Raw genomic sequence first — 285,448 nt, forward strand, 5'->3', positions numbered from 1 at the left:
TGAGCCAAATCACAAGTCTACTTTCCAAATTGCACCCCCGTGGCAGCGTGAGGCTGTGACTGTGATGATGGGGAACGTAGAGGACACCCAGAGTTAGGGCACCCCGGGCCCCTTCACTGAACAACGCGGCGTGCCCGCGAGTGGCTAGAAAACAACCAAAATGATGGCTGGACCAGCCTGGCCAGACGTGAGAACCAGCCTTCAGTGGGAGGTCTGGGCAAGATGCCGCCTCAACATTCCATCTTCTCAGCAAGTTTGATACCATCCCTCCCTCCTGCCTGGGTCCCCCATTGGAGGGTCAGACTTCCATGGGCCTCCGTTTCCCCATCTGCAAAAGAGGGCTAATGTTATTGTTCTCCAGTCACTGCCTCCCTGGAACCGGCCCTCAGGGTGCCGAGGACTGGAGCGTTCTCGGGGGCAGTTAGACTGTAAATTCTCTATAGCATCTGATAGTGCTCCAATATCATAGAAGATATTGATAGATTACAAATATTGAGGGAGGGTCTAAGGCCAGGAATACACTATGCAGCTTGAAGGGGGAGCCCAGAGTGGGAAGAGGCAGCATGACCTGAGGAAGCTGGGCCTGTAGCCCTGCGGGAGGTCTGGGCAGAGGGGAAGGTCAGGGGCCTGGGTGATATGTCACAATTCGGGCCTGACCTACACCCCCACCTGGACTGTATGGTCGTTAATAGGAGAAGGGGGCACAGTGGGCTGAGGTCAAAAGTTCAACTCAAGCCCCAGCTGGTTTTCTCAGTGGTTAGAGCATCGGCCCACAGACTGAAGGGTCTCGGGTTCGATTCCAGGTCAAGGGCAAGTGCCTCATTTGCAGACTTGATCCCCGGCCCCAACCGGGAGGCAACCAATCGATGTGTCTCTCTCTCTCTCTCTCTCTCTCTCTCTCTCTCTCTCTCTCTCTCTCTCTCCCTCTCTTTCTCTCTGTCTCCCTGTCTCTCCCCTTCCTTCCAGTCTCTCTAAAAATCAATGGGAAAAATATCCTTGGGTGAAAATTAACAACAACAAAAATTCCAGCTCGACGCCCAGGCCTGCCTTGACCCATTTTGGAGGCAGAAACATACAGCAATCAGCAATAGGGATAATAATTGTTAGCAATTTTCTCGATCTGTTGAGAATTGCGGCCCACCCCACGTGCGTGAGCGAGCGGCACAGCTGGTCAGAGCTGGGCTCGGTAAGCAGGCACTCGCACAGGCGCCCCAACTGCCTTTCTAATGCTTTCTTCCTTGAGCTCAGTGGTAGCACACAGGTGATCGGCAGAGTTCTTTGCATTTTTGCACGTTGGAAAGATTTCGTAAGGATTTTTTAAAGGACAGTGCAGGCCTAGTCCCACAGCAAAGAGCAGCCAGCGCTTGGTCACAGCCTGGAGGCGAAGAGCAGAGATACAGGAAGAGGAGAGCCGCAGGCAACAGGTTGGCATTTCAGGGGTTCTGTTCAAAATAGTTTTAAAGCATTCTCTGAACAACGGGTAAGGGGGACCGTCTGCCCAGAGCGCGCTGATTGGTGGGAGGAGGCCACTCGGGGATGAAAAGTTTAACCTAGATAATGCCCAGTGGGAGGGAGCAGATGGTACAAAGTTCAGAACCTACTCCACCCACAGGCCACTCTGAGCAGTGAGCCCACGGTGTGGGATGTCCCATGCTGAGCACGCGGGGGGGGGGGGGGGGGGGGGGCGGGGGGGGGGGAGTAGGGGGAGGAAAGAACAGGGAGGAGATATTAAGATCTCTGTTCACCTGACAACACAGAAGGGTTGCCAGGCTTCTGTCCTCTCTCTGCCTGGTTTGGGCTCTGCACAGTTCTGTCAACCTCTCAAATCCTTTCCAACTCTGATGGACTTAAAATTAACCTATGTCCCACTCAGGTTCTTTGTTTGAAAACTACTCCTGAATAACTTAAGCAAAAAAGGGAGTGGGTGACAGGAGGCGGGACAACCACAGGAACAAAGGAACAAAGACCCAGGGTGGCAAGGAAGGGCAGGAACTGGACTGGCCCTGGGGCTGAGGATGGTTTCATCTGGGCCCCAGTGCTGAAGGGAGCCTCAAAGGCATGTGCGTCTCTCTCTCTCTCTCTCTCTCTCTCTCTCTCTCTCTCTCTCTCGTGGCGGTGGGGGTCGAGTGCCAGCCATGGCTGAAGGAGGGCCCCGCATCACCCTGACAGGCACTGAATAGATGCTAGTTTGTGTTTTGAGGCCTCGTTACCATGGAACAGCGGTTCTCAACCTGTGGGTCGCGACCCCTTTGGGGATCGAATGACCCTTTCACAGGGGTCGCCTAAGACCATTGGAAAACACATATATAATTACATATTGTTTTTGTGATTACTCACTATGCTTTAATTATGTTCAGTTTGTAACAATGAAAATATATCCTGCATATCAGATATTTACATTACGATGCATAACAGTAGCAAAATTACAGTTATGAAGTAGCAACAAAAATAATTTTATGGCTGGGGGTCACCACAACATGAGGAACTGTATTAAAGGATTGCGGCATTAGGAAGGTTGAGAACCACTGCCCTGGAAGCTACTTTTGGCTCACCCCCACCTTCACTCCCAGGTTGGGCCACTCCCTGTGATGTCACAGATGTGAACAAAAGGGGCCACATGCTGACCTGACAAGCTCAGGGGAGGCCTGCATGGCAGTCTTGCAAACTCAGAGACCTAAAGTAACCACAAAGGATGGTCTGAAATTAAACTTTAACTAAAAGCAGTTATGGTGGGCAGTTACATCCTAGGCCAGTATCTTCACTGACAAGATCAACCTTTGCCTTAACTGAGCCTATCTGTCTTTTTGCATCTATGATAACACACCCTTGAAATGTCTGGGTAACTTGTAACTTCCCTTTTTCTGGAGCCCCTGGGGCACAACAAAATGTGCTGGGCGCCAGGACAGATACCACAAATTCCTTCATTATCATGTTAATTGTCCTGCACCCACCTAAGTATGTGTCCATCATTTTACTTTTTATCCAATCCCAGGGGTTTCCCTGCTTTGCTTTATCCCTCCTCCTTAATCTATCACCAATGAATTTCATGTAACCCACCTATGTCCCTCATTTGATTGCAAATGTATAAATACAAATGTAACCCCACCATTCTTCGGAGCATTATCTCAATTCGGAGCATTATCTCAATTCGTTGAGGTTCTGCTTCCTGGCATATGTCAACAGTTTGGCTCAAATTAACACAAAAATTCTTTACAGGTTTCAATGGTTTTTATGTTAACACAGAATAATGGAATAATTTTCATTTTCAGGACACTGAGGGGTTTATTCGGAGATAACCTTTGGAAAAAGGCCCACTAGATGCCAAATATTGATTTGCACGTTTGCAGAAGAAAGAAACCCAGATCACAGCGAGGTGGTGTGATTCAGTCTATGGTGCTGGAGCCCCCGTCGTTCCCTCCACAGCGTGGAAGGCCGTGACTCACCGCCTCAGCCACAGGTTCCCCGGCATCAGCGCACCTTACTTTATGCGACGTGAGTAGACAGCCACTGTAACAGGGGCCACACATTCTCTCTGGGAAATCTTCGCCGGGGGCAGCCCAGTGGCCAGCCTTCGTGGGAGCTTTGTTCACAATAGCCAAGAAGTGGAGGCCACCTTGTCTGATGAGTGGACCAATAAATGTGGTGTCCACACAATGGAACATTATCCGACCATAAAATTGAGTGAAGTGCTGATACTGTGCTACAGTGTGGAGGAACCTTGAAAACACTATGCTAAGTCAGAGGAGCCGATTATGAAGGAGCACATTGGTATGATTCCATGTATATGCAATGGTCAGGTAGGCAAGTCCACGGGGACAGAAAACCCACTCGTGTTTGCCAGGAGCTGGAGTGGGGCAGCGAGGAGTGGCTGCCAGTGGGTCCAAGGTTTCTTTCGAGGATGACAAAAAGTCCTCACATTGATTGTGGCAATGGTTGCACAACTCTGATTATATTAACAGCTACTGAATGATGTTATTTAAATGAAGACCGTATGCTACGTGACTTATATCTCAACTTGTTTTAAAGATTACACATTCTAACACACCACACAGATGCTGCAGGTAGTCTCTGACATGACCATCCCATTCAATGAATGTTTCTTCAGTCAATAACCATGGCATGCCAACCATCAACCCAGAGGATGTGAGGGATGTGGAAGTGATCCAGACCCAGTCAGGACTGGGAGTCTTTTCGGAGTCTTTTCGGAGAAGCAAATACCCAAATGCCTGCAGCAGGAGGAGTGGTGGGCACCTGTTATATAAAAGCACAGCGTGTCAGACAAAATGACAGAGAGCTGCAAACCCCAAGTGCTCCTTCCTCTGGGAAAGGAGATGAGCCTGGTGAAGAGGGAGGGACTTCCCTTCTCTTTCCTTTTGGGGCTCCCCAAAGGCACCCTCTTTGAATGGATGGGTGGCTGATGAGCCCAGGGCAGCTGTGCATCCGGGAGGTTGCACAGAAGACTAAGGCACGGCCGTTATTGCCCAGGAACCCAGAGCCCAACAGGAGGGACACAGCGAGAAGTGGACACACAGTGCCAATGACCTGCAGAAGGCAGCAGGTGGCAGGTGCTGGGTTGAGTGCCCAGGATGCTAAGTGTGACAGGAAGTCCACCCCTAGTTAAAATAGTACTTTAGGTGAAGGACTTAGCAGCATTTTGGGCTCAAGGCCAGGGAGCAGTGGAAATTCCCAATCAAACCGGAGAAGCTGCCTGTGATGAGGCTGATAGTAATTTTCCCTCCTAACCCCTCTTCCCCTTCCCCCGGGGAAAGCCGGAGGGTCTTTGCTCAGAAAGCAGCAAAGGAAGAGAAGCCAGAGGCGCAGGAAAACCCTCCCAGATTCACCCTGCGGAGAGCGGGAGGACTTGACCGCTGTGTGACTCACTTCCCTCCGCACAACTTGTGACTCTGAGGGCAGCGGTGCTGCGGGGCCTCTCCAGGCCCGAGCACCACATCCTCTCCCTGGGCGCCCGCACCTCTTCCTGCCCTGCCAGCGCCTGGCCCTCCTCCGAGAAGCCTCCGCCCGCACCCTACTCCCTTACAAGCCACACAAGCCAACCCTGGCTCATTTAGGCAGAAACGGGTTAATCTCAGGACTTCATAATCTCCGGGAGGAAGGGGGCCAGGCCCGAGCTGGGCAGTGGGGCAACAGAGGCTGTTCTGGCAGGAGAGAGACTGCTGCCACCACTCCTGGGCCTGGGCACCCACAGGAGGGAGAGAGAGCCCTGCCACCACAACTGGGCCTGGGCACCCACGGACACCAGCACCAACCTCATCCGCAGCTGCCAGACAACCACAACGGAATCGAAACGCAGCTGCCCTGGACTCCGAGTGGTGTCTGCCTTGCAGGGCTGAGGTCATTAGCCTCATTGGAGCCATAAGGGAGTCTGGCACCGTGAGTGCCTGGCATTTCAGCTTCTCCAACGGGAGGCAGGTTCTGCCTTATCAGGTGGGGGGTTCTCCAAGTGCAGGAAAGGAGATCAAGATCCCAGGTGGCCACAATGCCGACAAACGGCCATTCTGCCTCCTGTGAGTAAGGGCATCTAATTCTGCCTTTTCTGCTCCCTGCCTTCCCTGATCAGCACCAGCTCTGAGTTTGACAAGAGTCATCCAGGTGGTCAAGGCTGAGCCAGCTGCTCAGCACGCATCTGTTGAGGTCCCAAGCCAAGTGCAAGGGCCCCATTTCCCTGGGGATGCTCCTTAGAAGAGTGTTAGGGGCAGTTGGGACTGTTTTCTTCTGGGCGAAAGGGTTGGCTTGCCTGGACTGCAGCAATAGAGACCCAAGGACCTCTTTAAAAAGATGTCCTCTTATATCATATAAAAGAAATCTGGGTGGGGCGAGAACCAGTGCAATATGGCATGCACCTTCAGCCACAGACTCATTCAAGCCACCCAGTCCACTGTAGTTCATCAAAAAATAAAGTAACTTCCTAGAATAGACGTTGCTGTCAGCATCTTTCTGCTGACCACAGACTATTCCGGGCAGTATTTTGCAACAGGAGGCACGAGGGGACAGCTTAGCTGTGGAGAGAGCCCTGGTCTGCAACCTGAGGTCATGAGGGGCAGTCCCCGGGGAGGCAGCAGTGGCCTGAAAGCTCAGTTCTCTCATCCCCACTATCCCACGGTGTCCCGGTTGCTACATGACCTGAGCAAGCTGCTTGGTTTCAGTTTCCTTGTCTGTAAAACAAAGCTGAATCCCTTAGGAGTCCTTGGGTGGGTGGAAAATAATGCAAAAGCAGCCAATTCAAAATGGAATCGATGCCCGGCCTGTGTGGCCCAGTGGTTGAAGCGTGGACCTATGAACCAAGAGGTCATGGTTCGATTCCCTGTCAGGGCATATGCCTGGATTGTGGGCTCTATCCCCAGTGTGGGGCGTGCAGGAGGCAGCTGATCAATGATTCTCTCTCATCCATTGATATTTCTATCTCTCTCTCCCTTCCTCTCTGAAATCAATAAAAATTTATTTTAAAAATATGGAGTCGGAGCTGCCATCCCAGAGGAACTGCGTTGCACATCTTAGACCTCAAACCTTTGTTGCGTTTGAACTGGGCAAAGTAACCTTGGAACGGGCCGAAAGCAGCATCCTGTTCCAAACCACAGTTGACAGGGAAGCAGACATTCTGACTACCAGACTGAAAATGACAGGCAGTCCTCAGAATTAACACCACCATGTTGAGCTAAAGAATAACTTCACTCACTTGCACCTGTAGACATCTCTTCCTTCACTTATTAACCCCAACGGAAATTCCTTCCTCTTAGAGACTCCTTGCCTTCACCCACTAATCGGAACACTATTTGGGTTTCTGCCTGAATCAGCGCTTCCCAAATAGCAATTTGTTTGGGTCTCCAATAAATGCTTGTTGCCTCTTGCTTTGGCCGTTTACGTTTCGGTTAACATTGGTAAATCACAGGGACCCACAAGGGTCAGCTGGGAGGGGTGTTTGTTATGAGAGAACCCAGGGAGGGGAAGGCAGCTGGGCCTCAGGAAGGTGGGGAAAGTGATCTTTCTTCAACTGATGTTTATTGATTTACCACTAGGGGTGCCGCTAGGTCTGGGCTGGCACAGCCCAGGGATTTGCATTTCTAACAAGTTCTGATAATTCTTTCCATGTGTTGTGGCCCAAAGTGGGGCCCACGCCCCTGGGCCTGTCATTTTCTTCAACTGCAGGTTTGGGGCATGGATTTTGAGATTTAATTGCCTCCATCAACCAAGGGGGCATGGAGCCTGGTGTGCAACCAGCATTCTGGACCCCATTGCACTTATCAGGGTTTGAGAATCACGGTTTAAAAAAGTTTCAAAACGTCAGAAATGTCTTTGTTCCCAGCCTTGGGTGGGGGAAATCAAAGATGACCGGCCAACAGACTTTGCTCAACTTCCCAAAAGGCTAGTGTGTTTTATTGGACTATAACAAACCACCCTCCACTTTCACCAAAGACCATGAGGGTTCCCCCGGAATCAGTAAATCCAGCCTCCGGGCATCTTCATTTCTTCCTGCAGGAGGAGACCGGGTCCCACTCACTGTGCGGCTCGCTCCTCAGGGTAGATAAATGCTGGGAGACAGTCCCAGCCCCGACTCTTGTGCCCCGGCTGCGACCCAACACCCCGCCCCGCGGCCGGCCCAAGCCTCGCGCATCCACCAATGAAATGCCGAGGAGCTCCATGACCTCATCGGTCGGCTCTCTCATTGGCTGCCGCCGCCTCTCATTCGTGCAGGAGAGAGCGGCGCGGGCCCCACCCCCGAGGCTGAAGGAGATTGAGTTGCTAACGGGGTCTGCAAGCTTTGCTGGCTGCTCTTCAAACAACAGATGCCTCAGGAGGCCATTCTGCTCTCTGACAAAGGCTTTCGTGTCCCTTCAACCAACCAAAGAACTGGTTTGCTGCGCTGACCTGAACGGATGTGTTGCTGGGGGTTAGCTGGTAGAATCATCTTCCCCGCGCCTTTCCCACGTACCTAACAGATCATGCTTATTTCCCACTTATCCTAACCGTGCGTTTAAATGAGTTTTGTCTTGCTTCTCAGTGGATGAATTTCGCAAACCCGACCTGATCGTGGAATGCTAGAGAGCATCTCCCCCACAATTAATGAACGTGAGCATTAACTGACACCCAGGCTGGGGATATGACTTTCACAGGGCCACACGGCAGGCTGGTCACAGCGATGAAAACCAGACCCGGGCCTCCTAACTCCAGCTTCAGTGTGGCATTCCGCCCTCCACACCCGATCTGCTGCCTGAGAGCTAAGAGGGGTGCTGCAGGCCCCTGCTTGGGAGAACCCACATATCAATCAGGGAACCGGGCTTCCTCACATCCCAGCAGCTGCCCAAGCCTCACTCCGATAAGAGGGAATCGTGGGCGGGAGCCCAGCAGCCGCCTAGAGCAGTGATCTCATTTTACAAATGAGAAAATTGCAGGGTGCCTGGTCATAAGCCAGTTGGTGATGGGTGGAGGCAGGGCTTGACCCTGGCCTCCTGCCCTTCTCATCCAGTGATGACCTCAAATGCCTGCCGAAGGAAGGAACGGAATGCCCACGACTCCCCAGGGAGAGGTTCTGCATGGTGATCCTCCCGCAAGCCGCAAGCCGGCATCTGATTCTGTGTAAGGAAACAATCGGGAGTGCTTGTATGCTTCTCCGGCTGCCCAGCGGGTCAGATGATCTCTCCTTTGTTGTTATTTACATGTAGAAGAGGGCATTTTACCACAAGCCACTCTTGGCCTTTCTGGAGAAAAGTAGGACAGGGGATATATAAGATAACAGGAAAGGGTTCCCAGAACTCTGAGTGTGAAAAAACACTCCTGAAGACAAGGGATTCCTACCGCACAGGTTTAAACCAAAAACAACCTCCTAACAAGCATTTCAGCTCTGCATGCGTCCTGACCCAGGGAACAGGGTCTCTGGGTATGGGGTGGTGGGGGAATGGCTTCCAACACATAGGAGAGTGGGTGTGGAGGGTAACAATGGTCTCTGATGGGCTTCATGAGTGGGATAGGGGAGCACCCTGGAGCACCCACATGTTTCTGGACTCGCAAAGCTGAAGGCCAGCCTGGGAACAGACTCCCCTCAAGGGGCCAGCCAGCCTCCTCCATCTGTCCATCCCTCTTGAATGGCAACAGGTGGTAAATTAGAAACACCGGCGTCAGTGCCTGAACCGAAGTAGCCCCGCAAGGTCCCTGCTGGTTTGTCCCTACAGTGGGAACCTTGGCTCCAGGCCAAGGGAAGAAACGAGACCTTGAAGGGGTAAGGGGCACAGTCATCTTAAATCATCCTCGGAGGCCCTGCTCAAAACGTGGGCACGGAGGCCCCAAATCCCTGGGGCCTCTCCAGGGATTTGGCTCCACTGGATTTGGCCCCACTGGACAGCAGGCTCGTTTGTAAAGGCAGACCTGGCACTGGAGATAGGAGCCTGGAGGATGATAACTCAAGGGCGGTAGAGTCCAGAGGGAGTACTGCACACCAGAGAAAAGGAAGGAACCAGGGCAGCCACGTGCCACAAGGACAAATCCCGGGACATAATGAGCAAAACAAGCAAGTCACAGAACAGGGTGTCAGCTTTAGAAAGTGGAACCCAAACAATAGCATGTGTAGGGGTACATATCACACTCCTATTACAAAGGCTGGCAGAAAGTGAGTTTGGTGGGTGATAAAACTACTTTTTTTTAAAAGTGAGGGTTTCACAAAAACACAAAAATCAAGGCGGTGGTTAACTCTGGGATAGGCTGTCAGTTCCCTGGTGTTCATTTTATTACACAGGCACCTCTTGATGATATGTTTTCTCATGTGTCAAATATTTCATAATTAAAAACCATCCGAAGGCACTGCAGCTATCATTACTCAAGCCCCAGGCCTGCAAGCTGGGGCCTGGCTTCCGCGGTCCCCATGAGCAATGCTGCAGCGCCTGCCACGGGGCCAGCTGCTCCAGGCTCAGGCGACTGGGTTGCTGCTCGGCATGGTGAGGTCAAAGGGTCAAAGGTTAGAAGTGACTGTGTGTTAGCACACTGAGACCCCTGTCCTTTCCTGCTTCGGGATTTCTGTCCCCCCTTACACCTGACCCACGTGCTTCAGCGAGCCGATTCCCGCTTCTCTGTGGGCCTGTCCACTGGGCTGCTCACGCCTGGAGTCCTCCTGTCCAACCCAGCCCCACCAGCTTCCTTCTGCTTATTCACCCACTCCACAAATATTTCCTGAGCACCTACTACGTGCTGGGTACCGTTCTCAGTGCTGGGATGCAGCCGTGAACAAAACCACACAAAAATCCCTGCCCTCACGGTGCTTACATTCTAGTGAGGGGAGACAGAAAAGAAATACTAAAGTAACCAACGTAGGTCAGGTGGCAAGAAGAAAACCATAGCAGAGTGAGAGGTGAGGGAGCGAAGGGTTTGTTTAGCTAGCTGGTCCGGGAGGGCCTCTCTGAGGAGGTGGCCTTGGGCAGGGACCTAATGGAAGGGAGGGAGGACCCGGTGGGTCTGTGGGGAAGAGCCTTCCAGGCTGAGGCAGGCACAAGGGCAAAGGCCCAGCCCTTCCTTTCACTGGTGTCTGCTTCCCCTGAGCTCCCCCGACCCCACCGGCCCGTTCTCTCTCCTCCCCCTCCCCTGCTCACCTCTTCCTCTATTCTAGTTGTACAGGGAACCCAGGCTTTCAGGAAGAGAGGGACGGGAGATTTCCAGACCACAGAGGCACCCCATTTGCGCTGACCTTCGCCCTGAAGCTCTGCCTGGCTCTACTGCCCCAGATAAGCCGGCTTTTCTCAAGAAATTAGCCTGAAGTCATCTTGCCTGCTGGGCATTGCCAGGCTTCCAGGCTGGATTCAGCTACAGACTGTGATTTTTTCGATTCTTGTCAAACCTGTAATACCAATGCCTGGGAAAAAGAGGTTGGCTTAATTACTATCATTAGCACCAATGACCTCCCACTCCCGAATTTCCCTCCGAATTTCCCTCCGTGCCACCTGCAGGTAAGCTCACCTGGAAAACAATTTGGGGATCTTCTCCCCGTGTAATCCTTTGCCTCTGCGGTGGTTGTGACAGCTGCCAGAGCAGCCTGGGCCATGGGCGAGGGTCAAACCGCGCAGGTGTGGGAAGGAGCCCAGAGACCGAGAGGTCCCGCTCTCTGGCTCCACGCAGTGAAGGCTCCGAAAGTTCTTTCCCTCTGCTGGGTCAGGCCGACAATGTTTGTCAGCCTTTGCTCTCAACCCTGTACCCCAGCAACCTCAGCGCTCAAGCAAATGGTCCGAAGAGTCCTCTGGTGGGAAGAGTCCATGGTGGCCTGCCGTGAAGGTGGAAGCCTCGCAGGCAGTCGCTGTTGTGTATTTGTTATTGTGCTAAACCCTAAAGGAAACCATCTGAAGGCTGATTCTAGACCTTGGAGATCTTCAGCTTCATTCATTCATTCATTCATTCATTCATTCATCACTCTCTTATTCAAGCTCCTACACTGTGGCAGGCCCTACACTGGGTGGAAAGGGTACAGACACACGGAATGAGAGCTCACATTTGTTGCACTCTTAAGGCAAACCAACACCGTTTTATTGCTTTACCTGTATATTCTCATTTAATTCTCAACCAGCTCTGTGGGGTAGGCATTACAGCTGAGGAGCTGTAGGTTTGGAAGGCATGGGGAGGTTAAATACCACTGCCCAGGTCGCACATGCTGAGTCAGGGTTCAAGCTCCACTTTGCCCCTGTGCAACACAGGCCTTGTCCTAGAACTTACCAACTAGCTGGGCAGAGAGAGAGACACCAACACTGTACACGACAGTGCGGCAACTGAGGCCGTGTAAACATTACCTGTTATTACGGCAACGTTTGCTACGAGAAAGTCCTACCTGGAGGAGATACCACTGCTGTGGGACCACCCGGGGTCTGTCGGATGTTGAGCAAGGCTTCATGGGGACCTTTGGGCTGGGTCTCAAAGAATGAACAGGTACTTCCCTCCTGGCCCAGAGGGGAGAGAACATTCCAGGCAAACATCTGGAGGGACAGACCACTGTGCTAGAGATGACAAGATAGGGGCCTGAGGGAGGAGAAATGCCTCCGGTGGAGATTCCTTCTCCTCCCCTCCCTATTCCCCCTGTTGGTGGAACCAAAGGGACCAGGGCACCAAAGCGCCCCCTGTTGAAACTTTCACCTTCTGCTCCCCCTTTCTGGGCTGTCCGCAGAGTCTGAGATCCATCAGGTCCACCTTCATCACCTTGTTGGCCTTGGGGGGGTGGAGGGGTGGAGGGGTGCTTGAAGGTTATGCTGGTCACAGCAGAAGGCAGCTCCTGATGTTCCAGCATCACATCTCTCAGTGTCTGCATTTCCGCTTCCTCATTGGTAAACGGTGGCCCAGGCTGCTGCGGGGAGGAGAGGCGACCCTGCATGCGACAGCCAGAGCTCCTGGAAGGCGGGGGAAGGCCCAGGAAGGGATGCTGCTGCTGCTGCTGGCTTGGTGCTTCCTCATACCTGGAGTTCCATCCTCACGGGGATCTTCGCTCCACCGAGGGAGGCGTTTTGTCTGTCCGGTTCTCCACTGTATCCCCAGCACCTACAACAGTGCCTGGCACACAGCAGGTGATCACAACACAGCTACTGAATAGCGGAAAGAAGGCGCCGCGGGGGCACCTGCCCCCAGCCCTGGGTCTCCAGGGCCAAGGCGAGGAAACCCCACTGGTGACCGCATTCTCCCCCGAGCGCAAGGCAGCTGGCGCCTTTGCCCGGCTCAGTTCAGCTCCCCAGACATTCACGGGGCCCCTCCCTGGGCAGGTGCTGTGCCAGCCCACCTGCGGGCAGGGTGGCGGCCAAGGTGCCCGGGCAGAGGGCGCCTCCTGGGGGCACATGCCAACCAGGCCCCGGGGAGCTGCTGGACACCCGAGGCGGCAGGACCAGCTCCGGCAGGACCGCCCCCCCACCGGCCCCATCCCGGTCCCCGAGCCCCGAGCCGGCCTGCGCGGTGACCTTTCCCGGGGTCGCTGGCCTCTCCAGGCCCCGCCTGCGCCCCGACCGGCCCGGCTGCGGCTCCGGCCCTGGCCGGCAGGGGCCGCTCCTCGCGCCGCCCGCCGCCGCCGCCTCCCCGCCCCTTGCCCAGCCGGCGCTCCCGTTACGCCGCGGAGCCGGGAGCCGGGAGCCGGAGCCGGAGCCCGAGCCCGAGCCCGCGGCAGCGGCGGGAGCGGCGAGGGGGCGCCGGCGGCGGCGGGGCCTGCGGGGCCTGCGCGCGGGCGGGCGGGCGCCATGGCCTCCAAGAAGGCGGGCTCGCGGCTGGAAACGGAGATCGAACGCTGCCGCTCCGAGTGCCAGTGGGAGCGGATCCCCGAGCTCGTCAAGCAGCTGTCGGCCAAGCTCATCGCCAACGGTAGGCGCCGGGCCGGGCTGCGGGAGCGGGGCCTGCGGCGGGTGGGCCGGCCCCAGGCGCAGCGGGCGGGCGGGCGGGGCGCGGGCAGGGCGCATCGGGGCCGCCGGGGCGCCAGAGGGGAGGGGCGTGGGGCCAGGGCCTTGGGAGCCGGGGTCCCCCCGGAGTCACGCGTGGGATGTCGGGCCGGCGAGGGCTCCTGTGCGGTCGGTGGAGGGGTCTCGGGAGTTGGGTGCTGACCCGGGTGCCAGGGGGTCAGCGGCCGGCCTTGGGGTTCTAAGAAGTTGGAGGTGATGGGGCAGGCTGCTCCCCGGGACGCGGGTGTGCGTGTGTCTGGGACTCCAGGCTGTGTGCATGGTGTACTCAGGCAGCCAGGCTGCATGGATAGGGGTGTTGAGCAGGGACCCCCGGGAAATATGGTTTGTAAACATATGGGTGAAGGGGCTGCAGGCAGAAGCTCAGGCCCCGGCTGTGTGTGGGGTGGTGAAGGCGGGCTGAGATGATTGTCCTGCGGTTGAGAGGCTAGGATGTCCAAGCTGTGGACCTAGGGAGTCAGGTTTAGGAAAACAGGGGACATAGAGGCAGGGAGTCAGGAGGGACAGTCCTGTAGGGAGAGGTGGGGATGGGGTTGAAGAATGTAGGGAAATGGGGTTGGCTGGGTGAGGGGCTTGGTGCCTAGGGGAGGGGAGGGGAGTCCGATGGAGTCACTGAGTAGGAACCTGGTGCCTGGAGTTAGTCCATGACCCCACTGCCTGAACTGGTACTTGGACCCAATCAGATCTAAATTGCCTCTGAAAAGCCCATGTGAGAGCATAGCTCCGCGTGGCCTTATTTGTTTTGGAAGCAAGCACTGTTGATATCTGCTTGTCTGTTAGTACCTGCCAAAACCACAGGCACCCGTGGACTGGGGAGAGGGCAGAGGTTTTGTCTCGTCTCATCTCTGGCTTCCGGAGGCGGGTTGACACCTGTGGGCTGAGCAAAGGCACGAAGGAAGGCATGAAGGAGTGCCAGCGCCATAAGGAAGGACATCCACTGTTTTCAACCTCCTCACCTCAGAGGACCCAGAAATAGAGAGGGATGTCACATGTCCTCTTCAAGAATGGTGTACATGTGTGCCTTTTATGGTTTTCTTGCCTCGAAATGAGGACTTGGTTCTGCGTACTCTCAGCCGTGGTGCCCCGTGCTTGGGGGGGGGGGGGGGGGCGGGAGGGAGGGTTTCCTGGGCGAATGCAGGTGTCAGGACCAGGTCAGGGACGTGGAGGAGGCACAGGCCTGCCTGGGCTCAGCATGCTGGAAATGGAAGGATGACTTCTTTGCAGTGAAGTTAGCATTTGAGGACGGGGTGTTCCGTCCCATGGGCCTGGCAGCTTGACCTCGTCCTTCCCGTGAGGCTCACTAGCTTGTCCTCTTGCTTCTCCTCACCTGCAGCATTTTTCTCGTTTCTTCTTGGAGTTGGGTTTACTGTGTCGCTTCCCAGCTATGAGGGCATATAATACCTTCAGGGTATTATATGACCACGTTAGGATTAAAGGGGTTCATTTGTGAGGTCCCTGGGTTTTTCCATAAGAGCCACTTGTCTCCTGCTTTCTTTGCTCATTTATTCAACCAGTATATGTGTGCCCACCACTGGCCAAGCCCCCACTCTCACGTGCTCATCCTCCTTTGAGGAGACAGACAATAAACGTGGAAGTTAATAAATAGGATGGCTTCAGAGAGTAAGCGATTTAAAGAAAACAAGAGTTGATGCAACTGAGAATGATGGGTAGGGGAAGAAGGGCAGCTGGCAGCACAGTGGTCTCTGGAATGAGGGGACATGGGCTTCCGGTGGCATGGGCCCAGCTTACCTTCACGGGCCTCTGGACTCATCTCCCTTCCCAGGGCCTTGTCCCTGTGGCCTAAGCCACGGTCATTGATGGGTGTTGGGGCGGGGAAGTGAGTTGTGAGGGGCACTGTGGCCCGTGGGTCTGAGTGCAAGGTTGGTTTTGGGAAACTCATGAGAGGTAGATTTCTGCCCCAGAACCCACATGGTGAGCAGCAGCCATTGATGGCAAAAGGTCGCCAGACCTGAAAAGGTCAAAGAGATTGCTCAGGAAGATTAAAAAAAGAAAAGCAAAGAAAAAGATGAAATAAAAACAGAATTATTGGGCACTCCTTTGGGGTTCAGAGAAATGTTAGAAGGAAGTTCCTTCCCTTCCTTTGGCTGATAGGGGCTCCCCTGAACCAGTGGTGGGACTTCCTCCTGATTTTGGGGGCATCAGCTCCCCCTCAGATGCATTGGATGTCAAGTTCTGGATAGATTTGAGAAAATCCTTAAGCTAAAGCATTTGTTGCTTAGAATAAGGAAAGTGAGTTAATGCCGTGTGTGTAATATTAAGACAGTTCCTGTGGAGGTAGCTACTCTGAGCCCTCAGTTTCCTCATCTTAGAATGGGAATCAAAAGCCTAACTTTGGTCCAGCTGGTGTGGCTCAGTGGTTGAGCGTCGACCCATGAACCAAGAGGTCTCGGTTTGATTCCCAGTCAGGGCCCATGCCCAGGTTTCAGGTTTCGGGTTCGATCCCCAGTAGGGGGCATTCAGGAGGCAGCCTGTCGATGATTCTCTCTCATCGTTGATGTTTCTATCTTTCTCTCCCTCCTTCTCCCTTCCTCTCTCTGAAATCAATACAAACATATATGTAAAAAGAGGGGGCAGTTAATGGTGGGCTGGCCCCAGGGTCTCCTTTGGAAACAAGGATGAGGTTTAACTGCGAGTCCGGGGTGAGAAGGTGGCACTGTTGTTTCGAATGACTTCTTTGGACACTCCCGGGGTATAGCAGTCTCCTGCCCTCTGACACCAGGACCTCCGTGACCCTCCATCCTGACCTTCCCAAGGCAGTCATCCCGCTTTCAGATCCCTGTCCTGTCATAGGACATGTTTTTGTGGCCGACCATATGTCCTGATTTTTGAATTCAAGACATTCACTAATTGACAGTAACACATGGATGGCTCTGAGCTAGGCATTGGGGCTCATGGTCACTGTCGTCAGGACAGAAGGGTTGTGACCTTGTGGCTACGCACAGTGGGGCCAGGACTGCTCAACTTTTCCCTCAGCCTCCTCTTTAGAGGAATTTCAGGCTCCGAATGGGAAGGGCGGAGGACTTCTGACATTCCTTCCCTTGACCAGCCAACCTTTCTAGCACGTCCTCCCTTCACCGTGGCTGGTAGGGCCTCCTGGATCGTCTCGCTCACCTTGTGATTGTCTTTCCACCTGTGCCCGTGCTGTTTGGCTCTGGAGGCCTCTCCGCAGGACGGAAGCCTACCCGTCTGTCAGGGTCTGGTTCAGATCTGTCCCAGCTGTCCTTCCTTCACAGGAAAGGTTGTTTGCCTCCAAGAAGACACTGTTAGAACCAGATGGGACCTGAGAGACCACACTGTATAGCAATTTTCTTCTTTATTTTTCTAAATATATCTTTTATTGATTTTTAGAGAAGAAGGGATGGAGCGAGAGTGAGAATGAAAACATCGATGTGAGAAGGAAACATCGATTGGCTGCCTCCTGGTGACCGAACCTGCAATTTTTTGGTGCCTGGGACGATGCTCAACCAGCTGAGCCACACCATCCAGGGCCATGTAGCCGTTTTCAAACTGTGCTATGGAGGAACCCCTTGGGAACAAGCTTTTGGGTCCTGGTGGCTGGTGGGCAGGTCTCACTCACGGGAGCAGCGGCACTTTTCTGGAAAGTTTCCCTGGAAGGGACAACTAATAACAACTTAAAAAACACAGTTGAAAACCACTGGTGTAGTTCAGCCTCCCCGTTTTACAGACGAGAAAACAGGCCCAGAGAGGGAGGTGTCGTCCTTAAAGCCACCAGCCGGCGAGTGGCAGAGGCAGACAGAGTGGGTCAGAGGTCTGGCCCCGGTGTTCAGTTGTGTCAGCTTGAAGTGTGGGTCTGTGGTTTCCTAACCAAGAGAGTAGCTTCACTGGAGAAACCCCGTTTGTACCGTATTGCCACACACCCCAAATTCTTTTTCTGAAACCCTTGGGGCCACATATGTTTCAGAATCCAGAAATTTTCAGCCCTGGCCGGTGTGGCTCAGGTGGTTGGGCATCATCCCGTGCACCGAAAGATCTCCAGTTCGATTCCCGATGAGGAGACATGCTTGGGTTACGGCTTAAGCCCCGGTCGGGGTCATGCAGGAGGTAGCTGATCGATGTTTCACTCTCACGTTGATATTTCTCTCTCTTTCTGCCTTCCTCTCTCTCTAAAAATCAATTAAAAATTATTTTTAAAAAGAATGCAGAAATTTTCAGACTATGGTACATATGCTGGGCATTATGTGACACTCCCAGGGGGGTCAGGGGCAGCCCTTCCTAATAAAACCCATCAGTATTTCTGCATCAAAACATATGACCAGTCCTTGCAAAAGGGACGCATAGCCTATAAATGGCATCATGTTGATTCAGTTGAGGTTTTGCTGCCCAGTAAGTTAACAGCTTTTGGGTTTTAGAGAATTCTAGATTTCAGAAATTGTGGATAAGGATTGTGAACCCGAAATAATAGTGCCAAATTTGTCGGATAGTTGTAGGGACCGAATGAAAAACAAAAACAACAAAAAACCACCGAAATGTGCTTAAGATGCCGCTGCCTGCACTGGATGTTAGCTGCGTCCATAGTGGTTGGCGTGGTCCCCCCTTTCCCGGCTCTGGGCTGTTCCCCCCTGGGCAGGTGCCTCACCTCACGTTGGTGGTCAGCCTGCACAGGACAGGGGATCCTGGTTCTGCGTGAATGAGCCATTGGGCTCAAAGCCCATTGTTGGTGCGTTGTATTGGATTGGCCCACAGACAGAGGGGAGGCCTCTGGGCAGTTGGAACAGGCCGAAGGGAGGCGGGCGAGGGCTTCCAAAATGCAGTGAGGGCCAAAGGGCAAGTGATGACGACCCCTGAGAAGTGGAGTCCTGCAGGGACCGGTGTTTACCTTTGGGGCTGCTGCCATTGAGTGCGTGTCCGCCAGCCAGGGGCTCCCTGGTTGTCAACCCAGCATTTTCCACCTCCACTCCTCTTCCTCCCTCCTGGCTGGCCTCCTGACAGAGAGTTTGTTCAGCTTTCAGCCCCCACCTGCCATGTGTCATATGTTTTACTGGAGGTGGGCTCTGGGTCCACCCCCTTGCCTGTGATTGGTTGAGGGATGAGCATGTGACTTCATTTTAGCCAATGAGATATGTACATTTGCTCTGGAAGGGGCTTCTGGGAAAGGTTTTCTCATGGTTGAGAGTGATGTATCTTGCTTTAGAGGGAAGGAGCAGGGCCCAGCCAGTGGCTCAGTGGTTGAGCTTGGACTTATGAACCGGGAGGTCACTGCTTGATTCCCGCGGGTGGCAGGTTCCAGTGGAGGGAGTGCAGGAGGCAGCCGATCAATGATTCTCTCTCATTGATGTTTCTGTCTCTTTCTCCCTCTCCCTTCCTCTCTGAAAGCGATAAGACATATTTAAAAAAAAAAAAAAAAAAGGGAAGGAGAATGGTCTCTCTTTTTCCTCTGGAAATTGTTAATGTGTTTGAGGCCTGGAGCTGCAGCCATCTTGAGGGCACCCGGCCCAGGGGTGAGGCCGACCCAGGGAGAGTGGTAGCACAGAGCCAAGAAGAACATGGCCCCTTGTCACATTGCTGACCTTCCCTGGGCTGCCTGTTAGGAGAGATAATAAGAGCCTCCTTGTTGAAGCCACACCGAGTCAGGTGTTTGGCCCGTACATGCTGCTGAAGTCATTCTAACTGGTGCACCACGTTACTTACCCAGAGCACCCGCAACTGCCGGGCAGCTTCCCACTGGGCGCTCTGTTCACACTGACCTCACGTGGGTGGATTCCTGTCCCTCTGGGTGACCTCACGCTTGGCAGATGCTGCGGGGTTGCAGGCCTTTGACTTGCGTGAAAGCCAGCGCTTCCCATCTGAGAAGCCAGAAAGAGAAGAGGTTTTTTTGAGGCATCCCCAAACCATCCCCATCAGCCACCAAGACGAGAATGAGCAGGTCTGGCAGATGGATTAGATCGGTGCCCCATAAACTATAAAGAGAAGCCACAAGCCACAGGAAACCTAATGGCCTGGCTGCAGCCTCTGCCGACCTCCAGGTTTGTCTGTCCCTGCTCAAGCGTAGCGTTGGTGGAGGTGCCAGGACTAGACAGAACAGATGTGTTTTGGTCCTTTCGGAGGCTTCCAGACCTGGAGTCAGAATCCCCGGGCACTTGTCCTCCGAGTGCCCTTGAGCACATCACTTGATCCTCTGGAACCGTAGTTTTCCTGACTGCCCGGGTGTTAAAATAGTGCCAGTGGGTAAGAAGAATGAATAAGCATTTCTTGAGCTTCTGCTGTGCACTGGGTTCTGGACATGAACGTGCACACGGACCCCAGTCCACCATCAAGAACAGCTGCAGGAGGAATGGAGTAGACTGAGGCTTGGAGATGTTCATTGAGTTGGAGGCTCGCCCACTTCCGAGTCTAGTTCCATTATTCTTTCTAGCTCACTGGTGTTTTCATAAACTCGCTCGATCCCAGAATCGCCACGCTGGCTTGTTAGAGTCCAGATTTCTAGACGCAGCAGGTCTGGGGTGGGCGATGCTGAAGCTGCTGGTCTGTGGGCATGCTCTGAGGAGCTCTGGGCATCAGGGATTCTCAGACCTTGCCTCCTCAGGGGTGATTCCCTGGGTCCAGATGGGTGCTGGAAATCGGCATTTTTTAAAAAAAATGTTGTTAATCCTCACCCAAGGCTATCTTGCCATTGATTTTTAGAGAGAGTAGAAAGGAGGGGGGACGGGAGACAGAGAGAAACATCGATGTGGGAGAGACACGCTGATTGGTTGCCTTCTGCATCCACCTGCAACCGGTATGTGCCTTTGACTGGAACTGAACCCGGGACTCTTCAGTCCATAGGCCGTCGCTCTGTCCACTGAGCAAAACCAGCTAGGGTGACATCTGCATTTTTAAATCAAGCCTCGGGTGATTGGTGTGATCAGGCAGGTCTGGAAGCCCCTGCCCTCAACCTCAATCCGTAGCATTTAATGAGCACCTCCTGTGAGGGGAGCCCTGTACCCCAAGAAATAGAGTGACCAGGTCACCTGCCACAGGAAGCTTACAGCTCTGGGCAGCTGAGTCACCGGGGCTGCTCAGCAACTCAGGTTCCCAGGCTGGGCCCGAGCTTCTGCTTCAGGAGGTCTTAGTAGGGTTGGGTTCAGGAAGCAGGATTGTTCACCAGGTGATTGTGGCCCAAGGTCTTCCAGGAGCAAACTTTGGCCATGATTGTTCAAGGGGTGGGACAGAGTGTCACCCTGCAGCCTGCGGGGAACAATGGCATCACTCACAAGGCCGCAAGGAGCACCTGAGTTACGGGGGCTGAGAGCAGGGTGGGCTTATGTGGCAGTGGGTGAGGCCTGGAAGAGAGCCAGGAGGAGGGTCTTGGGCAGAGAGTGGCTTTAGGGTAACTGACTCATCTTAGTTGCCCTGAGACTTATGTGGTTTTAACACTGAAAGCAAGTCCCACATCCGGGGGTGCCCTCAGTCCTGGGTAGCAGGACAGTAGTTCACCCTGTTGGGCAGAGGCAGGTATTTTAGCAGAGGGGAAAGACACCCGGTGCAGCAGAAGGCAGTGGACTTGGCCATGTCAGACCCGGGTTTGATTCCTGCTCTGCCACTTATTGCTGCCTGGCCTCAGATGAGTTACTTATCTTCTCTGAGCCCCACTCTCTATCTCAAAGGTTGTTTTGAAGAGTGAATGAGATAATGAAGTTTCCAGCACCAGCGTTATCGGAAGCAGCCCTGAATCAGGAGTATTGTGTGTGGAAGGAGGGTCCTTCACAGGGAGAGGGGAAGCAGACAGGATAACAATAGGAACGAGAACAGCAGAGATGTGCTGTGGGGTGGGGTTCCTGTCCTACTGGACTGTGACTGAGGTCTGAAGCTGGGTCACAGGACTAGTAAATGCACAACCAGGGCTTCAGCCGGTTCTGACAGCTCCCCCGACCTCCTCTGCCAGCCATCCATTCACCACGTTAGTGAGCCCGGGATAGCACGTGGGGGTGGGGGGAGGGGTGTAAGGAGGATGCAAAGATGAATGAAACCACTGGGCTGTCGGCCCCATGAGGTAGGCATATTTTTACTCTTTTGTTCATTATTAAATCTCAAGCACCAATAACATGTTTGGCACACAGTAGGTACTCAAGTCATTGTTAAATGAACAGCTTGGCCTCTGCCCTTAGGGAGTTGAGTTGGATTCATTCACTCCTCAAACACCTACCGAGCACCTACTGTGTGCCAGCCCCCATCCTGAGGACTGTGAAGGCAGTGATCTCTAAGACCATCCTTGTGCTCAAGTCCAGTACATAGAGACGTGGCATACATGTAGTCAGGGCTAGAGTGGCAGAGGGACGAGGGCTGTGGAGGCCCATGGGAGGGTGTGCCCACCCAGGGCGTGGTTCCACATCTAAGAGTCTTGGTGTTACCCTGAGGGTGACGGTCCGTGGCTCTGCCTGCTGGGGCTCTGCGTGAATACTGGCCGTGATGGACTGCTGTTTGGGCTGACTGACTGCCTGTGCCCTCATCCTGTTTCTTGTGTAACTGTAGGGTGGACACTTGCTGAGTGGCCCTTTCCAGGGCAAGATTCCGGTCCCCTCTGCTGCCCTTCCTTGTCTCTCTTCTCTCCTCTCATAGAGCTGGCTCAGCCCCTTTGCTGTGAGCCCTGGCTCCCTTGAGGACCTGCTGTCTCTGGCCCTTGCAGGGTCAACACCCTAGTTAGCCAGCCTTGGAGGAGTGCCAGCCGGCGAGGGGATGCTGGCAGGGGTGCCAAGCCCAGGGACCTGCAGTAAATGCCACTTTTCTTTCCCTGGCCACCAGGCCAAGGGAGTCAGCTCTCCAGTCAGGCCTGGAGGCCTGGGGAGGTAGGTCTCCCAGGCCCTTCACAGCTGCCCCACTCCCCACGGTCGCCTTCTTCCTGCCCCTGCCCCACCACACACACCAGTGTGTCCAGCCTCCCTTCTGCCTGGAGTCTCACTTGGAGACATTCCTCAGGCCCAGCTCAGACCTCACTGGCTTCCGACAGCCTCTGAGTGTACCTGGTGGTCCTTCCGCGCCACATGCCGGGCTCGGTGGTTCCTGTCTCCCCTCAGACCATTCCTCTCGAGGGCAGGGACTGGGCTGGGGCTTTGAATTTTCAAAAAATGCTTGTTGATAGTGTGGGTGTGCATGTAACTTGCCTGCGTGGAGCTGACTTCCGCAAAGAGCCATTTCCAAGCCTTCTGGGCCGGCCTGATAACGTGCCCCCAGCCCCGCTAGAGTCACTTCCTGCACTTCTAGCTCCGGGGACAGGCCCAGCCAACGGCAGCTAATGACTTCCCAGTTACCTTTTCTTTCCTTAGGCTGGGTTTCTCTAGGGCAGCTGGGTTTCTCTAGGGCAGCGGTTCTCAATCTGTGGGTCGCGACCCCTTTGGGGGTTGAACGACCCTTTCACAGGGGTGGCCTAAGACCATCGTAAAACACATACATAATTATATATTGTTTTTGTGAATAATCACTATGCTTTAATTATATTCACCACAACATGAGGAACTGTATTAAGGGTCGCGGCATTAGGAAGTTTGAGAACTACTGCTCTAGGGGAAGAGTGTGTGTATGTGTGTGTGTGTGTACGCGAGCAGGTGCACACGTGTGGCCAGGGTAGCAGAATGACTGTCTTCTGTCCCACATGTGACTCTCCCGTCCCTGCCTTCCAGCTCCTGCCTTGTGTGTGGACATGGGAGGAGGCTCTGGCACGAAGCCTGGACGCCAACTACCAAGATTTCTCAAAATACCGTTCCTGACGACTTGCTTTGAGCTCTTTAATCTTTGACTTTTTCCGTCTTTGCTTTTCAGTCAAGAATTCCAAAGAGCCAGGCCAGGCCCTCTGCACTGGGTCACAGTTTGAACTAAGGTAGTGGAGGGGGAGCAGCGAGGCCCTGAGGTGGAAATGCCGAGGCTTGGGTCTCGCTCAGCAATCAACCCCCACCCCCCGCCCCCCAGGCACCTCGAGGAGGGGCCCAGTCTCCAAAGGCGAAGGCACTTGGGTGGGTCCTGTTGTACGGGGAGAAGCACCTGTGGACTCATTCCGGAAGTGCACATGGAACCCCTGCTCTGCGCCAAGCGGTCCAGGTAGAGCATGAATGTGAGAGCGAGAGGGTGGACGTCAGAGCCAGGGTGATCGGCTACAAGGAGTTTGCTTTCACTTTGGATGAGATGGGAGCCATTGGGGGGTTTTGAGGGGAGGTGACATGATATGACTTACATTTTAAGTCAGGTGTGGGGTCCCTGGCTAGCTTGGCTGAGTGGATAGAGCATTGGCCTGCGGGCTGAAGGGCCCCGGGTTCGGTTCCAGTCAAGGGCACATGCCCGGGTTGCAGGCTCAGTCCCCAGTGGGGGGTGTGCAGAAGGCAGTTGATTGATGATTCTCTCTCATCATTGATGTTTCTATCTCTCCCTCTCCATTCTTCTCTGAAATCAATAAAAGTATATATATATATATATATATATATATATATATATATATTAAATCAGGTATGGGGACAACTAATCAATATTTTGTAGTTGTGGTGTGTGCCCTTCTCTTCTCCATCCTGGGGCTTGTCAGTACTGGTGCCCCAGTTACACCCAGCTCTGCCTCCCTCCCCCCCCCCCCCCCCCCCCCCCCGCCCCCCGCCCCATGCAGCCGAGCAGCTGGCTGCTGGAGGAAAGCCCTTGGCCTTGCTGGCCACTTATGCTTGGCGACCAATGACCTCAAAGGCACTGCCACTCTTCCAGTCTGTTTGGATTCCCACTTTCCAAAATGTCCATCTCAGTTGTTCTTTTCTCTTCGGAGACCTCTCACATCCTCTGGACGCCATCCTGTCACTCCTCGCTCATGACCTTGCCTCATTCTTTATCGAGGAAATAGAAACAATTAGGAAACCCGCTCATTTCCGACCACCGCGGCCACCGCTTTCCTCCGCCACTGCCGGGGTTTCAGTTCCTTTCAAAGGCCGCGGCCCCTTCTCCACCTTCACGCAGGACCCCCTGTCCTCACCCCTCAGGACGTGGCTGCTGCGGCCATCTCTCCTCTCTCCTGGTCACGTCTGCCTCTCTCTTTCCCGACCTCTCCCTGCAGGATACTCAGAGGCCTAGACTTTCCTGCGAAACCTTCATTAACCTCCCGTGGCTGTCTCATTGCCGCGTCTCCTGCTCCTTTTTGGCAAAGCCTCTTCAGACTCGTCACGCCCTCCGCCTCTGCCACTTGGGCTTGTCTCCCTTGCACATCCCGAGACCTCTGATGCCCAGGTCACCCTCTGGTCAGCTAATTGCCATGTGTAATGAATGTTCGTTCTCTTCTCTGCCTTAATATTCCAGTAGGTTTTAACCCACATGACCTCTTCCTCTTTCCGGAAACTTCCTAATCTTGGTTTCTGTAACGGACACGGTCCTGGCTTTCTCTTCCTTAACCTCCTGCTCAGTCTCCTCCATCCACCGACGAGTTCTGTACTTGGATGTCGAATGTCCTTTAACTTGGTCAAAGCAGACCTCTTGGTTTTATTCCTCCTCTCCTTGGTAAATGGCAAAATGGTACCACTGTTCATGCCCTTGTGCAACCTGAAATCCAGGATTCATCTTTAATCCCTCTCCTTTCCTCATCCCCAATGCATTGGTTTCCTGTTGCCGTGGCGCAAATGTGCTGGTTTAAAACAATGCAAATGTGTCTTCTTAAAGTTCTGGGGGTCAGAGTTGGAAACGGGTGTCAGTGGGCTAAAATCGACGCCAGCAGGAGGCTCTGGGGTGGGCTCTGTCCTGGCCTCTCCCAGCCGTACAGGCTGCCCACACTCCCTTGGCTCCTGGCGCCTCCTCCATCTTTAAAGCAAGCAGATTAGTCTCCTCCAGGCTCCGGGACCCTCCTGTGCCTTTGCCACATCTCCTCTCTGACTCGTCCTTCCTACTTCCCTCTTCTAAGGGCCCCATGTGCCCACCCAGATAACCTCCCACTGCCAGGTCCTTAACTTCATTATGTCGTGGGTTCCAGCAACGGGGACATAGACAGTTTCTGTACCTTCGACCCAAACTGTCCTCACTCACCCTTTACTCCCTTTACACACCACTTCTTGCCTCACCCGTCTGTCTAAGTGTCTGTCCCTCCCACCGATCGCCGCAGTGGCCTTCTACCCATTTCTGCTCTTGCCTCTGCCTGGCTCCAGCCTCGAGCTCATTCTCCACACAACAGACAGGGAGCTTTCCAAAACCTAAATCCGATCATTTCACCCCCCTGCTCATCCCCCCCTCCCCACCCCAAAGACTTCCAGTCGCACTTCGAATGGTGCCACACTTTTTACCACAAAATACGAGAATGTCAAGGTCTGCTTTTACCCGCCTCTCTGACTGCCCCGCCCTGAGGGCTTCCTCTGCTCCAGGACCGTGGCCTTCTTGCGGTTCCTGGAACACCCCAGCTGGGTTCCCACCCTGGGCCCTCCGTGCGCCGAGCAATGTTCTCCTCTCAGCCGTTTGCACGGCCGACTCAGTCTCCTCATCCACTTCTCCTTGGAGACTCTACCTGGTCTGACCACCCATCTCAAGTGGCCGCCGGTCACTCCCATCATGCTTTAGTTCTCCGCACATCCTGACCAGTGTCTGGCCTTTTCCTGTTTGTCTCTTCGTCCCACCTGCCTAGGAATGTAAGCTCCATGAGGGCAGAGACCTCCTCTGTCTCAGTCTCTACTCGACGTCCCTGGAGCTCACAGGCCCTGAATGAATGCTGGCTGGTGTGTGCATGTGCAAAGTGCTTCGAGGAACATGATTCGCTCAGGCCAAGAGCGCTGGGCAAAGCTTCTCCAAGGTGACCCTGAAATGCATCCCAAAGGATGCCTGGGATTTGGGCAGGAGAAGGGAGGGAGGATAGCAGGTCCAGGCAGGCACCCTCAGCAGAGACGGATCGCCATGGCCTGGGAAGGATGCTGAGGGCCTGGAGGGTGTGTGCCTGAGAGGCTGGTGGCCCGGAGCAGTGGCAGATGGGCTGTCGGTGGTAACCACAGACCTAGAACTCCTTCACTTGGTTCCGAGGTGATGGACTAGGTCCTGTGTACCCTCCTGTGTACCAGCCAAGCTGCTCTAGGTTTTCTAAAAATTACCTGGTTGTTTTGTGTAGGTAATGAATGCATGTAATAGTAACGATCAAACATTTAAAAAGTATATAGTGGCCCTAGCCGGTTTGGCTTAGTGGATAGAGCGTCAGCCCGCGGACTGAAGGGTCCTGGGTTCGATTCTGGTCAAGGGCACATGCCCAGATTGTGGGCTCAATCCCTGGTGTGAGGCATGCAGGAGGCAGCCGATGAATGAGTCTCATCATTGATGTTTATATCCCTCTTTCCCTCTCCCTTCCCCTCTGAAAACAATAAAAAAAACATTTTTTTAAAAAAAGTATATAGTGAAAGGTAACTGCACTATCTCTATGTTTTCTCCTCCCTTCCACAGAAACAACCACTCTTTGGACTTTCCCGGGGGGGCCCTTTTAGGCATATGCTGTATATCTGTACATTCTACGAACATTTGTTGTTGGCTTTGTTTTTTACACATAATAGTGATATACTGCACACCGTAGTTAGGGGTCTCTGTCTCTGAGGTTGTTATCTACTATATAACAAACCACCCCAAAACTCAGTGCCTTAAAACAGCAAGATTCTGGGCTTGCCAGGGCTCACTGTGCGTCCTCGGGCAGCTGCGGGTCAGCTCAGTGTCATCCCTGCCCTTGGCTGGGCTTCTCACCTGGCCCTCCCACCTCCCAGGCCCAGGCCCAGGCCCAGGCCCAGGCCCAGGCCAGCCCGAGCACGTTCTCATGGCGGCCGCAGAGAAGCAAGAGGGAAGAAGCGGCTACGGCCTTTGCCAAGCGCTGTGTGCGTCAGCTTTGCCACTGTCCTGTGATCGGAGCCAGTCACGTGGCCACGCCCAGGTCCGTGCGAGAGCCACAGAGCATGTGGGTTCAGGGAGGCTGAGGACCCGGGGCCCTGAGGGCAATCCAGCCGCCACAGGCTTGTGTTTAGGTCTGTTCCTTTGTGTAATGGGCACACGGTGTCCCATCGCACGGGGCCCACAGTCCATTCAGCAGGACACCTGTTACCTCTGTCCTCTGCTGTCACCAGGGGGGCGCGTGTAGTAAACTTCCCTGTCTGCCCATCTTCGTGCTCCAAGCGCACGTATCCGTGGGGTAAGTTGCTAAAACTGGAATTTCTGGGCCAGACAGTTCAGGTACATCAATCATTTGGTAGATGTTGCTAAATTGCCCTAAAGCATCTGACAGTGTCTGTTTTGTGTCAGCACTCTATGCGGGGGAGGGGAGGGGAGAAGAGGGGAGCGGGGATGACCAGCACACAAACATTAAGGCACCTGTAAGCTACCTGCGACTTAGAAGCAGCCAAATGAACCCGGGGATGGAATTCACTGAGGTCACCCTGAGACTGAGACTCGAGAACCAAGAACAGGGCCGTCTTTGCTGGGTAACAAAGGGGCAGCTGAAGAACCAGTTCCCGCGTGAATAGGGGCTTGTTTTTTCCTCTTGGCTCGGAGCCCCAGCAGGAATGGTTTGAATAGGCCTCAAGGCTTCTCTATTGACATACAAACCGAGTCCTGGAGATTTTTTTGTATTGATATCAAGTACTCCCTGAAATAGAGTAGAAACCCTAACTTTTTCCCCCTCCATCATCTGATCAAATCTCTGTGTCAGCTGCTTATCCCACAAGGGAGAGGGCTGTGAGGAAGGGACAGTCACCTCAAGTGGCAAAGGTCACAACCCCTCCGACCCTGAGTGTCTGAGGGAGGCCGAGGCCGCCTGGGCACTGCACTGTGCCAGCCACCGGGCTTACTGGATTGGGGATCGTCTGTTTGGAGATGAACCAGGGGACCAGAGGCCCCTCCCGGGGGCTGAGGCCCATGCTAATCTCAGGAGCAGTCTCTATTCGATGTCAGGCTTTATCCCGCTAACAGTCACTGGAGAGCTGGTTTCTCAGCCTCACTTAAACCCCCCAAAATGGTCGTGGGGTGGGGGAAACCAGCCCTGGGCACCCCTGAGCTTCTCCATCCTGGCAGGTACGTCCCGGCCCCGCATTGCAGTCCTGCAGCTCTGCCTGCTCCTGTGGACTGCCCAGCTGTGCCCAGCTGTGCCCTCCTCAGTGCCTGGGGAGTGGGAGCGGGGAGTAGGGGAAGAGATACTGAGACTGAAGTCTTCCATGAGGCAGAATTCTGCTGTCAGTGTCCCCGTTGCCCTGTTGCCGCCAGAACTCTCCCGGCAATCCTAGCGCCAACCTGGTTTGTTACCCGGTTCTCAGGGATCACTCCTCTGTTGCCTGATGTCTAGTGTCTTGAAAATTGTTTTTATTTAAAAATATATTCTGTCATGTTTTTGTGGATTTCCAATGGGAGGTTAAATTTGGTCTGTCTTGGCTGGAAGCGAAAGTCTATTCTTACCATTTTGATGCCCTTTTATTTTATATTTAACTCTTTAATCTGAAATGAACCTTCTTGTATGCCCGGAGGGGTCTTTTCCCGTTTCGTCCCACTGTCCCAGCACATAGCTGGGCACACTATTGGGCATGAACAACCGGCTAGGTGGCACCCTTTCTTCTGTTGCCAGTGGGTTCTGCCGTGAGGTCCTTGGCAGGTGCAGCCAGTGCCCGTGGTCAGGCCGCCGAGCCGCCTTCACCGTTAGCACGGAGCCGCGCAGCCTCGGTGTCATTGCTCTGGCATGAGAGCTCCTTGCTGTGGTTAAGATCTCTACCTGCTGGTTGGGAGAGTGAATGGCAGGGAAATCACCTTTTTTGCAGGGGAATAAAGAAAACAATTTGCTTGAGAGATTAATTGGAGCCTGGAAATTTTAAAAAGTTCAAAAATGGTTTTATAGCAGCCATGCTGAATTTCAATTTAGATTGTAAGCTCTTCGCCCGGAGCGTGCGGCTCCTTCCAGAATTAAGGAACTGATCCTCACCCACCTGGCAGGAAGCTCCCAGGACCATTCCCCTCTTCCTCTCCCTGCCCTTCATGGTTCAGCTCTAACAAATCACTTAGGAGTTCCCAAACAACCAGGCTGTGCCATGCCTTTGCACATTCTGTTCCTTCTGCCTGGAATGCCTTTCCCCACATTTTCCACCCTGAAACATACATCTGTCACATGTGCGTTGTATTGGTGTATAACAGTCAGGTTCCGTTGTAGCAGTGCTCCTTGTAAGCCTTTAAGACTGTGCATGCGAATGCTCTGACACCCACCAGCAGGCCTTAGCCTACACCTCCTTCACCCCGAGCCCTGGGTTTCTTTATTAGCTGGATTTCCGTTCTGGGAGGAAGCTGCTTGTTACCTTCGTCCCTGACTGGTCCATCCACTGGGTTACACTGGCGCCCCTGCGCCCTCGGCAGGCGGAGCTTTATTGTCCGCTGGTGGGGGACCCTGCTGTGGGTCCTGCCTGATGTCCTTGCGATTTCCTTTTTCTTCTTGGACAACCACAGAGCCCTTGAGCTCAGATCTCTGAGTTAACTCTCCCGGGGCCCTCGGCACCGTCTCTGGCAGGTTACTGTTGGCTGCTCAGAACACAGACGGAGGTGCTGCTGGGAACGGGAGGCCCGGCAGCTTTGGGTCACTGAGCAGAGGGCTTGGAAAGGCTCTCCGTCCAGCTCTCGGCCTTTGGAGGCCCCGCCCCCGAGTCTCAGTGAACTTTGGGTTGTACCAATACTGGACCTACCCCTGGTTGTTCCTCTAGGACCGGCAGCTCAGGATCAAGCCAAGGTCCCTTCTGGCCACTAACCCCAGGTGGGGTTCTTTTTCCTGCACCCCAGTGGTAACTATTAGCATGGGTTTGAGGTACATCCCTCCAGACTTTTTAAAGCTGCTTTTGTATTTGGACACAATGAGGTTCTGTCCCACCACAGAGGAAGTAGACCGTGCTCGGGCTGGTGTGCAGGTTGTTTGGTTTTGTTCAGAACAGCTTGGATGTGTGGATCCAAGGAGCCGCCGCTGGAGTGAGCTTTTTATTCTATTAACCAGCCAGCACCGACAATAACAAAGTCACTGCTATAAGTATTGCACTCTTAGGGATAAAGCCTTCGTACAAACGGTCCCTGATATCAGTGTCTGTATAGTTCTTTAAAACATATTTTTATTGATTTCAGAGAGGAAGGGAGAGGGAGAGACAACGACGTCAATGATGAGAGAGAATCATTGATCGGCGGCCTCCTGCACGCCCCACACTGTGGATCAAGCCCGCCACCCGGACATGTGCCCTGACCGGGAATCGAACCATGACCTCCTGGTTCATAGTTCGAAGCTCAACCCCTGAGCAACACCGGCCGGGCTGTTTGTATAGTTTTGACTTTTGGACAAAAACAGACTGCCTGCATTCAGGTTGTTTGGGCACAAGCTCGTTTGAAGAGTCTGACTGTGCAGACATTCTCCCGGCTCGTATCCGTGTACCAAGGCCATAGAACACGGCAGGCTGGGAGGTTCCACTGCATGGCTCTCAGGAAAGACATGGGTTGGGTCCTGTGTGTGTTTTATAAAGATCAGACTGAATGAATCACAAGGCAGCTTTATGTGTTACTGTATCCGTCTTTCTAGATTCCGTAATTTCGTGACAAAAGAGGACAGTGCTTGAGTCCGTCTCCGCCTCCCCCCCCCCCCCCCCCCCCCCCGTTTGAGTGCGTACGCTGGAACATTCTTTACTGCCGACTGGACTGCACCCTAAGATGGTGCCTACTTGGGCCCCACCTGAGGTTATGAGGTTCCAGGTGGGCCTTGTTGGGGGTGTGAAGCAAGGGGGGGAGGCCCTGAGGCCCTGGGGGGTTCCCAGCACAGAGACCACTCCTCGCCCACCTAGCCTCTCCCTTTGTCCTTGACAGATGACATGGCAGAACTCCTCCTCGGGGAGTCGAAGCTGGAGCAGTACCTGAAGGAGCACTCCCTGCGGCAGGGGGCCAGCCCCCGAGGCCCCTGGCCCCAGCTGACCGAGGTCCGCAAGCACCTGACCGCCGCCCTGGACCGAGGGAACCTCAAGGTACCCTGGGCCTCTGGGACGAGGGGAGGCCATGGGGAGGTGCTGGCGCCACCTGCTCTGAGCTGTGTGGTTGGGGGGCGGGGTTGGAGCATCTCCCTGCCGGCTCCTGTGTGATCCATGGGCCAGCCCCCGCTGGCGGCCCCCGGGGGGCTTCAGGAGTCTCTGATGAGCACTGGCGGGGATGTGACAGCTCACAATCAGTGAGATCGGATTGTGGAAAATGGCGCTGATCTTCCCCCGGTGCTTGGAGTGAGCTGCCATATGGGACCCAGGGCTCCACTGTAGGAAACAGGTTCATCAGGAGTGCCGCTTACTACCCCATTTCCTGCCTGAAATACGTGGTCCATGAACGCCCCAGGCTGCTGTGGCCCAGAGCTGTGCGGGGTTTCCTACTGGGGACGGCGGGCCCAGTACCACGGTGCGGGAGGGAACCAGGCCCGACCTTCCCTCGCCGAGCCTGGACCCTAGACAACGTCCCCCCCCCCCCGCCTCCCCAGGAAGCCTTGCGCACCACCCTTCTATGTATTCATCTGCCAGTTCTCCGTTCTGTTTAGACTCAGCTCTCCGCCTCCCTCTCCAGCCTTCCCTCGCTGCTTCCTTTGGATCCCCTTTCATCTCACCTTCCCTCGCTCTGCCCCTCCTACCATCCTCTCCAGTGCTGCCTGTTGTCTCTGCTCCCTTCCCAGAAGTGCCTGGAAGTGGCCACCGTAGCTGACATAGCTGCTTCGCCATGCTCTGGCTGGTTCCCTGAGCCGTCAACCCTGTCACAGCTTTAAATGACAGAATTCGTGCTTCTGGAAGCAGAAAAAGCCAGCCTTGTATAGCTTAGCTTCCGAGGGAAGGCCTGGGAGATAAATCTGTCTCCTTATATAGATGCTGGGAGCCTCTTCTTTCTCTGCGGTGAGGGGGCAGGGGAGCCAGGAGTCTGAGCCGGTGGGCGTGGCCTGGGGAAGCTGGCCTCCCTGCCTGGATGGGAAGGAGAGCCCATCAGGGGACAGTGCAGCCGCTGGCTGGGGAGAGGGCCCAGGGTCAGTGACCGCAGCAGGATGGAATGGCTCCGGGAGGAAAGTCGCCCTTGGAAAGAGAGCAGGTGCTGATTTTGCACAGATTTAGAAAGCCTCTCTCCTCCGGTTATTTAGGTCCTGCCCAGTGCAGTGGGCTGACCCCCGGGAAGCCCGTGGAGCTTCCTTTTTTGAGACGAGTGCTTCTGTGTTTTGTTCATAAAGTAGTCCTTCTATTTTTGCCCCAGTCCAGCTCAGCTGCCTTAGGGGAACCTCAGGGTTTCTGTTTCATTTTGCAGCAGCTTCATTGAAATATAATTCACACACCATATCATCTACCCATTTAAAGTGTGCAGTTCAGTGGTTCGGGACTATTCACAGAGTTGTGCAACCTGTACCTGAATTTCGGAACATTTTTATCACCCCACAATACACCCCTCACCATTAACCGGCTCCTCCCATTCCCACCGTCCCAGCCCTAGGCGAACACTGGCCTACATTCTGCCTGTAGCTTCGACCATTCTGGCCATTTGATATGCCCCCGGGAGCCTCTCATGACTGGCTTTCTCCTTGCATACTGTTTTGAGGTTTGTCCGTGCTGTAGCTGTGTCGTTATTCCTTCCTCCTTATGGCTGAGTAATATTCCACGTGCGGCTCCACCACATTTCGCTTATCCATCCTCAGCCGATGGACGTTTGCGTTGTTTCCACTTTGGGCTGCCGTGGGCCATCTTGCTGTGATCGCTGCACCCCGTTTCTGTGTGGAGAGCCCCAGCTTTGCGGTAGCAGATGGGTCCCCAGGGAGCATCCCTCCGATTATAGTAGGAAAATGCGTTTTCTCTCCTTTTCCTTCTAGTCAGAGCTGCTACAAGAATCCAATCTGATCATGGCCAAGCTGAACTACGTGGAAGGAGATTATAAGGAAGCTCTCAACATCTACGCGCGGGTGGGCCTCGATGACTTGCCGCTGACAGCCGTCCCTCCCTACCGGTTGCGGGTGCTGGCGGAAGCCTACGCTACCAAAGGTGAGGCCTGCGCCGTCTGTCCCTGGGAGGGTGTCCCCCAGGGCCGTGCCGTTTGGAGCCAGCAGAGCCTCCCTGGAGCCTGCGGTTTGACCCCGGGGCCCTTGGCTGGTGCTGGGCTCCCAGCAGGGCGCTGGGCTGGGCCCACGGCTGGCACGGGGTAATGTGCGGCCCAGCAACACCCGGTTTCCTCAGAGCCTAGGTCTTCAGTTGTCACTGAGGAAAGGAGAGAACAACATCTCAGCCAAGTTTTCCGATAATTAATATGCAATGTACGCAGGGACTTTTCTTGGTCATTAAGATGCTGCAGAACATTTATAGGGATTCTTATTCTATGGCCGGTTGGCCACATGGCTGACCACATTTTCATTCAGGAATGCCACCTGTGTGATAATGAAGGGCTCAGTGGCCGCTCCAAGTGGCAGTGACTGTAACCGTCCGTCATCCCGTGTTTACCCATGCTCCCTGGGGCCCGGGGGCTAGAAGGTGGGGTCAGTGTCACCCTGGTTGTCGGGAAGGAGTTTGTAATCAGTGTGAGAGGATGTAGTCTCATGGGAAGAGATGACAGAGGGAGGACACCCGTTGTTTGACTTTTTCACGTGGCCACTTCCTTATCTGTGAAATGGGTATAATCACGTCCACGTCATAGACTTGTGAAGATTGCATCACATATTGTACGTGAAGCACTAACGCAGTACCTAGAACGCACTAAATGCTGCTAAATGACATTTTAAAATGTCAGCCCCAAACAAGGCAGCAAGTGGTGGCAGCTGGGCACAGGTGACAGCTTTTCAGAGGCAGGAGCGGTCACTGCAGGCCAGCGGGGCCCGGAGGCCTCCTGCAGGAGGAGAGACGCTCTGGACTTCTGACGGCCACGGTGAGAAGTAGACCGTCTGACACAGCCACCCACTGTTCACACTGTGCATCGTGACTGACGGTGGCTGGCCCGGAGGCCTGGCCCTGGGTGGGCGGGGGGCAACCCTCCGACCAGCAGTGCGCTGGCCTCTTGTGTGCTGCCAGCCGTCTGACCTGGTGTCCCGTGCAATGCTGAACAAAGACGCAGCTCCAGACACACTAAGAGCTTTGTGACGGGGGTGACACATTCCTCAAGTTCCCCGGGGAACTCGAATACTGCCAGGTTCGCCTAATTAATCCTCTAAACGCCCCCGTGGGCCGGGAAAGATGCTGTCACTCTTGACAGGGCATGCTGGCCGTTTACTGGGCACAGTCCTTTCAGGCTGCCTCGGGAGGTCCTGAGAGCGCCCGGCCTGTGTCTGCATCCGTCTGAGTCATGGGGTGTGCTGGGGTCTGTGCCACATAGCTGCCCTCCTCTCTCTGGGGTGCTCACTGAGCCGCTGCACGTGCCTTGGCTCATGAGAGGGGTGTGTGTGTGTGTGTGTGAGTGTGTGTGTGTGTGTGTGTGTGTGTGTGTGTGTGTGTATTATTTCGGGCCAAGAATGATATTCTGCAAAGCTTCCTCTGGCAGTTTCCAGCTGCCTGATTGACATGGGGCCCAGTGCAGCGTAGCCAGAAGTTGGTTTGCTAGTTGGGGTTGGGGGATGGCTCTAGGGCTGCTTAGCAGCAAGAGCTCAGGTCTTAGTGTTGGCTCTGAGACGGCCTGGTGGTAGCAGACTGTCTACAGGTGGCACTGCCAGCTTAGTCTTGTGGCTGCCATGCAAAGGGAGTGAGGAGGACAGGAGACTTGGTCCCTGAGTCTGGCCTGGTGATATGTAGTTAGTAGTGGGTCCCCAGCCCTGGATGAGGACCTGGCTCCTGGGACCCACTGGCTGGCTCGGGGGAGACCTGGCCCTGGCTAGTTTCTGACTTTGTAGGCACATGTGGAGTCACACGTGTACAGGGACAGGGAAGGGTCACCTTTGCCTAGAGGGAGTGGCTGCATCCGTGGAGGCCCCAGGCCTTGAGAGCCTGGGTTGGCCAGGTGAGAGGCTGCTGAACCACCTGCTTGGGCCCAACTCCCACGCTGTACTGGTTGTGTGACCTTGTACACGTTCTTAACGCCTCTGTGCCTCAGTTTCCCCACCTATCAGGCTCTCATTGGACTGTCGTGAGGATTACATGAGATAGTATATGTTAAGTGCTTAAAACAGAACTGGCGCGCAGTGAGCCTGATGGAAATGTTAGCGTGGAAGGTAAGTGTTTGGTGGGGGAACCACTAGAAGTGACTTGTAATGGCAGGAAATTGCCCCTCTAGTTCACAGAAATGCCCAAAGATGGGCCAGTTCTCTCATGAGTTCAAGAGGCTCTTGGCCGAGCTCTGTGCCAGAATATTTGGCCTTTCCTTTCTTCATCGGGTCCTTGAGAATTTTTCAGGGGAGATTGCCAACAAGGATTGGAGGGACGTTAGTGTACAAAGCCTCTAAATCAGAAGGCGTGAACCTCTGGACCCAGGGCAGGCTGTGCTGAGTCAGTTCAGTGTTTCTAATGCTTTCGAATTAGTTGCCGGCATTTCCAAATCAGGAATACTTAACAATCCGGCTTTCCATCTTCTTGGAAAGAAGGGAAGAGCTGTCCCCTCATTCTCCCAGGGCGAGACCAGGCTGGAGCCGAGCGCAGCTGCCCCTTGGATGGGCACGCGCTCCACCCACACCCCTCCCCTGGGCGGCCTGATAGTGGTAGGCGGCGGAGTTGACCTGCACAGGTTCATAGGTCACCTAGACTTTTGCATGGTCTCCTGAGGTCAGACTCGACCAGGGCTTTCAGCCAGAGCCCGGAAAGTCAGTGAACACCCACATCTAACTCTTCCTTCCAGCCGTGGCCGGGAGCTCTTCCCCTGGCCCGGTAACGTTAGCGTGGTTTCCTGGGAATCAGAAGCCAGTGTCATTCAGTTATGGAGGACCTCATGTTAGGGCTTTACTGTCTCGTTAATCCTCCCAAACCCTAATTTACAGACAAAGGAAGAGACTGGGTGAGGTTTCTAGGAATGATGTCAGAGGCTGCTCTGTGCCAGGGGCTGTGCCCTCTGCTTTGGGTATCAGCCAATGTCCACAGCCACCCTGTGAGGTAGGCACTGTTGTTTTTTCCATTCTGCAGATGAGAACACTGAGTGCAGGGAGGTTAGATAACTGCCCAGGGTGCTACCGCTGGGAAGTGATGGAGGCGGGACCCGACCTTGGATGGTTCCAGGGCCCAGGCTCCTACTGAGGGGCAGGCAGGGACTCAGTCTGAAGAGTGGTCGACTCCAGAGCCCATGTTCTGATCTCTCTGCTCTGTTGGTCTATGGACCAGAGCTCGCTGGGGCCAGGTCAGGTTTCCTCGGGGAGAAAGCATTCAGGCCACTGGAGAACGTCCTAGATTTGCCTACCTCCTCTCCTCAGCTCCACCCCCACTCGCTCCTTGCCTTTGCCCAGGTTTCTTCCTATAAGTTCCGTCCCTCAAGCTCACGAGTCCTATCTCCAGAGTCAACCCTGCTCAGTATCGCCCCAGCACAGTGGATTAGAATCAGGTGAAAATCGTCCTAGGATTAGTTGTACCATTTCCAGATGCCCCTGCTAGTGAGGAGTTCCTCTAAGGCAGTGGTTCTCAACCTTCCTAATGCCACGACCCTTTAATACATTCCTCATGTTGTGGTGACCCCCAACCATAAAATTATTTTCGTTACCACTTTATAACTGTAATGTTGCTACTGTTATGAATCGTAATGTAAATATCTGATATGCAGGATGTATTTTCATTGTTACAAATTGAACATAATTAAAGCATAGTGATTAATCACAAAAACAATATGTAATTATATATGTGTTTTCTGATGGTCTTAGGTGACCCCTGTGAAAGGGTCATTCAACCCCCAAAGGGGTGGCGACCCACAGGTTGACGACCCACAGGTTGAGAACCGCTGCTCTAAGGGAAGAATTCTGTTTTGTTTGCGCTTCTCAGAACTTAGCACAGTGTCTGGCATATAGTTGGTGCTCAATAATTGAATGAAATGTATGAAACTTCCCTTGGATTTCTACCAAGATGCCTGTCATGTAATTCAGGTGATTCTGGGTGTCTGCTTCTAGCCTGTCATGGTCAGATGTGTGGGTTTTGTTGTGGGTTGTTTGTTTGTTTTTGCATGTCGATAGCATACTGAGCATATTTTGATGATTCGGAGTCATTTCTGCTAATTATGGGAATACCTGTGAGATCATACTGACATCCCACCATAACCCACCTGACATGGGTGTCCTTCCTGAAGGTGGTACATTCCAGTTCATTTCCATGATCAGGGAGCTCCTAAGTGGGTCTCAGTTCTCCCCACCCGATCCCCCCGCCCCCACTCCTTCCTCCTATCTCTTCAACCTAAGTAGAGAAACAGAGAATGGGAATAGAAGAAGTGGAGAAACTTTAGCTTCTGGTAGTCCTGGGTTCATCAAGTGAGTAGAGGCCTGTGCTCTGGGTGCAGATTAAGATAGCCATTGGAATCTCCAGGACCCGAGTGGCACAGATGTTCTTTTCCCAAATGGGAGGCATGGCTTGGGACCAGTGGACACATGGCCACTCTCTTTTGGAACTTAGCCCTCCTGGACATGGGGTGACTTTCTGCAGCTCGGACAGCGGGAGCTGAAGTGGCTCGCCTTCCTAGAGATGGCCTTTGTAAATGCCTCGGTATGTACCTGTTGTGATAAAGAGGCCAAAATGCATTGGCTCCCATATGAGGGAAGTCCTGTACCAGCCCTATGCTAGTCCAGCTGGTCAAGGCGGGTGGGTGGCTGTGTGCGCTGACGTTACTATTCCTCCCGCTTCTGCTGGGGCGCAGCCCACAGCTGTGTGATTGAAGCTGGGTTGCTGGAATGTTGCAGCTCTTGGAAAGGAAGAGAGAGGTGTCCAGGGGGAGCGGAAGTAACACACATAAGTAACTGCTGACAGTTCATTGGCGAGAAGTTACTGTAGGACCACAGCCACCAGGAACCCCTGTTGACATGTTAGTGTATTCCTCTATACTTACCATATGTGTGGATTTTTAAAAATAAAAATAAGATTACGTTGCATCTCCTGCTTTGCGACCTGCTTTTCCCACTTCACTGCAGTCATGAACACTTCCCGTGGCAAACGTCCATTTGTGCATCATTTCAGCAGCGGTACAGCGTTTCATTGTATGGGGAGCTAAAATACATTGACCTCAAAAGCCTCTATTTTGGGACATGTCGGTTGTTTTCAGCTTTTCACTGTTACATGTAAGTGAGGCTGTGACGGATGCCCCCCCAGCTGGGCTTTGTGCTTGTTCTCCGCGGCTTCCCTAGGAGGGCTCACCAGAGGTGGAGTTTCTGGGTCAAAAGGGAGGTATTTCCAGACTGGCCTGCAGGCCGGCTGTTCCTGTGTGCTTTCCTGCGCAGCGTGTGGGCCGGGCCGCCTCTCATTCTGGCCAACACTGAATAGAATCTCTTTGATCTGAAAGGGAACATTTATTCTTTCGTTTGTTTTTTCGTTGTTGAGTATAGGCTATTTGAAAAATAAAGAAAAACATAAAGCAGAAAATAAAGTCCGTCACCATACAGCCATTTGAGCTAACCACTTTTAGAACATATATATTTTTATATAAATGCCTATGTCTCTTTAAACTATATATATCTTTAAATATTTAAAATGCATAAATATGTAGATATACATTCATTATTTTATGCACAGTTAAAGTTACTCTATATATATTGTTTTATATTCTGCTTTTTCACTCTATGTATATATGTGTATAATTATTTTCCATGTCATTAAATATTTTTGAAAAAACTTTTTGATATCTTTTAAAAAAAAATCCATTAATTTTTAGAGAGAGTGGAAGAGAGAGGGAAAGACAGAGAAGTATCGATGTGAGAGAAACACATTGATTAGTTGCCTCCTGCATGGACATGGGGGCTTGGGCTGGGGAGGAGCCTGCAACCAAGGTACATGCCCTTGACCGGAATCAAACCCGGGACCCTTTGGTCTGCAAGCTGACACTCTATCCACTGAGCCAAACCAGCTAGGGCTTGAAAACACTTTTTAATGGCTGCACAGTGGGTTGCCTTATGGATATTTTGAACCAGTTGCCTGTGGAACATCTGTGTTGTTTCAGTTTTTCATATTACCAATATGCTCTATAGCTTTTTTTAAAACAGCTTTATTGAGATATCATTTACATACCATAAAATACAACCTTTTATAGTGTACTGTTCAGTGATTTTTTTATATTCAGAGTTGTGCAGCCATCACTGAAATTAATTCTAGAGCATCTTCATCGCCCCAGAACGAACCCTGTACTCAGTAACAGTCACTTCCCATACCTGATGAATGCTCCCCAGCCCTCGTCCATCACTAATCTACTTTCTGTCTCTATAGATCTGCCTATTCTAGACAGGTTATATAAATGGAATCATATAATATGTAATATTTTGTCTGGCTTCTGTCACTTAGCATAATATTTTCAGGTTTCTCACATGTTATAGCTGGTATCATTCTTTTTTATTAAGTTCAGTTTATCTATTTTTTTTCAGTTATTGCTTTTGTGCTTTTGATGTTGTATCTAAGAAACCATCGCCTAATCAAGGTGTCTTTTTGGTTTCTTCTTCTTTTTTTTTTTAGTTTTATAGTTTTAACGCTTACATTTAGGTCTATAGTCTATTTCAAGTTAATTTTTTGTATATAGTGTGAGGTAGGGGTCTAACTTCATTCTTTTGCATGTGGACATTCAGCTATCCCAGCACCATTTGTTGAAAAGACTATTTTTATTTTTCCCCATTGAATTGTCTTGACACCTTTGTTGACGTCAATTGAACATGAATGTAAGAGTTTATTTCTGGACTGTCAATTCTATTTCATTGGTCTATATATATATCCTTATGCTAATACCACACTGTCTTTTATTATTATAGCTTTGTAGTCATTTTTTTTTTTTAAATATTGTTTTGGCTTTTATGAGTCCCTTACATTTTCACTAGAATCAAATGGTCAATTTCTGCAAAGATAAGCATGCTGGGAATTTGATAAGGATTATGGTAAATCTGTAAATCAATTTGGCGAGTGTTGCTATCTAAACAATATTAGATCTTCCAATCCATGAACATGGGATATCTTCTTTCATTTCTTTAAAAAATGTTTTGTAGCCCTAACCGGTTTGGCTCAGTGGATAGAGCGTCGGCCTGCGGACTGAAGGGTCCCAGGTTCGATTCCAGTCAAGGGCATGTACCTTGGTTGCGGGCACATCCCCAGTAGGGGGTGTGCAGGAGGCAGCTGATCATTGTTTCTCTCTCATCGATGTTTCTAACTCTCTATCCCTCTCCCTTCCTCTCTGTAAAAAGTCAATAAAATATATTTAAAAAAAAAAGTTTTGTAGTTTTCAGTATACAAGACTTACATTCCTTTTGTTAAATCTTTTTTATGCTATCATAGTAAAATCATTTTTTAGTTGATTAAAAAATTGATTTTAAATTGTTGACTGCTAGTATATAGAAAATACAACTGATTTTTGTGTATTGATCTTTCATCCTATCACCTTGCTAGACTCATTTTTTAGCTCCAATAATTTTTATAGAATCTTTAGGGTTATATATATATATATATATATGTATATATATATATATATATAAATATGAATGATCATGTCATCTGTAAATAGGATAGTTTTCCTTCTTCCTTTCCAGTCTAGATGCCTTTTATTATTATTTTTTGTTGCGTAATTGCATTGGCAAAACCTCTAATACAACGTTGAATAGAGGTGACCAGAGGAAGTACCATGTTAGCTGTGGGTTTTTCATACATGGCCTTTATCAAAGCCAGTTCACCTTTAGTAGTTTTTTTGAGTGTTTTTTATCATGAAAGAGTGTTAAATTTTGTTGAATGCTTTTTCTACTAAGATATCATGTATTTTGTGCTTTATTTTTTAAATATGGTTTATTACATTAATTGATTTTCATATGTTAAGCCAATCTTGCATTCCTGGGATAGATCCCACTTGGTCACAGTACATAATTCTTTTTATATGTTGCTGGGTGTGGTATGCTAATGTTTTGTTGAAGATGTTTACATCTGTATTCATAATGGATAGTTTGGTTTATTTTTCTTGTGATGCCTTTGTCTGAGTATCAAGATAATACTGGCATCACAGAGTGAACTGTGACATGCTCCCTCCTCTTCGACTTTTTGGAAGAGTGTATGAGGGATTGGTGCTAATTCTTGTTTAAACATTTGGTAGGATTCACCAGTAAACCATCTGAGCCTGGGCTTTACTCTGTAGGAAGATTTTTTATTACTAATTCAATCTCTTGTTACTCTATTCCTTTCATAGAGTTTAATAGCCTTTCCTTGTTCTCCACTTTCTTCTGTATGACATCTTTTCATTAAAGCCGTGAGCCTCCCAGTCATGGCAAATAGTTCTTTTCAGAAAGGATTTAGGGTGAATGACTTTGAGGAAGAGTCTCTATTTTCTTCTATAGTGATACCTGGAGTAGCAGCTCATCCCATGTTATAAAGTAAGCTCAGTATCGTCCAGGGAAGCAGCATTTTCTGTATTTGCAATTGATCGACAAAGTCAGCCTGATGGGCGAGTCCTATTTTTTCTGCAGGAAACTACCAGCCACTGCCAGGTTTTAGGCAGGAGGACGGAACTAAGCTTATAAGTGGGAAGATCTTTCTGGTACAGAGTGGAGAATAGATGAGAAGGAATTAAAGATCATGGTGAAGGTGAGCTGGCTTTGAGCCCCTCTCCTCTGCTGTTCTGCATTTCAGGGGGTCTGACTTGTACAGGCCATTTCGGAGATGCCCAAGCCAGTTCGTTTCTGCCTGGTTTGGCCAACTGGAAGCACTGGCAGGACATCAGGGCAAGAGGAGAGGGAATCCAGGGTATTTCTCTTGCTTTGCCTCAGGCAGCACCTTAACAGCAATTGGGTGTCTTCAGTTGCTCCAGCTTCTGTCAGGCAAACTCTTCCTCTGTAGTTTCGACCCCCAATAGGGAACTTCTGCTGGGTCCTATTTCCCACCCCAAAGCCCCAACTTCTGGGCTCTTGTAACTCCGCCTCCTCCCTTTGCCCTTTCCAACCCCAGGGATGTGAGTGGCCTCCTGCTGTTGCAGAATTCTGGGATGCAATGCCATCCTTTTTGGCTTCTCATCTATTTCATCCCCTATGCAGACAACTCCATCCATTGTCTCCTTTATGTGACAGAACTAGATTGATGGCTTTGTCCCAGCTGGACCCTGACAGATATTGCAAAAACCTGGGTTGCAGTAGGCCATTGAGACAATGTGTGTGTTGGAGCGTTGGTGTGGGAAGGTGGTTGAGGGAGGAATCGAGATGACTGTGAGATTTTTAGTTTAGCTCGCTGGGCAGGTAATGATGTAGCTAAAACTGGCAAGGAGCCCTGGAGGAGAGGCTGGGCTGGCGTTGAAGGTGAGGATACCTCTGTGACCACAAGAGGGCGCATCCAGCGGGACATTCTAATTCTGGGGCTGCTGCTCAGCATGAGGGTCTCTACGCTCTTTATTGTGGGTTTTTTGTCGTTTGTTTCAGGATTAAGGAATTGACTGTGTATAGATTTGCTTACACCTCGGGAGTGGCTGAAGCTCACTCAGGACCACAGAGAGTGAGGAAGGCAAGAACTGAGGCCCCTCTCATCTGTGGGCAGAGTGCTGCCAGGCCGATGAAGGGGAGGGGGGATGCAAATGACACAGAGCCTTCCCCCGGGGGTCCCAGAGCTTGAGACACATGAGCATGTGAACATTGTGGCAGGTTTAGATTCCTAAGTAGGTTGTAGTTAAATGTGGTGAAGGCAGTAAGTAGACAGTGGCTTAGTGCCAGAACTAGTTGGACTGGTCTGAGGTTTCACACACCAGGGAAAAGTTCACACTGAGGTAATCAAGAGCGGACCCCACCCCATGCCCTCCCCTGAAGTCATCTTTCCCTCACTGTTGAAGCTCGAGTTCCTGATGAGTCCTTCCTGCTCAACATTCAGGTCTCAGCACGGCTGAGCATCTGTCCAGCGTTCAGAGGCTGTGCCCTGCTCTGTGCCCCCACACTCTGCTCCAGGCTGCCTGCGGCCTGCCCGCCCACCTCCCTGCCCTCACCGCTGCCAGGCTCATTCCCACCTCTGCTCGCCTTCTCCTCCAGCTTGGAGCCCTCTCTTTTTCCCTGTGAGGAGGCCACACTCAGTGACACCTTAGTGACAACCTCTCCAGCCCTGTTGTCCATGTCAGTCTCTCCTTCCTCTGAGCCACCTCTATTCTAGTTGGTACCATCCAATCTGGTGCTCAGTTTTTGTTGAATTATTTTGCATCTGCCACTTGCCTCTCTCAAACTAGATCATGTAATTGATTCATTAAATCATTAAATACGGGAGTGCCTGCTCTGGGCCGGTCTCTGGGCTGTGTCTCATCTAAGCTGCTTGCTTAGATGCCCACCACACAGGGTGCTTGTGCGGGATGGTTCTGCAGACGTTTCCCCCTGGCATCTAGGGGCAGACAATCGAAGATAAACTGTATCTGAGTAACATACAAGTTACTTACGCCAAAGTGCAGTGTTTTCAGTGTATTCTGAGATCCTCTCCATTTTAGATGGAACGGGATTGTGTTTTGGGCCTGACATAAAAGAACTAATCTTGTCTGTAACTCCTCCCTACCCACACTCAGCTTCAGGTTGGATCATCCCAATTTGTGGACGGTGTTTCAGCTTGTTTGGCTCTGAAGAGCCCATCTCCTGTGGCTCATTTTCGTTGAAAGACAGTGACCCCTGGGGCTTCTTTAATGTAGTTTCCTCCCCTGCATTGTGTGCTAGCTGCTGTATTGTTCACTCTTAGGATTTGGATCCTTCCTGCTAGGTTCTCCTTAGGGCCCTAGACTCATACAAAGCTGGCCAAGTTATTAAAAAAGACACCTAGTTCGTCCAGGCTCCTGTTTGATATTTCAAAACCAGGACTCGTGACTCCTACTACAGTGCTTGACTGCCACCACCCATGACTTAGCTTCCATCATTTTCAAATCATGCCTGGTGCTCATTTTCTCCCCCCAAATGTTCCTGATGCTTTGGGAATGAAAAACGTATCCACATTTGGAAAGCTCAGAGCTCTGGGGGTGGGAGCAGAGCACAGACTGTTCTGTGCAGAAGGAGGGCGTCAGAGCTGGCTCTCTTGGCTGTCCCCCAGCCACACTGGGGCTGGGCTGCAGCTGGGCCTCCAGGGCCTAGCTTGACCCGTGGGCCAGGCGGACCCAGCACAGGGAGAACTCAGGTTCTTGAGCTCCTACCAGGTACTAGGTTCTGGAATAATAGTAGTAAATGATTAATAATTAAAACGTTTAAAAAAATTCCTTGTAAACACCCTCTAAGCATTTGCCTCTTAACATCCTTAACCCTGACAACAACAATGAGAGGGAAAGGGGTAGGGTCCCCATTTCAGAGGAGGAGCGAAGGGTGGACCCCCTGTTTTACCCCTGGCTTTTCCTCCTTGCTGTCAAGTGCTTGCTTCCTAGGTTGAGGCTGGCGTGTCATTTTTGTAGAAACGCCCAGGTGCAGAGACTGCTGAAGCTGACCGAAAGAGGCAGAGTCTCCCTGGGGTGCTGCCAGGTGCCCTGGTTTGTGTCCAGTGGCTCCCAGAACCAGCGTGCACCTCGCAGGAGGTCTTGGAAACGTCTTCTTCCTTGACAGCACTCGGGCTTCTTACTGAAACTGCGGGGTTCTAAACCCGGAATTCCACGGAAGGCCTCTGAGCAAGTCCTATGCCAGAAGCTCTGTAGGCCATGCCACCTGCGACTTGCTGCTCGCCGCCCTCCGAGGTCATCTCCGCTGTGCCGGCCACGGCCGCCAGGGGGCGCGGGAGCCGCGTCCTCGCCCGGCGTTCGCGCTTGCGCAGAGCCGCGCCTGCTTCCCGCACGCTCCCTCCGGTGCCGGGCGCCGCCTCCCGGGCCACTCGCCACTCGCCGCTCGCAGGCCCTCACATTTGCGAGGTCAGGGGCCGGCGAAGAAGGGTGCATTGCCAGCCTTCCTTATTAACCTCGGGTCAGGGAGGCCCTGAGGGAGCGCAGGCCGTGTCCAGAAAGCGGTGCCTCCAGCGGGCGGCCGCACGCAGGCCCGGCTGGCGCTCACTGGGCTCGGCGAGCCCTGCTGATGGGCCAGTTATTCTCCGCGAGGACGTCCACGGAGGGGTCCTGGAGGGTTTCCTGGTAGATGAACGTTCAGATCTTGAAGGGACAGAGCCTAATTCTGACCTCTATGAATGGGATATTTGCTAATGGCCATGACCTTCTAGGGGCCTGATAAGGACAGACATGTAACCACCGGCCGTGCCTCCTCGCTGGCAGACAGCACCCCCCCCCCCCCCCCCCCCAGCTGTTGGGGGCTGTGGCCCAGCTCTGCCGGCTTGCCTGGTCGCTAGCTCATCCCGCAGGGCTCCAGGTCAGGGCTCCAGGTCGTCTCTGCCGTAGCCCCTGTATGATGGCACATCATGAACCCCTCAGAGCTTGGATTTCCTCCTTGCTGAGTGCGAGGAAGGGGAAGAGAGGGGATCCTGGTTTTTCCTTGAGAAGCTGCTTTTCTTTCTTTTTTGAAACCTTGAGATCCTTTCAGGTGCAGTGAAAAAAGTTTTATTGGAAAGTCCCTGAGTGGAGGGAGTGGGGTAGAAGTGGGGCCCCGAGTCCTCGCTGAGAGCTTTTGCCTGTGTGCAAGACCCAGAAACTGGGGGGCAGGGGCGTGAGAGTGGGCGGAGCTGTGCTGTGCAGCCTGGTGCCCCTCAGTGTCTCCACTGGCGACCTCCCAGGCCTCTTCCCATCTAGATATAACGATGCTGCAAGGTGGGAGGTGGGAGCTGTATTGCATGGAGCCACTCATCTCAGGTTGCTAGGCAGAGCTTCTTGTTTATATTTAGATGGTGTCAGAAGAGCAACAAGCCCTTTTACTGCCATTGACCCATATTCCCGGTTAATGCTGGTTGTGTTGGTAGACTTCTCATTGGTCCTCTCTTGGGAAGCGAGCAGAGACTCAAAGCCCAAGAAAAGCTGGGGGCTGGAGCCTTGGTGCAGGTCCACGGTTCTTAGCTCTGTGATACACATCCGTCTCAGTGATGTACCTGTTACGTTGTGTGGAAAACGCCTGCTTGCTCCATTCCACCAGAGGTGGCGCTTCTGGAGGGAAAAGACCACGCCCCGCTCCGGAGCCCCAGCTCTCCGGGGCCCTGCACACCGTTGGTGCTCAGTGAGAATTTGTGGAGTGAAGAAAGGACACCTTTCCACCGCAGCTCTCATTCCTTCCTGCAGTTGGCACATCCAGGGGCTACACTTTGCACTGCAGGGGTCCCCCTGGGTGATAAGTCCACCTTTTTAAGGAAAGAAACTAGGATCAAGACCGAGCGTACGTGGCATTATGTATTATTTAAGGTTGAGGGTCTGTGGTGCAGTGTTACTGGACTTAATTCTGAAGGGTGGGATGTGGTTCTATTTTCTTCTCCTTTCTCTTCGGTATTTCTCAGATCCCCCTCAAAGAAACTGAGGATTGGAATCGCCCCCAGGAAAGGGGTTTGTTAGTAATTGTACTTTCTGTTTATCGGGTGCATATTTATTATATGCCAGGCACTGAGCTACCTCAGAAAGTCAGTGGGAGCAGAGGCTGTTATTCCCGTTTGCTTGCCGAGGAAACAGAGGCCAGGAGATGCTGAGAAGCTTGCTAGGTCGTAGAGCTAGTGATTGGAGAAGCCAGGGTCCGACTCCAGGTCTGCCTGCTCAAAAGACCATCTATTTTCACTTCTTAATATTTTACCCAGCAGTTTGGGAGTTAGAGAATAGATGTGATTTTTAACACAAAGATTAAAAATAATAAAACAGGATTACCATATGGCCTACCGATTCCATTCTAGGTATGTATCCAAGAGAATTGAAAATATACATCCACACAGAAACTAGTACATAAATATTCATAGCAACATTCTTCATAATATTCTAAAAGTTTAAACAACCCACATGTTTATCAATTGATGAGCAGATAAATAAAATGTATTGTATTCATACAGTGGAATATCCAGCAATAAAAAGGAATGGACTGCTTGAAACTAGATCGAGGTGGAGGTTTACAATATTATGAATGTAATAAATGCCACTGACTTGTTCACTTTAAAGTGGTTACTTTTATGTTACGTGAATCTCACCTCAATTTTTAAAAACTGAATGAAGTTCTGGTACTGGCTACAAGTATGAACCCTAAAAACATGCTGAGTGAAAGAAGCCAGATGCAGATAGTCATATACTGTATGATTCGCTTTGTATGAAATAATCGGAATAGGTGCTTCCACAAAGAAAGTAGATTAGTGGTTGGCAGGATCTGGGAGGAGGGTGGAGTGGGAGCAGCTACTAATGGCTATGGGGTTTCTTTTTGAGATGATGAGAATATTCTGGAATTAGCTGGTGATGATGGTTCCACAATTATGTGAATATACTAAAACCACTGAATTGCATACTTTTAAAGGGTGAATTTTGTGGTATGTGAGTAATATCTCAATAATCTGTTATTAAAATGTATATAAAATAATGTAACAAATGAATAAAATGCTCCCACGTGGAGACCTTCTAGCCTACTGTTACCTAAAGATAATCGTTATGCAAAGAATAATCATGGCGTTTTATATAGAAAGTCCGCTGTGGACTAGGAGCCAGGGAACTGGCTGCAGGGCCCACACTTAGCCACTACTTAGCACTGCTTTGCATGTAAAGACAGACAGATAGCCCTAACCGGTTTGGCTCAGTGGATAGAGCGTCGGCCTGCGGACTGAAAGGTCCCGGGTTCGATTCCGGTCAAGGGCATGTACCTTGGTTGCGGGCACATCCCAGTAGGGGGTGTGCAGGAGGCAGCTGATCGATGTTTCTCTCTCATCGATGTTTCTCACTCTCTATCCCTCTCCCTTCCTCTCTGTAAAAAATCAATAAAATATATTTTTAAAAAAGACAGATAAATTGGAGGTATGGAAGAGTGCAATGTAAGGGCTAAGAGCAAGAACCTGGGAGTAAGAGTGTCTGGTTGGAGGCCTAGCTCTGCCATTCACCAGTTGTGTAATCTCGGGTGAGTCACTTCACAGCTCAGAGTCCTGTTCCCTCGTCTGGAGCACGGGATGACAGTAAATCCCCCTCGCGCTGCGAAGGTTAGAAGAACCGTGTCACACTCTGAGCACAGTGTCTGGCGGGTAGCTAGCACTCTCTACGTGTGGTCATTGCTATGATGTGGCTACTAAATAGACACTGAAAGAGCAGACATTCAGATTGCAAAGGCTCACTTAGCATTTCAGGTCGAATGAGCATCTCGTTTGCTCCCAGAACTGTGGAAGGGACATGCACTCTAGCAGGTAAATGTCTAATGCAGGGCCTGGCATGCTCTTCTTTCACGAGTGACGTGTGTGTGAGTGTATGTGTGTGTGTGTACACACGTGCACAAGACAACAGTGTCTGCAAATGCCCAGAAAGGGCCAACCATGGCTCCCAGCCCAGCGACCCCCAGAGCTCACAGAGGCTCTGGAGTGACAGGGGCTTCACAGGAGGTCTAGGACAGCTGCCGCCCCTTCCGCCCCAGCCTTTGGTGGTTCCATCAGCTGTCTCCTCTCCACGCCCTGGACAAGGGCCTGTCCTCTCAGGGAGTGAGGTACACCTGACACCTGTGGGAGTGTGGCCTTTCTGGAGGTGAGAACACGGGACCCGCAATCCGGGCTGCCTTTGCCAGGACTGTGCTCTGAGGATCTGGAATCCTTTCCTGAGTTTCTTTTCAGCCTTGGAAATTGAGATCCCTGGAAATTGTCCCAATGCCTTTGAAGTCCATACCACGGGGCTCGGTTATCGGAGACGTGGTGTTATAATAAAGTTTTTCTGGTACTTCCAGTAATAGATTCCCCCGGGGGTCATGTTACAGCAAAGCAGCAGGGTGTACCTGTCCCAGGCTTGGCTTCCAGAGATGCGATTAAGAGAAATGAGGAAACAGTGCCGCATGTTGTGGTACATAGTTCACATAATTATGTTTTATGGTCTTTCACTGTGTTGCATAACTTCACAAGAAATTAATTCCCTGTTCATTTTAATGCGATTAAAAAATCAAAATATTTGTTTTGACTGTTAATCTTGTAGAGTTATACAGCTACGATGGTATCCCTGGAGCTCACCCCTTCCTACCGCAGACGGCATGGGAGGCCCGCATCCAGGGAGTTGCCTGGGGTGATGCAGCTCTTAGTGGAAGAACAGCGCCACTGCCCTGGGGCCCTGGACTTTGATTTCTGTGCCTGTGCAATTGGAAACTCATTTTTATTGTCATTGCTGTTATCAGGCACTGAATATGCTGTCAGCGGCTCAGTGGACACAGGATATTGTGAGCAGAGTTTTGTAGTCAGATAGACCAGGGGTCAAAACCTGGCGTTATCATTTGCTAGCTGTGGAGCCCTAAGTTCAAGCTTATCTATAAGGTGCTGTTAGCACCTCCTTGCAGAGCGGCTGTGGGGATTATGGATGGTGATGTCACACCCGGCATAGTGCGCGGTGCTGAGGAGGGCCTGGACGAATGGACCGTTCATGCTACTGGAACTGTTCGGTCCTACAGACCCAGGTCGGGCCCCCAGCTGAGGGATCCTGAAGGAATTTGGGTGTTAATCCCTGAGTGATCACTGGATGTCTTGGCAGGAGATTGCCGCTCTCCACTTCCTCAGCCAAAGCCCCTACGGGTAGTCGCTGGGGAGATAAAATGGAGCTCCTTTCACAGGGGATGGAACTCGGTGTGGAGGGAAGCAGAGATGGAGGCCCGTTTGCTGAATTCCGTTCTGTAAGTCACACCGACATAGAACACTTGAGGCCGGGCACACTTGCACTTTTATTTTATTTTATTTATTTTTTTCGTTAATCCTCATCTGAGAATATTTTCCCATTGATTTTTAGAGTGGAAAGGAAGGGAAGAGAAAAACATCGATGTGAGAGAGACACATCAATGGGTTGTCTCCAGCATGCGCCCCAGCCAGGGCCAGAGTTTGAGCCTGCAACCCAGATACATGCCCTTGACCAGAATTGTACCTGGCCGATAGAGTCCACAGGCCGACTCTATTCACTGAGCCGAACCTGCTAAGGCACACTTGAACTTTTAAACTGGCCAGGGTCCTCAGCCCGCTCCTCAGCTTCCTGGTGCCCCTCCCAACGGTGACACCCCACCCGTCTGCTGGCGTCTGTACAGACACTCCACAAATCTGTCTCCTGCTAGAATGCTACCCAGGGCAGGGTACATTTGCCCTGGCTCCCGCTCCCTTATAATGTCCAGAGCTGTCCCTGCTCAGACCTTAGGCAAGTCACCTAACTCTCTGAGACTTTCTTTTTCCACAACATTGGAAGGAGACAGTGCCTGTGAAACAGGACCAAACAGGCTAACGCACACAAAAGAGCTTCAGAAGCCGTCGGGTGTGGCCGGAATGATTTCCTTATGGTTAATTTATTTCACATGTCTTACCCTTCACAGAAAGCACCTTTCAGAAGTCAGTCTATCTGTGGGAATTCCCTCCTGTGGAGGGAGGTCAGTTCCGGGTCCAGTGGCTACTCCGCAGCACGTGCTCAGCCACTTGCTTCACCCATGCTTGGAAGCCGGCCTTGAGGACTGGTCAGGAAACGCTTAATTTCTGTTTTGTACAAGCTTGGATTCTGGACCTGCAGATCTTACTGAGATGCCCCTTAGGTATTGCTGTCACACCAGTTATTTATCCAGTCCGGTTTTTGCTTTTCTTGTCATGCATTTCTCTGGGAAAAAGAAAGCAACTAGAAACATTATTGATGATAGCTTCCCAAACTGACAAGGTGTCGCCTGACATTTTAATGAGGGCCAGTTTGGGCCGTGACCTCAGGACTCTGCTGATTCTCAGACGATGTTGATCTGATCCCAGACACTTGAAATGTCCAATCGAGAGGGCTCGTAGCACCTTTTGACAGAGAACTAAATATTCTGGAACCAAGCCACATGGCCATGAATTCGCCATGGGCCCAGTGGCACGTGGGATGAATGGCATAGCATTTGGGAGATGGAAAGAAACAACGTTTACCATAAAGAGCCTCCTACCCAAAGATAGACTCCTTGCTGGAGACCCATTTGCCAACCAAGACTTGGGGGTCCACATATCTGCCTAATTAGAACATAAACCCACAGAAGATACCAGTCTCTTCTCAACCGGAAGGTGAAGTTTTATACTAGTAGCTGGTTTAATGTTCTTACTATGAATGGTCATAGACTGCAGCCCTAGGTGACTGGGTTTCAGTATTTCACAACTCCAAATGCAGGTGATAGTCAAACTGTATCGAACTGGATTTGCCTTTTCTTTAATTCTGTGGGTGTGGCAGGTCCCAGAGGGCCTTGGTCATCTTGGTGACTCGTAGTGGTCCGAGCCCAGCTGCAGTGGCACAAAGCGCCAAAGAGTAGACCCGTTTTCTTCCTGGCCCTTCGACACACTAGAGAATTTTGTTTTCTTTACATTAAATATCTGATACCAACTTGCTCATGTTTTGGTGGCTTCTCACACAAGCAGAAGGCAGATTATAAAACAATTTGTCTCTTTTTGCTGTTTTCTGGTGGTTTTAATTTTGCACAAAGGAGAACTTAGAGCACACTTTGGGAGGTTAAATCAAGTGCTTGCTCTTGAGTGGTTCTGGAGCCGTCCTACCAAATGGTGAATTTGTTCAGTTTATCTTGCATTCTTCAAAGACAATTTCAAGAAGTTGTAACAGTTCACACGGGTGAGGTTGTTGAGTGATTATTTTTTTGCAACTGCATAAACAACTTTGACTGGAGGGACATTAAAACAGTCATTACAACTGTATTCCTTATGTTCAAAAAGTCCGGTAGAGACATGGAAGCTAAAATTAGATCCAAATAAAATTTCTAGAGATGAAAACTACAATGTGTGAGATGAAAAATACACTGGATGTGATTAAAGGCAGATTAGATATTGAAGAAAAGATTAGTGAATTTGAAGATATAGCAGTAGAAATTTATCCAAAATGAAACAGAAAGGATAAATTAAAAAGAAAGTGGAAAGAGCATGAGTGAGCTGTGGATAACTCAGGTGGCCTAATAATGTGTTAATTGGATTCCCTAAGGAAGGAAGAGTTAACATAATATTTGAAGAAATAATGACTGCACAGTTTTCAGATATTATGAAAACTATGAGCCCTTAAATCCAGAAAGCTCCATGAAGCCCAGCACAAGAAACATGGAGAAAACCAAGCCAAAGCACTTCACAATCCAAATTTCTCACAATCAGTAAAGTCGTAAAAGCAGCCAGAAACAGGCGGATGAGCAAACATGAGGGTGACGGCAGATTTATTGTCAGAAACCATGGGCGTGAGAACACAGTGGAGCACATCTTCAGAGTAAGTGGGGAGGGCGGGGCAGAGGAAGCAAACTGCCAACCAATGAGAATATTTCTCAAAACTGAGGGCCAAATAAAGCCTTCTTCAGACACACAGTGACTGAGAGACGTCGTCTTAGTTGAACGGCACTGTCAGAAACGTTGAAGGAACCCCTTTAGGGAGAAGGAAACACGGGCCTGCACAGAGGGATGAAGAGTGCTGGGCGCCATGACTACGTTGGCGACCGAGTTCCCCCTTATTATTTCAATGTCTTTATAGATAATTGACTATTTCAGCCAAAACAATAACCATGTAGGGTGGGATTTGTAACCTGTGTAACAGTCAAATGTGTATATTAAGAGAATAAAGACTGGAAAGAGGGAAGTGGAAATATGTGGTTATAAATGTGTTATACTATATGTGAAATGATTTAATAGCATGTGAAGAGACTGTGTTAAGTGAAACCCTGAAAGCAGCCACTGACAGGCTCGAGACTTCAATAAATAGAACAAGTGGATGGATGGTCAGTAAGGATAGAGGAACCTTGGAACAACACCATTGATTTGCAAAGAAAATATATTTATTTCACTATTTCTTTCAAATATATTCTTACTGTACAGCCCTCCGATTGTGCTTGTTGGTATTTTACCTAATTGAGATGAAACTATGTCAATACAAAGACCTGCGCACAAACGTTTGTAGCAGCTTATTCATAATTGCCCCAACTTGGGAGCAATGGAGATGCCTTTGACTAGATTAATGGGTAAATGGATTATTATTTAGCAAGAAAAAGAGATGCGCTACCAGGCCGCAGAAGGACAGGGAGGGGCCTTATATCAGTATTCTAAGTGAAGGAAGCCAGTCTGAAAAGGTTATAGACTGCATGATTGCAGCTGCATGACATTCTGGGAAAGGCAAAACTACAGAGACAATAGAAAAATTAGTGGTCGCCAGGAGGAGGGGATGGAAGGGATGTCTTAGGGCAGTGAATCTATTGTGTACAGCACAGTAATGGTGGACACTTGACATTATTAAAACATTTGTCAAAGCTCATGGAACTGCACAACACAGAGTGAACCTGAACGAAAACTATGGACTTGAGTTGGTAAATAAATAAAAACAACAATAACAAAAATATGGAAACATTGAAAAAACATATAGTTTGTTACATGCCAATCTTACCCCAATAACGCTGTTAAAACCTATCAAATTGGCTGAGCTGCACCTTCTGTGGCAAAGTGGCAACCTCTGAGCTCGCAGGTAGGTCCTGCGGTTTTGCCCCCTTGTGCATGGAAGCGGCCTCTCCTTCCCGCATCGTACAGCCGCCTCCCGTGGCCTCTGCAGCCGGAGGGACTGTCGCTTTTAGTCTCAAAACGATGCACGTGAGGCTTCGGGTCATTTTCTGATGTTTTTAGTGTGTCTGACCCCCTCTCTGTAGTGGCATCCACTTTGAAAATCAGCAACTAATGACGGGTGTTACGTGGGAGGCCAAAGGCCTGCATTCTGATTCCCGTGGTGCCGATAACTGATCTTCAGGTTTGGGGCAAGTCTCTTGCTTCACCATGGCAGACCTCAGCTCCTTCGTCTGCACAGTGGGTGGGTTTTCCTGCGACTCTGTCTGGTCCCTTCCAATTTCTGTCGGTAGTAAGCCTTGTCTCACTTTTATATGGAGGGGGATGTGTGGGATGTGTGTCTACTGCATCCCAGGGCACTTGGCGCAGCAGCCCTATTGCAGGTAGGGGCACCGGAGACCCTCCACACAGTCCCTCTGCCTCCGGTTGTGGGTGGAACCCTGAGTCCAACTTGCTCCAGGCCGAGTGCCCAGGGCTGGGGTCAGGCTGTAGCTGCTGCCCTCAGCATTGTTCTTTTTTCAGCCTTTCATACATCCCAGCCCTGAAATCTCTCTTGGCTGAGAGAACCTCCTCCATCTGCAAAAAAAATGCCCACATAGCAAAGTTCTGGGTGTTTTCTTAGCCCAGAACTGAGAGGTGGTCCATGGTGTGATGGTGAACCCAAACGCTAAGGCTGAGAGTTGGACGATTTTTCTAGTAACTGAGCCTCCTGAGAGCATCTGAACATGTTTTATGTTTGATTGGGTAAGTTTACATTTTGAGATAGAAAATATCCTTTAGCTGGTCTTGTTCCACGAGCCTAACTTTCCTTTAAAATTCTTTAAGGACCTTGGGATGTAATTGACTGAGAAGCTCTGTTTGGTCTGAACGGGGTCACGGTGATCAAGTCCTCAGACTGGATATCAAAATCGAACGGTGCTTTGAGCACGGCCAGGGGCCTCGTTCCTCTGTAACTTTACGGATGCTCTTTGTGATGTTCCATTTGTCCGAGAGCAGGACAGAGGATCTGCTTCTCTGACCGCTCGTGGGCTCCTGCGGCCACTTCCTCAACCTCTAGAGCAACAGTTTAAAAATTAAGCCCCATGAAAAGCAACTCACCCAGTGTTTGTGTTTGATCTTTTTCTTAGGACTTTGTTTAGAGAAGTTGCCTGTTTCCTCTTCTACCAGTAACCTCCACGCGGACCGGGAACAGGAGGTCATCACCTGCTACGAGAAAGCGGGGGACATCGCGCTCCTGTACCTCCAAGAGATAGAAAGGGTGAGTGAGGCCCGGGCATTTGTTCCAGTGGATACTTAAAAAAAATCAAATCAAATCAAATTGTGGAGGACTGTGGTCAACCTCGGGAAAGCCCTCGGCTTGTCCGCTTCTGGGCGCGAGGCTTTCCTTACTCTCCCTGACGCCGAGGCGAATCTGGTGGCGACCGTGGCGTCTCGTGAGCATGGACGGGTCAGTGCTGGGAGGCACTTGAACACGCTCTGAGCAGAAGTGACGGTGTGCCTCTGTTCAATCCCTTCCACCCTGAAGCTGGCTATTATGTCCGTTCTCCTTCACAAAGTGGGTGGATCTTCACGTGTCCTTGGTGGACTCTGAACCAGCACCATGTACATCTGGGTTTGGGAGGCTTTACCTCGAAGGCTCTGCCGGAGGTCTGCTGGGGACTCTCAGCCGACCTGCTCGGAGCAGGTGTGTATCCCCTGAGACCATCGGGGACGGCTTCTCCTCAGAGTCCCTGGTTTGCCTGTCGTGTGGGGAATGGAGACCAGCAGCTAACAGGGGGACACCTGACCAGGGAGTGAGTGTGCAAGAGACCCCGAGCCCACGCCCTCGGGCAGGAGGCATTGGAGCAGGATGGGCCAGGGACGAGTCGCTTCTTGTTTGGAAGGATCTCTGTCGCTGGCTCTGCTCGTGCCTAAGCTCCTTCACTTCTCAGCCTCAACATCCCCATCTGTAAAAGGAGCATAATAATGGCTCCTACTTCACGGTGTTCTTGTGGGGATTGTGAAAGGTCATGTAAATAAGGCACTTAGCCCAGGATTCTTGAATGAATGTCGCTTGTTTTTACTAAACTCTGCCCCTAGCAGAGCTTTCTGGGGTCTAACTAAGGCTCAACACGGGTGTTCCCCCTTCAGACCCCGAGATGTATCCTGCGAGGTATTTTGAAATGATTAGAAATCCTCTGAGTCTTTGAAAATAACCATGATCTTGTTTCCCATCATTTTCATAGGTCCTCTGTCTCCGTGAGGATTAGAATAGAGAGGGACAACCAAGTCAGGGTTCGTTCTTGTTATTTTATAAGTGTACAGACTGGAAGTGATTTCTTCATAAATAATGTGTGTGATGAGGATCAGAATTGCCTTGTAGGAGGCGGGGAGAGGAGGTGGAAGCACAAGAGAGGAGGGGGGAGGGCGGTGGAGTGACGTTTGGCCTGGCCTCCACCAGAATGGACTCTCAGCCACGGTTCGGCACATCTGGGAATTCAGGAAGACCTCTGGCCATCTTGCCAAAGTGTCCTATCCCAAGGCTGCTATGAGGAAGGGTTTTGTTTGTTTGTTTGTTATTCGAAAGTTACGATTGGTCTTTAGAGAAATGACCATGCAGCTTGCTTTCAAAGTCACATGGTTTTCCCTGCCTGCCTTCTCGAGAGCCGGGCTCCCGGCAGGGAAACTGCTGACCCGGCTGATCCGTTCTTGTGGGCCCCACAGCCCTCGCCTCTCCGGGCCCTCATTTTGCACCGTCTTTGTCCAGCGGCTTCCCAGCCCTATCCTGGAGGGGCTGCCTTCTCGGGCCGGGAGGAAGGAGGTTCATCTGTTACTCGATTCTTCCATGGCGTGGGAATTGGCAAGTCGGGATGTACTTCCTGTCTTGTTCGTTTATAACTACCTGCTCACCACTGGACTCATAGGATATAAAATAATTTTTTGATGGGTTTTGGGGAAATGGTGATCATAGGACGTTAGGTTTTGAGAAGAAAATGCCCAGAAAGGGAGAGCCCAAGGGCACAGAGGAATTTGGGGCCAAAGCTAGAATTAGAACTAGCTTTTTCTTTACCTAATTCAGCACTTACTCGCTTCCCTGTCCCAGGCTACTGTGGTTTCCCACACCCTTATATATAGAAAACGCTCACCAAGTATTTGGCCAGGCGAACCCTGGCTCTTAGTAGCGTGGGGGAGCAGCCTGGGCCCAGAGTCCAGTCTCAGGGTGTGTAGACGACTTTCACGTTTCTGGCTCGATTTTCCAGTCTGAGTTTTCCTTCCTGGGAAAGCACTTTGAGCCTCCCCAGACCCAGCAAGTCGAGAGAGTAGCAACGAGAGAGGTTGAGTGAACCAGACATCTGTTTTGACCGTAGTGGGTGCTCCAGAAGCGACCTGTTGATGGATGAGAAGTCTAGGGGAGAAATGACCTTCCTTCCGTAAGTGACCTTCGGGCTTAGTGAAAGTTCAAGGGTTTTTATGAGACAAGACAATGAGGATACCTGCTTGGACTTAAAAAATTTTTTTGAACTTAAATGACTTGAGAATTATGCAAAATTGAAAACAGAAATTTCAAGGAAATAGCATCTGAGGGAAGTCCAGGACTGGGGCAGGCTTGGGCGAGTAGTGCTTTGATTTTCTGGGTAGGCAGCTCTTGTAAGTAGAAAACGCCACATGCTCTGTTCCTGTGTTGGTTCTGCCGGGCCAAGGCAGTCCGTCACTCAGTGATTTCCCCTCATTTCCCAGCTATTCTGTAGTGAAGAAACTTCTATTTGCCAGGACCTTGGGCATTTTCCTTATCAGTTGGCTCTTAACTGCATGCACTGGCAAGAATAAAATTGGGGGAGAACCTTTGAGGACAGGTGGAACATTGTGGCCAGACTTTTCCGTGTGGGAACACTGGGTTGTACTTCCCAGGCAGCTCTATTCTCCGAGCTTCCCTAAAAGTGGCTATGTCCAGTGATGTTGGACGTGTTTGCTCCCTGAAGGTGGGGACTCTTCAGGGAGGGGCTGATCTTGGCTTCCCCTGGAGCTAACTTAAGCTGTGAGAGGCAGTGGAGCACAGCGGCCAAGCGACTGCTGGTATTGGGATCTTAGCCGTGGAACTTGGGCAAGTTACTCAGCCTCTCTGTACAGTCTCAGAATCCCCATTAGTAAAATAGCAATAATAATTGCTAGACTGTTGCTGTGAGGATAAAATGATTTCACTCATGTTCTTCCCAGTAAGTACATGGTCAGCACACAGTAAATGTTAGTTTCCTTGTCACTCTCTGTTCCTGTGTCACCTGGCAGTGGAATCTGTCCTAATCTTAGGAGATTTCAGATATTTAGGTAAAAATCTGGAGTATTATAAACACACTGTTTTATTTAAAATGTTAAAAAAATTTTAAGGGAATGTTAATGGGAAAAAATTACTTTTTCTTTTTAAAAAATATATATATTTATTGATTTCAGAGAGGAAGGGGAGAGGGAGAGAGAGATAGAAATACCAGTGATGAGAGAGAATGATTGATCAGCTGCCTCCTGCATGCCCCACACTGGGGATGGAGCCCAAAACCCGGGCATGTGCCCTGACTGGGAATCGAACCATGGCCTCCTAGTTCATAGGTTGACGCTCAACCATTGAACACCGCCTTTCTTTTTTGTGTGTGGAAGATAATGGGACAACATTCTGCCTGGAGTCCCTATGTGATATCTGGGTTCTGGACCTCTGTTCACCCCTGACTGTTTGACCTTGGTCCAGTCACTGAGTCTAGCTTTCCATTTTCATGGTGGGTCTGATACTGCCTGACTAGTCTGAGGCTAGAGAACTCGTGAGTCTATGTGTCTTTAGCTGGGATGCAAGGAGCTTCCCACATGTTATTCTCTGCCCCCCCCCCCCCCCCCCCCCCCCGTTCCTGATGTGGAGGCAGAGCCAAGGAAAATGTGAATACACAAAAGCTGTGGGCATTAAATATTTGTTCAGTATTGTCCTTGTTATTTTAGGGTTACAGAGACATCTACTAATATTTTTCTCTGATAATTTGTTCTCTAAAGGGGAGTAAAAAATAGCTCTAAAATTGTGTACATAAAATAATTTAATCAAACAAATTGAATTAGAGCAGATAGAATTAGAAAGGACACAGGATGGCCTTGATTCATTTACCTTCAGGTGGTGGCATCATGCCAACAGCAAATCATGTTATTTGCCCCGCCAGGAGCTTCTGCTGGTGCAGTGACAGGAATAAAGATGACTTCATCCTTGACTCTCCTAGCGCGAGCCTTGCGTTTGGCAAATGAAATCATGCTGTCCTTGTCCTTTGCAAGCATCAGCCCACCAGCTGGTGCTCCTTCTCGAGCAGAGGCTGTGCCAGGGTGGAACCCTACCTTCTGCTGACAGTTCATTCCTTCACACCCTTCAGCAAAGGAGTTGCTGCTAAATTACGGGACGTCCACAGACCTGCTTTGGGCTGTTTCAGTGCTGGGGTTTTGAAAGAAACAACTGGACCCCAGTGTTGTAGGGTCCGGCCCAGATTTCCTCTGCTCACCAAGGAGTCGCCCAGCGGTCAGCAGGGTCGTTATTATGCTGTGGTTATTATGTCCTCCCTCGGGAAGAATGTGCAGTGACACAGCTGAGGTGTTGGATTCGGAACTGGATTAGACTAAAGTTACTGTGTCTTGAATTCAAACCAGATGTCCTGGGACAAGTGCTCAGTGCAGCCGTGAGTAAGGCAGGGCGTGACTCTGGAGGTCCACGTGGCTGTGCTGTTGGCTTTCAAATGGGAGACGATAGGAAAGGACAGAGTCTTCCTTCCCGTCCCCTTTCCTGTCCCTGCCTTTTCACTCAAGCCGCAGCAGCGGGTCACAGCTCAAAGCTAAGGCAGCGTATCTGCGTGAACACTGCCTTCGGAGAAGGTCAGGAATGACGGGCAGCCGTGTGCTCGGACTTGGAGGCTGCCATCTGAGTAGCTGGAGAGGAGGCTGCCACATCCTTAAAGCTGACTTAGAAAAGTCTGGAAAAGTTTCATTTTAATTTTTATATATGCTCAGTCAGTCTTTGCCTTCATAATTGTATAGCATTAAAGTATTTTTAACCTGTGTTTTTTCACTCAACATTTATATCAGGACCTGGAAGTGTTTTCAAGTTGTATCATAGTTGTATCACAGGGTGGGGTCTATGGTATAATGAACTTACTGTCAGGTGTAATCTCTGGTTGGGAATAATGCTGCGCTGGGAACTTCCTTCAGATGGCGCTGTCCTTTGCTTCACATTGTTTCTTACCGGCAGGTCTCCAGAAGTGGGGTTACGTTTTAACATTTTCGTTACTGCATACTGTGCCCACTTGCTCTCTACAAGTCAGGCTAAGCTCCGCTACCCTTTGGCAGTGCAAGAGGGGAGTGGCTTTGTGCAATCTTGACAGGCTTACTGTATAAAAGTTATTTTGCTGATTTGCTAGGTGAAAATGGCCCTTGCAGTTTTAGTTTTTGCATTTCTTGGACTATCAGACAGGTTGAATTATTTTCATGTATTTGTTCACTAGCTGTCTTTTTTTTTCTTTTTTATTACAACACTAGTGGCCCGGTACACAGATTCATGCACATTGAAAGGAAATTAATTAGAAGAAATATTTTAATATCGCTATTCGCCCTTTCTCTATAATAGAAGTGTCAACCAAATTCACGATCGACAATGACAGATTGAAACACACGTGTGCAATTGGCGCCAGCGAGAGCTTTATATGTATCGCGCATGTGCAAGTCAATGTTTATTTTTAAATTGCCAGTGCGTGTCATATGTACCTGCTGGTCGGTCGGTTGGATGAACGGCTGGTCAGCCACGTAGCCTTTTATATAAACAGATTATAAGAAGGTGCTATGAAGTATGAGATATGAATACTGTATCTTAATTTCCTCATCTTTACTGTGAATCAATAGATACTGTATAAAGTTGAAATACGTAGATAAAAGAATCACCTACTTTCTCTCATCTCTTTCCCTGCACATGCACACACACACACACACACACACACGTACACACACAATATGAGATATTTTAAACTTTAGAGAGACCTCTTATGAACTATGTGGAAGAAAAACACATTTTTCTTTAAAGTTGAGTGATTACTTTGGCCACACTTTAGTTTCTTCTATCAATTTTCATTAAAATTAAATGTAATGGTTTAAATTTGAACATAGACAGAACACAACCTCAGTTTCTGAAAAATGATTTTTATCTTTCTCTCCTGATAACAGAGATATCTGGACTATTATTCAATCAGTGCTAACTGGTTATGTCTATGGTAGAATTTTGAGATGATTTAAAATTTTATACTATACTGGACTGTTTTTGCTTTAAAATACTCATGGCATTCTTTGACATTAACAACTATCCTCAAAAGCCCATGAAGGATCATTTTTAAAGGTGTCAGAGCTGGACCTCCACGTGGAAGTAGTTGGATATATGAGTCTGGAATTCAGAGGGCAAGTCTGCATTAGAGATGATAAATGTGAGAGTTGGCAGCATGTAGCTGATTTTGAAGCTCAGAGGAATGCATGGAGTCATCTTGAGAGAGACTTAAGGGAGAAGGGACAAGTGCTCAAGTCCCCACTGTGTGCATCTCCATCACGGGAGGAGGAAGGGTGAGGGACGGGGCCTGCATTCGAGCCAAAAACACCCATGCTTTTTGAGGTGGGAGGAACGCCTACCTGTTAGCACTTGCAGACGTCGTGAAGCAGCCGGGCAGTTTTGATAAGATGCTGGGATGCAGTTCAAATTCAGGGGTTGCCCACTGGATTTCATTCCAGGACATATTGTCCATTTGGGTACCTCCTACTTTTCTTTTCCCCAAACCTTGCAAGTTAGAGAACTAGCAGTTGCTTTAACTCCACTTGGAGAATAAGTTCAAGACCTCTAGAATATTTGGGGGTTTGACTAACATCTGGGTCTTCAAAGAGCTCCTGACTTCCAGTAGATGTGGTCAGTGTGTTTAGAGAGCACTTGTATAGATTTTTAAAAAATACCTTTTTATTGATTTCAGAGAGGAAGGAAGAGGGAGAGAGAGATAGAAACAATGATGAGAGAGAATCATCGATCGGCTGCCTCCTGCACCCCTCGCCCCCTACTAGGGATGGAGCCCGTAACCCGGGCATGTGCCCCGACTGGAATCGAACTGTGACCTCCTGGTTCATAGGTCGATGCTTAGCCACTGAGAAACACCAGCTGAGCGTATAGATTTTTAATGAGCCACAGTGGCTTCTGTTGGATGAGTACTGTATTGGCTTGTGAGTTTAAAGAGAGTGGCCTCTGTGTACATTGCTATGACCCACTCAACTTATAATCCTGTCTCCTGATTAGTAGGGAGTCTTTCCTGCAAGGCTACAAACTTAAGCTTTGAAAGCCTCCTTATCTGTTGACAAGAGGTCAAGTGCAGGAGACTTGATGCTTAGGTTGTTTTTCTCAACTTGCCCCTCGAGAACAGCCAACTGCTGCTCAGCCCACAGGCCTCACTTTGGGAGCCTGGAGAGTTTGCCTTCCCCGGTTACCTTTAGGCCAGTGCCAGTCACAGCACTTCTCAGCCCTTTCTGAGCTCGTCAAGCTCATGTGAGGCTGAAGCTGCCTCTGCCAGCCAGTGAGTGACCTCGGCCTCTGGTGGGTGATGACTGTTTCTGGCCGTTGCTGGGACCTGCTTCTGTGTTATTCAGCCTCTCTGTCAACAGCCTGGCATTCAGAGCCACTCCGGCTCTAATGCTTCTCCTGGCACCAGGCACGCATCAGCGTCCTTCACGCCTCAGTCCCCAGTGCCAGGAGGGCCACACCTGTCCCCAGGTTGCTTGGTTGCCTCCTGTCTCACAGTCATTTTCTCTGTTTTCCTGATCCTGGCACATCTGCACCAGGGCCTTTGCACAGATGTTTGCAAAAACGTTGCGTTTTCCAGTTGTGCACTGCATTTAGCGATAGGGTTTGAAGGCAGTAGACTTGGATGTGCATCTGATTAGTTTTCCGATTTTCTCCCCTTCTAGGTAATACTTACTAATATTCAAAACAGAAGCCCTAAGCCTGGCCCTGCTCCCCACGATCAAGAACTAGGTTTTTTCCTAGAAACAGGACTTCAGAGAGCCCATGTCCTCTATTTCAAAAATGGGTAAGCCTTCTTTATTTTTTAATCAAGGTCCTCAAGAAGGAGAGTAGAAAGCCTTAGAATGCTGTCTTCAGTTTAGTTATTATAACAAAACTATTTAAAATATGAACTATAATTGGAATTTTTTTTTAAAAAAAGAATGAAAATAGGCTCTTTTTTTCTCTCCTCACCTGGCTCTCTCAGTTTCCCATGAGATTTGAAGGTGGGGGGAGAGGATGGGGGGCACCTGTGTGAGTCTGGGTCACAAGTGTGGAGCACCAAGCTCAGAGGGGGATCTGATGGGAGCCGTGCTTCATGCTGTCTTCCCAACAGGGGACCGGGACTGCACAGCCCCCTCCCCGCCCTTCCTTAGGGAAAAGGGAATGAGCTGGAAACCCTGGCACACAGGATCATCTTCCTCAGAATGGCTGATCAGTTCAGAGAATCCAATTTGCCAGGTCTCTGACGGTTTTCTTTTTTAAAATATGTCTTTATTGATTTTAGATAGATGAAGGGAGAAGGGAAAAGAGATAGAAATATCAATGAGAGAGAAACATGGATCGCTGACTCCTGCACGCCCCCTACCGGGGATCAAGCCCGCAACCGGGCATGTGCCCTGACCAGGAATCGAACCCTGATCACCTGGTTTCTAGGTCAGCGCTCAAACACTGAGCCACACTGGCCAGACTCAGACAGTTTTTATGAAAGTGAGCGTGGCTGTGATGCCACACAAGAACGTTTTCTACCTGAGCTGCCTTTGAAGAGGGTCTGAGAGCCTGAATGTAAGGGAGAGAGCTCTCTAATGCATTGATGTTTCTTTTCTTTTCTGTGTTGCTCTTATGAGAAATGCCATGATTCTGTTCCAAATCTCTTCAGCTGTCCCTTGTTTTGACATTGTGCTGCAGGATAGATGTGCATGAAGACCAACAGTAGGTATCGGTTCCTCTGTAGCTCCTGCTGGGCTGTGCATGGAGGCCCAGAGGCCTGTTCCCTTCCTCTAGGACGAGTCCCAGCCTCTGGATACATGAACAATGGAGTTGCTCCCTCTTCATTGTTACGAGCTTCAAACCTTGGGGCGCAGCTCGTGGAAGTGGGATTCCATCTTCCTCGTGGTCCAGAGCCACACACATCCAATTCCCACTGGCCTATTTCCCGGAGCCTGTTAAACTGTGGGCAAGGCCTGCTGTGCTCTGAGGGCCACTGGCTCAGATTGGCAAAGTCCACACCAGACACCCCAAGGTTTGGAATGGCTTGGTGGCTTTGGCACTAAGATGTGCTCAAATTGGATCTCATCTGCCATTGATTGAGATCGTCTGAGCGATGGTGCATGCCCTCTAAGCTGAGTTTTGCTGTTTTACTAGTAGATAGAGGGAGAAGGGAGGGAATGTGGAATTTTTTTTCTAGTGGTCTGTTTTTTCTCCATTTTCACAATAAATGGTGGTCATCACAGAGGACCCCCCCCCCCCCCCAACCAATACCCACCCTCCCTCTAACCTGTGAGCTGTGTGGTGGAAACGCAATTTCCCGGGGGCTCTCCGGGGAGCCACACCCACCCCTTCCATCGAAGATGCTTTGTGTGAGGTTGATCAGGATGGGCCAGGTAACACGTTTTCATCTCCGAAGGCTGTTTGTTGAGGAGCAGCAGGGCCGCTGGGCTCTGACCTCCTGCCATGAGACACGGCTGCCCGCTGAGCCCAGCTGAAGAGTAATGAGGATGAGAGGTGTGTTATTTATCACAAGATGATGGGTTACATGCCGGGAATTGCTTACTGGCTCATTTCTCATTTTACCCAAGTTCAAGGGGATTCCCACTGATGTGGCCAAAGTTAAGGGACTGCTCAACTTGGAAGGCTTTGCTTCTCTTTTCTTGTCCTTGCCCTTCTCTCTGGGCTCTGAGACCCATTGCGATGGCATTGGGCCAGCCACTCCACAGTGTGCCTGCGAGTGTAGTGTTCGGAAGGCTGGGCTGTGCAGCAGTGACGAGGGGTTACTTTTGGGGGAGGTGGAGGCCAAGGCCAGTTTCGAGACCACAAAATATTCACGGAAGGAGAGGAATCTGTGGAAAGTTTTGGTCAAGCCAAGTGCCATCAGGGTTCCTCAGGGCCCAAGGGCCACACCGGGGGTCACTTGTCAGTGGCCGCCTACAGGCAGCATCCCTGAGAGCAGAGGCAGATGGGGCAGCTGCTGTCCCTGCACCCCGGTGCCTCCCCTGGCTCCATCTCCTGATATGTCTGCTCCATGCTTTCTCGAACCCTTTTTGATTTTCTGCACTTTAAAAATGGGCATCTGGGAGCATGTCATGGACAGGGTCTGACTGATTCTCAGGGACAGGGAAATGCATTAGACAAGAGTTTTGCCGTAAGAGAGAGAAATGGATAAAGCACATCTGTTTCTTTAAAAATATACTTAAAGATATTCAGTTTTTTGGTTGTCATCCCCGAGAATTTAAGGAGTTATAGTAATCACTTTTATTCTTTCATAATTCCCCGTCTTTTTCAAGAGTGAGCACCAAACTAGTGACCTTGAGTCTCCTTCAGAGAGAACCTGATCCCTGGACCAGTTCCTAATCCCTAACCCCTCCTAATCCCTCAGACCCCAGGGATGCTTTTGTGTACCAAGTACTTGGCCTTCATCGTCCTTGCTCCTCGTGGTGGCATCTCGTTCATGTCCTTTGCCACCTTTGAGGTCGGCAGTATAAGTAGCATGGCCCCTGTTTTACACACGCGACCTGGCTGCGGGTTCAGTCTGTTTAGCACTGCACCCCTGCGGTCACTCCATGTGGAGGGGCTTGGTTGGACCCTCAGACAGTGGCTTTGTCCAGCGCCTGCCTTCTGTGAGGGAGCGCTTGAGCCCTGGTGCGAGACCCGCCCAGGGGATGGTTCCCAGCCTCCGCTGATTGGTGTTTTCTTGCCAACTTTCCCTCATGTCTCATCTCCATGCCACAGATCACCTGTTTCTCCTTCTTTCCTCTCCTGGTCCCTCTGCTCCCCCTTTTCCTCACCCTCTCTTCCCTTCCTCTCAGCTCTGGACCCCTTTCTGGTTGCTGTCCACCCTGGTGTCCGGGGCGGGGCTGACTTGGAACACACTCACATCTGCTTCACAGCTGTGTCTCTTCTCCCTCCGGGTGGCAGCGGCAGGCCTATTAAGGATGAAAAAAAAAAATCCTGCTCAGGCTCTGCAGAGGGTGAAGTCAGAGAGCCGTAGCCTCAGAGGACCAGGTCGGCTGCCTCCGAGGGTTCTCGAATTGCCTCGCCCACGGCAGGCACTGGGCTCAGGCAGCAAGGGCCCGGGGCCAGAGGCCTGGGTTTGGAACCAGCCCTCCTCACCAGGCATCCGTTTCTTTATCTGCGAAATAGGGCTAACCCCACCTACTTTAGAGCTGTGGCGAGGCACAAATAAGAAAACACATGTGGAAACACCGGGAGGCATCAGGCAAACAGCAAGTGGTCAATGGTAATTTCCCATGTTGACGGTGCCCGCTGACCTTCCAGGGGGCGTGGGACCAGGTGAAGGTCAGGTTGCAGCGGAAGCAGAAGCTCGCGAAGCAGGCACCCGTCACTCATTGCATTGCTGAGCCTCGCACTACCAGTGTTCAAGGAGCCGCACTTGTTTAGGCGGCTGGTTTAAGCGGGCGCTGCTGATGATGCGTTAACAGTTAGGGTAACACCTAATAACAGTATTTCAGAGGGGGCTGACTGGGCTGATGCAGCCTGAGAAGGAGAAATGTCACACACACACACACACACACACACACACACATACACACCCCTGAGTCTTTGCAGCCAGAATTGCCAGAGAAGCGTGGGTCTGGGAGGCCACTTACTTCCTGTGAGTCTTGATCTCAGTGTCACTTTCTTGAGGGCCCTGCCGAGCACCTCATGTAAGCAGGTGCCCTCTGTTACCCGCTCTCACTGCACACATTCCTTTCCCAGTACTGACTACGATTCGTAATTCTGTACATTGGTTTACTGGTTCATTATCTGTCTCCTTTACTAAACTATCTCCTCCATGAGAACCTGGGTTATGTTCCTTAAATTCACCAATGTAGTACCAAGCACAGTTCTTGGCAGGTAGCCACACTCAATCAATACTTGTTGGACGACTGAGCAAACTTACTATGTGCCAGGTCCTGTGCTGAGAGGCTTACATACCCTGCAGGGTGTAAGGAGGCCAGTCTGCTTGGAGTGAAGGTTTATGTAGAAGTCTGTGGATTTCTTGAGACTTGGTTAGATGGAGTGGGGCCAAGGAGAGGACCGGATTGGGAAATGGGGCTATCAAGGATTTGCCATTGGATGTGTTATGCTTGAGATGCCTATGAGACGTATAGCTGAATGGAATTGTCAACTAGGATGATGTATGAGCACAGAGGGAAGGTTGGAGCTTGAGTTATAAATCAGGAGTTTCATCACATTGGACTGGATGAAATCAATGAGGGACAGAGTGTAGTGAGGGAAGCAAAGACTGCCCAGGACCCAGCAATAGTTGGATGTTGAATAAAGGGGAGGAACTTGTGGAGGGGCTGCCTGAGGTCAGAGGGACGCCATGAGGGTGTGTCCCGGGAAAGCCTACAGGGGAGGACGTGCTGGGAGAAGGAAGGGACCATGTCTGTGTTGAATGGTGCTGTGATATTAATAAGGGCAAAGACCAGAGCATTGGAGTGGATAACATGGAAGGCATGTGACCTCGGATAGACTTTTGGTGGATGGTTTAAGAGCAGAAGCCAGGTTGGGGAAAGAGAAGAGCAAATGAAACAGGAGGAAGTGGTGGCATTTGTAGGTAAGTCATTTTCAATAAATGTTACTTCCTTTTCCATTTTAATTTCTAAGGTAGAGTTCCTGCTGGAGGGATAGATGGTGGGAGACTGAAAACCAGGTTAAGGAATAGAGAATTTATCCTCCAGGTGTGGAGAGGCTAGTGGATCATGAGGCTGGGATATCAGGAAGGGCCCAGAATGGGGTGGTTCATTGGGCAGGAGTCCAGTGCCAGCAGTCATCTGTACCCTTTCAGTTGGCCGTGGCTCATTTTACTTGTTTTTTTTTTTTTTTGGCTAGTGGTGACATTCCGACCTGAGCAGTTGACTGAGAGGAAGATGGGGGTGATGGAGGATGTGTGGAGAGGGAGAGGGAGGGCCAGGGAGAGAGTCCACGTAAGGGGACGACTTCCTTTACTGCAGCAGTGCAGGAGGGAAGCTCATTGAGCAAGCTGAGCCTTGCAACTGGCCAGCCAGGGCCACGGTGGTGAGGCCACATGTCACCCAGGCAGTCATGTGTCCTGAAGACGCTGATCAGTGTAGCTTCCTGTGCTAAGCACTTCACGTTTCCCTACTCAGGGAAATGTTTGTAATAGCTGAAAACCAGGAGCTCAAATGTATGAGAGCACATTTGTTTTAGTTGCTGCCCTTTATAGATGAGGAATCAGGTCCAGAGGAATCAATGACATTCAATAGTCATTCGGTAATTTTTTAAAAAGTCTCTTTATTCCCTTGTGCTTTTAAAAAAATGAACAGTAGCTATTTATTCCCTTTAAAAAATGTTTTTATTGATTTTAGAGAGAGGAAGGGAGGGGGAGCGAGAAACATCATTGATGAGAGAGAATCATTGATTGGCTACCCCTTACGTGCCCCCTACTGGGGATCGAGCCTGCAACCCAGGCATATACCCTACTGGCAATCAAACCATGACCTCCTAGTTCATGGGTTGACACTCAAACCACAGAGCCACACCAGCCGGGCTCATTCAATAAATTTTTATCAAGAATCTCCCTAGTTACACTGTTCTAAGTGAACAAGTCAGACAGTCCCTGCCCTTACGGGGTTGACATCTTGGTTGGGGAAACAGTCAATAAACAAGGCAATAGGATTTACTCAGGGCCACACCACTGGTGGGTGCAGAGCTGGGACCTGCACATCCGCTGACACCCAGTTCAAGTTCTAACCACCCAGACCACATTGCCCACACTCAGTACTCTCTTCTAAAAATGGAGTACTAGGTAGCACGGCTCCAAGAAGTGCATTCCACTTAGAGAATAAGAACTTTTAAAAGCCAGTCCAGATGTAATTATTTATGTCAGAAAAAGTGTCAGCCAATTTCCTCTGGTTTGTTTAAATGTATATTGGTCTGGCTCATCCCTTAATGCCACCAGAACTTTAGTATGGAAACAAAGGAATCTTTGTCAATGTTAATTCTGGATCTCCAAGACCACTTCCGGGATGAACCATGGGGCCAGGTAATAGCTTTCAGGGCACTTCGTAAGTGCCAGCACGTAGTGAGGGTTCAGAGTCCTGTGCCATCTGGAAGCGTTGTCAGTGTTCAGGAAGGTGGGTGGCTCCGTGATGGTCTGTCCTTGGCTTCAGCAGAAGCACGGGGAGGCCATTCTAGGCTCCCCAAGTGCAGGGGCGGGATGGGCGGGGCAGGCATCTGTGTACTCCATTGTGTGCACCCTACCGGAAGTTCAGTTTCCTTTAGCAAATAGTTGACCCCCTTTATCCACTCTGGTGCCCCCCAGGGTCATTTTTTAACATAAGCAATGTTGCCTAGTAACATAATTGACATTATATCTTTATTAGGTTTCCAGGGAAACAGAATTGGAAAGTTAACCTAAGGTCAAATTCTCAAGCAGAAGAGGAAAGGAACTTGTTAACCCTTTGTCCTCATTGTATTTTTTCTTGATATAACTTGTTTACTGTCTGTCTCCAATCACTGGAATATAAGTTCCACTGGGGTAGGAATTTGTCTGTTTTATTTGGGGAGGGATCTGTATCTAGAGCAGTGTCTGGTGTACAGTTGGACATGAATGAATGAATGAATGAACAAACGAACGAACTCATTTTCAGCTGAGATGGCTGTGGCTCACAGATGCCTAGCAGTGTGTTTTCTTTAAGCGTAGTTAATGCAACATACATGTATTGAAAGCTAGATATGTTTATCGAACTCTGTGCTAGGTCCTGGGATGTAAGGATGGACAGAACCACCTGACTGGCTTCATGGGGCCTGCTGCTCTGATTGCTGCTTCTTGGTGGGAAAGAGGGAGGATGTCACTGACCATCTAGGTCTTCTTGCATATGATGTCCTTGTGTGAAAAGGGGGTGAAGGGGGCCAGGTGTCAAATGATTTCCTTGATCTCAGGAACAAATAGCTTTTCTGGGTCATAGGGACCTCTGTTTTGTGCCCTGTCTCTGAGATTGGGGAGAAGGGGTATTTACAGTGATGGTGGCTTTATTATAAGAAACTCCTTACGCAGGCCCTGGCAGACTCGTTCATTTCTAGAAGCCCCTGGTGTGGCTTCAGCATACCACATACACATCTGGATGGAATTCCGGAGTTCCCACCACAGGAAAGAGAATTATTGTCTTCTGTGGGTTAGTTGTTTCAGAACATTTGCTCCCAGGGCCTCCCAGACCCACATTTGAAAAAGAATATGTGACTCTTGGAGTTGAACCCTTCACGGGCTGAATGAAATTGCACAGAGAAGCACAGGAGAGTGTTTTAGCGTGGCCTCTGTAGGCAGCCCCGCAAGGGCAGGCATTGAAATGACACGTGTGTGTGGGGAAAGAGGAATTCACATCCTGTCTGGACAGAAGGAAGCCAGGCTCACCCTCTCTGACTGTTGGGAGCTTTCTGGGTAATTTGGTAATGTCTGTGCTGCAGAGCAGGCCATGCTGTTGCTGCCCAGGAGGGAGTGTGGGACTTTATTCTGGCTCAAGGTTAACCTACTTCTTCCCTCCCCTGGTTTAGGTGTCAAATGCATTAATATTTTACATGAGGGAAGGTGGGGGTGGAGGCCCCAGCTCTTTTTACTTCCTACCTATTTCTTTTTAAATCATTGTTTTTCTCTCCTTCTTTTTTCTTCTTTTTTTTCTTTTTTGCAGAGGTATTTTTAGTCAACTCTTAGAGAGATTAAGCTACAGCCCAGAAAATGACTGAGACATCTTTGGAGAATTTCTTACTTTTTTTTTTTAGGAAACACTAGAACCTTCTATTGATAATGAGAGGGGCCATACATATTCTTACAAATACCTGCCTTTGTATTTGTGTAGCAATGTCTGCCATTGATCTGAACACCAACCAATAAGGAAATCTGTGATGAAAATGTATGTTCTCATATCAAAGTCCTGCATTAAATTACAAGATTTAAAAAAATTAATGAATTTCTTTTTTCAATTGATGTTTGGATTTTCCACCTTCTCTACTTTAGGTTTGAATTTTGACTTCTTATTCACAAGTGACTTTGGTGCTAATTCTCTAGGCCCAGCACCAACACACTGTAGCTCTCCTCGGCTGCTCGCTCTGCGTCCTCGCTCGGGTCCTTGCTCTGGTCCTGGCTCTGCTGGCAGGCGCTGGGTTGGTGGGCGTGGTAGCTGGTTCTCCTTTGAATCTGGCAGAAGAGCATCCGAAGCAGCCGTCTCTGCATGTTGTAAACAAGCCACTAAAATATCACGACGAATCCAATGCTGTGTTTCTTCCAAAAAAATACCCAGAAAAACATTAGCCAGACTTGGTAAAATCTCTGAATACAGATTTTTTTTTTCAAGAAAGATGCAGTTTTATTGCTTTCCAAGTACATTTTGAGCTAGTTAAGAAGGAAAACAATTGCCTACTCAATTCCACGAATGTTCGTTGAGAGTCTGCTAGGGGACAGTCACTAGGGTGTGCTCTGGAGGCACGGGATGAATACCAATGTTCTTTGAGCTCATGGGGAAGACAAGAATGCCAACAGTACGTGTAACACCTGGTGAAAAGCACCAGTGTGAAGGATGGGAGGGGGAAGAAGGCGGGGAGGAAGGAGGAAAAAGCTGCTTGTCTGGGTGAGTTCAAGTGTTTTAGAATTGACATTTGAACTTGGTCTTTGAGGGAGGGGTAAGATTTCCCCTTGTTAGGGAGGATTGGGGGACAGGAGGTAGTCATGGTTGAATGCTAGGTCTCCCAGACCAGATACACTTTATAAGCTCTTGAGAGCACTGGCTCTGGATCCACCTGCCTGGGTTTGAATCCTCCCTCTTGCATTTACTGTGACATTGGCCAGTTATTTAATCTCTCTGTGTTTCAGTTTTCTCACTTGTAAACTGGGGATAAGAATAGAACCTACTTCATAGTGTTGTTAGTGGATTAAGTGACTTAGTAATTATAGTGTGTTTGGACAGTGTCTGGCACAAAGTAAGCATTATATATGGGCTCGACAAGTAAGTGAAGGGTTTGTCAGCTCCCTGATGGGAAGGTAAGAATTGGCAACTGAAATCTGGGAAGATGATAACAGCAGTGGTGGCATTTGAATCTCCTCATATATCCACATAAAAAAGACACAGTAACCGGATAGGAAAACCAAAACCCATGAACAACATTTACAACAAAACTAGATGACAGGGTATACTCATGAATCCCTAAGGACAAGCTGATGGGGACAAATTACCAACAGCTACAGGCTAGCATGTAATTTGCATTTGTGTGGGTGAGAGCAGAAGGAAGCAATGGGGCATCTGATGGACCAGAGAACAGGAGACCCTAAAATAGCCAACAAGTATTTATTGGAGAGCGCCTCTAGCCAATTTGAGATTAGCAGCCGAAAATGGGAAGTAAGGTCTGTGGGGTGGGAGCAGCCTGGCCCTTCTGACCCAGTAGGGCTCTTTCCTGGGTCTGGGCCCCACAGCGAGGGGAAACTGCTGAGAGTGGAATGAAAATGGACCAAGAAGAGACAAAAGAAGGAAAAGGTAGACATAAAAATGGGGGAAGGGGCAATAGCCAGGAATTATCAGAAAGCAAGCTGATATATATTTTAGCAGCTTTATTCAGGTATACTTTCTATAGCACAAATGTTATAAATATACAGTTTGTTTTTTAATATATATATTGATTTCAGAGAGGAAGGGAGAGGGAAAGAGAGATAGAAACATCAATGATGAGAGAGAATCATTGATTGGCTGCCTCCTGTACGCCCCCCACAGAACATTGAGCCCCCACCCTGTGCATGTGCCCTGACTGGGGATAGAACCATGACCTCCCGGTTCACAGGTCGATGCTCAACCACTGAGCCACAACAGCTGGGCTACAGTTTAATAGTTTTAAATAAATTTATACAGCAGTGCAATCATCTGCACGATTCAGCTTTACAACATTTCCATCATCCTAAAGAGTTCTTCAAGCCTATTTGCAATCAGTCCCCACTCCTACCCCCAGTGCCAGGCAACTGCTTAGCTATTATTTGTCTCTATAGATTGGCCTTTTCTAAAAATTTTACATAAATGGAATCATAGAATACCTAGTAGTCCTTTATGTCTTTTTTTTTTTTTTTTTTTTTTTTTGGTCTTTTTCTGGTGTCAGGAGTGGGATCTGAGTCCTTTATGTCTTGCATCTTCAGCTTAGTATAATGTTTTGGAGGTTCACCCACATTGTAGCATGTACCCATAGGCCCCTCCTTTTTGTTAGTTATTCCGTTGTATGGATATGCTTTATTTTGTTTGTCCACTCACCAATTGATGAGCATTTGGATTGTTTCTACTTTGGGGCTCTCGTGAAGAAGGCTGCTATGAACATTTGCATACAAATTTTTCCGCAGATGTATGTTTTCATTTCCCTTGGATAGATTCATAGGAATGGAATGGATGGGTCATCTGATAAGTCCATGTTTAACTTTTTAAGAAACTGCCAAACTGTTCTCCAAAGTGGCTGCACCACATTACATTTCCACTAGCAGTATCTGAGAGTCCCAGTTTCCTTCCATTCTCTTCAGCTCTTGGTATTGCCAGCTTTTAACTTAGAGCTAGTCTAGTGGGTTTATAGCTTTAATTTGCATTTCCCTAATGATTAATGTTGTCCAGCAGCTTTTCCTGTCCCTGTTATCTATTCTTATATCTTCTGTGGTGAAATAGCTGTTTGACTATTTTGCCCTGTTTTCATTTGAGTTGTCATTATTAGGATACACATTCTTTATCAGATATAGCATTTGTAAATATTTTCTGCCAGTCTGTGGTTTGTATTCAACTTTAGTGATGTCATTTAAAGAGGAAAAGTTAATTTTAATGAAATTCAATTTTTCAGTTTTTCTATTTATGGATTATCCTTTTGGTGTCATATCTAAGACATTTTCACCTAATCTAAAACCACAAAGATTTTCTCCCATGTTTTATTTTACAAGTTTTATAGTTTTTACTTTTACATGTAGATCTTTGATCTATTTTGAGTTAATATGCATGTGGTATGGGATAAGGGTCTGAGTTAAATTTTTTTGCATCTGAATATTCATTTGTCTAAGCACCATTTGTTAAAAAGTCTTCTCCTTTCCTATAAAATTGCCTTGACACATTAGTAAAAAATAACTAATTGAACATAAATGTAAAGGTTTATTTCTGGAGTGTCTATTTTGTTTCATTGATTTATATGTCTATCCTTAAGCCAATACCACACTGGCTTGAATATATAACTTTATAGCAGGTTTTAAAAATATATAGAGTAAGTCTTCTAACTTCATTTTTTTTCAAAATTATTTTGGTTATTTTCAGTCCTTGATATTTTTATATACATTTTAGAATCATCTTGTCTATTTCTACCAAAAAAAAAAAAAAAAAGCTGCCAGGATTTTGATAAGGACTGCAGTGAATCTTGAGATCAATTTAGGGAGGATTGCCATATTAACAATAGTGAATTTTCCGATCCAAGGTCTCTCCATTTATTTAGATAACTAGAGGGTGAGTGACAATGGTCTTTTTTTCGGGGGGGGGGGGGGCGGGTAATTACAAGGGTGTTTACCTTATAATAATTCCCTAAGCAATATATTTGATTTTTTAATGGTTTTCTGTATCTATATTTTATACAATAAAATGGTTAAAAAAGAATGGGAGGGGGACAGTAAAAGGTGGGACAGAACAGTGCCCAGCAGAGGGCAGGAGGTGTCCCTGCACTGGGAATCAACAGGTCCAGGTTCTAGTCTTGGCTCTGCCACTCACTCACTGAGCTTTGGCATGTCTCACCCTTCCCCTCTCTGGGACCCAGTTTCCCTCTTTGTCCGTTGGAGGTAATGAAGTCCAGCATGCTTCACTAGGTTGCTTGGAGAACCATCTGGAACAATGGGCTAGGGCAGTGGTCGGCAAACTGCGGCCCCTTGAGTGTGGCTCTTCCACAAAATACCACGTGTGGGCACAGACATACGGTGCGATTGAAACTTCGTGGCCATACTCAAGGGACCAAAGAGCCGCATGTGGCTCTCGAGCCGTGGTTTGCTGACCACAAGGCTAGGGGATGGCCTGGAACTGGCTACTGTTGCCTCCGCAGAAGATGATGAGGATGGCTAGTATTCACTGAGCAAGGACTGCTACCTCATGTGATCCTCACAGCAGCCTGTGAGCAGTAGGTATGCAGCTGGGTCTTATTCTATCCCGGCATGTGAGGCCCAGTCACTGTCCTCGGGGAGCTGATGAGAGAGTAAAATAACTGTTAGCTGTCTTGCCAGTGGTTTATTGGTAAACTAGAGGCCTGGTGCATGGATTCATGCACTGGTGGGGTCCCTCGGCCTGGCCTGCGGAGAGTGGGCCGAAACCAGCTCTCCGACATCCCCCAAGGGGTCCTGGATTGCAAGAGGGTGCTGGCCAGGCAGAGGTACCCCACCGGTGCCTGATCAGGACCGGGGAGGGACCGCAGGTGAGCTCCAGGGCATGTCCGGCTTGTCTTGCCCAGTCCTAATCACCCAGACCCCAGCAGCAAGCTCACCCACCAGTTGGAGCATCTGCCCACTGGTGGTCAGTGCACATCATAGCAACTGGTCGAATGGTCGGACACTTAGCATATTAGGCTTTTATTATATAGGACTAGAGGTCCGGTGCACGAAATTCGTGCACGGGGTGGGGAGGGTCCCTTCAGCCCAGCCTGCTCCCTCTCCAATCCAGGACTCCTCGGGGGATGTCCGACCGCTACTCGGTTGTTGTGTGAGGGCATCCTGACCAATTTGCATATTACCCTTTTATAGATGTCAGCTCTTGTAGATGGCTTAGTGGGGCTTGAAAATAGCTCATTCCCCTGCACAAATTAAATATTCGCCCCACAGGTGGCATTGGCCCCGATAAGGTGCTTAACAAAGCTTTTTCTCTGTAGGTGGCTCATAGGTGCAGTCAAACTACCATCTAAGTAATTGGTGTGCATTTTCACTGGGAAGGGCCAAATAAATGAGGCAAGAATGAGAGGATTTCAGGTAGAAGCTTGTCCTAATGACCTCTGGACAGACCCATTTCCATATCGCCATCACTTTGTCAACGTTAGCCCCTTGTCTAACTGTCTTACTTCCGAGTTCTGTCTCTGCTGTCCCCTTGTCATCCTCCCCAAGGGAAGGGGCCACAAATCCCGCTCTTTCTTTCGAGCCCATGTAGTGAGTCCATGTGGAGGCGTCATCTGGCCCTGCTGCTCCCAGCCTCTCTTGCTTCTCTCCCTTCCCGCCTCTGTGATGCTTTTGTTTTTGTGTCACGGGAGTTAGTCACAGTTTCCAGTTTGTTTGCGGGCTTTCGCACGGCAGGGATCAGCGGCAGCTCTTCTGGCGCTGGAATGAGATTGGGCCCTTGTCAAACACCAACTCTTCTGTTTGCAGGCTGCGTGACGATCCCGGGCATGTTACATAATTTCTCCGAGCCTTTGCTTTCTCACGCACGAAACTACAGAAGGTGCTAAATAAATACTTGTTAATTGAGAAGAAAACTTTGACATAGTATATAATAGAAAACAGTTCTGATTTTGCACTATTTTCTGCTAAACCAAAGATACGCAAACATACCAGTGGCTGCTTTGGGCTTCTGCCCAATAAATGTTTATCTGTGGGACGGAGGGCCAGATGGCGGGTGGTGGGAGGCAGCGGATGGCTGGGCAGTGGGACGTTTGACAGAATTTTGAGCACTGGGCCAGGAGCTTCCCCAGGCATTGGAAGTAGGCACAGTCCCATTTCATAGATGAGGATGCAGGTGAGGTCTACTGCCCTCCTTCCTACCCTTCTCGGCGTGTGCCTGGCGTCAGGGTGTTTTCCCTCTGCCACGTTTCCACGTCTCACATTCCTTTCTCCCTTCCCCTTCTGCTCCTGAGCATGCTCAACCCTTGCCCCCCCCCCTCCCCCCCCGCTTTTAAAAATATTTTTATTGATTTCAGAGAGGAAGGGAGAGGAAGAGAGAAAGAGATAGTAACAACCATGATGAGAGAGTATCATGGGTCGGCTGCCTCCTGCACTCCCCCCACTGGGGACCGAGCCCACAACCCGGGCATGTGCCCTTGACTGGAATCGAACCCGAGACCCTGGGGTCTGCAGGCCGACTCGCTATTCACTGAGCCAAACCGGCTAGGGCTGCCCCTTTCTTCTTTTCTGTCCCCAACTTACTGCCTTTCCCAGGCCCAAGCAAGTTGTCTGGCACGACTCACGAGAATGAGAATCCCAGCAGCAGGCCTCACACTGAGCAAAACCGCTGCTTCCGCAGGAGCAGATCGGAGGCTCCTGTGTACCAGTTGCCCAGCAGAGCCCTTTCCTTCCCCTGGTTGGGAACGGATGCCTTGAGCAGGCCTGGGCCCGAGCACCCCGCAGTGGCTCCCCTCTGTCCCCCAGCCGCTCCTCACCCAGGCCTGCCACCTGCCTGGCTCCTGAAGCCACTGGGACCAGTGACCCCTACATTGAAAGGCCTTTTTTTTTTTTTTAACTGAGTCCCTTGGACTGTTTTAGTCATAGTTCTTGAAACATTGTCCCCAAGGTGGCTTTGTAAATGCAGGCCTCCTGTTTCCTGCTCTTACCCTGTTCTTCACTGTGGCACGGCTTGGGGGGGGGGGGGGGGGGTGGGGGAGAGGTGAGGACTGCCCTTCCCCCCTCCCCACGTCCTTTCTGTCTTCTTCCTGCTCACAGCCCAGCTGGCCTGGGAACAGGAGAGTCAGACGTCCTTTTATCTGTGTGACTTCACTGCTAAGAATCGATTAGTGTTTGAACTCATATTGGTAGCAGACCGTTTCTACCTTCTCAACTGTCTTCCTTCTACTAATGTGCTTATTGACGTTTAAGGTGAATGTGAAGTTGCCTGGTGCTCCTCCGTGTTCCGTGTCATTAGCGTGAGGCAGGGCGTGCGGAGCCCCAGCCACTCCTCTCCTCACCCCGTCCTCCAGCTCTGGCTGGACCTGCCACAGACTGCCCAAACCTCCAGTTTGAGCCACTCAAACCACCGTCAGTGACTCAGCCACCCAAGTTCACGTGTGAGTTTGGGCTGGCCCTTTTCATTGAACTCTCTCCAGTGCTAGCTGCATTCGCCGAGATAGGACAGGACAGAGCCAGTCGCCAGCACCTGGGGTCCTCGGCTCCTCAGGGCTGCCCTGGGCCTGTGGCCTTCGGTGGACATGCTGCACGCCTCCCCATGGACACTGGATCTTAGGAGATGTCGCCATGATTTCCTGAGAGTGACCAGCGTCCCAGAGAAGGAGCATTTTCCTAGCCTCACCCAACATCAGTTGTCTTGTCATTGAGGACATGACAGGTTTTCCAATAAACAGCAAAGTGAATGAATGGGTCCAACTGGGGAATGCCTTTTTCCCCCTTCAAACTTAAATGACTCCAAAGAAGTAAAACAGACTTCCCTGTGCTATACATTGACGAGACGGTAGATTCCAGAATTCCAAAACTGTTGGAGCAGTGGCAGAGTTTTGAGGATAATAGTGGTAATAATGCAAACACCGAGAAAGCACTTACTACATGTATGAACTCATTTAATGCTTGCAACCAGTCTATGAGGTGAGCACATCTGCTATCACCATTTTACAGAGGAGGAAACTGAGGCACAGGCACTTTCCCCAGATCAACACGAGTGAGTTGTAAAGCTTGGATTTGAGCCCATTCAGTCTGACTCCAGAGTCCCTGCCCTGTTTTGCCCAAGTTTATCAACAAAGATGTGGATTTCCAGGTGAATACTTAGGAGAACGGTCCTTACAGTCCTTATATGTGCGATACTGGTTTGTTTGTTAAAAATATTATTAGATTAAATAGTCCAACTGTATTAAAAACTGTTTGGCTTCTAGGGTTAAGTTGAGCATCATTATAAGTTCCTGGGGAAGCATGTTCATTGGCTGAATCACTATTGCCTCCCCTGTACACAGTAGGCCCTCAACATATGTGTGTGTGTGTGTGTGTGTGTGTGTGTATTTAATTTTTTAATGTTTTTATTGATTCAGAGAGAGGGATAGAAACAACAATGATAAGAGAGAATCATTGATCAGCTGCCTCTTGAATGCCCCCTACTGGGGATCAAACCCGCAAGCCAGGCATGTGCTGTGACCGGGAATAGAACCATGACCTCCTGGTCCGTAGATCATTGCTCAACCACTGAGCCACACCGGCCAGGCGGCTATATATATATTATCCTCACCTGAGGATATGTGTATTGATTTTAGAGAGAAACACCAATGTGAGAGAGGAACATTGATTGGTTGCCTCTCATACTCACCCCAACAGGGGATTGAACCCACAACCTTTTGGTGTACAAGACGGTGCTCAACCAACTGAGCCACCAGCCAGGGCTCAACAATTATTTTTTGAATGAGGATGGATATCCTTTGACTCAATCCCAGCGGTTGGAAAGAAGGAAGGACATGAGACCGGGTCAGCCTGGCTGTATTTTTTTTTTTCCTCGGAGACTCAGGGATTGGGAGTGGGAGAAACAGCAGAAGGCTGAGTTGCTCCCCTGCCTGAGCTCCCGGAGCAGTTGGGCCAGCTTTCATGCATGTGGGAGGCACCTTTGTGCATGTCCCTGTCCAGACCCTGAGAGGACTGTGCAGGCCTTTTTTGATTTGTGCCTCTACGGCCTGGCACACAGAGCCTGCCTGTCTGCTGCCTGCTGCCCGGCCGGCTGACCAAAATGCCCAATTCCCTCTGCTTTTGTCCCGAGGAAGCCTCAGTTGCTGAGGTAGGCAAAAAAAATGTCGTTAAGCCTGGTACAACTCTCATTAGGTTTGAAATGAGACTTCCGGACGCTTCGCCTGCTTGTTCGCATCCCAGCGCGGATGGTTGTCACACCCGTCACTGTATCTGGGCTACAGCTGGCTGGCTGCGTTGGTCAGGGAGAGTCCTTTGCTAACGAGGCCAAGGTTGTGGGTCGGGTCCATGGGCCCTGACGGCCGCGAGAGCATCTGTCTTCACAACACACGTCACTGGATCCGAGGCCAGAGTGTGCAGAGGACAGAAGCTGGGCCCGTGCGGGGCAGCAGCCGACAGCAGCCAGCAGAGTCTTTGGACGGTGAAGGATGGCCTTTTCTTGCCCCACTTTCCGGCACTGGGTCTCTGGTTTTGATTTCAGACTTTTCCAATTGATGATACTAACGGTTATATAAACGGAGTGGAAGCGGTTCCCGAGCTTGAGAACAGAGAAATGGGCCTAGAGGTGCACGACACGTCTGTTTTTCTGGGCTTATAAGCATGGACATTATGGGCACATGAGAACACGTATGGGCACGTCTCATGACGTAAGAAGTACCCGATTCCCTCGTTCCCTTGGTAATCAAGAAAGCTCTTCTCAGCAGAGAGAATGGGAAAGGGATTTCAGAATAGAAGATTGTGCTCACTCTTGTGGGAAGGGGGTCCTACCGCTTACCAGGTGTCACTGAGTGCCTGGTTAGCTCTGTGAGGCTGCTGGGATATGGAGAGGCGGTACAAAGAGGGCCTGTGCTCTCACGATGGTCACAGTTTGGTTGGAAGACAGACCTAAATACACATGAAAATCAGTGTGTTAAGTGTCACCTGTGCTCAAAATACAGGCGCACCCATTGGGAGCACCCAGGACCGGTGCCTTGGTCTTCCCGGAGAGGCTGGGTCTTGATGGATGACTTGAAGTTTCTTTGGACACTTCAGACAGAGAGAGGAGCATGTGGAAAGGCATATGGGAAGGGAAGTGTCTGGAAGATTTTTTTTTTTTAATCTTGAAGTCCTCATTATCTACATAGCTGTCTCGAAGCTGTCAGGCCAGGCATGCCCAGCAACATCGCTTGGTACCAGCGTGTCACCCCTCCCTTGGGCACCCAGGCACAGCCACCACGGACGGGCACATGAGGATTCTGTGTAGGGGAGAGCTGTGCTGTGCTACTGCCCGTCACAAGCAGTGCCAAAAAAGGGACGAGAGGCAGGGGGATGTACCCCCTGTGGCCTCGCTTCATCTGACTCTGGCAGTTCTGAATTGCATTCACCCCATGAATATTTACTGAGCGCTTTCTGTCTGAGGGATTTGGGACATGTTAGTGGGCAAAACAAAGACCCTGGTCCTCAAGGCGCCTACATTCTTTTGGGGGCTGTGAAGCCTCTGAGCTCCCTGAGGCAGGGGTGGTGGCCTTCGCCAGTGTGTCCTCAGCCTGGGACTTGGTGCTCAGTAAAGGCTGGAATAACCTGCCACTTGGGAGTTCCAGAAGTGAGGGTTGGTAAGAGACCAGGGATTTGGCATCCAGAACAACGAAAGTACTCACATCAGGACTTTGAGTGTGTGCACCAGTGATAGTTGCTAATGACTTTAAGTGGATTGGTGGCCTGGGCCAAGCTCTGAGGTCAGACGATAATTTAGAAGGATAAGTTAAGGGGAAGAATTGTATTTTCCCTTCTCACTCCTAAGAAATGGGAAGAGGAAGAACAAAGCCCTATTCTGAGCTTGCTGTGGAAGTAGCGCCCATCGCGAGGCGATGTGGTTCTCAGTCTCTGAGTTTTCCGTTTTGATTTGGGGTTGGGAGCCCTGCTTCCACCCCCCCCCCCCCCTTCCCAGCCCCCTCGGTTAGATACACAGGCCCAGGTGATGGTATTCAGGAGCTGAGGTTGTCATTCCGAGGCCTAGAGCAGAACCAGGCGCTGCTGTAGGCTTGTTCATAAGAATGTACACTTCAGGGGCAAGACTTCCAAAGTGCTGCTGCAGGGCCCAGGGGGTCAAGAGGCAAGCCACAGGCCCCTCCCCGCCGGTGTCCGCAGGAAGTCATGCTTTTGCACTGACCTCATGGCCAGCAGACAAGCCCTGGAAGGAGGAGATTCAGGAGGAGGAGGAGGAGACCAGATAGAAAAGGGAGGAGAGAAGGAAAAAATGGAAGTAGGTCAGGGAGAGGGAGACGGTGTCCCCATGCAAAGGGACAGAGACCGAGCAGGAGGTTGCCTGTGTTTGAACAAGAGCAAAGCCGTGGGACACTGGGTTGGGGACAGGCAGTGACGCTGGAAAGTGGAAGCGGGGTTTTGCCTGTTTTTCTGGCTGGAAACGGGCTGGTGCACAAGGGACCTGCTGGCACTTTCTCCTTGGTCAGAGCTGGAGCTGTTTGGGAACCGTCTGACCTGGATAAACAGGCACCCGGCTCGGGGAGCTGGCCCCAGCAAGGTGCAGGGGTGAACCCCGCGTTCTGACAGCTTGCCAACGCACCTGCTGCTCCGGGGTTGGCAAGAACATTCATTGGGAGAATGGTTTGCCACAATGAATTCTGACATCACTGCGCTCTGTCAAGGGTGTTGAAATGGGTAACTGACCTCCTGTCAGGGGTCTGTGGGAGCCTCACCCCCAGGGACACTCCTCGCCTCTCCTCATTCTGGAGCAGAGGTTTTAAGCAGCAGTTCCTTCCACCTAGTTGTTGATCACAACATTTTAAAAATAAAGTAACAGTTCAGAGACAAGAAGCAATCCTGTGGCGTTTGTTTACTCCCCTCCACTCGGGTTATTTCATAGCATTTAGGATGTAATTCTTAAAGTTAATTTCCCTTTTTGTTCCTTTGTCTCATGATTATCCAGCTAGATTAGAAATTGTTTTTTCTGCTGCCAACAGTGAAAGCGATTGGCTGGATAAGATGATGCGACCTAAAGACGTATGAACGGTGTGGGCGTCCATGAGAATCGCATGTTTCTGCATCTGGGTTCTTCTTCACTTTCTAATATTTACAATGAGCAGCCTTTTACCTTCAGCTCCTCCTTCCTCCTGCTGCCGAGTTGGCCTGTGGTTGGACAGTCAGCCTCGCGGTCGGCCTGATGGGGCCGCGGTTCATGGGGCAGCACAGCCCCAGGCCTGCCGAGACATTCGCGGCCGCTGTGGATCCTTGGTTCACGAGCAGGATGCCTCCCAGTTTGAGGAAGAATTTGATTCACAGAAACACACTAGAAACAGTTTGAGAAAAACTTGTATCTGCTTCCAAGGTAACGTCAGTGCTTTGGGAACATGCCCTCGTTTCCCCTTAGGATGTGTGACTGCCCCTTGGTCTGGGGGACTTCCTCCAGTCCTCCACCAGAGGGCCTCGGTCCTGCACAGAGAGCCACCTCCGCCCTCGAGGGGAGGTCAATTTATCCATCCTTCTCCTTTAAGGCAGCGAAGACATTGCCCTGGGCGCTGGGCGGCTTCACCTGGGCCAACAGATTTTCCCCACTTGTGAACCGGTTCCTAGAAGTATCTCATTGGCTGCCATCCCTGGAATGCATGAAATTTGTACTGTGTGCCGTGTATATAGATATTAAGTAATTTGCATATTAATGACACAAAACATAGGCCTGAGCTCTTGATCTCATAGTCTGTGCTTTCCCCTGAGCTGTACTTCATTTCGAGAATCTACGTTTCTTTTGTCCAAGAGGGTGACAGAGTTCCCGGCTCACTCCCTTGCCGGGTCTGGGAACCTGAGCAAGCCATGTCCCTTCCGTGTCATAATGAGTAGACAGTGTTAGGTCATTACGGCTAGAATATTGTGTTTTTGCCTCGATAAGTCACTCCTTCTGCAAGGAGGACGCGGGTTCATTCTGAGTGACCAGTTCCCTTCTCGCAGCCTTCCCTGAGTTACAGTGTTGAGGTTTGGTGCTGCCCGTTCAAGGCCTGATCTCCACCCCGGGAAACAGCCCTCGAAACCTGGGTCTCCCATTGTGTCGTGTCAGTCCCACCCCTGTCATACAGTTCACAATGCCACTGCTTTTGTGCCTCGGACACCATGGGAGCTTAACCAGTGGTTCTGGAATAAAACAGACTACTCCTTCCTGCCCGTCCGTGTTTTAGCTGTCGCTGTCTCCTTCCCCCACGTTACTTACGAGAACTGAGCTTCAGTCCAAAAGCAAATGTACTTTGTTGCCTGAGAACACGGGTCCCATAAAAACAAACGAAGGGGAAAGCAAAGGAGATTGCATGTTCCCAGGCCTGTCACCTGATTTTCACCCCCGCCTCTTAGATCTCCTTCCGCGCTGCTTCGAGTCCTGAGCTCACGCTTCTCTTCCTATGCCCCCAGAAAACACTGATCTGCTACCACCCGATCCGTGTGGGTGGGAGGAGGACGGGAGTATTTGTGTACCCGCGCCAACAAACTGAGCGAAGTTCTGGGGCTGTTCTTGTGAATGAGAGTTCTGGGATGTCGTGTAGGTAGAAGAGGCGAATTGATAGCCCTTGCGAGTGTTGGTAATGTACAGAACCCACATTCAGTTTGATTTAATGCCTTTGTGCAATTTAAAATGTCATCCAAGAAGAGGGCCGAATGCCTGGAGCATCTGCCACAGCCTGCAGGGCTGGCTGACAGGTTTGCACCGGCTGACCGGCTCTGGGCTCTGCGGCGTCTTGGAAAGATGAGATGTGTTCTAATGAGCAGGTTATAAATATCCCCGAGTTATGTCATAGGTGGTAGCGGCGCTCAATGTAAAGGGACCGGCTGGGGAGTGCGCCAGCTGAGCAGCCGGGCGCAGCTTTCAGCGAGGACAAGTGGGGCCTGGATATATTGACCAGGATGTTACTCAGGAATCATTTGTCCCTTAATGAAATGTGTCACCAAACACGTCTCTGTGAGGTGTGTGGGGCAGCGGGATGCGATGTGTTCTGAGCCGTCCGGCAGCTCAGGTTCCATGCTCATACAGCTGCTCCCAGAAGGGGCCTCTGACCCTTGGCTTCTCCGCGGGCTTGGAGGCGGGGGTGGGGAGCATTTGATGGATTTATTGGGCAGTAATTTATGTTTGCAAAGATGCAGCGTGGTTGCTTGGTGGAGCCCCTCATTTCTCACACCTTTTCTCTCTGTCTCGCCCATAAAAATGGCAAGTTACAAGTAGCCTTTCCCCACACTGCATGCGGTGCCTTGTGGATATTTCTGTTGCCCAGCTGCCACCCACCTTTTAGATGAAAAGACAGATTTCAGCGCCACTCAGCAGGGCAGGAAAACCAAGGAGCCACGTAAGGATGAAGATAGACTCTGGCAAGATACCTTGCTTTTGAGGGGCGGGGAGAAGGGAGCCTCAGAATTGATTTTCCAACTTTTGTTTTTGTGAGAAAATTTGGTTGCAGAAACACAAAAATCCATCAATCCTAGGTCATGTTTTGGAGATTTGAACAAAGATGGACAGGCACATTCAGAATAATTGTTGCTTAAAATATAGCCAACAGCTTTTATGTAGATAAAATGCATTGAAATATGTATATGAAACGTTTGATGTTAATACACGCCAGATGGAAACCCTGTCAAATTCTGTGTGCACACAGGAACTTGACCAGAGGAGTGGGGAGGTTCAGAGAGCTCCTCAGAGCGGTCGAGACGAGAACAACTCAGAACCTGCGAATGGTAAGTGTGGTGAATGACTCGACTAAGTGTGACCTCTCTCTCTCTCTCTCTTTCTCTCTCATATATGTTAATAGGTACAGTTTACATACCATATAATTAACTGTTTATAGTCAGTGGTTTTTAGTATACACACAGGACTGTTTAGCCATCACTATTATTTCATTTTAAAAGGTTTCATCACCCCAAAAAGGAACTCCATAGCCATTAGTAGTCAATCTCCCTTCTCCCTGTTCCCCAGCCCCTGGCAATCACTCATTTACTTTCTGTTTCTATAGATTTCCCTCTTTGGGACATTTTATATAAATGGAATTATACAATATGTGGTCTTTTTGTGACTGGCTTCCTTTAGGATATTTTTAAGGTTCACCCATATTGTAGCCCGCACCAGCATTTTGTTCCTTTTTATTACCAAATAATATTCCATTGTATGGATATAAGACACTGGAGGCCCAGTGCATGAAATTTGTGCACAGGTGCGGTCCCTAGGACTGGCCGGCGATCAAAGTATGAGCATCTGGCATGGAAGGACAGGTCCCAGCTGAACTCTGGGCCCTGGGCAGCACCTGGGCCCACAGGCCCTCACGCACCCACCTCCGCCTGAGTCACAGCACCTGAGTCCCCACATGTAGGTGCGGTGAGTGTGGCGGACGCTGTGGGCCAGGGCGCAGCTTGAGCCACTGGGGCCGCCCAGCAGCGCTGCATGAAAGCCGGGCAGGCAACACGCTCTCTACCGGCCAGCCTCGCAGACCAGCTCCTGTGCAAACCCACAAGGAGCCCAACTGGCCCTGTGATCCCGGCGGCTGTGGCCCGGCTCACCCAAAGACGCTGCGCAGGTGCAGGCTCCTTATGGGCACCCAGCACTTGAGTGTGGGGGCTTCCCTAGTGCACGAGCCCTGTTGTCCTGGGGGAGGGTAGCAGGGGGAATGAGAGTGAGCTCAGCAGACACCCTGCATTCTCACCACACCTCCATCCCCATCACCCTCGCCCCCAGGTAGCCAGTGAGAGGTCGCAGCATGTCGCTGATGTCCGCCATGTTCCGCACTGCACCCTGGTGGTCAGAGCACGTCATAGTGAGCGGTCGAGCTCCCAGTCAAATGACCGCCTGGGGGGATAATTTGCATATTAGGCTTTTATTATGTAGGATTTTACTTATCCATTCATTAGTTGATAGACATTTGCGCTGTTGCACTTTTTAGCTGTTATGAATAATGCTGTTGTGAACATCCTTATACAGGTTCTTATGTGGACATATGTGCTCATTTTTCTTGGGTATGTACCTAGGAGTGGAATTGCTGGATCGTATGGTAACTCTATTTTTAACATTTAGAGGAGTTGCCAAACTCTTTTCCAAAGTGGTCGTACCATTTTACATTCTCGCCAGAAGTTATGAGGTTCCAGTTTTTGCACACCCTCGACATTTGATGTTGTCTGTCTTTTTAGCTGTAGCCATCCTAGTGGGTGTGAGGTGCTGTCTCATCGTGGTTTTGGTTTACATTTCCCTGATGGCTAATGATGTTGGGCATCTTTTCAGTTGCTCATCTGTAGTGCTCTCTCTTAAACATAAGAAATGCATCCCGTAAGGCAGGTAGAATGTAAGCCCTCCCAGATGCCATTGCGGGAAGGGATCGCTTGTATGCTAATGATTCATACAGACAGAGCAAAGCAGATTAGCCCTGAGCAGTACCTAGTTGTTTAACTAATTATACTATATAATAAAAGGGTAACATGCAAATTGACCCCAATGGCAGAACGACCAGAACGACCACTGGACCAGTCACTATGAGGCGTACTGACCACCTCTTGGTCCCTTTTCCTGATGGCCATCCATGGGGGGGGCGGGGCCAGCAAGCAGGCGGGAACAGCTGACCTCTTGGTCACTTCCCCAGGCCATCAGGCACCGATCACCCGATGGCGAACAGGGGTGGGGGTGGGGGGTGTCAGGGGGCGGGGCCGGCTGCGGGCAGTTGGGGAAGATGGCCTTGATCGCAGGCCAGGCCTAGGGACCATGCGCTGGGCCTCTAGTATTGACTGTAAAACTTAGAAGTTAAGTAATGGGTTGATCAGCCATTTGGCTCTCCTTTTGACTTGACTTCTCTCTCTTCCTTTTTAATCCTTTCCCTTTCCTTCCTGGAGACATTCATCACACCTTCATAGCTTTCCCTTCAGAGCCATAGCCATTGAGTGAGGGTTTGGGCAAAGGCCTGGTGCTTACTGGGAGCAAATGCTGCCTGTCACCACTGATGCAGAAACCCCGTGTAAGATCGCAGTTTCTTTTGTCTTCTGTCATCCATGCGATTGTCCTCCCATCATCACAAATCCTTTAAATGCTGTAGGAGAGCATGCCCTGGGGCCAGGCTAACGGATTCCTGTCACAGAAACGAGGCTGTATCTTCCGTTTGATGTCTCCAGAGTTTTAGATGCAGACATATAACTCATGGGGCCAGATGGCTAAGCCATAGGCTTTCCTGGGACTATGGGGATGAGAGAAGATGGACTTCACACATACCTCCCCCACCAACTCACTTGGTCTTCAATATTTATTTACATAGTCATGTGATCTATAGGTGCCTTAAGAAATTCAAAGTATTTCAACTTGTAGTAATTTTTATCCATGTTTTACAGTGGAAACCACTGCAAAATATGGATAAAAATCATTGCCTTTTTCCCCCTCATTGATCTACTCCCAACATTCCATAAAACTTCTCAGCTGGTCAATATAACAGCTTTTTCCAAAATTTGGAAGCATAATATAAGTAACTGATGGTGTTAGCAAATGTTTTTATAACTTTTTCAAGCACATTGAAAAAGCCCATCTTTCAAAATTGCTTACATATGGAGCATTTGTTCATATTGTTGTCTCTCAAAAATATATATTCATTCATTAAGGAAACAAATGTTTTTTTTTTCTCATTAAAAAGAGTGACTGTATTGAATACACTGTTGGAATCTGCCTGCTGCTAACTTCAATGTTATTTTTCAGAATTAGAGAATATCTTTCATTATAAGGTTTATGATTTTTAAATTAGTATGTTTGAACTTATAAATAGATATACATTAGGAAGGAAGACAGCTTTCTTTGTTTTCTGAGAATTACAGTGAAGAGGCCTTGAAAGAAAGTCTGGGTAGACTGGAGCTGCCCCTGGACATTCTCAGCTGTTAACTGGTCAGTGTTAATATGAGAGGAATAGCCCGGCAGACGTGACTCAGTGGTTGAGTGTCAACCTATGAACCAGGAGATCACAGTTCAGTTCCTGGTCAGGGCACATTTCTGGGTTGTGGGCTCGATCCCTAATGCAGGAGGCAGCCTATCAATGATTCTCTCTCATCACTGATGTTTCCATCTCCCTCTACCTCTCCCTTCCTCTCTTAAATCAATAAAAATACATTTATATTTTTTTAAAGGAATGTGTCAGAATTCTTGGAGAGAAACTTAAACACAAGGTAGGGCAAAAGTAGGCTTAAAGTTGTGAGTAGGGGAAACACAAAGTTTATTATTGTATTTATTAATTATTAATTACTGTGTTACTTTCCATAGGAACAACTGTAAACTTCCCTTTGCCCCACCCTGTCCACATCCCTGTGCCTGCCTCAGAAATGCCAGCTGGGCAGTTCTGGGCAGGACCTGAGAGCCCTATTTTCTAGTTTGCGCAGTGATTCTTAGCCCACCCTCACTGAGAGGCGCTTCTTAGGTCTTATTTACTGGTGTCTTGGCTTACAATGGACCTCAGAAAGCCTCTCCAGCTACTGCCATTCGTTAGACAGGGTTTTCATTGGTCTTAATAGCCATTTGATTCTTTTTAGATTAGCTGATAACTGCAAATTTGTAACATTCATATGAGATGGAAAGTTGCTTTGTCAAACTCAGTCTGGTGTGAGACCATAGCAGAGAAAGATTTAAAAGTACATTTAGAGCAATGCCACTCCTAGATAAATACTCCAGAGAATTGAAAGCAGGTGTTCAAACAAAAACTTGTGCATGAATGGTCATAACAGCATCATTCACAACAGCCAAAAGATGGACACAATCTAAGTGTCTGTCGGCTGACAGCTAGGTAAGCAAAATGTGGTGCCGCCATAAATGGAATAGCATTCAGCCATAAAAAGGAATGAAGCACTGACACATGCTACAGCGAGGATGGACCTTGAAAACATTACGCTGAGTGAAAGAAGCCGGAAACAAATGCCACCCATTATATGGTTTCACTGATAGGAAAATACCCCAGCTAGACAAATTTATAGAGGCAGAAGGCAGATGAGTAGTTTCCAGAGTCTGGAAGGACGAGGAATGGGACTTACTGCTTAAAAGGGTTTGGGGTTTCATTGGGGGTAATGAGAATGTTCTAGAACCAGGGAGGGTGATGATTGCACAACACTGTGAATGTACTAAATGCCGTTATTGTACACACTTGAAATGGTTAAATGGTGATCTTAATGTTATGTGAATTTTATTACACTTTAAAATACATACAAAAAAGTGCATTTCATGACTGAGTTTGTATGTAAAAGTTCGAGTCTTCTTTCGGGCCCCTTTCCTTCCTTTAATTCTGAGTTCATTTGATAGTTACCAGCAGTTTTTAAGCATTTAAACTGCAAGCTAAATGCAACCTCCAGGTAAAAAATAAATGATATAGCCCAGCTGGCATGGCTCAGTGGTTGAGCCTCGACCTATGAACTAGGAGGTCACGGTTCGATTCCAGTCAGGGCACATGCCTGGGTTCCGGGCTCGATGCCCATTGTAGGGCGTGCAAGAGGCAGCTGATCGATGCTTCTCTCTCATCATTGATGTTTCTATCTCTCTCCCTTCTTCTCTGAAATCAGTAAAAATACATTTTTAAAAAGTTAAAAATAAAACAAAAGGTATGATAGATATTGGTGATCTTGCTGATAATTTCTCATATTTAATCATTCTTCCTGAACTTCATTTGAGCTTTCAGTGAATGCAAGCAGACATCCTTTCTCATCGGCAGGGCACTGGTGAGGTGATGGGTGCCTTTAGAATATGCACACATCAAAACCTACTTTAAAGGTCTCTCTGGAAGGGTAATGCCCCGAGGGAATTGAGATCTAGTAGTGGACAAGCAAACTGTGTGGGGCAGAAGTTTTTATCATTTTAGAATCCCTCCATATCCAGAAAATGAAGGTCCTTGTGCCTTTTTTCCTTTAGCATCCTTTTTTGCTCAGCTGCCGGGAGCGCAGGTAATTTTTGCCCATCGACGCTCCCAGCAGAAGTCATTAGCTATATGACTGCGGTGAGTCCAAGTGAAACTGGAGCGGAAGGTTTAAGAAAACAGTTGAGGAATCGTTTAGGCCCTGGAAATTGTGTTCTTAAGAAAGCTTTACAGATGGCTCAGTTGGGGATGATAGGAGTGGTTTAATTTCACATTTTTATAGACAGTTAAAGCCAATGAGTCTTACTTGAGAATAATCAAGAAAATTTGCCTTTACACGGTGATTATCAGAAACCACCAAGCTAGTGATTTGGTTGCGTTTAAGTTTCCTCGCGGCATTTTAAGAGATTTCACATGGATGAAAGCCTAGCAGAGGTCTCCTCTGGAACATATTATTAAAAAAGGCTCCTTTGCAGGGAAGATCAGCATCCTTTGTCTGCATCTTGCAGAGCGCTGAGACCTCCTGGAAAAGCTGCTGGTGGATGGTTTCTTTTGCTGCCTCTGGCTGATCATGGGCCACCTGAGGTGCAGTGCTTCTGTTTTTCAGAAGGGTTTTCTTCTTTCTTCTTTTTTTGTTTTTACCTTTCCTTTTGTTTTGTCATTGGAAACAACCTAATATGCATCAGTCAACAAAATACTTCTTAGTAGAAGCCGTGTGCTCCTTCCCCCATACATCATTCTGGGCTGCTGTGGGCGGTGGAGCTGGAGTTTGGAGAAGGTAGTAATCTGCATCGAAATCAGGAGGACCAGGCACTCCTGGGTTTTCACGGTGAGGAAAGAGATGCCTACCCAACGTTGGACAAAGGCCTCTCTTGATCATTAGCCATACTCCCCACTTGGCCTTCTCCATTGCAGGGTCCCAGGGTCACCGAGAACAGGGCTCTCAGGAGTGGGGTCCCAGGGTGGGGCCATGGAGGACCAGGCCGTGGCATTCTAGGGAGGAAGACAGTCTGAAAATCTACGCTGGACGTCATCGTATCATCAAAGCAGAGATTTTTTCAGGGATAACATCACCTAGGTCAGTGGTCGGCAAACTGCGGCCCCTTGAGTGTGGCTCTTCCACAAAATACCACGTGCGGGCCAAAGAGCCGCATGTGGCTGCGAGCCGCAGTTTGCCGACCACTGACCTAGGTTGAGTAGTGGCTTTTTGTGAAGTGTGGGCTTTAGCAGGCATCATGTGGGAGGTGATGAAAATATTTGCAGTTCACCTGTTATTTATAAGGGTTTTTGAAAAAGAGCTTAACCAAAAGTGTAAAACAGGTTTAGCGTTCCAGAGTGCAACCGAGGCAGGTGGCATTTGAAGGGCATGAACTTATTTTTTTAAATTGTCCAAATATCTTAGTGTATCCTGTCTTCGTTTTGTCATCAACTGATATAATTTCATCCAAATATTTCATTATGAGACTTGGAAGAGTGCATAATACAAAGTGATGAATGAAAAATATTTAGTAGAGGGTGACTGAATGATACAAAACAGATTCATGGCTATGCCTTTGCTCCTCTGTGTTCCCAGACCATAGCGAGGCAGCTGGCGGAGATCCTGTTGCGGGGGATGTGTGAACAGAGCTACTGGAACCCTCTGGAGGACCCGCCATGCCAGTCGCCTCTGGACGACCCTCTCCGAAAAGGAGCCAACACAAAAACCTACAGCCTCAGCCGGAAAGCCCGCGTCTACTCAGGAGAGAAGTATGGGAGCTGATTCCTCATTTATGTATCAGGGGATGGGAGGGAAGCTTTGGGAAAATTCAACGATGAGTAAGAAGCTCAAGGGCAGATATTTTCCCCCTGAAAGAAAACCTGATGAAGAAGTATCATTGACCAATTTAAGCGAGGTGCCTCATTATTCCTCACACTTTCAGCAAACGTCTGTGCACTGGTGAGGGAAAGGCTCTCATCTCAGACGTTGCTATTGGTCTTTGACTTCTCAGTCTGTTTATCGGAAGAAACCCAGCGTTGTATGCAGTCAGTGAGAAAGCTAGTTGTAAAGCCAGCCAGTTAACTTTGTACTTTGCTTCAATTCCTTCATCTTTTTGTTTAAAAAAATTGTTTGAAACTGAATTAGCTATATGAAGGAGAATTAATGTGCGAGTGATTGGAAGGTGCTGTCTCCTTAGAACTTCTTGGTTATTTTAAGTTTTAAATTTGGGACTCGATCACCTGTGAGGATAATGGGCTAGTGAACCGCTGTAGCCTCTACCTGGGTCTCCCCAGGCCAGGAAAGGAGGGAAAGGAGGGAGAGAGACCGTGAGAAGGGCAAGCAGGCAGGAACAATGTGGGCTTATTCTTGACTTTCCCCTCAGAGCCTTTACTTCCCATCTTTGCCTGTTCTTGTAAGGACAAGGCACGATGACATTTCAGAATCTCTCCATGAAGGAAAGGGAACATGTATAAATAAAGAGGGAAACCCTCTCTGGCTGTTGTCAAATTAGAAAAATGGCCGAGAGACCGCAGGCCCCAGAGAAAGCACCGATAGTCATGGGGGGCGGTGGGGGAGTGGTTAGGGGGAGGGAATAGATTTTTACTACACGTATACCTTCTGAAAGTGGTTATTGCACTGTCAAGGGACAGCTTTTCTCAAAGCACCTGTCTCTTAGTCCTCTTAAGCATCTCTCTCCCTTATCATCTTGATCAGTTGCCTTGTACAAATTCAGACAAGTGAGCATATTCTTAACGTTTTCCCTGGGCTTATTTTAATTTCATTTTTATCCTCCTTTTTCATGGCCTTGTTGAGCCATGAGTTTGCCTAATTCACAGCCTGTTTATTTTTTAGTCCTTATCTGGATTCATAGAACATGTGTTCTTGCAATTCCCAAGTTCACTTTACAATGCTGACCCCTTTTTATGAACTATTTAGAAGTAGATTTGGGTTCATTTTGAAAGTGATATTTATATCTTAAAAATAGACCCTACATTTTTTTTCTGCTTTAGATGCTTCATAATAGACAGGCATATGAGGTACCAGGTATTTTGAGGAAGTCAGTTCTTGCTCCCTGCCCAGATCAAGGTGGACAGATGGAGGACAGGAGGAGGGAGCGCTCTCTCTGTGTGGATGCTGTTCCAGTGTGGCCTCCCCCATCGAAGGCAGAAAGCTCAAGCTTCTTTATTTCCTAAGCCACTAAGACTCTTCTAGCAGCAGCTTCCCCATCTGTACAAGGAGAATTGTGGAGGCAGCATGCAGATCTAGAAAATGCAGTTACTAGGTAAAGGAACCATTTTCATACCAGGATTGGTTACTGAGTCACAAGTTTCATTTCAGACAGATACACACATGTGGGGGTTTTTTAACCATTTTATTGAGATGTAATTCACATACTATATGTACCATTCACTTATTTAAATTGTACCGTTCAGTGGCTTTTAAATAGTCATATAGTTGTGCTTACATGACCACAATCAATTTTACAACATTTTCATGTGAAAGTGATTGGAAGGTGATCAGCCAGAATCAGCCCAGAACCCCTGAACTGTCCTCCCTACCCACTTTCCTTTGCATTTGAATTTTGGAGTCAGTTCATTTCTGCAAAAAAATAAAAGCAACTGGGATTTTGACAGGAATTTCATTGAATCTGTAAATCAATTTGATAAATATTGCCATCTTAACATTATTAAGACTTCTGATCCATGAACATCAATTTCTTTCTATTTATTTAGGTTTTCTTTAATTGCTTTCAACAATTTGTAGTTTTCAGGGTATAAAGTTTGTACTTCTTTTGTTAAACTTATTTCTAAATTGGTGTGTGTATGTGCAATTTTTTAATGCAATAGTGGCGATAGTGAATTGAATTATTTTCTTAATTTCATTTTTGGGTTGATTCTGTTGATTTTTGTATACCACAATCTTGCTGAATATTCATTAGTTCTAATAGTTTTTAGGTTCCTTAGGGTTTTTTATATACAAGATTATGTCATCTGCAAATAGAGATTAGTTTTGCTTCTTTCTTTCTAATCTGGATGGCTTTTATTCCGTTTTCTTTCCTAATTGCCCTGGCTAGGACCTCCAGTACAATGTTGAATAGAAGTGACAGAGTGAACACCCTTCTATTGGTCCTGATCTTAGGAAGTGAAAAGCATCCGTTCTTTCACCATTAAGTTTGTTGTTAGCTATGGGTTTTCATAGATGCCCTTTGTCAGGTTGAGGAAGATCCCTTCTATTACTAGTTTGAGTATTTTTTTTCATGAAAGGGTGTTTTAAATCTATCAGATGCTTTCTCTGCATCTATTGAGATAATTGTATGAGTTTTGTTCTCTCTTCTCTTGATGTGATGTGATGCGATATATTACATTAATTGACTTTCAGATATTAAACCAACTTTGGATTCTTGGGTGAATCTCACTTATCATGGTATATACTTCTTTTATTTATTTCTAAGCTTGACTTGTTAGTTTGGAGAGGTGATGAAGATATTAGTTGAGGGTTTTTACATCAATATTCATAAAATACATTGCTCTGTAGTTTTTCTTGTGATATTTTTGTCTAGTTTTAGTATTAGGGTAATACTGGCCTCATAGAATGTGTTGGGTACTATTCCTTTTTCTTCTACTTTTTAAAAGAGTTTGTGGAGAAGTGGTATTAATTGTTTTTTAAATGTTTGGTAGAATTCACCAGTGAAGCCATCTGAGCTTTTGTATGTGGGAAGGTTTTCATTACAACTTCAGTCTCTTTACTCATTATAGGTCTATTAAGACTTCCTGTTTCTTCTTGAGTCAGTTTTAGTAGTTTTTGTCTTTCTATAAATTTGCTTGTTTCAGCTAAGATATCTAGTTTGCTGGCATACCATTGTTCATAACATACCCTTATATATTTTTTTATTTCTATAAGGTTGGTATAGTCGTGTCTTGTCTTTCACTTCTCATTTTAGTAATTTGAGTTTTCTCTCTCTCTTTTTGGGTCAGTATAGCTAAAAATTTTATCAAATCTTGCTGATCTTTTTGAAGAGCCAGCTTTTGGTTTTGTGTATTTTTTTTAATTGTGTATCTACTCTCTTTTTTTCATTTATTTCTGTACTATTTCTTATTCCTTCAGTTATTACCTTCAATTTTTAACTTTCTAGTTTTGCATGTTCACAATCCTACTTCTGATTTATTATAAAGAGAGAAAAGCTGTTGGGTTATATTTGTTTTGGGGCTTCTATATTACCAAGGCAGGAATCTCTGATCAGCCAGTTCTCAAAAGGACATTATCACCAATTCACTTGAATACAAAGCAAATTTTAGTGGCACAGATCCTAAAACATGGTGAATTTTTACCAAGTGAACACATGCATGTAATTAGCATCCTGATCAAGAAATAGCTCAAAAAGCCCTCTTCATACCGTCTCCCAATGACTACCCCTACTCAAGGGTGACTCAATCCAGACTTCTATCATAAGAATCAATCTGGTTCATCTTTGAAACATATATTAAACTTTTTGTTTAACTTCTTTTTTCTAATATTATATTTGAGAGATTTACCCATATTTTTACATATAGTAAAAGATTGTTTTCATTGCTGCATAGTATCTATCCACGTTATTAATATACTCCAATATATTGATTTATTCTACTTGTAATGGACTTTTGAGTTGTTTCTCCTTTGGGGCCAAGAAGAATAGTGCTATGAACATTCTCATGTGTTTCTTAGTGCACATATGTGTGCATTTCATTCAGATATATCTTTCCTTTCATTGTATTCCTCCTTATAAAAAGTATTTGTGGTGGCTTAGACAATTAAATGCAAATTAGACGAAAATAAAGAATGCAATTAAAAGCCACTATTCTGCCAGGAAGTGAAAGATGAAAAGATTTATCGAAAGCTAGGAGTGCCAGGTATTTTGCTTAACTTTTTTGTAGGCCTAGGAGGAGAAAGTAGTGATCACGGAGCTCTAAATAGAGGTCTGAACCTCCTGGTAGCCAGTGCAGAGGTTTGGGGTAAGTATGAAGACGCTGTTTTAAGTATAAAGATAAGGGATATTAAGGGTCAGGAAAATGACATAATGGTGGAACTGAAGCTGTGTGAGCAGCCTACATGCCCGTACCAGTGATCGAACTCCTAACCTGGATACATGCAGCTGGTCATCGAACCTGCCACCTTTTTGCTATGTCTGTAGCGTGTCTTTTCTGGAGGAGAGATTATTTCAGATCATCTAAAAAATTCAGTTGTTTGTTGTTTTGTTCATGATTTTTACAAATTCTTGTTTTTGGATAACAAGTGCCATTGGAGGTATTTGTAACTATTTTCTTGCATTTCCTGGGCTCTCTTTTTGCTCTTTGGATAGCTTCTTTTGGTGCATGGAAGATGCTAATGTCAAAGAAAAAATCACTTATTTGTCATGGTTTTGCTTGGGAAGAGATTGCGCTGTCTCCTGGCCCGTCCTCTCACCAGGAGCACGGCAGCCCTTGTGCAAGGCCATGTGCTTTGCAGGACTCGCCCAGTCCACCCACAGCACAGCTCAGTGGGCTGGGGCTGATCTGAGTGAAGGGCCCTTTTTTCTTTGTTATGAAGGAATTTTACCAAGTGGATTGACAGAAAAGGGAAGAATTATGTAGAAGCCTAGGTAACCTCCAGATGGGATCAGCCAACCCCTCATAATCAAGAGGCACTCTCCACGCTTAATTTAAATCTCTTCCTCTCTCTCGGAACCTCATCCTTCCGGGCAAACCCAGGACTGACGGTATCAAGGGCCTTGGCGTATTTGACAGACAGTGCGACTTGGGCTGGGGCTGGGGCTGGGGCTGGGGCTGGGGGTGGGGCTGGGGCTGGGGCTGGGGCTGGGGGTGGGGGTGGGGCTGGGGCTGGGGCTGGGGCTGGGGGTGGGGGTGGGGCTGGGGCTGGGGCTGGGGCTGGGGCTGGGGGTGGGGCTGCAGCCATCCTTGGCTTTGATTTTTCAGCTCGTATCTGGCTGGCTGTGGATCAGAGGCAGTTTTCTCCAGGAATTCCCCAGAATTCCTCTAGCCAGGCGTAGTAAAATGGTACAGACACCATTGCTGGACCTGGGAGCTGATGTCATTATTTACAAACCAACTTTCTCCTGGGTGAGGGGTGCTCCAGGCCCTTCTCACACCTAAACAGCGTTGCTTTGACACCTGGAAGGTGCCCTTGACCTTAGGACATCCGCCCTGTCATCAGTTGTAGAATAGCTAGATGACAGAAAGAGGACATGCGTCTGGATCAAGTTGGGTTACCTTCTTCTGTGCTATTGCTTCTACCACATACAGTGCCGTTTTTCAGAAAGGGCTGTGATTCTCTGAGAGTAATCATGACTACTGTTTCTAAACAAGGGTTCTCGCCCTTGTCCCCTGTGTCTTCTGTAAAATCAGGTAAGGAGGTGGTAAATGCATCTGAAGTATTGAAAGAGCAACTTGCCTGAAGGTCAGCCCGTGAGGTAGTCATGTGGCCAAGACTAGACCGCAGCCTGCCCACTCGGACCCCAGCACCCTGCGCTGCCTCCTCCTCTGCCAGCCCCCAGCCCAGCTCCCGGAGCTGGTCCTCACTGCCCGCTGATCCCATTTTCTCCCTGTCCCCTTTCATCCCCCACCCTGCCCTTCAGTCAACTTCCTCTGAGGTCTGAGCACCCCCGCATCACCCCTGAACTCTTGGGCCCCAAGAAGAGAATGTCACAAAAGGGAAGTCCCCAACAATTTTGACTTTGAACTCTGAGCGCCATGCTTTCCTGAATAGGGAAAAGGGAAGGAATGGCCAGGAATGGGTCTAGAGAATTTATAGTTATTCAGAGGGCATTCCAGTGCCGTTTTTTCAGGCAGGCCTCTTAAAACTACCCTTCCTCCCTCCCTGCCCCACTTCTCCCACCAGCCCCGAGTGCTGTGCAGCTCCTAGGTCTCCATCTTGCCTGGCTCCAAAGGAAGGGGAGAGGAAGTGGAATTAAAATCAATGTGCTACTTGTTAGCAGCTCTGGTAAAAATAACAACCGCGCATTTAAGCAGTCTGGATGGCTCAAGTGGAATTTGGGGATTATCCATGGCCGAATTGGCTGGTGTTAAATCACAATTAGCATGGGCTCTCTATCTCAGTTAGTCTGGACAATGCAGGGCTGGCTAGCCATGAAAAATGCTTAATGATCGCATGTAAGCACAAGCCAGGATATCAGGAAACGATTGCTGGGTGGACACACACACACACACACACCCCACTCTTAATTCAAAACCCGTAGGCTCTGTATCTGAATTTAAGGAGGAAGAAGTATTCCATCTTCTCAAAGCCCAGGTCACCTCAAGCTACCTCTTTAAGGAAGGCACTGCCGATTCCAGAATCGTGCTCTTTGTTTCCTAAACATTAGCCTTTTCCTAAAAGTTTAGCCCTGCAAGAGCCATAGGACCCATTCCACAGGTGCTTTTCTTACCTGTAGGGAAGTCAGACTTGTGAAGAGTACGAGACACGGTACCTTTTCTGTCTTGCTTTTTATGGTCCTTTGATACAATATAAAAGTTGCCAACTCTTCAAAGAGAGCAAGTATTTATAATAATTTGGAAAACATTTTTTTGCCATTGTGTGTGTGTGTGTGTGTGTGTGTGAATCATTTCATCTCTTAAGTTAAATGATTGTAGTGTTACCCCCTGAGAGGATAAAGTTAGTTTTTATTTAGTCCTCTCTAGAACATCCAGGAGGTTTTTACTAACCAGGTTCATCTTTATTGCACTCCTCTTCCAATCCATGAAAAAGAGTTGAGTTTGGCCCAGTTGTGGTAACACTCAATTCTACTCTAAGGATTCTAGAGCTTCAGATTGGGGGGGCGGGGGACAGGGGGAGGGATGCTGTGTGTGTTTTTAAATGCTCAAAGCATAAAATATAGGATATAGAGAATGCATATTTGGGTTCTGTTTGGTTTTTATTGTTCTCTATTCCTGATCAACATCGTACTTAAGCTTTTTATAAAATCCAAGATGTTAGAGTTCAGCCAAATTCCATAAAACTGATTAATAAGATAGCTAGATCTGGCATGCCACCCCATAATAAAACACGTGGTTACGTAAGATAGCTCACTACATTCTTACAGAATTCTAGAAATTATTCAAACTCTAAAATTCCTTCCAATCTCTTATTTCATCTTAAGGACAATATAAGATATGCCAGTTAGCAAGAAAGAGGTAAAAAGAGTACTGCAATCACACCTCCATAATGGGTTTAGGAGAAAGCTGGTGCTATGAAGATAATGTCAGTTTGTAGCCATCTAAATTTCTGCTTCTATCACAAGCTTACATGTTATTTGGACTTTCAAATTGGTTTTTACACCCTGCTGTGTGCTACTAAAATGTATAGTTAGAACGTACAAATTCCATAGATTACCATAGAAATTAACTCAAGTGTCCAGATTATACACTGCTTTCCATGGGGTCTATATAAAAATCTTAAAACTTTTTAGCATTTCGTCCTGCTCATAGTCAAGGATTTTGTGTTATTTTGAGATTGCCATATATCAAAGCTGGTTTTCTTTATGCAGCATTTTTTGTCCTCAAGAAAATACTGAAGAGGCCCTGTTGTTATTGCTGATTAGTGAATCTATGGTAAGTAGAATGTGTTTTTACATTTTTTTCTTCCCTATTCCTGTAGTCCCTTTTTTGATATGGCTACTGCATCAGTATAGTGACCCTTTTCCTTGGGAGAAAAATAGATGGGATACCTGGGTGGGAAGAAACAGTAGAGGCTTAAAAGGAGGGATGTTTCTTACTTCTTGGACTGGGTAGCACATTCCTTGGTCACCCCGGAGCATGGAGCTTCTCTTCCCCGAGCAATTAGTAGGCATCTGAGTTTATTCCTTTATCCGCCAAGTATTGCTGGAACACTAACACAAGCCTATACTATAGGTAAACTATAGCTAAAATGATCACCAGGGATCCTTGCCGGGGGAAGGAAGCCCCCAAGGGTCCCTTTCCGAGCCTTCTCGATTTGCCGTGGAGGGAGAGTTTGGAGAGAAATCACTTGTGAATTGAACCTCTGGTTTTCAGATGAAATTACCTGGGCCTCTACACAGGCCCTTCCCCAAGCTCCCACTGCTCCTGGGCACTGCACGGCCAGCCGGGAGGGTTCACTCCTGTCACCTGGCTCTGCTGCTGGGAGGGCGCTTTTGCCAGACCCTAAATTCCTCCGAAGTGTTTTCTTCGTGTTTGGCCAGGATATCACCTCTTAGGTCTGGAATTTCCTTGCTCATCATTCATTGGGTTTCCACTCTGTATATCTTCAGGCGTGACAGCCCTGGCTTGCATCTTTCAGGAGTAATACGTGTTATAGTAGTTGTACCTTGGCAAGCCACTGTGTGCCCAGCACCTGAGCAGAATGGCCAACGCCTGGGACTTGAAAGGACCTAGAGGTCCTCATGCCCATTCACTCAGTTTACACGTGGGGAACCCGAGGCCCAGAGCAGGCGTCTCGATTCCCCGTGCAGTGGTCTTCCCGGTAGGTCATACTGTCCCCTCCCACATCCCGCACCGCACCTGGCAGGCAGGAGGACAAGGGAGGAGCAAAAGGAATCCTAGCCGAAGCGAGAGAAGTGTTTCACAGTTTAAAGGGAGGTCTGAAATGCACTCAGGTGAGAAAGGCTTAGAGATGAGCAGGAGAACGTGCATGTGCCACGAGTCGGAGGGAGGGGTCAGGAGGGCCGGACTTGGTCTGGGAGGACAGCTTCCTTAATTCAGAGCTTTGGGTTTTCTTGTTCTGTGCAATGGCCCAGAGATGTTTACAAGAGCAAGACTGCTTGAGTTACCACTTCTCTCTACTTGGAAGCTCTTTGACGTCATTGGCCTGCCTTCCTCCGAAGGAGACAGGTTGCCCCGTTGGCTCATCTTTCCTGACTGTCAGCTGGTTACTTAGCACGGTGTCACTTACACTCCCTCCTCTGCCTCGGCGCAGTCGGGGAAGGCGCGCATGTGGACGGCCTGGCACCGGCGTTCGGTGACAAGTCTCACTGTGCTTTGTCATCAGTTCTTCGATGGGGCAGCTCGTGGTGGCCTCCTCGCTGACACTCCTGCACCCGGAGCTGGACTCTTCGCAACTCAGCAGTCAGTTTCCTTGGGCAGACCTGGTTGGTTACACTATAGAAGTTCTGGAAGCGTGGGGACAGTTCTGATGGGAAATATTGAGTTCCGTTGTCAGTCATGTATTCGTTTGGAATCTGGAAAACACGGCCCCCTCTCTAAAGTGCTGTGTCTTGGGGATGATGGCTCCATCTCTCCTGCTCCTTCACGAAGTGCGAGGAACTCATAGGCTCAAAATGGAGAGCCCTCTGAGACAGTCAGATGTGTCTCTGTGGTATTTAACTTCCGGAAATCCCTTCAGGGGCTGGTGAAATCCAGTGACATCAATAAATATGAAGGATGAGGTTCCCAACCAAAATGATTATGTTCCCACTGTAAGTCATTCCATGATTATGTAGGTAGAAACCTGAATTAAGTTGCTTTTGGAAGCCCTTTTTTCATGTTCCTTGACTCCTTGATTTTTCTGTTTTTGGACAGAAAAAGAATGTGCTCAATTTCAGAACCAAAATGAGAATTGCTGGTGGTTGTGTTTTTGGTACTTGGGAAAATTGTATTTTTTGTTGGTTCTGACTTTATCTTAGAAGCATAATTTGTCCGTAGTCTCTCCACCTACAAGAACTCATTGGGAATTGTACTGCTTTCTTGCCTCAAATTAAATAGTTTTCCCCAGGAGAAAGGAGTCATTGGGACTATATTTGCACAACGGACACTGATACAATACTCCGGGGTCTTTATTATTTGTGGATCAGTTTAAGGTTCTGTGTTGTACCTTTTTATTCAAAAGAAAACCATAGACTTTCTCTAAAAATTAAAAAAAAGAATGCATTTGGCATAACTTGAAAATTTCTCTTAAATAGTATTTTGTTTTGTTCTCTTCTCAACATGGAGCATTTATAGCAAATAAATCCAATGAGACCACTTACAGCAGGCCCTGTTTTCCTCCCGAGCTTCTTCTGTTGGCTGAAAAGCCACTCCTAACAAGAAAAATTTAAGGATAAAATCTTCAGAATCAGGCTTATTTTCATAGGTGATGACTCACTTTGAAGGAAGTGGCCTGACATATATTCTTATTTGTCTTTGACATTTAGGAGCGAGGAGTTTTGAAGTGAGTGAGTGCTGATGGGTGGCTAAAAGCAAATGCTCCAGACTCACAAAAAGAAGCCCTTTGACCTCATTAGTGAGAGAGAAGGTGCGCATAGTCTTTCTGAATGTCAGGCAGGAAGACAGACATCAGCCTACTCGGACAAGCGGCCCCGTCTCATGTGACCACTTTCACAGGAAGAGCTGGGGGGTCTCTTTTCGTGCTCCCAGGGACGGGTAGATCTGGAGACTTCTGGTAGTTAGCAGGGAGAAGGACCGGAAGATCTAACTATCGATTCTAACTCCCTGGGAGGTGTGTGTGTGTGTGTGGGGCGGGGGGGGGGGGGGGGGGGGGGGGGGTGCGGGGGGCGGGGGGGAGGTGGAGAGGAAAAGGAGCCAGTGGTTAGAGTCTCCTCGCATGGGTTTGTCTGGAGGAATCTGTAGAGAAATTATATTTCAAAGGTAATGAAAACAGGTTGCTGTAAGGAGCCTTTGATGTCTAGATAGATGAGATTAACAAGCTTGAATGTGCCTGCTGTCTTCCTTGCTAAGCAGTGGCGATGTGAAATAGGCAGGTGTTCTCTTGAGTCCTCTGTGGTAATGTCTTTAAAATAAAAATCTGTTTGCTTCTTGCTGTCACTTATACATCTGCTTTGTGCTTCCCTGAACAAGATCGGATTAGTCTTTGTAGTCTATGCCAGCAAGGATGTCACCGAGGGACCTGAGTGTTGCCTTGTGGTGGAGGAAAAGTGTGACATGTCTCTGTAGGACGGAGAGAACTTGATGCCACCATTTGGTGATGGGAAGGGTGGGGCCGGTGACATACGGCAGAGCGGGATCTGTGAGTGAGGAGCAGCAGGGCCTGACCTGCTGGGGGATCCTGCCGCCCCAGAGCACAGCTGTGCCTGCAGCGAACCTGAGCCCAGGAGAAATCACCCCGCTTTGCGCTCACTGGCCCTTAAATCTCCCTCCACATACCTGCCAACTGGGACACGTGTCCTACAGGATCGCACCCCCAGGCCCCACAGTTTAGAGAACACCCCGCACCACGGGCTGAGGCGCTCTGGGGAGTTTGAACAAACAACCAGAGGTGACAGACCCCCTTCCCCATCCCCGCCCTTGTCTCCAGACCCTGCTGTTAGGGCAAGAGGCCGAGATGGCCTCCCGACAGTGCAGGCTGTGTGCACGGCTGGCTCACCATCTGCTTCTCTCCTCCGTGCTGCTTCCAGGCCAACCGGGACGCCGTGCTGAGCAGGATCCCCGAGCACAGGAGCGACCGCCTCATCAGTCTGCAGAGCGCCTCGGTGGTCTATGACCTGCTGACCATTGCTCTTGGGAGAAGAGGCCAGTTTGAGATGCTGTCGGAGGTACAGCCCTCGAGTCCGGATGGCTTCCAGGGGTGGGGGGTGCTGGCGGTCTGAACGCAGGGACAGCTGAGGGACCTGGTCCTGAACCCCTGTCACCGGCAGCCACGTGGCTTTGGGTTTAGCTTTGGTTTGCTCCTCTGTGAAATGGAAATGGGGCTAAGCCAGTGGTTGGCAAACTGCGGCCCCTTGAGTGTGGCTCTTCCACAAAATACCATGTGCGGGCGCGCACGTACAGTGCGATTGAAACTTCATGGCCACACTCAAGGGGCCAAAGAGCCGCGTGTGGCTCGAGAGCCGCAGTTTGCCGACCACTGGGCTAAGCGATCAGGTGGGGCGGTCACTGGTGGTCACTTCCTACCAGTGGTCCCAACACCCACTGGCTGTGAGTCTGTGGGAGGGAAGGCAAGCATTTCTCTAGCAGTTTCTCTTTTAGTGTCATTTCCACCATAACCCAAATCACCCATCTGTGATATTAATTTCCTTAAAAAACGGGCTGTATTTGATTTAAAGCATCATTGTGTAACTGCTGCTGAAACGGCAGCTGTGGGCACAGGGTCTCGCCCGGCGAGCTGGGACAGGCTTCCCCGTCAACCGCGTCTGCGTTCAGAGGGACCCTCGTAGCATAGGATCTCGGGCGAGGCGCTGTCATCTCCTTCCCTCCGTTTCTCAGAAACATTTGGGATGGAAGCTTGGCTTTTATCTTGCGCTGTGGTTATGCATAACCGAGCTGCTGCCCAGAATACCAGATTCCACGATGGTAGCAGTGAAATAAGTATAAGATCATTTTATCTTTTCTTTAGTGAAGTAAAGAGAAAGAAAGAGAAGACAACTCATTCGGTTAAAATGGACTTTTCCATGTTATTCATCTTTCTTTTTCTAAATTTATACACATTGCAACAGCCTCTGGGCAGGAGGACAGGGAATGAAATACAGTAACAGATCGGCTGAAATCAGATAAGCGCGCCTCGCCCTCCAGCCTGCGGAGCGCGGCCACATTGCCCGGAGCCACGGACAGCAGTTGAGCCTGTGTGGCCTGGACCTTTTTTTAGGCTTCGGTTTGGTGACTGTACAGGGCAATGGTTACTCATTCTTCAAAAAAAGCCCTTCACAATCCAGCTAGGTAAGGCGATCTGTCCTGATGTTCCTGTTACACCCCGCACCCCCCCACCCCCTGGGACTGTGCCCAGGCTTGGGATTGGCCTGGATTTGTCACCGCTCCTGGTGCTTTGACTTCCTGGGACCCTCTCCTCCTGGCCAGCTTAGCTCCCACGCCCCGCATCTGCTGCGGAGCCCTCTGCGGGGACAGGGCCCCCTAGCCCGTGGCGGGTTCTTCGAAGGTGAACCTTTGCCCTCCAGATGAACCACTGGACGTCTCTCTGGGTCCCAGGCTGAGTGTGGTCACGGGTCTGCTCTCGTGCCATCTCGGGGCTGCGCGGCCTTTCCCCAGCTTGAAATGGCCTGCGTCTGGGACAGGTGTGAGCCACAGGGGGTGCTGCCTTAGTCACAGGCTGGTGGCCCCTGCCCACGGGCTTCTCATCATGCCATGAATGACTTGAGGGGGCGGCTGTCACCTTAGCCGCATTCCTCTGCCAGGTGGCGTTCCCGGGCCTGTGTTTCCTCCTGGCACGGAATGCGGCAGCCTTGTATTCACCAGATGACATTCCTCTTGATGTCGCATTTAGCTGCCATCTTGTGGCAATGACCTGGCACACAAGTCACTGGCTGGTCCTGTTGGTTGTCTGAGCCTTTGTGGTTCCGAATTTCACTGCAGGAGACACATTTAAAGCAATGGTGAACTTGCCAGAGGTTGCCTGAGGAGCTAGAGTAGAGGGGGGTGGGGGTGGGGGGCAGGGAAATGTATCAGGGTATATCCCTGGGAGCCTTTTGAGTTCTGTACCGTATCTGAGCTGTATCTAGTAGGTCAGTTGATAAAACAGAGGACACTCATGTCTTCAACACATATGTTTGCAGTCCCCTGTTCTGTGCTTCAGGCCGGGACACCTGAAGCAGGTGCGGTCCCTGCCCACCAGCAGCTCCCAGTCTACGCAGAGGCGGCCAGGCCGCATGGCCGCCTGGTGTGGCTGGCGCTGGGGAGGCCTCCCCGCAGGGTCTGCATCCAGTAATGAAGGATTCGAATACTTGGCTTCAATCTTTCTTGCTATTTCTACTTAGTTTTGCCGTTAGAGCTTCCCCAAGCCCCGTGGTCTCAGATCTTCTGAGTGAAACAGGAGGGATTGTAGGTGGAGAGTGAACACGGTGGCCCCTGGAGACACGGTTCCATCTCTGGAAGCTCGGTCACTGCAGAGCAGGCATGGTCACCCTCGTTGAGCTCGGACCTGCTCTCCCTTCGTCTCAGGCTACATCTTCCTTAGGGTGTCCTGCTTCCCTCATTTGCTGGGGTTTTCTCTTTTTTTCTTTAATCCTAATTTTTCCTTCCATTTTTCTCAGCACTCTAGGTTGAAAGACTAACCAGATTTTTTTTAAATTGAGGTAAATTCATGTAACATAAACACAGCCATTTTTAAATGCCCAACGCAGTGGCATCGAGTACATTCCCACTGTTGTGCAACTATCCCCTCTATCAAGTTCCGGAACATTCTCATCGCCCTAAAAGGAAACCCCGTCCCACTGAGTGATTTTCCTCCATTGCCCGACCCCCAGGTTCAGTCAGCTGCTCATCTGCTTTCTGACTATGGATTCACCTAATTTGGGTATTTCATATAAATAGAATCATCCGGTATCTGACCTTTCATCTGGCTTCTTTCACTCAGAAGGCTGTAGCATGTGTCAGTACTTCATTCCTTTTTTATGGTTGGATAACATTCCATCGTATCACAATTTGTTTATCCATTTGTCAGTCGACAGGCATTTGGCTTTGGTGTAGAGTGCCGCTGTGGGGGCAACTGGCATTCAAACTTCCTGTGTTACTCCTTTGGGCCTGCGATGGTTAGTGGGTGTCATTATCACCGCTCGGCGTGGTGGTATATTCAGTTTGCCCTTCTGCATCTCCTGCACCGTGCCAGTGAGCCTTCTAAACCAGGGATGGGCACACCCCCCTTCTGTTAAGAAACATTCGATGGCTCTTCCCCGCTCCCCTTCTTTTTTCCTCTCTTTTAATTTTGTTTTGTTTTACTTTTTCTCCCGTAATGAAATTGACTTCATTGTTTATGTTTCTGCCATATGCAGCAGCCCTGCAGGCTCCTTGAAGAACCGAGCAGTACGTACAAACATGGAAAGAAAATAAAGGTCACTGGGAACCCCACTCTCCTGGGGTGGTTACCTGCCCGTTGCCCATCTCTCCTTGTTTGCCTTCATGAATGTACATTTATGGACGTGTGAAGGCGTGGGATCGTGCCGTGCATGTTTTATTGTGGATGTTCCCAGTCATTGCTCTCCCTTGCCTTGGTACCCCTAACCCCAGGCCAGCACCTTGGGCATCCCGGGCACAGGCCTAGAGAGCTTGGCCTTGAGTTCTGCCCTGCCATTGGCCAGTTGTGTGATCCTGGAAGTTATTAATCTCTCCTGCCTCAGGTCCTCCTTCTGTGAAACAGGGAGGATATCACACCTGCCTCATAATTGTGAAGGTGACTCACTAATCCATGCAGAGTACTCAGAGCCGAGCACACAAGCTCACTGAGTGTGTGCTTCCGCACTGCTCCTACCACCGTCTTCCCAGGGGTTGCCAGGCACCGGCAAGCAACAAAGTATACAAAAAGGTCTTTGGCTTCTAGAATTTTCCAACCTAGAGAGATCAAATAGAAACATGAAAAGATGACTACAGTTGACCCTTGAACAACACGGGTTTGAACTGCACGGGTCCACTTACACATGAATTTTTAAAAATAAAAACCTTATTGTCTTCCCTCCGAGGTTGGGAGTCTGCGGATGTCCAGGGCCGACTGTGCGCGTTGATCTGCGCCATTTTTATACTAGTGACTTGAGTACCCAGGATTTTGGTATCCACAGGGGGTCCAGGAGCCAGGTCCCCACAGGTGCCAGGGGACAACTAAGTTTTGGGGGAGCCAAAGTTTTACGTAGATTTCCGACAGCATGGGGGTCAGGACCCCTAACCCGTAGTGCTCGGGGTCACCTCTAATGAGAGAAGACTGGATAGTGTGGGCACCGTCATGGCAGGGCACAGAGCAGGCCACTTGCAGCAGAATTTGCAGGTGGGGGTAGCAGCGCGAGGTTAGGAGCAACTGATACATGAACTGGCTGCTCAAGGCCTGATGGGAATTGAAGTCTTGAGAGCCGAGGAACACCCTTCATCATCAGGGTCATGGTGTGAGGGCGTTCGGCCTGAGGGTGGGAGCTGAGGACTTGTTCTCACGGGGGCGTTGGACAGAAAGCCTGGTTGTCAGACCCCGCGTCTCGGTGCAGACTGTGCCCTGGCTCGTGTGAGCAGAGCCATCACCCTCGGCTGTTCTGTGAGCAGGTCCCCTGTGCCTCGGCGACACTGCCCAGCGACACTCCCTTTACACAGTGGACCGCTTCTGACCAGAAGGTGGACAGCCGCAGGCCACCGCGAGAGAAGAGGTGTCACCTCCTCACCACGTCCTCATGCTTCCTTCCTCTCTTGCCCCCGCCGCCGTCAACACTTCCTTGTCAGGCCGCGTGCTCTCCTCCTGGCCCCTCTCCTGGGCGGACCTGAGCCCCAGGGCACTCTGCACCAGACGGGGACAGGGGCGGGGGGGGGGGGGGGGGGTGTGCCTGTGCTGTGGGTCCCAGCAGCCTTCCCACCTCTGTCCTCCTGCCGTTGGCACCTTTGGGTGGGCTGTGCAGGCCCAGGCTTTTAGGAACTGTGCTGGCAGGAGTCGCAGAGCTACTTTCACACGAACGCCGCCCTCCCTGCCTCTCTCTCCCGTTGTATTTATCCAGGATGAAGGCTGCTTCCCACCCCAAGGTTGGCTGCGTCTGTGTGTGCCCACATTAATGCCTTTCTTTCTTCAGGGCACTGTTCAGCCAGCTACTGGGCAAGGAGCCTTGGACAGAGGCAGTGCACACCCCAGGTTCATTACATCCTCATTCTGACAGGTTTAAATATAAGCACAGTGTTTACCGTGTCTCCAGTGCTGTGAGCTTTCGTGTTGTTTTTTTTTAAACTCATTGTGAGCTCCGCCGAAAGGCTTGTGTAGGAAGGAACACTTTCCCCCTTCGGTTTAAGCAGCAGCTCTGGTTGGCATGACAACCCGCACTATTAAAAGTAAAGCAACAAGCCCGGCTTCCTTTGTTTTCTAGGATGAACCCAAGCCGCTAAGGGGTTTGTTTCTTTCATGTGACTACCCATGGCTCCATTTCGACAGAACGTTAAGAGGTCCTTTTTGAAGGACGCATGTGTCCCCTCTGCAAAGACACGGCAGCGTCAAAGACAGAAGGGGTATTTTTATTTTCCTTGTTGAATTTCTTTTCATCTGTTTATGATAAATCGCAACAGCATTATGGTTCTGTGGGCAGCACTGTCTGGCTAGTGCTTGTAACAAAGGGACATTTTCCATCCCAGAGCCAAACACTTATTTAGTCGGGGAGCGCTGTGAGAAGCGCTTGAATACTGGGTCTGCCTAACAGGCCTGCCAGGTGTCAGCTGACATCAGAATTTGGTATTTAAATGCAGCCCCACTCCAACCGCGGACACTCAGCCTGGACCTCGGTGCCCAGGTCCGTGGAAGGCACCAGTGTGGCCTGACTCCGGTGGACCACAGACTCCTGGGAAGTCAGGGCAGAGGGTTTGGTCCATGGTAGGTGCTCAATAAAACCTGCTGAATAAACCAGTGCTTCAGGCCACGAACATTCTCATCCCGCTCCCTCTTCCTCAGTTTTTGAGACAAACGGAAGGTCATTTAGCTAGGAAGTAGGCAGCGGAGGAAGAGATGGGCCCACCGTAGGCAGCGTTGGGGGTCACCCCATCCGAGAGGAACCAGCTACGTCATTTTTACATGACAGGTCTACCCGGAAGAATCTCAGCCCCTGCCATGGGCACTGGTGCCCACAACCCCACCGTAGGAAAGCATTTTTTTTTTTTTAATTAGGCATCATTGCTCTCTTCTTATGGTCCTTAATGAAAAAAAAGTTTTTCACTTAAAAAAAATTTAATATGCCATTTTAACCTTTTTAAAGTATCTAATTCAATGGTATTAATTTCACTCACAGTGTTATGTAACCATGGTGATAATTTCTAAATTTTCCATCACCCCATGTAGAAACTCTTTACCCAGTAAGCAATAACTCCTCACTCCCGCCTCCCCCATAACCTGGTAACCTCTGATCAGACGATACTTGTTTTTTTGTGTCTGGCTTATTTCATCAGCCTAATGTTTCCAGGGTTCTGCCATGTTGTGATAATACATCTGATAGAATGTCTCAGACTTTATTCCTATACTAGAGGCCCGGTGCACAAATTCGTGCACAGGTGTGTGTGTGTGTGTGTGGGGGGGGGGGGGGGGGGGGCGGTCCCTCGGCCTGGCTGACGATCGGGGTGAGAGGGGCTGTCTTGCCCAGTCCTGATCGGGCCAATGGGGGCCGTCTAGCCAGCGAGGAGCTGCAGGAGGTTGGCCAGCCGCCCCGATTGGGCCGATGGAAGCCGGCCCAGAGGGACCGCAGGAGGGCTCCAGGGCATGTCTGTCCCTCTCGCCCAGTCCCGATCGACCCGGACCCCAGCAGCAAGCTAACCTACCGGTCGGAGCGTCTGTCCCCTGGTCAGATACTTAGCATATTACACTTTTATTATATAGGATTGGCTGAATACATGCCATTGGATGTATAGGCCCATTTCGTTTATCTGATTATCTATTGATGGATGGACCCATGGATTGTTTCCACTTTTTGGCTATTGTGAATAATGCTGTAGGGAACATATCTGAGGGCCAGTTTTCAGCTCTTTTAGCTATATACTCAAGGGTGGAATCGCTGGGTCATATCGTAATTCTAGGTTTCACTTTCTGAAGAACCTCCAAACTCTTCCACAGCACTGGGCCATTTTACCTTCCCGGCAGCAAGGGGTGTCTCCGTATTCGCACCAACACTTGCTGCTTTGTAGCTGTTGTTTTTGCTGTAGTAGTCGTTCTAATAGGTGTGGAGTGGTACCTCATTGTGGGTTTGGTTTGCTTTTCCCTAATGACTAATGGTGCTGAATATTTTTTTTTTAAATATATTTTATTGATTTTTTACAGAGAGGAAGGGAGATAGATAGATAGTTGGAAACATCGATGGGAGAGAAAGATCGATCAGCTGCCTCCTGCACATCTCCCACTGGGGATGTGTCCGCAACCCAGGTACATGCCCTTGACCGGAATCGAACCTGGGACCTTTCAGTCCGCAGGCCGACGCTCTATCCACTGAGCCAAACTGGTTTCGGCAGTGCTGAATATTTTTTCGTGTGCTTATTGGCCATTTAGGTATTATGTTTGGAGAAATGCCTATTCAAGACCTCTGCCCATTTTCAAATTGGGTTATTTCTCTTTGTGTCATTGAGTGATAGAAGTTCTTTATTGATTGTGGATAATAAACCCTTAACAGGTATTTTCTCCCATTTTGCAGTTTGTCTTTTTTTATGATGTCATATGATGCACAAAAGTTTTTAATTCTTATAAAGTCTAGTATATCAATTTTTTTCTTTTGTTGCTTATGTTTTCGTATCAGATCTAAGAATCTATTGCCATGTCCAAGGTCATGAAGACTTATTCCTATGTTCTTCTCTGAGGATTTTATAATTTTTGCTCTTATGTTTGGGTTGTTGATTACTTTTAGTTAATTTTTGTATATGGTATTGGTAGGAGTCCAAGTTCATTTTTTTGCATGTGAAAATCAAGTTGTCCTAACATTCATTGAGACTATTCTTCCCCATGGACTTGGCACCCTTGTTGAAAATCAGTTGGCCATAGATGTGTGGGTTTATTCCTGCAACCTCAGTTCTATTTCATCACCCTATATGTTTATCCTTATGCCAGTACCACACTGTTTTGATAGCTATAGCTTTGTTGTGAGCTTTGAGAAATCAAGAAATGTGAGTTCTTCAACTTTGCTCTTTTTTAAGATTGTTTTGCCTGTCCTGGGCTCCTTGAAATTCCATATGAATTTGAGGATTGGCTTTTCTATTTCTGCAAAAAAGACTTGGAATTTTGATCAAAGTTGCATTGAAACTATCCAGATTACTTTGGATAGTATTGCCATCTTAATATCTCATGTTTTGATATCAGATCTGAGTTTGACTTCTCAATTCTGCTACTTTACATGCCAAGTATGAACTTAAAGGGGTTCCTTTAACTCTAAACCTGTATGTGGAAAATACAGGTAATACTAGGACCTACCTCCAATGGTTATTATGATGATTAAAGAGATAGTGTATGCAAAATGAAGGTTACTGTTCTTATTGGTGGTGTTGATAATCTGCTTTCTAATGTAAAAATCCCCACTGTAATGACCCTTAGGAGTGTCTTTCATCGCATAGTGAAGTAACTCAGCCTTGGGGTCAGTCATGTCTGGGTTCAAATCCTGATGCTGCCCTTTCCTAGCTGTGCAACTTTGGGAAAGATACTTAGCCACTCTGGACTTCCACCTCAGAGACTGCTGTGAAGCTCAGCGAGACAATAGGTGTGAAACAGCCAGCACAGGTCTTGGTATGTAATGCATACCATTCCATTCCTCTTTGGTCATTAGAAAGCATTGATCTGAAATTGTCTCCTTGTAACATGCACCTGTTCTATGTCTTCAAAACAATAGGGCAAGTCAGTCCTGCCTCAGTGACATAAAGGGCCCCATAGTTATTCTGGAGGTTGACAAACTTTTCTAAAAAGGACCAGATACTAAATGTTTTAGGTTTTGAGAACCAAGAACCAAAATCAAGGATGTTTGTAGGTATAACAAGAGAGGAAACAAATTGCCACAAAATTTTTATTGATTAAATTAACATATAAGAGTGACTACACCTTTTTGTAATCCAGGTGCATTAAGATGAATGGGATTGTTTGGGGGGTAGCATTTTATTTAGTTTGGATTCCAAGTCAGTATGCCCTCCCTACACATTGATGGCAAGTGCTCATTTATAAACGGTTCTGAGCTTTTGGACTCTGGAAGCAGGCAGCAGCTCGGACTTGGCTGGCAGGCCATGGTTTATCTGATGTGGCATCATCTCCAAATTCTTTGCCTTTTGTCACACTCCTCATAGTGCTTTCTTGTTTGTCCGTGACCATCCATAAAGGATATCCTAACACTCGACCCATATTGATTCCTTCAGTCAAGCATTCACTGGGCACCTACGCTGTAGTGACACCCCCCTGGGCTGCTCTACCCGCGACTCCTTACTTCCCTCCCTCAGACCTTGTGTGGGTGAGGCGACAGCTGTGGCTGAAGGTTCAAACCTGAAGCCCAAGCCAGGAAGACAGACTGAAGACAGAAAAAGACAAAAGGTGAGAGGCGGTTGAACAGGGAGGAGGTAGAGGAATGAAATGTCCATTTCTTGAATTTAGAGGTTCATTTTCCTAGAAAAACAAAGAACGGCAATATCAGCAGAAACAGCAGGCAGAGTATGTAGTAGAGGGGGATCCTGGAGACCCGTTACTCGCGTGCAGACTTGATCAGGATGCGTCATCTAGTTGAGCAGAGAGCATGCTGGAGGATGGCGACCAGCATTCAGTTCTGCAATCAAGTCTGAGAAGCAGCCCACCTTCCCCGCCTCCCACCGTGGCCAGAGGCAATGGCGCACTTTAATCTAAGCGTGCGCCAAGGCAATACAGCTGTGAGACGCCTCTGCCTGGAGCAGTATTGCTGTTTTAAAGCAAAAAGAGAAATGGGAGAGGGGCACCAATGTGGGGTTTGCTCTATTTTATTTTTAATTCAAGGAGAGAAAACTCTGAGCAAGATTTGGTGGGAACCACCTGTGTTTCCTCAGAACTTGCGTTGGGAGGGTCTTTTATTTGCAGCCAAGAGCCCCATGAGTATGTTCTTTAGAAAATTTTCCTGGACTTTGTGGATTAGATATCTCAAATTCCGGAAGAAACCAAGATGGCGGCATAGGTAAACACGGGAGTTTGCTGCCTCGAACAACCACTTCAAAAATACAACTAAAAGACGGAACGGACATCATCCAGAACCACAGGAAAGCTGGCTGAGTGGATGTTCTACAACTAGGAGGAAAGAGAAAAGCATACAGAGGCTCAGAGGAGGCGCAGTGCTGAAGTAAAATACCAAGGTTCGGAGTGCATGTGGAGCGGGCTGGAGGCTGAGGGCGCGGTTGTTTTCAATCGGGAGGGAGTCTCAGGCTCTGAGCTCCAGTTCCGGGCGAGTCTCTAAGGACCCAGACTCATACGGGAGAAGCGGGACTGTCTGGCATCGCTCAGAACCCTAGGGCAGCTTTCTCTCCGTGGGGCTTTCAGCGACTACTGGGACACTGAGAAGCAGAGCCTCTGAGGGCAAGACTGAGAGCAGCCATAATTGCTAACCCCGCCCTGTTGATCCCGTGGGACCCGCCCCGCCCAAGCCCTGCAGGGAGGCTTTTGCTGGATAGCCTCAGGCAAAGGCTAGATTAGCACCTCCCTAGAGATCCAGGAGCCAGGAAGCCCAGAGGTCAGAGTGGGACCATCCAGCTTTAAGCTCTGTGGAACCATAAAAGACACACTCAGGAGGCAGACTCAGTGAGCACCAAAGCCCCATCGAAGCAAGTCTAGCCCCAGAGGGGTGTCTCCAGCACAGAAGTTCTCCCACCGCAGACACAGCTGATTCTCACAGCCAATTGACCTGGAGGTCAATTCCTCACAGTGATAACTACAACAATCAAGGCTTAACCACAACAAGACTGTGCACAAAGCCCACAAGGGGGTGCACCAAGAGTGTCTACCTTAGGTAATTGGGACACTTAGCACAGAAAGGCACTCTATCGACACAGCGAAGCATAAAAAAATGCCGAGACAAAGAAACAGGACACAAACGACAGAATTGGAGGAAAGCAAACTGTTGGATATAGAGTTCAAAACCACACTTTTAAGGTCTTTAAAGAACTGTTTAGAAGCCCTCGAAAAGACTGGTAAGACCGCCGATAAATGTAGTGAGATCCTCAAGAAATCTAATGAGACCCTCGATGTTGTGATAAAGGACCAACTAGAAATTAAGCATACACTGACTGAAATAAAGAATATTATACAGACTCCCAACAGCAGACCAGAGGGTCGCAAGGATCAAGTCAAAGATTTGAAATACGAAGAAGCAAAAAACACCCAACCGGAAAAGCAAAATGAAAAAAGAATCCGAAAATATGAAGATAGTGTAAGGAGCCTCTGGGACAGCTTCAAGCGTACCAACATCCGAATTATAGGGGTGCCAGAAGATGAGAGAGAGCAAGATATTGAAAACCTATTTGAAGAAATAATGACAGAAAACTTCCCCTACCTGGTGAAAGGAATAGACTTCCAAGTCCAGGAAGCGCAGAGAACCCCAAACAAAAGGAATCCAAAGAGGACCACACCAAGACACATCATAATTAAAATGCCAAGAGCAAAAGACAAAGAGAGAATCCTAAAAGCAGCAAGAGAAAGAAAATCAGTTACCTACAAGGGAGTACCCATACGACTGTCAGCTGATTTCTCAACAGAAACTTTGCAGGCCAGAAGGGAATGGCAAGAAATATTCAAAGTGATGAATACCAAGAACCTACAACCAAGACTACTTTATCCAGCAAAGCTATCATTCAGAAGTGAAGGCCAGATAAAGAGCTTCACAGATAAGAAAAAGCTAAAGGAGTTCATCACCACCAAACCAGTATTATATGAAATGCTGAAAGGTATCCTGTAAGAAGAGGAAGAAGAAGAAAAAGGTAAAGATACAAATTATGAACAACAAATACACATCTATCAACAAGTGAATCTAAAAATCAAGTGAATAAATAATCTGATGAACTGGTGATTGTAATAGAATCAGGGACATAGAAAGGGAATGGACTGACTATTCTTGGGGGGGGGGGGAGAAAGGGGTGTGGGGGTGAGTGAAGAGATTAGACAACAATCGTGCACCTATGGATGAGGACAGTGGGTGGGGAGTGAGGGCAGAGGGTGGGGTTGGAACTGGGTAGAGGGGAGTTATGGTGGGAAAAAAGAGTAACTAATGTAATAATCTGAACAATAAAGATTTAATTTAAAAAAAAAGATATCTCAAATTCCACTTTAATTATTTAATTAATTTTATTTCTTTTTAGTTGATTCAGAAATAAGCCTTCTGAACTGAGCATCCTGAGACCTGGGTTCTAATCCCAGTTCTGCCCTTGGGTGACCCTGGCAGGTCTTGTCTCTCTTGCTCATCATTTCCTCAGCCATAAAGTAAGAATGTGTCCACATCATCTGAGAGGTTTCAGCATACCCTGCTTATGCCCTTCTGTGGGTTCAGGATAATGGTCCAGAATGTCTAAATTGTTTAGTCTTTAATTGCTAAAAATAAAGGCACGAAATATTATCCATATACCATGTTAAATTAAGAAGCACTGAAACACAACTGCAAGAATCACATATGTTAGCTGCCTCATTACCTACAAAGGACGTAGGGAAGAAAACCTTCCGACTCGATGAAAGGATCTGAGTTATGAGAACTCCCAGGATTTGGCCCACCTGCCCACAGAGGTGAGTAATGAAGACAGCGCACCATGCTATTTATTCTGTTTTAATGGTGATGAATTTTAGACTTCAGCTCCAGGCTCAATTTGAGGCAAAATCTGATTATTTTGTTACTGCCCCCCTCCTCCACGGGCTCTTGGATGCTCAGTCTCCCTCTCAAATTCCAAAAATAGGCCCTGGCTTCCCGTGCGGTGCGGCTGCACAGCTGTTGCTGCCATGTGCCCAGTTCATGTCACTGGGCTTTGCCTACCAGGAAGGTAATTGCTCAATCCCGTTCTCATGCCAAAGAGCTTCTCATTCCTGTTGCCCCCTCGGGATGGCTGATTCGTGAAAAGCCACAGTGACAGCAGGAAAAGGTACGCTTCTGCGACCAAAGGAAACATTTTGCAAGGGACAGTGTGACGGCCACTCAGATGACTCGGATGCCATTTAGAGGCTAATTCTTGTTCTACCAAGTATTTGTGGCATCAGATGAATGTGGTCTGGGCTTTGGAGCGATGGCGGTGGCATGGTGATTACAGCGCCCGGGCCTGTCTTTCCTGGTAGAAACAATCCTACTGCCAAATCCACCTTCGCTTCTGGTAAGGGGATGACTTGGAGATGCCACTTGCTATTCTGTGTGGGTGACTCGGGGGTCTGCAGGCCCGGAGAGGACCCCGGATCCCTCTCCCAGGCCCACACGCCATCTCTTCACTGGACACCGGACGTGAAGAAGGGCCAGCGTCTTCTCTCATCTCTCCTTTCCTCTCAGAGGCTCCAGGCCACTCCCCTCTGCCATCCCCTGCCCCGGCCCAGAGCTCTCCTCCCCTGCACTCCCCCTCATGCAGAACCCCCAAGCCCACAGGATCTGCTGCGTCTTCGTTTCATAACAGCTACATCACCACTAAGGTGTTTGTACCGTTCATTCTGTGCCAGACAGCCTTCTAGGCATTTCACGTGCATTTAAAACATTGCTTCATGTAGCCCCATGACCACCCTGTGGCTGGGGGTAAGGAGTTTGGATTAAATGTGGACCCAATGCCCCGAGACTGCTGTCCTCGCCCCATGCCTGCCTTCTCTGTCCCCTCCCGGCCATCAGCCAGTGGGCCTGGGGGACTGAAGCAGCCTCTTAAAGGCCCCAACATGCACAAAACTCCTGTGTCTCCTTTTTTTCTTCTTTTTTATTGAATTTACTGGGTTGACATTGTTTAATAGAATTATATAGGTTTTAGCACCTGTGTCTTAAAAGTCCATTTCATCAGTATTTCTTTTAGACTGGAACCATCATTAAAATGGGAATGCTCTTATTTTGTTTTTATAGTATATATTCTGTTCCCAATCTCCTCGCTCTATTAAAACTGGAAGTTTTTACTTTATCACATACAGATACGATTAAGGTGCTGAAAAGGGGTAGTCAAAGAGAACTGGGGTGAGCAGACACCCAGGCCAGGGGGCAGATGTTGTGGAGAGCAAATGCCCGGTGCCAGCCGAGTTCTTGGTTTGCTTGGAGGCATTCTTTGGGAGGGGCCTCCTTCCGGGATTGAGGAATGTCGACCTGCACTGTGTGGGGAGTCGTGTCATCTTGATGTCTGCAGGGACATGGGGAGGGCAGGTTACACACCAAGCGGTGTGCTTGGCATTGAGACTTCAGGAGCATCTGCAGCTGCCTGGGCGCTTTCTCAGGCAGCGCGTCACCGTTTGTACGATGCCAGGAGCCCACAGGAAGAAAGAGGGGTGATGCCGGAGCCCAGACACCTCTGAATTAGGGTGAGGGGCCAGTGTGTTGTTGACTTCATTCCTGAATCCCTGTGTGATACCCCTGTGGCTTATCGTGGGCTGTAGGTTGTTATAGTTGTGAGAGAGAGGCCTAAGCGGGGAGGGGTCTGTGAAGGATGCGGCAGTGAGTGGAGGAAACTTGTGACTCAGGACTCACGCCAGCTGAGCGCCTTGAGGTGGGCTGGGGCGCGGCATCCTCGCGCGGGGTGCTGGTGGGCATAGTGGCATCTGTGAGGCTCCTTGGAAATTCTGCAAGCTGGAAAGACCTCAGTCCTCAGTAGCCTCGGGGGTCCCCAAAAGGCCAAGGGAGCAATGCCCCATTAACAGTGAAAGCTCTTGCTGGATCTCAGAAATAGCTCAGGCGCCCTGTGGCATTCTGGGGGCCTTTTAGCTGTATTTCGCTCTGTGCAGCATGAGTGGGCCTGGGAAGTGGGCGTGGCATGTCGGAGCAGCGGAGTGTGGTGCTGAGAGCTGCCTGGTTCAGACCCTGGCTCCACCAGAACCCGCCGGGACCTCACCGGGCACGCAGCAGGCTGTGAGGGGAGGGACAGAAAGGGCCTGCCTGGACCTCGTGGGGTTGGCACGACCAACGAGGCGGCTCTGGTACAGCAGCCAGAACGGGTCCTGGCTCCATAGCCCATGTCATCCAAAAGCTGTGCCTGTCCGTTCCGGCTGCGAAAACAAAATACACGGACCGAGAGGCTGATAAACAACAAATGCTTGTTTCTCACGGTTCTGGAGCTGGAAGCCCAAGATCCTGGCTCCAGCAGATTTGATGTCCGGTGAAGGCCCACTGCTGGGTGGCAGGCTGCCAGCGTCCGCTGCGGGCTCACACGGCGGGAGGGACTAGGGACCGCTCCTCTTTCATAAGGACACGAATCCTATTCATGGGGCTCTGCCCTCATGACTCAGTCACCCTCCAAAGGCCCCACCTTCTGGCACCGTCTGTGGGGGTTAGGTGTCCACATATGAATTTGGGGGGCGAGGGCGGGGGGGACGGGGACGCAGCATTCAGTCCATACCACTTGTTAAGGAAACAAAAACAAGCATAGTCTAGTCCAGTGGTTCTCAACCTTGGCTGCACATTAGAATCACCTGGGAATCTTTTTGAAATCCTGATTTCTGGGCCCCATCCTCCGGAAATTCTGTTTCTTTGTTACTAATGTTGTGGCCCCACCCCATAACAAAGAAACAGAATTTCCGGAGGACGAGGCCCAGAAATCAGAATTTTAAAAAGATTCCCAGGTGATTCTAATGTGCAGCCAAGGTTGAGAACCACTGGTCTAGACTGTAAAGTTGCAGCATCTAGCTTTTGATTCAGAACAGATGGTGTCAGCTGCTGCACTCCTTTCGTTCATCAGGAAAACAATTGATGTTTATCATTCCTCGTAGCAGTAGAGCTGGTAGGACACACTTACTTTTTATCACCATCGACCCTTTCTCTCCACATACCGGCTCCTTTGCTTAATCTCAGCGAATGTGATGAGTTTCTAAGTGAGTTCCCTCAGTCAGTTTCTAAGTGCTGTTCGCTTTTCATTGCTTGGTGTTCTCTCCATAGCACCTGTCTCCCCCATTATCCCCAGCCCACACCTCCCTGCACCTGGGTTAGGTCGCCCCCCCACTAACCCCATCTCGCCCACTTGTCAGGTGGGGCCTTGTGTTGGAGCTGTTGGCGCCCCTGCCTCTTTCCTCGCAGTGGAGGGAAAACTCCCCGAGACCAAGGCTTGTGCTTTTGTCACCGGTGGGTCGTCTTGGCGTCTGGCACAGTGCACGCCACCCCCGTGGGGTGGGGTGGGAGACTGTGTTTCAAACATCCAAGGAAAGCAGAGGTTGTCGGTCTCACTGCAGTGTGCGTAGACCAGGGGTGGGCAAACTTTTTGACTCGAGGGCCACAATGGGTTCTTACACTGGACCGGAGGGCCGGAACAAAAGTATGGATGGAGTGTTTGTGTGAACTAATATAAATTCAAAGTAAACATCATTACATAAAAGGGTACGGTCTTTTTTTTTTTTTTTAGTTTTATTCATTTCAAACGGGCCGGATCCGGCCAGCGGGCTGTAGTTTGCCCACGGCTGGATTAGACCCAGACTCACGTGGTGTGTGACGGCGGCCATGCTCACATGTCTGTGTTTGCTCTCTCCCACCAGTGCTTAGAGAGAGCCATGAAGTTCGCCTTCGAGGAGTTCCACCTCTGGTACCAGTTTGCTCTGTCACTCATGGCGGCCGGAAAAGTGAGTCCCCCTTCTGCGTGCGGTTCTCCGCGTCCACGCGCAGTGCCTTCCAATCCCAGGGGCGGTGGCATCCCTCACAGGGGTCTAAGCCATAGGAAGCTGCCCTGTGGTCATTTATAAATGAACAATCAAGTTTAATTATTTGGGGGCCAACACAGACACATCGTTGAGAAGAAGAATTCTGAAATATTTGCCGTTTTCTCGCCATTGAAACTTCGTCACGTGACCATGTGGCTTGAACTAAGGCTGGTGTCTTCACACTGGCCCTCCCGCGCATTTGGGAGCATAAACTGACTCCTAGGGGAGAAGGGGGAAGTTGTGTGGTTCTCTTTGGCCGTTTGTTATATCAGGATGTGTCTGATGTTTGTGGAAGACGTCGGCTTTGGAGTCCAGCTGCCAGAGCTGAGGTCTGGGCTGTGTGACCCGGGGCAGGTCACCATGTCGCTTTCCTTTTTAGTAAAATGTAGCAATAATAGGGCCGACTTCCAGAGTGGTTAGTGGGTGAGATCAGACTCACCAGGTGCTTAGTATAGAACCCCCACGTGGTACGTACTCAATAAGGAGAATTAATTTGGGCCATTTAATGAATCTGCCATTTAGCGAATTGTTAAGTCTGTGATATAAGGTTATTTGGGGTAGGTGAAGACAGAAATGTAGTATGCTATGCTACAAACCGTTTATTTTTCATTACAACACCAGGAAGGAAGAAAATGAGGGTGACTCCAGGGAAGCCTTTCCGCTGGTTTCACCCCAGTTTACGGCCCTGTCACTCAGGAACCCCGTGTTCTGGTTGTTGCCATCCCAGGCCCCTGTGGGGTTGGGCTCCCCATTGGAACACCGCATTAAGAGGACAGCTAACTAAAAGCCCCCGGGGAAGTTTTTAGTGTTTGGTTCTGTCAAACATTCCGAGTTTCACAGAAATACTCTCCTTTGCCAAGTCTGCCCGTGCCGTGAAGGTGCTGAAGGAATGCATTCGGCTGAAGCCCGATGACGCCACCATCCCGCTGCTGGCCGCCAAGCTGTGCATGGGCTCCCTTCACTGGGTGAGTAGCTGGCCGCGCTCAGGGCAGGGCTGCCAGCCTGTTGCATTGCCCGGCAGAGAGGAAAGCGCAGGGACTCACCAGTTACACACACACAGGCTGCCCAGAGCCCCAGACCCCGGCTCCTCTGGCCTCTCCATCTGGCCCCCTCCCACCCACACCCACCCCTCCGGACTGTGGGGAATCAGCATGTTCCTGGGGCTCCAGTTTTTTTTTCTTTTTCATGGGAATGTGCTTGAAAAGTAGAAATGATAGAGTGGGAATTCATGCTCAGATACATCTGGCTGTGTGAAGCTAACGTAGGACTGAAGAGCGGGAGGGAGAGGGAGAGAGAGCTGGAAACATCTATGGGAGAGAAACATGGGTCGGCTGCCTCCTGCACACCCCCTACTGGGGACAAGCCCACAACCCAGGCATGTGCCCTGACCGGAAATCAGTCAAACCGGTGATCTCCTGGTGCATGGCACGATGCTCAACAACTGAGCCACACCGGGCAGGCTGAGCACAACTTCCTTCTTTCCTCGGCCTTCACACCCACTTCCCTCTTCAGATATTCTTGTTCAGATTTGGATTTGGAAATAGTATGATTTGTCACGGTTTTAGTGCCTCCAAAATCTACCATTTCAATAGAAAGCTCAGACTAGCTGCTGAGATGGTGGTCCCTGCCATATACAATGCAGTCTTACTGCCTTTTCTTTGACTGCATATCAAGATTAGTGATAAGAAGCCCTGGCCAGAGCCTCTGCCCTCCCACCAAAGGGTCTCAGGTCCAAGGGCACATACCTGGGTTGCAGGTTCGCTCCGCACTGGGGGCACGTGTGGGAGATAACCAGTCGATATATCTCTCATATTGATGTCTCTCTTTCTCTCTCTCCCTCCCCTTCCCACCCTTCCTCCATCCCTCTCTCCCACTCTCTGACAAGCAGTGGAAAAAATATCTTAGGTGAGGAGTAACAAAAAACAAACAAAATAACAGATTAGTGATAAGAACTCCCCCAGGAGACTTGCTGAGGTTTTTTGCCATTATGGTCCTTGCTGCTGGTGTTTTCCCTCATTTATTCTCACCCGACAGGACAGAAGTGAGCCTTGTGAAGAAAGTGTTCTACCTTTGTTAAATTTTATTTGGTAAAATGTGGGAGGAAAAGACATTTTGAAAGAGCAGGCTCTCGCCTGAAACAGAGAGCTGTGAAGGTCTGGGCAGGTTTTGACAAGTGGGGTCACAGTGCGGGGCCAGTGTGAGCAGCGGCAGAGTGGGCGCTGGACGGGGCACAGGAGTGGGCGCAGGAGTGGACCCAGCCCCTCCGTTTGAAAATGCGGGCCCCCAGCTCTGACCGCTGCCCTCCCTGCAGCGTGACATTGCTCATGACTGTGACACACGTCTCCAACGCCTAAAGTAAGCCTACTCCCTTTTTTAAAGATAAGAGTAACAGATCTTTTCTGTATATATTTTTTCCATTTTTGTTATTAAAACTTCCAAATGCCACAGAGTGTAATGAGCTGCCACATACTGTCACCCAGCCTCAATAGCATCAACATTTGCCATAGTTCGAAGGAACAGATCTTATTATTTGCCTCTAATATTCTGTGCGGAAGGCCTCATGGTGGGTGCAGTTTACAGGTGCACATTCTCTCACCGCATCTGCTCGTGCCAGGTCCATGTGCTGTGCGGTGTAGAATAAATAGATGCAGTTTTGGCATTTTTAACAGCTTATAAGAAAGAGAAACCAAGCTTCAGTGGATCATTATGCTTTTAAAAATAAATAAATAAATAAGGTAAGACCCAAACGCAAAACATTTCTATCTGGGTAGGCAATGCTGGTTTACAGTTGTAATACAAACAATGCAATAAGTAATATGTAATAATGCAAGAATAAACTGTTTTGCATACTCATTGCTTTTGCCCACCCCTGCATATAACATTCAACTTCTGAGCACCTTGCACAACCTACTTACAGAACCAATCAGTAAAAAGCAAAGGTGAAAAGGACAGGAGCCCACCGAGTAGGAGAGTGATTTTGGAAAAGAAGGCAGAGAAGCAGGAGGGAAACCTTGGTGGGAAAAGGCAAGGTGGGGTCCTCAGGACTGTCAGAGGGCTCGGATAGAGAGACAGAATTGCCACCGTGGACTTGGAAGATTTGGGAGTCATTTTCACGGTGACTCATCAGAACTCTGTTCTTGGCAGCCGATGCTTCTGGTAACTCGTGCTGGAAATTCTGCAGGTTGTCGTTGTTTTTAATGTGTCTGATTTTTCAGTTGGAAGAGGCTGAGAAGTTTGCCAAAATTGTCGTTGATGCGGAAGAGAAAACGTCCGAGTTCAAGGCCAAAGGCTACTTAGCTCTGGGGCTCACGTACAGCCTGCAGGCCACTGACGGTGAGAGAAGCCCCACCCACGGGCCCTGGGACACAGGCCGGGCTGCCCGTCTGCACCTCGGGGTTCCCACACCTCCCACTGTCTCCGGCGGGCGCATAAGCTGGGCCGCTCTATGTGCCCACTCCTGTGCCCTGTCCTGTGGGGCCCTGCTGCTGCGGTCCTCGTTGCGTGTGCTGCTTGGCTATGGGAGGGAAGGGGGCTGGGCTGGTGGTGCACAGGGGGCCAGCTGGCAGGTGCAGGGGCCTTGAGAACCGATTCATCTCCCCAGCCTGGGCCTGCCTCTGCCCCAGCACTCGGCTGGGCAGTCCACCTGTGAAGGGATGTTGGGTCTTAGGCACAGGAATATAGGAGAGTTCCGGGCCAGCCTCTGCCAGGAAGCTTCCCTTGATTGGTCAGGACCTGCCCTTTCTCCATGCAGTCATTCTTTTCCTTTTAAAAAAAATATATTTTCATTGATTTCGGAGAGGAAGGGAGAGGGGGAAAGAGAGAGAGAAACATCAATGATGAGAGAGAATCATTGATTGGCTGCCTCCTGCACACCCCACATTGGGGACCGAGCTTGCAACATGGGCATGTGCCCTGACCGGAATCAAACCATGACCCCTGGTTCCTGGTCGATGCTCAACCACTGAGCCACACTGGCCGGGCCCACTTCTGAACTGATTTTCCTGGTCCAGTGTTGCGGGGGTCAGATCAGTCCCTAGTGTTCATATCAAGGTGGTAACACTCCTGGCCGTTGCACAGTGTGAATTAAACGGGCCTTTCTTGGCCCAGGATCAGAGCTGCTCGGTGCCAGAGGCCCTCTGAGGCCGTCCAGCCCAACACCCATGGTGCTTGGTGGTCTGCTCTGCCTCCTGGGAGAGCCAGGCTTCACCCAGTTACATGCCTGCATTTGAGAAAACAGCCGGGCTCCTCTCTGCAGTTCCCACTGGTCTTTTAAAGATGGCCCCCTCTGCCTGGGGCACCAAGAATGACCCTCAACTCACGCTGTCCCCTCGGCATCATGCCAAGTTACACCCACGAATGCCCGGGCCCCGGGTTGGCCTGGGCTCCGTGGCCCGCCTCCCAGTGCCTGGGGCAGCACTGAGCACACACCCACCCAGAATTTGTTGCTCATAATCCAAAGGAATGTGTAGTTTTTGTGATGAGCTTTGTATTTGTCCGAAACATGCCACTGACTGATGGAACCCTTTTCAGCTTCGTTGCGAGGGATGCAGGAGGTCCTGCAGAGAAAGGCGCTTCTTGCATTTCAGAGGTGAGTGGGAGTTCATCTTTTCACTCGGCTGTGCATAATGACACCACAGTGTGATGAGTATAAAAGGGAGAGATATTTATAAAGATTATGTAAACAGTGTTTTCCCCCCGGGAGTCTTTCCTCCCGAGCACTGAACACACATGTGGAAGCTCGCCGCATCATTTGTTACCGTGAAGATCTGCATTCTTCATCCGTCCGTCCTTCAGCCTTCGGGCACGTTTCCTTCCTTCCTAATAAAGCCAGTGCAGCTCTGGGAAGACAGATGCTCTGTATGTGTAGGGAGATGATTCCTTTTATTAAAGACATTTGTCATCATCTAGAAAAGGGATCATTCTTTCCTAGCTTTTTTTTTCTCTGCCTGTGAAGCTGCAGATTTTTATGTTAAGAAATGAAAAAGTCAGGTTTTAGGACAGTCTCTGAAATACGATGTGAAGACAGTCCAGTCGCTCCACCCCTGTCTTGCTCCGTAATACCTGTGCTGTGTCCATCATGTACCTGCTGTGAAATTCGGAGAATGCTTTATAATTAGCACGTGCTTGCGTGTCATAGTGTTCTCCCAATCCCTCATTGAACTCGTCCTCACCCACACCAGACAGGTGGACAGGACAAGCAGTGTGTTCACTGCAGGTGAGGGACTCGCAGGCAGGAGTGGGGAGTAACTGAGCCACATTGCCTTTGAGGTCAGGATAGCACCATCGTCTCCTGACTCTAACCCAACTTTTCTGGTACCTACTGCACTTCACTGCCCTGATTTTATTCTTATCGCAGCTGTAATAAATCACTAAAATGAATCATTGCTTGAACGTAAAGCCGCCTGATGGTAAATCCACAATTGCTATTGATCCTCTCTCTTTAAATATATCTGCGTTACATTGCTTTCTTGGAATTGTATTAGAAACTTAGTTACTTGCACCAACATTTCATGAGGACCTCAGTCACTAATACCCTTTGCTAGATTTCTTTCCCAGAACCGGGGTTGCCTACGGATTTACCGCAGGGTTCACGCCCCTGTCTTCATGAAATCACTATTACTTGATTTCGGTTAGTCCGAAATCTTGCATCTCACTTCTGCTTCCTGCCAGGCTTGCGAGTTGTGCCTTCACCTTGCCCGTCCCACGCTGGGTAATGACACACAGTCCGGATTGACACCTGCACACAGATCTATGTGTGTGCTGAGCTTTTGTTGCCGTTCTTCAGCATGGGAGTGGGGGAAGCCTTTCCATTTCAAATGATGTGGAGTTTTAACTTTTCCAGTCCTAGCTTGTGAAACACATGACTGCCTCAGAAAGCGGCCATTACATCTGCTACCCTTTTCTCAAGTCAGCACATCTCATTGGCTCTCTAACAACAGCCGTGGTGGTGGTCTGCCTTGAGCCGCCACAATTCGTAACTTCATGTTATGTCACAGCTGTTCCTTTGACCCGAATTCCTTCTTGTGCCTTTTACTTAGGTTTCAATTCAAAGAGATTTTCTAAAATATTAGTTCATGCAGAAATAAAGAGTAATAAAACCCTATTAACCTACGTGATTTATTGGCAAAGGCTAATGTAAATTAGTATTTGTGTGAAATAAAGAATATTTTTCAAGGAAATAAATTATTTTGTTTCAAGAACACATTAATGAGGGCTATTCTAGTACACTGCAGACCTGACAATCTGTAAGGAAAGATTTTAAGTAAATATGAATGATTTGTAGTCCTTCTTAAATGTAAATGGATATTTAAAAACCACTTGGATGAGAAGTACTTTTTTTTGCTATATATTTAAATCCTATGCCCACAATGCTGTTTATACTATTGCTTGGCAATTTTTGTTTAAAAAGAAAAGAGTGTAACTCAAAAAGGGGTGGGGTTGCAGATACAACATATAAATATTAGCTCTTAATTATGCCTGGCGTCAGAATTCAGAAAGATTTGCTGTCGGGTAAATTAAAAAAGGTGGTTTTTGAAGGCCTCCCTCTTGCATTTCTGCATCTTAATATTAAGGCCCTCCACTGTTCGTACGTCCAGAAGCTCAGCCCCTGCAGCTGGGCCAATTCATTCGGCCCGGACAGAGGTATAGTGAACAAGACCATGTTGTCTGCAAAGCTGCGAGTATGGTGCAGAGATGGCCCCACGTGCAGAAATCGGCTGCTCCAGGTGGTGTTGGTCGTGTTTGTCACTCAGTGTGAAACACGATCTCGCGTCATGGTGCTCTCCCTCCTGGCTTCGATTAAGTTTGCTTGTGGTATAATTGGTGTGTGTGGAAGGAGTGACCATCCCAGTCTTTCAGGAAGTGAGCAGTATCCCAGACCATGGGACTTTGAGTGCTGAAACCAGGGAAAACCAGGGCAAGTTGGTCATTCTGTGTGTGTCACTAAGGGGAGGCTCCTGAGTGATAGATTTAACCAGGTGTGTACATTTCCTCCCTTAACTGACTAATAAATACACTGATCACAGGTCCATTGTAATCTGGACAGAAGGAGACTTTGAGGAGAATTGACTGAACAAGGCAGCAGGGTGATATGGGGGAGAGAACAGGCCTCAGGATTTCACTTCTAGCTCTAGCTCTTTTATTGGATACTCTTGGACCAGGTGCTTAAAAGTAGATTCTTCATAAATTGTAGTTATTATTGTTATAAAGTATGTATCTTAAGGACCAGGGTCAAAATTGTTCAGCCTTTTCCATATTCTTGGTTCTAGAACATGTTAGAACCAGAGTCTAGGAGAGCACTGGGTGGACCTCAAGGTGTTCTGGGTTCTAGACAGGTGATCTTGGGGGCCCATCCCATGCTCTCCTGCGGCAGCCTGGCATGCCTCTCTCGGGGCCCTGCTCCCACTGTACTGTAATGGTCACTTTGGGTCTCCCTGGCTCTGGGGGAGAAGGGATGTTCTCCCATCTCCAGGCTGGTGCATGGTTTATCTCCAGGCTCCCCAGAGGCTGGCACAGGCCTGGCACCACATTGGTACTAAATAATGTGGGTGGGTGAATGGATGGATAGGTGGATGAGTTGATAGGTGGATGGACGGATGGATGAGTGGATGGATGGATGGATGAGTGGATGGATAGGTGAATAGATGAGTGGATGGATGGATGGATGGATGGAAGAGTGGGTGGATGGATTGATGAATAGATGAGTGGATGGATGGACGGATGGATGAATAGATGAGTGGATGGATGGATGGATGGATGGATGGATGGATAGATGAGTGGATGGATGGATGGATGGATGGACGGACAGGTGGCCTGGTGACCCCTCAGTCTAACAATTCCTTTTTATGGACAATACATTAAATGAATGGGCATGGAGTTGCTTTGACAAGGGAAGCGCTTTGTGAGCATCCTGTGGTGACAGTTTTAGATGTCTGGGTTTCTCCTAACGGCTCCACCAGGTGCTGTTCTATGGGAGTGGGGCTTGTGGGGCTGCTTTGTATTCATGTGCAGCGTTCAGCAGGGTTCTAGTTGTCAGGAACACAAATGTCCATCCTCTTACCTGCATGGCCTGATGACGTCTGTCGAGCAGGTTGGCTATGGGCGTGTCCTGAGATCAACACCATGCACTTTTTCTTCTTTTGTTGAGCATTCTCCTTATTTTCTTTTTTCTTTCCTGGGCTAAAGTAGTCAGTTTAACTCATTAGCCAAATTGTAAAAATAAGATTTTTAAAGTGTGTATGTTTAAGTTGTGCCTCGTGAGAAATTGGCAGTTGGATATCCATCATTACCCAGGTTTGCAGTTCTTCAGCTGCTGCCCAATCTTCCCAGAAACGCCGAGACCCCAGGCCCGCCTGGTTGTTTTTGTCACAGTGTGTGGCTCACAGCACGTAATCACTGATGAGGCCAAGGTGGGGTTCATGTCAGAACTGTCCTCACCCATTACCCAGAGCCACCAGGCCATGGCCAGTTCCTCACCTGGGTGGTGTTGGGTGGAGGCAATCATGATCTGATGTAACTTCACCTTCAAAACCCTAACCTGGCCTGAGAAAATGATAGCTCTGAGGGTTTCCTGCTGAAGGTTGTAGAAGCCTGACTTTTTATTCATTAGGAAAGAAATGAAATAAAATAAAGAATGCTGAATAATTCATTGTCTCTTCATAACTCATTTTGTATTAGCTTCCCCTGAATAATTGAGGGAAACAGAAACCATGATGTCCCGATCTCATTTCTCATGAACACCAAAGAAAGATTCTTTTTTCCCTTTTCTGTGTATAGGAATGATAGTGGCCTGTTTTGTGTCCAGTCCACCTCTGAAGCAGTAGCCGTGTACAAATTCATGGGAAGAACAATACTTATCTATAAAAATGAAAGCATAATATGCTAATTAGATTGGACAACCTTCTGGACGAAGCCGGGGCTGTGAGGGAAGCCCGGGTCCCAGATGCCAGAGGGAAGCCAGTGCCATCAGCGGGGGGAAGGAAGGCCTACTCTTGCACGAATTTCATGCATCGGGCCTCTAGTAAAATAATAAAAACTAGAGCATAATGGTAGAAGCAAAGCTTTAAAAGGGCAGCGCAGGCAAATAGCCCGAGCCTGTTACCCTACGGTGAGGAGAGTCCTAGCCACAGTTCCAGGAAGTGGTGAAGTAACCAGGGAGTGGATTTAAGAGCGATAAAAGGACAGACTCCCCTTGCTCCCCCAGTCCCCACAGGAGCTGCCGCATTTGCCCAAACAGTGGCCCAAATTGTAGGACTCGGCGTATTTCCTGGATGGCAAACACCTGGAAGACTTCTTAGTCTTTTTCCCCACAGCAGATGGACAGTTCCATGAAAAGGCCTTTTACTGCATGAAGCCATCCTTACTGTGTTTGCCTGGGGTATGGCTTTCTTTTTTCTCCTGAATTTGTTTTCTGCCCCTAGAAGATCCTCCTTTAATCACAGAATGTTGACAGAACAGGATGAAAGGCTGTTTATTATCTGGGCCCCACCGTTTTTTAATTAGTCTGCTCCATCGTGCCTTTTAAAGAAAGTGAAGTTGGTTTTCTCTTCCCTCCAGGCTGTCCAGCAGAGAGTTATGTCTCGTATATAGTCCCATTTTGAGTTGCTCGTGGTGAAATATGATTGACTCCCACATAAGAGCAAGAATGACCACGTTGGCAAACAGGAGTCCAGTACAGCTCTTCCCAGCTGGGTGTCAAAGGCCAGTCAGTAACCCTTAGGCCAGTGTTTAGCTTTACATGTCAGAGTTGCATGGGGCTTGGTAGCTTTGGAAGACTGAATGAGTCTCCTCCTCCTCTCCTAGAGTTAGTTCATCAAAAATGGAACCTCACTTTACCAGCAAAGCTGCGTCTTGATTTTCGTATGGTTTCTCTGAAATCCAGAAATCTGGATGAAGGTAGCGTTAAGGCCAAGCCAAAACTCAACGAAAGTGCAACTGCCTTGCCCAGGACACCATGGCCTCACCGTGTCCCAGCGTGACGGTGAGTGGCCAGAGCTCAGAGCCTGCGGATTCTGCACCTCCGGGCTGCTCCTCAGAGCCCAGGGTCACGGCTGCTGCTTCAGAGGTGGACCGAACACAAGGCAGGCCACTCATTCCTGTACACAGAAAAGGGGAAAGACAGCACATTTGTTAGTAAACCTTTGTTTAAGTGAGACATTCAATAGTTAAAAATGGGGTCTTGGCATAAAAATGCAAATGATAAAAAAGCGAATGTGACTGCTTGTTGGATAGGGAAAGTAGAATGGCCTCTCTCAGGTACTAACAGCCGTAAATGCTTTTCCAGGGCCCACAGTCTGTCACCTACAGATCACCAAGCAGCTTTCTACCTCGCTCTGCAGCTCGCCATCTCCAGACAGGTCAGTTTCTCGAATGTTCCTAAACTGGGTGCACGCTCTGTCTTGATGCAGTTCCTCCAGCGCCTCAGCTTGAGTTAGTAGCTGGTCCTCCACCCCAGGCTGACCTGGACCTGGACCAGGGGCCCTCCTCCACACAGCGAAGACCTGGGTGCTCTGGTCAGTTTGAGCATCAGCTGTATAGACACAGGCCAGGCTCTGCTTTAGGAGTTTTAGTCCATAGACCTGGAGGGCCCAGCCCGGGGTCGACGGCAACATGGACACAGCACGTGGCAGACACCTTAAACCCAGGGGTCATCGAAGAGCCCGTGTGACTTGCCAGCAGAGCCCATGCTGAGCTCTCAGCAGAGTGGAGATTGGGGTGGGGCCTGGTTGCCATAAGGTATCAGGGATTGACGATGCCAACAGGCATAGACAGAAGCACCAACCAGTTCCTTTCAAATACGTGGAGGTCTGAACATTACACGCGGTGACTCCTGGAGTAGGAGCGTCAGCAGTGTCCTCGGTGGAGGGACAGCTTCGCTGGCCTTCATCCTCCCTGTTGCAGTCTCCAGAAGCCGCCTTTGCCTTCTCGTCCCTTCCTGTCCCCTCCCAGCTGTTCTGGAGGCTCTGGCCGCATGCCTGCCTGCCCACCAGGTGCAAGACACTGGTGGTAACCCCAGCACATTCCAGAGCACTGACTGGAGGGTGAACGAAAGGTCAGCTCCCCAGACGTGCCATTCCCCTGGCAGGCCCGGCTGCAGGCATGCATCTGACTTCCCGGAGAGGCGGCTCCCTTTGGCGACCTGGGGACTAAGGAAACCAAGGTCCTCGCAACTGGCGTGGTGTGGCTCACAGCTGCAGGCTCGTGATGGCCACCTGGACCCTCCCCCCTGACCCCTCCCTACCTTCTCTCCCTCCCCCGTGAAGCCTCCTACCTGCCGCAGCCTGCACGGCCCCTTCCTCTTGCTCAGCTCTCCTGTTTGGTGTCTTTCCTGCCTGAGGGGAGGTTCCACGCGGGCAGGAACCATGGCTGTCATCGTCACCGCTTTGACCAGCAGCTGGAATGCTGCCTGGCAGGTGGCAGGCACTCGGGAGCACTCCCTGAATGAAGGAGCCAGCCTTGCATTCCTTCAAGTCAGCTGTCCCTGCAGGATGCCATTGTGAACCCTGTCAGTTCATCCCTGTCTGCTTTGGTCAGACTGCACATTGACACCCTGCCTTTCGAGCCTCCCCACAGTGCAGGCTGGGCGCTGTTCACACCCCAGTTCTCACCGGGGGATGGACAAGGTCACAGAGCCTTTGTGAGCGCACAGCATGACAACCCCAGGCCCTGGAAGCTGAACTTCCTGCTGACCTCAGGCAGGGGCTTGTGGCCTGTTATCTGTACAGCCAGTGCCCTTTGAGCAGGGGAAGAGGGTGGGAGAGGAATCAGAAGATCTAGAGGCCACTCCCATCCCAGAAGTTCAACAGCTGGGTGACCTTGCTCAAGTCGTTTCACCCCTGGACTCAGCTTCCTCCCGTAAACGATGGGTTGGGCAGATGGTCTCCCTTCCAGCTGTGTTAGCCATGACTCTGTGGCTCAAAGCAGGAAGCCTCCGTAGCCAACATTTATAATCAAATTCATCAAAATGAAGTTGCAGAGGGAAACTAACCGATTTGGAAAAAAACAAAGTTGTGGCTTCCTACTAAGGAGTGAGGTTTCTGAGAGTTTGGGAAGAAGCAGGGGAGCTGAGAGGGGTCCAGCCAGGGGACTGACGTTGGGAGGGGAGACCGGAGGGGGCCCAGGCCAGCTGTGGAGAAAGCTTCAGGTTGTAACTCTCCCCAGAGACTGCTAAACCTCCATGGAATCTAGGGTATTCAGTCCTCATCTGTGCATTTTATCAACCATCGTGCTTGGGAGGTTTTGAAGAAAGTCTTGAACAGCTATTGCATTTTAAGATCAAGGCTGTGTCCGGTCCCACTTGAGTTTGAATGTGGCATTGAATGTGGCACTGCCATTTGTTTCTTGGATCAGGGTATTTGGGTTGTGGTTTGGGAAGGTGTGGGGCGTGTGTGTGTGTGTGTGTGTGTGTGTGTGTTTCCCTGATGGAGAACCAGGGCAAAGGGACTTGGCAGGAATCATGGGTGTCTGATCATTTAGAAAGCTGTTCTAAAGTTCGTGACTTATTAAGCACTTTTATTTCAGTAATACTTTAAAAAGTGAGAACAGTTCAGTTAAGGCTGTTAAATTCCACTAAAAACCTCTGGCAATTGCTATGTGCCTCCATGTAGTAAAATTATCTTTAGCATAATTCAAAGTAGATCATTTTTGCAGAGAAAGAGAAAGTGTTTACTTAGGGGTATTGGCAGTTACACAGAGAAACGGTATTACTTTGATGATTAGATTATTGCTTGAAGAGAGCGTCTTGTTTTCATGTTTGTGGCTAATATCCCGGTGCTTTTATAAAGATGGCTTCGTGTGTGTGTGTACGCGCACATGTGTGTGCATGTGTGTACACATGTGTGTGCGTGTGTGTACACATGTGTGTGCATGCATGTGTGTGCGCACGTGTGTTAAAAATTCCTGTTGGTTTTGTTCTAAACCAGATACCGGAGGCTCTGGGGTATGTCCGCCAGGCTCTTCAGCTTCAAGGCGATGATGTCAACTCCCTGCACCTGCTCGCCCTCCTGCTGTCGGCACAGAAGCACTCCCACGACGCGCTGAGCATCGTGGACATGGCCCTGAGCGAGTACCCGGAGAACTTTCTGTGAGTGACCCTGGGCTTGCGTTTTCCTTATGCGAAAGCTGTTACATTTACTTCTTCCCAACGTCCTTCTCTGAAATCTGACTTCTTCGTGGACACCCTGAGAGTAAATAGTACAAAATTCCTTTCACTCTTTCTTCACCATGATATTTAGAAACACATATACTGTTGACCCTTGATGCAAGGGCCAGGGATGCCAACCCCTGCATAGTGGAGGATCTGGGGAGAACTTCTAACACCCCAGAAGCTTGACTACCTACTGCTGATGGAAGCCTTACCACTAAACATACACAGTGGGTTAGCACATTTCGTATGTTACATGTATCCTATATACTTCACTCTACAATGAAGTAAGCTACAGAAAAGAGAATGTTATTTTAAAAATCGTAAGAAAGAGAAAATACATTTACAATATTTATTGAAAAAAATCCACATGTAAGTGGACCCACGCAGTTCAAACCGTATTGTTCAAGGGTCAGCAGTAGTCTGTTAGGTCGTCCTTGTTAAGTTAAAATACGGGATCTGTTTTTTCCATCGTGTACCCTTGGGCACAGGAGAGGATGTTAGATGGGCTATGGATGAACGTTTTTATTTTAATAGTTATGCATTCCTAAATGTACATTAGAAAAATATAACTGCATATCAAAGTGTGATTTCATGGAAATGGTCGCTCAGAGGGAGACTAAGAAATTTTTTTAATGAGTTGCTTTAAAGTCACTTTCAATAAAAATGTTAAGTAAATACTGGTAGGCACACCTGGATATGGCAAACATTGTATTAGACGAACTCCAGTGACTGGAACACAGGAAATACAGCTTCAGGGCATGTTTGTCCTGCGTTAATTCCAGGGTCTCCCTTCCAAGGTGTCAGATGATGGTTATATTTCAGCAACTTCAAACGAGATAGCTGACCTCTTTCTGCCTTGGCTTTCTTCTCTAGGAAACAGAATTCCTCAAATCAGTCAATATTTGTACCTCACCTAAGAACTGTCGTTGCAGACTGCTAGGTGCTTGGATGGTCTACTTATCTTTTTTTTTTTTTAATATATTTTATTGATTTTTTACAGAGAGGAAGGGAGAGAGATAGAGTTAGAAACATCGATGGGAGAGAAACATCGATCAGCTGCCTCCTGCACATCTCCCACTGGGGATGTGCCCGCAACCCAGGTACATGCCCTTGACCGGAATCGAACCTGGGACCTTTCAGTCCGCAGGCCGACGCTCTATCCACTGAGCCAAACAGGTTTCGGTGGATGGTCTACTTATCATCATGCTTCCGTAGACTCCCCGAACCCAGGCTTGTCGCCGAGGCTTTGCTGAGCAGGACTTTGTCTTTGGGCTCCTGGGCTCCTGTTTTTTCCTCAGGGAGTAGCTTAGTAACAGGTACACAGTGGCCAGAGACAGTCAACAGCCCTGCACCTGGCAGGTTCTAACTGTCTAAGGGGCAGGGGCAGGGGCAGTAATGGGGCGGGAAGCTGGTGGCCGGGCTGGCTCTCTGCACCTTCAGAAATAAGTGCAGGCCCACATTTTAAGTGGATCGCCTTTGGCTTGATTTCTCTGCCTCATCACCTCACCGTGTTTTTAATCAGAGAGTTTCAGCAGCTCCCCTTGGAAAACCGGTGCGCACATTTCCATTACAAACATTTCTTTGTCTCCAAGTGAAAAGAGCACTCTCTTCTCCCCATCCAGAAAATTCTCATTATAACCAGGAAACCTCTGACTAGAGATTTCCTTTGTAGGTTCAGCTATTTATGCAGAGCGAACTAAAGAGCTTTGCGGCAGTGTTTACTGCTTGCAGATCTCAGGCTTGCTCTTTTGCATACCGAATATATCTCGGATTTTAGCCGAAGCTGGTGAGCCCATGGAACCGTAAAGGGGTGAAAGCACTTGAAAAAGTCTCCCGTCCTTTACCCGTCGGTAAAGTACAGCCCAATGCAATTAAATTCCGCTTCTCTCATCCATATTTATAACGCCACCTTCCCACCGCGCACCCCCAGCGCCTTCATTAGAGCTGAGACTCGCTGTAGGCTCCGGCAGAGACGCCTGGGGGACCTTCCCGGGGAGGGCTTATTAGACCCATAGCCACCCACACAGCAAGCAGTAAACAGTGGCGGCTAATACGGCAATGCCTCCAGTGACAGCAGCCGACAGCCTTTCAGGCAGTGTAAGGAAGAACAGCAGTAGAGATATTTGAGGAATGCAAGCCTGTTATTTTAATGTTAGGCCGTGAGCTCAAAAAAAGCAAGGCATATGTCAGCAGGTCCGAGAGCAGCCGTGACTTGTTTGCTTTTTAAATATTTGTATTTCTTCCTCTGTGATGAGAGACTTCTCCCCGAGAAGACTTTATTAAAAGTTGGGCCAGATGTAGTCAGTCGATCCCATGGTTTGTTCCCAGCCTGGGTAAAACATTTCAGCAGCAACCTACACAAGATCCTGCGGGCACCTGTCATGTGGTATGACCCGCGTGTTTGTCAGCCTTGTCTCCAGCGGTCTGTGGGTCTCGGAGCGGGATGCCCTGTGTGGCTGGGTCCCCCCAGCCATGCCTCCCACAGGCTGAGGCGTAATGGATGTGTGCTCAGCACCTGCTGGATGGAGGTGAGCCCCTTCCCACTGTTCAGCTGTTGAACGGAAAGCAACTTAGGCAGCCTCTTAGCCTGAGGATGACAGAACTTTTTGGTGCCTGTTAAGCTTACCCCAGGTACTTAAACACTAACCTCTCTCATGTCCAGTGGCAGTGAGGATGAACACCAGAGAGGCCAGAACTCCCAGGGCATTTAGCTGCCTTCGCCAGTGCACTTAAGGCATTGCAATCAATGCCTTCCTTCATTGTAATCATTACATGGTAGTCACTCAAAATAATTCGTAGGAATTCCTCTTTCTATTACTGATACAGTGTTTTCAAATATGAAATATTTTAGAATCTTTTAAAAGTGATATTAAATATTAAGTAGAAGCAAAAAAACGACTTAGTAAATATATTTGAAGCAATAATACAACTGATATATGTATGTATACCCCCTCTTCGTTTAAGAAAAAGAACATTAATATTAATTTTAATTTCCTGTGTACCCCTCTATCCTAGCCTTACCTCTCACCTCACAGGTTAACCGCCGTTCTGAATTCTGCGCTGAGCACTATCTTGTGGTTCTATGCCATATATGCTTTACTCCTAAATAACGAAAATTTCTAATTTTGCATGTTTAAAAAAATTGTAATGAAATCATACGGAATATATCCTTAAAGTACTTGCTTTTATTGCTTAACATTATGTCCCTGCGGTTCATCCATATTGCACACAGCAGCAATTTATTCATTTATACTATGAACAGCACCTATTGTAGAAGCTTACCGAGATTTGTCTTTCCAGCCTACTGTAAGTGATGTGTGGGTGGTTTTCAGCTATTATGAACAATGCTGCTGTAAACATTCTCGCACAGGCTCCCTGTGCACATGTGCGAGCATTTCTTTAGCTATACACCCACCTTGGAATGAAATTGTTGGGCCATAGACTATGTGTATCTTCCATTTCACCACATCATTCCAAACTGTTTTCCAAAGCAGTTGTGTCGTTGTGCACTCCCACCAGCAGTGCCTGGGGACCCATGTGGCTCCTTACATTCATACTGGGTGTTGTCAGACTTATTTTTGGTGGTTGTTGGTTAATGGTATCACGGTGTGAGTTTAAGTTGCCTGTCCTTCATTATAATGAAACTGAACACCTTTCTGTTTGTTTATTGGCCATTTCGCTTCTCTCTTTTGTGAAGCACAAGTAAAAGTCTTTTTCTGATTGGGTTGTCTTTTTTCATACTAATTTGTAAGATTTCTTTATATATTACTAGAAGCCCGTTGCACGAAGATTCGCGCAATAGGCCTTCCTTCCCCTGGCTGCCGGCACGGTTTTCCTCTGGCACCCAGGACCCAGGCCTTTGGTCTGGTCACAGCAGAGAAGCCAAGCCTCTTCAGTCTTCAGTCTTCGCTCAGCGGCTACATATGCAAATTAACCGCCATCTTTGTTGGATTAATTTGCATGCTCATCCTGATTGGCTGGTGGGCATGGTGGAGTGACACCAATTTGCATGTTTTTCTTTTATTAGTGTAGATGATTTCAAGTGCTTTCATTGGTTATATGTGTTGCAAAAATCTTCCAAGCTGTGCCTGGTCTTTGCTTTCTCTTACTGATGTCTTCTGATGAACAGAAGTTGCTGATTTTAAAGTAGTTGAATCTATCAATCATATCCAAGGATAGTACTCCTGTGACTAGTTAAACCTTGGCCTCCTCCAGGACCATGAAGGTAGTCTCCCAAGTTATCTTCTGAGAGCTCTCTCGTTCTCTTCACACTTAAAGCTGGGAGTTCATCTGGAATTGATTGTTTTATGTACGTACTAGAGGCCCGGTGCACAAAATTTGTGCACTTGGGGCTGGGGGGTCCCTCAGCCTGGATTGCAGGGACCCCACTGGTGCACGATTAGGGCTGGGGATGGACCGCAGGAGGGCTCCAGGGCATGTCCAGCCCATCTCACTCAGTCCTGATTGGCTGGACCCCAGCAGTAAGCTAACCCAGTGGTCGGCAAACCGCAGCTCACAAGCCACATGCAACTCTTTGGCCCCTTGAGTGTGGCTCTTCCACAAAATACCACGTGTGGGTGCACACGTACAGTGCGATTGAAACTTTGTGACCCATGCGCAGAAGTCGGTTTTCGGAAAGGAGATAGACGAAACAAGTATACAAGACAAGTGTGGATGGGAGAGTTGGAAGGGGTCAACCTCAGCAAACGTACCTCAATCAGATTGAGGACGTTTTTAGCAAAGGCCAGCTTAGGAGTACCCTAACTAAGTTAATAACAATGTACCTACCTATATAGTTTAAGTTTAAAAAATTTGGCTCTCAAAAGAAATTTCAGTTGTTATACTGTTGATATTTGGCTCTGTTGACTAATGAGTTTGCCGACCACTGAGCTAACCTATTGGTCAGAGCGTCTGCCCCCTGGTGGTCAGTGCATGTCATAGTGAGCAGTTGAGCGGCCTAGTATATCATTAGCATATTACGCTTTGATTGGTTGAATGGCCGTCCAGATGACCAGACACTTAGCATCTTAGGCTTTTATTATTTAGGATGATGTGAGGGATCTGATATAATTGTTTCCATATGGATCCCCAATTCTCCCAGCATCCTGTATTGAAAAGTTTTCCTTCCCTGTTGCTCCACGATGCCACCTTTGTCTTACGCCCTTCTCTGTGTGATGACCATTCTTTCATCATTATTTTATTTTACCTGAGGTAGGTCCATCCTGTATCTTGCTATCCTCAGGCCTTTGAGTTTGTCAAGTAACACAAAAAAAATCTTGTTGAGATTTTTTTTTATTGGAATTACTTTAAATCTAATAGCTCACGCGGGGGAGAATTATTTATGACAGTGGGTCTTCTCATCCATAGTCATTAGATCTCTAATTATGTAGGCCTTTAAAAAACGCTTTTTAAATGAAGTTTTATAATTTTCTTCATAAAGATTTTGCTCAATTTTTAATTAGATTTATTTCTAGCCACCTGAAAAAGATTTCCATGCTCTTCTATTTAAACCTCTATTTCAAAGGTTAAGGAATTTCCTTTCTCCTGGTTTGCTAAAAGTTTTTTTAAATCATGAATTGATAGCAAATTTTATCAAGTGTTTTTTCTATATTTTTGAGTTGGTTATATGGTTTTTGCTCCTTTAATCTGTGAATATTGTATTAATTGATATTTCAAAATGTTAAATTAAACTTACATTCTTGGAATAAGCCCAAGCTGGTCAGGATCTATTAGCTTTTTTATGTTATCAGTTTACTACTTTTTAATTTACATTTGTGTTCATGTGTGAAATAGCGTCTATTTTCCTTTTTCACTATAACCTTGTCAAGTTTTGGCACCAGGTTAAGGTGAGTTGGAGTTGTTCTTTTTTGTGTTTTGACATCATTTATGTAAGATTGGAATTATTTGTTCCTAGAATAACATGTTTTGATAAAATTCACTTGTAAAACCACCTGGGGCTGGTCTTTTTTTCTATGGAAAGACTTCTGATGCTTTATAAAAATGATTATGAGATGTTCAGGTTTTCTACTTATTTTATTAAGCTATGTATAATGCATAATACATATTTTAAGGATTTGTCCATTTCATATCAACTTTCAATTTTATTGGCATAAAGTTGCTCCTGATGTTTTTGTTTATTTATTGCACACAGCATCTGTGGTTAAGTCTTTTTATTTCTGATATTGTTTAATGCATCTTCTTTTTTCCCCTGAACAGTCTTGCCAGGAATTTGTTGGTTACATTGATCTTTTCAAAGAACCAGAAGCTTTTTTATCTTCTCAACTATATGTTTGCTTTCTCTTTTATGAATTTCTGTTCCTATTTTTATTATTTTTTTCTTCCATTTTCTTTGAGTTTGTTCTTTTATTTGGTTTTCCTTCTTAATCTTTTTTCATACCTTCTCTTTTCCTTTCCTGCTTTCTTTTAGATCAATTATGTTCTTATTATATATTTTCCTTTACTACTTTGGAAAAGAAAGATTCTGTTTTGGTGGTTGTTTGATGATTAACCTAGAGATTTTATTTAGCGAGGGCTGGCTAGCTTTCTGAGTTTGGGTCTAAAACAGATTTGTCTTTACTCTCAAACAGAGGTTGTCAAGCTGATATAAAATTCTAGGCTCACCTTTTCTACAGCACAAGTGATCTGCTCTTTTGTCATTGTTGGGAAGCTGAGGGTTTACTCTTCGTTCATTTTCCTGTCCCCTGTCTTTCTCTCTGGCCTTCTTGCCGTGGTCGCTGATGTTTCATGTTTCATGACAACACAGGTAAGAGTGGGTCCTGCTTGGGATTCACCTGACTTTTTAAAACTGTGGGTTGGCATTGTTTGTACTTTTTTATCACTTCCAGAAAATTCTCAGCTGCATGTCTTCAAAGATTTCTTCTCTTATAGATAGCATATGGCTGGGTCTTGCTTCTTTAATTAATTTCTGCCTTTGTCTCAAATGTATGTCCTTTTGCATTTACTATAATTAATGATATGATTGAATTTATGTTGGTCATTTCTACATGTGTCTTGTTTTTTTTCTTGTTCCCTTTATACTGCCTTCTTTTTCTGTTGGAAAAAAAAACACACACGTATTTTTAACCCTTTCAATATTAAATACCTAAACAAAAGGATGAAAAATCAATATTTTCTGATTATGTGTTAAATCTCTCTAACAACATTCTGAGGTTTCCCAAACTATATTTTAACAAAGTATACATTTTTATACTGAACAGTGTTAATAAATTCTGAAAGATTCACCATTTACTTTACTTGGTATAATAGCCTCGATCCTTCTTTTGAAATACAGCTTTGTAAAAAAATTTCTAATTGATTAGTACATTTTATTAGTAATTTTCCTCATTGGCCTGAGAAGGTAGAAGTTGGTGCCAGGTGCAGTCTGGAACCCTTATTTTTCCTACAGACAGTGTGGCCACCTGCCGCCAGGGCTTTGATCAGACCCTCTAAGACTTTGTGTGTTTGCCATGGAGAGTCCCTTGTAGATGAAATATTGGGATGAGAACTGACGGTTTGTTACGTTCTGTTCGTGTCACTAATATGTGTTGTTATAACTCAGTAAGCCCCGCACGGCTTCTAAGAGCAGCCACTGCCAGCGTTTAGTTCCTGCCCTGAAACCAATTGTGGTTGAACAACTTTCCTCATCCTACATTTTTAATTGATTTTAATTTACTTCTTCCTATTTAAATAGAATACTTACAGGTCCTTTTTCTGTGCTCTAAGAGAGGTCAGCAAATCAATAGCACACTTGAAACCATCAACTGTTACCACAAAGCACATTTCTGAAACCTGTGAAGGAGACAAATACAAGGGGACCAAGTGTGTTTTCTGGTCCATAACTTTGATTATCAGAAGCTGCTGAACAGATCCTCAGTGGCCTGATTGGAGGACCACACCCTCGTCTACAACACCCTCCTCTCTGTATGTGGTCTCTACCCTGCACGTGTGAAAGCAGATTCTGTGAAACAAACCCATTTCTTTGTACGCCAGTGGGAACTAACTGTATGGAAAGAAGTGAACATGTATAACATTCACTCATTCACTCATGTAGTAATAATAATCACTAGCATCTATACACTGCTTTGTCAGAGGCAACTCTTATCAGCACTCAACACATTTTAAATAATTTAATCGCCAGTACAACCATGGTCGGTAGTATTATTCCCATTTTACAGATAAGGAAACTGAGGCACAGAGAGGTTAAGTAGCCTGTCTAAGATTATGTACCTAGTACATGGTGCAGTCGTGATTTGAACCCAGGCAGTCTGGCCTCCACATCTGTGCTCTTAACCGCCGCCCCCATCTTCCCAGCACTCTGCACGTCTCTCTCTTCCTGGCTCCCGCCTGACTTCAGTGGAGGGAGCCGTTTCTGTCTTACAGGCAGCGTGGAATCCTTCGAGTCCACGTCACATCCTCAGACTTGGCAATGTGGGGAAATCGGCCGAGGGAGCTGAGTCTGGGACCCCTGGAGTCACACTGCCCTGTGTCAGCGACCTGGCCTTTGGGGAGACAGGGACATGACCTTTGGGGAGTAGACTCGCTTGCAGGTCACCTGCTCCCCATTTAGAAATGACCCATGGCTTTGTGGTTTAGGAAGAACAGATTATTTTATTTTAGAGCCAGAGTAGATCAGATAGTTCCTGGTCACACATTTCCTTACCAGAGGCTGTTTGACGCCTTCTGTGCCGAAGACACTTGCTTGCCAGCCGCTCCCCAAGCCCAGGGCAGGTCCTCTGCCTCGGACTTCCTTTCCACCCTCACCCCCCAGCTCCGCTGGTCAGACAGCACCCAGGTACCGTCCTGCCTTCTGCTGCTCTGTGGACGGTGCTAAATGAAAGGGCCCCCCTTCATAAAGGTGCCGCCCCCAGGCCTGGGAGGAGGCCCCTGACACAGGGCGGTGTGACTCCAGGGGCCCCTGACACAGGGCAGTGTGACTCCAGGGGCCCCTGACACGGGGCGGTGTGACTCCAGGGGCCCCTGACACAGGGTGGTGTGTGACTCCAGGGGTGCTTTCAATCTGGGCCATTTCCAGCTCAGTGCTGGCTCTAGGACGCTAATCCGATTAGTGGCCGAAGCAGGAGCAAAAAAATGAGCCAAACTGGGGTTTCTTGAGGTGATTTATGTTAGCTAAATATGTCAGTTATTTGTTCTAAAAATATCGCCAGAAGGATGGGGGAGCAGTCCAGATTGTTGACACTCTGACTGAAATGAGAAGCAAAATGTAACTGATAGGGATCTAGCAGGAGCTCCTGCCTGTCAGAAAGAGGAGGCGGGACTAGGCCAGGAGCCCTCCCTCCTCTTTGCCAGCCCTCGGAGAGGATGGACCATCCCCAACACCCGCCACTCATGAGCAGCCTCTCAACCAAGGATGAGGGGCTGCTAAGTTCCGTAGAGCCAGGCGTCTGCTCCCAAGACTTCCTTTTGCTACGTAAGGGTGTGCAGTGTGGATTTCCCCAGGAACCAGCAGGTCTGGGAGCCTGGGCTGGCACAGTCACATGTCAGCACGGCCGTGGCGGAGAAACGCTGAGTGGCTGCCCAGTCTTGTGGGCACATGGCACAGCGCCTCCTTCTTGAGGAACCGTGGGCCTTCGACGTGGTCGGAGTCTCGAACTTCCTCAGGGGCTAAAACTCCCAGGCGGAAGCTTGCCAGTGCACCTCCCGGGTCAGTCGCTCAATGGGGCCTTATCCTATTTTTAAAAATGTCTTTATTGATTTCTTATTTTAGAGAGAGAGGAAGGGAGAGGGATCGAGAGATAGAAATATCGATGAGAGATGAACATCATTGATTGGCTGCCTTCTGCACGGCCCCTACTGGGGATGGAGCCCACAACCTGGGCATGTGCTCTGACCGGGAATTGAACCAGTGACCTCTTGGTTCCTGGGTGGATGCTGAGCCATACTGGCCAGGCAAGGGCTTTATCCTAGAGAAGATGCATGATGGGAAGAGCCCTGCCCTCCCACCCTCCTGCGGTGGCTCTGCAGGCACTCCGACCAGCAGTAAGCGTGTGTGTGCTTTGGGGTTTTGCCAAGGGAACAGGTACTCAGAGTCGATCCCTGAAAAGCCCATAGTGTAGGGGTCTCCGTCAGGCGGCCTGTGAGCTGACATCTGCTGGTAGAGTTCTGTTAGGTCTGCGCACATTTCTGTTCGTTTTAGTCCAGTTGGTTAACTGGACCCTTCAAACGACTAGAGTTTCATAGGCGCCTGACTTTTAGGTGAAAGAGACGGGTCGCAGAGAGCACAGGCCACAGGCAAGTATTTAAAAGACCCGCGTTGACCTACCCCAGGAACAGTGCCCCGCAGCCCAGACTCCGGCTCTCCTGCCGCCCTCTCACGCCTCAGAGCCACCACCTGCCCCGTGGTCTGGTCTCTCCTCCTGGTTGGACTGTAAATTCTTTGAGGGCAAGGAACTATATTTTATGCCACGTTTAATTCCACGCGGTAGTTGGCACGGATCTTCACATATCTTAGGGTGTGAGCTATTTGGCAGTGGATTAGAAAGTGCCGCACGGCATCATTAGTGTCGTGGTGTGGTTAGACCAGTTGAAGCCATTCTCCTCGGTTTGTTCGGCGCCCTGAAGCCTCGTGGGTTTGGGTTTGCATCGCTGTCCGCCCAGTGCCTGGCAGTGTGAACTTGGACACGCACTTCACTCTCAGTCTAACCTGCAGGCTGTTGTAAGAACCAGTGATTAAATATTTAAAGTGTCTGACAGCTGCTGCTGCTGCTGCTCTGTCACTTGTCTTGCAAGCGGAAGTTTCCTGGCTTGTAGCTTGTTATCCCACAGTTGAGAGCTCTTGTCTTTTCTGGAGCTGCATTTCCATTTGGAAGTAGATAGCTCCTAGTACTTAAGGCTGGCTTCAGTGAAGGGGTGCTATTTGGCCAGAATCTTGAAAGATGAGTAGATGCTTAAAAAGCAGAAAAGGATGGAAAGGCACTTCAAACAGAAGGAACAGCGTGTGCGGAGACCCAGGGGCGTGAAGGAGGGTGGCAGGTGGAAGAAGCTGATGTTGGTTGAATGGGGGATGTGCCCCGCGGGCAGTGGGCCGACGCAGGGTAAGGACATGGGCAGGAGCCAGGTCTCGAAAGGTGTTGCATGAGACGCTAGATTTGAGCTGTTCGTAACAGTCAGATGGGCATTTAGCAAGTTTCTCCTGTTCCTCATTAATTTCCTGTAAGTTTTCAATCAGCCTCTGAACAATATATGTTTAAATGGGTTAATGAACTTTGAGCCAGAGATAGGGGATAGGAATGGACCGTTTTCCCAGCAGGTTAACTATTCTTAGAGAAACATCTCACTTTATTCATGGTGACGGGCAGCGGACAGTCTCTGGCCGCCACTCTCCACTGTCCCCCCTAAAGGTGCCACGTACTGAGATGCCGTCCGTGCTGGTTGGTTCCACGTTCTCTCGTAGCTTGTTTTTTGGCCTCGAGGTTTCCTCGGTAGGTGAGTGTAATACCTGTGGACATCACCCGCACAAATTCATGCTAGTCGTCGTTGGCGTGCTCAGGTGACACAGGCAGAGGTCCCAGCAGCCCTATCGTGTGGGAGCAGGGCTCGGCGAATATGGCGATGCTCTCCTTGTCCTGTTGTTGGTGTTGTCTTTGCCTGTGAATGAGCTGGGGTTGGGGACATGGTGATGAGGAGCAGTCTCTGAGGCAGAGCCTCTGTCTCCGCCTTCACTTGTGCGTTCGAGGGAGTATCGCAGGGGGAGGCTCGTCGAGGCGTCCTGCCCATTGTACTGGGAACAGCCGATGGCGGCTGAGCCTTCGCTTCTCCCCACCCGTGCTTTTGGGCTCCTTTCCCTGCCAGTCTCTCTCTCCTGTGCTCCTCTGTCTCTCTTTCCATTAGCGGGGCTCAGCAGTTCATCTATTGTTCTTCCTGTCTGGCTCCCTCAAATCCAGCCCACACCTCTTCAACTCCACATCCTCAGTCAAGTGCGTGCAAGCTGTTATTTCATGTTAATTGGGAGTTCTTCTTCCAGCCAAGAACCTTGCTTGAAACTGTTCCCTAAGCTGAGGTGTGGCGGTGGGCTCTGGCATTTGGGCATCATTAACGGGCCCGTGGGCACTGCTCTCGGAGCCACAGCGCCGCCTGTGCGGGGACACCGTCCCCACCAGCTGGAGGCCCTCCCTGGGGCAGGCACCCTCCGAGCCCGGCCGAGCCCGAGGAAGTGGGGTGGCTCCCAGAGAACATCGCCCCGTCCTAGGCAGGTTTCCGAGGCCAGAATTGCTCGGCAACCAGCCCGCATCCAGGCGGGCCTTGGCCTCTGGTAGGTCTCCACCAGAAACTGACAGGTGACCCTTGGCACCTCTCCTTCTGTGGTAGCACCTCTCCCCGTTGACCCAGTTTGGTGGGAGGTTCTGGTAGAAATGTTCCACCACCTCAGGACCCCGGAGGAAAAAGAGACTTTCCTCCTCCAAAGGGCCTTCAGACGAGGCCATCACGCTGCAGGTGGCTGAGGAATTCTCCCTGATGTCTAACTTAAACCACTAGAAACATGTTTCTTTATATCCTGGTTTATAGAGAAAGTAGTCGGTGAGCAAATGCTGATTTCAGGCCCATTGACCTCCGAGCACAGCTCTAGGCGCCATGGAGGTGAGGCCTGAGACAGGGGTTGGGGTTCTGTTACCGAAGGGAAAGAAGCACCAGCCACTGAGAAGGGGTTTTACAAAGATGGCATTGACATTGTTCTTAAAGGGCCAAACGCAGGGCCAGGTGCACAAGGGGAGGAGCTCCTTCCTCTCTTCTCCTCCTCCTCCTCCTCCTTAATAACAAGCACCAGCTAATCTGGTCCGTACTGGGTAGAGACTATGAAGGGGTAAAAGTGTATTAGTTGAAGACTTATTTGATGAGGTGGGGTTTTAGGTGAATTTAGGAAGAATGAAGAGATATGTGGATGAGTAGAGATTAAGATTGAGAACATGGCATATATATTCATAGAATTATGACAGAGCCATAGCCTTGGGCCAGTGAACTCTATTAGCAGGAGTAAAGGGTCCATCGGAGGGATGCTCAGACCAGGATGTGCCATAGGCGTGGCCAGTGGGCAGAGTGCCTTAAAGGACTCAGTGAGGGATTTAACTTATTATTACAGACAGTAAGGAATCACTGTAGTTTCTTGAGCTGGGAATGAAAATTATTTTTGGAGATTTTTTAAAATCCTCATCCGGGGATATTTTTCCAATGATTTTTAGAGAGAGTAGAAGGGAGGGAGGAGGGTGAGAGAGAGAGAAAGAGAGAGAGAAAGATCAATATGAGAGAGACACACACTGATTGGTTGCCTTCGGCACGTGCCCCAACCCAGGCCAGGGATCAAGCCTGCAACCACGTTATGTGCCCTTGACTGGGACGTAATCAAACCGTGACCCTTTGGTCTGAGGGCCAATGCTCTAACCCAGGGGTGGGAAACCTTTTCTCTGCCAAGGGCCACTTGGGTATTTATAACATCATTCATGGGTCATACACAACTATCAACTTAAAATTAGCCTGCTATATTGGGTCAAACATTTCATTAACTCACCCCTAATGCCTTGGCAGGGCCAGACCAAATTATTTCTAGGGCCTTGTACGTCCCCACCCTTTTAACCACTGAGCAAAACCAGGGCTGGAGGTCTTTATAATACGGTTACTTGGAGTTGTGCAGGTCAAGGGGTAGGAAGACCATGAAGAGGTGCCGGGGCTCATGCTGGGGCTTTCGCAGGTCCTTGATCGTGATGAGCGCAGGACCAAGAGAGCTGATGTGGACAGAGAGACCTAAGTAAATGTCTGGATGGGAGAATGCTGAGGGTCCCAGAAAGAGAGAAGGGTCTAAGCTCAGCGCTCAGAAGGTCTGATGGAGGTGAAGCCATTGGTGATAACAAAAGTAGGGAAGAGACCGCGGTTATGGAGGGAGGTGGTCAAGTCCTGGCTGCTAAATAGCAGGCTGGGAGGACAGAGAGGGGAGGGGTCGCCCTTCCTCGCGGCGCTTCAGCTCCAGCTCTTCGAAGCTCATGAGATCTGTCCACCTTCCATGGTGAGGATCGCTGTGGAAGGTTAATTGCAGATATTTACATCAATTGAGACACATCTTCTGTGTAATTTTATAGACAAATCAAGATTAGCTTTCAATGAATTTTTGCAGCTTTGCAGGAAAATTGGTTTTGTTCTGAAAAAGCATGCTCTTAATGAATCCCTGTGTCCTGAATAAAATTAGCCACTCCGATGAATTTCGCCCGACCACACACGGTCATTGCCTGCACTGGCCTCAGGTGCGGCTCCGACGAAGCCCCGTGCTGAGCCGGGAACTCCGGAGCCCTTGTTGGGGTGAGGCCTTTGGACGCCCCATTCTGGAGCGAGTGCAGTCGCTCCTGAGTGCGAACCAGGCCTCTCCCTCGGGTGTCAGCTGTGTCCTCTTCTCCCTGTCTCCCCACCACAGACTGCTGTTCTCCAAAGTGAAGTTGGAGTCACTGTGCCGGGGCCCGGATGAGGCGCTGCTCACTTGCAAGCACATGCTACAAATATGGAAATCCTGCTACAACCTAACCAACCCCAGGTAAGAGGCCGGCGGGGCCTGCTTCGTGTGGGGCTCGGTGGGTCCCTGCCTCTCAGTGCCCTCTGATTGGCAGTGCGCAGTGCCCCCCAGGTCCCCACACAGCAGATGACAGCGGGGAGCCTCCCACGCTCTCTCTTTGAGGGGATTTTGTCCTGGTGGCTGGTGAAGCCATAGGTCATGGGTTTCTTTTGCTTTTGCTGCCATGGTGGCCACTCGGCTCAGCTCACAATGGATGACCATCTGATGATTTATGGGTAGGCTAGTCGGTTATATACTCCAGATCGGATTCTTACAGGAATATTTAAAAGACCTGCCTAGACAAGAGGCCACATCCTCCTAAGGAGAGTAGAAATTGCTATGGGCGTAGTAAAGTGCTATTTTCAAAAAGTTAAAATCATGACTCAAATAGAAATTAAGCATGTGTCAGAGATTTTATTTACCTCATTAGCTAAAGAGGGAATCAGTAAAATGGTAAGGCTTGTTCAAAGAAGACTTTAAAAATAGATACGTTTAAACAAATTTGCAAATACATGCAAAAATACTGTCCTGTAGGACAATGAAATATGTTGTTTGGGATTATCTTTTGTGCAAGGTGGAAATCGATTGTATCTGGACCGGGCGTGGTCAGCGGAGTCACTCCTAGGGCCCCACCCTTCAGAGGCAGATCACCTGGGGGCGTGCACTGTCCACCCCCGGCATGTGCTGAAAGACACCCCTTAACCTGCAGTGGCCATGTTCAAGCCTGGGCAGTTCTTTCTGCTGCATGTCTAGGTTACTGATGCACCTGCCCTATCAGGCAAGTAATGTAACAAACAGGGATGTGACGATTCCAGTGAATTCAAACAACTGCTCCTACATTCAGAGTGTTTTTCATGCTCGTAGGTAGATGTATGGCAGCTCACATTATGCTCTTAAAAGTTGGGAGCCTAAAATGTGTGACTCAGATGGTACATGTGGACTAAGGGTGTGGCTTGCTCAGTCTGGCCCCCCAGGAGGCCACCACATGGCAGTGGCCGTGGCCCCCAGCTGCTGGCCTGGGGAGAGGAAAGGTGGGGTGGGCAGCAGGGAGCAGCAGAGTGAGTGTAGGTGGGGCTGCAGGTGAGATTCTGTTTCACAAAAGTTTCTGCAGTTAAGAAACATGTCATGTTCAGGGCCCTGCTAAGGGCATGGGTCCTTGGGAACTGACATTAACAGACGGGACCGCAGACCCCATGGGGGAGCAGCAGGAGGGGGCTTATGCTGGAAAGCCACGCAGTCCCTTGCAGAGCTGGGGGGCAGGACTTAGACAAGAGTTCCCTTCGTAACCATAAAACCTCCTCTTGATGAGAAGCCTATTTTTCCTTTTGTGGGTATGTTCTGAAAATAAAGATCATTTTAATTTTTAAAAAATTCTCCTTCTCTAAGTCTTTAAGCAGAAATAGAAAATGCTCATATTTATGCTCCCTACAGCCCCTCCCTGCTGGCCTATCAGTAACAGCAGGTTTGGGGAGACTCCGCCACAAGCCCAGCGAGCAGAAGACCCTCCCCAGGCCGCTGCTTCCTTCTGCGCCCGAGCACGGTCCTCTGCCTGTGCCCCCTTTAGAAATGAGAAAATAAATCCACCCGCGTGCGCATTGCCAGTTTCCCCTAGTTTCTCCACACTTCTCCCACCTCCCCACATTTCCTCCCACTTAGCAACCAAGAATATTGAATGTGAAGAGAAAAAAAATAGCAGAATTGGAAAGCTTTTTAAAAATACTTAACCAAATGCCTGGGCTGTGTCCTTACTTCCTCTGTTTCCTGAAGGGTCTTTGAGGCCTGGAGCTGGAGGAACCCTGGCTTCAGGCGCAGCGGGATGGGGGTGGGGGTGGGTAGAGGGGGACCCATCACAGAACTGCACCCTCCAGCTACTCCTCCCTCCAGCTACTGCTCCCTCCAGCTACTCCTCCCTCCAGCTACTGCTCCCTCCAGCTACTCCTCCCTCCAGCTATTCCCAAAGCCTGAGGGAGGGGGTGGTAAGCAGGCAGCCCCTTATTAAGGAGCTTCCTCTTTTTAAAAAAAAACTTTATTTATTTTCTCTGGGATATAAATAAATGTTTCTCCTGTAGCCCTTACCATTGTGCAAATTTAGACATCCTCCCCGAATGGTGGGGAGACTGACCTTGGCAGGAGAATGGAGCTTCCAGAGGGGAGGGCTATGTCCTGACAGGGACGGCACGCATCGCAGTTCTCCAGATCAGGGCAGCGCTGGGTGCAGCAGCCGTGAATCTGCGATCGATCGGGTCACGGGGTTTTAGAAAAGGGTGGGATCGCATGAACACGTGCGTGAGCAGCATCCCTGCTTAAAAAACAGCAGCAAAAATGGAGCAGCAAGCATCTGGGCAGGAGGCCGTTGGTTTCTACCTGGAGAAGGTCCACACTGACTTCCCGGCCTGATGGCAGGGGGCGGGGGGGGGGGAGTGAAAATGGGGGTGGGGTGGTTTGGAGCCTGATCAGGGGGAGGGTGGGGGTGGGGGCTCTGCTCAACCTGCCTGGGCTCCTGCCCCTCCCACCTCCATCCTGAGGCGGGCGCAGGCCTGCAGAGCAGAGGACAACACGGGCAGTAGCGGGGCCGGATGAGAACAGATGCAGCTTCGTGTTCTCTTCGAGGCCCTCTTCTGCTTGAAGGAAGAGCTCTCTGAGCTGGTCACTGAACCGCACGTAGACAGCTTGCAAAGAGCGTCCCACCTGCCTCCCGAGGACGTGTCTCTTGCTGTGAGCAGAATGGCGGGTGTGTTCTCACGAGGGTCCCCTTGGCAAGGTGTCTGTCCTTGCAGAAGCCTGGATTTGCTTCCCTAGGTCTGCAGTTTCGCTTGCATTTAGGATAGAAATTCGTCTCCTGTTCACTCTCTTAGTCGTCTCTAAGGCCCCCTCCGCTTGTGCGTTGTCACTTGGCCACCAAAGACAGTGTGACCTCTGACCGGCCAGAGCCCCACCTGAGGCCCAGCAGCTCCTGGACCGCACAGGACAGCCTCAGCTAGGGAGGCTTTCCCTTTGACACCACCGTTCCCATGCGGTCTTCAACCCCGTGCTGTTAGCCTTGCAGGACAACCACTGTCCTTCCATTCGTAGGAGATAAAATTAGAGCTAAGCAAGCAGTGAAGTCAATAGTAGAGCTGAGTGAAACCCAGGTCTGACACTAAAGCTCCCTCCACCACCATTCTGCCTCTCTGAGTGGACAGCCAGCTTCTTTGTTTAAATATGTTTCTATTGATTTTTTTTAGAGAGAGGAAGAGAGTGTGTGTGGGGGAGAGAGAGAGAGAGAGAGAGAGATGAATTGGTTTCCTCCCGTACACACCCAGATCGGGGAGTGAACCTGATTGCCTCCCTCTCATTGGCCTTTCCCCATCCCCCTAAGTACACAGGATGTAACCTGGGCCTGTGCCTGACGGGAATTGAACTGGTGTCCTTTTGGTCTATGGGACGATGCTCAACCAACTGAGCCACACCAGCCAGAGCCAACTTCTGTTATTTCTGTTTCTTATTGTTAACCGCTCCTTTCCCCCGCTTGTCACTGCCACGTGGACCATCTCCAGCAGGCAGCCATGTGATGGGAAGAAAACTTTTTCTCCCTAGTTCTTACTTCAATCACTCATTAATGAGTAGCATTTAAAGTTTGGGGTTTCTTTTTTTAAGATGGTTGCTTTGCTCTAACCTCAGTTGGAATTTGGGGGCCCCATTTCACACTAATGCACAGCCATTTTGGTGGAACTTTTCCTTTACAAAGTGTGCCCCGATTCCATCTGGAAAGTAGCCCTATAAAGTGGGAAAACGTCATGTGATGTCATACCCATTTTACTGATGGGAAAATTTGAGGTTTGGGATGTTGGGAACTTGCGTTGGCTCTTGTAATCCAGCCTTCAGCATCCAGCAGGAGGCCAGGCATCGGGTGTCCTGTCCAAGGCCCCCTCTCACATCAGCTCATTGTGTGCCAGGCACCCCCGGAGCTGGGAGGAGGCAAAGCTGTGACAAGAAGTCCAGGTTCCGTCTCCTAGCCCAGCACCGGCTTGTCTCTTGGTTACCCTCCGTGTGGTGAAGAAAGATGGAGGATGTCCAAGAGAAGCTTCCGGTCCCCACGGTAGCTTTAGCCATCACTACAGCTCACCCTGATTTGCAATCCTGGTGGGGAACGGAAATCATTGCTGTGCACATCACATGGGAGGATGTCTTCAGCTTATGTACCGTGGATTTGGGGCTCCTTACAGTTTTCTCTCCCTGAACCCTCTCGACCACTGACCGGGAATGGTTTCCTCCCCTTGGTGGGAGTGCCTGGCAGCCTAGGGCCCCCACAGAGAAGATGCGAGATACCTGGGGGGCCGGGAGGTCCGCGGGAGGGGTCCAAGCAGAGGTTACCGGGAGAGAGAGGAAGCAGCTTCCAGGCTTCCGGGAGAGACACTGGCCAGAGTGAGGGAGTGACGGAGACTCGGGGTGGGCAGGGCCCCCTTTGCCGCTTCTTCCACATTCTCATCCATCACAACATTCAGAGTGGAGACCACGGCATCTCCATGTTGAATAGTTACGCCTATGTTCTGTTTTCAGAAGGAACTAGGGAACGTAGCCAAATAGAGTTTCCCGGCTGATGGAGGGGAAATAAACGCTGTGTCATTGTCAGTGGGTGAAGGTCACAGGTTAAGATTTTGGCCTCAGTTGGGGTTTCTACCATTTGGAGTTGGAGGAGGTCCTTCACCCGGCTTCCCCGCCCGCCCATTGCACCAGACGGCTGGGAATTCTCCAGAAATCAGCCAACCACACGGCACCCAGGTGCATGTTTGTAGGTATATGTAATGACACCTGGGTGTGCCTAGACACTATACCTCTTCTGACTCCTCTATCTGATGGGGAGTCTCTGCGGCACAGGAAGTGGCCTTGCCCAACGTGACCTACTTGATAGGACAGATGTAGAGACAGATCCCCGCTGAGTCCCAGGACCCAGCATCACACGTGGCAGCCAGTCCTGTGCTCCGAGACGTGGTGAGATGGAAAGCCTCCAGGACTGTGGCTGAAACGGACATTTCTGATCCACTTTCTCGGATTTGGTCCATGGAAGCCCAGGCATACCCTCCTTTTCAACACCAACAGCTCAGGGCGTGTCTGGGATCCCCAAGATGATGGAAAATGCCCTCCATTTTGAGATAACATCTTCGGGAAAACTCCTAAGTGGGAGCCATTGCAATATTCATATTTTTGTAATGTTTTAGTAATGTTTGCATTAAAAACACATAGACCCGTGCTAGAAACATTTAGTCAGTAATGTGTTCAATGAAAATTTGCGTGTACTTTTATGTTATCTGCTGCTCAGAGACATTTATTGTTTCTTGGTGGTGGAAATAACTAATGGGACAGTTTCCGGAAAACATGTGCCCAGGGATGTAGAACGTCTGAGCGGCCCGGCCCTCTGACCTGAATGAAGCAGGCTTCCTCCTGTTTCCTGTGGATTTCTCCAGCTCCAGCCTGCAAACCATATTAAGTTTCAGACCAAATCTTGTTTGTGCCACTTTTCGCAACAGCTGCAGTGAGGAAGGAAACTGTGTTCCTTTATTGTAGAATTTGAACTTCTTAACAAAAAATATCACCCTTAGGGCCCCCAGAGTGATAACAAATGGACAAAGAAACGTATTAAAGACTCACAATTCAAGAGGCAAATCAGCTTGTTTTGGGAGGTTCTTTGATGGAATTATCATGAGAGGAAAAAAGAAGAATAGTATTGTTTTTGCTTACAGGCTTCTCAAAATTTTAAAGAACAACAACAACAAAAACAGGAGTCTGTATAGCGGAGGTCCCTTAGCTGTGTGTCCTTCCAGTTACGCCTGAGGGGGTCCCCTGTGGGAGAAAGCTGGAGAGGGGATTCGTGCAGGAAGCGGCCACCAACCTGCTGGGCTGCCCCCCCCCCCCGCCACGCCCACTTCTCCGGCTCAGGAACACTGGGCGGCGCTGCGGCTCCAGCCCTACCCACAACCTCCTCTTCTTCATGTGCCAAACGGGTATCGAACACCCAATTTATCTTAAAGGCTTGTTCTGGGACACAAACGAGGCCATGGCTGTGATTGCCCTTTGAAGAGTAGGGGCCAGGGGTCCTCGAATCCACCTGTACATTAGAACCTTCTGGGGAGCTTTGAAAAGTGTTGACTGCCCCCAGAAGTTCTGATTTTGTGTTCTGGAGTGGGCCCTGGGCATGAGTGGTTTTAGAAGTGCCCGGCGACTTCCCTGTGTGGCGAGGGCTAAGACGCACTGGCGCCGAGTGGACACATGAGGAGGGCATGTACAGGCATGATGAGCTATGGACGCGGAGTAAGGTGGATGGGGCCCTGGGTTTGTAGTTTTTATATTTTACTAGAGGCCCGGTGCATGAAAATTCATGCACTGGTGGGGGGAACCCTCAGCTCTGCCTGCCCCCTCCCACAGTCCGGGAGCCCTCAGGGGCGGGAGGCGACCAGCGATCAGGGGAAGGCGACACCCATCACACCTCTGCTGCTGCCACTGCTGGCAGCGCAAGCTTCAGCCGACCCTGGTTACCTGAGCCTCGGGGGGCCCTGGGCAGCTGGGGGGCTGAGGGGACTGGGCACTGCCTCTTGTGGCTGTGGGCGCTGCCATCTTTGAGGGCAGGGCAGTCAATTAGCATATTCCCTCCTTATTGGCTGTGGGCGCCACCATCTTTGAGGGCGTGACAGTCCATCAGCATATTCTCTCCTTATTGGCTGTGGGCACTGCCATCTTTGCGGCAGTGTGAGGGTCAATTAGCATATTCCCTCTTTGTTAAATAGGATGATGACAAAAAGGCTGAAATCAGCAGGGTCTGTGGGTGTGGTTGAAGCCATGCTAGTGATGTTGATGGCTGAAAGCAGTCCCAGCCCCAGCCAGGAAGCAGGTGCTCTGTAACAGATGAAAAGGTGCCGAAGAACATCAGAAACGCACCCAACAGCAACAGCTGCTCTTCAGGAGCCCGCATTGGTGGGATCTGTTTCCTCCCGCCCACCCTTCACATGACTGACATTCCTCGCTGTTGTTTTACAGTGACTCTGGACGCGGGAGCAGCCTCTTAGATAGAACCATTGCGGACAGGCGGCAGCTCAATACGATCACCTTGCCAGACTTCAGCGACCCGGAGACAGGTGAGAATGAAGAGCCGGCGGGGGCGGAATGGTGCCAACTCCGAGGGACGGGGATGAGGACGGCCACCGGGGCTGGGAGCACAGCTCACGCAAGTCGGTTAAACTCAACCGAGGTGCCTTTTCCCCGTGTCCTTTCCAAGTGTGTGCACCGTGGGGAAGTCGTGCTACATGGCCAGCACATCGCTGAGGGCTGTCTATTTCTTCCCCTTGCTCTTAGAGCCTAAAATTCGAAACTAAAATTCGATTGTTCCCGTCTCCACAGCTTCCCCTCTGCTTTCCCGTTTCTGCCTCTTGCTTTAGATTGCAGACCTTGCTGAAACCCAGGTTTTGCTTTCTAATCAGTTGCACATGTGAACACACATCCAGCGCAAGAGCCTGTAGGAGGCAGGGGATGGGGGGGGGGGGCTCTGAGCTCTGATTCCACTGTCCCACGTGGAGGCCCGCAGCACGCGCCGCCTCTGAGAGATGTCTGTGCCTCCCTCTCATTGGCCTTTCCCCATCCCCCTCAGTACAGAGGAGTAAATAGTCCCCGGTCATTGCCAACACTCCCAACAAGCAATTCTAATAGTAATTCCGACTGTTCAGTGGCAATTTGGAGGACTCGACAGACCCACAACATATACAGAAGTTCCCTCTGCTTTGAGCCTCAAGGAGTTCCAGAGCATCACTCGGAACCTGGCTCTGCTGCTGCTCTGCTGCCCCGGGGTTTGCGTGAGGCCAGTCCCGGGCTGGGTGTGCCTGCTCTTCATGGGCTGGCTTTTGGAGAGGAGCCTCCAGGTTCTTCTACCCCGGGCCAGGTCCCAGCTCCTGAGCAAGCCCCCCGAGAGGAAGCGAGGGAGCAGGCCTGAGGCACGCACAGCCAGCTCCTGGCAGGCTCTCCTCCGTCAGGATGGGAGGGATAGGGCCTCTGGCAGCCAACTGTGGTACCCACCCAAGCCCGGTGGCGTCGCAGTGGCCGGGAGGCTGCGTCCCTGTGCTGGGCTCCCTGTTACCAAGTTGAAAATCAGCTTGGGAAGTCCCATCCCAGGGCCCTAGGTCAGAAGGACATCAGGCCTTGGAAGCAGCCTGAATTGCACACTAGTGCATTTAACATCCCGCAGCCACTGCGCCAAATGCAGACTGACAAGCCGCACTCCGCCTCCCCCTGCGATGGTCCCACCGGACTGATCTGCAGGCCTTGCTGGGTGTAGACTACAACCCAGGCAGAGACTCTGACTCAGACCCGTCCAGTCCTGCTAGAGGGGACTCTAACCCCCTCGTCCTAGAGTTAGAAGGTCGGCTGTCAGGACCAGGCTGTCTTCCTCCTGGGCCCCTTCCCCAGGAGCCTGCGAGGACATTCGTACTCAGACCCCTTTACCTCCGGGGTCTCGCTGTTCTAAATCCCTGACTTAAAGGGCACGGGCAGCCGCCACAAGCAAAGCCGTACCTGTTGGCATCGGCAAGGGCATGTGGCCAGTGGACGTGTGAACTTCCACCTCATGGTCCTGCCGATGCTGCGCCGCCCACTGCACTCGACTCCTTTGTGAAGCCACGGGCACGCTTATATCCCTTGTTTTTCTGTTCCAGAACTAAAATTCACTCCCTGTTTATTTTTGATCTTCTCCTGTGGAAGATATTCGGATACACCAAGCTACAATATAACATAATGAATCCCCATGTGTCTGCTGCCAGCCTTCAGGAACTAGTGTTTTTTTCCAGCCATCTCTCCCGCCCCACACTCGGGTTTTGTAGAGTATTTTAAAGCAAAGCCCAGACATCACATTTCACCTGTTAAAATGTCAGTGTATATGTCAAACAGATAAGAACCTTTCAAAAGTATTAGCACAACACCATTGCTATACACCTGGGTCATTACACAGTACAGGCGCGGGGTGCTTGGTTTGGGGAGTGGTTAGTTACTTAGAGCATGGGTTTCCACCTCTGAAATTGTCCATACACAGATCTGTGGAGTCCCATTAGGGGAACCCATGTCTAGGAGCTTTGGACTGACTGTGGGTTTATTAAATGGATGTGGCAAATTGAAAAGCCCTCCTCCCTAAAGAACATGATTTCCCAGCTAACATCACCTCTGGCCCTCCTGCCCCCACCCCCAGTCATCAAATAGTCCCAGCCATGGAGAGGAATCCAGTGGGGTGACAGTCGTAACTCTGAAGCTGCAAATCACTATCTTTTCTTTGGAACAAATCGGTAGTTCCTTAACTAGAGGGTGAAAAAAAATGTTTTCTTCCCTTGGCCTCCAAAACAGGATGCAGTTAAAAGAATGACTTTGCTGTGGCGAGGTGTTGGGTTATATTAAAGATAAAGCCCCTTCTCCAGTGCCCAGCGCACAGCCACCGGGCCAGCTTAGGGAGCTAGCACCCCACTGCCCCGGGCTGAGACCTGACACGTCCTGTACCTCAGTACCCGCACCTGGGAAAACAGAAATACAGTCAAACCTCATTTCTGGAACATCTCCCATCTCGTGCAATTTGGTTCTCCACCAAGTTGCTCACAGAAAACATGTCTGGGTTATTGAACCAAACTTCAATTTTCAAACTGACAACCCTTTCAGGCTGATACCCTAGCATGACAAAAAAGCATCTCTCAGCCAACAAACAAAGGAGAGGATGCTTTTGTGGCTGGCGGAATCAATGATTAGCACAACTTAAAAACATACAACGGCCATCGGGAGTGCTAATGTTGCTAAGGGTGTGAAAGAAACAATGATCACAGGCAACTGAAGAGGTGGGAAAACCGCTGCTGATTGGATAAACGGAAAGCGGTTAGCCACTGACCGCATTTTGGAGGCAGTGGTACAAGTATGTGAACAAGCAAAGATGCTGCCGGCTGACCTGAAGGACACCCCTGGAATGAGGCTAGGAGGGGGTGGTTTAATAAATTTTAGAAAAGAAGTGTTTGTTTATAGATTAAACAGTACATTAGACAGATACTGGATATAAGAAAAGTTAAAACAGGGAATCATCTGGAGGTCTGGAACGGATTAATTCAATTCACATTGTTTCTAAGGGGGGGCGGGGAATGATTCGGTTTTCGAACACATCGCCCCTCGAACAGCCTTCCGGAACGCATTAGGTCCGAGAACCGAGGCGCCACTGTACACTCTGTGTAAATGCTTCTCATAAAAAGCAAACCTAGGAAAAGTCAAGTTCTCACCCTTTACAATGGACAGGCCAATAGTTTCCCCCAGAATGCCCGGGGTGTTGTCGGTGACGGACATGTTCTTTTCAGTGGGTCTATGCTGAATCGGTGCCCAGGTAAACCTGAGTGGTGTTGGCTCCATGCTGTTACTGCAGAGCAATTAAATAACCAACGGGAAACAACAGATTTGTTTTCTTCAAAAAGCACTTGTATTCTGTTGTCAAGTAGAGGAATGATTGTGTATGACATGACCTCATTTTCTTTGCAGCTTATGTGAGTATATTAAAAGCTAGTTTTATTTTTTCTTTGTGTTTCTAAAGTTTTTTTGCTTTTATCTTTTTTTTTTCTCTTCACTTTTTAGTGTCAGATTCCTCCTCCTCCTCCTCTTCTCTTTCAAGAACCGAGTCTCCTCTCCACCTGTTTGTATCTTCTCATCTTCATTCTCATCCCAAACCCGATACCTTTGTGTGGCCCTCAGCAGCTCACTCATTCCATGGCCCAGGTCCCCGCCAGGAACCCTCTCGGTGTAAACATGGTTTATGGCTTTTCCTTTCTTGTTAGATCTGCTTCATTTGCCTGATGTTTCATTTTCTGATAATCTTCCTAACTGATAAGCTGGATGGGAAACTCCATCAAATTTATCTGAGAGACATATCTTGCTAATTTGAAAATCCAAAAGGCCGTTTGGGGCAGGAGGAGGTACTGGTGCCCGGTTTCCAGCCTTCTCTGTGAAAAGTAAAGAAACCCGTTTTGAGCAGAAGAAATAGAAGCTTTTCTAGGTACTTTGGTGCTTTCCTGGCATTGATATAAAGGCATTAATTAAAGTTTCAGTTTTTAAAAAGGCAAATTAGAACAATTGGCAGATAATTTATTCTACATATTTCTGGTTTTTCAATTTAGAAATTAATTCAACAAGTATGTAATAATCAAGCTAACTCTCTAAAGATAATGGTCATATGCACTTTAAATATGTGGTTCTCGAACTTTCCTGTGCATTAAGATCACACAAAGAGCTTTGAAAGCTGTGGATTAGATCCGCTGGGCCCCACCCCAGAGTGTGTAGTTCAGTGGGCCTGAGGTAGGGCCCAGGAAGCTGCATTTATAAAATACCCCATATAATTCCAGGACCCGTGGGTACTGCACAGCATTTTGAAAAGCAATGCTGTAAATTATTTTCCATTTGCAGGGAAGGGAAATGTAGGGTTTATGTTGTGAAAATAGGCAGAAAAGTTGAGCAGCATTTTAATCTAATCTTGCTTTTAAATAATACTGAAATTTTCAAGTCTGTTTAGGGTGTCTGGGAACCTGTCGATGAAAAGAAAAAGCCTGAATTAAATGGAATGCTGGTTGGTAAAGGCCTTAAATGGGACCTGAATTATGGCTCTCACGAGGAGATCCACCCTTGTTTTCTCAGACTCATTTATTTAATGTTCACTTTACTGGGAGGGCCAGAAAAATTAATCTCTATACCCATGATTTATAAGGCTCATCTTTGTTCCAAATGCGCAGTTATATGCTGAACAAAAGCTCATAAGGGGAACTATTGCCAGAGAAAACTACTTTCTCTAATGTGCTCATCTCTTGGATGGCTAGCCTGCTTTGTTACACATGCGCGTGCGTGTGCGCGCTCACACACACACACACACACACACACCCAGGACAGAAACAAGGCTATCACCTAAAACGGTGGTTCTCAACCTTGGCTGCACAAGGAAATCTTTTTTAAATCGTGATTTCTGGGCCTCATCCTCCGGAAATTCTGTTTCTTTGTTACTAATCTTGTGACCCCACCCCAAAACAAAGAAACAGAATTTCCGGAGGATGAGGCCCAGAAATCAGGATTTTAAAAAGATTCCCAGATGATTCTAATGTGCAGCCAAAGTTGAGAACCACTGACCTAAAATAAGACATCCAGACCTTGCCTGTCTGCATACCAGGTGTTCTGAACCTTGCTTGAATGGCAATCCCAGCTTCATGAACTGGAAGACGGAGATAATGCTATCCTATATAATAAAAGGCTAATATGCAAATCAACTGAACGGCCAATCGCTATGATGCACACTGACCACCAGGGGGCAGACGCTTAATGCAGGAGCTGCCCCCTGGTGGTCAGTGCGTTCCCACAGAGGGAGCAACGGTCAGCCAGAAGCCGGGCTCATGGCTGGTGCGGGAGCCTCTCCCACCTCCGTGGCAGCGCTAAGGACCCCTCAGGGGATGTCCACCTGCCAGCTTAGACCTGCTCCCCACCCCCCGAGGGGTCCCAGACTGCGAGAGGGCACAGCTGGGCTGAGGGACGCCCCCCCTCCCCCCCTCAGTGCACGAATGTCGTGCACCGGGCCTCTAGTAAACTATGAACTGTTTATGTTGTTTTTAATCCCCTTCTTAAAAATAGATTTTTTTTCCCTTCAAAACAATGCCCAGCAGCAATTGCCAACTTCATTTTTTTCCATTAAAACTGTCTTTTGCATTGACTTTTGCCCAGTGTTTTGGTCATAAAATGGGATCTCACTGTTCTAGAATACCTCAGCAATGTTCCCATGGCCGTTCACTCATTTGCACAACAAGCCCTCCGACCTCCAGGCCCTGCCAGTATGTATCACGTTGCATCCCCGGGACCCTGTGTTCCTTTAAACCCGGGCAATTGAAATCCTGGCTCTAGTGAGGCACTTTATAGCAGATTAGTTATAAAATGTTGGGTGAGGAGCACCCATTTGGCTTTCTTCTAAACGTATATGTCCCAAATGGTGCTCAGTTGGTTGTTTTTGAAGCTATGAGTCATCTCCCCCACCCCCTCCTTTAGGGAGTACCTGGCCCTAACCAGGTGTTTAACTAAGACCGACTCGCCCGAGAATCTTCCCCGCCCCGTGGATGCAACGTTTAGTTGGAGACGGAGAAAGCATACCATACGTCAGTGGTAAGTGTAGAATTTCCTGATTAAAGTTGTTATGAACTTGAATCCCAAGTCTTTTCTGTAGGACAGACAGCAACGACCTGACGTTTTATGAATTTCTCCCTCCAATCCTTTGACTTCATAGAAATGAAAACTGGCCAAACCCTACAAACTCTTGGAATCCTAATCAGGGTTCATGGGTGGAAAGATCTGAAAACCGCTTGTTTGATTATTTTTCCCTTCCCTTTGGAATTTCCTGCCCTGGAAACAAAGCACAGTACATGAATCGGTCAGCTTGCCTGCCCGGAGCGCTGAGACGGAGAGGGGAATGCCCAGTTGGCCTTTGTTTAAAAAAGAAAAAAATCATTGTTAGTGGAAAACTCTGTGTCATTCTCGAATTGCAGTCCGATTCCAGAAGCCAGACTTACAGTTGGAAGGTTATTAGAACTCTATTTGCTTTTTTAGCCTCAGTTTTGATTTTTCAAATGTTTTGTTTCTTGGTTTTAATTTTTGGTTTGATTTGTTGTTCCAAGGCAACTCTCCAGAAGTATACTTTCATGGTTTTCCCTCCCTTTTTTCAGTTAGTAAGTAGTCCACCGATCTGTTAACCTTCCCCAGGGCCTCAGAGTCACGCTTCCCTCCCTCATGGAATGTGTGTGGTGGTTGCTGGCGGGTGGTTGTGGAGATGGTGTGGACATTCAGCTGCCACCCGCTTGCCCACTCGCCCCCCGGGGCTCATCTCTCCTGAGGTGCTAACGCTTGGATTTACATCCTGAGGAGGCAGTACTTGCCTGGAAAGGACCACGGAAGAAGGCACAGCGGGGAAAATGCCCAAGTCAGGCTGTGCAGTGGAGGGTCAGAAGCCCCCTGTGCTGATCAGACGTGAGACACCCGGTGGCCCAGGTGCGGGCCATCTGTAAATTTTGGGAAGAAGGAACCAATCGGATCTTGAAATTCCTTTCCAGGTCAGCCATTATTGCAGCATAGAAAAGCAATTCTAATCATTATTTTTCCTAAAATAAGCTAAACAGACATCATAAAACGTAAACTACATCTGCCAACATTTAAAGGAGACAAAGCAATTCCCTGAATATAGAACTAGTGCTTTAGGTGGTGCTCTTTAAGGCACTAGTGAATGATCACATTTTCCGAAGGCTGTTTCTGAGACGCTGATTCTGCCTGGGCAGATATTTTTAGAGACTCACAGTTCACATGAGCACATTAAAGGCTCTGAGAGGTCCTGCAGTTAAAAAAAAAAATTCAAGACTCTCTTAGCTCTGACCCAGTGTGTCCAACCCGATTGCATCGTTTTCCCCACCCTGTGGAATCGCTGTTCCAGGCCAGGCATCTTGGAAATGCTAAGGTACATGATGATCCGGTGAGATCTGAGCCTCTGCTGCCTGTGGCAAATGCACCCCTCCGGGAGATGATTTTTCCTCTGAAATCTTGCTTGGCCTACATGTGCCTTCCTTTTGCCTTTAAAGGTCCATAATAGAAAACAAATGTTTGTCATTACCCTCACATTAGGGTTCTTCAGAAAGAAAAAGGTTTCACGCCAGGGTCCCTGCAATAGCAGGCTCCTCGGACACGTGAAAAAGCCTTGATTTTTAGAAAGTCGGGCGACATTAAACCTTCGGGGAGCCCTTGTTAGTTACAGTGAGGCTTCATGGTTCATGGCTGGGGGGTACATTTATATCAGGGACTTGTATTTTCTACTTTCCCTAGAAGCAGCCCAGCTCTCAAAGGTCAGGACACTGGGTTCGAGGACAGTTCTATGGCTGACCCCTCTGCATTTGAGGGGTGTCCATCTTAAAAGTTCAGCCTTAATGATTCAAATATAAATCTTTTCTCGCTAATTGGGTTAAATTAAAGTCTCCTGCATTAGTCCTGTGGTGTCTTTCTTTAAACAAGATTGAATGGAGTTTTAGGAGATTGACAAGTCAATAATAAATGGCTCTGGGGTAGAAGTTGAGGAGTATGTGTCCAGTAATTAGACGGTCCCCCAAACCCGAGAGACTGTTCCTGTTCGCTGCATTCAGAGACGAACACGCCTTCCCCAGGCAGAAGGGCACTCAGGCCAGAGACGCAGCCTCAGCCATCGGGAGGGTTTCTATGGAGATGGGGGCATCTTCCCGGTGTGGTCCTCCAGCAGGTACTGCCTCCAGCCCAGGCCGCGTGGCCCTGACCGCTGGCATCTCCCTGCATGCATGGGAACGGCGTCCCCCACGCTTCTGTGTGACCGCCTGGCTGGGCCACCCCGCATACCCGCCTGGGCCGTGCCCTGCCTCTCCCTGCCTTAGTGTGACCCTTCCCTAACGCTTTCCCGGGAAGAACCTTCCCTTTCAGAGGCACGTTCTGTCAGGTTTCAACTGTGCTTGATGATTCTGTTAGTCGATGGGAAATTGTGATCTCGTCTGGGGCCTGGGGTTGCTGTCCTGTTCTCTTCCATTCAGTGAAAAGGAACAGTCGCTACTAGAATGGTGACCAAGCTACGTGTCAGAGGGGCCCACAGCTGGAGGCCTCCTGGCCAGTGGGGTTGGGGGAGGACCAGGCAGCTGTCCCTAGAGCCGCTCCAGCCCCATGTCCCCGTCACATTATGGGCATGCTACAGAGAGGGGGGTGGCAACCTTGGGATTAGAAATGTGGGAGGGAGGGCAGTGACAGGCAGCTCCAGGAGGCCACACCTCTGCTGCCTGCTCAGACAGGACTACCCCCAGCAAAGACGGGCGGTGGAGACGAACCAAAGTGTTTAATGTTCTTACAAAGGTACAGAGAGAATACACCTAATTCGAGGGTTGAAGTGAGCATGGACTCTATCTCTCCTCCCCCTTCAAAAACTAAGAGAGAATCATCACTAGCTACTCAGCCGCCACCTCCTTCAGCCCCAGGACACCCTGGTTCTCCGTGCACAGGTGGCAGGGTCAGGGGTCACCAGCTACCAGCAGTCTGCAGTATTGGGCTAACTTGCTCCCAAGCCCTGACTTGAGAAACAGAAATTCTCTTCCTGCTAAAAATGAAAAACGTTTAGCACAGCTCTGCAGCAGAATGCTTAGTCACGCAGATTGCTGCTCGGCAGTCAGGGTCTTTAGAGGTAAATCGCTCCTCTTTTCCTGCTTTTTTAAATAGTTTGGGGTGAGGGGGCCCACAGCCTCCAGGAACTGGAAGCTGAGTAAACTCTGTTGACAGATAACCTTGAATGACGTCGGGACCGAGGGAAAATGAACACAGAGATTCTTGCGCGGCAGGTGATTCGAATGCCAGGCTGGAGCAGCTCCGCCTCGTACCAGCGCGGGCGGGCAGGTCGCTGCCGGGCATCAGGCAGAGAGAATGTGGATGGCAGGCAGAGAGAGGGGCTGGTGCTCCATCGTGGTCCCATGTTCATGTGCATGAGGTCCCGGAGTTCATTCTCGGGCCGGGAAGCAAAGAGCGATGCATCTACTGAGGTCTCTCTGGTGAAGGATTTTTTTTCTATGCATCACGTGACCATTGTCCCTTGTTTTTGGACCCTGCTGCTCTCCTGTCACTGGGCGGGCAGGGATTCCTCTAGGGCAGTGGTTCTCAACCTTCTGGCCCTTTAAATACAGCTCCTCATGTTGTGACCCCCAACCATAAAATTATTTTCGTTGCTACTTCATAACTAATTTTGCTACTGTTATGAATCGTAATGTAAATATCTGATATGCAGGATGGTCTTAGGCGACCCCTGTGAAAGGGTTGTTCAACCCCCAAAGGGTCTCGACCCACAGGTTGAGAACTGCTACTCTAGGGCAAGCTTACCTTCTGCGTGCTGTGAAGATGGGAGGGGAGAGGGAAGGTGGCTGTCCTTCAGACCATAGCCACTCACTCAGTGCCACCAGGCCCAGCCAGAGGACAGCGGGACAGAGCATGCTCTGTGTTGAGTGCCCTGCTTATGGAGACGCCAGGTTCTCAAACAGAACCAAGCCTCCTAATGCAGCGTGCCTCTGGCTGAACAGAATTGTTGGCTGTGAGGTCCTCTGAATGATGAACTTGGAGAGGTGACATGCAGGCCGTGCGATTGCCACACTGGAGGTCTGCGTGGAATGAGCCGCAGGTCTCGTGCTCCGGAAAAGGGATTTTGGTGAAGGCTCAGCCGCAAGGGCAATTTGAGCTGACTGTTCCCGGTGTCCTGCTTGTGACAGGGTTTCTCAACAGGCTCCGGCATATGACAGGAGCTGGGTCAGAAGTCCTCGGGAGGGGCCAGAGCTTGACGTGCAGCTTCCGAGGCCAGCGGCCTTGGTTCCTGGGCCTCTTGGTCCGTAGGGCAATGCCTCGCTCCCCCCCCCCCCCGCCTCCCCCCCCAGCACATGGCGGTCCAAGGGAAGCCCAGACAGAGCCCTGGGTGCAGGGCTCAGGGCCGTTCTTAAGTGGCCCCTGCCTTCGTGTCAGGTGTCCGAGATAACGCTTCCACTGGGGCGTCTGGGTGAGGAGAGAAAAGGCAGTGGGCTTGGGGAAGCACAGATCTCGTCAGCCGCGTGGCCTCTTACGGCGCCTGGACCATTCAGGCCATTAAATTAGGTCACAGAACCTGGGCCAGGTCTGGGGGCATGCTCCCTCCGCCTGCAGCAGCTCCCAGGGCCCGGTTTCAGAGCCACTGTGTCCTGTGACCGAGGGCCGTGCTGGAGCGCAGCAGCTGCTCACCCTCAGGGTTGCCACGGCGACAAGCACTTCTCCAGCAAGAGTGATAAACAAGAGGCAGAGCAGCCGCACTCGCCCTGGCCTACCTGTCGGACCGGATGATTCGGAAGCTTATTTCTCCAGCCGTAGGTTCCGTTTAGAAATATGTCCGATACCCTTCCCTCCGATTCTTTTTCCAAGCTTCACCCATGCACGCTGTAGGAACACTTTGGCTTTGGTGAGAAGGAAAAGAGTCGCTTTAAAAAGATGTAGGTTAGATGAGCACTTCTCGGTGTTAACGTACATAAATCAAAATCCAGCATCTACAGTATTTTGAAATGTACCATTTCAGTCCTATGAAACAGTAAGACACAAGTTATTTTGATTATATTTGATGATATTTTTTAATCAGATACATTCATTCTGATTCAAAATGATGTTTAGCCCTTGTTTTCCTCCAAATTGTAATCCAGGGGAAGAATTTTATTTCCTGAGCCATTGCCGGGAATATAGGTGTTAACTATTAAATACTTTTACCATTATTGTTCGTCCCCTGCTATTATTAGTAAATATCTGAATGCTCCGATATCCGTCCCTGGCCCAGAACATGAAGGGTCTCCGCCCTGTGACATGTGTATAAAAAGGGATTGACCAGGAAGGAAGGATTAGTTCTGATAGCACTCACGCTCCATATCCAAATGGGTTAGTTCTACTCTAGATGTGGGCGGGGGGGGGGGGACCCCGAGTGAAGTACAGTGTTTTGTCCACTGTCAGTTTTAGTCCAGGGCGTGATGACCGCCACACCGAGCAGTCCTGTGAGACAGTGAGGTCTGGCTGTGAGGAGAGCCGAGAAGGAGAGCATCTGAAAGAGAGGGCCACTCATCCAAGCCCGTACAGTGCCGCGTCTGCGGACAGCACACACTCCTTCACGCGTGCGATCCACAGGCATCTGCCACGGGCCTGGCACTGCTACCCCTGAAAATGCCTCAGTGGAGGGCCTGGTTCCTGTCTTGTGGAGCCGCCCACAGTTCAATAGGAGAGACCGTGACTTCCGCTTTCACATGAAACGGTGTGGTAAGCTCCTGGGAGCCCCGAGCACCGAGGCCCGGCTGTCTACGGGCCAGTGATAGGGGAGAGACAGAAGGCTCGCACAGTCTTCCTGGAGGAGTGCTGTCAGGCTGGCTTTAAAGGCTGGATTTGGATCCTGGCGAGTGTTTGAGTCCTGGCTTTGCCATCTGTTGGCTGTATGACTTTGGGTAACTTACATAACCTCGTTAAATCTCAGTTTTGCCTCAAGATTAAATGAGATAATATGTGTAAAGTGCTGATCCCACTGCTGGAAGCATGGAATGTTCTCTGGAACTGGTAGCCACCACTGTCAGCATCGCCGTCACTCGCCAGAGCTTGTTCACAGGGAGACATTCCAACGAGAGGAAGCCACTAACTTAGTTGTATGTAGGTACCACGAGGGAAGGTTCTGATCCGTTCATTTGGCAGAAGTTCTGATCCGTTTATTTGTGGACCAAACCAACAAAGCAGTTTATCCAAAAATCACACTGAGCCCCTCCCAAAGCCATTAAGTTCTTGTAGCAAAGGAGCCAGAGGACCTGGTGGGAAATTTGCAGAAGTTTTCTAGCACAGTCATTTATTATTGAAGTGAGTTAATGATTCCCTTCAACATACCTCAGTTTTGACTCCTAAGGTAAATACCAATAGACACAACCCATGTAAACAAACTCTCTCGAGGGGTCTCAGCAACTCTTCGGTGTAAAGAGGCTGAGAGACCCAGACGCTGAGGAGCGCTGTGCCCCGGTGGCTGAGCCGCAGGGAAGCGGTAGAGCCAGGCTGTCGGCACGTGTAGAACACGCCTTCGGGCTTTCCTTGGCTGAATGGTGGTACCATCCATCTCAGCCGCACCTTGGAATCACGGCCCCACCCCTGGAGTTAGTGATGCCCTTGGTCTGGGATGCATCTGTGGCATCATGATTTGTTAACCCCCAAGTCATTCCGAGGTGAAGCCACGGCTGAGAACCGCTTGTTCAGCGAGGAGGTAAGCCAGCGTTGTCAGGTCAGGCCCAAGCAGCAGCCACCTCCTTTATTTCACTAAAAAATCTCAGGGAAACTGTAGCAAGTCCTGGTTATCAAAGTTAAAATATTACTTTTCCATAAAAAGGTTAAAGTCAAAATAAGACCTGAAAAAACCAATAGCAGTTCTTCCACCAGGTTCCGTGGGCCAGTGAGCACAGCAGGGCTTCCGGGAGCGTTAGGCAGGCGCAGGCGCAGCCGCTGGGCCCGGGCGTCTTCGCTGTCACCCGCCCTCCACGCATCTAGTACCAGCCTGAAGTCGTGTTCTAGAACCTGGTTTCAAATCTGGGGGTGTTGCCCACCTCCCAAAGGCCAGGGAATGAAGTGGGGAGTTGCTAGGTTTGTCCTGAAAATGGCCCCCATCTACTGCAGGGGTCACCAGGAGGCCAGCATGCTGTTTCTAGGTTTAGCCCCTCACGGGGATGCTCTGTAAGTTCACTGTGTAGGCGTCACGTGTGCCGTGTTTAACAGGTGTGTCCCAGCCGTGCACTGGCCCCGTCCCTCCTGCCCCCACTCACACCCCACAGACGGCTTCTGGAGGGAGCTCGGAGCTTAGCAGGTGCGCTGGTTGTTGACTGAGAGATGAGCTAAAGCAGGAGGACAGGAAGTAGTTTCGGCTGCCGTGACTGTATTTCTTTATAGACAAGGAAACCTAGAAACCTCGTGGGGGAAGGGGCGTGTGTCCGTCTTGCACCCCTGTCTGTGTGTGGGAGGGGGTGGCGGTTGGTTGGTTGGGTCTGTGCTTTCACTCCTGATGTTATCTTCTCGGAAACCTCTCACAGGCTCTATCCACGCCACATCCGTGGCGGCCTCCCGCGTGGAGCAGGCGCTGTCCGAAGTGGCCTCGTCTCTGCAGAGCAGCACCCCCAAGCAGGGCCCGCTGCACCCCTGGATGACACTGGCACAGATCTGGCTCCACGCAGGTATGCTCTGCCCCGCGGTGGGCCCCGCCCCGCCCACTGTGGGCCCCGGGCCAGAGGCTGCAGGACCCCGTGGGCACTGCCTCTGGGGCCCACAACCCCTCAGCAGGAGAAATCAGAGCTTTGGCAGTCACACCAAAATGTTAGTGCAGTGGTCCCCCCTTATCCGCGGAGAATATGTTCCGGGCCCCCCAGTGGATGCTTGGAACTCTGGATGGTATTGAGCCCTCTGTGTACTGTTTTTCCTTTTCATACACACCTGTGGTAAAGTTCAATTTATGAACTAGGCACAGTAAGAGATTAACAACAATAATATTAAAATAGAAGCATTTTACGGCCTCTCTTTGTCATATCTGAATCGCCAGCATCCCTACTCTTGCACTGTGGGGCCATGATTAAGTAAAACAAGGGGGCCTTGAACACGAGCACTGTGATTCCCCAACAGTCTGTTCCATAACCCAGCGGGCTAAGTGACTGACAGGCGGGTCATGTACCCAGCGACCCTGGACAAAAGGATGAATCTTGTCCAGGTGGGAGGGAGCAGGATGGTGTGAGATTTTATCCCATTGCTCAGGTTGGCGTGCAATTTAAAGCTTGTGGATTGTTTATTTCTGGAATTTTCCATGTAATATTTTGGGACCACAGTTGAAACATAGAAAGTAAAACTGCCGATGAAGGGGAGACTCCTGTACTTATTTGCAGGAGCCATGAATTCCTCTGTCTCCCCACGCTCCCCTGACCCAGAGCCCGGCACAGAGCAGCACCCAGGAAAGCTCTTCGAGTTGGACTCTAAGGGTCGCAGGGAGCTTGCTGTCCTGCAGCAGGGCCCAGAGAGCTACGCCCCAGGCTCTCTCTGCGGGAGACAGCGTGGCATGGAGGCCCAGACCCAGAAGTCTGGAAGCCCCGCACACTTGGAGGGGAGTCCCAGCTCTACTACTGAACAGCTGCATAGACTGAAGCTAATAGCTTCCTCCCAGCCTCGGTTTCCTCATCTGTACAATGGGAGTAATAGTGCTTGTCTCCGGGGTTGATGAGCACAGTGCCTGGCTCATCCTGGCAGTGAGACTCGGAGCCCCTGGGAGAGGCACAGACCGATTGCTGGCACGGTGCCTTTATCGAAGCAAAGGAGGGGCAGTGTTTTCCATTCCCGCTCCCCTCTCTGAGGTGCTCCTGGTAGTCCACAGTGAGGAGGCAGGTACTGCACCCGCTGGGCCAGAAACTAGCCCGGGAGGCAGGCACCATGTCCCTCCTCCGTTTCACGCGGCTGCTTTTGCGTAGCTAGAAATCCCCCAAATAAATCCAGCACGCAGGCATGTCAGCAACAAGAATCCTACTTTACAGACTCCGAGCGAACAGTGGCTGTGGTTTGCTTGCATTTTTATGTTTCCATATAAAAGACAGTTCTGTTCCTCATGTTTTATCACTTGATCTGCAAGGCCCTCCCAGGCCTTCCCTGGCTTGACTCTCAGGGCGCGTGGTGAAAGCCCAAAAGTGGCTGGGAAAGTGCTTGTTATCCTCACTGGCCATCTGTTTGCTCATTTGCCAGGCCCAATGGTATGATGTCCAACCTTGTTTGGAACTGTTGGCCGGCCTTCCTATAGGAAAACCCGGTGGGTTTACCTGGCTTTGGCGTGTCGCAGACCGGGCTCAGCCAGCCTCTTCTGCCTTGGCACCTTTAATTGAGCCATAAAACAACAGCAAATTAACAAATTATATCCTTCTAAGCAGAAATATATGTGAGGGCTGATTCAGGAATGTGCCGATGGTTCTTCCTGCGCGGACGCGCGCCAGCAGCCGCCTCTCCTGGGTCCTGGGCGCTGGCGGGGAGAGCAGGGAGCAGCGTCATGCCTGCCTCCACTGCTCTGACAGAAGGCCAGCCCCCGTCCAGGCGCCTGGCCGATCCAGTGGCCTTTATGAGCAGTAACTGCAGAAAACGGGGGAAAAGGGGTACGGGTTACTGTCGGGTCAGGAAAGACTGGCTGAACCTGCGGGGCCAGGGTGGGAGCCACTGGGGAGGCGAAGTTGTCTTCCAAATGGGCCATAGACTCTAGTTTGTTTTTTTAATATGTATTTTTTATTGATTTCAGAGAGGAAGGGAGAGAGAGAGAGAGAGAGAGAGAGAGAAACATCAGTGATAAAAGAGAATCATTGATCGGCTCCCTCCTGCACGCCCCCTACTGGGGATCGAGCCCACAACCCAGGCATGTGCCCTGACCGGGAATCCAACCGTGACCTCCTGGTTCATAGGTCGATGCTCAACCACTGAGCCACACTGGCCGGGCTGGAGTCTAGTTTTGAAGGGCCAACGTCTGAAAAACCAGAAGAGCTGAAGGGACCCTATGGGCTGGCATGAGCTCTGTGGACCTCACGGGCTTACTCCTCTTGCCTCTTTCTTGGAAAACTTGACGGCCCGAGTGAGAGCCACGTCCCGGGACGGCTTCCCTGTGGCTTGCTGCCACTCACTCAGTCACCCAGACTTGGTTCCTCCCTGCGCGGCTGGCCGTGACTCTCGGGAGGAGATGTCGCTGCTGTTGGAACATTGCGGAGCAGTGTGGAGGTATCCCGGGGCTTTTATGTAATCATGTGACTTCCCTGTCTCGCTGCCATCGCCTGCAGGACAGCATAAAGCCCTCACTGCTGGTAACGGGTGGTGGTGGGCATTCTGTTGTGAGTGAGATCGAACTTACGGAAACCGGGTGCCGCATCTGCCTGACTGGGCAGAATATGCATTGTGCTTGTGTGCGCGGGCAAACGTGTATGTCATGTGAGTGGCTGGAGTCGATTAGGACCTTTGTAGGGTTTGTGCCGTAAGGACCTAAAGCAATGGCTGTGTTAGAATTGAGATTTAGAATCTTATCATATATTCATGTCATGTCTTCTTCATATAGTTTTTGAAGAGGTCAACTCAACAGGCAGGCTCCCCCAAACTGTGCCGTGTTAGCTACTGTGGTGGGAGCTCTGCTGCTCTGAGAGGCACGGTAAACGTGATCCCGCTCTCTGACAGCTGATGGAAACCAGGTAACACCCGCGTCCACGTCAGCTCTAGCAGCACTGCCAGATTCTGTCCGTTCTGCGAGCTTCAGAAGCAACTGGTTAGATCCAGGTCTGACACCCACGGCCGAGGCGTTTCTGTGACGTTTGTGGGTCTCTTCTCTCGTGGTTGTTTTTCCGACAAGCTCAGTAGAAACGGGTGATGGGAACCCAGGGTAGAGCTAGCTTCAGATCTGAGGGTCACAGGTCAGATCTCCCCGCTATGGTAGGAGAGGGTCCCTGTATGTCCATTTGAATGGCAGAGACCATGAATAGGACCCCCGAGCCTTCATCTGCTCTGTGAGGGTCCGGCCAGAGCCCAGCAGGGAGCACAGACCCAGGCCGACCAGGGGTGCTTGGGACAGGGTGCCGCCTTCCAGTGGGGTGGGACCCATCCCCTGGTTGCCCTCCCCCCCGCCAGCACCTCCTCAGACTCTTCCTCATAATACCTGGTGGCCGACCTGCATGGGTTGTGCATGTTTTTCCCCTGGTTTGTTTGGATGCATGTGACAGTTTTATTTAAATTATTTTTGAATAAATAATACAATTTTGAATAAATAGTGCACAATTGGAAAGGTACAAAAGGCATCGAACGGAAAGACTCTGCCCATCGCTGAGCTTGTCTCTCCCACCCACAGGCACCCACTGTCAGCAGTCGGCACCTTTGAGATGCCACACTCGGAGGTCACTGCTGTCCCACACGCGAGGCTGACTCATGCCTTCCTGCAGCTGCAGAGCATAAGCCCATTGTATGAACTTGCCATCATTTTGTCAGGACTCCCTCGCTTAACATTTAGATTCTTCCTAGCATTTTGCTGTTACAGACAATGCATCAATAAGTATTGTTATGTGTATTGTTCTGTATCTGTATCTAAACGTGGAAATGAAGCATCAAAGGGTGCATACTCGAATTTTGATAATCGTGTCAGATTGTATGAATTTCTATTCAGTCACTAATGTCTGAATGCCCATTTTCTCGCATCCTTGCCAACGCAACGAATTACCAAACTTCTCGATCTTTGCCAGTCTGACGGGTGAAGATGGCATTTCAGTTGCCTGCTCATGACGCCCGCCCAGTCATCTGCTTCGATGCTCAGCTTTTCTTTCCATTTGTAAGCATTTATTATGGCAAAGAAATGTGCCTTGTCTGATACGTGCTAGAAATATTTCTCCCCGTTTTTATTTTGTTAGTGCTTTTTGTCCTTTTTACTGCCAGTTTTTAAAACATACATTTATCCGTCTTCTCTTGGTGGCAGCTGGCCTTCATCTGACATTTAGAAAGCAAGTACCCATTTTTACGGTCTCTTTTCCTGAAAGTCCGGGGGATCTGCCAGTGCCACTTGTACATTCGTTTTATAAAGAAGGTCGGAGGGGTTGTCTGCCCCTCTCGCAGGAAGGAAAGCCAGGCTAGACAGAGGAAGCACCTCTGAACTCCTGCGGCAGAGTCGGAGGTGGAGCAGAGGACTCGGTGTTCACTCCACGCGCGACCCGTCTCCCTCCGGCTCTGTCTGACGCAGACCTGGGTGCTGCCGTTGGAACCATTCATTCCCAGAGACTCCGAGCAGAACCAGGGCCCTCCCAGCCAAGCAGCCTGGGTGCCATCTTTCCATTTCCACGTTGGGATGGCAGCTAAAAATGACACTGCAGTAGGTGGTTAATTTCTGCTTGTTACTTACTAATAATTATAGCTTTCACTTTGGCACCTCTCACAGTCGAAACCAACGGCTATTCTTAGATGTGCAAGATCAGATTTTCTGATTTCTGCTGGGAATTGAGAGCCATGATACTCTCACAGACTCCTTGGCCCTGGCCCTTTGCCCTTCCCCCTGCCAGGCTCCTCCCAGCCACCAGCAGGCCGCATGGGCAGAGTCACGGCCCCTCCCCTGGCGTGACGAAGACAGCTCCCAGGCAGGTGGCCTGCTGTCACTCAGAGGGAGCGCCCGCCTGTGGGAGGGATCGCGGTCCCCGGTCCTGCCTGCTGACGCAGTGCCCTTGTTGCTCAGTCAGCCCACCAGACTGCCCCTTCCTCTGCCCAGAGGTGGGTTTTAATTAATGGTCTACAGCTTGCAAGTAGCCAACTCTCATCAAGGACTGTGTGTGTGTCAGACATTATTCCATGAACTTTATGTCTCGCGTTGTTTAGTCCTCATGATAGCCTTATGGGGCATGAATGCCCTGTTCACCTCATTTGACAGATGAAGAAACTGAGGCACCGCTGTCGTCCCTTGAGTGGCTGGTGGTTCGCTTTTCCGCAGCGGGAAGCCTGGGGAAGAGCTGGTGTGTGGGGTCAGTGGGGACGAGAACTTGTGTCAGGTGCCTGAGAACATGCAAGTGACAATGTCAGGCACAGGAATTTGGGGGTGGGTGCAAAGCCAGGGACGTGATGCGAATGGCTGGGAAGAGAATGTCGGTGGAGGAGGGAGAGGGCTGGGACAGGGAGCTGAGGCCCCACATTTAAAACCTGCTGCGGGAGGAAAGGCCAAAGAAATGGAAGGAGTGGGCAGCAAGGCAGGAGGGGACAGGAGGGGTGGGGCAGTTGTGGCCGCAGAAGGGGTGCACACAGGAGCCCATGCGGCAGTGGGGAGCGAGGGCTCTGGACTTGGACGAGTCCCACCATGGTGTCCACGGCAGGGCGACCCCTCTGATGGATGATGCAGTCAGGATTGAGACCCTGTCCATCATCCAGAAGACAGGGGACATGCGATGGCGTGACGCACTCCAGAAGGCCAGAGTGCCAGCACCAGGGCTTGGGCAGAGGGCTGGCCCACAGAGCAGAAGGGGCAGCATGGATGGGTGCAATGGGCAACGAAGGGTGTGAGGGCTCAGTGGCAAGAAGGGGCTCAAGGTCGGCTCAGCTGGTTTCTGTCTCCTCTTTGAACGATGAGTCAAGTTCAGCGGGGGCTGGGGACGGAGGGCTAGGGGAAAGGGTTGAGGAGTCAGGAGAACATCCGGACCGAGGCCGGGAGGGGACACAGTATATGGCCAGTGCAGCCAGGAGCTAGTCTCGCCGTCCCACCGAGCCCCTGGCGGAGGGACCCCTCTGCACAGCCGTTCGCAGACTTGGAAATAAAGGTCAGACATGTAGCCAAGCCCTCGATGAGGACAGGACCTGGGCAGGGTTCCCCCCGGGGGACTGCAGGCCCCAGCGTGGGGCCCGGCCCCGAGAAGCTCAGGGTAGGACCAACGCATGAAAACAAAGCCTCCTTTCGCTTCCCGAGCCCCCAGAGGCAGCCCCAGTGAGCCCATAGGGATGAGGGCCTCCCTCGGCCTTGAGGATTGGGAGGGTGACCGGACACTCGTCATGACACGACCCCTTTCCTCTTGGCCCTCGTGCTGAATTACATGAAAGAGTGGACACGGGAGACGGGCTCTGAACACCTGCGCTACTGGCAGCCCTGCGTTCCCCTGGGGACCCCCTGCCCTGCCCGGGCAGGGGCTACCCCACAACCAAGTGGCTAGGGTCTGTTTCCCAAGCACAGTCACACACACCCCCTTTAGGGTAAAGGACATGGTTTTGAGGGGTCAGGTTTTGAGCTCCCTGCCGGCCTGCTTGCCTGTGGGCCTGACCTGCAAGGCCGGGGAGAACCTGAAGGGACACCAGGTCCCTTCCTCCCTGTCTGCCAGTTCTCAGGCGATCGCAGGTGTAACGGCGCCCACGCTGTGGTCAGCCCTTCGGCTGCCTCTGACATTTCGTGTTCCTTTGTGGGAGTCTCAGAAAAGGGGTTCCCCCTGGCTAGATAGACCCCCAGGGAGCAGGTGTGGCCAGCAAAGGCACCTTTGAGAGAAGAAAAGAGTCCTCACGTTCCTGGGCAGACACAGCCCTGTGCCCGGCACACACCGGCCAGCGGAGTCCAGGCTGGACTTCAGCCCTGCTCTGCCCGGAGCACCTTTGCACAGTGCCCACCTGCACAGCCCGAGCCACGGCAGGCACCTTGGGCCACATCCTGCAGCTGCAGCCCCCGGCCGGGATCCTCTACACCCCGAGGAGGAAGTGGTCCTCAGACTTGGCGCCGATCCGCCTCGCAGGTCACACCTTCAGTTTGGTTTAACAAGCAGTTTCCGAAAGCCCGCCGTACAGGGCAGACAGGGTGCCCACTGGGTCCCGGCCCTCCAGGGGCACGGCGTCCAGGGACGGCCGGGGTGAGGGACCTCCCGGAGCACACAGGGCGTCTGGGGAAGTCACGTGCAGGGTGGGCATTGGCGGAGCGTGGAGTGAGGAGCGGTGGGTCTTACAGATGGCCGTCCAGGGAAGGCACTGGGCAGAGGGAACAGCACAGCAGCGGTGAGGCTGGGAGGCCGGGGAGTGACAGGCAGGGAGGGTGGGGAGGTGGCAGGGCCGGGTAGTGAATGCTGAGCAGAAGCGTGAGTTCCCTGCAGGAGGAACCACATTTCTCATAGTAACCGGTGGCAAGGACAAGCGGAGGGGCAGCCGGAGCGTAGGCTGACTCCCCGGAGACCAGGACAGAATCTTCGTCCCGTGACCTCTCCAGAGAGCACCTCTGGCAGCCGCCTGCAGCGGAAGCCCTGACATTGCACCCAGGTGTGTGCTGTTGGAGCTGACCGGCTCCGAGTTCCCAGAGCCAGCTTCCCTCCGAGTTCCTTCCTGTTATCATTCATTCATTCACTCACTCATTCAGTCACTCATTCACTCCCAACATTCCCTGAGCTCCAGCTGCGTGCCTTGCACTGTTCCTATCACAGGGGACACGGCAGCGAACAGCACCTGTGACGCGTGGCTTACGTTCTAGAACAGTGATGGCAAACCTATGACACGCCATCAAAATGCTGACACGCCGAGCTCAAAAGGTTCGCTATCACTGTCCTAGAAGGACTGTAATGAGACAAGATGAGTCAGTGGGTTCAGGGAGGAAAGAAAGCAGGGAAAGGTGGGAGCAGCAGGAAGGGCCTTAGGCAGGAGTGGCGTGTGGGGCCGAAGGGGGAGGCCTCGCCTCCAGGACACAGCTCGTTAGGTGCGCGAGGAAAATAGTAAAACTTTTCTCTCTTTTTCCTGTTCTGTTTCTGTTTCCGTGTGCACTGTATGTTAACATACAGATAAGTAGCTCAGAGATACAGGGACAAACATCTTTGATGCTGGGGGTCAAGGCCAGAACGGAGGAGGGCGGGGCGGCCTGGAGGTGGAAGCGTCAGTGGTCACAGAGCACAGCAGCCAATGAGGAGGGCCCTGGCAGTGGTCTTGACAGACACGGCCGAGGAGGGGACAGAAGTCGGACGTCCCAGCACTGGGAAGACGATGGGGCCGTGGTCCCAGCCCTTGGGGCGGGGGGGCGGGGGAGGGCTTGCGTGTATCTGAGAGATAGGCGGGGGCATTGGACACGCGTGATGGGCTCTGGGGCGGGCTGGGCAGCAGAGCATTCAGGACTCTGGGAGAGTGGACGCCTGAGGCTGGAGGGAAGGTTTCCTGCTTTTTTTGAAAGTGACAGCTCTGTGGTTCCAAGAGCTTGGCTGATGTGGGACAGTTAACCAGTTAACCGTCTCCAGGGCGCAGCGACGTCCCCTGGCAGAGGGCAGGGTCTAATGGAGCAGCCACTTTATTTCACCCCCATAGACATGTACGCCCCGGCCGCTGCCCTGGTCACACTGGCTGGCATCAGGAGGACAGGCCGCAGGGCAGAGCCGTAGCCCTGTGAGGGGCTGTGCGCTTCTGGTTGGCTTGTCCTTGAGCTCACTCGGGGGCTGTCAGAGCTGAGGGCGGGTGTCCCTGCTGCCAAGGTGTTCCAGGTAGGACACCTGCACAGGCCTCACTCCCCCCTTGGTGGTGGTGACGTGTCCCCTTCAAGGCCCCATGGTATGAGTGACTCAGGTCCCTGTGTAGCAGTGGGCGTGAAGGACTGTCGACCTGCAGCCGTTTCCACTCAGGGTGGGGGGCTGGCTGGCTCTGGGCCCTGTGTGTTCCCGACGGGCCCCTGCCAGGCTCTTGTGGTGGGGGGAAGGGGGGGGCGGTAAATGTCCCCACTAGAGTCGCACTGTCCACAGGGCCTTGGAAAGGCAGGAACCCAGAAAAGCACCCCCTGCTCTGTCCCCACAGCCGAAGTCTACATTGGCATTGGGAAGCCTGCAGAAGCCACAGCCTGTACCCAGGAGGCTGCCAACCTCTTCCCCATGTCCCACAACGTCCTGTACATGCGAGGCCAGGTGGCCGAGCTCCGAGGAAACATCGACGAAGCCCGGCGGTGGTACGAAGAGGCCTTATCCATCAGCCCCACCCACGTGAAGAGCATGCAGCGACTGGTGAGTCTGACGGCCAGCGGGACCCCTCTTTGGTGGGGCTCCCCTTGGAAGCGGCAGGGAGCTCGTGACCCTCAGACCCTCCTGTGGTCCCAGAGGCCGGAGGTGGTTCGCCCGCCAGGCCAACACGATGCACAAAGCCAGCGGCTCTGCTCCTCCTGAAGGTGGGGTGACTGGAGCCCTGGGAGCTGGCGGTGCATGACCGCAGCAGCCCGCCCGGTGCAGCGGGCAGAGTGTGAGGCAGGGTCCCCTGGCCACCGGTCCCAGCCACCCTGTGGCTCAGATTTAATAAATACAGTCCCATGGCCCTGGGCGCTGTCATTGTCGTCTGGGTCTCACCTTGGGGGTGCCCGCCCCCCAGGAGAGACTTCATCACAAAAGTCAGAGCACTTCACAAACTGGCGCCTCTTACCTTGTGGGACCCCGAGACTCCAGCTTGTCCACCACTAGGCTGGGTGGTTTCGGACCATGAGTATCTAAACTCCTCGGCCTGCCTCCAGCCTAGAGAGTTTTTAAATAGATCCGATGCCCTGAGAACAGTCTCAAGAGTTCTACGCAGCCTAGTAGGGGCCCCCTGTCAGAGGACCCAGAGGACCAGGTAAGTCGCTCCAGGGTCCACAGTGTATGGGGTGCTGCTCCCCACAAGTGCGCACACATGCCTTGTCTGGATACCCAGGTCAAAGGTGTGAGGCTGCCCTTCTGCTCCCCAGCCCTTGCCATGGAATGGACCCCCCGTACCCCAGTTTCTGTCACGTGGGGGAGCTGACCGACCCCTCCGGAGGGTCTGCGCTGTTAAGAACAGACACTGAGCCTGGCTGGTTTGGCTCAGTCGATAGAGTGTCGGCCTGCAGACTGAAGGGTCCCAGGTGCGATTCCTGTCAAGGGCACGGCAATGCCCCGACCCCCAGTAGCGGGTGTGCAGGAGGCAGCCAATCAATGATTCTCTCTCATCATTGATGTTTCTATCTCTCTCTCCCTCTCCCTCTCTGAAATCAATAAAAATATATTTTTAAAAATTACAAAATAATAATAATAATAATAAAATAAAGAGCAGGCACTGAGCCCGCTGCACAAAGCCGTCGTCTGCTCTCACTTCCTGCGAGAACCTGAATGGCAGCGCAGAGGGAACAGGCCCCCGGAGCTGGTAGAAAGCCGTGTCCTCTCTCTGGTCTGCTGGCCAGGCTGGGGCTCTGGCTTCTGTTTCAGGGCCTGTGTGACTCAGTGAGCCCAGGAAAGGAAGCCTTGTGATGAAGCGGGGTGCCCTCTGCACCGTCAGTGGAGTCCAGGGCCCGCGGTCAGTGGTGTGTGATCTGTGAGGGCGAGCACGGGACAGCTCCAGGGACGGAGTTCCTGCCCCAGCGGTGGGGCTTGCTGGCCCTTTAACTTTGGGAAAAGCTCATAAGTTCTCTGCACCCTTTCCTTTCTGTGAAATGGAAACATTCAACTAGATAGGCTGTGAGTTTCTACCTGGTGTTCAGAGGACATGGTTAGGACGTTGTCTGAAGGAGCCCAAAGCCTTCGTTCTCCTGCTGAGCAGTAGTGACTGGTTCTCAGCAGAGAAAGCCCAGCACCCAGCCCTGGGCACCAGGAGAGGGGGCCTCGGAGTCAGGCTCGAGCCCAGCCCCAGCCCTGAGACCTCCGGCTGTTGCCTGACCTCCAGGGGCCTCGGTGTTCCTGTGACTTGGGCTGTGACTTACCCAGTCATCCGGGAGACCTGAATGAAACGATTTACTTAACAAGCCTGGCAGAGTTCCTGGCACCTAGTAGGTGCTTATTAAATAGAAAACTGACAACAGCCATTTTCAGTTTTAAGAATAAATCACACCTTATAGTAATTACAGCTACTTAATTTTTTTCGACTTCCCTTTATCAACATTCCGTAGCTCAGGACAGCTTTATAATTTTACATACTATCCCAACACTAGTTTGATTAGAAATGGCTTTTCATTTTTGTCTCACTATGGCAAGAGGCATTCGCAAGAGCTTCTGAGACCCAAGAGCTTTCTCTAGCATTGCAGGAAGGGCATAATCAAGGTGTGTACCCAGCCTTTTTATTAACAGGAGGCAGCGTGCTTCTACCTCAGGGCATATGAATTATTCAGAGAAGTATTTCTTGTCCATCCCCAAGGGGAACACATGAGACAAAAGATCAAATAGGAAAATCGCACCAGGGAGGTTTTCGGTTTCACCTTTGGAGCTTGTCAGGACACCTGAGCTCCCTGACGAATGCCAGGCGCTTCCCTCTGTGAAAGGAGCCGCCGCAGTGGGCCCAGCACCCAGGGCTGGGGAGCCCCGGGGTAGAGGCCCCGGCTGGCCTTCTCTGGCCGGGGGACTGGGCTGCTGTGGAGGTCTCACCAGGAAAAAATAACAACAATGAACTCTTGAGACTGTTCTCAGGGCATCGGATCTATTTAAAAACTCTCCAGGCTGGAGGCAGGCTGAGGAGTTTAGATACTCATGGTCCGAAACCACCCAGGGACTGTGATCTGTGGGACTCCCAACAGGTGGCCTGGAGGGTCCCTTCTTGGTGACCCTGTGAACGATGCATGCTGGGCTGTGTACTCCCAGCCCATCCCATGGAGGGGCAGCCCCTGGAACTCTAGGCCTCTGGCCGGGAAGCATCCCAGCCCTCCCTCTCCTCCTCCCTCCCTGAGCTTTGCACGGAGGAAGGGAGGAAAGTGGCCTTGCATACACTCTGGAGGCCACACTGGCCTGGGCGGCATCCCAGGTCTGTCTCTCACTAGCGTTGGGACCTTAGGAAGTTACTCACCTTCTTTGTGCCTCAGTTGCCTCAGCTGTATAATGGGGGTAATGTTAGCACCAGAGGAACTGAAAATCTCTACCTGAGTCACCAAAGACCCTGCCTGACCCTCATGGAAACCAGACTGGCCCGTCGGCCCCTAAGTGCAGAGGAGGGCCCGGCAGCAAGGTCACAGCTGTCTTTCTACCAGGTCGAGGCCAGTGGCGAGGGAGGCGGGAACAGAGTCTGGGCACGTGCCTGGCACTCAGAGAGGGGTGTGCACATGAGAGGTGGGCCAGGAATGTCTGCCCAGGCTGGGTCAGGGCGGGACTTAAAAGGTGAGACTAGAAGGAGCTTGAAGAATGCGAGCACTGGAGACCATCCGGGAACCAACCAAGGAGGTTCCAGGGGAAGGAACCAATTGTGGTTTGTGGACAAACCCAGAGGAGGGGAGGTGGTCAGAGTGCTCACAGGGGAGGAGAGGAGCAGGAGGGCCCGTGGAGGGCGCTGTTTGGAAGGAAGGAAGCCTGCGTCTGTTACAGGTGGAGACCAGGTGGCGGAGGTGATGCGGAGAGCAGTGAGCAGTCAGGAGCTCCTGCCTGTTCCATAAAGAACAATTATTCGTTAACTTGGGGGTTGTGGGGTGAGTGGCACATGTGCCAGATCGCCCGACCCAGCTCGGAGGAGGGGTGTGATTTAAGCAGAAATGCAAACACATTAATATTGTTAAAAAGCAATAATGACATAGAGGCAGATGGTATTCATTAAACTTAATAGAAGGTCAGGCTTGACAAGAGAAATATGAATTAAACCTCAATGAAAATTGACAGTTTTCTAACAGTTTTAGCCTTCATATGTGTTTAAATCCACATAGAGAGAGAGGGGAGAAGAGAATTAATGTGCTTATTGTTAATAATGAGTTGGCACAAGACAAGAGAGGCAGAGAGCTGAGTGTGGGCAGATAGAAGGGCGTGCTGAGCTAGGGGAGAAGGATTGCGTAGCTGTGTTGACAAGGGAAGCATTCATAAGCTGATAGGACTTTTTTCCAGAAAATCCAAGGGCATATTTTCATATCATTTTTGCATGTGGATAAATGTACATACGTTCGCATGCTATACCTAAAAGCCTTTTGCTCCCAGTAGCCAAAATGAATTCATGAAAGAGAGCAAGCTTTTCCCCACTAGTTTTTCATGACCTGGAGGAGGAGAGGGGAGGGGAGGGGAATGGGGCGGGGGGCGGGGAGGGACGACTGAGGGCAGAGGAACTGCATCCCTGGGCAACGCTGCCCAGGCCAAGGATAGACACCGAGACTCGGGGTGGCCAAGGACAACGGGGACAGGCTCCGCAAGCAGAGACATCTGCTTGTCCTCTGATAACGGCAGCCTGGGCTTTGGAGGGCAGAGTGTGAGACGTGGGGGTGAGAAAGGAACTGGCGTTTTCAGGGTAGAGATGAGTGTGGAAGGGAGCCAGGAAGGCTGAGGGGAGGGGTCGCTGAGGCTGCACCGAGGAGTGCTGCTGAGAAACAGTGTGTCCTGGAAACAGGAGCAGGTGCTCCACCTCCCTCGTCCAGGTGACAGGTGTGCAACAGAAGCAGATGGTGGGGCCATCAGGGCTTGGCAGCGTGGACAGCTGTGGAGAGGGAGGCAGACAGGCCTGAGGCAGGTTTTAGAGGACTGGGCCCAGGGAAGCCTGGGAAGGGGGCAGTGGGAGCCAGGGCACCTCCTCCTGCTCCCCACACCCCTCCCCCGGTCCCCGACCCGGGAGCAGTGGGGAAGGAAGCGCACTAATGTGTCGGCCTGAGGGGGGCCTGCAGCTAAGGCCAGCCTGGTGCAGCAGGCACAGGGCATTTCAGAGCTGACGGGAGAGAGGGAAGTGAAGGTTAAGGAGCCATCCCCTAGATGTGGAAGTTCCCAAGGCAAGGCGGGCCAGGAGAGGGCAGGGAGCACCATGCACGGGAGGGTCGCTCCAAGACAGGACGTGGTAAGTCCCACCCCGCTGGTGGAGCTCCCTGAAGAAAGGGGACGATGATTGGGAGGAGAGATGTTGGAGGTGATGGGTGAGGCCCAGGCCACCCGCCCAGGAGCATGGCTGAGGCCCACCTGCCCCAGCTGAGGCCGCAGGGTGCGGGGTGGAGAAGGGAGACCACGGGGAGGTGGCACAGTGTTGAGTCACTCTAAGGGGCCAACTCATCACAGGATAAGCTTTCTGTTTGGGGCGCGCTGGGTCCAAAAGTGCTAGCGTGTCCTCTGTGCATGGACGATAACACGAAAAACCCAGTTCAGTCAGGATGGCTTCGACTACAGGCTTCCCCAGGCCGTCTTTGAGGGTTTTCTCCACAATCTTGGGTTTCTGAAGCATTAGAAACCTGACCTCAAGCGTGAAAACGTTAGAAGTGGTGTTGGGCTGTGTTCCCAGGAAGCACATCGGTAGCAGAGGCTGACAGAGAGAACATTGCCTGTCTGAAAAGTGCATTCATTGACGATCTGCTCTAAGACACATGTGCTGTGCAGGAGCCGGGTGCAGGGGGCGGGTGCAGGGTGCAATCCATCAGATCGTCACTATGCTCTAAGTCAGCGGTTCTCAACCTGTGGGTCGCGACCCCTTTGGCAGTCGAACGACCCTTTCACAGGGATCGCCTAAGACCATCCTGCATATCAGATATTTACATTACGATTCATAACCGTAACAACATTACAGTTATGAAGTAGCAATGAAAATAATTTTATGGTTGGGTCACAACATGAGGAACTGTATTTAAAGGGCCAGAAGGTTGAGAGCCACTGCTCTAGGTTGTTTAACATCTCCAGCGCTTGATCCTGCTGTGGTCATCACAGCAGCACTGCTCCCAGAGAAGGCTGAGCCTCTGTAATCTGCCTACAGGCTCATGGGCTTGTTTCCGGGGAAGAGCCATGTGCATGCCGAGCCAGATGCAGGCAGAGGGTTTGATGGAGGGAAGGGGGCAGCATGCACTGCTAAATTATGAAACTTGGGTGTTTTTCTCTCTCCCCATCTTTTAAAGTGTCCATCTGTTTAATGAGATTTGGGCAAGATCGCTTGTCTCATATTTTGTTAGCTAGCAGCATGTTTTCCAACTTGTGCCTCTGTTGGAGGAGAGACGCAGCCTGAAGTTGATGAAATTCTCAGGGTTACTCCAGAGACCAGTGTCTGTGTGTCTGTCTGATGTATCCATCAGTCTAGCCAGGGGGACCCGGGGCCGTGGGCAGCCCAGGGCACAGACAGGGCAGGGTTACACATCTCTCCCTGGGAGGAGCCAGTCTTGAAGAGGGGCTGTGGGTCCCTTCTGTTCCTCTGGACAAGACCCAGGCACAATTAAGCTAATGAAATAGAACGGAGATGCCCTTCCCCGTGCGGATGCTGATCTTCAGAAGTGGATCTCTTTCATCCCAGGTATCCGTTTTCTTTCCGAGGGAGCCTGGAAAGAGTGATTGGCAGGAAAAACGTCACCGTAGTCTAGTGAGGAGGCTCTTTCATCCAGTAATTGTACTTTATTTTCTTTCAGGATGAAAGGTGCTTTTAAAATTGAGAACAATTCTTTTCTTTGAAGAAAGACTCATGAAATATTTAGGGGCCCACCCTTCCTGTGCATGTGTGTGTGTTGATAGTATGCCTTGGGAAGCGGACAGGCCTTACTTTCTCTAACACCTTTCCTGACCATGATTGGGATTCGGACTAACCGTGCAAAGCAAACAGGAGGGCCGCCTTCTACTGGACGCCTAGGCTTTCTTCTTCCTTCGCCTCTCCCTTCTGACGGCCCACACTGCGTTTTAGCTCCTTTGATAGCTTGCGGCCTTTTTAAGAATTATTAATGGTTGGCATGAGCATACCTTCAACCTCTACAGAGAAATGTAAAGCCTCGTACATCGTTTTCTGGTGTGTTGGTTCTCACTGTCTGAGGTGAAATGGAGAATTTGGAGTCAGAAAAGCGCTGCAGCCGGAATGATAGTACAGCACAGAGGTCAGGAGCGTGGTACCGGAGCCAGCCGGCCTGGCTCACATCCCGGCTTGTCACTTACTGACTGTGTGGCCCGAAATGAGTTCCTTTTTAAAAAAATGTTATTTTTAAATATATTTTTATTGATTCCAAAGAGGAAGGGGGAGAGAGAGATAGAAACATTAATGATGAGAGAGAATCACTGATCGGCTGTCTCCTGCATGCCCCTCACTGGGGATGGAGCCTGCAACCCGGGCATGTGCCCTGGCTGGGAATCGAACCGTGACCTCCTGGTTCATAGGTGGACGCTCAACCACTGAGCCACGCTCCGGCTGGGCTGGAAAGGAGTTCCTTAATCTTTCTGTACTTCCATTGTCTCCGCTGTGAACTGGGGAGAATAACAGTGCCCTCCCGGTGGTGGTATCGTTCAGAGTAAGTGAGCTCATGCGGGCTGCGTGGCACTCCGTAAGCCTAGCTGTGAACACTCCTGCCACGCCCTCACTAGTCACGAGCAGGACTGCCGTCTCCATCACGAGGCCACACCTGCATCTTTGTGACAGTGAGTGAGACATCTCCTCTCGAAGAGCTGGCCATGGGTGTGGCTTTCCTTCTGGTCTAGTGTGACCAAATTTTAGCAAGTGGAGGAGCTAAAATAAGAATACACTGTATATCATTCAGAGCAGGTGGTTGGCCAAGAGCATGGTACTTTTGCTTTATAAAGTATTACTGTTTCTATCGAGCCTATATCCCAGGGTATTAAGGTTGAAAGGAATCGGTGGAGGCCCCAGGGGGCATGACTTGTCCGGTAGAGACAAAAGCATCTGTCCTGGCTGGGCTCGGGCTGCTGTGGCCGGCGGGGGTGGGCCTCGGCCTGAAGGGCAGGGGCTGGTCAGGCACCAGAGATGGGCTGGGGGGCAGGAAGGGCAGAGCCTGTCCTGGGGCCTGGCTCCGATGTCACCCCCTCTCCCACCTGCACAGGGGGCTCAGCCCACGACTCCACCCCCCGACCCCCCCACGCAACGCCCCCCTTGAAGCACTTGTTGGACCTCACGGAGGGTGTGTTCACGACCTGCCTGCCTGCCCCTTGGGGAAGGTGTCAGGCCTGAGACGGCACAGTGGCCTGTGGACACCTCGGGTGGCAGGTGGGCAAGGTCGTGGGGGAGGGGAAACGGAGACCAGCAGCTACAAGTGAACTCGAACTTGACAGCTGTTTTTATTCCCCTTGACAACGAAGCCCCCCAAGCACTGGATGCTATTTCCCTGGAGGACTCTGGCATGGCCGTGGCCCACATACTCGCCGCCCCTCCCCAGGAGCCCCCCCAAACAGCGTCGTGGATGCAAGGATGTTCTCTGCAGACATTTTCCGCTTGATTTTTGGATTCCTCCTCCCACTGCAGCATTTTCTCAGCTGGCCAGGGAGAGACGGCCCAGGCCTCCCTGCCTTCCCGGGGCCGAAATCGAAATCACAGGCCCAGAAGCGACAGGGACCCGGGCGGGAGGGGGATGCAAGCCGTGCCACTGGCTGCTTTGCTGCAGCTTAAGGAGAATTGAATTCTGTTTATTTCTGTTTTCTGCTTGGAGTCTTCTGTGACTAATTACAGGCAGTGCCGTGCAGTGTCTCATTAGTAATGATGATCTAAAATTATTTGAAATCTGACATACTCTATCCAAACCACTTAGTCTCAGAGATTCTGCCCCCCTTTCCAGTACCATTTGACATTTCGCTTCCACTGCCAGCCTGCCTGCCTGCCACAGCTAGCGCTCCAGCTCGGGTCAGGTCATCTGATCCCCGTTTTCACTGATCAGCTCTGGGCCCAGGGAGCTCCGCCCCTTGCAGGGGGAGGGGGAGGGAAGGCAGTGGAATTTTCCACTGTCTTTGGGGATTGAAGGGATTGCAGGGCTCCCACTCTGTGTCTTGAGGTCAAGCAGCATCTACTCAGCTTGTCTCCTTTCCCTGTGCTCCCAGCTGGAGTAGTCTTGCTCTCTCCCTGCGGTGTAGCATCCCTTCTCACAGCTGCCCAAGGCCCAGATATGCCCGGATGGCCAGCTCCCGCCCTGAATTCTGAGCCCGGCTGGGTGCAGGAGTTTTTAGGTTAGCCTCTGGCACCCCTCCTGTTACCTAGGGGGTAAGGGCTTGCCTAGGAGGAAGGAGTGACAAATGTTCCAGTGACAAATGTACCGGAATCACCAAGTCTCAAGCCCTGGGGCTCTGGGAAGGCCATGAGGAGAGCGAGGCCTGCCCTTTTCCTGCACAGATTCGAGACCCCATGAGTGTGTCTGCGAGGGGTCGGCGCGAATGTGCATGCTGCTGACTAGAGAGTGTGGTGCAGGTGGCGGAGGCTCCGCCCAGGGACATTTGGCGAGAGCACTGCCCAGGGCAGAGGTGGCCTTGCCCCTCGTGTGTTTCCCAAGGCAACCTCCCAGGGAGCCATGAGAACCACAGTCTGAGCCCCACCACTGGCTCTCTGACCTGAGCCCCAGCTCCCAGAGAGTTCCCAGTCCCCAGAGCTCCAGGAAAGCCCTTGAGAGTCCTCGGCTGAACAGCCTCGGCCAGAGTTCCTGGGACCCTAGGCCGCTTTGCCTGGCGGCACATGCCCCTCCCCGGGCGACTTCGCCTCTGGCTTCCCACCAGGTTCACCCCTGATGCTGACCCTCCCCCTCCTCCAGTCGGATCCCTTCCTTTTTCCTCTGCTTGGTGTTCACGGAACTCCTGTCTCTGAAAATACCTTTGCTGGTGTTGCTTCTATTCAAGCCTTTCAGAGCATCAGCTGGCTCCTCACCCGAAGGCTTGGGACGCAGGAAGGACTCCGTGTGTGAGCACCTGCTCTGGTGGGCCTGGGCCGCCATTTGCTCAGCACGCGGCCCCTTAGCAGTCGTGGTGAGGATTCAGGGAGCTGTGGGGTGGGGCACCTACCTTTGTGCCAGGTACTGGGCTAGATCCTGAGGGGACGGGTACACTGCTCCCAGCCAGTCCTGAACACCCAGGAGAGACATGGCATGTATGAGTGAGTGTAGAAAAGTCACAGGACTCTGATAGACAGACGTGCAGGACACGGCGACCTGTTCTCAGGTGGGGAGACCAAAGGGGCGCCACAGAGGGCGGGGCCTGGGGGCCAGGTTTCAGCAGCTTGTAGAGATGTAGACTCCTTCGAAGCTGGGAACAGATGGAGCTTAAATATATCATTTTAAAGCCCAGCTGTTGGAGTTAGCATGGGACACCTGGGGAGGTCTGCCTGTGGGCCAGGTAGCAGACGACAATGAGGCATTGTTAGGTGTGATATGGTTGGGTGCTTACACAAGAAAACATCCTTATTTTTTAGAGATTCCTGCTGAAGTATAGGAGTGAAATGCCTATAATTTTCTTTAAAATACTAACCCTTGCCCCAAAAGTAGATAAAGCAAATATGAAAGATGTTAACGGTTATTAAAATTTAGGTGACAGGTATGTAGATGTTAATTATATTAGCCTTTCTAATTTTGTTCACGTTTGAAATTTTTCAAGATAAAAATGTTTAAAGTAAAGTAACGTGACCAGGTTTGCATTTGGGAGAGACCATTCTAGAGGCGGTGGAAGCTAAGAGACACTAAGATTGGACTCAGCTGATAACACGTGGACAGATCCAGGTGGGAGACGTTGAGAATGTGGACTCCGTGCTCAGGGCTGATGGGGGAGCCGCAGGTCCCAGGCTGACTCAGGACACCTGGTGCTGGCGCCTGGGTGGGTGAGATGAGACGGGAGGAGGAACAGCTGTGGGAAGAAGGAGGCAGCAAGTCTGGGTGGCCATGTCGAGATGGGGTGACCCGGGTCCGTTTAGGAAGAGAGGCCCCTTTGCGTGTGGCTGGTGGGTCAGGAGGTCGGACACTCCGGGGCTCAGCCGTGGTTGGGGGGCAGTGGCCTGTAGGTGGTAGTCGGAGCTGTAGGAGGGCATGAGGCTGCCTGGGTGTGAATCACAGAGGAAGACAGAGAGGGGGGCCCAGGACAAGACCCAGGAGCACCAACATCTGAGGAGCAGGAGGGACATTTGCTAATGAGGAAACAGTCCCCAACTATAGCTGGACTTGGACCTGGGAATCTTGCAGGAGGAACACACACACACACACACACACACACACACACACAGCTGGGATCTGGCCTTGCCTAGGGGTCCGTCTTGATTAAATCCGTAATTGAAATGCTGGCTGATGTCCTTCCAAATGAAGCAGAAACGGGGGGCCCGCCCCCCACAGGGGAGCCTAGCGGATGTGATGCTCCTGCGTCTTGCTTCATAAATAAAGGATGGAAGCGTGTCTTCTGCGGAAAACAACCTCTCCCCTGCAGGCACCCCTGTCCCCACAGGTTCTCTCATCCCCCGTGTCGGGCCACAGGCATCCAGACAGAGGCATGGGGCTGAGACCAAAGCACACGCAAGCGCTCCCCGCAGGGACCTCCCGGAACCAACTAGAAGCAAAATCTGCTTCCTCCTAAGACAACATGCGTTTTCCGGCCTTTCAAAGGCAGGCCAGCCAGTTATAATTGGCTCTCTAATTGGAACTCCCACAAGCTGTTAACTTCTTTACCCGCTGCTGGCGTCTTACGCAAAGGTGACAAACTACCTCTGCCTTTGGAATGATTTTAAAAAGCCGCTATGGCCTTGTCTCCCTTGCTGACAGCAGCCCCCTCCAGCCACCCCACCCCGGGCACCCACACCCACCAGTGAGTAGGACATGGGACACAGCCGGTTCATGAGAAAGGTGGCTGCAGGGAAATTAAGCTCAGAAAGCTGTGTCGCTGGATGATCTCTTGGAGACTGAATGGGAGAAGACCAGGCCCCCAGCCTCTGTCCCAGACGACGGAGGTGTTTCAGGGGCGCCTTCGCTTCCCCAAGTCGGGTTGTTGGGTGACAAAAGGAGATGTGTCTCTTCCTGTCTGTGTTTTCTCCCCGGAGAAAACAGTACTTTTGTGCTGACCCCCCTCCGTCATCAGGATAGCAGTGTGCTTCGGCCGACAGGAAGGGCGTGCGTTAGGGTGCCACCTGCGTGTCCCTGTGGTCTCTCTGGAGTCCCGGGGCCTCCTCAGCTCCTGCCACTGAGATAAGTGCAGGCAGTGCTGGCCTGAGCCCACGAGCCCCTCTGCTCATCTCTCCCCAGCTCCACCTGCAATGACATCACGGCCAGCTTGAAGTCAGCTGTGGTGGGAGTATTTATACCACGGAAATTGGCAAACACTACCATCAAGGCTGTTGTTTTTCTTTCCAACAGCCAGTTTGCTGGCACACCACTGGCCTCCGGCCCAGATGGTTTAACAGGGGGAGGGGAGGCAAAGGAGATGAGGGGAGGGTGTCAGTGGACACAGAGAAGAACACAGTGTCCCTGACGTGGGATGTTTGGGGTGGAGGGTGCTTGTGGACAGGTACTCCGGAGCTCACCTTGCTACTCCAGGTAGAGACAGACAGCTGAGTAGAGGCCCGGGGAGAAAGAACAAGACTCAGAACTGTCCGGGCAGGTGGACGAGAGAGGCGTGTGTGTGGTTGGGACACATTTTGGAGCAAAAAAGACCCATGTTGACATTCTACCCCTCCCATCCGTTATTGATCTGCATGCCCTTGGCCATGGTGTCATGCAGAAAGGAGCTCTGCACCCTCACAGGGCTGTCGTGAGGGGGAATGAGGTCTGAGCCACTGCCCAGCCCATAAGCAGCTGTTAGTCTTCTGTGCCTTTCACGCTCCCAAGGCAGGCGGCTGTGAGAGTTGTGGGTGCAGTACAGGGTTCCCCCTGGTCTGGCAGGAGGAGGAAAGGGTCACTTCTCAGCAAAGCATCCCAGTCAGAGAGCAGGGGGTGCCCAGGTGGGTTGCAGGGAGGCTGGGGCCCAAACCCCTCAGCCCCCGGGCAGACAGCGCCTTCAGGCAGGTCACTGCTGGCTGCAGCGGCCCCTCTGTGCACCGCAGCGAGCCGGGCAGCGTTGTCTTTCCTAAGCCCACACAGTGTGCGAGTCACGTGGCCTAACCACCAGGAGCAATATTCGTGGTGGCTTTAATTTCCTCTCCAATTTCCTCCGTCTCCCTCCGAGTGGTGTTCAGCCCCTCGGGGTCCATTGTGGATCCCTGCACAGGCGCTGGGCTTGGGCGGGCTCCGTGCTCCTGTGAGCCCAGCAGGTGGCCGCACACATCCGCTCGGCCCAACGCCCACTGTTCAGAGGAGGGACCATCGGTGTGCTGTTCCCACCGGGGCTGACCGGGACGTGGGAGGAAATGGCTCCAATCTTGACACTGATTTGTTCCATGTTGAAGTGGCCAAGGACAGGAGCTCATCTGTGTAGGACAGGAAAGTGCCAGGCTCCGTGTCTGTTCCATTTCTGCAGCAGCAGCAGTTCCCCAGGTTCCCCGTGGCCACTGCTGCTCTCTGACTCTGGGGGGGGGGGGGGGGGGGGGGGCCGCGGGGAGGGGGAGTTTATGACCAGAGCCCTGTTTCCGAGCAAACAGCCTTGTTGCCTTTCCTCTCTAAATCACAGCTTTCCCTGCTGTCACACCAGGGGCGCCAAGCAGAGCAAGCCCGCCCCCCTCCCCACCGCCCCCCACCTTCCTGCCTGATTCCATGTGTGCGTCCTCTTGTTATTAGTGGAAAAATATTTTCCAAGTCTTATCAATTCCAATCCTCCTCCCATCACAAAGTATCTTATCATTCCTGTCTGTTCCTGTTGAAAATGGAAAAATAGTCGGTGCCAGATCCCGGCAGAGAGGGGGAAGGTACTCGACAAAATGACCACATTCCCCGTGGCAGGTAGTGAATCACCGAATCACCGGCCTTTGTGTCGAGAACTGTCCCTCCCCAGCTGCCGTGGGCACAGGGCACCCCCAGGGCGGGACTCCGGGGGGCAGCCCCAGCAGGGACTGTGGGAGCACTCTGGCTTGCTGCTTGTGTAGCCCCGTTCCCCATGAAATCCAGATGGAGCCTGCATCCCCAGGTGGGTTCGGGCGGGGGTGGGGGCAGTGGCCTAGAAGCCTTGCTAGCTTTCGTGGCTGCGGGGCACACACCATGGAGCCACCCCGACAGCACCCTCTCCACTCCTGCCCGGGCACAGGTCCACTGCACCCAGAGGTGCAAGTTGGTGCAAAATCATCCCTGTGCCCTCCTCATCGGGACCCTGGGCTGGACGGGAGTGGGCGGCTGCGTGGAGCTGGGCCCTGGCACCCAGGCCACAGTCATCTATTGAGTGCCTACAGTGCACCGGGCGGGCACTTGCCAGGGACTGGGACTGCCGTTCCGTCAGCAGGCATTTCCTCCTGTCCACTGGGTCCTGAGGCTGAGAGCAGGCTCTAAGGTGGGCAGTGGGTGGTGGACCTCGGACCAGGCCCGGGAGGGCGTCCTCCCGGTGTGACCTCTCCAGCCCTGTCCTGCCCAGTGGGGCCAGGACTTCTCACTGTATTGGAACAGCTGGGACAGGCCTTTGTTTTCAGTTGGTGATAAACGGTCAGACCCAGGTACTGTGACGCCCACCCCATACCCTGTCTGAGGACGGGCTGACACGGACAGAGGCCTGGCGAGGGCCTGGCGGGGTCATTTGAAGGGCCCTCACACTCTTGGCTTCTCCCGGGAAACCCCCTCTCAGCTCTGTGGTGGTCACGAGGGGACTGTTTCTGACCATGGAGAACCTCCACTCCCCCACCCCCTGGAGTCCTGTCTCTCTCCCACCATCCCCCGTGGAGTGTGTGTCTGCCCCACCCGCCCCGGAGGAGCTCTGTGGCCACCTGGGCTGCTGCTCTCACCTGTGCAAGCAGGTTCCGGGCCCCAGGGGAAGGCTGAGCCTGCGCTCACAGCTTCCCAGAGGCCCACGTTGCTCAGCTGGGCTCCGCGGGCCTGGGGTGGACGCCGTCCCCTGAGGGTGGGAGGCTGGGCCTCAGCTTGGGAGGGTGATTAGCACCAAACTTTCCCCTACGAGGATGGGTGTGGGGAAGCGTGACTTCCAGGCCACCCTGTGCTGTCGCCTCTGCGCGACTGGTTGTTGGGGGAGGTGGATAAAAAGAAATGTCAGCCAGGGAGATGTACAAATCAGTCAACAGGAGTCTCTTGCCCATCACCAGTGGACAGTGTTAGCACCATAGAAGTCATGGGCTGGGTGAGGCAGGTCCCAGGGCACCGGGTCAGACTGCGCTTTCTCTCTGCTAAGAGCTGGTGGTTAGCGTTCCTGTCCACGCGGAGCCTCTGGGCTGGTGCCACTGCAGCAGCAGAGCTTGTACTTCAAACGGCCACCTGGGGAGGGGAGGCTGGAGCTTCCTCAGGACTGTTACCAACCGTAGGAAGGAGATGCCCAGCTCCCCACATCTTTCTGGGACCCCAAGGCTTCCTCCTGCCCCCTTCACCCCTCCAGGGCCTCCTGCCCAGCACAGATGCTGACCTGAGAGTCCTTCTCGCTGGGGTGCCCTGAGGTTGCGCGGGACTTGCTGACTTTCCTTCAGTAGTCAGGGGTCCTCAAACTACGGCCCGCGGGCCACATGCAAGTACAAAGATTGTATTTGTTCCCGTTTTGTTTTTTTTACTTCAAAATAAGATATGTGCAGTGTGCATAGGAACTTGTTCATAGTTTTTTATTTAAACTATAGTCCAGCCCTCCAATGGTCTGAGGGACAGTGAACTGGCCCCCTGTTTAAAAAGTTTGAGGACCCCTGAGTTAGGTCATCACCGTAGAGCTTGGGGGGTGCTCACCTGGTGTTTCTGGGGGCACTCTTGAGTTCTGATGCTCTGCCTGGGGCTGCAGGGAGCCCCTCCGCCCGGGGGCTGGGACCCCATCACCCTGTGGCCTGGTGGGACACCGGGCACTAGGATAAAAGTGATTCCCCTGCCAGGGCTGGGCTGGTGCAGGGAGGACTGGGGTGAAAGAGGGAGCGGCTCCCAACGCCTTCGCTCTATGTTCCCAGGAGGAAGCAGCCCCCTGAAGTCAGAGGAGCTCAGACATCCTTATTGAGGGGAAGCCATCCTTCCCCTCTTCCTGATCCCGCAGAGTAAAAGGACCCGAGGTTCTCGGTCGCTGGCTTGGAGGTGGGGTGGGGGACTGCCAGGGGCACAGTGTACCCCACCTCTGGCTTGGAGTTTGACCAGTTGCCTAAATGGCCTCGTCTCCAGGGGCTTGTCTTCGATGAGCTCAGGAGGCAGTGCTGCTGGGGGGAGGGGTGCAGGGAGGGAGCTGGGCTGTGGCCCATCCTGCTCTGCAGCGGCATCCACACTGAGGGGACTCTGTGCCTTACCTTCCGGGCCCCATCAGAGGGGGCCCCGCTCCAGCCTGGGTCTGGAGAGCCCACGGTCTGGCGCCCCTGGAGTCTGGCAGCCACCACACGGAGCTGGAGGCGCTCTTGAGTTCTGAGTGCCCTGCCTGAGTGCCCCAGAACTTCTCCCCCAAGAAGGGTTATGCCCTGGGCGCCCCGCTGTGAGCCATGGGGTGCAGCGCCAGCTAACCAGCGGAGCCCTCTTGGAATGCGGCTCCAAGACCCCCAAATGCCCAACACCCTCTCTAGAGACCCCGGCAGGGCAGCCTGATGGGAGCACAGAGCCCTGAGCTGGCCCAGGACACCTGCGTTCTGAAGCCAGCTTGGCCTTCACCTGGCTTGGTACCTGGGCCAGGTGCCTGCCCTCCCAGGTGTGGCTGCAGAGAGGCGGGAGCCTGCCCCACACCTGTCAGGTATGATCTGGAAGAGGCGTCTCCTCCCGGAAGAATTAGACACCCAGGGCCAGACATGGCCCAGGAAGCTCTTACGGACAGGGGTGGCAGCTCCTCCTCTGTAGCTACAGGGCCCTGAGCTAGTCACCCCGACTCTGCGCCCTAGCCTTCCCATTGGCTTAAAGAGAAGGGGGTGGGGTGGAGCGCCTTGTTATCCTTCCAGCAGGCCTCGCTCTGCTGCCTCCCCACATGAGAGATGGCCCTGCCCGCTCACGGCGTGTGTCTCGGGCAGGACCCACACCACACCCCCCTGTCCAGGCAGAGGCAGGGAGCCTGGCCGGAGTGACAGCCGGGCCCTGAGCGCCCGTGCCGGCACCGTGCTTGGTGCCTGGGTGCAGGAATGAGCTCGGGCGCGTAACAGGAGTCTGTGGGCGGAAGGAGACAGGAGGAAGGAAAGAACTAGAACAGCTTTGGTTGTAGCCAAGGGAAGGAGCCCCCTGGAAACCTGGCCCCCAGAGGCTGTCAGCTCACTGTGATCTCGGCGCGTGCTTTCCCGCCCAGGTGCCCATTTCCTGCCTGTTAATAAAGAGGCGGGCCCTTTGGGAGTGTTGGTGTCCTTCTCCGCCACCCCTGGCCGCTCGGTGCCTGCTGCCGAGAGGGGGCAGGTGTGGGTCTCTGCTACTTGGAAGCTGCTGGCAGGCTCACTGTGGGCCCTTCCCTCAATGTCCCCCCACCCCCACCCCCAGTGACTGTTCTCTAAAAGCCACCACAGCCTGGGGGATTTCGGCACCAGTGCTGAAGCACCCGTTTCAAAGAAATTAGGCCAGAGGAAATTTGGGGCCCAGGGGCCTGAGTCTGTGAGGTGGTCTCAAGGCCAGACCGCCCCAGCCTCCCTGCTGGTGGTCACCCCTGGCATCAGAGTCTCCCAGCCATCCTGGAGGAAAGCAGCTTTTAGCAGATGCTGTGAGTCAGATGCTTTAAAGGGGGGCAGCGGAGGCGGGGGGGCACGCTTTCCTGGGCTTACTGGCTCCTTCGCTGGAACCCACGGCGAGGCCTCCTGCAGGTGCCAGGTTAAGCAGCTGAGCTCCGGGAGGCAGAGGAGCTGGGGCAGGTCTGGATCTGCCATTTCTCTACCATTTCTCTGGAATGAGTGGAGGGGTTGTGTGGGGCTGTTCTGGAAGCTTCTTCAGACCCTGAAGGGCTGTCAGGTAGGAGGGGGAGGGGACTCTGCCCGACCCCAGAAGACTCAGCAAACATCAGAGAGTGGGAATTAGATAAAAGGGCTCCTTAGGGCTCCACGTTTTTAACCAACAGTTCAGACTGCCCACTGAAGGTGTGGGCACCTGGGGAAGTGGTGAGCTCCCCGTCACTGGAGGGTGCAAGCAAGAGTAGGAGGCTGCCCGTCGGGGACAGCAGAGGGGCTTGTATGTCACAGAGCGGAGGCCCAGGCCCCCTGCTAACCCAGAGGGTTTCTGCTTGCAGAGCTAGCTGGCCTCTGGCTTAGAAAACTAAGAGGTTTTTGAAAAATTGAGTTTTGTTTCCTTCTGAGTTGATTTCAATGCTGGAAAGGTCTGGTCCCCAAAAGGCACATTTCTTCAAATAAAACATTTGACCTGGAAAAGGGGCCCCATGAGAGCGCAGCCTCCTGCAGCCGTCAGATACCCTGAGTGAGCAGAGGTGTGGGCCGCTCTCTGGCTGCCTGTGGTCACCCCGGGCAGCGGGGGGCGGGAGGGGGGGCTGGGTCTTTCCCTCCTCCCTCTGGAGTACTCAGCACCCTTCACAGCACACACTGGTGAGGGAGCGCCTCCAGAGGTGTCTGCTTAGTGCCAGACTACGGCCTCCTGCCCGCCCTCTGCCCCAGACCCCCTCTCCTTATTGGTTGCTGGGGCCACAGGCTTCTCCCTGGGCACTGCACCCCATGGTGGCCTGAGGTCATGGGCACATGGTTTAGTTAACTTGCAGAGGAGTAAGGGGAGGGGCACCCCCGGTTTTAGTTCTGACATGTGAGCAGGGGGAGTGGGAGTCGTGGAGGACAGAGGCCACAGGGCGGCCGGGAGAGTCCCTGTCAGTCTCCAGCCCCGTCAGAGATGGAGAAAGGCCAGTCCCCGGAGCCTGCCTCCATCAGGAGCTGCTCCCCAATGCGGCAGGCCCTCCGCCAGGAGCCGCTCAGCGCACTTTCCCTCCCTCCTGTGCCCCTCGTGCTCTTCGTGCTCTTCGTCCAGTCCCAGCACAGGACACCTGCAGCCCTTTGTTGCTCTGAAGCCGGCCTCATGAATATTTGGTCCCCTCACCCCAGGGCCAGGGGCAGGGTGGGTGGGGCTTGGAGACCAGCAGGTGCCAGCTGCTGAGCACGCCGCTTAGATGGGGGCGAGGTGGTCAGGACTGGCTGCTTGGCCGGTGGGGAAACTGTCAAATTGAACAAAATCGCCAAAACAGAAAGACCAGCCTCACTCCAGTCCTCACCCACACTTCAGAGATGCCGAGAGGAAAAGGGACTCGGACTCCCAGGGGGGTCTTCTCTAGGACGTCCTTGACTCGCCCTTGACTGACCTAGGGAAGGGCTGAGTCGCAGTGTGAACCGGCGCATCCGGAGCTCCGGTGGGCACGGGTGTGGGGCTCGGCCGCCCTGGGCCTCAGCAGGGCACCAGGATCTGGCTCTGTGGGCCGCCTGGCCTGGTGAGGCCGGCCCTCCTGGGCAGGTGGAGCTGGCAGGGACTCACATCAGCCCCTGGCAAGCTCTGCGATTTCTAAGCTCTGAACACAAACAGAGGGAGACACAAAACAGAGCCCAGCGTGGGCCGGGCCCCACAGAGTGCGGGCATCCAGGTGGGGGCGCCGGGCACTGCCCGCTGCATGTGTCCCCTTCCTTTTCAAGGCACGGTTGGAAGGTGGGGCGGGGCTCAGGGCCCCCCTCAGCCGCGCCCACAAAACACTCCTGCTCAGACTGACGGTGCCTGTGGTGCTCACCAGAGGACGAGCGCCCGGGAGCAAGGGCTGGGGGCCTGCACGGGCTCTGTGTTCCCAGAGCTGCTCCAGGGAGATCCTTTCAAAGCCGCGGCTCCCGTGGTCTCCTCGGGGCGGCACTGGCCGCAGTCTGTGCACGTTCTGAGACCACCACTCACTCCCCCTGCTTCCCTCTGGCCCGCCGCCGCCTCAGGAAGGAAAATGCAGACACCTGGACAGAAACAGCGGTGGGAGTGTGCTGGTTTTCCCATGTGAGGCTTACAGTTCCCCTAACGCAGACTTCCCTGGGAGGGCAGGGGCTCCTGTGGGGTCCTCGTTCCCTCCTGGCTTCTAGAAACCACTCTTGCGGGCCTGGTAGTCTTCCAGAAAGCTCTCCCTGTGCCAGGCCCATCGCCCTGGCAGGACAAGCAGAGAGCAGCTGGGGTTGAGCACTGTGCTCTGAGTCTGAACCGTGGGGACTCGCCACATGCCGGGCCTCTCCTTCTGACACCTTCAGGGTCTAGCGGCTAGTGAGACTCTAGCCTCTTCGGTGTTCAGCAGGTCAGGGCCTGGAGCGAGGCTCTTTTCCTCTCTGGCCCCTGTTTCCTCATCGGTAAAGCAGTGTAGGACCAGCCCTGGCTGGTGTTCTCCGTGGTTAGAGCATCATCCTGAGCACTCAAAGGTCGCAGGTTCGATTCCCCGTCAAGGGCACGTACCTGGGTTGCAGGTTCAATCCCTGGCTCTGGCCAGGGTGCGTGCCAGAAGGCAACCAGTTGATGTGTCCTCTCACATGTCTGTCTGTCTGTCTGTCTCTCTCCCTCTCTCCCTCTCCTTCCCTCCCCCACGCCCCCCCCCTTCCCTCTCTCTAAAAAGCAATGGAAAAAATATCCTCAGGTGAGGATTAACAACAACGAAGAGTGTAGGACCAGCGGGCAGTAGGTGGTTCCGGGTTTTCCTGGGGAGCCGTGTCAGGTCTGTGGCGCAGGAGCAGCCAGCTTAAGGGGCGGCCATGGCAACCCTTTGGGCTCCTGTGGGAACAGAGCACCTCTCCCTGGGGACCGCCTCCCTGCTGGGCGGCGTCAGGCTTGGGGGTGCAGAGACGACCATCCTCCAGGCAGGCGCAGCAAAGCCTCATGGGAGCAGAGGAGGAGGTGAGCCACCTGGATGAATCAGTCCCTACCACCCAGCACAGTTGTGAAGCACTTTTTAACCGGAGACATAGGACATGTTGGTTGTGATCCCGTGCACAGTATGTTAATAGAGCCTGTGGGTCCGTGCCTGTGTCTCCAGGTGGATTGGTATTTTTGAAGGACCTCCTGACGGCCCTGCCCTAATTCCCACCCCCATCCCTGCCGTGGTGTGATGGCGTCGTTTGCAACCCAGAATGGGACAGAGGATCTTTAAGGGCTCCTGTCCCACCTGACACCGGACTTCCTCCCCTGCCCTGGCCTTGGTGGGTCCCGCAGCCTCTGCGGAACGCAGGCCGGCTCTGCCGCAGCGAGGGCAGCCTGCCCAGAGCAGGGCCCGCGAGGAGTCTGCAGCAGCAGCAGCCAGGCCCGCAAGGAAAGCACAGGGGAGGTGTTCATCTCCATCCTGCGGCTGAATGTGTGCTTTCCAGAGCCTCTTGCCTGGGAAAAAGCAGCCCCCAGGGGCGGGGGCGGGGGTTGACCCCCAGCCAGAGCTGAGCCTTGTGGCTTCTTTTTAGCAGTGGCTTGGCTGGGGAAGGATGCTTTCATGCGCGATGCCATCTCCCTGTCTCCTAGACCCAGAGGGCAAGCAGTGGCCCGTGACTTGAGCCCGGAGGGCTGACTTGGCACTTGAGCACAGCACAGGGGGGTGTCTAAAACCTCCCAAAAGGGCTTTGTCCTGCAGCCCCGATGTTGGCCTGAGCCAGGGCTGCCCAGGAAGCCTGGGACATGGCAGCCCGCAGGCCCGGGCGCCCTCCGCATGTGGCAGCAATTACCACACTCACACAAAGACATGAGTGGGGAAGGTGCTAATTGTCCTCCAACTAGCCAAGTCCATTTTGTCTCGTTTGAAATAACAGGTTTAATTTAATCCCTTATTTCCAATTTGGTGCAGCACTAAGAGCTTAATGTACAAAAGACCTGATTATAATAATTACAGGCTAAGCTTGGGAGGCCGTCTTCGTTTGTGTCTGAAGAAAGGGACTAACAAGCCACCTCCTCAGTGGGTCCCCCTTCTCAGGAGGCGGTCCCAGCTGCCTCCTCACCCCCAGTGGCTCCAGGAAGGCAGGGTGGCGACAGGTGGGAGTTTGTTTGCACATCCTCCCCGAGAGGAGAAAGGAAGGCCAGCGCGAGAGTTCGAATCTCAGCTCCGGCGCTTCCCCTGCAGGCGCGTCTCAGGCAGGTCTTAGAGGTGAGCGAGGGTGCCTGCCTGCCCTGGCATAGCCGGGCGCCTGGCACAGAGCAGTCGCTTGGCTGCATTAGGATTTTCACTGGGCCCCGAGCTTGGAGAGCAGGACTGCTTCGTGCCCTCCCCTGGGTCCCCAGCACATGGCTGGGACCTGGGCAGGCATTCCGGTGGTTTGGGGATTTTGATACAGGGGAGGGCAGGTGATTGTGGTAATGAAATGTCAATCATCGGAATCTGTCTCCTACCAGCCTGGAGGGCTGGGAGCGGGCCGTGTGCTCCAGGTAGCGCTGCTGCGGGGCCAGTGGGACCTGGCCCTGGATCCATCGTCAGGGCTCTGGGCAGATGGACTGGAATAGATGGCTCCCCGGTGGGGGTCCCAGGCTGGGACTGGCTAAGGTTGGGGAGGGGGAGGGGAGCTGCATCCTCCAGATACTCCTGGGCTGTCTGAACCACGGAGTTCATACTGGGAGGAAGTTGGGTACAGCTGGTGGGGAGAATCCTGGTAGTTAAATGTCAGCCTCAGGAATTGGGCCTTGGATCTTCGGGGAAGAGGGGAGGCAGGGCCTGTAGAATTGGGGAAAGTGTCCGGGTTCTAGGACCTAAGAGCACATCCCAGCTGGGGAAGGCCTCACACAGCAGAGGGGCTTGGGTGGGGAGGCAGTCCTGACGTCCAGCACGTCCAGGTCCCAGCCGCCTCTGGCCCACCCGCCAGCACCGCTGGCCCCCAGCAGTGGCCGGACCCCAGCCGGAGATTGTTCTGGTTGATTCCTTGTGTGACTGGTTTCTGGGCTGCGCTTGGCTTACCGGGGCACTGGGGAGGGGCCGAGTTTCATTCGCTTGCCCAGCCCGAGCTGGCAGCCCCTGGCAAGTCTGTGATGTCTCCCGGGGCAGCTCCAGCTTTCGGCATTAGTCCTGCTAACCAGATTGCTCAGGAAGCTTCGGGGTCACCGGGAAGCGCAGCCTGTTCCTAGCTCGGCATGTGAGTTCAGGCGGGACATCCAAGCCCACAGGAGCCCTGGAACACGAGACCCACAGGCTCCTGGCTGCCCAGCGCTGAGGGTGATGGGCAGACTAGCCCTTCGGCTGGTTCTCTGCCAGCTTGTGGGGGACAAGTAGACTTACCCCTGCCATAGACCCTCTGGCACCCCATGGTAAGCTGCACCCAGATCCAGGAGCTGGCCCCGTTCTAAGTAAAATGCCCAGCACAAGGACTGGTGGCCTTGTTGCCACTCCAGCAGGGGGTCGGGTGGAGGGGGCGTTGCAAGTCATTGCTGCTGAGAATGGTGGCCTCTGTCTCACTCCGGCTGGGCTGAGGCCCTGCTCCTCCTGGGCCCACATCTTCTTGGTCCACTTGGTGGCTAACAGGACCCCCCGGTCCTTTGGCACCTGTAGCCATCCCAGGCCTCAAAATCACAGCCAGTCTGAGGGTACGAACGGGGGCAAGGAGCCTTCCCAGTCCTTGAGCGAATCTCCTGGCTCCCAACAGGCATCCGGAGCCGGGGCAAATCTGTGCCCTGGAGAGGAGCCACTTCTCGGCCATGAGCGGGACAAGGAGCGGCAGCCAGTGGCTGGAGAAATGAAAGGGAAGAGACAGCAGGGCAGCTGCCCATCTGCTGCTGCTCAGATGTAACTGGGTTAGCGCCTCAGGGGCTCCGGGCTTGGCTCTTAAAGCGGCAGAAGCCAGAAGCGGCAGAGGCGGTGGCACGCTGGGGAGGACGGGGCCTTGGGCCTCAGGCAGCCCCGGGCTGGCCAGCAGCTCCGTGCTCATTGGCTCTGTGACCCTGGGCAAGACACTTGGCCTTTCTGCACCTTGTCTCCTTGAATCTAAAGAGGTGGCCATGTGAACACGTGTCCAGCGTGGTGTGACCTCAATTACAGTCTCTACCTGCAGCCAAGTAACCAAAGAGGCCTCTTTCCATCCTGCCAAGTGGCGTGTCCCCCTCACCCCCTTGCCAAGCACACGCCGTGTGTCTCCCTGCCACGTAGAGCGAGCCACTCAGAAAAGGTGGCGTGCATTCAGCACTTTAGATGCCCTGAGAAAGCCATGCCTCGGGGGGCGGGGGGGGGGGGGGTGATGGGGCTCCTCTGTCATCTTTTCGCCTGCTGCTGGCTGCCAGCACCCAGAACCCCTCCCGCCCTCGCTTCTCTGCTGGGTAAGTGGGAATGTTCTAGGGGGAGCTCCAGCTGATTACCTCCCCCGGAAGAAAGAGGCAGGAACTCATTAGCCCTCACATCCTGTTGACTGCAACCTGGGCAGGTGGCCTCCGATTCTCCCACCTGCCCTGCGAGGTTGGGAAGTGAGGGTTTCGCGCTCTGGGCTTTTCTCTAAAGGACCAGAGTGGGGAGAGCACCACCGAGGAGCTGGATGTGCTTGCTCACCCCCCGCCCCGCCCCCATCCCCCCCCTCCCTGCCCGGCTCCTCCCAGATGGATTTCAGGCAGTGAGGAGGTGGGAAGGCGGTGGGAGGGCCGCCCTGGCCGCTGAGGCAGCTAGCTGTGTGACTCTCACCTGCAGCCGGGGGAGGAACCCTGGTGCCTGCGGTTAGTTCTCTGCTGCCCATCAGGTACTCCCCCACTGCGGGCTCTTTCTCCGCAGCAATAAGAGCAGGCCATACGCCAGGTGCCCGTGCCCATGTGAACGTGCCTTGGGGGCTCCCCAGCTGAACTGAATGAACTAACATAGGCACTTAGAACCGTGCCTGGTGTCATCAACACCGCGAAAGCATCTGCTGTGTCACTGCTATCACTGCTAACCGTCTCCCTGCCAGGAAGCCCCAGTCCGTGCTGGCCGTGGGTCACCCCGCCCCCCACTTTTGGGGCAGGTGTCAGTTGGTACGTACAGGACAGCCCACTGGGTCAGAACAGACCGTCCGCTCCCGGTGGTTCACTCCCGGTGTTAAATATTCAGATGAACTGTGTGAAATGGCTTATTTCTCATTCAAAAGCGGCTGAATGTCAGCACTTATCCGGTTCAGGTGGCTGCTCTGGCCGGTGCCCCGAGTGCAGGAGAACTTGAGCTCATTGCAAGCCCAGCCTAAGCAGACACATGCCTGCCTCCAAGGGACTTGCTGAAACCCAAGGACAGATGGCAGCCCCGAGCTGACTGTCTGTCTGTCTGTCTGTCTGTCTGTCTGTCTCTCTGATGCCTACAGGCCCTGATCCTTCATCAGCTGCGCCGCTACAGCCTCGCGGAGAAGATTCTCCGGGACGCGGTGCAGGTGAACTCCACGGCCCACGAGGTCTGGAACGGGCTGGGCGAGGTCCTCCAGGCTCAGGGCAATGACACAGCCGCCACCGAGTGCTTCCTGATGGCCTTGGAGCTGGAGGCCAGCAGCCCCGCGGTGCCCTTCACCATCATCCCCCGGGTGCTCTGAGCAGGCGCCCCGCAGCCTGGCAGCCGCTCAGGCCCGGAGGCCCCACCTGGGGTGCCCCGAGGGGACAAGTCTGCCACACCGAGGCCCTGGGTGGACGTGCGACTGGCCACAGTGATCTGACCAGACCACCCCGCATCATCGCTCTCCCGCGTGCACGCCTGTGGCCTCGGCCGCCCAATGACCATTTCTGAATCTACTGACGTTGCTCAACAGGGATTATGTGCCATATCTTGTTAGTTGACATCTGAGTTTTAAGTGACATGGTTATGGAAATAATCCGCAAATGTAGAAGAATATACTCAAAGTTAAAATTCCGTGGCAGCACAGATTATTTTTATCAGAGCTGTAAAGAAAGCTGTTCTCTCCTCCTCGCCCCCCTGCCCCACCCCTGGCCCAGAAACCAAATGTGAATCTTCTTTTCCCACCTCAAGCCAGGACTCCGGCCAACGACTTCTTGGTTTTGTTGTTGATACTTGTACCATGTGATGAATTACTGTCCTCACTTAGAACAAAGCCTGAGTCCAAGAATATTTATATTTTGCCAATATATGCCTGTTACAAGAGAAGGAAATATGAGTTATTTAAGTTTAACTTTTTTATGTGAATTCAGAGTTTATTTATCAATGGAAAGATGTACAAAGAAGCTTCAAATGGAATATTTACCGACATTCCTTATACATGACAGACACTTGGCTAAATGGGAAGATGATGTTAATAATAAAAAGATTTTTAAATGGACCCATTGCCTATGTCGTTAGTGAATGCACACAGAAGCTTAAGGCTCAGTTCCCGGGGTGGGTGAGGAGCTGTCTGCACCTGGGGCCACCTGATTTTAGTGTGGGAATTCACCTTTCCCAACTCTCCCCACTTATCTGGGGTTGGAGCATGTGACTCAGGTCTGGCCAATCAACATCCAGCATTCACAGCCACAGAGGACCAGGAATGAGCATGTGCCTGAAGTGGTCCAATCAGAGTGGGAGCTGCAACGAAAGGCTCTCACTCTTCTGCTGAACTTAAACCTGAGCAGAGAAGCTAGAATCGCAGCAGCCCCCCAGCCGCCATGAGGGTGCGGGATGGGGAAAGGGGGAGGGGAGGGTGTAGAAGTGTTGGGGCCAAATGTGAAGCCAGGGACTGAATCCAACAGAGTGGATAGCAAAGACCAAGAACCAGAAACAACGTGAGCAGGCCTCTCCAACCCCCGGGGTTTCCCGGCTGAGCATCTATGGGTGGCCCTACCTTGCCAGGACCCGGGAAAATGTGGTCTTATACACCCTAAAGTCTTAAGGACCCCACCCAAGCTAGGCATAACCTCCCTGACTCATTGGGCCGGCAGGCAAGGGGGCAAGCTGAGGTGGGGAGAGACCACAGACAGGAATCTGCTATGGGCAGAGCAGACAGGCACCCCAGGCTCAGCACTGACCTGCCAGGTGGCATCTGGGGCCCCATAAATCATGGAATTTGTAACATGAGACAAGAAAGCAGGCGCTCAGTGGGGCAGCAGCTCACCTACTGGAGGGTCGAGCCCAGCCCTGCCATCCTATGCAGAGGTTTGGGGCAAGCAGGGCCAGCCCAGATGAGAACCTGGAAAGCAAGATCCAGGGGGTCCTTGCAGGTAGAGCCAGTGAACCTTGGGGCTTCTCCTTCCAAGGCTCCCACCTCTCAGGCAACTAGAGAGCAAGCTGAGGGTGAGGGTGGTGAGTTAGAGAAGACCAGGGAGGGAAGGAGGGAGGAAGGAGAGGAGGGGAGAGAGGAGGCCCTTCTTTAAAGAGTGCCAGCCCCTCCCAGCAGAGAAGGACCTTGGGGACAGGGCCACGTTGGGCCTGGATGGGGAGGGTTGTGGGTCCCAGGCTCACTCTCCGGGCTGGGGAAGGATGTGAGCTCAGCCCCTCCCCCCACCCCCTCAGGTGGGACCAAGGTCTCCGTCCCCTGTGCTCCTGGCCTGTCTTCATGGCCTAGAGGGCATGCATGTGCCCATGTCTGACCACATGGAACAGCCCGACTCCTCCAGATGGTCACTTAGATCTCCTCTGTGGTCACACAGTCAGCCTCAGATGCCCCATCCCATCTGCCCACGGGAAGTCCAGCCCTTAGCCAGGTACCTGCTCCACATTCTCTCTATGTCCACCCTCCACCCTGTCCATGTGGGGCACCAGCCAGGGCCCCAGCCCTGTGGTCCCTCCCCAGCTCACCCCAGCATGGCGAGTACTGGCTAGGGTGGGCAGCACGCCTCGGCTGAAGGCCAATCCATGCTCCGCTGGCTCCCTCTTCCATACCTCCCTGCCCACCCCATCCCCCAGCCCCCTTCTCTCCCCTTGCTCTCCCGCCCCCCCTCCTCTCCCCACACCTCTCATGGCCCGCAGGGTAGACTTGTCCAATTCAGGGACCAATCGCGTTGGAGAATTGTGACTAGTGCTCTCAGGGCTTGTGCAAGGTGGTCGCATGGTGACCCAGCAGCTCTTAGCATTCCTTGCACCTCTTCCTCCTTCCCCACCGCCTCTGTTTCCTCTCCCTGTCCTTACTCGAAAAGCACCTCACACCTGACCGAAAGCCCCTGAGAACCTTGTGGGGCCTGCTCGGGGAGTCAGGCAGTGGGCAGGCCATACTGAGCCAGAGGACTCCACGTGCACCCCCCCCCGCCACACACACACACACACGCGCGCACGCAACAGGCCAGTCCTCGGGGGCTGACCCTCAGAGCTCCCGTTCCTGCCACCAGCCTTCCTCTCCTCCCACTCTCTGTCACTCATTTCCTACTGCCCCGCCCACACTGCAGCCAGATGGGACCAGGAAAAGGACATCCTGTGAATGTCTCAGACAGGCGAAGACATCCTTTGGAAGGCCTTTGGGGGCCAGGCTGAGGCCCCCTCCTCAAGGCCATCCCTGGGATACCTGTTCCAGCTCTGCACCTGCCTGGGGGCAACCCTGATTGAGTCACCATCCCTCTCTGCATCTCAGGGTCCTACAAGGACAGGCAGCCCTGCCCAGCCCGCCTTCCGGACTGAGACTGAGTCAGCAGGCAGCTGGAGGGATCCTGGGGTGCAGCCAGGGGCCACCACCCCCAGGGCCACCATGTGTGACCTCAGAGCCAGGCTGCAGCAGGACCCCCCTGGAGGCTCAGGCCGAGTGGGGCTCCCTGCAGGAGGTGGCAGGCAGGTTGCAGGGTGCCTTCTGCAGGTCTGCCTGGAGCCAGGAGCTCCAGATGGTGATCTGGGCTGCCCGCAGCCTCCCCGGCCCTGCCTGTCTCCCCCGTCTTCTGCTGGGTGACCCCTGACCCCTGCGGACAATAGGGCTTCCTGGTGACCACTGCGCTGTGGGTCACACCGATCTGGCTGGAATCCAGCTCTGCCTGGGCACGTCGCCTCCAGTGAGAAAGGGCCTCAGCTCTGGCTCTCTGGGGGGGACACTTCCAGGGCTGTTGGGCACATTGCTATAATGAAGCCCGGTGCCTGGGCCCGGGGGTACCCTGCAAGGTCGTGCTTCTTTCTTCCCTGCCCAGCACAGGGCGAGGGGTGAGCGGCCAGGGGCACACATGGAGCTCTGGCGCAGGGCAGGAGGGGACAAGCTGGCTCTCTTCTCCCTCTGCCCACGCAGAGCTATTTGCAGCCGAGCTGGAGGCCAGGCGGTGACTCCCACTGCACTTCATTGTTGCGCTCCTGCAGGGCGCCTCCCGTGGAGGAGGAGGTGAGGGCCCTAGGTGGGTCCTGCCCTGTCCACAGTGCCAGCTGGTGGCCTCTCCTCTCCTTTGCCTTCTGGGCCTCACAGGGTTGTCCTCAGGCCCTGAGTCCAGCGTGAGGAGGGAGGTGAGAGGCAGCCCTGCCCCCATGCGCTGTGGGCGGCTCACAGCTGGCTGTGGGGGCCTCCAGGCCTGGTGAGCATTGGCCTTCAGACTGAAGGGTCCCAGGTTTGATTCCAGTCAAGGGCACATGCCTGGGTTTCGGGCTCGATCCCCAGTAGGGGGCGTGTAGGAGGCAGCCAATCAATGATTCTCTCTCATCATTGATGTTTCTATCTCTCTCTCCCTCTCCCTTCCTCTCTGAAATCAATAAAAATATTTTTTTTTTAAAAAAAAGATTCAGAGCGGGTAAGACACAAACAGTGCTCACTCGGCAGCGTGTGCTCGGCAGGGGCGCCCGTCCTGGCGTTACTTGACTCCCTAGTGTTTATAGTTACCTTCAGGCCAGAGCCAGCCTTACCCTCCCTCGCAGCACCCAGGAAGGTACAGCCCAGGAAGGCGGACCCCCCTGCTGAATGCCCCCGAGGCTTCCTGGGCACCCTGCCTGGCGTGGAGCCCAGCAGGAACTGGGCCTTCCTCCTTCTGTGAGTGACCATGTGTCGAGCACCCCCTGTGGCCAGACACAGGGCCCCTGGCCTTGGGAGCTGCAGGGGAGACCGGGCCTGGGGAGACAGCAGAGAGGTGGAAATCAATCACGACCAGGTAGGTGGAGCCCCTGGAGAAGCTTGAAGTGGTGAGTGGGGGACGCCTGTGGGTCGGAAGAGCGTTCTCTAAGCTGAAAATAGGAAACAACTCTGTCCTCTCGAAGTTGTTGTTTTTGTTAATATGGTTGTCAAAGTCGATAAGTCAGTAGTTACAAATATTTTCATTTAGCCAACAGCAGCCCTAAGAACAATAAAATTAAATCAGAAAAATTAAATAGCCCCTGTGTGGAAATGAAGCTAGTTTACCCACAACTCTGCCCCTTTTTTAAATATGTTTTTATTTCAGAGAGAGGAAGGGAGAGTGAGAGAGATATAGAAACATCAATGATGAGAGAGACTCATTGATCGGCTGCCTCCTGCACGCCCCGCACTGGGGATCAAACTCACAACCCAGGCATGTGCCCTGACTGGGAATCGAACCGTGACCTCCTGGTTCATAGGTCGAAGCACAACCACTGAGCCACGCCAGCCAGGCCACAACTCTGCCTTTTAAAACAAAAAAATTAGCAGCGTTTTCTTTTCTTTTGTGACCACAGCATCCACACCCACTGTGTTAGTTTCCTGTGGCTGCTGTAACAAATTGCCACGATCTTAGTGGCTTAAAACAACACACCTCCATTAGCTTGGAGTCTGGGGCCAGGATTCTGACAGGTCTCAGAAGGTGTCAGAGGCCTGCGTTCCTTTGTGGGGGTGGGCAGGGGAGAGGGGCGCGGACTGGGGGAGAACCTGTTCCTGGCCTTCTCCATCTTTGAGGGGCTGCCCACATTCCTGGGCTCATGGCCCCTCCCTTCACCCTCAAAGCCAGTAATGAGTCGTCTGACCTTGATCCTCCTTGTCCCATCTCCTGCTCCAGCGCAGGCTCCTGTCTCCCTCTTTCACATGTAAGGACCCTGTGACCAGGGCACAGGCGGTCGGTACGAATCGCTAGATTCTGTGTGGTAGCTCCGCGTAGAGGCCACTCATGAGCAGCAGTGAGGGCTGTGGGCTGCCCTCCCAGAAGCTCCCCTCGCCAGCTGGTGCCCCAGTGCGTGCATGGCGCAGACAGATGGCACCATCAGCAGGGACGCTGTCTGGGCTGGGCGGGGTCCTAGCTCTCTGGCATCTCGGGCATGAGAAGCGCCTCCCCCCCCCCCCCCCCCCCCCCCGGTCCTCTGGAGCTGATGCAACCGCATTCTGAGGGCAGGATTCTGAATTTCTGAATTCAGCCTCCCTCCTGGTCAGCTCCGGCAACTGAGTCCTTAAAGGCACCTGGACCCAGAACTAGATCGAGTCTTGGGTCCTGGAAGGATAGAGGGTTCATTAGAGGTGCCTGTACAATATTGCTGGCCAGCCCGTGGATTAATCACACTTTAACACCCTAATTTCACACACACCCCAAGAAGGGCCCTTCTCATATCCACCCTTATTTTATAGATGGGAGCGCTGAGACTCAGGGTGATAAGGGATTTCCTATATTCATTCCATCCAGGATCCAATTGATCATCTGATTCCATGGCCACCCCGCGGGAACCAGGACAAAAACCAGAAACATTTTTAATGCCCTTGATATGTATTAACCGACTGCCCTTCCACTTTATGCTCACACCTGTGTCTGCTCACTATGGGGCCCTAGCCCCTAACTGACCATCTAAGGGTCATCCGTAGCCAGCTGGAACCCCAATCCAGCTTCCCCCAGCCTCTCTGCTGTATGGCCAGCCTCGGGGGGCATTCAATGCTTACAGCAGAGTGTGGGGTTGTCTGCCCTTGGGCATCATGCATCCTTGCTTCTCCGGTTTGTGCAGGTAAGTGGGAGGTGGCAGGTGTCCTGCGTGGCTGCCTACATTGTCCATGGAGGAACCTTATCACTTACAAAAACCCTGATCCTTCCTTCAACCTGCCCACCTCACCTGCCAATCAATGCCTATTGAGCGGTGGCTCCGGGTCAGGACATCCTTCCCGGGCTCCGCCCTGGTCCAGTGCCCCAAGGCCGTGTTCCTTCTGGTCATGGTGTGATCATAAGTGAGTCAGTCACCGCCTCTCTGGGCCTCAGTTTCTTCATCTGTAAAAAGGGCGAGCAAGGGTTTGGCTGAATGATCCCGATCCTTTGTCGTTGGAAATGTTGCCAAGTGTAGGGATTATTGGGATCGCTCCTGGAGGGACAGTGGAGGGGATGGGCATTAAGTAGTGTCAGCGTGATGTGCCTGGCACAGAAGACCCTCAAATAAAAGTGAGTCTGGGGAGCTTAAACACTTTTCAGTAAATCCAAAATTATTCCAAAATTAAACGTTTATTTATTTTTTTAAGTGAGATCTGGGCCAACAAGCACACGAGAGGATGTTCACCCTCATTAGTCAATGAGAGAAACGCAAATCAAAGCCACAGGAGATGACTGGCCACTAGGATGGGCATCACCAAAAAGACAGACGATCACAAGTGCTGGCCAGGCTGTGGAGACACTGGGCTCCTTCCGTATTGCTGGTGGGAAGGCACAAGGGAAGGTGCAGCCACTTTGGAAAACAGATGGGCAGTTTCTTAAACGGTTGAACATAGAGCTACCCAGGGACTCCTCTCCCAGGTGTTTACCCCAAAGACAAGGAAATATCTGTGCCTACAAAGAGTTGTTCATGGGTGTCCAGAGCTGCCTTATGTCCATCAGCAGGTGAACGGGTAAACAAATTGTGGCACGTTCACATACGGGAATGAACCATCGCTACCTGCAGCAACGTGGATGGATTTCAAAATAAGGACGACGAGTTGAAGAAGCCAGTCAAGAAAAAGAGAGGAGACACTGTACGATTCCATTTACAGAAAACTAGAAAATGCCAACTGATCTACAGTGACGGAGAGCAGACTAGTGGTTGCCGAGAGCAGGGAGGGACTGAGGAGGGTGGAGGGGGCCGCCCGGGAAGGGTTGCAAACAGGATCGGGGAATGTTTGGGGGTGATGGGTGTGCTCCCTCTCTTAATTATGGCTTCATGGATGTCTACATCTGTCAAAACATACCAAGTTGTACACTTTAAATATATGCAGTTTCCGATGTGCCGACTGTACCTCAATAAGGCTGTGTTTTGAAGGATGGGGACAAAGACAGCATGGCCTCAGTCCCCCCAGCTGTGATGTGGGGTGACTGTGTGCCCTGCATCCCCTGAAGGCAGAGGCGGAGGCCCAGGTGAGCCCGTCCCCACGCCCTGAGTTCTTAGACCCAGGGCTGGGCAGCTGCAGGGCCCTGGCCACTGCCTCTCCAAGGAGGGGACCATGGAGGGCCTTCCCCATGGTGGGGGATCCACTTACTCCTTCTCCTTTTTCCTTCCTGAAGAAAAAGAAATGCATGATGCTACACGTACTTTGGGGATTTTTCAACACAATTGTCTAAAAATAGCCTGGCCACCGCAGCCTGATTCCTTTTTAGGGAGGGTTTCGGCAGCCTCGCCTGTCCCGGCAGCCAGCTCAGGAAGTGGAGGCTCGGCCAAGCGGGCCTGGGGCAAGGGCCGTGGACCGGGGCACCGGGGACCCTTCCCCTGCTCAGGCCAGGCCCACCTGCTGCTCCCACCTCATGAGCCAGGCGGCCAGGAGCACGTGGTGGAGCAAGTAGCAGCCCTACCACTCCCTGGGCTGGGCCCACAGCCCCGGTGAATCTCAGCCCCCTGCTGCAGTGCACTGCCTGGCCTCTTCGTGCCTCAGTTTCCCCATCTGAGGAATAGAGTCCTGCAGTAGCTTGCCCCATCTCCTCTAGAGCTGGGCTATGCCCGCCGGTCCAAGGGTGTGGTCTGGACTTGGGAGCTTGGGCGCCTGCCCTTCCCTGTGGTAGAGTGGGCAGGCCAGGCCCACCTGAGCCAGGCACCTCATTCTCTCCCCCTTCAGCTGCAGGGGTGCAGGCCTGCGCACACCCTGGGCTGTGAGGTTATCACTAGAACGTCGTCCCAGGACAGATGGCAGAGCCGGGCCTGCTAAGCTACATTTCATGATGAGTCATTCTCACACCAAACCGCTGAGGCTGGAGCTCGTATGGCATCCTGTATGGGTTGATGTCCCCCAAATTCATATGTTGAAGTCCCACCCTCAGTAAGTGCCTCAGCGTGTGGCTGTGCTTGGAGACAGGGCTTCACGAAGGCGCTAAGTTATATGAGGTCATGTGGCTGGCCCTGGTCCAACAGGACTGGCGGATTTGGGAAGCAGGAAGAGGAAATAATGGCGGAGACACAGAGGAAGACCGTGTGAGGACACGGCGAGAAGACGTCCTCTAGGCCACCCCGGCCAGCACCTTATCTCAGACTCCGGCCTCCGGAGCTGTGGGAACCAGTGTCCGCCGTTCAGTCCCGGCTGTGGCACTCTGTGAGGCGGCAGAGCAGATGGCACGCGCCCTGTCACAGAGGAAAGGCCGGGCTATGGAGACCTTAGGAAACGTATTCAGGGTCACGTAGCTGGCGAGCCGCTGGGGCGGGGCTTGAAGCCAGACTGGCTGTGCCCAGGCTGCTCCCCCAAGTTCTCTCTCCCTCCAGCCCTGACCTCTCCCAGCGCCCCAGGGCCCAGGGTCGGGGCAGGAGGGCCCGGGAGGTGAGGGCAGGAAAGGGACCGCCACCTGCTGCAGCCCACCTCAAAACACGAATGTACCCCAGTTTCTTCATCTCTGAAATGGAGATGACACTTCTTCACTCAGAGGGCTGTTGAGAGGATTAACTAAGGCACTCCCCCCCCCCCCCCGCCTGTCCCCTCCTCCCCTCCCTTCCCATCCCTTCCCCCTCCTTCCCACTCTTCTGCTTCCCCCCACCTTCTTTCCCTTCTCTCCCTCCCCTCAGCCTCCCCTCCCCTCCCCTGCAGAACTGAGGGGTAGATGCTCATAGGTCTCAGGTTTGTGTGTACACACGGCGAGACACACACACCTGCGTGCACACCCAGGCACGTACCAGGCACACACTTCCCTGACAACACAGAGCCATAAAGGAGGCTGGGCTGTGCTTCCCCAACACCCAGCTTCCAGTCTCCTCTCAGCTGTCAGGCCTGCCTCCCTGAGGGCTGCTGTTGCCCTGGCAACCAACACAGGCTCAGGATCTGGAGCCAAAGACCAGCTCCCCTGATCATGCAATGCAAAAAGGGGTCTCTTTTGGAGGGCCCTGGCTCCATCTGGTTTTACGGAGGCTGGGAGGGCAGAGGGTAGTGTGGAGCCCAACTATGGCTGCAAGAAAGGACAGGATTGGGCTGGGGTTGGAGGAGGAGGCCCCCCTCCCTGCCCTAATTCCCCCCCCCCCCCCCCCCCCCCCGCCCAAAAAAAACACACAGCTCCCTCCTGGGACAGGCGATGGGGCAGGCTCTCAGAGAAGAAAGTCCCGAAGCCAGGAAAGGCCTGTGGCCGGCCAGGGGAGAGCGGAAGCCGTGGCAAGAGCCTAGCCATCCCTGCTCACCACCAGCCCAGCCAGGCCCAGTCGCCCGGGAAGACGCTCTGGACTGCAGCCCCTGCCTCCTCCCACTGCCATGGCTTCTCTCCCACTGCCCTGCCGGTTTCCCTGAGAGAGCCTCCCCCTGCGCTCTGCTCCGCTGGTCCTTTCCAACTGCATCCTCACAGACACCCCCACCTGCCCTTCTGTTGTAGGAACGGCCCCAGGTGTCTAACGGTGGGCCAGACCAAACCTGGGTTCAGCAGCCTCGGTACTCGGGTTCTGGCCAGGAAAGAATTCAGAGCCCAGACCCAAACTGTAAGAGAACATGTATTGGGTAAATCACAGAGGAGGAGAAGGAATTCCTAGGAGAAATGGGCTTAGGCAACAACTATGGAGGCAAAGGAAGGGCCTTGGAGCTCGGGAGTGAGGAAGCCAATGGTTATCTGCCAGGGGGATGGGGTGGGGGGAGCCCACTGGGTCCTCCATCCTAAGGCTTTAAGGGCGGAGGGTTTAGGGCTTGGCCCAGGGGAAGAGCTTAATGCAGCGGTTCTCAACCTTGGCTGCACATTAGAATCATTCTGTTTCTTTGTTATGCGGCGGGGCCACAACATTAGTAAAAAAGAAAGAATTTCCAGAGGATGGGGCCCAGAAATCAGGATTTTAAAGAGATTCCCAGGTGATTCTAATGTGCAGCCAAGGTTGAGAACCACTGGCTGAATGGAATATTCAGTAGCCTTCCAGGTGTGTCCTTTCAGGGTTGTGGTCTCAGGCTGGGGGTCATTATCCATGCAGCTGGTCCTGACGTCAGCCGTGGCTGGGTTTGTTGCTTACCTGGGCCTGGAGCTGAAATAAACTGAGGCCTAGATGTTGTCTCTAGGGAGGAAAGGTCAGGGGTCCAAACCTCAGGACCAGCGACACGCTAGGGGAGGAAAGGTCACCCTGGGGATGCGGTCCCCCCTACAACGGATTGTCCATTGCTGGGCACCTGGGGCTTTCCATCCTGGTGACCTTCTGCACCTGCCCATCGTCCCTGCTCTGCTCATGTCTGTCTAACTGCCTCCAACACGTCCACTCCCAGGGGCTCCAAACTGTGGTGCTGCTCTTTCCATAGCAACATTAATAGTAGACGTTAACGGTTTGCCCTGAGACTGCACCTGCCACACTCCTGCCCTGTGCTAAGTGCTGTGCACATACTGCCCCAGCCCCTTCCATCCCTCCTGTGGGGCGGGGGTCTCGGCCTGAGCGCCTCTGACTGACTTCTCAGCTTGCCTGCATCTCAGGTCAGCACCAGGTCCGCAGCAGACAGACCGGGGCGGGAGGGGCAGAGAACGGAGGACTGCCGCGTTCTCCCAGCCCTCCTCAGAGGCCATGGCCAAAGGACACTGGAATCAGCTGCCCTGGGTTTGAGTCCTGCCTCCATCAGTTTATGCGCCCTTGTGTCTGACCCTTGCCCCCCCCCCCCAGCTTACTCAGCTGTAAATGGCAGGGTCATAAAGGTACTTAATTGATCAGTTTGCTGTAAAAACCAAACACGATCGATCACGTATTGAAAGCTCAGAGCACTGGGCCCCCTGCAGTAAGCACCAATGAGTACCAGCTGTTTAGTTTAGTGGCACGATGCCAGGAGAGCCAGATTTCCATACCAGCCCCATCAAGGTGTCTGCTCTGGGCCTCAGTTTCCCCTGCTGAGGGCTGAGAAAGGGAGGCTCTTGACGGACGCTGTCTTCACTGCTCTGATTTCTCACACAGGCTATGAGGTATGGGCATGGGGGCCTCGGGGGATGCAGAAACACTCAGGGTATCCCAGCTGGTCTGGGATGTCCGGCAGGTCACCCTCCCAGCCCTCAGTCAGTCCCTGTCCTCTGTGAGCTGTGGGAAGCAGCAGAGGCCTCAGGAGGCCCTTCTGCTGGGGCCTGCTCTGTGTCAGCCCCCAAACCTGCAAGGTGGCCCTCCCCAAGCATCTGGGCGCTTGTCCAAGGCCTGGGCAGGAATGCAGCTGGGCTCTGCACCCCAGCGGATTGCAAAGCCCTGGCTGTAACACCCCCCGCTGCCCCCCCCCCCCCCCCCCCCCCGCCGCCCCGTCCCTGCCCCCAGAGGTTCTCTGGAGTTCCTGGGGGAGGGCCAGCGGCCCTGGCGGGTGACAGTGTTTGGCTTTATTCTGACGAAGGGCAATTTTTTCCTCTCCTTGCCTGTACTTTCTTTTAATGACTTTTTGGAGCGGCGCCTGAGCTGGATCAAAGACTCCCTGCGCGGAGGACAGCAGGACTGCCTGTTTGTGGTGAGGAAATCGAGGAGGTGAGCCTGTGGGTCTGTCTCTCGCCCTGGGGGGAGGGGGGGCCAGGAGGTAGGACTGCCCTGAGCTCTGGATAGGGGTGGGGAGGGCAGAATCTCCTACCAGGGATGCAGGGAGATGAGAGCAGGGAGGTTGGGAGGAGGAAGGTGAGACAGGAGGGGTTCCCAGCATCTTGCCATGACTGAGCCACCTCTGGGCTGGAACTTGGGGTCCCAGTGGACCCCTGTCTTCAGGACAACCTGAAAATCTGCTCTGATGAGGAAGAGGGTGAGGAGCCTCTGGCTTCCTTCTCTCTCCCGCAGGCCCTCACCAGCCCCCAGGCTGGGGAGCGCCTCTTGTTTTGGGGTCTTGGCACCAAAGGAAAGGGAGGCGGCTCCTCAGGAGCAGCTACACCAAAGCTGGCCCTCAAGGTGCCGGGAGGGCAGGGTGGACGCCTGGGAGATGCGTCTGCTGGTAGCAGCCTGGAGCAGCCCAGCGGGAAGCCCAGGCAGGTGGTAAACAGGAGGGAGGAGGCTCACCCCTGGGAGCCATTGCTGCTGCTGCTGCTGCTGATGATGATGATGATGATGATGTTGTTTGGGAAAAGGGAGCACGAAGCAGCTGCTGTGAGGCCCCAGGGCCCAGAGAGACACAGGAGTGTCACACAGGCAGCCCACTGGAGCCTGGAGTCCCAAGAGCCTATGTGACTGGCCTGTGTGACTGTGCCCACCCACCCCTCCAGACAACCCCTGCACATGCCTCCGCACACACCCTGCACACATGCCTCTGCACACACACCCTTGCACATGCCTCTGCACATACACATGCCTCTGCACACACCCTGCACACATGCCTCTGCACACACACCCTTGCACATGCCTCTGCACATACACATGCCTCTGCACACACCCTGCACACATACCTCTGCACACACCCTGCACACATGCCTCTGCACACACACCCTTGCACATGCCTCTGCACATACACATGCCTCTGCACACACCCTGCACACATACCTCTGCACACACCCTGCACACATGCCTCTGCACACACACATGCCTCTGCACACACCCTGCACACATACCTCTGCACACACCCTGCACACATGCCTCTGCACACACCCTGCACACATACCTCTGCACATACACATGCTTCTGCACATACCCTGCACACATACCTCTGTACACACATCCCTGCACTTGCCTCTGTAAACCCTCCCTGCACACACACACATGCACACACTTTTGCACACACACCCTTGCATACACCTCTGCCCACACCTTGCACACACACCCCTGCACACACATGCACACACCCTGCACACACCTTGTACTCACACCCCTGCACATACCCTGTACACCCCTGCACACACCTCTGCACACACACCCCTGCACATGCCTGTGCAGAAACACCCTGCACGCACACCTCGGTACATACACATGCACACACAGCCCTCCAACACCCAGAGCATTGTGTGAGGCCACAGTGTGTGGTGGAGCAAAAAATCTGATTCAAGTCCCAGTTTCACCATGTCTTGGCTCATGACTGTGGTGTAACACATAAAACCTCTGAGCCTCAGTTTCCCCATCTGCCAGGTAGAGCCAGGATTCTTGCCCTGCCTCTGGGTTGTCTCCAGGCTTGACGCGGTGTCAATTTAGTCAGTCATCCTTATCCTCCCCATTTAGGTAAGGAAACTGCCTCTCAGTGAGGGTGGGGAGTTCCCCAAGGGCCAGCCTGTCATAGGACCTGGACGGGAATCACATTCTGGCCCCAGGAGTCACATGGACATACACTTTGCCTACCCGGCCATGTGTGCCCATGTGTGTAAGCAGCTGCAAGCACGCACACCACACGCACACACATGTACAGGTGAGATGGTGATGATGGCACCAGGCGAGCTGCTCTACCTGCGCTCCCTCTGAGCAAGTCCCACCTCCCTGCCTCCCTGGTGCGTTTGGCTACAGTATCAGAATCCAGCTAAACCACAAGAGCTGTAACTGCTATTGATCAAGGACCCTGGGCGTAGCAGCTTGGTGAGGCCAGCAAGCACCACGTTCTTTCCATCTCTCTGCCCACCATCCTCCGTGTTAACCTGGTGCCACATAGTTACAGGATGGCCCTGCAGCCCTGGACATCATGTCTGCACTCCGGCATGAAAGAAGAGGAATGGCGGCCGGAGAAAACTCTCCTTCCACCCCTGTCCCTTCTGTGAAGAAGCAAAAGCTCTCCCAAATGTCCCCCCCCCCCCGCCCCCCCCCAAAAAAAGTTCCCTTGTATGTCATTGCTTGGAACCGGGTCAGTGGCCACCTAGAGCTGCAAGGGAGGCCGCGAAGAAAGATTCTGGCAAAGGTGCACAGGACCATGGATCAGGGAGGCGAGATGGATCCCCCTGGCCTGGCTCTCTGCTCTTTTGAATGACGGGTTTGGGATTCCGAAGGCCAGGAGGAGGGGCGGGAGGGCCCGTTAAAATGCCTGGCACTGGTGCCATGAGGCCCTGAGCTCCATCCTCCATCCGTCCTCCAGGGGGCAATGTGAGGACAGAAGACACAGAAGGCACAGGGGTTTGAGCTTCCTGGGGAGGGAGGAAAGGGACCCCGGGTTCTAGTGCAGCTGTGCCCAGGAAGGCAACAAGCCCAGCCGGAAATGGGCCTGCCCAGACAGCTGACCGGAAGCTGCAGGGGGCCACGAACCTGCTGTGCCTGCCCCAGGCACCAGAAACTTGATCACAGTGTCCTGTGTCCCCCAAACCCAGATAGCAACCAGTTTCTGCAGTTCTCCACCCGTTTCTTCCCACCCTGATGCATCTCAGGGGCCACTCGGAGCCGAGAGGCCCACGGTGGTTGCACTTGATGAAGAGGATTTGCTGGGGCTGCCTGGCTGCCAGGCACCTTCTGAAATAAAAGGGAATATGTTTGCCCTTCAGTTAACAAAACCGGAGGGGCAAGAGCCATAGCTGAGCTCTGGGGCCTGGCCGTCAGAGCCTGGGCCTTCCTCCCCGGGCACCGGTGACACTCCTTTCCTCAGAGGCACGTCCCTGTCCGGGTTTTGTCCGAAAGCCTCCTCTTTCGGGCCCTGCTGCCGTCCTGGGTGCCCGTGAGCTCTGGTCCAGGCCACGGGCTCTGGAAAGGGCCCTTCCTGAGGCGCGGCCCATGTCACCGCGCGCACGACGTTTGGGGTCCCCGAACCAGCAAACACTCTGAGCTCCCAGGGCGGCCAGCCCCAGCCGGGCAGCTGTCACACGTGTCCCTCCTGCCGGGCACGCCACACCATGCCGGCCGCCTGCCTGCCTGGACGGCCTCTCGCTCTCTGTTCGGCCCCACTGAGATGCCCTGATGGAAGGCCCTTCTCGCCCTTGTCCATCTCCGGACCTGGGGAGTGAGGCCCCCGGGTTTCCATTCAGCACACACTGCCTGTGAACCTTAAAGAAAGTAGCTTTGGTAAGCTTTTTAAAAACAACTTTATGCATGACTGTTTGACTTTATTATTTTATTTTATTTTTTGTATTTGACTTGTAAACAACACCAAACAGTGTGAAGAAGAAAATAAAAGCTACCCTAAGAGGAAAGGGCTGCGGGCGTTCCGGCGAGCATCCCCACACACACCGGACAGTGCGCACCCACACCTACAATCTGTGCTTACAGTTTCACACAAGCGGAATCTCTTGCAGCAGCTGTCACATGACCTGCTCTCGTCCATCAGCGTGACCTGTGGAACTTTCCATGTCGATACAAACATCCCCACCCTATCTAACCTAATTGCTGGGCGGTTCTCCACTGAGAAATGGATTATAATCTAACCGGCATGTTCCCTATTAATGGACACTATGATTATTTCCAATTTTTGTTTTGTTTTTGCAAACAATTCTCTGCTGAATATCCATTTGTCTGATTATTTCTTTAGATCTGGAATGGGTGAGCATGTTTAAAACTGGGGCCCTTTTACCAAATTGGCCTTTAGAAAGACTATCAACGTATACTTTGAACCAAGAGTAATAATACAGATAAATAATAGCTACAATGTATTTTCCTCGCCTGGCACTGCTCTAAGCACTTTATACCAATCACTCATTTAGTCCTCCCACAAGCCACAAGGTGCACATGATCACAACCCATTTCACAGACCAGGAAAGTGAGGCACGGGAAGTTCGTGTCAGTGGTCAAGGGCCAGTAAGTGGCAGAGCATTCGTTGTTGAAGGCGCCCGTTTCCCCACACTCCTGCCAACACCAGAAGAAACATTTCTAATCTAATGGGAGGAAAAAGAAAAATCTCACTGTTGCTTTTATTTTCATTTTTGTGGCTGGTAAGGTTGACTCTTTTCGTGTGTCTATCAGTCATTCTTTTAGGAATCCTATTATGAACTATTTCTTCATGTCTTTTTCTCATCTTTCAGCCAGGCCATTCATCGTTTTATTGAGTTGTGTGACACTTCGCATACTGTAAAAACCAGTCCTTTGCACCCTGGCTGGCGTTGCTCAGTAGTTAGAGCATCACTCCTCACAACGGAAGGTCATGGGGTCAATTCCGGTCAAGGCCATGTACCTGGGTTGCAGGTTCGATCCCGGCCCTGGTTGGGGTGGGTGTGGGGGAGGCAACCAATCGATGTATGTGTCTCTCTCACCTCAGTGTTTCACTCTTTCTCCCTCTTCTCTCTCTCTCTTTTCCCCTTCCCCCTCCCTTCCACTCTTTCTAAAGCGCAATGGAAAAAATATCCTGGGATGAGGATTAACAAAAAAATAAAAAATAAATCAACCCTTGTTCTTATCTGCCTTATGCCCCACCCTTCACAGCCAAGCCTTTGGGGAGAGGGTGTACCGTCCTCCCCCCTTCCCCAGGGCCTGGCACAGAGCCGGCTTCCAGGGGTGGGGCTTTTCCTCGTCCAGATGGGGCGCTGGGAGCTGCGAGCACTGGATAGGGCACCACTCACTTACCCCGACTCCTGGGCTGGCCCACGGCCTGAAATCACAACCCCCTCTGTCTGCACATGGGCAGGGGCAGAGAATGAGAATCATCTCGTTTGCTCTCCAGGCGGCCTGGAGAGGCAGATGGGGTGCAGTGGCCTCTTATTGCAAATGAGGAAACTGAGGTTCAAAGCAAGACTGACATTGAACCCCGTGATCCAAGGCTCACGGCTCCAGCTCCAGCTCCGGCTTGCAAGCCTGATGGGAAGAACAGGGCAGAATTTCCTGCCTGTAGAGGAAGGGTCCTCGAGGGCCTGGCTCCCGACATGCCCCAGCCCCTCACACAGCAGGTCTGCACCCACCCCTCACCTGCCAGGCGGCCTCCTGGAGCCTCCCAGCTGGGCTGCGCTGGGGAGGGGAGGGAGGGAGGGAGGGCGGGCGGTGGCACAAGGGCCCCTTTGTGCCTGTTGCTAGGGCCTGGCTGTATTTACTCAGCCTCGGTAAACAGGAGGTGCCTGGAGGCCCGCTCTGTTATGACAACTTAAAGAGCATTTTCTTTCCTTCCTGAGGTCGTTCAAGCCTGGGGCTGCTGGAGGTGACTCCCCACCTCCCAGGGGCTTCCCCGGAGCTGAGCTGGCCATGTCCTCACCACAGGGCAGGACTGGAGGACATCAGAGAGGTCACTCAGCTCAGCCCCTCCAGGCTCAGGGCTGGGATGGAGACATTGAGGCCTGGGAGGAGAGGTTGGCCAAGCCCAAGGTCACAGAGGAGGGGCAGCTGAGGTTCTGTCTTCTGCACAGAACGGAGGGGGGAGGTGGCCACCTGTCCCTCACACACTGATCGTCAGCACTGGGCTCAGCCCCAGCTCCTCACCACCTTCCTGCGTTGGCAGGAGAACGTCCAGGCCTATAGAAAAGTTTTAGAAGAATTTATTTGAGTCAAATTTTTGAGGACATGCCCAGAAGCAAGATCTCAACGGACTGAGAAAATGCTCTGGAGAAAGGCAGTTTTGCAGCTTATTTTATGCATTAAAATCAAAGAGAGAGGAAAATCAAAGGAGGAGGCCTCAGGAAGATACGGCAAATCCATTGGTGGTAGATGAAGGAGGCGGAGAAAGCAAAGCGAGGAAATCTCCAGGGCCGGATAAAAAGCAAAATGGAAAAACACATCCTTCCTTTGCATTGCTGGCTGCGGGAGAGTTAACAATTAACATGTACAGCACGTGGAGATGGTATGCGGGCAACAAGATAACAAGGAGGGGTTCTGTGGGCTCCACTCTGGTGCTGGTGGCTGTGCCCTGAGGGGTCTGGGAAAGAAAACTGACTCTGACCTTTCAAAGTAGCTGCACAGAGACAATAGACAGGCTCCCCGAAGGTCCAGAGTGGCCTTTGCTAAGGAAGCTATAGGTCTAGGCTGTGACTGCCACCTTGTCTGCCCACTTAGGAATTTGAGATCGGATCATCCTGTGTGGTTACTTTTGGTCACCAAGCTTATCGGTCCTGTCACGTGGTCCCCTGAGCTTGTCAGGTTGACTTTTCCACTCATACCGCCATCCCTGGGGGGGGTGGGGGAGGCTGCCCAGCCCACTGCCCACAGTCCAGGGGCCAGGCCCCTGGAGGTGGGGGACAACCCAAAGGGTGGTCACTTTGAAGGCTCTAACGTCTTATGAAACCAAGACACGTCAAGGCAGGGTTATGAGAATCGTGGCGTTCGTTTTCATGCTTGCAACTAACAAATTACCACTTCTAACCAGCCTCCCAGGGCGCTAGCACAGTGGTAGCTGCAGTTATAGGATTTATTGGGGGATTTATATAGGATTGACATGAACTTCCTCCAGCCCTGCTGAAGGCTCAGCTATGCCTCCGGCTGTCACCTCCTGCCAAGAGAATGTCGAAGGGTTACCGTTGAGGCCCTCTGTGCACCCGAGGCCTCCCGTGAGAGGCCCAGCCCAAGGTGGCTCGTGGCCAAGGCTCCTGTGTGACCTTCAGCCAGCGCCACCCTCCCTGGCTCCCTTCCTCTGCGGGAGGGGCAGACTGTGCTCTGGGCTCGGCCTCTCCTGCCTGGGGTCCCTGCTCAGCCTCACCTCACCAGGGGACCCAGGAGGGTTGGGAGGGGGAGCTTTTGGAGTTAGAAGCTGATTTCTGGGGACACCCATGGCCCTTGAGCAGGTGCCTGATGGGCTTCCACCAGGGCGGGAGTTCCTCCTGGCCCCAGCCTGGCCCCACCCGCCCTGCCCACACCCGCGATCCACAAACAAAGGCCCTGCGTACCTCGGCTGGCAGGACTCACAGGGAATCCTTTGAGGAACAGAGTGGATTTCCTCAAAGGTGGAGGCGGGCTCTCCTGGAGAGGTCTCCTGACCCAGGATCACCCCACCCTGGCACACGGCGCACCGCTCAGGGCTAGGCCCGGGATGGCTGCGAGCCCGGCCCCACGTGCCTTAAAGGAGCTCCCAGCCTGGCAGGGAAGGTCAAAGGGGGCACTGCAAGGAGGAGAGAGTGGGATCGGCGGTCACAGAAGATAATACTGAATAGCGGGCTCTTCGGAGACCACGCTGGGACCATGATGTTGCCCCACATCCTGGAGGGGCACTGGGGCGGGGGAGGGAGGGGCTGTTCCAGGTGAAATCTGAATGGAATGGGTGCTGTCAGTCATCTTAGAAAGACTGTCCGTGAAAGGGGGGTGTCTTGGGGGCGAGGAGTGGGCAGGATTGTCTCCTCTCCCCGACGCACATTTTTCTCTCCGAGGCCTAAAGCGGGCCTGGGGGTGGGTGAGCTCTGCGAGGATGCAGGCAGGTGGCCAGGAGCCCTAGACCAGCTGGGCTGGGCGTCTGGCCGCTGCTGGGGAGGTGGCAGCAGGAGCCCAGAGCAGTGGATAGTTCCTGGGACCATCAGGATCAAGGGCCATAACCAGGAGCCCTCAGCCTCGGGGCAGGGGCCTCTGTTCTCATCACTGTGGGAGGGGAGCAGCCAGAAGAGAGCCATGTCCCCATGTGTCCGAGGCCTGGAGAGCACCCACGGGGACCCCAGCAGTGAGCCACACCCAGGAGAATCCACCGCAGAGGTTCTCAACCTGTGGGTCGCAACCCTTTCGCGGTCGAACGACCCTTTCACAGGGGTCGCCTAAGACCATCCTGCATATCAGATATTTACATGACAATTCATAACAGTAGCAACATTACAGTTATGAAGTAGCAATGAAAATAATTTTATGGTTGGGTCACAACATGAGGAACTATATTTAAAGGGCCAGAAGGTTGAGAACCACTGCTCCACCGCCTGCCCCCAGAGAAGCTTCCAGAGAGCAAGGAAGCAGACAGAGATCCTGGAGGTGGGGCTGGTTTTCAGCAAGGGGTCAGTGCCCAGTGGGCCCAGATCAGTGAAGCAGAGAGCACCTCAGCATCCACTCACTCAATGTTCTTTAGATCAGCGGTCGCCAACCTTTCGGACCTCACGGGCCACCAGTTGGCAACCACTGCTTTAGATCACAAATCGCCTCCAACACCTAGTGGCTTAAAACAACATTTCATTGCTATAGCTCACAGCTCTGGGAGTTGACTGGGTCCTACTCGGAGCCTCCCATGGGGACAGGGGCTGGGGCTGGTGTCACGTGGTTGAGGCTGACTGTCAGCTGGGACCTCAGCCGGGGGCCTCTATGTGGCTTGGGCTTCCTCACACCATGGCGACTGGGCTCCCAGAGGGAACATCCGAAGAGAACTGGGCAGAGCTTTGCCACCTTTTCTGACCCAGGTTTGGAAGTCACATAATGTCACTTCCACCAAAGTCATAGGCCTGCCAAGGTCCCGGGGGAGAGAGCACAGGCCCCCCATGCGAAGGGAGGAAAGCTGGTGCCGTGCTGTAAGAAAAGCAAGTGGGGTGGGGGCTATGGTGGCAGCTGTCCGGACACACAGCGGTTGTCCATCTTCGTGAGGACTTTGGCTTCTGCTCTGAGCCACAGCGGGGGCCTCCGAGGGGCCGTGGGGAGTTTTGAGTAGAAGCAAAGGACCTCTCCCTCCAAAAACAGGCCTGGGAATTAAAGCACACCCGCCTCTGCTTGCACACCTCTAACCATGGGGAGCTCACCCCTTGATTCTTTATGGGGTTTGTCTTGTCCTGAATGAAAACTCTCCGAGTCTTTTCCACCCTAAACCCCACCCAGTTCCTTCACTAACCCACTTTTACCTCAAGCTCCTGAATGCTCACCATACCGGTCATTAATGTCTGTCCTTTTTCTAGATAGGGATTAGCAAAATACAGCCCAAGGTCCAAGTCAGGCCCGTAGGCTGTTTTGGTAAATAAAGTTTTATTGGAACACACCCACGCCCACGTGTCTACTATCGTGTAGGTGCTTTGTGCGGAGTCGAGTTGCCGCCCTGGAGACTGTGGGAGCCACAAAGTTTAAAATATTGACTGTCTGGCCCTTTGCAGAAAGGTGTCTGACCCCTTCCGAATGGTGTAAGCCTTAGGCTTCCCTCTGGCTGAGACGCCCAAGGCAGGCAGTAGGGGCAAGACTGAGGCAGAGAGGCCCATAGGAGACCAGACCGAGACCGTAAAGACGCTCAATAATAAAACCCCAAAGTCCAATGTGACCACACTTCTGCTGTGTATTTGTAAACGTCAGACATTCACTTACACAAGCACGTCTTCTGAAATGAGGCTTTCTACCTGGCTCTCTGCACAGGTTCCCAGGACTCATCGCCGGTGGCGTCCATGCAGATTTCTGCGTGTTTTCCTGCGTTACGGGCGTGACGGCTGCAGGCCTCACCTGGCTCCGGTCCCTCCGCGCGGCCCATCAGGAGAGCGGCGGCTGGAACAGGGCCGGGCGGTGTCCTGGGGTATAATTAAAAACCACAGATTCTTAACTCTGCCAGAGCAACATTAGAAACCGCAGCAGGCGTGGGGCCCACAGAGGGCTGCGCGTCGGAGGCTGGCCCAGGACTGCCATCGTCTGCACCCAGGAGACGAGAGCGTGCACCCCACGGGCGGTCCGGCCTCCCTGCGAACATGGACTCTCCCGGACCTTCCCCAGCAGGCTTTTCAGTCGCTGTGGTCAGGAAGCATGAAAAGAAAGCACTGACTTGTTTTCCAGGAAGAAAGGGAGAAAAAGAAAGCAGGACACACTGCTGTTTCAAAAATACATGCTTTGTCCTTAGGCTGCCTTGGGGGTGGGTGGGGAACGAGAAGCAGCAGGACCTGCAAAGACAAATAGAGAGGCTAAAAAGAAGGGAAGGCTTTCCCTCTCATGGGACCTTCCAGAATCTCAATGACCTCTCTGACCCCTCCTGCCCTGGGTGCTGGGTCCATGTCTGGGTGGTAGAGACCTAAGGCCTTCCCCTCAGGGGGCTTCGAGAAGTCTCTGTGAGAGGGTGAAGATGGAAGTTCCAGGGAGGTCACCCCCGGTGTCCCAGGTGCTGAGCATGGAAGGGGAAAGAGCAAATGACACCCCTAGCACAGCTCTCCTGGGTCACTGCCACCCACACCAGGACGCAGGGACCCCGGACGGCGTGTGGGAACCACAGGTGTCCAGGCATCTTCTGGAAACTTCACAATGGAGGCCATGGTGAAGAACGAAGAGAGGGAGCAGTGAGTGCTACCGGGAGGACAAGGCTGGAGACACAGGTAGAGGTGCAGCCTTCAGACCTTGACCACAGGGGACGGGGGTGGGGGGCCGGGGTAGAGGGGCTACAGACTCCTCCTCGCTCAGACCCTGCTCTGGGTTCAGTGAGGGGCACCCTGACTCCCCGCTCACCTCCCCCGAGGGTTCTCTGGACACCCAGACGCTCTAATGCCGCCCAAACCTTCTCTGCGCCATGGCCCTGGCAGGGTGCCTAGAAGCTGGCACTGGACCACATTCTCTCTTCCTGCTCAGGAATGTGCCCAGGGTGATGTGTGGTGTGAAAGGGCAGCTGCTCAGGCCTCCCCAGCCTCAACCTTCGGTTGAGGTCATTTCCTTTTCTCATTTGTTCCATGAAGAAGCTCTCCCCAGGTTAGTGGACAGGCTGGCACCACTCAGAACAGCCTCCAGGGAGAAGATTTGAGCAAATTAAAGAGTAGAATGCAGAGCCCTGGAGGGAACTAGAAGACTGGGTTTGAGGCAGATGATCTCAGGACTGGCTATGACCGAGGCAGGCTGCTTAAACCCTCTGACACGCCGTTGAGTCTGCTGAACTAACTCGAATTCCAGTTTTTCTTAATAATCACAAATAGATGATTAGTTTATTATCTAAGGTCTAATGTACCAGATCAGGCAGTTGGGACCAGCTCCAGAGATGACCTGGGAGCCCCAGGCTGCCTTGTGAGAAAGCTGACCAGCGTAAAAACTGTCACATCTACCTGTGAATCACATCTAAGCATTCATTCATTCACTCAACCATCCTTCCATCCTGCCCCCTATCTTCACTTACATTCTTGTTTCCCTCTAGCCAACCATCCATTTATCCATCTATCATCCATCATTTTATCTTTTCCTGTTTCCTTTCTTCCTTCCATTCATCCATTCATCCTTTCTCGGTTTCTTCCTTTCTTCCATATTTCCATCTTCCTTCCATCCACTCTTTAATCTTTTCATCCATCTACCCATCCAACCAACCACTCAACCAGCCATCCATTCATCTAACCATCTATACATGCATGCATACATACATACATTCTTTATCCTTACACCCTTCCATTCAATACCTATTTTTCTTTCCTTCCACTCAGTTGTCATTCCTTCTTTTCATCCTAATTCCTTTGGTATATCTATATATTCATTTTTTCCTTACTTTCATCCATCCATTTATCAAATCACTCTTTCTTTCATCCTTCTATTTGTCCACCCATCTTTTCTATCAATCAATACATTCATTGATTACATATTTATGAACATCTACTTGAGCTAGATATGTGATTCCATTTAAATATTCAAATTTATAGTCATGTTCAATCTGTATAAACCATGAGCCTATTCTAGAAATATCTCATAAGGGAAAGCAGCATCCAAATATTTAAGGTATAATGAAAGAAACGTGTTTACAAAAAGTTGTACAGGTCGGAGGGGGAATTGTCAATTCTGGGGTGGTTAGAACCGGTTCCCTGGATGTTCTTGAGATTTGAGAAACAGATGTTTATCATGCAGACAAGGAGGCCCTTGTACATTCCAGGCCAAAAGAATGGAATGTGCAAAGGCACAGGGCATGGAAAGAATATGGCAGTTCCTGCGCCATAAGGGGAATGTTGTATAGCAGGAAGAGGGGAGTATGGAGAGGGAGGAGCAGGGGTCCAGATTCCAAGGGCCATGCAGGCCCTGTTGAGGAATTTGGACTCTGTCCTGAGGACAACAACGATCCCTGGAAAAGAAAAACTACAGCAGAAGGAATGGAATGGTGTGGGTGGTAGGAGGTTGTGGCTGGAGACAGACCAGTAGGTAAGAGGGGAGAGAAGATGTGATCTGGCTAAAGTGATGGAGTTCAGATGGAAAGAGTGTTGGAGTTGAGAGTTATTTATGAGGGAGAGGTAGCAGGAGATGGACAGGAGATGAAGGTGGTGATGCTGAGGGGACTCCTAGCGGGTGTTCAGGGGTGATGTTACTGGAGCTAGGAATGTGTGACCGAAGGAGGGGTGGGAGGGCAGGCGAAGAGTTTGGGTTCAGTTAGGGAGAATACGCATCCTGAAGGAGGGGTCCAGCCACCAGTGTATGCACAGATCAAACACAGACCAAGTTGGCCTTTGCTGCCTATTAGCTCATCTGGCCTCCATCACTGCCCTCAGACCACGCTGACACTCATTCACTCACTCACTCACTCACTCACTCATTCATTCACTTACTTGTAGGCTCTAGGGTACACAGCCAACTGGCCATCAAAGTCCCTGGCTTCCTAGAGGCAGTATTCTGGTGATAGCAACTGCCATTGGAAAGTTTAGGAGTCTAAGAGGTGAAGCAACCTGCCTAAGGCTACACAGTCAGGAGGTGGCCAGGCCAGAGCCAAAGCTGAGACTCCCAGGAGCTGCTGGGCCGGGGAATAGAACTGAGTGAAGACTGCTAACTCAGCTCTACAGGAAGCTCCAGGACTGGGTGACTCAGCAAATGGCTTTTCTGCTGCAGCCATTTTCTGCAGAGCAGAGAGGGGACCCAACGAAACAGCCAGGTGTCCGTGGCCCGATCTTCCACTGCCCGGAGGGAGACGGCTCGGTTTCCTCTCCCTCTTCCTACTGGAAACTGATTCCCCCACCCCTCAACCCATCCTGTCTCTGCTGCTTCCTGCTCCCAACCCTAAGTTCCCACCACACCCTCACTTGGCAGCTGCCTCTATCCTTAGCCAGACCCCGGACTTCCTGCTGTGTTTTGCCCTGGACTGTCTATAGGGTCTGAGATATGTCATTTGGCCACTGAGTTGCCTGCATTACCTTCTCTGTAAAACAGGGCCACCTGAGTTGTGGACTAGAGCAGGCTTTGTGAACCATGGCAGACCTGTCGGGGTTTGCTTGGTGGAACACAAGCTGAGGCCAGTACAGTGTCAGGCCCCAACCATGATAACAGACGCTCACATTTCTTGAGCCCTCACCATGTCTAAACTCTTCCCAGGTATTCTCCCACTTTATCTACAAAGTAGGTCCCGTTACTATCCTCCTTGTCTATAGATGAGGAAACTGAAGCATATCGAGGTTAAGTAATTTATCCAAGGTCACACAGCTGTTAAGTATGGGATCTGGATTTGAATCCAGACTAATCCAGGCTCTAATCTTCACATGCCTGTACACTGTGCTATGTTCTCTCTGGAGACTCTCTCTTGGGCACTACCTTTTAAATAAGGAGGCAGATCACACTAGACATGGGGAAGGGGTGTGGGGCAGGAGCTAGGCATGGTCACTATGGAGACATTGTTTTTGTTTTTCATATCACTTACCACTTTTAATGTACAATATCATTTTAAATTTATTTATTATGTCTCCATCCACCAGACTATAAGCTCTGTGGCAGCATTGACTTTGCTTTTTCTGCTCATTGTTATATCCTGAACATCCAGAACAGTGACTGCTTTCAATACTGGTGTGTAAGTAATCAAAATGATGATAGAGAGATGGACTGCAAGCGAGTCAGGAGCCAGGTCCTGGGGATGCCTCTAGCTGCTGGTCAGGGAGCATGGGGTCCCCCTTCATACCTGGCATGGGGGGTCCAGGCAGAATCAACCCAGCTTCTCTCTTCACCTGCTCTCCCTCCCCCTCTCCCTCTCTCATGCAAAGTGGGTTATACCTGGGAGGGCGGCAGGTTCTTAACTGTATCCACAGAGGTCTCAGAAATGCTAAAAATCTCCTGAAGTGCACCAAACTTATACATTCACTTGGGGTTTTGGGGGGTGTGGGGGATGAAGGAGAAGTCTTTTTCTCTTAGTATTTATCACCTTCTGACATACTATATAATTTACTTATTATGATATGCTTCTAAATGTATTCTTTATTACTCATCATATTCTCAAAAGGCTTTTTGATTCTAAACGGTTGAGAACACTTGTCTCCATCATCCTTGTAGCCAGCAGGGTTCCTGGGCTCTGGGGCCTGAGCCAGCCCTTCAGGATTAGCAAGAGCAAAATGGTGGGAGGAAGGTCATCGTGGTGCTCTCCGTGGTCCTGAACCAGCTCCTGGTCCCTGTTATGGGTGAGGTAGTTTCTTTTCGAAGTAGAGGGAAGGAAAGTGGAACTGTGTGGCCCCAGAGGAACCCCTCCCCCTCCAAATTACACTTATCTTTTCTAGAACTCTAATCCTGCCCTCTTTATTGACATTAAACCTTCTTATCTTTGAGGTCTTGGCTGACTTGTCACTTCTTCAAGGAAGTCTTGGGTTCTGCAAAACTGAGGGTGGTCTCCCCTGTGTTCACATGGTGTCCTGTATGCCCCACATTCCAGTGTGTGGGGACTACCTGTCCAGCACCATCATTCAATTCTAAGCTCCTAGTCTGCCTCCCACACTGTTGCATCCCTAACACAGGAGAATAAATGTTGGTTGGACGAATGAATGAACTAATAAGTAAAATGAATGAGTAGTAGAGATCTGGAGAAGAAATGCCCTCATGATTTGTTCCTACCTTTTGATTAAGTCAGGACTACTATCCAAGCTCTCTGTATTAGGAACATGGAAAAGAAAGAAAAGGTTGGCATGGCTCTTTCCCTGAGGAACACGTGACAGGTGGAGGAATTAACAGTGGCTGACAACCTAAGACCCATTTTACAGATGGAAAGACCGAGGCTCAGAGAAGTGATGCTATTCTATAATCACAGCTCAGGAGTGACAGAGGTGAGACCAGACCCTCTACACCTTGGTTCTGGATCTACCTGTCCTCTGCCTATGCCATCACTTCCCCCTCTAGACTGCAGTTTATGTCCCTGTGTAATGAAGACACTGGGCTAGATCTCTCTAAGGGAATTTTCTAACTCCCAGATTTCATGGAAAATTAGGACCGTGGGCGTAGTCTCTATTCTTTGGGGCCACTAAGATTGCAGAAGGAAAGCCCTTGGTTTCCAATAAGTGGTTTTGTGATCCAAGTCACATGGCCAGAACACAGGGTGGGAGGCCCCTTCTTCCCAAGAGTTGGATGCTCAGCAGCAACCACAAGAGACACCAAAGTGCCTGGACAGTCAAGGCCCATGGGAGGAGAGGTGGGTGTGATATGGCCCAGCCTGGCCTCAGTCTGGTCAGTGTCCAGAGCACCCACATCCCACCTGCTGGTGGTTACAGGACCTGGGAGCAATTCCACTGTCACCATCCTGGGAACTTTCACCTGCAGGGTTCTGAGGGGTGGGGACTCTAAGACCTGAGCTAATGTCTACAAGGTTTTAATGATCAAAACTGGGCTATGATGAACATGGTTACTCAATAAAAACTGTTTGCTGAGGGACAATGATTTTGAAAACATGGCATCCGTAAGAAAAAAAGGAGCTGGGTAAGTCAAAGGTAGGAGACTCCTGGTTAAGCCCAGACCTACCAACCCCTGAAAGGGGTCCTTGGCTTCCTGCTCTGGACTGAAGCTCAATCAGCCGAGTAGGGGTAGAGTGAAGAGCCAAGATGGGGTAGTGGGACCCTGGTCAGACAAGGCTAGAGGGTGGCTGCTGAAGGCTAGCTTTGTGACCTTTTTTGCATCGGGGCTTTTGGGAAGGGAGCAAACACAGCACCCCAACAAACCCTGTGTCTGGGGGAAGGGGAGGCAGCCAGAGGGGCCCTCCCCAGGCGCCCTTGTTTTCCTGCCTGCATCTGGCTCTCAGCAGCTGGCCTGTTCCTGGGGCTGGCCTGCCATGTAGCTTGTCCTATCTGCGATGTCCTCAGATGCAGGGTGCCTGCAGGACTCACAGCTAAGCCCAGGAGAGAGAACCCAGGGGAGTCAGGAATTCTGGTCAACCTTGAACCAGTCACTTCTCTGACCCAATGTCCCACCTGTAAAATGGAATGGAATAGATATTCTCTGAGGGTCCCTGGTGCCAGTCGTGCCAGAGCCCCCATCCTAGATTCAGTGGGGGGAGGCTGGGTCTCCACCGAGGCCTTGCTGGCCCCGAATCCTGGCAGCAGCCGTAGCTGGCCGCCCACGCACAGGCAGACAGGCGGGAGGCAGGGTGCTGCAGCCTCGTTGCTAAGCACTGAGAACTTTCCACTGGGTATGGGTTTCCATCACCATGGCAACTGCTGGGGGGGGGGGTGCGGTGTGGAAGCAGAATGCCTCAGAATTCCAGGGAGATTACATGGGGGAGGAAAGAACAAGAAAGTGAGCCCTGAGCAGACCCTGAAGTGGACAAGACCAGCAAGCACCCAAGTGGCTCCCACATTTTATCTCTGCCCTCTTAATTCCCTCTTCCCCCTCTTCTGATGCTATTCTCTGTATCCTTTTCTCCTTTCTCTAGGTCTCTCTTTTCCTTCTTTCCTCCCTGAGCCCTTGCCCTTAGGAGCAATGGCTAGCATTTACTTAGCACATGCTGTATCTCAGGCACCGTTCCACACGTGAACTCATTTAATCCTCCTACCCCTGTGGGGTAGATACTATGACCATCCCATTTTAAAGATGGGAAAGTGGAGGCCCAGGGAAGTGGGGTGACTTGCCCAGCTCACATACTAACTGATGGATTCAGGAATTTGGTTGGACTTTAGTGACTGCACACTCAGCCACTATGGTGTCTGGAGGATCTCCCTTGTCTGAGAAATTCCAGGAGTTGTTAATAAATTGAGGGTGGTGGGGGGGGGGTGGGGGGGAACAGGGGACACAGGTAGCACATGTCCATGCTCTGGAGACCCCACAGGGCCTTCCTCACTCTCCCCTTACTCTGTCTGTACCTCATACCAACATTCTTGGCTAAGGCCAGGCCCAGGGCAATGTCAGCTGCCCACACCTCCCGGGCACTGCTGGTGGCTGAGTTCCCCAGCCTTGGCTGACAGTACTTGCTCTCTCGGGCCCAGGGAAGGCTCTTGGCCTATGGATGGCATTGGGAGGTCTGGGAGGCCAGAAACCCAGGTACCATTCCCATCACCAACTCATTCCTGCAGGGTGTCCTGGGGAGAGCGAACCTGACCAGGGAGCCCAGCCTATGCCACTCCATGATCCTGCAAGAGAATTACTCAAAATTCCTGGGGGCAGGGGACAGGGGGCAGGGAGTAGGGGGCCGGGGGACAGGGTTCACTGCTCTCCTCGAAACCTCCCAGGTGATAGTGAAGGGCGAGTGGGAGATCATATATAACGAGCTTGTGAAAGCAAAGGAGATAGCAACCCAGCCAGTGTCATGGCATGACCTCCATGGTGAGCCACTCAGCCCAGGCTAATAAAGACCAGAACAAACTGGAGACTGAGGAACAATTGCTTCAGCTCTGGGGACTGAGAATCCCCTCTTCATAGCTTTAAAGATGGTTGACCTCTGTCCAGGCTGGCTCTGCCACTCCTCGCTCCCTCCTGGCTTCCACATCCTTGTAGCTCATGCTCCTCTACTCACCACCTTCAGTGTGAGTTTTGTCTTCTGATGCTTCTACCTATCATCCCACAGTCTCTCCAAATCTCTGGCTCAAATTCCCAAGAGAGAGAGAGAGAGAGATCCAGCCTGGACCTCTAGCACCCTGATTGGGCAGAAATCTCACCCCAGACCATCCCATTGGCTGCTGGCCAGGCTACTGATTGGCTGCTCTAAGTCTGGTACTTCCCCCCACCCCCCACCCCTCCAATCAACTGTGGCCAGGGAGGCCAGGTCCCATGTTACTAAATATTGTTGCTGAAATAGTTGGTGCATTTCTTCATTTTTTAAGCCATTTGGAACTGAGGATTCTTTTTTTTTTTTTTTTTTAAATATATTTTATTGATTTTTTACAGAGAGGAAGGGAGAGGGATAGAGAGTTAGAAACATCGATGAGAGAGAAACATCGACCAGCTGCCTCCTGCACATCTCCCACTGGGGATGTGCCCGCAACCAATGTACATGCCCCTGACCGGAATCGAACCCGGGACCCTTGAGTCCGCAGGCCGACGCTCTATCCACTGAGCCAAACCGGTCTCGGCTGAGGATTCTTTTATATGAGTAGCCATCTCACTAACTTGGAGTTGGGCCTCATGCCCTTGGTGATGAGTCGGTTGCTTCTGGTAAGTGGCCAGTTGAATTGAGATTTTTGTTACTTGCAGCCAAAACCTTCTGGCTGGCACCCCATTTCATAGGTTTATTGCAAGATTGAATGAGTCAGACCTGTTCAAGGTCAGTCATGACCTTACGGAACTGAGGTGGGGAATCAAGAATGTTGGCCCAAGAAATCTGGAGGCCCCACTTCTACTCATGGGCTTCCTTCCAGTGGCCAGCCGGAAGTTACATGGGAGGCTTGCATTTCAATCCGCAGTCATTGATGGCTATGCCCTGCCCCCCAAGATGCCTATGCTGCAACGGACCAGAGAAATTAACTCATCCAAGCTCTTCCCACCATCCGGTCACAGGAGGGCACAAACCAGGCTCTGAATGTTCAGTCCTGGGCCACAGCCCCCATTTGAGGAGCCATATTTCTATCACCCATGTGGGAGGGAGGGGTACATCTCTGCAGCCAGAGGCCTCCCCAGTCCCCACAGGGCTTCACCACAAGTTCCAATCAGCCAGCTCTACATATGTCTCCCTAACACCTGGAGCCTCATGATCAAAGAGACCATGGCTGCATCTTCAATGTATTATTTATGCCTCACTATGTGGACAGGATGTACTAGCTCAGTACAGGGTACCAGGAACGGTGGGAAGACAGGGCCGTCAAGGGAGGCAGAGAAGTTCCAGAGCAAGACTGAGCTTTACAGAACACCCAGCCCAACCCCCCCGTCTTCCAGCCTCTGCCTGTACACCTCTGATGACACAGAATCATCCCTTGGTTGTTTTATGGGGCCTTCTTTGGCATGAATGAAAATAGCCTTTTTGTAACTGCAGTCATTGGGGCTATCCCTCTGCAACCACTGAGTGAGCATGCCTTACTCTCCACACTTGATTCCACCCAATCCATTCAGGCAGGCCCCTGACCTCCAGAACCCTCACCATACCAGTCATTTGTGTCTGTCTTTTTTCCTAAAGTAGGGGTTGGCAAACTACAGTCCAAGGACCAAAGCTGGCCCATTACTTGTTTTTATAAATAAAGTTTTATTAGAACACTTATTTGTTTATTACTGTTTATTATTGAAATGGAAGCTCACCTAGACTACCTGGCCCTTTACAGAAAGAGTTTTCTGACCTCTCTTCTAAAGCAGTAGTGGCCCCTAAATAGCACAGGAGACACCAGGTATGGCCTGACCTTCAGGAGAGTCACCTCCTTCCCCATGTGTGACTGTTTGGTGCAGCTTCAGGTGCCATCAGGTTCCAGCAGCCAGGACTCCAAGAGTATTGGCTCCAAGAGAACCTGTGTCAACAAAAATGTCCAGGTCACTTTTGCCTAGCCTGTTGCTAAGGTCTGTTGCCAAAACAAGCTCCCTCCACCCTCGAGTTTTGCAGGACTTGAATTTATCTTAGTTCATTTCCCTGTGTTGCCTTTGTCCTAACATCTTACCTTATAGAGACTATTTTGAGCCATGAGTCTCTCATTCATTTCTGAGCCAGCTTTCCCAGTTTGTGTTTCCCATATCTTTATTCAGCTTCCTTTCTGTGTACTTATCCAAATTGTTGACTTTAAAAGAGCCCCATAATATGTCACTATAGATGTCCTTTCTGGGTTGTTATTGATCTACCACTAATCTATGCTCCTTGAGCATCAACCTGCTGTGACCCACCTCTGCCTATAATTTATGAGTTTCTATTTTACCATATTATCAGTAAAGTAAGGGTATTTGATGGTATTTTGTCAAATATGTGGTAGAATTCTATTCTGTCCACTTTTCAGAAAATAGAAGGGACTTTGGAAATCACCTAACTGATCCTCTCTTCTCACAGATGATGGAATTGAGATCCAGAAAAGTGACTGGTCCAAGATGACAGAGTGAATTGGTGCTAGAATTAGAAATAGGGTGTTCTTTGCATGACATTTGGATTATTCAGTCTGTGTGTTAGTTAGCATAGGCTAACTGCTATAACAAATAGGCCCCAACATGTAACAAATCACTGCAACTGAAGTTATTTTTGCTCACACTAGTCCTGGGTATGTATTCAGGGTGGTTGGTCAGCTGTCCTTCAGAGATCCAGGCTCTTTCCATCTTGTGGCTCAGCTATCCTATAAGGCCTCATCATAGTCCACCTCCAGGGAACAGAAAGAATAGACCCCTGGCCTAGTGAGAAAAATTCTACTTCTATTTTGCTGAAATCCCAAATGACTTTTTTCTGGCTTTCACTGCTTCCCTCATCCTGCCCTTGAGCCATTCCTCCAGACCTCAGCCTTGTCTTGGCCCTTTGTGTCACATGTTGAGCCCCTCTGCCCACTCAGGAAGGGTCTGGTATGGAATCAGGACTGGCCAGGTGGGCAGGGCTGCAGTCCAAGTCACCAAGAAGAGGGAGGCTGGGTGCACTGAACAGCTGGTGTGCATCCAGTCATCATCCATTCTGCAAGGCGGAAAGGAGGGGGCCTCTTTCCTCCATCCTGTGGCAGGAGAGAACAGGAAGCAGCAGCTGGCAAGTTCACAATTGGAGTCTGCCCACACAGAATCACAAATCCTTCTCTCCAAATTTAAATGCCTGGTGCTATGGTGTGAAACACAGTTCCTACCCTGAAGAGAACCAATCAGGCTCCAGGGTCTGCCCACTGGGTTCTCTAAGAGGGCCTTCTTTGTCATCGCTCCTGTTGTGGCTGAATAACATTGTGAACCCCTGGCCCCAATTGTTAACATTCTACATCCACCAGGCTCCTTCCCTGATGGTAGGTTTCTGGGAATCTATGTTGGTAAAGTCTGGGCTCTCAGTCCTAGCATTTGAGGTCTTTCTGTTCTGGCCCACCCCCATCTCATCTCTCCCTACATCTTCTCGAGCCATGTTCTTTCCTGAGGCATCGCAGGTCTTTGGACTCATGAGATTCCTGGTTCTGCCACTTACCAGTGGTATGGACAATCTCTCTGGGACTCCGTTTCCTTATCTGTAAAATATAATTAATAAGAAGTAGTTAGCAGGGATTTGTATGGATTAAGTGAAATAAAGGTATGTAAAAGAGCCTAATACAATGCTCTATAAATAGCCATCTTCTCTGTGCCTTTCCCCTTTCTCACCTGGGTTTCCATGGCTTCCTCTTCCTCTACTCAGCTGCCACTCACACCTCAAGCTCTACCTCCAACATCTTCCAATGACTATTGGAGGCAGACCTTCTCCAGCCAACCCCCTCCCCATTCTCCTCTTTGCTAATTGGTGGGGAGTAGTTACACATCTGTAACCTGAATAAAACGCAGGGCTCCATGTGAATCAGTCTCTGCATGAAGTTGCACTCAAAGACAATCTAGCAACCAAAAGTAATTTTGAAAACTTCAATCCTTATACCTTGATTCTCAAAAAACAATCAATTTTCATAACCCATCACAATTATATATTGCCATGTTTATATATACATTATAGATGATAGATAGATAGATAGGTAGGTAGATAGATAGATATACATATACTAGAGGCCCGGTGCATGAATTCGTGCGCAGGTGGGGTCCCTCAGCCTGGCCAGTAATTGGCGATTGGGGTTGGCCAGCCGGGGGAGGGACCACGGGAGGTTGGCTGCCCGTGGAACGTTGGTTGTGGGAGCATACTGACCACCAGGGGGCAGCTCCTGCATTGAGCGTCTGCCCCCTGGTGATCAGTGCGTTGTCATAGCCACTGGTCCACAGGTTGTTCGGTTGACCAGTTGTAACAGTCACTTAGGCTTTTATATATAGAGATATACCAAATTTTTTTTCTGAAATCGTTTGCAAGTAAGTCAGAGATATCATACCCCTTTAACCCTAAATACTTCAGTGGGAATTTCCTTTTTAAAAAAGTTTAAAAATTTAGGAAATTAAGCATTTTAGAATTTCATTAATTGTCTCAATAATGTCCTTTATAGGTTTTTTGTTTTTTGTTTTCCCAGTCCAAGATCCAATCCAGGGTCTTGAATTGCCTTTAGTTGTCATATTTCTTTAGGATGAAATGTTATATGTATTTTTCTTAAATCCTTACCCCTACCCAGCAGTACTTAGCACAATGCTGTGAACTTAATAGCAATTCAGTACTACTTTGAATTGAATTAGAAACAAGAGGTTTAATAGTAATAATTGCAGCTTCTCATACCCTATGACAAACACTTCTTGTTATATACCCAACAGTCATTCCCCTGAGTTGATGGATGTAGTGGTGGTTGGATGGAAAGATGGGTAAGTGAATAGATAGATGATGGATAGGATGGTGGGTAAATGGGTGGATAAGGAATAGTTGGATAGAGGGATGGATGGATAGATAGATGATGGATGATAGATGGATTCATGAGATTCCTGGTTGTCACCAGTGGTATGAATGAATAGGATGAGGTATATAGATAGATAAGTGGAGGAATCAGTGAATTTGTAGATGGTTGAATGGTTAAATCGGGGTAATTAGTGGGTAGATGCTATTTGTATATGATGTAATGGATGAAGTACTCAGATGGGAATCAGAAGTCCTTGGTTCAGGCTCCAGCTCACCTGCTACTAGCTGGGTTCTTGGTGAGCTCCTTCCCTACCCACGACCTCAGCAGCATCCTCTGTAAAACAAGAGGTTTTTGAAATTTTCTTCCAGTTTGGACCAATTCCTGTCTCAGAAACATTAAGTAATTTTTCCAAGTTCATGGAGCCATTGCATGATGGAGCCCAGATTTGAAGCTGGGCAATCTGGCTCCACATAGCGTGTTTTTCAACTATTCTGCATCACTGCCACCACTGGGACACCAGAAGGAAAGCTGGAAGGTGCCCAGCCCCCAGCCCCCAGCCCACCAAGCCACCGTCCCTGCCAGTCACTCCGAGGCCCTGCACCAGGACACACCTAGGCTCATTCCACATGTTCCGCCTCACCCAGAGCCCAAGGGATGGCACAGCTGGCATTTTCCATAGGCCCCTCCCTGTTGGCTTTCAGCCCAGCTCAGCCTCTCCATTCTTGGTCCCCAGCGCCCTTTGTCACACCCTCACCCCCACACTCTGCAGCTTGCAAGACTTCCTGCCTCCTCCAAGCATCACAGGCACCAGGAAAGATGCTGCAACTCCAAGCCCTGGCTCCTTTGCTACCACGTGTAAGGGGAAGTTTAGTACCTACCCATGTGGGCAGGAAGGGGCTCTGCTCCCGCGGATACAGGGACTCGCAACTTTCAAGGCACTTTCAGATAAACATCACTTGCCTCCTGAGTCCTACAGAAGGAGGCCCAGCAAGTGCTGAAGATGACAACAAACAGGGGACCCAAAATAAATGAAGAAAAACAAAATATTTTAGAAGGATTTTTATATGTAATACAGTAAAAACACCATCAAAATAATAGTCATGAAAAACAAAATCAAAACTCAGCTGGACTATGGTATCTCCAGTGTCGTTTTAATTGTGTCTGACTTGTGGGAAAAGGAAAGCTGACTGTGTGGCCCACACACAGTCTTTTTTTTTTTTAAATATATTTTTATTGATTTTAGAGATGAAGGAAGAGGGAGAGATAGAAACATCAATGATGAGGGAGAATCATTGATCAGCTGCCTCCCACACGCACCACATTGGGGACCTATGACCCCCTGGTTCATAGGTCGAACGCTCAACCACTGAGCCACACTGGCTGGGCCCTCAGAAAGTCTTAATGTGGCCCTGCCTTTGGGGAGTTTGGAGCAGTGAGATTGACCGGGCTGAGCTGATCAAGGCAGGGAGAGCTGAGGCCTGGGCCCCTGATTCGGGCATTCTGCTGACATGAGTGCCACATGGAACCTCAGAGAAGCCATAGGGCTGCCTCTCCCAGCCTCGGGTCCCTGCAGCTCAGCTTGTCTAGGCCCATCTTCAGATCAGGAGTGGTCTTCCCCACTCCTAGATGCAGTTCTTGGAGCCAGAGCAAAGGTGGGGGGTAGGGCTAGGGAAGGGTGTATGTGACATGTCCAAGGCCACATGGCCAGTTCCCGACACAGCCAAGACTTGAACCTTATGTGGTATGAAGTGAAGGACTCGAGTAACTGACGTCATTTGTACCGTTGCAAAAACAGGAGCCTTTGCTGAGAGCTGTCCCTGGCAGTGAGCCAAAGTGGTAACTGGGCCAAGAGTTTGCTCTGAGACTTAAAGTTGGACGAAAGTTTAATGTGCTATTGCCACACCCTTTTGCAGACATTAGCCAGCCTTCAGTCTCTATCAGAACATGTATTTGATGCATCTGCACACTAGGCTGTCATTCTTCATTCAAGCTAGTAACCCTTGCTGAGCACCAGCTCTGGGCTAGGTGCCTCAAGAAGAAGACATGTAAACAAAGAATTCACAACCCATTTTGTGACTGTGATGGGGTTTATGCTAAGTGTGCTAGGAGCACAAAGAAAGAATGACTCATTAATTTTGTCTGAGGAGGTTGGAGAAAGTCTCAGCAGGTGGCTCGTGAAGAGAAAAAAGTGAGAGGAAGAAGCCAAATTTATTGAGCATGGTATTAGGGTAAGGCTAGTTGCTGTAACAAGCAAACCCCAAAATGGACAGTGGGCCAAATGTGATGGGAGTTAATTATTTATTCTTATAAAGTCCCAAACTGTGTTTCCAATGAGCAGGTGACTTTCCTCCACGTGGTGACTCAGGGACCCAGCCTCCTTCCACATTGGTGAAAGAAGAGAAGAAAGTTGCAAAGTGAAGTTCATGAGAATCTGTCGTTCACACTATCAAGCATGTATAGGTCATGGCTACCTCAATGGGATTTAAAACAGACCCCATTAATCTCATATATGATGCAGATAGAAAAATATTAAATGAAGTAGTAGCAAACAAACAAAAATGCTAGTGAACAAAAACCAGCAGTACTTTAAAAAATAGTCCATTGTGACTATTTAACATGTGTTGGGAATATTATGTTACACAGCATTATTGTAGCAAAAGCTGCCTAATACACCAAAGAATAAAGAGCTTGCTCGATATGCTGCAGCAGCTATTAAAAGACCTGGCTTTTAATCTAGCTCCACGATTAACTATTTGTGGGACCTTTAATCTCTCCAAGATTCAGGTGCTTGCCCTATGGAATCTCTCTGCTTATTTGGGAAGTACAAGTCCAGCTGGGCCAGGATCACTCCAGCCAACGACCACCTAAGACCCATGCCTGTTACTGACCCAATAAGTGACAGGTAGGAAGGGTCCATTTAGAAGGTTTGTAAGTCCTTCAGAGTCTCTGTCTATGTGATCTCGTAAAATTAAGCTTAGAATTTCTACCATGTGTAATACTAAACACAGATCCCCTATTTTGAGCCTATCTCACATGAAGTGTTTTTGAGAACTATTTGTGTTTCTGAGCATGTATTTATTTAATAAAATAATTATCTGTGGATATTTTTAAATGTTTATTTGGTCAGCCAAAGATTTACTCTGTGTGAAAAATGACCGAATCATGTGTAAGAACTCTGGGAAGCCATAGAAGAAATGCTAACAAACATCAGAGAAGCAAAGAAATAAACTATTACGGGCGCGAAAGCTAATTTGTTTGAGTACACAAAGACAATAATAGAATTTTTATCAAGATCTGATGTAAAAGGAAAGAAATGAAGTTCTGTGAATGTTTCACTTACAAATTAACCTCTAGGGCAGCGGTTCTCAACCTGTGGGTCGCGACCCCTATGGCGGTCGAACGACCCTTTCACAGGGGTCGCCTAAGACCATCCTGCATATCAGATACTTACATTATGATTCATAACAGCAGCAACATTACAGTTATGAAGTAGCAATGAAAATAGTTTTATGGTTGGGTCACAACATGAGGAACTGTATTTAAAGGGCCAGAAGGTTGAGAACCACTGCTCTAGGGTGTCCTGGTCAGATGACCACAGTGTAGAGGGGCTCCCGGCAGGACCCTTCTCATCAGTTTTACAATGTTTGGTAGTCTGGGTTTGCCCAGGAAGCTAGGTTTGCACACTCTCTGTTGTTGTTGTTGTTGTAGTTGTTGTTTTTCATTAAATCAACTCTCACCAAGTGGACAGATGGCTTTCAAAGACTCCTGCAAGAATCTATGGGCTGAAGATAGTACTAAACACGTGAGCTCGGGAGAAAAGCAAGCAAATGACAATGCTGACCCTCTTCTCTTCTGAGGACAGCCCTTACCTTCAGCTGCATTGAGATAAAACCGGTGACAATTCTGAGAAGCAATTACCCCTTGCCCCCAATTTTAAATTCTCAAGGAGACTCTCTGAAGAGAGGTTTATTCCCATCATTGTAAAGGAAGGCGCTGCACTCAGTCTATATGGGGCCTTGAGATGTTAATTCCTGATAGCAGTGCTTGAGCATAATTTATGGGCACTTCAATGTACATATTTGGAGGGACGCATGCTCGGAAATTTGAGTTGGCAGGGTGCGTGATCAGAAAGTTTGGAAGCGGCCTTATGACGGCCCAGGCGGGCATACAACATCAGAGAATGGGAAGGAGGGTTGGAACCGAGAGCAGGAGAGGCTGCTTAGCTGAGGGTCGCTGCCTAGCAGCTTTATTTAACCTCTTCAGGTTTCTGTAGAATGTGGGTGACAATTGTACCTACTTCATAGGCCCATTATAAGGATTTAATGAGTTAACACCTAAAACAGTGTTGGCTCAGAGTAAATGTTCCCTAAGAGTCTGTTGTATAAGTTGCAAAGTCCCATTAGGATTTTAAGTAGAAACACTGACTATGAATAAATAATATTCCAGGACATAACCTAGCATATCACCCATGTGAGCTATTGGGAATAAGGGTCAAACACGAGTGGCAAATGGAGGCCGATGCCAGGCTGGGTCCAGCTACTGGAATCACAACCCTGGAGCTCCTCGCTCCCATGGGAGGCACAGGATATCATCTATCTGTCAAGCCCCACACTGGCTCCTGGGATGAGAGGTGAGTAAAATTCAGATGCTGATGGAGGTCCCAGCCCGATGGTGGAGACAATGATGCCATCAGACATGACGACCCAATGAGACGGGGCTGGGACCAGGTAGGGCCTGGCCTTGGTTTGGATCTGCTTCCCTCCTCTGGTATGGATAACTCTCCTGCTGACCTGGGCCCCCTCCTCTCTCCTCCACCTAGACTCCCTCCTCTCTCCTCCATCTGGACCCCCTCCTCTCTCCTCCATCTGGAGCTCAGGGCATCAGCCCCCATAGCAACCAGGGTCCCTGAGAGAGAATGCTAATCTCAGCAACTAAAGTCACCAGATGGGGCAGCCAATGTGAGAGAGGCCACTTGAAGTCAGATGAAGGTGGTCAGTCCCCAGGAACAAGGGACACAGGGAACAATGGCGCCCCAGGGCGCCCGCCTGGGCTTTCCAACATGGGGACCTATTATTTATCCAAGTGGTGTGGGCTGGAAGTCAATTTGTTTTACAAGAGCCCAGAGGGTGAGTGCCCTGTTCTTTCCTCCAAATTATAACTAAACAAATGCAGTATAATCAAATGGAATTAAATTTGTATGTTGCAGGTGGGCTGGGACAATAGAATTTAAAGGCTGGAGCAGGCACCAGGCCTAAAGAGGACTAAGGCCCTAAGAAGCTGGGATGGGAGGGGAAGGACGTTGTGAACAGAAACGGGGAGGGCCCCAGGCTGCTCTGCCCGCCTCCTGTCCAGAGCCCTGTGGTCACAAGCTCAGTCTGGGGCCACATGTTAGGAGCTGCTCACCAACATGGGTCTTGCGGGAGGGGCTGGGTGCCCTGTGGGGTGGCCAGACAGGCCCAGGGACACTCCAGCGACAAAGCCTTCCAGGTGCATCTTCAGGCCTGTCTTTGGGCTCTGTCCTGGGCAGCGACACCCTTGTTTTCCCAGGCCCCAACCGGAGCCTGGCTCAGAGCAGGAGATTATCAAATATTTGGACAAATCATTGAATATGTGCTGGCTCAGAAATGAGAGAGGCAATGCAGCGAAGGGGTTAATCACACAGCCTGCCTGGGCTCGGTCCCCTTGCCCCACCTATGCATCCTTCATGACAGCTCTCAGGTATAACCCACCTCCCACCCCCACCACCTTCCCTCACCCCACCCCTCCTTTCTGACCTGCACCTCCTTCTATCTCAGTGCCATTGACTGGTGGACCAGGAATGGAAAAGATCACTAAGTCCCTTCCACTGAAACGGTGATCCAGGTAGTAGCAGTGTCACATCACCCGCGAGCTGATGAGAAAGGCAGACATTCCAACCCCACCCCTGAACCCCTGGATCGGAGTGGGCACTTCAACATGGTCCCAGGGGGGTTGCGGGCACATTGAAGCCAGAGAAGCACTCAGAGTGGTTCTCAATCCTGGTGCCTGGCAGGGTCACTTGGGAGGGGTCGAATCAGAATCATTGGGGTGGCGCTTGGCCATCAATAATTTTCACAAGGTTCTCAGGGAAAGAACCACTGACTACTAGACAAAGGCTCCCAACACAGAGAGGCCCAGCAGGGTCCAATCTAGCCTGGGGCAGAACAGGCCACAGAACCCAGGCTCCCTTCCTCCTGGCACAACAGTGTGACAGTGTGAGAGCTTGACCATCACTGTGGGCCTCATGGGAATGACCGTGGATGAGGTGCTATCCTGACCCTCAAGTGCTCCCAGCCTGGGGAGGGAGACACTTGAGCAAAGAGCCAACAACAAGGCCATGTGGGAAGGGCTGGGGGCTGGGTGCTGACCCGGGGAGCACAGGGTAGGGAATGCAGGACCTGCCAAGGAAGCCTGGAGGGGAAGGGCAGGGTGGGTTCTGAGCCTCGTCTTGAGGAGTTGCGGACCTGGCACAGGCACGAAAGGGAGAGCATTGCAGAAAGAAGGAACAGCATTGCAAAAGCACGGATTCACATCTGGGCTCCTCGGTGACTGTGGGGGCTGATGAGAAGCTTAGAAGGGCTGACGCCTGAGTGTTTGGAGCTCACAGGTGGGTGAGAGATGAGGATGGAGATGTGGTCTAAGAGAATCAGCCTAGCCAAGGAGGGGAGTCTGAACTTTATCCTGTGGGCAACACGTGAGCACTGGTAGGAGGTGCAGGGACAGAAACTTGACTTCTTTTATTTTTTTAGTTTTTTATTGATTTCAGAGAGGAAGAAAGAGGGAGAGAGAGATAGAAACATCAATGATGTGATAGAATCATTAATCGCCTGCCTCCTGCACGCCCCACACAGGGGATCAAGCCTGCAACCCAGGCATGTGCCCCAACCGGGAATCAAACTGTGACCTCAGGTTCATAGGTCAACACTCAACACCAGCCAGGGGACATTTGACTTTTAAGATCACTGGTGACAGAGGAGAGAATGGATGGGAGGGGACAGGCCACGCTGTCTTCCACAGTGGCACAGTTTTACACTCCCCACAACAGTACACAAGGGTTCTGATTTCTTCACATCCTCCACAACACTTGTGTTATGTGCTTTTGTTAGTAGCCATCCTAATGGGTGTGAGGTGGTATCTAGCTGTAGTTCTGATTTGTATTTTCTAATGATTAGTGGTGCTGAGCATCTTCTCATGTGCATTATATATATATATATATATATATATATATATGTATTTTTTTTTTCCCTAAGAGAGAAATGGTCCCTTGCGTGTATGTGTGTGTATGTGTGTAGGTTATAAGAGGGGCTGGAAGATATCATTGGAAATAACATCAAAGAGATCCAATGAAAGGATTACAGAAGCCTGTGAGAGGCAGATTCACTAGTGTTCGTGAATTTAAAGCAATCTGTGGTTTGAGGGTGAGTGAGGGACCAGTGCCCGGTGGTGTTTCCATTTCCATTGCATTGTGACAAGCCACCCTACTAGTCAAAGAAAGCATAAGTCCATCCGTCAAAGGGGGACCTAAGATAGTTTACATCTCACACACACAAAGTGAAGAGGAGGGCAGTCCCGGGACATTGCAGTAGCTCCACTACGTCCTCAGAAACCCAGGCCGCTATCATGCTCCATCCTCCTCAATGTACATTCTCTAGGTGCCCCTCTCCCTGGGAGGACTGTCAAGGTCACACAGCAGAAACACGTGTGGGGTGGGAGACACTGGGAAGCCACCTGTGGGAACTACAGCCTGGCACAGGAGGCACCCTTCCTTCAGCACCTGCCTTGCTAAGAACCCCTGCAGGGTGGCTGCCGTCTCTTTCTTAGCAGTTAGGGCCTGTGCAGAAGTAGCAGAGGCTCTCACTGTCTTGTAACTGGGATACGCAGTGAGCACCTAAATTATTTATGGAAGTCAACGATATCCGTGGTGGAAAATGTCCAAGAAAAAGCTTGAGCATTGAACTAATTAGCTAATGTAATTGAAATAAGGGAAGAGTTCACACTCAAAGTATGACTCAAAAATAAGGAGAAATGGCTTTTTCCGTGGGAGGTGACATGGTCCCCATCGCTATCCAAAATTTCTGGTTTTATAAGCCATTCATTTAGCAAAATTTCCCGAGTGTCTCCGGGGTGCCAGGTGTGGCACTAGGTCCAGGTGGAAAATACAGATGACCCAGCTCCCACCTGCAACGCACTTATACTTAGCAACGGAGATGACAAAGATAAAAATGGGCTGTGATTGCTAAGCTCCCTGATGGAGCGATGCAAAAGGTGCCCTGGGAACATGGGAGTGGTTGGGCTCCAGGTCCCACCTTGAGCTGGGTTTTGAAAGACTGTAAGTGTGCTGAGAACCCAGGGGCAAAGCAAGGCAAGGATCTTCCAGGTGACCCTGGAAGCTTTTTGCAGCTGGATATTCTGAACTATTGCTGAACATTGGTCTATCTCATAGGCCAAAGGTAAAAAAAAAAAAAACTAAAAATTTAAAAAATTTTAAATTTTTTTTAAAAAACTAAAAATTTAAAAATTTCATATCTCTCACTGTAGCCTTAACATGAGGGATAGCAAATCAGAAACACATCAGAGCCTAGCTGGTGTGGCTCAGTGGTTGATTGTTGACCTATGAACCAGGAGGTCATGGTTCAATTCCCAGTCTGGGCACATGCCTGGTTTTCAGGCTCAATCCCCAGTAGGGGGCCTGCAGAAGGCAGCCAATCAATGGTTCTCTCTCATCATTGATGTTTCTATATCTCTTTCCCTTTCTGAAATCAATAAAAATATATATATTTAAAAATGACACTTTAACAAAATGAAATTCATCAGAGACCACTTATACAGCAAAGAGAAACCCAAGTGTCCATTGACAGATGAATAGATAGATAAGATGTGGTATATACATATTACAGACTATTGTTCAGCCCTACAAAGGGAGGAAATTCTGATATATGCTACAACTTGGATGAACCTTGAGAATATTATGCAAAGTAAAATAAACCGATCCCAAAAAGACAAATGTTATTCTACTTAGGTGAGGTACCTAGAATAGTCAAAATCATAGAGACAGAAAGTAGAATGGAGGTTGCTAGGTTTGGGGGAGTGGAGAGGAATTGTTTAATAGGTTTAAAGTTTCAGTTTTACAAGATGAAAAGAGTTGGAGATGGATGGTGGCGATGGTTGCATAATATTGTAAATGTATTCATTACTACTGAACTGTAAACTTAAAAATGGTTAGGATCATAAGTTGTATGTTAGATGTATTTTACCACAATAAAAAAATGGGGGCAAGAGAGAACATTTCCGTCAAGTCACATTGATTTGCAATTCTTACTGTTCATAACTCACCATGCTTCACTCACCCTCTAAACCTCCACTCAAGCTGGTCCTCCTGCCACCCCCAAACCCTTCCTCTGCTGCTCTGACACTGTGGCCAGAGTCTCTTCTGATTGGTCAGTGCCCATGCCATTCTGGCTGCTAAGTATTTTTTATATCACCCCTGGAATTAGGTTCAGCTGCACGTAACAGAAAAAAAGGGGGGGAGGACTTAAGATAGTTTACATCTCACACACAAAAAGTAACGAGATAGACAGTCCAGGGACATGACAGTGGCTCCACTATGCCCTCAGAAACCCCGGCTCCTACCGTGCTCCATCATCCTCAGGGCACATTTTCTATCTGCAGCGTCAACTCACATTCCACAATGGATGCTGGAGCTCCAACCATCACAGCAGCATTTCAGGCCAGCAGGAGAAAGAAATGGAGATAAAGGGACTCTCCTCCCAGCTGAGTCAGATCCTTTTAAGCTGCCTTTCCCAAAGTCCTACAGAACACTGTGCTTTCACTTCTTTGGCCAGAACTTAGTTGCATGGCCATATCTAGCAGCAAAGAAGGCTGGGTAATGTAGTCGCAGCTTTGCTATTAGAGTTTGATTCCCAGTCAGGGCCACGTTCTGGTTGCAGGTTCCCCAGGCCCCATAGGGATGCATTTGGGAGGCAACCAATCAACGTGTCTCTCTCACGTAAATGTTTCTCTCTCTTTCTCTTCCCCTCCTCCCTTCCCTCTGCTCTCTAGAAATCAATTGAAAATCCTTGGGTGAAGATTAAACAAACAAAAAAAGACTCTCCTTGTCCTCCTGTTCTCCCCATTCCTGGCTGTGTTGTTTGAGAGAGAGTGATGGAGCTGGATGCTACAATTCCTGCCCACACCCCATCCCTGGGGGAGGCACACCGCTAATGGAAGGCTGGGGAATTCGAAGGAGACTTGAGTCTGGGCTGAGCCCTGCAGACACCAGCTACGGAGGTTGCTAGGATACCCAGCTCCCAGCCTCCTCAGTCACATCCTTCTAGAGCAGTTCAGACACTGGATGGGCTGGTGTGCAGTGAGGGAAAAGGAGGGGCGGCACCCAAAAGACAAACCTGCCAAGAAGGGGGAGCCCCAGCCCCTCCTGGAACTCCATGGAGCTGGGGAAATGTTCCCCTAGAAGCATCTCTACATGGAGATTCATTCTGACCACCCATGGTGAAAGCCAATCTGAACTTTAAAAGTCCCCATTCCTATCCTCCCCTGATACTTGCATCTTTCCTGCAACATGCCCTTCCAACTATAATTCAATGTGACTTGAATGAATGAATGAATGCTGCCTGACACACTTCTGGTCCTCCTGAAGGCTCAACAAAGGGCCTCATCCTCATCCTCAAAGCAGCCTGCAGACTCCCAGGCAGACTCGGACTCAGACACTCCCTCCCTGTGCTCACACTCACAGCGTTGCAGTTAACTGTTGAAGTGCCTGTTTCCCCGCTAGGCCTCATTCTTCTCTGTACCCCCAGCACTTAGCACAGCACCTTGCATAGGTCCGTTTGGATGCATGAGTGAAAGTGATCTTGCTTGCATGCCTCTGGAGACAGGGAGCTCACGCTCACAAGACAGCTCATTCTGGGCAACTTCAGTGCTCTTTAGGCACAGCTGAAGTCTGTCTACTAGAAACCTCTACCTGGGACCCTGCCAGTGCCGCCCTGAGCAAGCCAGCTGCCTCTTTCTCAAGACCATCCTTTGGCGTTGGATTTCTCTCCATTCCCCTACACAACACTTACTGAAGAATAGTGGGAAATGGGCCAGGAATTCATGTTCTTAGTCTCTAAAACAGTGGTTCTCAACCTTGGCTGCACATTAGAATCACCTGGGAATCTTTTTTAAATCCTGATTTCTGGGCCTCATCCTCCGGAAATTCTGTTTCTTTGTTACTAATGTTGTGGCCCCACTCCATAACAAAGAAACAGAATTTCCGGAGGATGAGGCCCAGAAATCAGGATTTTAAAAAGATTCCCAGGTGATTCTAATGTGCAGCCAAGGCTGAGAACCACTGCTCTAAAAGCTTGACTCCACAGAAGCTTCCCTGAGGTTAGAGGTGCTCATCCTAATAAGCACACAGACACCTGCACCTAAATTGTAGGCACAAGCATGGATGCCAGGGAGCTCACGAGGAAGGCAAAGAGAAGAGGCAGCGATGTGTCATGCCACGGTTGACCTGACATGAGCCAGCTCACTGTGATAGAGGTGCCACCACCCCTGGGGTGGCAGGAGAGCTGAAATCCTTCTGACATCTCAGAACTGAACTCCTCAAATCCCAACAACAGCTTTTCCCCGTCACCATGCAGCCTCGCTGACAACAGTGCAGCGGGATAGCCTGGCCCTGGCAAAGCCAGTCCAGGGAAGGCTCCTGACAAAAACTGCCCATCGGGCCGGGGAGCTTGAAGCAGGCACAACAGTGAGGGCTGGCTATTCATTCTGGAGGACTGGCAGCCACTGGCTGCTACCGTTACCGAGCTCAAAGCTCCTGGGATTCAGGGCTCCAGATGGAGCTCTAGGCCTGGGTGCGAATCCTGGCGTTCCCACTCACCAGTGCAATCCTCACCCAGCCTCAGTGCCCGCGGGAGTTCATGTTTACAGCATGAATAGAATAATAGGTAAGGTTTAGCACCGTGCCTGCCCTAGTACACATCTCCACATCCTGCCAGGCGCTTTGGATGAAAATGAGAGCGAGCCAGACAAGACCCCTGTGCCCTCAAGGCCCACGGCCCTGCGGGGAGGATGTTCAGATGGGTGAATGTGTGTTGCTGGGGGAACCGGGGCGGAGCCTGGTCCCTGGAGCTCTGAAGTGTGGGCAGTGGGGAGAATGTACAGCAGGGACTTTCTCCTCTGGCACGTGAGGAAGCTGACGCCTGGTGACACCGCTCCTCTCCCCTAATTAGTGGCAGAGCCTGGACCTCCGGCTCCATCGGGCCCAGTGATCAGCCCCACAGGTGCCTTCTCTGCAAACCTGGCACCGAGCTTTGGGAGCCCGAGGAGCTGAGGCCCATTGTCAGGGCTGGGATGCGGCGCCGGGGAGACTGTGTTCCCAACCAATGGGAGCACATGGTGATGATGTAATGCTCTAACGCCACCGCCATTGGCTGCGCTTCCTGTCACTCTGGATCCTGCTCTGGGGCTGTGCCTTTTCACCGCAGGAGTTTATCCGCAGAAGGGCTCCTGGGTGGGTGTTGGTAGGGGAAGCGGGGGGGGTGGGGGGGGGGGGGGGTGGGGGGGGGGGGGGGGAACCTGAGGACTGAGCCCGGAGCCGTGGTTCCACCCTGAGCAGACAGGGGACTGGCAGCCGCTGGCTGCTGCCTTTACCGAGCTCGAGGCTCCTGGGGAAGCGCGGGGCGTGGGTTCTAAACACCCTCCCTGCATCATCACCTCCTGCGTCTGCAGACCTGCACGTCCTTGGAGAATTAGAGGAGACCTGGGCACCAGCCCAGCCAGCCGGGGGACAGCTGGATGCCCCGAGGGAGGAGGCCTGGGCTGAGAGAGCGGGGGACCTGGGCTCAGCAGAAATAAAGCATGAGATTCAGATACCTAGGACCTGCTCTAGACATATGGCGAATTATAGGTCTGAGTCCAAAATGTGGGATTTGCTGCCGGGAGCTGCCCAGGACTTGTCTTTGCCTAGGAAATCACTTGCTTTTTGTAAAAAAGATCATTCAAATGGCCTGAGGGGAAGGAAGTGGGGGTGGAGGGGGGGAGATGGGGACCTACGCAGCTTTTATTTCTTGGAAGAAGGAGCACCCCTGGGTGCTCCCTCCCTTCTTGTCCTCTGCCCCATAAACCCAAACCACAGGCCGGGCAAACAAGGGCCCTGCCCATCCCCCAGCCCTGTGAGGTAATCACTCTCCTTATGTACCTATTTTACAGAAAAAGAAACTGAGGCACAGAGAAGTGAAGTGGCAGGAATCCAGGACCTGAATCCAGGACCTGACTCAGCTGCCTAACTCCAACTCCTGTGCCTTTAGCGCACACAGGTGGCCCCCAGAGTGACCCAGATTGAAGGGAGGGTTCCAGCCAGGAGCATGGGGAGCAGCAGTGGGAATCCTGGGATCAGGGAAGGTGAGGAAGGGAGAGAGCCCAGTGGCAGGACTGAAGGAGCATCTCTTCATCCTCCTCATCAACCAGGGCAAGGCCTGGACCACCCATTTCCCCCACCCCATTGCATTTCCTCATGCAAAGAGGCAGTAGAACCCCCAGCCCCTCCCCTCTCAGAACCCCGGCCCTGGCTCTCCAGCCTGGGTCCAAACTAGCCCACTTTCTACTTGGGCTTTTGCCAGGGGTGGGTGTGCACAGAGCACCCTCACAAGCTCTGGGACTTGAGTTCCGATCTGGCCTTGTCCACAGGGGAACATGGGCATGGTCTTGGAGCCTCTCTGGGCCTCCCTCCAGCTCCTGGGTTTGCCACCCACACAGGCAGGTGCAAAGCCTCCTGGGATGCGAAGGACCTTACACAGGTAGCCTCCTGCCTGTTTCAGATGCGCATCTTCAGGGGTAACCCACCAAAACTGCAGGCTGAGGACCAGGACAGGATCACGGACTCCCCTAGACTCCCCACCGCTCACTTTGCAAATGAGGACACTGAGCCCCCGTGGGGAGTTCTTACCTCCCCCGTGGGGAGGTCTAGGCTTGTTGAGGCAGTGCTAGGACTGGGGCTGGCTCTCCAGACTCCCAGCTCCGGCCCCTTCCATGCCTGGAGGCCTCCTCTGTCACTGTCACTGTGGTGTGGACTCAGTGACCAGAGACTCCTTAACAAAGAGTCAGGGAAGGACCAGGACAGGCTGGAAGGGGAGAAGAAGGGTGGAGGTGGACCCCTTATCTGTAGGTAGAGAATGGGGAGGGACCGTATCTCTCTTCTTCATGACTTCTCTTTCTTCTCTGAGGATTGGGCTGCCCTGCCCCAGAGCTCCTGCCCAGGCTGGCCTCCCACTCGCAGCCCCCCACCTCTGCGGTCATTCCTGGCTTGAGGTATGGAGGCCACTCTAGTGTAGCTCATGTGCCCTGGAGTGTGCCTAGCAGCAATGGCAGCTGGGTAAGTCACCCCACATACCTGGGGGCTTTAAGACAGGCACCAAAAAAATGTTAGGCAAAGAGAAGCCAGCACTTCATTTTGTCTGGAGTGGATGGGGAGAGGGGCATTCAGGCAAAGCTTCAAAGAACTAAACTGAGAAGGGCCTAGAACAAGCATATCAAACTCAAAGGCTAACACGGGCCAAATAAATGAGGGATGAGGCCCATGGGCCATGAGTTTGACATGCTTGGCCTAGAAGAGCAAGAAATAGGCCCGTAGGCGGAGGGAAGAGGGGCTGAGAAGGTGTTTGCTGCCGATTGCATGGATGGCCTTAGTGGATGTCCTCCCCATGCCCATGACCTTTGCAATGACACTTTGCAGCTCCTTCCACCCCTGAATCTGGGATGCCCTTGGTACTTGCTTTGGCCGACGGAAGGCAGCAGAAGTGAGCTAGCCCTCAGCCCAAGCCCTAAGAGGCCTTTCATGCTGCCACTCGCTCTCTCAGACCCTGGCCTCTTCAGTGTGCATAGCTTGGGCCACCTTCTTGGAGGATGAGACACCACGTGGAGCAGAGGCAAGCCACCCGGTTGTCCAAGCTGAGTCCCTGGCATGTGAGAGAGCCCAGCCCACAGCTTATCTGCCAGCTGCCGGCAGACAGACTCCTGAGTGAGACCAGCCAAGATGAGAACTGCCCCGCTGACCCCCAGACTCAGAGGCTAAAGAAATGCATACTTGTAAGTCACTGGTTTTTATGGTTTGTTATGCAGCATTAGGGAACTGATAGAGTGCTCAATAAAGGCAGGGGAGTGAAAAGACAAAGACTCAGTGGGGTGCATGGGGATGGGGAAGGGGCCCAGAACTTCCCATTTGAGAGGGGGAATCGAGGTACCCTCCATTGGCCCTGAAGCCTCCAGGGCAGGCTGGCCTGGACAGCTGGTGAATGATGATTACGCCAGCGCCGGATCACCCGGTTGACTGCCCACCAGCCTGACTGCTCTCTGATGAGCTGATGGTTGGACATCTGCCAGGCTCACTGACCATCAGGCCTGCCTGCTGGGATGTTTCCTCCGCCTGTTTTTTTCCTGTTTGCCAGGGGCCAGGCTTTGGAAAGTTCTATCAAACAGCTGCTTCCACGTTCCTGGTGGAGCCTGGTGGAAGAAGGTTCTCTCCTAGGGTGGTGTTCCTGATGTTGAGCAAGAACTTCCAGAAACTCCTAGAAACTGCTCCTCAGTTCTGCTCACTGGTGACTTACAGCACCTCACTCATGCCCTCTGTTATGGACTAAATGCTTGTGTCCCCCTAAATTCATATGTTGAAATCCTAAACCCCAATGTGATGGTGTTAGGAGGCGGAGCCTTTGGGAGGTGATTAGGTCATGAGGGTGGAGCCCCAAGGAATGGGATTAGTGCCCTATGAAAGACACCCACAGAGCTTCTCACCCTCTCTGCAATCTGAGATTCCAGTGGGAAAATGGCTGTCGGCAACCCTCACTAGAACCCAACCATGCTGGCACCCAGATCTCAGACTTCCAGCCTCCAGAACTGAAAAATACATGTGTTTTGTGTATAAGCCACTCGGTCTAAGGTAGTCTCTTAAACAGCCCAAATGGAGCAGGGTAATATCTGAAACATCCCCACCTCCCAATCGTTCCTGTGTGACCTTGGGCAAATCAGCTCATTTCTCTGAGCCGCTGTACTGCCTACCTCCCAGGGTGGCTGGAAGAGAAGGTGGCTGCCGGTGGATGTCAGCCTCGGGAAGGCAGCAGACATGATACATGGCAGCTTCCCGTCTTCTGCCCTGTTCTTCCTAGCATGATGCACAGCCATGCAGCGACTCCCCTCCACACTGCTCTGCTGGGCTCCGCACAGGCTCAGTGCCCACTTGTGCACATTTGTCCCCATCTGAACACACAGCCTGGCTGACAGGGAATCACGCATGCCCGCTGTCCTCCAGTCTGCCCAGATGCCCTTCATCCTGTCTGCTCCCTCCCACCCTCTTACCTCTCCCCAGCTGATGCCTCTGCAGAAATGCCCAGCCTGACCATCAGGGCCTTCCCTGGGGATGTCTGCAAACCCAGCGGCAGCGGGAGGCCCCGGAGGGCGGTCTCTGGCGGCACTGCCATATGTGCCCATCCTGCTTGACTCCCAGAGCTTCGCCAGCACCGGGCGCTCAGCCAGGGCTGCCATCGTGACTCGGAGGGGAGGGTCTCAGGCTGGGCCAGACGATGCTTGCTGACCACCCTCTCTCCCGGTTTCTATTTCTGCTTCCAGTTCTCCTATTTCTGAGGCAACGCTGTGTCCCTCAACCCTCCCCCCAGTATGTGTGATCCTTCAAACCCCCGAGCCTGTGAAATCATCACAAAACGATGAGTGTGCAGCGGTGTGGGGCTCCGGGCTGAAGAGGGGAATGCTGGAGTCAGTCCGAATTCAAAGCATCTGTCACTTTGCAGCTTGGTGACCTTACCCTCTCTGTGCCTGTCCTTAACACAGGGATCGTCATAGCACCTGTCTCAAAGGGTTATTGTGAAGAGTAAGTGAATTAAGACAAAAAGCTCTTAGTAACTGGTGGAGTACCATGCCTGGTACCTGGTGTTGCACTGTTACTTATTAACAGGGCTGGTGCAGAGAAAGGCAGCGGCAAGTAGAAGAGGAACTGATGGTTTGGGTTTAAGATACACTCGGGGGTCTGGGCCTGTATCCTGGCTCCCTTACTTCCGGCTGTATGACTTTTGGTCGGGCACTCTGAGCCTCAGTTTCCTCGTCTGTAAAACGGGGATGAAAACAGTGACCATCCTCTAAGTTCTTGGGAGGGTTCGATGAGGTCTGTTTACATTTTGAACATTCTCTCTCTTCCAGTATTTGGCCTGGAAATCTTTGTCCAAGTCCAAGAGTTTATTAGATAAACTTTATTTCCCAGGTGGCTACAGACACTGCTTAGCAGCAATGATTCAGCCTACAGAATGGAGTTGCTTTATTTCCAGCCACCAGCAGCAGTTTCCTTATTATTTCTCTAATCGTTTACTCATTCCCACCACCCAATCCCAAAAACAATGCTATGTATCTTTAGTTTGGTTATGATAGAACCCCACTTCTGGGTACCAGTTTATGTATCAGTTAGTTATTGCTACTTAACAAAATATCCCAGATCTTAGCGGCTTCAGGTGACAACAATCATTTTTTATTTCTCACAGGTCTGTGAGTCAGGAGGGGGTTGGCTGGCCCAAGCTGAACTTGACTTGGTTGTGTGGGTCTCAGCTGGGCTAACTCATGAGTCTGCACTTGGCTGGGGATCAGCTGATCTTGGCTGGGCTCAGCTGGGAATACCTCTGCTCCATGTGTCTCCCCTCTTCCTCCTGGGACTGTGGGCTAGCCTGGGTATGTCCGTCTGAAGGCAGCAGGGGTAGCATGCGAGAGCAGACTCAACTCTGCAAACCCTTTTCAAATGCCTGCTTGAGCCATATCCGCTATCATCCCCCTGGCCAAAGCACAGCGGTGAGCTCAGAGAGAAGAGGAAGGAGGTACCTTCCACCCACAATGAGGAGGGCCCTGCAGAGTCACATGGCAAAGAGCATGGACGCAGGGAGGTGTGACGAACTGGGCGGCATTGACGCAACCTGCCACTGGGGTCAAAGACAAACACTCACTCCCAGCCCTTTGCACCTGCTTTTTCCTCTTCCTGGAACATCATCCTTATAATTGTAGTGCAAGGTAATCGCCTCATCCTTCAGATGAGAGGGGTGAGGATCAGATCCGAGGAGTAAAGTCACTTCCTCAGGATCACAACAGCTAATACGTAGCAGCGCCCACATTGAATCCAGTCCTGTGTGGGCACATGGCTGGTGCCTCGTAAATGGATAGGAGTGAAAAGAAAATCCTTTCTACAATGGCTGTATCCTAGGGTCCTTGAATTGCAGCACTTAATTCTGGCTAACCAGCAAGGGGCGGGGTGGGAGGGGGGGAGCCATTTATGGGGAGGAAGCTGGACAGCTCACAGTGGCGAGAGAAAAGCTGGCCGTTCCAGAAATGGACTTTGGGGGGACCCCTCTGTGAGGATGACTCAGGGCCTCTGTGTCACTCGGCCTAAAAGTCAAATGCGGGGAGTCTGATTGGCCCAGCCTGAGCACTGCACCAGCCCATTGGTCAGGGCAGGGTGACTAACAGGCCTGGGATGCCCGGATTGGGGCAGGGTGGCTTCTTAACAGACATGACCACGGAAAGGAGGAGGTGCATCCACTTGGGAGCCAGGCTGGCTGGGTTTGTGGTCCTAGCTGTACTGGACTAGTGCAAGCAGGTACCTCACCTTGCTATGCTTCCGTTTCCTCACTGATAAAATGCTGTGGTGCAACATCTCAGCCTCCTCGGGTCTCGGTGAAGGGTAAATGGACGCTCATGTGCAGTGCGTGTTGGCTTGTTGTATCCTGGTCTCAGGGACCTGGGGGAGAGAGTGCAGAGCTCTCCCAGGGGACCAGCGGAGGCCCGGGATTGGCTGTGACCCTCCTGGCCTACAGGGACGTAGGGTGCTGCTGGCCTCCCAGTCCTGGGCTGTGTTTCAGGATTGAGGAGCTCTGAGAACTCAGAGAAAGCGGGTGCTGTTGAAAGTAGGAGGTTCTCTCCAATTCAGGTTTCTGAGTCTCATGGTTGCCGGCATTGCATTGGGGCCTTCTGGGTCCCAAACCCATATTCCAGAGCACATGGCTTCCTGAGCTGGTCCCAGAGGAGACGGCAGCCAGGTTAAGTGGACTGGTCCCCATGCTTGGCCTGGAGAGATCCCGTTGGAATCTCATCTCCACCAGCACCTGCCGTCTGAACTTGGACAGGTTACTCCATGTCTCAGTTTCATCATCTGCCCAGGGACGGGGAGGTAGAGGCTCCAGGTGCCGGGTCAGCTCCCTGATCCTGCCACTCGGAGCTGCAGCCCACTTTCACCTCTGACCCCAGGGCCTTGTTTGTTTCTAACAATGACTGGGCAGCTCTTAAGTGCCACCCAGTGTGGCTTATCGTTGCTATTCTACTTAAGCAGACGCCAGAGTTAAGTTAGGCCAACGAAAGCATTGACTTTCCAACTCTGTAGAGGTGGACCCCGCTTTATGGCAACCCACGGGGGGTGGAGGGGTGGGGGATGGGGGGAGGATGAGAGAGAGGCCAGGCTCCAATCTCCCCAGCTGGACGGCTTGTACAAGCCCGGCAGGTGCTGGGGTAGCAGGCCGGGCGGTGGGAGGAGGTGAGGCATCCCACTGAATGTGATTAGTCCAGAGAGACACAGTGCAGGGGAGCTTCGAGGGACCCCTGGCTCAGGGCCGCTCTCCACAAACCACAAGCAGGACGTGCCCCGGCCTGGCTGTTCTCTCCTAATCTCATGATCTCAAGGAAGGAAATCAGGTTAGCCTGACAGGCTCGTCTTTTACAGAGCCGCCTGTTTTCCGTGGGTTTGTTCTGTTGCCCTGCGTGACCCCAGACTCTGCAATAAAGCCAGCAGGAAAGACCCTCCGCTGTTCTAATGGTAGAATGGGGACGAGTCATAGACGGCACCCAGTCCCATCCCCTCATTTCTGTAAGCTCAAAAAAAAGTTTACGTCAGTCACCAGGGTTCAAATCCTGGTCCCACCACTGAACGGCTTTATGCTGTGATTTAACCTCATGGGGCCTCAGTTTCCCCATCTGCCAAAACGAAACAGTGATGTTCCCTTTTAAGATAAAGTAATAGGGTGCCAATAAAATGGGTAGGGTCCATGTGAGTTAATACATGGGTGTGCTTAGAGCAGTGCCCAGCACCTCGGAGGGCTCTCTGACTCCTGCCCAGTGCTCACTCTCTGCCCAAGGCTGGGGTTCCTGGGGAGAGCTCTGTGCCTCCTGGAAGGGGCCACAGGAGCAGTCACAAGCACCCCAAAGGCCAGGGGCTGTGACAAACTCTTGTCCTCACCACTCTGCCCCCTCCCCAGGCATTGTGATCCCCGCGCTGTGACTTACTTTTACTGATTTATAGAAACAGAGGACGAAAGAGAGCTAGAGAGATAGAAACAACGATGAGAGAGGATCATTGACTGGCTGCCTCCTGCACGCTCCCCCGACTGGGGACCGAGCCGGCAACCGGGGCATGTGCTGGGACATAACTGCTGAGAGCCACTTAAGATGATGTGAGGAAACCATTTGATGCCACTGTTGGAAGCTGTTTGAGGGTGGTTTTAAGACTTTGGAGGTCTCGGGCATGAAGTTGAGGGGCCACGGAAAGGTGGGGAAACCATGAAAGAACAATTCCCCGTGCAGGAGCTGGGAAAGTGAGTCCTTCTGGCATCAGCTGCTGCAAAGGCCGAGACTTTATGCCATGTTTGTATTAGCCTCGGGGGCCAGAGCCTATGAGGAGAACATTCTAGGCTTTCAGAAAAACGTTTCCATCAGCTTAGTTTGCTCCCTGCTGACCTAAGAGGTGAGGATGGACCACTGGTACTTACGGGGTAATTTTGACACCTTGTTCTAACTCGTATTAAGAAGGGAAGCAGGAGAAATTAAAAATGATTGTCCCTGCCCGGCCAGTGTTGTTCGGTGCTTGAACGTCGACCTATGAACCAGGAGGTCACAGTTCGATTCCGGTCAGGGCACATGCCGGGTTGCAGACTCAATCACCAGTAGGAGGCGGTCAGGAGGCAGCCAATCAATGATTCTCTCATCATTGATGCTTCAGTCTCTCTCTCCCTCCCCCCTCCTCTCTGAAATCAATTAAAATTTTTTTTAAATGATTGTCCCATATTTAGGAAAGAATGAATGAGAAGACGTGGTGTTTTGGCTGTCCAGCATCCACCCCCCTCCCTACAGCAGGTCCATTTCCTTGGGGGAATTCTCTCTCCTCCATTGCTCATACTCTCCAAGGAAAATGATTCCAGGCCTGGCACCCCATTGCAGGAGTACATGGGACAGATGCTCTTTCCCTGGGGCCTGGGACCTCGGCTCAGCCGCAGAGCCATCTCTCCTGTCCGGCCGGCCACCCATCGGCCACATTGAGGAAACGGAAGTCACCAACGCTGGGGAGCGGACTTAGCGGGTGGTGTGGCTTCATGCCCAGCTTTGCCATGTCTAGTTATGTGAGCTTTGACATGTCACTTAACCTCTCCGAGGCTCCATTTGTTCATGTGGGAAAACGGACAAATGTTGGTTACGATTTTGAGTAAAAGAAGCTGACACAACATATACTGTATGAGCTCATTTGCATACGGTCAAAATCAGGCAAGGCTACACTTTATTATTTAGGGATACATACATGGTGGCAAAACTAAACCAAAAATGAAAACGTTCTTCATGAAAGCGAAGCCATGAGTGCTGTGGGCGATGGGAGGGGATGTGGATGGGAAAGGCATCCTCTCATTTATTCCCTCTTGAGCTGGGTGGTTTGTCACACAGACTGTTTGCTTTACAATTATTACAGTTACAATTATTCCTGACACTTTACATTTGTTTATGTCCTTTTCCGTGTGGTTGCTGTGATGCTAAAGAAGAAGAAATGGACAATGTTTTGAAAGAGGCTTGTAAACCGAAAAGTGTGTGCACATATTAGGGCTCCTGTACAACCTCTTCCTCCTGCCTGTCTTTTTCTCTAGGTTCATAATCCGGAATGTTCAAGCTAGAAGAGACCATTCTTGTCCAACCACCCAGACCCCATCATACAGAAGGGCAAACTGAGGCCCAGGAAGGCACAAGCATTATCTCCTCTCCCTTCCCTCCTACCCTCACAAGCTTCCCAGCCCTAAGACCCTTGCTCACCCGGAACCTGAGGCTCCCCTCTTCCCTTGAGCTGCTGGAATGATGTGTGTGAATCCAGACACCACAGACCTCAGAGCCCCGGGCATTTCCTCTCCTTCGGAACCTGTTCCAACCCCCTCCGTCTTAGGCTGAAATAAAACGTTTGCAATTTCCTCCCGCCCACGACTTCCCTCAGATGCCTCAGCCTCGGGAGTAGTAGGGGACTTTATTATTTTTTTAAAGAAGCCATACATACCCTCCCGAGCTCACATAAATCTTCTGAGCACCTTTCTACAAAGGAGTAAGAACCGAGCGGGGGAGAGCGCCGAACCCGCTGCAGGTGCATCTAAGATTCTGGCTCAGACGTGACAAGCTTGCAAGAGGCTTCCTCGCCTCGCCATCACCCCTGCAGATGTGGCCCGCAGGTCCCTCCGAATAAATTGCCTCCAGCTTGGAGCGGCCGGCAACTTTACCAGCAGTCCTGCTCCCAAGGCCAGTAATTGGCCAGTGACTAAGCTACACCAGCCTCGGCCTCGCTTTGTTCTGGGTGATGGGGACCGCTTGTCCCGCAGCCTAATTTTCAGCATTTGTGAGAGCTGTGGACACGGGCATCCCGGGTCCCAGGCCTGGGGTGGGGGCTGCTCTTTGCCGGCGTCCTTGCCCAGTGCAGGCAGCTGAGGAAGTGTAACTGACTTTCAATGACATTCGTCGGCCTTTGTTTCTCCCCCATTTCCCTGGCACTCATCTTCCAGAATAAGCAACAAACAGAGTGGGCGGACTGAAGGCCATTTTCACTGCTTTGTCACAAACAGGGAGTTGTTCCAAGGGCTGATGAGATCCTCCAAATCCCTGCCCTCCAAGAGCTGGAAGGAAAGGCCACTCGAATGTCCACTGCCGAGCCCAGCGCTGCCACGGGGCCGCCACCCCAGTGCAATGGACCCGTTCAATGGAGGTCTATGCCCGGGCCTGGCTCTGAACTCACAGGCACGTTAATTGTGCATGTCATTTAGCCTCTGCATGCCTCAGTGTGTGCATCTGTAGACAAGGTATGACCATGTGAAATAAGTATGTTCCACAGGGTGGTGTGAGCAGGCAGTGCTGACCACATCATTTACAACAGGCAAAAATCAAGACTGCAGGGGCCCTGGCTCAAAAATGATAAAATTTCAAGATGCCAACAGCTGAGAATGAAACCAAGTGGGGTGCCCTGTGCAGCTGCCCAGGTCGCATGCCTGTGAAGCTGGCCCCAGGAGGAGGCATTCATTCCGCAAACAGGGGGGCTGCTGTGCCAGGTACAAGCCATGTGGGCTGACAGGAGTCAAGGGCTCAGCAGGTCTGGGACATGGTGGCTACTCCATAAACGTGCCTTTATCCCACGTAAACCTCACGCTAGAATACAACCGTGTTATCATCTTCATTTCACATATAAGAAAACTGATGCTGCAAGGCACGAATTCAGGTCCAGAGCTAGTAAGCAAGAAAGGAGTGAGTTGAACTCAGGTCTGTTGCCTCGGCCTCAGTCCCCTCCAGTTCCACAGGCGATGGCAGGAGGCAGCCTGGGGGTCCCAGCCCTTCTGTCAAGGCCACGGAATCCCCTCCCTCCGAGCTCAGCCCACTCACTGCTGGTCCATCGCGACCATCAGGCGGGCCAAGTGCAGCCTCCCTTCTTCCTGGGTCTGACCGCCCACTCCAGCCTTGGGCTTCCTATGAACCCTCCTTACTGCCATGTGACTGCAGGCTTGTGGGCCACATCCCTGGGTTGGGATAGGGCTCTGCCTTTCTGCCTGTGCACCTTGGAGGATTCCCCTTTCTGTGCCTCAGTTTCCTCATCTCTCAATGGGATGCTAATGTTCCTATTATCATGACCACCATGGGCGGTGGGGGTGAAATGACATCGCCTAAAGCAGTGAGTGGGGCGCTGGGCAGCCAGGGAGTGCTTCTCAGCAGCGGTTAGCGAGTCCATCCAGAGGCTCTGTTTCCCCACATGTGAAACGAAAGCGTTGAAGTGAATGGCAGTTGCTTTCCAGCCTGTGGATGGCACCTCACAGTGAGAAATAGATTTTTACATCAAGTCCAGTAAACACGGAAGTGACACAAAACAGGTACAAAGCAACACTTATCCTGACTGTGTGCGACGCATGCAGTTGTTGGTTCCAACCGGCAGGTCACAACAGCCATTTGAGGAGCACTGGGCAAGGGTCCTCAGAGACACTGCGGATCCCCCACTCTGGGGGGAAGAGACCCCATCAGGCAGGACTTTGGGCCGTGCACCACCCACTCCTCCAGCCTCAACAGAAACAACCCTGCTCCTCTGTTTTGGGCATTGGGTTCCCCCAGGAGGTTTAGCTAAGAAAAGGTGTTCTCTGGTTAGACTCCCCCTGAAACAAGAGTAAAATCAACTGGACTGGTAAATATCGGGTGATTCGAGCTTTGATGGTCTATGATTCTGTGGTTTGCACTGAATTGAGCAAAATGGGTAATTATGAAAACATAATAAAAATGTGGGGGGGCTGGGAAATGGTGCTAGAATTATTTCATCTGGAGAGAAGGACTTTGACTTCTTTCAAGTAAATACATGATTATTATGCATTAAATAAGATGATGATCTTTCTCAGGAGTCCTCTATATCCCAGACAGTTACATGACTCAATGTGATCCTCACTTTCTTTATAGGAATGGTGGGAAAATTCAATAAGAATATATATAAAGGGCTGAGCTCAATACCTGGGACCTAGTAAATATTAGTTATTCTAATTATTGTATTGATTTTTGTTATTATTTGTATCCCCATCACCATAGTACAATGCCTGGTAAAAACATAAATGCTCAGTATATTTGTAGGAAGTAAACATGCCAGAGAGATGGTGCCATTTATTCATCGCCTACTACCTACAGAATTTCTACTAAGTACTTGTATCAGTCAGCTATTGCCTTGAAATGTTGTGTAACAAACCACCCCCAAATTCAGAGAATTATCACAGCCATCATTTATTCACTCAGGGGTCTGCAAGTCAACTGGAGCAACTCTGCCCCCCAGGTGTTCTCTCTGGGGCCCAGGATAAAGGGTGGCAGCAGCCAGGGGAGACTTTCCTCGTGGGGATAGCAGAAGGGCAGAGGACAAGTGGAAATCTGCAGTTTCTTGTAGCCTAGGCTGAGAACTGGCACACTGTCATTTCTGTCACTTCTATTCACTTGCCATTGGTCAATGCCAGTCACACGGTCAACCTCAGGGTCTTCAGGATGGGAAGATCTACTCTGCCTCTATGAGGTTCTTGCAAGGGTGTGGGTGTGCTATACCAGCACAGGCCAGTGAAGAATTGCAACCAGTAACAACAAAAAATACACACATAGAAAAGAATTGCCACCTGGCCAGTGTGGCTCAATGGTTGAGCATTGACCTATGAACCAGGAGGTCATGATTGGACTCCAGGTCAGTGCATATGCCCAGGTTGTGAGCTCCCCAGTGTGGGGTGTGCAGGAGGCAGCCGATCAATGATTCTCTCTCATCATTGATGTTTCCATCTCTCTCTCCCTCTCCCTTCTGCTCTGAAATCAATAAAAAAGAAAAAAATGCAACCAGTAATCCCACCTGCCACAGTGCTGGCCCATCAAGTTCGTCTCTAACCTGCAGGTGACTGAGGGCAGGTCACTCTACCACCCTTTTCCCCAGGCTTTGCCCAGGAATCACTAGAAGGGTGTGTCCCCACCAGCATCTTGGGGAGAAAAATATCTCAGGCAAAGAATGAAACGTATTTGGAAGCATTTTGCAAGTATAAGGAAGTAAAGCACAAACAAAGAGCAAGTCCTCTCATTTTGTCCTCTGCCGGTAGAGAGGTTCCTACAAACCATTCCTAACAGCGTGTTCAATTTCGAGAAGCTGGAGATGGAGCTGACAATGTGTTGTTTACTGCCAATTCCAGGGTCTGGAAGTAAGAAGAAAGCATGGTTCAAGCCCACGGATTATTTGTTCCAGTGGGATCAAGCCTCCATTTTAACTGAACAACACCCCTCTTTCAGGCATATCCGCCCTTCTGCTTTTTGGAGGGCCTTGGGCCAGGCTGGTGGGAGCGATGAGAGTCCCAAGGGAGGAGGCCAAGTGCAGTCACTGATAGGGAGACAGAGGCATCTGGAACTTCAGGTTCCCCGTGGCTTGTCTTGGTGGGACCCCCTCCGTCCTTGGAGCTTGGTCCTCCCTGGGGATGGTGCTGGAAGGGAGGAAGCAGAACTGTCAGGGCCGGGGATGTGGAAGGAAGTCTGAATTTGCTCCCTCGCAGCAGCAAAGACTGTTTACCTCCAAGTCTGTGTTTTTCAAGGAAGTGGAGACCAGCAGAGGGAAAACGCCCTTGTGAAAACATTTCCATGAATTTATGTCGTTCATCTGGGGAGACACAACCCTCGGCGAGGCCTCGGAGAGTTGACATGGTCAGGATGAGGCTGGCCTGCCTCTGGCTGCTCGGGATCCACAGCCACTTGGGAACCAGCCTGGTGGGTCCTCGTAGGAACAACACTGGCCAGGCTCTGCAGGGGTCCTCAAACTTGTTAAGCAGGGGGCCAGTTCACTCCCTCAGACCGTTGGAGGGCCGGACTACAGTTTAAAAAAAAAACTATGAACAAATTCCTATGCACACTGCACATATCTTATTTTGAAGTAAAAAAACAAAACAGGAACAAATACAATGTTTGTATTTGCATGTGGCCCGCGGGCCGTAGTTTGAGGACCCCTGCTCTAAGGGTACAGGTGCCACCGTGGGCTCCGTGGCCAGGCAGGCCTCCTTCCTGGAACTGGGGGTGGGATTACTTCTACCCAAACCACGTGCCTGAGACTCAAGGATGGTGGGTCTCCTATAGACACTCAAAGAACAGTTCCCTGAAGGAGAGAGCAACGAGTATGTGCCACAAACTCTCCCAGCCAGCAGTGGGGAACTCCAGCGAGGGGCCCACCAAGCAGTGTCCCTCAGGCCAGCGTGACACATTGGGAGACGAGACTTGTATTCACAGGAGTGGACCCAGCACTTAGGCAGTGGTGCTACGGCCCCCACGAAATAGAGAATTTGCTCAATCCCTGCTTACCCACCCCAGCCCCACACAGGACTGGGGTGCCTTCTTCTGGGCCTCAGCTCTCGGGCCCTGCATTGGAGGCGGTGGAGGAGAGGGATTGGACAAGATTGGGCTGGAATGATGGTCAAGCCCATGGAAGAGATGGGGTTCTGGAAGGGTTAGAGGTAGAGCCCAGCGCCCAGTTGGCTCCATCAGCTCCCTCCCCACCCTCATATCTTCTCTCCCTTTTAATCCAGCAAAAAGCTTTTTTATCTTTTTATTTCATCTGCAGTGGAGCCTGAGGATTTAGATCTTTTGCATTTCAAATGTTTATTTGTGTTTTCATTTAAACCCCTAAAACTAATTCTGGGGATTCCACGCAGACCCTGAATCCTTTCTCATCCTGGTCTCCCATCTCATCAGACTAATGTGATACAGTAGGATTTGTAGGTGAGTGTGTGTTTTTAAGAGAGGGAAAAACAACAGCAAAAGGGTTTTTGAGATATTAAACCGTTGTTTTTAGTCTTTGAAATTTGGGGTGGTTTCCATGGTAACTGGTAAGTTTGCCGCTTTGTTCTCTCCAATTTTCTAAAGAGGCCAAGATAGCTCTGGGTAGCTTCCCAAGTAGGTTTGGATCAAAGTCCCAGCATCCTGGTGTGGGAGGGGTGCGGCTGCAGCCCCAGTGGTAAGGAGCTGCCCCCCTGAGAATCCATCACTGGTTAGCAGGAAGGCAGGAGCCAGAACAAGCCTCATTGACCCCACTGCCCTTCCCACATCTGCCCCAGGCTCAGGTCCCATCGAGGTCCAAGAGGGCTGTGTGCATGCTAGAAGCCCCGGTCAATCTCCTGCAGGAGGCGTGGGGGTGGGGGAGTGGGCACAGGGATCCACCTACCTCGGCCTCCCCAGCTCCCCTGGGGCCCTCCCAGATGCCCCGAGGCCTTCCTGGGGTGCCTGTCTGAATGCTCAGACACCTTCCCCCCACTGCCTGGGCTTCAGGATGGCCATCTTGGGCTCTTCCTTGTGGGAGCCAGGCCTCCCTGTGTCTGTGGGCTCAGCTGGTTCTCTCACCTCAGCCCCAGGGCCCTCAGTTGAGTCTGGGGTGTCGTGCTCAGAAGTATGGCTCCCCAGTGGAGCCTATTCTGGGGGTGAGCCTCCTTCTGGCTCACCATTTCCCAGCCTGCTTGTCAGCTGGCCAATCAGATGGGCCCATCCGACTCCTGAACCTGGGAGGCCAGGCCACAGGATGGGTAGGATCCATGGGATGGGAGCTGTGGGAAGGCAGGCCTCCAGAATGGCCGTGGGCGGAGCTTGAAGAGAGCAGTGGTTCTCAACCTTCTGGCCCTTTAAATACAGTTCCTCATGTTGTGACCCAACCATAAAATTATTTTCGTTGCTACTTCATAACTGTAATGTTGCGACTGTTATGAATCGTAATGTAAATATCTGATATGCAGGATGGTCTTGGCAACCCCTGTGAAAGGGTCGTTCAACCGCCAAAGGGGTCGCCACCCACAGGTTGACAACCGCTGCCCTGGAGGTAATCTGAGTGGGGGGATCCGGTCGCCTGTGACCTGCTGGAGTAGAAGGTGCGCCAAGGCATCAGGGGGCCTGATTCTGCCCTAGTCTGTATATATATATAATTTTTATTTTTTCAGAGAGGGAGAAAGAGATGGAAACATCAATAATGAGAGAGAATCAGTGATTGGCTGCCCTGGCCTTACCACCCCCTCCACGTGTGACTTTGGTGGCTCCTCCTCCCTCATTTGGGACCAGGCTCTTCACCTGTTGTTAAGTGGAGAGCGTGGACTCAGCGCGCCTTCCCAGCTCCACGTGTTAGGAAAACCAGCCCGAGCCCATCCCACAGGCCTCTTGCCAAGAGGGACTCTGGAGAAACCCTGCCTGGGGTGTGTTTTCTCCCTGCAAACATGTTTGGCAGGAGGGAGAGCAGGGTGGAACCCCGGCCGCCTGCCCTGACGCCCGGCCAGGAGGCCTCGCCCGCCCAGAGCAGGTGAGCGTTCAGGATATGAGTGGGTTTTTCCCTGAAGCTTCTCAGGCCAGAGCGGAGGGCAGATCAGCAAGCTGGCGGGATGCCGCCTGAGTCAGCCCAGCTCTGGCCTCATTCGAGGAAAACTCACTGCGGGAGGTCAGGGAGTCGGGTGTGGGGCAGGGTGTGTGTGGGGAAGGGGGGCGGCGGGGGTCTGCGCGCGCGCCCTTGTATGTGCCTATGGATAAGTGAATGTTCAACATTGACGTTCATCTGATGCATGTCTGATACATACCGTCATGGCCCTAATAATCTTTAAATATTTTTAAGCATCCTTACCAGCTGATAAAAAAGCCGCTGCCCACCCAGCCGGCATGGCCCAGTGGTTGAGCGTTGAACTATGAACCAGGAGGTGCCAGGTTGCTGGCTCAACCCCCAGTAGGGGGCATGCGGGAGGCAGCTGATCAATGATTTTCTCTCATCATTAATGTTTCTATCTCTCTTTCCCTCTCCCTTCCTCTCTGAAATAAACCAGAAAACAATAATTTTTTAAGTCACTGCCCCAAACACCGAGTGCCCTCTTTGTTGCCCCAGCCCCGCCCTGGACCCGTGGTGCCTCCGACAAGCCTGCACTGCAAGGATTGAGTCCTGGCGCTGCTCCAGCGGAGGGCAGTGTTCTGGTTGGTAGAGGGAAAGGGGGTCCTGCCCTTCACTTGTTCATTACCTTGAGGATGGCCCTGTCCTTGCACGCACAACTGTATGAAGGTTGGTACCTGTCAGCTCACAGGGGCTGGTTTCACAGAGAGTCGTACCGCACCATTTCCATAAAAGTTTGATAAAAGTTGTCCCCCTTCCTTATTTCAGAGGAAGGAATCTGAAGTTTGGGGGCAGGTGAACCAAGTTTCCAGCTCGGCTTGGCTCACGTGGGAAAATGGGTCAAAGAAGCTGACCACCTGCCTAGTTCACTCCGCCAGCCAATAGAGGAGCCAGGCCTCAGACCCGGGCAGTCTGGGTCCCAGGGGCCCAGAGTCTTAATGGTCCACGTGGACCTGGGAACAAGCAGCAGCACCTTTCTGTCTGCTAAGCTTCTCGGCTCACAAGGCTTCTTGCATCCACAGGAGACTCCCAGACAGCACAAGGGTAGTGGGCTCCATGCGGCAGGCGAGGTCCAGGGAGCCCATGTGGCAGAGCTAGGACTCAAATAGGAGTATCCTGAGGCCAACTGCAGGGCGTAGCACTGCCCTCCAGATAGCAGGAAGGGGGCAAGGGACTCCGGGGCATGCTGTGTCTTCTCACTGGTGGTATGCACATCACACACACTGGGGACCAGCTAGGATACATGCATCACTGACCAAAACTAGGGAATCACCCAAATGTCCATCAACTGAGGAACGAATTGTGGCCTATCCGTACAATGGAATATTATTCAGCCATAACATGGAACAAAGCACTGATGCATGCTACCATGGAGCTGGAGGCTGGAGATATATTGGTGAACCAGGCCAACCTGGTCCCTGTCCTGATGAGCTTTGTCTTACACAGGAGACAAACAGTAAACAATCCTATCTAATAAAAGAGAAACATGGTAATTAGCCATACCTCCGCTACCCTTCCCATTGGCTAATCAGGGCGATATGCAAATTAACTGCCAGCCAAGATGGCAGCCGGCAGCCAGGCAGCTTGAAGCGAACATGAGGCTTGCTTGCTTCAGTGATGGAGGAAGCCAACGTTCCCCTCCTGCCGCTGCCGGCCTCTGAGCTTGCAGTTTGAAACATTGTTACAAATATAGAAGCTAAACAAAACCCCAGAAACCTGCTTTCAGCCAGCCAGGATCTCAGAGCTGGAGTTGAAACATGTTTCGATTATAGAACCCAAACAAACCAGATACCTGCTTTCAGCAGCCGAGGTCTCAGATCTGGAGCCAAGCCTCAGAGCTAAAGCTGGCCCAGAATTAAAAAAAAAAAAAGAAAGAAAAAGAGCGGTTGGGAGCTTCAGTCACCTGCCAGCCTGAAAACAGCCCTCACCCCCTCACCCAGGCTGGCCAGGCACCCCAGTGGGGACCCCCACCCTGAAGGGGGTGTGACCAGCTGCAAACAGCCATCGGCCCCTCACCCAGGCTGGCCAGGCACCCAAGCGGGACCCCCACCCTGATCCAGGACACCCTTCAGGGCAAACCAGCCGGCCCCCAGCCATGCACCAGGCCTCTATCCTGTATAGTAAAAGGGTAATATGCCTCCCGGCACCGGGATCAGCGTGACAGGGGGCAGCACCCAAACCCCCTGATCGCCCTGCGGCTCTGTGTGTGACAGGGTGCGGCGCCCCAACCCCCTGATCCGCCCTGCTCTGTGTGTGACAGGGGGCGGTGCCCCAACTCCCCTATAGGCCCTACTCTGTGAGTGACGGTGGGAGCTCCCCAACCCCCTGATCGACCCTGCTCTGTGCGTGACAGGGTACGGAGCCCCAACCCCCCTGATGGGCCCTGCTCTGTGAGTGACAGGGGGCAGTGCCACAACCTCCCCATCAACCCTGCCTTGAGTGTGACAGGGGGCGGTGCCCCAACCCCCCAATCGGCCCCACCCTGAGCATGACTAGGGGTGGCATCGCAACCTCCCGATCCACCCTGCTCTGTGCATGACAGGGGGCGGCGCCCCAACTCCCCAATCAGCCCTGCTCTGAGCCTGACCAGGGGCTGCACCTAGGGATTGGGCCTCCCCTCTATGCCACCTGGGAGCAGGTCTAAGCCAGCAGGTCGTTATCTCCCAAGGGGTCCCAGACTGCGAGAGGGCACAGGCCAGGCTGAGGGACTCCCCCCTCCCCCCCAAGAGCACAAATTTTTGTGCACCGGGCCTCTAGTCTATAGTAATAAAAGGGTAATATGCTAATTAGACCAGATAGACTGGACGTCTTCCGGACATCCTTGCAGACAAAGCCACGGTGGCGGGGCTGAGACAGAGGCAATCAGGCCAGCAGGGGAGCAGTTAGGGGCATCGGGCAGGCAGGCAGAGGGGGTTAGGGGTGATCAGGCAGGCAGGGGAGCAGTTAGGGGCATCATGCAGGCAGGCAGGCAGAGTGGTTAGGGGCATCATGCAGGCAGGCAGGTGAGCAGTTAGGAGCCAGCAGTCCCAGATTGCGAGATGGATGTCGCCCGAGGGGTCCCGGATTGGTGAGGGTGCAGGCCGGGCTGAGGGACACCCCCCCCCCCTGCATGAATTTTGTGCACCAGGCCTCTAGTGGAGTGATAATGGGAGTTATGCTGATGTGAAGCATGGGTGGGAGTCTTGTAGAGGGGTGGTCAGGGAAGGCCTCTTGAGGAGGAAACATCTAAGTTGAGAACCAATGGCTAAGGAGGAGCCAGCCAGCCCAGAGTTGAGGGACAAGCATTGTGGCCAGAAAGAACAGCCTGCGCCAAGAAGGGTGGCATGACATACAAGACACACTCTACTCATCAAGACAACAAAATCCTGGGGACTCCACCAAGATGGCGGCATAGGTAAACACCGGAGACTGCTGCTGCAAACAACCACTTCAAAAATACAACTAAAAGACGGAACAGACATCACCCAGAACCACAGGAAGGCTGGCTGAGGAGAGACTCTTCAACTAGAAGGAAAGAGAACAGCATTCTGAGGCTCAGAGGAGGCGCAGTGTGGAAAATTTAAAGGTGCGGAGGTGCGTGCGCAAAGCGGGCTGGTGGCTGAGGGCGCGGTTGTCATTTTCAATCAGGAGGGAGTCTCAGACTCTGAGCTCCAGATCCGGGCGAGTCTCTAGGGACTCAGACTCAAACGGGAGAAGCGGGATTGTCTAGCATCAGTTGGAACGTGAGGGCAGCTTTCTCTCCGAGGTTTGCAGCGGTTGCCAGGGTTCTGAGAAGCAGAGCCTCTGGGAACGGGACTGAGAGCAGCCATAACTGCTCCCTCTGCCCGCCCTGCTGACCCCACTCCGCCCAAGCCCTTCGCAGAGCCATTTGCCGGATCGCCTCAGGCAAAGGCTAGATTAGCACCTCCCCAGAGGACAGAAGTTTTCCCACAGCTGATTCTCACAGCCAGTCGGCCTGGTGGTCAAATCCCTCTAGTATTAACTACAACAATCAAGGCTTAACTAGAACAAGACTGCGCACAAAGACCACAAGGGGGTGCACCAAGAAAGCATAAAAAATGCGGAGACAAAAAAACATGACAGAAATGGAGGATATAGAGCTAAAAAACGCAATTTTGAGGGCTTGCAATAAACTTGTGGAGAGCCTCACGAAAACTAATGAGACCCTTGATGCTATGATAAAGAAACAACTAGAAATTAAGCATACACGGACTGAAATAAAGAATATTATACCCAATAGCAGACCAGAGGAGCACAAGAATCAAGCCAAAGATTTGAAATGCGAAGAAGGAAAAAACACCCAACCGGAAAAGCAAAATGAAAAAAGAATCCGAAAGTGTGAAGATAGTGTAAGGAGCCTCTGGGACAGCTTCAAGCGCACTAATATCAGAATAATAGGGGTGCCAGAAGATGAGAGACAGCAAGATATTGAAAACCTATTTGAAGGAATAATGGCAGAAAACTTCCCCCACCTGGTGAAAGAAATGGGCTTACAGGTCCAAGAAGCGCAGAGAACCCCAAACAAAAGGAATCCAAAGAGGACCACACCAAGACACATCATCATTAAAATGCCAAGAGCAAAAGACAAAGAGAGAATCTTAAAAGCAGCAAGAGAAAGAGACTCAATTACCTACAAGGGAATACCCATACGACTGTCAGCTGATTTCTCAACAGAAACTTTGCAGGCCAGAAGGGAATGGCAAGAAATATTCAAAGTGATGAATACCAAGAACCTACAACCAAAGCTAAGCAATCCAGCAAAGCTATCATTCAGAATTGAAGGTCAGATAAAGAGCTTCACAGATAAGGAAAAGCTAAAGGAGTTCATCACCACTAAACTAGTATTAGACGAAATGCTGAAAGGTATCCTTTAAGAAGAGGAAGAAGAAAAAGGTAAAGATACAAATAGTGAACAACAAACATGCATCTATCAACAAGTGAATCTAAGAATCAAGTGAATAAATAATCTGATGTACAGAATGAACTGGTGATTATAATGAATCAGGGACATAGAAAGGGAATGGACTGACTATTCTTGGGGGGGAAAGGGGAATGGGAGATACGGGAAGAGACTGGACAAAAATCGTGCACCTATGGATGAGGACAGTGGGTGGGGAGTGAGGGCGGAGGATGGGATGGGAACTGGGAGGAGAGGAGTTATGGGGGGGAGGGGGAAAAGAGGAACAAATGTAATCTGAACAATAAAGATTTAATAAAAATAAAAATAAAAATTATATTACAGTAGGAGCTTTCAAAAAAAAAAAAATCCAAGAGGAAGAGAGGCCACTGGGGAGGTGATGCTGGAATGTAGAAAGACCATCAGGAATGGAATTTCAAACTCTGGACTCAACACTGACCCTCCCCTAGCCTTGAGTCACTCACTGGATCTCCAAAACCTTCACAGTGCTCCTGCATTTGCTGCCCTCAATACTGTCTCCCCCATGCACAGGTGTGTTCTGGAACCTCAGCACAAGATGTTACATAAATGCCTCTTAAATCCCCGGGAGCCCATCCTGCCAGCCTGAACTTCCCATATGCTGATTCTGTCACGCAGGGTGTTATGTCTTCATCGGAGCCAAGTAGGAATGTAGACCAGGACAGGGCCCAGTGGCAATCCACTAGCGACCTCCTGCCATATGGAAGCTGATCCCTAACACATTTTTTGAGTATCATATCTACATACCAGCCCCTGTGGGGTCAGGATTCAGACATGAGTAAGACAGTCTTTGTTCTCACCCCATTCAGTGTGTGTGGGGAGGTGGGGGTAAGTGGGAGGGGGGGAGGTCAGTCTGTGAGGGGACTCATGAGCAGTTGGATTAGCCAGGGCATAAAGTGGCCGGGAAAGCCACTGCGGAGATGGGCAGAGCAGCTCATGGAGGGCCTTGGAGAGCATGTTCATGAGGCTGGACTTTCCGCCAGACCATAGGAAAGGAACCCTCAATGCAGGGTTTTAAGCAGGAGTGACACAGTCGGGTTTGCATTTTATGTAGTTGAGTGTAGCACGTGTGTGATGGATGGATTTGAAAAGCCAGAGGCAGACAGTCCAGTTGGCAGGCAGTGGCAGTCAGCCAAGAGAGAGAGGTGGACGGTGACAGGGTCGGGGAACCAGTCAGGATCAGGGGGATGTTAACCAGGTGAATTGTCTGGACCATCTTCGATCACAGTTATCTCCTCAAGGATTAAACGAGATGGTAGGGCCCATGGTCAGCAAACTGCGGCTCTCGAGCCACATGCGGCTCTTTGGCCCCTTGAGTGTGGCTCTTCCTAAGCCTTAGGAGTACCCTAATTAAGTTAATAACAATGTACCTACCTATATAGTTTAAGTTTAAAAAATTTGGCTCTCAAAAGAAATTTCAATCGTTGTCCTGTTGATATTTGGCTCTGTTGACTAATGGGTTTTGCCGACCACTGGTAGGGAAGAAATATGACACTGAAATGCTCCATTGGCAAAATAAGGAAAGGGACTGAGTGGCTTAAGAGCATAGCCTCTGGAGCCAGTTTTCGTGGGTTCAGATCCTGGACCTCAGCTTCCTGGCTGTGGGACCTTGGGCAAGTGAGGGAGTCTCTCTGTGCCACAGGTTCCCTTCTGGAAAACGGAGCTGATAACTATTTCATGGGACTGCTGCAACGTTTATATGGCTGTGGCCCAACAGGCGTGGCTTAGTGGTTGAGCATCAACCTATGAACCAGGAAGTCTCGGTTTGACTCCCTGTTAGAACACATGCTTGGGTTGTGGGCTCGATCCCCAGTGTGGGGTGTGCAGGAGGCAGCCAATGATTCTCTCTCATCATTGATGTTTCTGTCTCTCTCGCTCCCTCTCCCTTCCTCTCTGAAATAAAAAAATATATATATATATTTTTTAAAAAAGATTACATGACTATGTAGCAAGGTTTTAGACCAATGCTTGACACAGACTAAGTGCTACATGAGTGTTGGTCAATCTAATGTAATTGGCATTTCATGAGGGGGAAGGAAGGGATTATGAGTAAGTCCCACGGTTCTAGTTTGGGTGATGAGTGGGTGGCAATGCTAATGACGTGGAAACCTTTCCTTCCCTCGGCGCAACATCTGGTTCTGAGAAGTCTCCCTTCCCTGTGGTTCCTGTGGGAGCTGCCCTGACCTTAGAGGAGCCCAGCTTCCTCGCAGTAGTTGATTGGTTTAGAGGTGAACACCTGATCCAAGCTAAGCCAATCACAGGCTGTGGCACAGACTAATGGCCCCCAAAGATGTCCATACCCTCATTCCTGGAATGCGTGACTATGTTCCCTTAGATCAGTGGTTTCTCAACCTTGACTGCACATTAGAATCACCTGGGAATCTTTTTAAAATCCAGGATTAAGCTATTAAGAATGTTTTCACACTTAGAACTGCTCCAAATGGAATGTGCTAAATGGCCTTTATTAACTAAAGGATTAACTAAATCATGCCATATTGATGTACAGCTCCTAAAAATAATACCCAAGAATTTAAGTTTATGGAGATGTTAAACATAAGTTTTTTAAAAAAGAGAGAAAAACTATGAAAACACGATTCTATTTATATACTAGTATGTCCAGAATAAGCAAACCCATAGATACAAAATAGATTAGTGGTTGCCGAGGCAGAGGAAGGAGAGGCTGGGGTGTGACTGCTAACCCACAGGGTTTCTTTATGGGTGATGAGAATTTCTGGCATTAGATGGTGTCAGTGGTTATACAACCTTATGAATATATCAAAACCATGAATTTTATACTTTTAAAGGGTAAATTTTATAGTACATGAATTATATCAAGAAAAAAGTATAAGGAATAAAAAGACTAATACTGATGTATATATACAATATGTAATTGTATATAATAAGGAATAATATGCTTAATTTAAAAAAAAACACACACATACAGAACCCAATTTTGTCAACTATATCTCTGCATCCATATTGTGAGAAAAAATTCTGGAAAGAAATACTGAGAGTTAGCTGTGTTTTGTAGGGTAATGGGGTTATTTGGAGTCACAAATTTTATATAATAAACAGCATTTCTTTTAGAATCAGAAAAAAACAACAACCACTTTTGTAAAAAATGGGCTGCCTGCTGCGGTAACAAGATTCTTGTCATGGAAAATATTCCCCAAAGTTTGAGAATCAACAGATGTGAATATTTGCACTGGGAATTTGACCTACAGTGTATGGCCCAGACTTTTTCTCACTGAAATATTATCATTTTATAATTATCCTTTTATTTTCTTTCTTTTTTTAAATAATTCATTATCTCAAATCTTGACTCTGGTACCAGTCTGGGGAGGGGGGGAGTAGGTGGGGGGATTTAACTTTTATTTTTTTTAAAGCTGATCACAATTTGAAAGGTATATTAAGACTCAAAAAGGGTAAGAAAATTAGTTTAAAAGCAAACAGTACATGCTTATAAGCAGCCAGAATAAAAAGATTATGTTGCATCAAACTATTTAAGAAATGATCTGACTAGAGAAGACTTGGGTTTTCCCTTTCATTTTTGTGAAAGTGAAAATAAAAATTGTGTGACATTTGAAATACTCTCTGTGTAAATGACACACTCTCTCCAAAGGCTGCTGACACACGGGCAGAACATAAATAAGTCTTATGAGGGAAACTGCCACCTTTTTTTTTTTATCCCCAGTTCAGCGAGTGTCGGCCATGAGATGGGAGAGGAGAGCCAGGCCGCGCTCCTCGGCTCCTGGTCCTCATCAGCCTCGGGTGGGCGAGGAACGTGAGCTAACTCCTCCCACTCGCTGGCAGAGGGCTGAGGGCAGTGGGAGCAGAGATGCACCAAGCTATAAAAAAACGTTTGTTTTATTTCCTTCTAAGGCGTCCTGAGTCACTGGGCGCTCCAGCCCCCGGTGCCCAAAGAAGTTCAGCTGAAATCGGAAATGTGTGCATGGAAATGTGTCAGGAAAAAGACCTGAGCCAAAGCTGCTGGAAAGGCAGATGTTGTCGCCACTTGAACTGAATCCCGTGCAGGCAGCTTCCTATTCCTTCCTGTGAGGGGGGTGGATGTCCCTGAGTGATCAGCTTCTCTGACCCATGTCCCAGTATTACATCAGCCTTCTCAGCACGCTTACCCTGCACTCCACCCCCACCGGGGAGCTGCTGAGACTTTTTTTGAAAATCCCATTTGTCATCTCAAAGCATACGGCACGCCCACACTATTTTGCCTCCCACCCTTTAGGCTGCAGTTTCCATTTAAACACCAAGTGATGCCAACCGGGGTTGGTCAGAATCCTAGAAAGCCACAGGTAGGAGGTACCTAGTCCAATAATCTTCGTTTTAACAAGGGCGGCGGGGGGGGGGGGGGGGGGGGGGGAGCGGGCGGGGCATGAGGTCCACGGAAGGTAAGAGACCATGGCTACAGAGGGACAGAACCAAAGGTAGGCAAGGCCTGTCCCCACGGTGGTGTCCACATCCTTGTAGTCGCAGCTCCTGCATGCAGGTGGGGCTATTTCAATGCTCTCTGGAGCTGTCTCAAGCTTTGTGGCCACAGCAGGGCTCACTCTGTGACCATTCCACTTTTCAGCCTTCTCCCTGCTTCTGTGCAGAGTGGGAAAGGACACGGGCCAGGCAAGTGGGGAAAGATCCTTCTGGAAATAGGTGGCAGCCAGAAGGTGGCCTCTTCTGCTAGAGAAGCTTGTCTGGGAACCAGGGGCTGGGATGGCAGTGATGAAGGGTAAGGTTTCAACTCCCAAGACTCTAAATGGAGTTGTAGCCACTCCCATTCTCCTTGGTGACCCTGCTCCCGGCAACAGTATGTGCTTTGGTGATTTAAAATGCCCATCTTCTTCTTAACGTGTATTTCTTTCCACAATTCCTAAAGAGACTTGGATTTAACGCGGAGGTTAAAGGGAAATCAGTCTCTTTTATGGTGTACATTTTCTGCATAAAGCAAGCATGGATACATGACGAGGCCAAGAGACTGTGTTAAAAATGTCAGCTAACACCCAAACTACTTAAAACTGGAGTAAGGCTGCCGTAGTCGGCTATTTCTGGCCCCTCACCTAGCGGCGAGGTGGAATTACATCCGTGGGCAGGTACATCTCGTTCACTGAGCAAAGGGATTGATAGCCACGCAAGCTAAAAACCTACACAGTTCGCAGTTAGAGATGAAAGGCTGCAGAAATGTTTATTGAATACAGTGCCAGGTTTATAAATAAAACTTATTTACAATTTCCATAGAGTTGGTCCCCCATCAGAGAGGTGGTAAAATCTCCAAACAGTTTATCTCAAGATTTACAGAAACTTTCAAGTACATTTTCTCCTTTGCAAATCGCCACGGTGAAGGGAAACTTCAGTAACGAAAGAGCTACCACCATCTTGGCTACAGACGTGTTTAATGAACATTATAATAGATCTGGAGAGAACACACACGCCACCCATGCCACTACCTTCTCACTCCAAGGGATACAGACAGCCAAGTGTCTCCTACAGGACAACTTCAAGAGATTTAAAAAAAAGAAAGGAAATAGTCATTGTTAGCTGACGGGATAGAGTAAGACACATTCGTGGAATCTAGTCACTGCCAGAAGGGTAAATTTAGGATATACAATAAAAGGATTATTGAAGATATACAATAATTAGTTCAAATGTTTTAAAGTAATCGAATGAACAAAGAGCAGATTGACCAAATTTACATTCTCGGTTTAGGAAGAAGTTCCCAGTATGCTCAGGGGCTAGTAATATGCTGCTACTCCGACGGGCCACAGCAGCGCCAGGCCTACTGGACAGCCACTCGTTACAATGTGGTTACAGGTACAGTCAGACATGCATTTATAAAGAGAATATAAAAATATGTACAGTAGCTAATTTTCAATGTGTTTAAGTTGCTGAAAGACACCAATTAAAGTGTGCAAAAATTCATTTTGTCAAAAAATCAGAAAAAAAAGCCTTCCTTGGCAACGGTGCATTAAAAGCTCATCTGAAATAATCAAGCTACATTTGCCTTGCTCAACACCTACCCCAAACAGATGGAGAACGAAACTAGGAAAGTTGTTTGCCAAGTACTCAGCAGATTTTTACGGCAAGTCTCAGGCTCAAGCGGGATGCCAGTTAAACTAGTCACTTTATATATATAAATATATATATGTGTGTACATGTGTAGAGCAGTTAGGAGGAGGGGCAAGAGTTTACAGGAAGGTGCTAACCCTTTCGAGAAGTACTGCCACGACATCGAGTTCTTTCCTCTCTCAAACTCACGCAGACTGCAAACACCTCGCCCCCGGGCTGGCCGTCCCGTCCAACGCCAGAGGAAAAAGGCTACAGTGGGCCCGGCTGCACCTCCACATTCCCTGGGGAAAGCTGCTGTGCCCACAGGACCCTGGCCCTTTCAGGATCTAGTTCCAAAGGAGTCTCTTAGGGAAGACTGTGGGACCGCTGAAATGGAGTCCACCCAGCTTCTAGGGAGCAGTGATGGCGAACCTTTTGAGCTCGGCGTGTCAGCATTTTGAAAAACCCTAACTTAACTCTGGTGCCGTGTCACATATAGAAATTTTTTGCTATTTGCAACCATAGTAAAACAAAGACTTATATTTTTTATATTTTATATGTTCAAATGCCACATAACAAAGAAAAATCAACCAAAAAAAAAAAATGAGTTCGCGTGTCACCTCTGACACGCGTGTCACAGGTTCGCCATCACTGAACTAGAGAGATAGAAGGCAAAGTATCCAGCAAGTCAAGTCACCCCCAGCCCTCTTTGGAATTACCGGGAGGCCATCTCCCACAGGCCTGAGACTGGGTCAACAGGCAGGCTATTGGAACTTCCTGCAAGAAACATCCAGGTCTGCGAACTTATTCGAACCAGGAGCCCTCGCTCCTCCTAGCTCATCAGAACCCCCAAAGTATTCTTAGGTGTTCCTTCCAGATTCAGGAAATGATGAAAGCCAAACCTAGCTCACGATGTCAACCTCTCTTCCACCAACCACTGAGTCTAAGGACCAATCGCAGGGGCAGATGGGCGGGCTCCTCTCCACGGCTCTGACCCACCCCTCTGGCAAGAAATCTAACAAGCTGCAAAACGCCAGAGAGGCAGGGAGTAGGAGAGGGAGAAGCCAAGGGTCTCTATAAATCAGCCCTGAATGCACCCAGCTGGCTGCCAAGCGCTCCTCACTGCCTCGCGCTCGCGCAGCCTGCCACTGTTCCCTGGCAAATTAAAACCTCCCACACACACACTCAGAACCCAAACCTCCTTGCTAATAAGATACCACCGGTTAACACCCTGAAAAAATGCACATCCAGCCTTCATTTCAAAGAGTTCTGCAAAATGCAACGTGCCTTCAAAGGGGCTTTTTAAAAGCAGTCCAATCCCAGTACCAGCATCTTCGTTTTGGTTACAGGTTTATAATTAGACACAACATTCCCTCTGGGGTGGTGGTTTACTTTCAAGCTGAGGGCTACCATTAGTTCTACTTGGGGGGGAAAAAAGCAAAGTCAAGTCAACTTTTTTTAAAAAGTAAAAGGAGGCTACGGTAGAGATAATCATAACTTAAAAATAATCGTGAATCAAAAGGTGACTGGTAGTGTCTTTTAGGCATGAAGAGACTGGCTTAGAAAAGTGACTACTGCTTCTACCACACACAGCGAGGATTGAGTTACAGACACACTGAATCATGTCTCTTGCACAGATGGTCTCTAGTTACATAAAACAGGTAATCAGCAGCACGATTGAGACGAACCCCTAAATACATGCTTGAGAGAAAGTGGGTTTTTTTCCTTCATTAAGAGCTCTACTATCTGAATAATCATTAAGCTACCATGATTCACTGTCCCCCCCCCTCCCCCCCCCCCCCGGGTGAAAACACAATAGACCTCCATGTCCATAAACATGATGAAGCAGTCAGAATTTGCTTGGTTTGGGGCGAGGTCTCAGCTCGGAGGTTGGTGCTGGGATGCTGGGAGGGAGCGGGGGAAGGAAACCCAATGCTGGGCTGGGAGCAGTTACAGGTGCACTGGGCCTCCCCCTCCAACTGCCTTGTCCCCGTTTGGATCTCAGCTTTACAAAGCATTTAACACCACTTTAAGTTAACGGTCTTTTTATTGGAAAAAAAAAAATAAAATAAAAAGACTAGCATTTACACAACTTGGAATGGACGTTAAATGGTAATTTCTTGAACAGCAATGTTGATGGTTGTGCTGAAGTCCACAGCCACAGCCTACCTCTGCTGGCTCCAAGTCACGGTTCAGGAGGTTTTAAAAACAGAGAGTCCAGAGATGCTCCCTTGGTAAAAGTTTCTTTTTTTAAAAATTTGTGTGAATGGTGACAGCCTGACACCCGTTTCGCGCTAGCACAATGCAGACAACGCTAAACCAACACACGTGGGCATGCCACCAGGACGCCTCACCGTCACCACGGGTCGGGGCACATGGAAGTACAAGAGGGACCATCATCCTGCTAGCGGGGCTACGTCTAGACAGTTTATCCTTCACCCATTTTTCTACACAACAGCCTGAGGTAAACCAATTTTAAATGTGTTTGCTTTCAGCAAACCAAGCGAGGACAATTTCTACTAACAAACTGAACTAGAACCCATCTGAATAGGTTTTGAATTTGTTTTTTCGTTTTTCGTTTTTAATACAAATGCCTGACTGTGCTCAATTGTCAAGCTGCATGCATGAAAAACTGGCCAGCCCAAACAGTGTATTAATCATTAGCAAATGGAACTGCAAGGAGTCCACTAAGTGCTTCCTTATCGTTAAGGTAGTACGAGGATTTATACTGTAAAACTGATGTGTAGCTTGATCTTTTAGGGGACAGGACCACCAACCAATACATGCAGATTTTTTGTGTGTGTGGACAGAAGGTACTTTTGACATTCAGTTTTGCTATATAGAAACAGAATGAGTAAATGATTTTTTTTTTTTTTTTTGCAAGAGGTAAGTAAAAGATTCAATTTGATTCTTCTAGAGGTGGGGAAAAGTTGAAAGTAGGTCTTCATTTTGCAGTCATCATCTGTACGAATTCTGAAAAGACAAATAGTCATAACTCAGTTATCTTCAAAAGCAGCTTGATGAACCCTCCAACTCTGCTCTGCGTAAAAAAAAAATTAGTGCATGTCTAGTGAAACAGTTACCTTGTTTATAGATTCTGAAGGGAAGACTCTTAAAAACTAAGCTAAAGAAACACTGTTTTACCTTCATAGTTGACTTGTCCATCTCCATCAATATCTGCTTCTCTGATCATTTCATCTACTTCTTCATCTGTTAGTTTTTCTCCTAAGTTTGTCATGACATGACGTAGTTCTGCCGCACTGATGTACCCATTGCCATCCTGTGAACATTCAGCAATTGTTAGCAATAGGGGCTGATAGTGGGTCAGTGTGGGCAAATAGGTCTTTGACTCAATTATGCCCTCTCAAGTTACTGCCAACTCTGCTCTAGTAGACAATTCGATCTCCAGTCCCCTCCTCTACCCACTACGTACATGCAGTCTGCGAGGGCAGAATACACAGGGGGGTTTCAAAAGCTAATAGAAATTTCCCCAATCAAGAAACTTGGTTCAAATTTTCTCAGCTATTTATTATGCTTTCTCTTACTCGATAAAGTTACTGCAATAAGTCGGGGTTATTTGAAAGTGAGATTTCAGAGGTTCGGGCAGTTAGGTAAGTGTTCTAACTAGAACAGATTGTTGAAGCTTTTAGCAAGGAGAGCAAAAAAGCAGTACTTAAGTACCATCTGCAATGCAGATGCAGGATTACCTTGTCAAAGACTCGGAATGCCTCGCGGATTTCTTCTTCGCTGTCTGTATCTTTCATTTTTCTAGCCATCATAGTCAAAAATTCTGGGAAGTCAATGGTGCCATTGCCTCAAGTGAAAACAAAAAGTTTGTGTAAAATAAGTGCTCCAGCAATGCTCCTCTGCAGTAGTAATTTTAGAACCACTTTATGGAATGGTAAGCGCTTGCTAGGACAAACTGCTAAATTATTTTATTTGGTTGAACCATTTGTAAGTTTTAACTGTTGCAATACGTCACAGGGCGATTTCACATGATTCAAATTAACAATCAATGCCCTGCACAGCATTTAAGAATGCAAAGGAAACTGCGTATACAGAACCATGACCACTGAAGGGGGTTGTTCGGTTCAGGAGAAAAAAGCACACAGCACTGAAGGCTGACTCTTTCTGCTCCCAAGGGAAGCATTCCAGATTGTCTCTCCCGCACTCCCCTCCCGCCCCCGCTCCAAGTTAGGGCAATCAGAGGGAGCCAACTCGCCCTTGGCTAGTGGTGCTGGTCAAGGCCTAGATTTGGGCCCCCAGGGATGAAAAGGATCATGAGGGGGACAAACTGACTTTATTATGCCATGGAACATAAGGCGTTGTAGAACGTCTTCTCCGGGGGCACTTCTCAGCCACGTTATGAGAAGTCACCTAATGGCTTTCTCCCCACTCAGTATCTTTATTTCCCATTAAGGGCAAAACTCAGAAGTGTTTTCACAGCTCAGACCATTAACATGAGAAAACTGTGTCAAAAGAATCTGTTCTATGGCAAATCTTCCAAACAACCCCTCTGATACGAAGTGTTAGATGAACTCACCAGAGACAAACCACTCGATTAACAATGTAACTTGAATTAAGAGGAAATAAAGTTAAACTAGAAGGAGAAAGCTTTAGGTCAAGCTCCTCATTTTCACCAGTACCTTTAAATCAAAACAGTAATTCAACAGATCCTTTCAAGTTCTTTTGGCCTCACGTAAAGCATTATTGATATTCATGCAAGTCAATATTAAGTATTTAGCATGCTCACAGCCAAGCAGAGATGCATGTCCTTAGGCATCATCATATTTATTCACTGTGAATACCAGATTCTGTCACCAGGACCTCTCACCGCCCCCCCCCCACCCACCCCCCCCCCCGGCCGCTTGTTCCATACAAATCTCGGGGAGCCTAATATGCTCTGCCAGTCCCGAAGCTCAGTTCCCCAGGGTTTACTGGAGAAACTTGATAACCTTAGCACACTGGAGAGAACTATGGACAACCTCTTTTTCCAAAGCAATATTAAGGCTGAAAACAGTCTTTAGAAATAATGTGAATGGGCTAAAACCATCGTTAAAGAGTTTAACCAAAGTCCCTGCTTCTAAATGTATGTGACACATCTGACTCAACTTTTATCACCTTTCAAAACCCAATTTTTAAATGACTACTATCAAGTCAATCACCTAGAAAGTAGTCCAGATCCAAATTCTTCTTAGATCACCTTTTAAAAATGTCCTACAATGTTGTGTAGTACATTTACTAGTGTGTGTGTGTATGTGTGTGTGTATATGTATACGATTTTTTGGAGGGGGTCTCAAAAACTGTTTACTGATAGAAGCAAGCAATAAAAGATCCATTGCCCACTGTTCTAGAATTCAGAAGACGAACAATTGGTGACCAACTGCTACAGGGGTTCTTGCTTGTTCCTTCCTGCCCCGTGCCTTATACATCCTCTCCTTCTGTTAGATTCTGCAGATCTATTCCCTAGTCCATCACGACCCCATACCTCCAAGCCTCACAAGGACTCAAAAATTCTCATCTATAGCTCACACTGTATCCAATTCTGTTAGCATCTATCCATGCTCTTTACCTCCTCTTAGAGACAATAAGCTTGTTAAAAAGGTCGATGGCTATTTGTCTTTTACTTCCCCACAGAATTCAGTGCAGACTCATGGGCCGGTTGATAAAAGACTGAGCTGTAGGTCACGGCAGGTAGAAAAGAACAATACAGTGATCCGATCCAGGAAACGTTCTAGCCGGTGAGCAGGGCAAAAGGCAGGCCCGTAATCTCCTATTTACATTGTCAGTGACCAGAAGGCAACCACAGAAAAGATCTTTGCGCATTTGTTTTGCTGTGGGACCTGAGAGACGATCCCGTAACATGTCTGAACTTGAATGAACACTGGTGCTCATTCATAATTCTAAAGCCCTTACCATCAGCGTCCACTTCATTGATCATATCCTGCAATTCGGCTTCTGTTGGGTTCTGACCCAGTGACCTCATGACGGTGCCAAGTTCCTTTGTTGTGATGGTCCCATCGCCATCTTTGTCAAATAGGGAGAAAGCTTCCTTGAATTCTGAAAACAAAAGTTTACCTTTTAGAACGAATGTCTGCACCCAAGCCAGCCACATCGCACACTTCCCTGGGGCTTGCCAAAGCAAGGGGTCCAAGATGTGCAAGCTATCTGAAACTGCCTGGCTTTATCTACTGAAATAAAGACTACAACAGTCCTATTTGACTGGCCTCTATACAGCAGACCGTAAAGCAAACACTGCTCCTGTTAACCAGCTCCGTAAAACCACAGTATTCTCACATTTTTAAAGGCTAAGTTTGAACACACTGAAATGAGACCAAGATTGGTCTGTGTCCCCTTAAGGTCCCTTCCTGTTAAAATGTCTACAGCCATATGAAGGCCTTGTTTCCCTAGCAACATGGCGGTTACTAAAATGTGCATTCCAGGCAGCCAGTGTGTTCTCTCTACAGAGCATTCAGAATATTCCAAAGGCATTTCTGGTTTCCTACGGAGAAACTATCCCAAAAAAGTCCTCCAGGGAATATTAAAATCTAAACTAAAACAACTCCCTTCCCAATTATTATAATGGTCCTAACACTCATTTTCACCCATTCCCATAGATTTTAGAATAGCAAGCACAGGTTTTCAAGGTGGATTACTAAAAGACCTGTGACATAAAAATTCCAAACTACGTGTCTGAGTGGTAAACTCAGCGCAATTTCATTATATACAAAACCTCGCACCGTGAAACTCCAGAGCGTAACAAATGGATATTCTTAGTTCTGCGTCCTTTCACTGTATCTCCAAAATACTGGCGAGGAGTAACATCTCACCTAAATACTTCTGCTTGTTTTCATTTATATAGATTCTTAGAGAACTGTTCATATTACAGGGGAGAGGGACTG

General features: G+C 50.8%; 2 protein-coding genes and 1 long non-coding RNA gene across 8 annotated transcripts in view; 1 reads left to right on the forward strand and 2 right to left on the reverse strand.

Moving 5' to 3' along the window:
- The first annotated feature begins 13,119 nt into the window (after positions 1–13,119).
- On the forward strand, positions 13,120–204,320 carry LOC139009585 (tetratricopeptide repeat protein 7B). Of its 6 annotated transcripts, XM_070413837.1 has the most exons (23): positions 13,120–13,320; positions 31,200–31,354; positions 33,211–33,379; positions 55,147–55,277; positions 62,990–63,111; positions 63,993–64,016; positions 85,512–85,590; positions 92,272–92,444; positions 100,193–100,256; positions 104,033–104,170; positions 120,664–120,747; positions 121,686–121,790; positions 124,041–124,158; positions 125,356–125,413; positions 131,108–131,180; positions 133,746–133,906; positions 148,383–148,499; positions 155,529–155,626; positions 159,126–159,290; positions 162,188–162,238; positions 169,157–169,297; positions 178,371–178,573; positions 203,361–204,320. In XM_070413837.1, exons 1-23 carry the CDS (start codon positions 13,200–13,202, stop codon positions 203,580–203,582), a joined length of 2,772 nt encoding a protein of 923 aa, XP_070269938.1. In that variant the 5' UTR covers positions 13,120–13,199; the 3' UTR covers positions 203,583–204,320. The 6 variants fall into 6 exon arrangements, with proteins under 6 accessions (XP_070269938.1, XP_070269934.1, XP_070269939.1 ...); XM_070413833.1 differs by lacking the exon at positions 159,126–159,290; XM_070413838.1 differs by lacking the exon at positions 63,993–64,016.
- Positions 204,321–235,301: 30,981 nt separating this feature from the next.
- LOC139001686 (uncharacterized) lies at positions 235,302–239,318 on the reverse strand. Its single transcript, XR_011470089.1, has 4 exons — positions 239,217–239,318; positions 238,613–238,671; positions 237,015–237,054; positions 235,302–235,398 (listed from the first exon to the last, which is right to left on the reverse strand). It is a non-coding gene; the product is annotated as an uncharacterized lncRNA (long non-coding RNA).
- A 38,342-nt stretch (positions 239,319–277,660) lies between these two features.
- LOC139009651 (calmodulin-1) overlaps positions 277,661–285,448 on the reverse strand; it is a 10,933-nt gene continuing 3,145 nt past the window's right edge. The window contains exons 3-6 of the mRNA XM_070413839.1: positions 284,463–284,606; positions 282,254–282,360; positions 281,691–281,826; positions 277,661–281,519 (exon numbers count right to left, since the gene is read on the reverse strand). Of these exons, the coding sequence (XP_070269940.1) occupies positions 281,491–281,519; positions 281,691–281,826; positions 282,254–282,360; positions 284,463–284,606 (416 nt within the window). The 3' untranslated portion in view covers positions 277,661–281,490. The remainder of the gene's footprint in view (positions 281,520–281,690; positions 281,827–282,253; positions 282,361–284,462; positions 284,607–285,448) is intronic.

Source organism: Myotis yumanensis, unplaced genomic scaffold (genome assembly GCF_028538775.1).
Source record: "Myotis yumanensis isolate MYYU_CA2020_CCGP unplaced genomic scaffold, mMyoYum1.0.hap1 SCAF_1, whole genome shotgun sequence".
Taxonomy (NCBI): Eukaryota; Metazoa; Chordata; class Mammalia; order Chiroptera; family Vespertilionidae; genus Myotis; species Myotis yumanensis.

Bases quoted from the DNA above. Each gene is read 5' to 3' on its own strand.
- LOC139009585 (XM_070413837.1), top strand. From the start codon at position 13,200: ATGGCCTCCAAGAAGGCGGGCTCGCGGCTGGAAACGGAGATCGAACGC. The intron at 121,791-124,040 runs GTGAGTAGCTGG...CTGATTTTTCAG, and splicing joins GCATGGGCTCCCTTCACTGG to TTGGAAGAGGCTGAGAAGTT. The intron at 159,291-162,187 runs GTAAACATGGTT...TGTTGTTCCAAG, and splicing joins CCGCCAGGAACCCTCTCGGT to GCAACTCTCCAGAAGTATAC.